Raw genomic sequence first — 206,033 nt, 5'->3', positions numbered from 1 at the left:
GCTCAGACCCCGGGCTCTAACTCCCCTGCGGGCACCAGGGGCCCTTCACTTTCTGCCCCAACACCCCAACCTGCTGCTATTTCTGTGTCCAACTGAGGGACACTCATCTTTTGTCCTGCTCGTTGTCCTCCCACCCCCAGTCCGTTGAGAGTCCTTGGCCCACCTTGCTCAGGCTCTGTGCAGGGCCTGGCGGCACCTGGCGCCTAACAGGGCCTCGGGTGGTGTCTGAGGACTGGCCGAGTGCCTGAGTGCTGACACTGTCCACCCGCCCGGAAACCCTGGTCCATATTGGTGCTTCCTTCTCCCTCACACCCTGTGCTCAGGCCCAGAGCCCTGGCATCACACTTCCTGCATATTTCTGCCCTTGGTCCTCTCCTCCTCAGCCGGGTTTGCAGCGTCCAGGCTTAGCAGCGGGCTGGTGTTAGCAGCGTCCCGGGTTAGCAGCGGGCTGGTGCAACCGCCTCCTGCATGCCACTTTCCACTCAGCCTCCCACGGCCCCTGGGGCACCGTCACTTGTCAGTGCTGCCCAGGCCTTTGGTTTTCAGATTACTCTGTCTTTGGGGCCCTCAAGCAGGTCTGTGCCCACCTCTCCAGTTTCCACTCCTGGCTTCGCCTTTGTGGCTTCAGCGACAGAGAACTGTGGTCCTGAAGTGGCTCACTTCCCTGCCTTTGTCCTCACTGTCCCTTCTGCCTGGAAGGCTGCACTCACTCTGCCTCTCCTGTCACCTCACTAGGCTGTCCCCCTCCTAGGACCTGCAAGGCTTCTCCAGGCTGGTTCAGCTCCCTCCACTAGGGTTCCCAGAATCCCTTGTGCCTTATCAGAGCATCTACCTGGCCCGGTATGGACCCTGTTCACCTGGCTGTGTGCTCCACAAGCTGGTAAAGACGGCCTGGCCCTTCCTATGAGTGCCAGGAAAGCTTGGTGAACAACCATCTGGAAGCAGCAGACCCGGGTTTAAATCCTGCTCTGTTATTTTTTTGTTTGTTCTAACTGTGTGACCTTGGGCAAGTTGTTTAACCTCTGTAAACTTCAGTTTCCTCAACTACATGATATAAATAATAATCCCCACATCACAGAATTATTGGGAAAATTAAAGGCAGTGCCTGTACAGCCCCAAGGGGCATGCCGGGCTTATGGGGAAGGCTCTGTGGATGTTAGCAGCTAATGCAACTAAGAAAAATATTTCTAAGACTGCTGGGGACAAAAGGTCTCCAAAAATCTGTTCTGAGATTTAAGGAATCTTTTCGAAAATAATAAAAATTATTTTTAACATTTATTTATTTATTTTTGAGAGAGAGAGAGAGAGAGAGAGAGAGAGCATGAGCAGGGGAGGGGCAGAGAGAGAAAGGTGGGGGGCAAAGGATCCGAAGCAGGCTCTGCACTGACAACAGTGAAGCAGATGCAGGGCTCGAACCCACTAACCGTGAGATCATGACCTGAGCAAAAGTTGGACACTTAACCAACTGAGCCACCCAGGCGCCCCCACAACAAATAGTTTTTAATGTTCCTTCAGGAAAGTGGGGGGAGACAGGTTGAAACTCCAGGCATCCTGCGTATACTGTGATTGAGATTTTGAAGAGAAAATCGAGAAGTTTAAAGAACATGGCTCTCCTTTGGGTGCAGATGAGGTTGAGAGACTGGAGGGATAGCGGTGTGGCGCCCGGTGGCAGCAGCGCCGGGTGGTTAGAGCCACGGGTGGACGAGCGCCTGTGCAACAGATACCATCCCTCCCGGGCGGTCAGGTGTTCCCGGACTTGTCCAGGCGGCTCTAGGAATTCTAGTCCTCACGAGAGTCTGGAACAACTGCTCCGGGGAAACCTGGGCCCCGGGTAGAAGGCGGCAAGTAGTCATTTTCAGACGTCCTCCTGTGTGCGCAACCGGCAGCGGCTGCCCGGGGAGGTTGCTAGAGGGTTGAAACGATTCTCCAAGAACCGGGGGGGGGGGGGGGGGAGGGGACAGGCGCGGGGACACGGCTCGGGTGTCCCCACCCCCATGCGCCGGTCTCCCCTCGAGGAAGCCGAGGCTTTAGCGCGCCGGCCCCGCGGTTAAGAGCGAGGCGCTCTAGGCACGCCTCTGCCTCCGGGCTTCGACCTCGGTCTCCTCCTCCGGGCAGTGGGTTTGCAGCCCCGCGGTTGGAAGAACAGCTCTCGTAGGCCCGCCCCAGCCCGCCCCTCGGGCTCGCCAGAACCTCTCCCAGGGTTTGGGCACAGCCGAGTCTTGCGCCCTGCCGCCGCCCCCGGGTCCCGGACGAGAAGGAACTGCCGGGCGGCCGCGGGCGGGGAGCAGGGCCCGGGGCGCGCACGGACCTGGGCGCTGCGGGGCCTCGGCGGCGGAGTTCCCCCGCGGGGGCGGCGCGACGGGCGGGGACGGGGTCCGAGCGCCAGGAGGTCCGGCGGCGAGCGTGACCTCACGGGGAGGGGCCAGCGCGGCGGCCCGGGCACGGAGCCGAGCGCCGACAGCGCAGCGCCGGAGCCCAGCGGCCGGGAGCGCACGCCGGGGCCCCGATGGAGCGGTACAAAGGTGAGGGCGCGGGTCCCGGCGCGGCGCGCACGCACTCCACTGTCGCGCCGCGAGGAGGGCTGGGGGGGGGGGGGCGGTGGGGGGGGGCTGCGCCGCTGGCGCCTCGCTTCCCGCCGGGACTCAGGTGGGCAGAGCCGGCTGCGCCCGTCCAGCCCGAACCTGGGCCGGAGACCCGGGCGACGGCGGCGCCGCGGGCCCCGAGAGGGCTCTCGGACCCTCCCCGGCGCGGAGGGCGGGGTCGGCGTGGCGAGGCCTTTCACCTGTTGGAGGAGCGAGGGTGCGCTTGGCGACCCACCTCTCAAGTCCCGGCCGCCCGGGAAAGATGCCGGGGCCAAGGAGGCCCCGAGTGAATTGGCAACGGCGCCGCGCGGCTTGGGGGCAGAGGAGCAAGTCGTTGGGTCGTCTCGCCCGGGCGCCTGTCGGAGTGGAGGGCTGCCCGCGGACCCCAGCGAGGAGCCTGAGCGGGGATGCGCTTGGGCGGTGGGGTGGGCTCGCAGCTCCACTCCCTCCCCGTCCTTCGGCCGCCCAGGTAACCGTCTGTCTCCGAGCGGTTTCCATCCCCAGCCAGGGGTCGGGGGAAGTGCGGGGCTGGGGGTGGGGGGCGCACGGGATGCCCGGCAGGTGGAGCGCGCGGAGGCGTCCGGGCCTGAGAGGGTTTAGCCCAGCGCGCAGCTGGGCATGTTTTGGGTTTGGCCGAGGGCGGGGATCTTGGCCAAACCCTGATGGGCGGGACGGCCCGGGTCGTGCCCGCAGCTCGGCTCGCACCAGTGCTCGGAGCCCCGAGGCTGGAGTCTAGAAGCCAAGGATTAAAGAGCTTTTCTTAAAGAGTTACCCCTTAAGCGGGACGCCGCGGACGCCCCTTACACCCCCCGCCTTTCATTTCAGCCTCTTGCACCTCCCAGCCCTGGACTCGTCCCTGCCAAACCTGCGAGAGGAAATACTGTTTCTATATTTATTTCCCCCTGGGAAAGGGTAATAAAGGAAAATGCTCAGATTCCCAAGGAATCTCATTCCCAGTGGTTTCTCATTTCTGACATGACATAAAGGAACCTTCTGGGACCGGCTTTAGTTCCCTCAGCTAGTCGTGCGTAGCTTTTGATTTTTCCCACTGCTTTTTTCTCAATCTGGGTCACCTGGTTACAGGTGGGGGTAAAAGATTTAAATTCTAGGCTGCACCTCACGCAGAAAGAAAGGGTCTTTGCCAAGGCCATGGGAAGCCGGCTGGGGGGGGGGGGGGACAGGGTTAAATTAATGGGCAACCTTTGGTTTCTGTCTGTGAACCCTCCCTGGAGCCTCTATCACATTTCTAACGGACTGGTGGGGTTTTTTGGTTTTTTGGGTTTTTTTTTTTTTCCTCCCAAATTCTGCTGAGATCACGTCAGTTTTATGCCGAGATGACTGAATGCATCCTTATGCACTCTCAGAACACTTGAAGCCACGGCCCCTCTCTTTGTAAAATGGAAGTTTGCTACTCCCTCTCCCACTCTGCCTCCCCCCTCCCCTCGGCCCTTTGGGAGGGACCCTCACAGAGAATTCAGGGCTTGAGTTGGAAGTGTCGGGCCTCTGAGGTCCCTCTTACTTCAGCACGTGCCGTATCTGAATTGTGAAATGAAGGGTTGCCAGCTGCAGGATGAAGGTCCCTGGAGAAAGCTGCTTCCTCAAATTACCATAGTAACCTAAGTTAGGGCATATTATAACATTTGGGGTCTTCTTTCTAAATGCCCCATTATTATCAGAAGCTTTTTGCCTTAATAGCTTTTGACTTGGCCCTTGACCTAAGAAAGTCTTCTTAGTTACTTCTTTCTCTTGGGAGCTTAAAATCCTGGAGCTCCCACCCTGGAGTATCAGGGGTTTTTGCCAACTGAAGGACACTTAGTTTCCAGTTCAGAGTGTTTATGTTTTTGGTAACACATGTGTCTGCCTTATTTTGCAGTAACTCAGAGAGTGATAAGTGGATGGAAACATTTGAGAATTATCTGGATTGCATAGGCTAATCCAACTCATCTTTTAGTGTTCCACTCTGGAGAAAGTCTTCAGGCCTCACCAGTGAATGCGGATATGTTTACTAACTACACGTTTCAGCTGCAGAATTTAGGGATCCCCCCCCCCAGGGATGTAGAAATCCCCGTTCTTTTAACCTGTGCTTTGAACTCTTATTGAAAAATAACGTGTGTGGGCCAAATCTCAGATTAACCAGGGCAACTCTAAGGGGAATCCATAGTTGTCTCATGTTCATCAGACATTGAGGGCAGTTTTTGTCTTTAAGGTAAGATTGAATCATTGTGGGATGACTAGGTATCTTCTTAACAACAAAGTTAAATGGAAAAGCAAGATTTACGTGGGTTCTTGAAATATCTAAACATTATAAAGAAGAATTCTCGCGACACTTTCAAATTTTGTCACTGAAATGCCTCATTCTGTGTTTCTAACGTCCCAATTTTGAGCTCTCCCAAACAGGCAGAATGCCTCGTTGCTGTGGCCAGATTCTCAAAGTGTTTTCTTTCATTTGTTAAGTCTTACAAAGCAGTTGACTTGGGAGAAATTGTTCTCCACGTTCCCTAGCGTGTGTGTTACCTGTTGTACATCCTCCAACCCTAGCCTGTCATTTTTAGACTCGGGGCTGATTTTCCATTGTTTTGTAGGATGTAAAGGGAGGTCTGGAGCTGAAGAGTCGTTGGAATGTCAGCCTCTCTTACAGAAACATTTCCAAACTTTTCCCCCATCCCATCTGAGCCATTTTGTTTAGATAGCCATGGCTCTCTCCAGCAAAAGCAAAGGGCAGGGATTGTGAGAAGACTCTGCAGGGGTGTCTCCCAGAGATGGAGCTTTTATAAGAGTTCTCATAAAAAATGTTGGTAGAGTTGCTGTTTCTTGTATATGAATCTCTTTGGTGTTGTGTAAGCAGTGCCAGCATCCACAGGGTCCCTTGAAAAGGCTCCCATCCTTGGCTATTTCCATATTTATGACTCTCATAAGGACACCCTTGGATCACTGTGCTGGGGGGGGGGGGGGAGGGCATTGGCTGAACTCACAGCATGTGGTCAAGAATTCTGGTTTCTACTGCTCTTCCAGCTGGTGAGCGTGTCCAGGGCCAAATGTGACTGACCTACTATCTGTGGATTGCACTTGGAACCGTCCCGAGGAAGCTTCCTGAATTTGCATCATACTTGGATCCAAGCTGTCACGCTTGAGCTATTCACTTTAATTTGGATCACAGTCATTGGTTGAAGGTGTAATCGCTCTTTTTCTGTTTTTGTTTGTTTGCTTCTGAGTCAGATCACCTGATTCCCAGGAGAGGGCATGTGGGTTTCCTAAGGTACCGCAAGGTAGAGATGAGCAGCGAGGAGTCAAGCCAGTAAAACCACACAAAAGCTTGGGGCGCCTGGGTGGCTCAGTCGGTTAAGCGTCTGACTTCAGCTCAGGTCATGATCTCACACTCTGTGAGTTCGAGCCCCATGTCAGGCTCTGTGCTGACAGCTCAGCTCCTGGAGCCCGCTTCAGATTCTGTGTCTTCCCCCTCTCTCTGCCCCTCCCCTGCTCATGCTCTGTCTCTCTCTGTCTCAAAAATAAATAAAAACATTAAAGAAAAAATAAAAACACATGAAAGCTTAAACTGGGATCTGTGGTCAGGGAAGGTCTGAGAAAGAAAAATCAGTTAAGAGAGATGGACGGATTGATAATATTCATGTCACTTTCAAAGGAATCATCTGGATGTCTTTTTTTTTCTTTTTTCTTTTCTTTTTTTTTTTTTTTTATGCCTAGGAACTCAGGTTTTTCCCTATTGAAGCTTTGCATAAAGCAGTGGTTCTTAACCTTAGGAACAATCAGGGGACCTTAAAAAAAAAAAAGGGATATGTAGGCCCCACTCAAGATATTCTGATTCAGTTGATCTAGGCGTGCAGCTCAGGTCGTCAGGGGATTCTGACGTGCAGCCAAAATTGAGAATCACTGAAAAAAGATAAGTAGTTATACGTACATTGTATACGTAGCCCTTCTTCACCTGGAAAATTAAAAGCACGTAGGGAATAAGACTGATACACCCTCCATACTCATGTGATGTGCTTTCGCCAAATCTGTGATGCCTCCAGAAATCTAACGTAATTCACCTTAAGCTATTATAGGCTCGAAAGGCGGTGGGAACCCTGCTTCAAAACAGTCTCACAAGTGATACCGCACAGTCCTAAGCTTGGGGTTTGCTCGTGGTTGCACTTGACCCTGAGCCCTTGTGACTTTGAAGCTCTTTGTGCGGGAGCCCTTGATGCTTTGGCAATGAAATGGTCTGAAACAGAAATACTGAGGGGTCACCTGTGGTGCTGACGGGCCAGGCTGGGTGGCGGGAATTCTGCTGTGGGCCCTTCCCCTCTTCTGAAGGGGTGGGAGCTCTGGGAACTGGGCTGGATCCAAGCACAATTAAAGGGCCAGGAGGGGCCAAGAAGCTTCAAAGCTAAGGAAGCTGTGCCAGTTTTCTTGCAAATCCCTTTAATGACGGGAAATGTTTCTCTAAAGGCTTCTGCCATTCAGAGAAGGGAGACTTCCCCCCCCCCACCCCCACCCCTCGAGCTGAGGCAGGGTGGCGTGTCTGCCCAGGCAGAGGCAGGAAGTGGTCATGGTGCCATGTAGAAAGCAGTGGCTTGGGAATGGGGAGACCCATGCATTCTGGTTCCTTGGATGAGTCACTGAGCTCTCCAGGCCTCAGTTTCCCCATCTAGAAAATAGGGTCCAGTGTTTGTCCATCTGCCTTTCCGAGCGCTCTTCAGTCCTAGTTGCTCTGTGGTCACTGAGGAATCTTTGGAGGGAGGATGTGTCTTTAGGAGATGGAAATGAGGGAGGGACTGTGGGTAGCCCGACAAAGGTCAGCGTAGGGTTGTGATTCTTATAAATAAAATCAATTTCCTGGCAAGAGCCGAGAGCAGCAGACAGTGGGAAAGAGAATGCCATTGGCCACGTGAGGAATTTGTTTCTCAAGGACTTTTGTGCGAACGCTTCGCCAGAGATTGTTAGGGAAGGCCGGGGCCACCCTCTCAAACAGAGGATTCTTCACTCCCATTTGACAGAGAGGTCAACTGAGGTCTAAAGAGATTAAGCAACAATTCAAAGTCAAGCAGGATACAACATCCCTGGGAACGGAGTTTCGAAAGGGTGGAACTCCTGTTTTTCGAACAGCAAGAGTTTATCTAGAAGTACTCCGGAGGGGAGACGGGTGGGGGGATGGGCTAAGTGGGTGGTGGGCATGAAGGAGGGCACTTGTTGGGATGAGCACTGGGTGTTATGTGTAAGTGATGAATCACTAAATTCTCCTCCCGAGACCAAGACTACACTATATGTTAACTAACTTAAGTTTAAATAAAGTCTTGGCAGAAAACAAAAAGAAAGAAGTACTCAAAGCCATTTCAGACCCCTTCCTTATCTGTGTCCCTTTAGCCCGGAAGGGACGAGTTGCTCAGTGAAACTCTCCTCAGTCTTCGGGACCTCATCCACATGCCTCCTCTTCCCGGAAGCCTCCCTTGATTCCCTCTGTGTTCCTGAATGACTTGAGGGATAGCCGTATTAGCACCTGGTACATCATAGGCACCCAGCAAATATTTGATGAATTAATGTCATGTTGTCTTATATGCCTGTTTCGTCTATTAGACTGAACACCTTCAAGACAGGGATCTTATCTTTCCCCTCCCAGCGTCCCTCCCCCCAGCCCCTGGTGCACAGCTAGCGCACAGGTGCCTGGGGCATAACTGGGGAGTGGGTGAATGAATGAATTCCAGGCAACAGGAACACGCATTCTTCCATGTTACGAAGCAAGATCTCAAAGCCGCATTCCAGCAGCGGAGACATAAGCCCACCCTGGTGGCCCTTGGCTTTCCCGACTTGAGCCTTATTTCTGTCTGTTCCAGCACAGGGGTGTTGCTGTCTGGTGGTACAGAGAAGGATCCTGCAGGTTTCTGCTTGTGAGTATGAGTCTGCCTGTGCCCGCTGCAGCCGCTCACCTGGCCTCCAGGGCTCCCGAGGGCACAGACCTAGCTTTGCCCATGCTCTGGACCGATGGCCGAGGGGTCTTGTGGAGCTGAGCTCTGGCCTGGGCGCTCTGGGGCTCGGGATTCTAACCCGACCTTTGCCACTAACTCGCTGCGTGACCTTGGGCAAGTCACTTAATCCCTCTCTCTGGGCCTTGTTCCCTCATCTGTACGAGTGAGGATAATGATCACTAACCTGCCTCACAGGCTGCTTGGTGGGATGAATTGTAAGAGCTGCTGGGAAGCGTTTTGAGAAGAGGCAACGTTAAATAAGTCTGGGGGAGCAGCCACCCGAAGACCTCTGTGGCGTGGTTGTGACCCCACCGATTCCTGCCTTCTTGTGCATGTGTTGGGCGTTCCTCACAGCCAGCTCTGCCCGAGCTACTGGGAGCTCTGAGTTGGGGATGCTCAACCGGTGCCCAGGGAGCCTAGCTGCTTCGAGAGGACCATCTGTGTATTTCTCTCGAACCGGCTGGAAAGGCGGTGGGCACGGAATCGCGCCTCCTTAAGCTTCGTGCGTGGAGCCACATCGAGGCTGTGCCTGACTTTCCTCTGATGTCTCAGTTTACGTAGAAGAAACCTTTAGATACTTCAAGCTTTTTATACTAGTTTTCTATGCCGTGGCTCTCTCACCTCCTCCCTGGTTAGTCTCACAACGAACAAAAAAACCCCGCTGCGAGGGAGGAGCAGGGAGAATGTGTAGAAAAGGTAGGAGCCAGCATTACCCTGGGCGCATTGCACTGGCCCGGAGCAGAAGGAGAACGAGCCCAGAGCACCTTCACGTCCCATCTCTCTGTGAGCGTCACACATTCCGGGGAGGCGTGGGGAGGGTGCAGCACTAACAGCCACGAGGCTCTGCTGTCTTCTGAACAGACCCCTGAGTTCTCTTCCCACTTCCTTGAGCCCTCGCGGAGACTTCAAAGACAGCTGCAGGCCTGTGGGAGCAGGAGCCCTGTGCAGGGGCTCAGCCCAGCAGATTGCAAATTGGCCTTCTGCTTGCAATTAAACCCAAGAAGGACAGTCGGTCAGCTGTCACGTCAGAGAGACCAACCTGCTGGCCGAGGCCTCTGAGCGGGGCGTGTGTGCGGCCCTGCCTTCGGCGGTGGCTGTCCCAAGGAGAGGGACCAACTCTCCTGGTTCGCGTGGGACTTGCCTGGTTTTGCCGCTGAAAGCCCCAAGTCCCAGGAAACCCCTCCGTTCTGGGTGGATGGAGCTGGGAGGTCACCCTGTTCCCAGGCCTCTGCTTTATTAAAAGGCCCTGAATCCAGAATTTGGTTCCTCCCTGGCAAAGATAAGCTGCAGCCAATCATTCCATGTCTTTGGCAAGAAAGCGAAAGTCCAAAGCTTAAAAACCCAGCAGTTCGTACCTAAGGTACATACCCGTGTGCTAAGTGAAAGAAGCCAGGCTCAAAAGTCTTGCGCGCTGTATGATCCCATGTACGTGACTTTCTGGAAAAGGCAAAATTGCCGGGAAAGAAAACCCGTCCGTCGTGGCCGCGGGAGGGGGGAGGGGTTGACCGCAAAGGGGTATGTGGGAAATTTTTGGAATGGTAGAGATCTTTACGTTTCAAATCTTTACGGTGGTAGAGAGCCCACAGCTCCAGGCATTTGTGAAAACTCAGACCTGTGCAGTTAGTGGGACAATTTTTTTTTTTTCCCCCGTGTGTAAATGACACCTTCAGGAAGCCGACTTTAAAACAAACCCTAGTGCTTCACGATGCTGTGGTACGAGACAGAGGCTCTGTTGAGTGCCCCCTGGGCCATCACGGGTGGTAAACAGAATCCGAGGTAAGGATGGACTGCTTGACAGCATCCTAAATGCACGAGACTTTTCCATCAGGCGCAGACGGCGCGAGGGTGGGGGATCTCCCTCTGGTTAGCGAAGAGGAAAAGCAGTTTTCCTAAAACCCAGGCAGCAGACGAGCCCAAGAGGGTCATGGAATAGTGAAGCATTAGCTCCAGGCTTCCACCCTGGGAACTCTGTTGCTACACACACATGGATCTAATGTATTGAATTGGGCACCCTTTCTGAAAGTCTTTTTTTTTTTTTTTTCCTTCCCGTCCCTCACCAATAAAGTTATTGAATTGGAATTGGAGTACCCAAGTCTGCACCATAATTACTTCCTGGCTGACTTTTTGATTTTGGAAGTCCTGCTTACCCGTGCTAGCGAGGGATGATTTTGAGGCAGGGAGAACCCACGATTTAGCAAAATAAGGCACCTAGTCCCAGATGATTCCAGACGGGGGAAAGCCTCCTGTAGGAAGAGCAGGTGTCACCAGCCCTTCCTGCCCCAGTCCACGAGATGGGGTGTGGAATACCACAACAATGGAAGACTATTACTCTGGGGGTCCTAATGGAATCTGAAGATTGTGGTGGTTGCCTTTTTTTTTTTTTTAATCAAAAATGTGAATTGGCTTGTTCTTCAGGTGAACTGTGTCTGGATCTAGGACTTGGGTAACTGAACCCGTGTCTTCTCATCTTTCTTAAGTGCAGTGTGTTGAAAGGCTGTAGAACTTCCATCCGCAAGGACCATATGGGCGTAGATCACTTTCAACCATGAATTACACAGGAGAACTTCACACATGCAACTCTTTCTCACAAGTCTATCCAAGCCACTCGGCCTGTGCAAAGGGAGTTCTGTTCCACCTGTTCTTGGGGTATTCAGGAAGATTTTGGGGGGCAGTCCTTAGTTCTAATTGTCTTGACTTTGTTGGGGGACACTGGAGGGGGAGGGGAAGAGGCAGGAAATAAGTTTTGTACATATTTGAAGTGAAACATCCCTGATACAGGGTCAGGCCTGGCTTATGGCCGGTCCGTCTAGGAAGGGGCTAGATTTGGGGCAGCCGAAGGGCTCACTTCTAGTTTGAGTACACGAATGGGAAGGCTGCAGAGGAGAACCTGGGAATGCATGGGTGGGGAAATCCCAGATAACTTCCTTACCTGGACTGCAGACTGTTAACTGCCATCTCCCCAGGGCTCCCCCGGCACGCTAGCATCCTTTTGGGTTGTGGGGACTCTCTTAGCCTCCCTGTTAGACCAGCAAGTGGGAATCCTGCCATTTCCTTCCATCCTCCACCCTCGTTGTTGTTTTTTTTTTTCTCCCCCAGTTTTTACACAACAGGATTTATTCATGTTGACTATATTCAAGTCCCCAGATGGGGGGAGAAAAAGAGATTGTGTTGAATGAGCTTATTGTTTGGAGATTTCACTGACTTATTTAATACCCACAGTCCTGGAACATACTGAGCTGATTTACGAAAATTCAAATATGGTCCTTTTGGAAGGAACTCTGCTGGGGTGCTTGGGATCCTTGATATCGGGGTTGGGACCTATTGGGTGGTAAGTTAGACCTATTGGGTGGTAGTTAGTAAGGGACAACTCTTCATCTCTATGGTGTTGGGTCCACAAGGGGTGAATGTTCTCAGTTACAATCCCAGCCTCCTTATGAGCTTGAGATGGTCACCACCCTACTGCCCTTTGTATTGTCCGGCCTTTTATGGCATCCTCTCTAGTACAAGTAGGAGGGACTAAAGGGTGTTGACGTGCCAGATCTTGGGTTGAAATGGCAAGCACCCGACAACCTCACCCCTGCTGCTCGGATGCCTAATGCGGTGCGGCTGGTCCATGATAGTCATGGTAGGGTGGGATTGTGCGTCTTCTAGCGGGTTTTAGAGGTGGGGTCCCTGTAGTCGGTACCTCTGGGATTGCGGCTGAGGATCATGGCGTATGCGAGGGTCGAGTACAGTTGTCTGCAGTATAGCTGGACTGTGACATCTCCTGGTGTCTGGAGCTCTCGAGGATCTCCCGAGAGAGCCACTGCAGGCCCTTGAGCTAGGTGAGGCGCGTGTGCCACTGGCGACCATGGAAGCCCGTTGAAGTTCAGGTCCGTGTATCCCAGATGCCCTGGAAGTCAGCCTGTGACAGAGTGGGTCGGGTTAATGACAGAACCATCAAGGGCAAGTGTGAGTGTTTGGTGCTCCGAGACCCCTCTTGGGTGCTGCACTCAGGCTTGCTCCTGCACCTGGACATGCAGCCTTCTCTCTCTCTCTCTCTCTCTCTCTTTTCGCCTCCCCCCCCCCCCCCCCGCCCCGCCATCTTCTTTCATACCCGCATTCTCTCCTCTTGACTTTCTGCCACTTTCTTTCTTTTTTTCCTGACGATTCCATTCAGGTCTCCTGAGTCTTGAGTTTAGAAAAGGGATTCCCCCTGAGAACCTGAGGCCAGAAAGACCCAGAACGAACGAGCCTCCCCTTGACCCCAGGTCTCTAGTAGTGTCGGGCTTTCATTTCAAGTAGCCGTGGCTAGAATCCTGGGCTTCCCCAGGGGGAGCTGATGACCTCAGAGTCAGGGTAGGGAAAGTGGGGCTTGCTCTCTGCCAAAGAGCATCTCATTCCTTCCTGGACGAGGAAGCCAAAGTGAAAATCTGTTCAGCATAGCCCCTGGTGTTTCATCAGGCCCTAGGAAGTGTCATTCCATATGGCCTAATGCAAAGAAGGCCACCTTCTCCAAGCCATTTGCTAACCCTGGGATCTTGCCAGCCATCCCACCTGGCCGAGTGCACGTTAGCGTCATGGTGACTAGGATTCCCGGGAAAGAACATTCTTATCCTCCCTCTGTGGGTCCTTAAATAGCCCTGTGTTCGGCTAACCTCCAAGGGGTGGGGGCTCCTCCCACTGCCACTCCAAGCTCCCTGGAAATGAGGATCAGAGGAGGCCCTGGTGTCTGCACAGGGCGGGGGCATGAGAACATCGCGGCAGTTTGGATAAAGGGTCCAAACATGAAGGCTCAGCATTGACTACAATCATTTTTTCCCATTGACCTCCTGGCTTCTCCATGGGCAGGCGTCCATTCCCCGCCCAGCTGATGTTGGTTTGGTGTGTGTAATTGTAAACAGTTCAGGCTGGGAGCACATCCCCAAGGGTTATGGGATCCAGGTGTCGCTCCCGGCTGGCCACACACTGGTTCCCTTGAGAGTGGGGAAAGGCCGTCTTGTTCTCAGAGAATTTAATCTACGGTGGTTGAGATCAGATACCTCTGAAGCACAACTCCCTCCCGTGCCCTCACCCTCCACGTCTCCACTCGGGCTGAAAGAGTCTTTGGGACTCTGGTTGATTGGTGGATCTCTTGGTGTGCAGGTTTTTTTCTCCTCTGACCCCAATGTAAGGGCCCCGGTGCATTCAAGTTTGCAGAGAGGTACCCAGATGTTGACTGTGACAGCACCCCAGCAGCCCACGCTCTGTGGGGATCAGGCGCGAGTCTGTGCACAGGTCACTCTCTGCCTCAGTTCTCCAGTGTGGCTGGACTCCTGACACGGGCATAGCAGCTGGCAGGCAGGGGCCTCTTGTCCTAAGCAGCGGACCTCTAGAGTGTGTAGATGCCTTTAGGCACTTGATTATCTTTCCGTAACAACAGGGTTGGGAGTTGTCTCAGAGCAAAAGTGGTCTCACGGGTGGTGTTGGAGGACCCCTTTGGTGGGTTGGAGGAAGACAGGAGACCCTGATCTTGGGGTCTGGCTTCCTCCGCCCCTTACATCCTTATGGCCCGAGATATATGTAGCTGGTAGGGCCATGGTGAAGGGGGAGGAAGCTAATAAGTGCCTTCCCTTCACACACACCAGACGTGAGAGGGACGTGCGTGTGTGTATCAGCAGAGAGGGGATGTCAAGTGACAGTCAGCCCCATTTTCTTGTCATTTCCTAAAGCTATTAAAGCCCTCCAAGGGTAAGATTGCTGGTTTCCAATAGGATGTATTTTTCTGCCCTGGGGAGGCTGAGGCAGCCAGGAGAGAGAAAGCAAGAGTGCCAAGAGACTGTTAGGGTGGAGTGATTTCTAGACTCCAAGCTTATCTGTCAAGGCTCATTCAGCCCTGACACCTTGACCTTGCTCCCCCCCGCCCCCATGCCTTTAACCCCTTCCCTCACTGTACCTCACACAGCAACCCTTCTCTGCCTTCGTACTCGGCTGCCATGTGTCTGTGCGTATCGATTTCTCCCCCGGCTGGAAAAAATAAGGGCAGTTACATAGCTTGGAACAAAATATTCCCCACAAATGGCTTTTTTTTCCCCCTTAAAAAATTTACCATCACTGAGTGTGAAAATGGTTTAGATTCAAGAGGAAACAGCTGGCTGGCAGAGGTCCTGGCGGGGTCTTGGGTAAGATTCCGCTGTGTCACTAATGACTTTACGCGGTACATTTCCGGCACAAGGACACTTGGCAGTTGGGGAATCTCGTGGCTGAGAACTTTCGTCAAGGCAAGAACAGCAGCGGGAACAGCTTCCAACTGAGGCCAGGGAGGGAAGGCCTCAGTCCATCCGGGACGGTCCGGACCTGTCCTGTGGATGTCTCTTGTCCGCCTTGGTAGTTTAACTTGGGTGCTCACGAACCCTTTTCTTTCTAGAATATTCCGCCTTTCAGTTTCTCTGAGATTTCAGTACATTGCTGCTGTAGCGAAGGTGGACCCAGATTTCTTAAGGCCCCTGAACTCTGCTCTTTTGAGTGCAGATGGTGTCTAAGGCACTCTATCACCGGCTGCGGGGAGAGAGAGAGGTGCTGTCCCCTGTACTGCCCTGGAGAGAATCCGAGCTCCTTCTTTTCATGGCTCTTCCTGTTTGTCTAGCCTCTGTGGCCATTCTCACTTTGTCGTGTGCCCCCCCCCCCCGCCACCCCTCACCCCTTCCTGAATGCCTTGTGGTTTTCCAAATTGGACTCGTGCTTTTGCTGTTCTGTTGGCCTGGATGTCCTCCCCTCAGCGCTGCCTGCCAAGCTTATCTGTCAAGGCTCGCTCAGCCTTTACCCCCTGAAGACTTTAACTGCTCACTGTACCTGTACCCCTGCCATCGTCCTTGTGTCCATGCTATAGTTGACGGGAAGTCTATATTCCCAGGAGGCTGTACACTCTATAAGGGTCAAAGCCATTGTTCCTCTTTGTGTCCACAGCACCTCACCCCATGGGTGGTATATATACTGTGAGTGTTCAAGAAACTGGAATTGTGCAATTGAGAAATGGCTGCTGTCCTCAAGTTTTTGGAGAGTTTTTTTCCCCCCTCTTTTTTTTTTTTTTTGTTTTAAGATTTTTGTTTGATGTTTATTCTTGAAGGAGAGAGGGGGGGCGGGCGGAGAGAGAGAGGGAGACACAGAATCCGAAGCAGGATCCAGGCTCCGAGCTGTCAGCACAGAGCCCGATGCGGGGCTCGAACTCACAAACTGTGAGATCATGACCTGAGCTGAAGTCGGATGCTTAACCAGCTGAGCCCCCCCGGGCGCCCCTGTGAGAGTTTTGATTACATCGAGGTTAAGGGCTTCTGTTCCTTAGTGGACATCCTGGACAAAGTTAATGCAGCTGGCAAAGAGGAGAGAGAGACGGACAGTGTCTAAAACCTGCCAGGGGCTGACATTTAGAACATACAACGAACTCCTGCAGGTCAACCGGAAAAAGGCAGACACTGCAATGGAAATAAAGACAAGTAAAGGCTACGAATGGCAGGTTGCGGGTGAAGGAGCCTCCACAAAGCAAACGCGCATCTGAAGGAGTGCTTGGGCTCCTTTAGTCGTCAGGGACAATTCGCATGACCACCCGGGAAACTGGCAGGAGTGTGAGGCTGCAGGCTACCTAGGGTTCTCAGAACACGCAGGAATTTCCGAGCGGGTCCACACAGGGAGGGTCTGAAGGTGATCTTTGCAGCCTTATTTGTGCCGGTGGAGAATGGGAAGCAGTCTCAGTGTCTCTGGGGAGAATGAACAGGAGAATGATGAGGGCAGGAACCCTAGAGAAATTACCCAGCGGTAGAAGCAGTGGATTAGATGTCGATCCGGCACCGTAGATGTATCTTTAAGACCTAGCGCTAAGTGAAAGGTAAGAAGCAGAATAGGTCATCTGACAGTCGCATTGACAGCCAGTAAACATTCGCACAGCCGTACGCATTAAGCAGGAACACATACAAGCAGAAAGATACATACGAGAAAGTTCATCTTGGGGAGTGAAGAATGGGATATCGGCATGAAAGGGAATTTGTAACAGTTTGCTTCTTGCATGTTATTGATACCAGAAGCCTACAAATCTGAGTTGGAGCAGAACGTGGCATTGCCAGGGCAACACCGGAATGTCAGTCGGTGTCCTCTGGAAAGAGGGGACAGGAACTTCTCTCCGCCATACCCACCCCATGTGGAGGAGTCAATGGGGAAGTCATTTTCCTTATTGATTGTTGGGTTGTTCAAGATCCTTTGCCCCCGAGGTTGTTATAACAGCCACCCTTACGTTTGACTCCAAAGCTTACCTTTGATCAGAACTGTCGTGGTAATTAGCAACTTGCCATTGTCATGAGGGGCGGGGATGCTTGTAACCCACCCCCACGTAAGCGTGGGGCAGTAGAGCTGGTTTCTGATAGTTGAGTAGTAGAGCTTCTGGCCAGAGGTTTATCAGATTGAGTAGAATGCTTTGGAATTGGGTTTTTCCATCTAGGACCTGATTGGTTGGAAATGAAGTTACTAGATCTGTGCAGCAGTTCAGTTTTGCTCCTCTCCACCCAGGAGATGGGAATATTCACTCCAAATAGGTGCATCCGAAGACGATAAAGTGCCTGTCCCACCCTGGGTCCGTTTGATCTGGGTAGAGTTGGCCTCTAACATTGTTTGTTCCATCTCTATTTCTGCTTGAAATAATGGTTGTGGTTGTTGTTTGTTTGTTTGTCTTTTTGAGATTCAAGGGTTTATGCGGTAAAGAGCCGTTTGGACCAGGAATAGCACACCACCTGTTTTCGCTTTGCCCAGTGGTATGTTCTGTGAAGCTGCTGGGCCACGAGGCAGGACCCAGAGCTGCCCGGGGTCTTGTCAGCGTGGGCAGAAGGGCGACCTCTTTCCCTCGTGGCTCAGCGGGTGGGCAGCAAATCCGACTGTGTGTAAAGCCAAGAACTAAAGGTTTTCAGAAAATGGAAAAAACCCTGAGGTTGGCTCAGCTGGTCTTGACTATTTTCTCACTGTTGTTTCTCATGCTTAGACTCAGTTACTGACCTCTCTTTCTTTATCCCACCTGTCCGTGTACTGACTGGTCAGTTTCTGCCCCACATCTCCAGACCTGCCTTCTCAATTCCTGGGTCCACTGGAATGTTGACGCCTGGGTGATGGAACAATAAAGATCTTCATTTCTGTGAAGTTCAAGCGTCACCCCCAGGGTCCTTTCCAGTTCAAAGGATTTGTGATTTTGCAGTGAACTTGCTCACATCCTTCAATAGCCCCTCAGCATGGGAGAATTTCCAAATACTCACACAATAAGCCCTTTCTTCAGCTTCGCTATGTGTTAGGTATTGCCTAGGTGTTGAGATCAAGCTGGGTGCACTATTCCTGCGACTGCTGTCCTAATGGATCTCCCATTCCAGAGGAGGGAAGCAGACCACAAGTAAGCAATGATAGTTCTAAAAAAAAAAAAAAAAAAAAAAAAGGATAATTTCAGGTAGTTGTAAGTAACATGAAAAACACACACAGGATGTTGTGAGAGTAATTCAGAGGTGGGTGTGGTCCCCGTATTAGCCAGGTGCTCATGAAGAGTCTGAGGAGATGATATTGGAGTTGAGACCCTAATGAAGAGAAGGAGCCTGTTGGGTGGAGAACCGGGGTTGGGAGCTCCAGGCCAAGGCACCAGCAAGTGCAAAGGTGAAGCCAGAGATGGGAGGGGTGGGGAGAGATGGGGTGGGAGACCTGGGTTGTGCCTGGGAGTTTGGGTCTCATTCCCTGAGCACTTCACATGCAGGGACATCTTGCTTCCCAGGGACCCAGCCAAGTGACCACAGCCTCTTCCAGATGAATGGTTTACCACCACGTGGACTACTTTGGGTTCCAGTCTCTTGTCCATAGGAAAAAACCAAACACATCCTAAAAGAATATTCTCCCTTGCACTTCTCTGAAGAGGTTGAAGGTACAGGCCTACTGGAGTTTTCCACACTTTACAGGGTTCTGAGGGTGGGATTGGGCATGGGGCAAGCCCGCAGACCCATAGCTCATGGAGGGGAAGGGGTAGGATAATAGCCTGAGGATCCCAAATGATGGTCCCACCTCTTTCCCACCGGGCAAAGGCAGGGAAGGACTTTTGAACCACCCGGTGTCTCTGAATTGCTTCTTCCTTCAAGAGGGACTGAGTATTTTGCTCCCGCACTGTTCGGGCTATAAGGAATATAATGGTGAAAGTTGTAGGGTTTACGAAGAACCGGTTCATATCAGGCTTGGATACCTGTGACCTTGGGCAATCGCTGCTTCCGGGTATCTGTTTCTTCATCTGAAAGGGGCTCATTACCCTCTTCCTGGGAGGTTGGTAAGGGTCGAGGGAAATCTCGTTTCTCAGTAGCAGCACACACAGCCTCAGGGCTAGTGATTGGTGGTAGGTAGTCGTGAGACAAGACATTGAGTTTGCCCGCGGTCTGCCATGTTGATTTCTGAGGCCTTAAACCTTCACTTTCGTTCATACCGCCACGAAGGCTGTGTGGGGAGGGGAAGCCAATTCGTGAAGGGCTGTTTCCTGTTTCCGAACCCGTTAGTGTGAGAACACCGTGCCTCATGAGTCCTCGGTCACCTCAGCCGTCCGCATCTAGAATAGTCCCTGCTCTACGCACGTCCCCCGCTTGTTGGGAGAATCAGTGAAAAGCTAGGCAAACAAGTGGACATGGGTAAAAGGTGATTGTTTCCGTGTTGGGTTGGGAATCGCATCGCAGATGAAGGGAAGGCCACAGTGCTCCCCTCGTCGTTGCTGTTCTTAATTTTCAATGCAGAGGTACTCATGGCCGGAAGGCAGGCTCTGTCGGCCATGGGAGCCCAGAGTTGGGTGGAATCGTGTCTGAACGTAGCTGATGAGGTGAGCAATTAGATGCAGGGTCGCAGTCAACTGAAGTCCCAGGAAGAGATTCGGTCGGGCTGGTGAAGTTCATTTCACCCCTGCCGGCGGTGGACCCTTCCCCTCCAGAGTGCCACCCCAACATGCAGAGGATGGTGAGCCCTCTGTGTCCCAGGACTAGTGCCTACATGGCCTGTAGAACATCTATTCAGAGACACTCGCTGCTAGGTGTATTTAGCTGAATCATCCCAGGCTGCTACGCCCCAATACAGTGGGGTCCCCGTGGGCCCAAGGAAGTCCTGGCCTCTGGGCAGCTGCTGCCTGGCAAGGGCTGGGCTGCTTGGGCCATACTTGTCTTCCCTCTCCTGGCTTCCTGCACTACCTCTGTTTGGGGAAGAGACCCACCCCCCGCCTCGCCCCCCACAACTCACATACCCTGACTCTCTTCATCTTCCCTGCCCTGAGCTGCTGTCTGCCTGATATTACGTGCATCATCATGAATCAAGAGTGATTATTAACAACAGTAATGCTGCTACCTTTTACTTTTTATTTCATCATATGTGCCATTCTTTTACCTTTGCAAATATCCCGGAGAGTTGTGTTTCCAGAAGCGTTGTGACAGCCCTTCTCCTCCTGGGGTGACTGAGGGCCTGAGCCTATGAATGTAACTGTCACACAGCCACCGAGTAGGAAGTTGTTTCTCCCAGAAGGTGGGCTTTCAGACTCTGAGCCAAGGGTAAGCTTTGCTGCCCGTGTTTAATAGTGACTGTGTTCTGGGCCCAGCTGCAGCATCCCTCCCTGGGCATTTTATTCTCACCATCCGACTCAATCCCTAGAGACTCCGGGGTCCCTGAAGACTTCTTAATCCCTAAAGAACTTGTGGGTACCAGCTCTCACCCTCCACCAGGCACCTGTAGCCTCCCTGGGGTGGCTGAATACCTGGAGGGGTTCTGACTGGAAAACCCTCTTAGAATCTTGCAGTGACATTCTTGGCATTGCTTCCCCGGGGGAGAAGTCCCCTGGAATGCAGGGACTCGTTCCCCTGAGCTAGGCTGAGCTAAGAATGTTAATAAAAGGCTTCCCGGAGCTTTTCCATCAGACACTTTCATCTTATTCCAGGCCTGCAGAACCAGCACTGGGTGTGGGGGCGGGGAGGCAGGAATCCAGCAGTAAATATTATTCTCCTCATTCTGTGGATGGAGGAAATGGAAGCCAGACTTCGAGGCCAGAGGCAGCCCAAGCACAAGTTCACCGCCAATGCGGTGGGATGCAAACCCAGCTCCGCCGGACTCTAGAGCCCATTCTGCTGCCCGGTCTAGCCCGATGGCAGTAGCCATGATCGCCATCCTCAGATGGCTTCAGATCGGACCCACAGCCATGCCTAATCTAATGTTAAGTGCAGTGTGAGTCTGCGGGCTGCAGTCCGGCTGTCTTGGCGTACCCCTTTGGAACGGCGAGGAAGGTTCCCCGGCCTTGCTCACGGCTGATGCTCGGCTGTCTCGGAGCCCCAGCCTGATGAAACAGACTTCCCTGAAAGGGAGCTTTTCTGGGTGCCTGGGCTGCAGGTGTTCTGCCTCCCTAGCGTGTTCCCTGCTGGGCCGGCCAGGCCTTTGCTCACGCTGTTCCTTATGACGGGGAACGGGCGCTCTTTCCCTCTGCCCTTCCGGTCACAGCCACCTCATCCCGGAAGCCCGCGTTCGTTGATCACATCTGGCCCCAGCCGTTCGTCCTCCATGCGGGACGCAAGGGTCTCTGTTTCCCCTATTTCTGTCTCGTCCCCACGGCTGGTTTCACAGCTCCCAAAGTGCACGGCGGGGTGGCGTCTGCCACGCGGGTGGCCCTTCACTTCGTTCCTGGCGATCCCCAGGAGTTTCTGCCCGGTTTCGCAGCTGCCTCCTTTCCACCGAGCCTTGAGCGTCCAGAAGTCTCCGCGGGGAGTGTGGACCCAGGGCTGCTGGGGGGCACGTGGAGGCTCGAGAGAGGCGAGGCCCAGTCCCCAGCCACACGGGCGTGGCTTGCATGACCAGCGCTCCTCTCCGCGGGCCCGGAGACCGGCGCTTCCCCAGCAAACGGGGGGCCTTGTTTGCCGTGTGCCCCCCGTGCCACCGTGCGCGCCGCACCGCGCGAGCAGTGGCACGAGTGTGGGCTCTCGGGTGGGAGGGGGAAGGTGAGCGTCTTCCCCATTTCTCACAGCCTGGAAGAAAAGATAAGTGACGGGGTCCTCCCTTGGGAAATACATCTCACCGCGGGCAACATTCGGCCACACGCCGTTCGTGCCCGACAGCTGTCTCTCATTTGCTGGCAAATGTTCCCAGTGATGAATGTCCTCCGTCCACAGTCACGGCCGTCCCTAAATGGAGGCTTTGGACAAGTGCAAAGGGAACAATGGCCCTTCTCAGAGAGCTCTCAGCAGACGCTCCCAGTGAAGTTGGTTCATCACTTGGAGCTGAGTCAAGATCATAGACAAGATGTCATTGATTCAGCAAGGAAGGCCCTAAATGGCCGTGGAGTTAGAGAGGCTGAAGGCAGCAAGAAGCAGCGGTAAGGATGGGATTCACGGCTGCCCGGACAGGCCTTGAGTAAGCAGAGTGAATGAGTCCACCTTTCAGATACCATCTTCTAGAAGTTGACTTACGGCATGACGGCCCTTCTTCTTGATACATTTGCAAAACCCTCTGCCGTCATTATAGGAGCACGGTTGCCACACCTGTGTTGTTGAATGGCTCAGGGAGATGAGGGACCGATGGAGAAAAAGAGAAGGTGAGCGGGGGTGGTCGGGAGAGCCGGTGAGGACTTCTGGCCCCAGGGCTAGGCTACAACTGGGAGAGGTGTCTCTGTGCCGTTGGCCTCAGGCTGAGCAGCCGCAAGCCCCTCTTTCCACCAAGTCCCGCGCGCGTCCGTTCTCCCTCTCTGTGTCCCTGCTGACTTTCTAAGGACAAAGATAAAAGGTCAACATTCCAAGCTGGCCTGGGTCAACTGGGCAAAGTGTTTTTCTCTCTCCTTTTGGCTATTTTTGGTTTCTCCCAGGGGAGTTCCTTTAAATCCTTTAAAATAGCGTAAACAACAGCTACGCGTTGCGATTTCACCCTGTAAGGAGTTCAATGTAGTAATTTTATATGTATTTTTTATGGCAAAAGCCATACATGCTTATTATAAAATACGCATCTGTGGCAGAAATTTATAACCTGGAATGTGAAAATCCCTAGCATTCCATCTTTGGTGATAATATCTGTCAAAGATCTATTCATCCAAATATTTTTCTTCCTCTGCAGTGATTCTGCCCTTTTCCTCCCTCTCTCCTGTCCTTCCCTCCCTTCCTTCCATTCCTTCCGTTCCTTCTTCCTCTCCCCTCCCCTCCCCTCCTGTTCCTTTCCCTCTCCTCCTTTCCAGCCCCAATGGCATCAAGTTTTAGGGGGACGAAAAGCCCCAGTTGATCAAGTAGCCTTCAGAAAGAGCCCATTTGCAAGCCGCCGTGTGTGTCTGCCATTCCCCCCCCTTTCCCCAGACGCAATACAGTCACTGATAACCTTCTTATTTAAGCTCAGGATGTTTCTTGGAGCTCATTCCTGATAGACCTGCTGCCTTCTCCATGATGCTGCTTAGCATTTCCTGTGTGTGGAGCTGGCGCGACTTGGATAATCGCCGAACATTCCGTTTTTCCCAGGCCTTTGCTGTAACAGACCATGCCACCACGAATTTCCTTACACGGAGCTCATTTCAGACACACGAAGGAGGTCTGCGGCATAAAATCTCTGCACGTAGAATCTCTGGGTTGAAGGGGCACGTGCATTTACAGTCTGATTAGATAGTGCCAAAATGTCCCCCCAAAAGTTGTGTTCTTTTTACCCTTATTAACAGAGTTTCAGGGTGTCTGTTTCCCTCCCCCCTCATCAATATAATGTGATTATACCTTGTCATCTTTGCCCATCAGAATGGGCGAAGGTATCTTTGCAAAGTTTCTCTCTCTCTCTCTCTGTCGCTCGGACTATAAATGAAGTTGGACATCCTTTCGTATGTTTAAAAGCCATCTGTGTTCATACGATAATGCATTTTTTTTTCTGTTGGGTTGTTGGTCTTTTTCTGTGTTAAGGAAATTAACCCTTTGGATATGAGTTGCAAATGCCACCCCACCCCCTCCGGCTTCTTGTCTTTTGAATTGCTTTTATGTTTACTTTTCCAAAGTAGAATTTTTGTACGTGTGTGGTCAAATTTATCTCCTTTTATGGCCCTAAATTTTGCTTATACTTAGAAAGCCTCTCTCTAAAATTATACTTTAAAAATCTTTTTCCTTTTTCTGAAAAAAAAACAGCTTTGCTGAGATCTCATTCACATACCATACAGGTCACCATTTAAAGTGGGCAATTCATTGGTTTCTAGTGTATTCACAGATATGTGCAACTGTCACCACAGTTAATTTTAGAGCTCCCCTCCCCTCAACCCTGAGCAAACACTAAACGAATCTACTTTCTGTTTCTGTAGATTTCTCTCTTCTGGACTTTCCTGTGGTGGAATCCCATAATATGCAGACTCTTGTGATTGGCTTCTTTAACTTGACATAATATGTTCAAGGTTCTAAGTTGGCCAAATAATATCTGATTGTATGTATAGGTATAGCTATAACATATCTTGTTTATCCATTTTTTAAAATTTTTATTTTTTATTTTTAAAAATTTACATCCAAATTAGTTAGCATATCGTGCAACAATGTTCTCAGGAGTAGATTCCTTAGTGCCCCTTCCCCATTTAGCCCATCCCCCCTCCCACACCCCCTCCAGTAACCCTCAGTTTGTTCTCCATATTTATGAGTCTCTTCTGTCTTGTCTCCCTCCCTGTTTTTATATTCTTTTTGTTTCCCTTCCCTTATGTTCATCTGTTTTGTCCCTTAAAGTCCTCATATGAGTGAAGTCATATGATTTTTGTCTTTCTCTGACTAATTTCACTTAGCATAATACCCTCCAGTTCCATCCACATAGTTGCAAATGGCAAGATTTCATTCTTTTTGATTGCCGAGTAATACTCCATTGCATATATATACCACATCTTTATCCATTCATCCATCGAGAGACCTTTGGGCTCTTTCCATACTTTGGCTATTGTCGATAGTGTTGCTATAAACATGGGGGTGCATGTGTCCCTTCGAAACGGCACACCTGTATCCCGTGGATAAATGCCTAGTAGTGCAATTGCTGGGTCTTAGGGTAGTTCCATTTTTAGTTTTTTGAGGAACCTCCATACTGTTTTCCAGAGTGGCTGCACCAGCTTGCATTCCCAACTTGTTTATCCATTTATCTGTGGATGGACATTTGTGTTGTTTTACTTTTTGGCTGTTACAAATAATGCTACCATAAACATTTGTATACAAATTTTTGTGTGGACGTGTTTTTGTTTCTCTTGGGTATATACTTAGGTGTAGAATTTCTGCGTCACGTGGTAACTTGATATTTAATGATTTGAAGTCCTGCCAGACTGTTTTCCAAAGCAACTGCATCCTGTTACATTCCCATCAGCTGTATTTTCATCTAGTGCTTTTGTGATCGTGTTTTTCATGTTTTCAGTTTTTGAACAATCTGTAATTCTTCATAAGGTATGACATTGGGATTAAATGTGTATTTCTCCAGATGGCTATACCATTATAACAACAGTGTTTTTCAATCTTTTCTTCTCGATGTCTTTATCATAATCATTGTATATGCTAGGTCCTATTCTATATAGTCTTTTCTGTTGATCTATTTGCCCACTCACATGACATTGCCACCCTGCTTTAATGTTTGTAGTTTTGTGACATGTTACCTCATTCTTAATTCTGTGAGGGTAAATGGAGTATTTCATCCCCATTGTAGACACGAGGAAACCAAGTCTCTGAGATGGACAACCCTGAGACAGAAAGAAGACAGACAAGCTTGTCTTTCAGAAAGTTCTGGGTCGGGTGCTTTTGGGCATCTGTCAGTGGACAGAGTGTCCAAGGCAGTGTGGTGGGAAAGTCCGCCTAGGGTCTCCCCTACAGCCGGTGTCTGCTCCCTCACAGTAGAATGACCATGATCAGTGAGCCCTCTGAGGAGAGCCCCACACTTGGGAATGGAAGCCTCTTGCACATAAATGTGGTCATCCCCCAGCATTAACTTGCCATTGAGAATCCAGACAGTGGGGAAATGGAGTTGGACTTTGGCTGTGTTCTCTTCCCAGATTGTGTGACTCAAGAGCCCTGCCAGGGATGGAGTTTTGTTTTGCTTTGTTTTCCCCCCGTTGCAAAAGGATAGCAAAAGTTTTTGCCACATAAAACATGCAAAGCCTCATAAAGTCTCAACCAATGAAATCATCATCTTTTCTCAGGCAGACTCACTCTCCTGACCTTGGCTGATTGCCACCCTCCAGGGAGTTGTAAGGCTCCAAGGGAACTGATTTACTCAAGGAAGAGACCTCCTTAACTTTCACTTTGTCAGATTTCATCAAACACTTGGGGTTTGGGGGTTATGGGATTAAGAGAGCATGATGCGATACCCTGGAAGTGTTGGCTTGTAGGAATGTGGAGTAAACCCCTGAGGAACAAGAAATCTCAAAAGGATTTTGCCTGGAAATGGCAATCAAAATGCAAAGTTGCCTCAATATCTCAAAACTTCCACCAGAGGAGAAAATGTCTGTCTGTCTCTTCTTCCTTCTGTCATCTCCCAAAGACATTCGTTTTATGGGAATCCCTTTGTAAAATTGTAACTATTTCCAGTGGGTAGGTGGGTGGTTGTTCTTCACTTTTTAATGGGGGAAAATAGGATGTTTAGACTGGGTCAGTATGACCTGTTTTTGGAGATTCTGGTTTTGCGGGTATTGTTTCAGGCATCACCGTTGCAGAGGCGCTGGGGTAGTCCTTCTTCATCTGGTGCGTATCTTGGCCCAGGACACGCCAGGGTCAGGTGCATCTTCATGGTCGCTGTGTCTGGGGCTCTTTGGTCCAGACACCCTCAATGTTTCAGGCAAGGCCTGGAGACCAAACTTTTTACTCCATCGGTCCTTTTAGGGACTTCTTGAGTGGTAGGGTCTAGGGAAGCTAGGAAATGGATGGAGCCATGACTTCTCCTTCTCCCACAGGCCCTGAGCTTTGGTCTTTGGGGGCTAATTTAATTTCAGGCATCATCTTAGAAGCAGAGGTCTCTGACAGTCCGGAAGATGGTACATTTTCAGGAAAAGCAAGACAACACTGCTTTGTGAGAGAGACTGTTTCTCGTGTAGAAATTATAGTCTATTGTATCAGAAGGCATTCATTTACATCCTAAATCCCCTGAGCTCTAGGGATACAGTGAAGACAGTGACAACACTTCTAATATTTATTCATAGAAGCCTTCTCAGCTTCCCCTGGAAAGGGCTCTGATTTTCGTAGGTGTTCCGGTCTTTTCCGGTATTCCGTCCAGCTGTGCCTTTAAGCCTCTTCGGCTGAGAGGTGCACCTTTCTCTGTGCTCTTCCAGCCCTTGGTTCATCGCTGTCTCACAGAATTGAAATTAAGGCATTTGAGGGGAGAAATGCACATTATTCGCTTTTGTATCAGAGGACTATGGGAGCTCACTGATTACTGAATAATCCCACCATCACATGGGGGAGAACCAGTCACCATTCTATCCATTAACTGTTATTTTGCCAACACGATGGTTCTGTAGACCGCATGGGTCACTGATGTAGAAGTTGTATTCTCTTGATTAACTACCTGTAGTGTATGTTACAGTGTCTGATACAGCAACCAGTAGATGTTTGTGTCTTTCCCATCTGCCACACCTTGATAGACATAGTGATGGCTTCTTTCTGAAAAGCATGTCATTGTCCTTGGTTGGACTTCACCCAGGGTAATCTAGTTTACAAATTGTGCTTTGTGGCGTGCCTGGGTGGCTCCATTGGTTAAGCGCCCAATTCTTGATTTCGGCTCAGGTCATGATCTCACAAACCGTGAGGCTCTGCGCTGACAGTGCGGAGCCTGCTTGGGATTCTCTCTCTCCCTCTCTCTCTCCCCCTCCCCTGCTCGCTCACACACACACACACACACACACACACACTCTCTCTCTCTCTCTCTCTCTCTCTCTCTCTCTCACTCACTCTCAAATAAAAAAATAAACTTTAAACATCGATAACAACGAAGGCAACAAATTGTGTATTGTGCCCCATTTGATCTTTGCCTTGATGCTGGTCGCTTTGAAGAGTCTTAGAAAAGGGAGTGTCTCTGCTAGGTTTTTCATAACCTGGTAAAGTATTCTATCTGCTAAACTGGTGTGATAGTTCTTTATGTACTAGTTAAGATGGAGTTCCCAACATTTCACATTTGGTTGTTTGGAGATGTTTTTTGATTTGGAAAGTCTGAGGGTAGGATGGAGGGAGGTAAGTGTGAATTAGTAAACTGCAGGCCAAAGGACATGTTTTATACGTGTTTTATGACCTTGACTTGTAGAATGCCCCCTAGTGATATTTGAAAACACCAAGTTTTCAGCTGGATTTGAGACAACAAAGTACTACACGGCCCTCTGCCTTCCCTGCATTGGGAAAGCAGGTGAAGGATGTGCCAAGCCCAGTCCCCTGGGGACTCCCCACCATCTCCTTCCCACTGCTCCTGGCTGTGTGGGTGGTGACTTCTGGGGAGGCCTGAAAGCTCCACTGGTTTCTCAGTCCCTGGCTAATTCTCTCTGGGTGGTCTTTTATTCTTCCCATGCTTCTCTGTTCTTAAGTCCTCAGTATTTCTACCCCCTTGGATAGTGTTGAAGTTGTTGTGTGTGTTTTTAATTGAGTGTCGACAGTTCTGGGTATAACAAGGCCGGCAACCGCCTTATCGGTCTGAATGTGCGGTGTTGTTTTAGCCTGTGTGGTTGTTTCAAAATGTTCGTCCTTGCGGTTTTTGGGTTAGGTAATTGTTGTAATCCTCTTCCAAGAGGAGCAATGATCATAGAGGTTCTTCGGTTCTGAGTAAGAGAAACTGAACCGTCTCTACCCTACATTGAAAGAAATTTGCATCTGTGGGATCCAGTGAAGATCGTTGAGATGCTTGTCAGACGCTCTAAGCTGAAAGTCCGTAAGCGTAGACGAGCTTTCACATGTCTTTGTATGGCACTCGCCACCCTTACCCCACTTCACCAGATCTGAGTGCAGGCCTGGTTCGCGGTTGATGCTCTCTGTGAGTTGGTTGCTTTCACAAGTCAGAGGGTGCTTGTGATGCAGTGAACACACGAGCCTTCCTCTAGACAATCTCACAGCCTTTCAGAGGGTTTCGTGTGGGGGCCTCCTTTAAGAGGGGGACTTTCGTAGGGGTGTGGGGAGGAGCCATACGTTTGGCCATGTGACATTTCGTGCTCCCAAACCCAACTTAAGCATTTTCTATTTGTCCCCAGTTAAACTCTTATGGGACTGAAATATGACATCAGAAAGTTGAAGTCCCCTCCCTTTTTGTACAGGCCAGTGACCTTCAAGCTAAGAATGGTTTTTAATAGATGGACATTTGCAAGTGATTGGATGACAGGGAACACTCACTTTGAACCCCGGTGAAGCAAAAATGTTATTCGCCTCTAAAACTTTCCAGCTTATTCTTAATCCTATTGAATTTTGTCAAAAGAAAATTTGTGGACGTGTGTGTTTTCTCTTGTTACCGTAGTACCCTCGGTACATTATACCCTCACGTTTGCCTATTGGTCTGCTCTAGCATGAGGGCCAGAAAACTTGTCAGGAGCAAATAGTAAATATTTTAGGGTTTGTGGCCATATGGTCTGTGTGGCAGTGACTCACCTTTGCTACTGTAGCGTGTAAGCAGCCATAGACGGTATGTAAACAAACGGGCCTGGCTGTGTTCCAGTAAAACTTTATTTATGGACACTGAAATTTGAATCCCATAGAATGTTCACGTGTCGTGAAATGTTATTCTCTGGCTTTTCTTTCGGCCACTTAAAAACGTAAACGCCATTCTTAGCTCGAGAACCGTCTACGAACAGGTGGTGGGTTCAGTCTGGCCAGTGGTTCACTTTGCTGACTCCTGTCCTAGAGGATGAGACAGCAGCCTCCAGTAATGCCTGGAGTGACTAGGTTAACTCAGAGACTCTAGTGAACCTGAAATACCACCAGACAAAGTAATGCCTGGTCTCGTGACAGACTCCCGTGTAACCACAGCACGAGGCATGCTCCTGTTCCCCACGTGCCACACCTTGGGTCTGAGGGATTTAAACCCACCCACCTCCCCTCAACCCTGCCTCCACCCACCCTACACCCCTGCTCAAACCCCCTTCCACCCCCCCACCCTCCATCCCACAGACCTAGTTCTTTAAAATCTGTCTAGGAAAGAGTTCCTTCAGGATGCAATGTCAGCCCTGGGCCCCTTCCAGCTCCTATTTGGAAGGTCTTTCCGAGGATAGAGAAGCTGAAACAGCTGCAGGATTTTTTTTTTCTTCTAGAATCATCCAGTGAGGGGGTGAGTTCAGGACTCTGGCAGCTCCCGTGTAAATGCTGAGCAGTTGAAGACAAATCTGGGAACAAATCTGGAGCAAATCCTGCTGCTCCTAAAACAGGGAGAGCGGCCTCACCAAAGCCAAGGCTTGCAGCATCCGCCTTTATTTCGAGGCCAGGGCTGGGGAAAGGGAGCCTCACACAGGGTCTCGTGAGACCCACTAGGACTCTCCCTCGCTCAGCTGGGTGTCTGTGGAGACCCCCTGGGGAAGCAAGCACATCTGCAGCTCCCCGAACGAGACCACTGTCCCGACTGTCAGTCCTGTTTGCCAGCGGCATCATGGCTCGTGCTAGAGGGTCAGCCAGCTGTGCTGTTGTCTCATGGAGAAAGTTTCCAGAAACACTTTTTCCCTTTCTGCTCGAATGACCAAGTTTCAGAAAAATCCAATGATAATGTGCAGCCGTTTCAAATCTGTAACGTTAGCTGGGATGTTTAGGGTCATGTTGCCTGGGAGATTTAGGGGAGGGCATGTTAAGGTCTGTGAAATAGCCAACAAAATGTCCTCTGGAGCCCGGAATGCTGAGGCAACAGAGAGGCCGGCGAGAGGGGATTGCGGATGCGGCGTTTGTGCGACCTGGTCCTCATCGATGGGACTGTGTTGGGTTACTCTTGGACACGATAGGTGATCGCCATGAGGGCAGGGGCTCCTGCCTTTTGAATCTTCTACAACACTAAGCAGGTGTGGTCTTGGGTCCCAGTCAGCATCTCTGCCTATTGTGGACCCAAGTCTTGCGTGATCAGCAGAGAAGGGGCCAGATCATCTCGCCTCTTGGCCACGGGGGTGGGGGGGGCATGTTGTCGGCAGGTAACCATGGTAACAAAGGCCTGGAGCCTTCTTTTTTTTTTTTTTAATGTTTATTTATTTTTGACAGAGAGAGTCAGAGCATGAGCAGGGGAGGGGCAGAGAGAGAGGGAGACACAGAATCCGAAGCAGGATTCAGGCTCTGAGCTGTCAGCACAGAGCCCGACATGGGGCTTGAACTCACAGACCGCGAGATCATGACCTGAGCCGAAGTCAGATGCTCAACCGACTGAGCCACCCAGGCGCCCCTAAGGCCTGGAGCCTTCTAAGAGGGAGACTGGGGAGTGGAGGCAGAGCTCTGCGAGCCTGGCCTTTACCTTTCCAGTCTCTGATGTCTCCGCCAGAGTGAATGTCCCAGCGTTGTCCTTTCGGGCAGCCTGTGGGGCAGGGAGACTTCGAAGTATGCTAGGATTGAAAGTTTAAGAGGGAGGGTGGGGAGGGAGAGTTAATGAGGCTTTCCTCATTACTATGCCTTTCCTGTAATGTAGTTTTGCAAAATAAGGACTATGTCACATCTTATAAACAAGATATCTTTTTAAAGGTCTATTGCGTCCATTCAGTGGAACACTAGGTAGCTGGCAAAAAGAATGTGGCACATCCATATGGTGCTCAAAGTGTATCTCCAAGGGACAAGTGAAAGGTTCAGAAGGCTATATGGCACATGAGCTTACTTGTGTAAGATTTAATCTGTGTTTTTCTCTCTCTATTTTTATATAGAATATTATGCATAGGAAATTCCTGGAAGGCTACACAATCCATTGACAGTAGGAGGAAGGGGCTGATGCAGGGGTTTCTGAGATGAGAGGGAAACTTGTTTTTATATTTTTAATGCTTGTTTATTTATTTTGAGAGAGAGTGAGCACATGCGTGTACAAGCAAGAGAGGGGCAGAAAGAGAGCGAAAGAGAGAATCCCAAGCAGGCTCCACGCCGTCAGCCCAGAGCCTTACCCAGGGCCCATTCTCACGAATGGTGAGATCATGACCTGAGTGGAGATCAAGAGTTGGACGCTTACCGACTGAGCTACCCAGGCGTCCCAGGAGGGAAATTTTTCGTTGCCTGCTTGTACTGCTGTTTGATTGATTGATACATATACCCGCATATAGGTATATTTTTACCATGTGCACGCATGCTATTTTCCCAGTAAAAGTTTAAGTTAATAAAAATAGAAGGAAATGCACAAAAGAAGTCATTGAGAAGGTATTTGGCATCGTGAAAGCTTCCGGAGCTGGTCACCCTCGGCCTGTTCTGGACGTGGAGATATGGAGAGTAAAGCAAAAGAAAATACTGGGGTATTTCACTTATGGCAACCCCTGCCCCTCCCACCCCACCCAGCCCTGTGCGGCTTCCCTTATCTGAGCCATAAATTCTGGGGCAAACAATGGCAAGTCAGCCCGGGGCTGGGCTTGGTGTTTACAGAGGGAAAATCTGGGAACCCACTGGAATGAAAAATGGCGCCCGAGGCTTCTGGGCTGGGAGGGAGGGTCACAGGAGGCGCTGGGGCCTGCCCATGTGACTGTCCAGCCTCGTAAGGAGAAGCCCAGTGGTCATTCTGAGAGTTTAACTCTCCAGCTGTCCTGAGGTTCTCCACAGAACGGCTTTTATACACTCTTAAAACATCATTCCTTGAGCCCAAGGAGAAACTTCAATTTGGAACAAATTAGTCAAGAATTTTGTTGTTTCATCCTAATTAAAGGCAAGAAATCTTTGCTGTAACTTTCTCTACAGGATGTGACTTGCTGGGGAGAAGTTAATGTAGTGGTTCTCATGGGGAGAGGCATTCCATCTTATCTTTCTCCCCGCCCCCCCCCCCCGATTAAATATAGTAGAACTCACCAATATTACTCTCATGCTGGCATTCTGTTTAATTCACTAGGTTTATGAGCTATAATAGGGCCTCCCCCCACCCCCCAAAAACCATCTTCCCTCTGTTCTTGTGCTGTTAAAAAAAAAAATGAAGTAAACACAAGAGAATTTTCCGTGGCCCAAATTCTGACCTTGGTAAATCGTATTTTTTTGTTTGTTTTCCCCTGATTGATGAAGGGTCTTGTCCTGCCGGTCTGCTTTCTCCAGAATCAGCATTTACAACTACCCACACCAGAAGCCCTTTTATCCTGCCATCTGCTTATTCCCCACGGAGCTGAATTGCTTCTTTCCAAGATGGTGGCCAAATCCTTGCCCTTTTTCTTCCCTTTTCTTCCTCAGCACAAACCCACCTGGCTTTCTTCTTTGAGAACTGAGTGTGTTGACAGCCAGACTGAGAAAAGTTTTTAGCATTATTCTGGCTACTCTGCCCAGTAGCAAATGGGGAAAGATGAGGGAGAACCAGCCAATGGCTAGTGGCCATGTACTTAGAGTATCCTCTCCCTGGAGGAGACACCAGCCCACCACAGGAATACTCCCAGTATTCCTGAATATTCCAAATATATTCCAAAATATATTTCATGGTCCTGGGAAATGTGAAGACTAGTTCAATATCACCCACTGCCACCTAAGTCTCCGTGGCTAGAGGAGGCTCTTTGGAGGAGGCTCTTTGAAGGAAGCAGGACTTGAACCTGGCTTTCAGAGATGGAAAGGATTTACAGTGAAGGGGGAGGGGGGGGGGACAAAAAGGGAGTTCTAGATGGAGGGAAATAGTGCAGGTAAAAGTTTTGCAGTGGGAAGATACCCACCCCAAGGGTGCTTTTGCAAACTTGGAGGCTTCCAATGATAAGATACAGAAGTGGCCACAGGCCTCTTCCCCGCAGTTTCCTCCCCATTTTCATGTTAAAGTGAAAGCAAGTCTCTGACTGAATTCAGCGGCACCCCAGACATCTGTGAGCAAGCAGACACAAGGACAATCTTACCGTCTGTTTCCTGGGCCTGATGATGCCGCAGCTCTCTGGCGTTCAGGTGTCCTGCCCCAGCGGGCACCTGACTGAAGGCAGGCACAAGAGAATACCAGTGGCAGTGTTTAGCTACCATAGTGGGTCAGGCCACAGAATTTTCCAGTAACGTGTGTGAGCACTATGCTGCATTTCCAGGCTCGGGGTATGACTCTCGATGGTAATAGAGGCTTCTGGGTTTACCTAGATTCTCACATCCCCATGCCAGGGTACAGGTGCTGGAAGAAGATTTCCAGCCACTCCATTTGTCCTTAACACCACTGATTTCAGCAGTGAAATTGTTTTAGCATCCAAAAACGTATCCGAAGCCTGGCAGTCGCTGCCTCTGGGGTGTGGACTTCTGATTGGAGTCTTTCAACTAACCAGCAGCCTGTGGTGTATAGAATCTGATTACTTTAAATTTTTTTTCTGAACGCTTATTTATTTTTGAGACAGAGAGAGACAGAGCATGAACGGGGGAGGCTCATAGAGAGAGGGAGACACAGAATCCGAAACAGGCTCCAGGCTCCGAGGTGTCAGCACAGAGCCCGACACGGGGCTCGAACTCACGGACCGCGAGATCGTGACCTGAGCTGAAGTTGGACGCTTAACCGACCGAGCCACCCAGGCGCCCCAGAATCTGATTACTTTAAACATTAGCTCCCACCCTGGAGTGTGGATTTAAATTAACCTACGTGCACATATCTCTTAACACTATTCAAAGAAGAGCACTAAAGTGACTTATAGGCAATATTATAGCTAGCCTGCATAGACTCTCGGAGACCTGAGAATAGAAGTGTTTGGAGTTTAGATAAAACTTGAGAAACTGACATCTCTGATTTTCTATTAGTAGTGAGAAGGCTAAGGGTCAGGGAGGTTGATCAGCTTGCCCGGGGTCACCCTGCTTGGTGGCAGCAAAAGAAGACAGTATTTCCTCTTCCTCTTACCACCCCCTCTTACTACAACTAGGCAGGAGGCTCCCCCAAATAAGCGGACAGTGTGGTTTGGGGTGTTAATTCTGTTGGGTATGATCATCGGTTTTGCATTAGTGTGAAAAGGTTTTATCAGAGACACTTTGAGGCATTTATGAATATTGCAGTATATAAACTTAGTGTATTTCCAATGGATTTGTTTTTAGTACTTCAGAAGGGGGGGGTGCAGAGATGAAAGAGAATGGCAGGCCATCTCATAACCAATGGTGTTCTGCAATAGGTTCATGGGGGGGGGATTTCTTTTTACTCTTCTCTACTTTTTATGTTTGCAATTTTCCATTTAAAGTTTTTCACAAGAAGTTTTTAAAAAAATCAGAGTGATTTTTCACACCCAGCCAAGAAATGCCTTTAGTTGCCCGCCTACAGTTGCCAGCCGCCGTAATCAGTTTCATGAAAGATAGGATTTTGTCCCTGTTCCGTCGGGGCTGGTCAGGAAATCTTGGTATCAGTGACCCAGCAGTGGACCCCTCGGGGCAGGTGAAGCCTCCCGGTCCTCTTATCAGCGATCCCACCTCTCAGCAGCCATTCGCAGAATCTCCTCCTGGTGACTCACTTCTTATCATCCCTGCTCCACGTCTGCACGCGGGAGTACATTTACGTGGCCCTGTAGTTGATTATCCCACGCGGGAGTACATTTACGTGGCCCTGTAGTTGATTATCCCACACGCCGTGCTTGGGCCTGGCCTGCAAGGGAGGGAAGATGGAGTTAACTTACTGTTTGCATTAAGCGTGTGTGCATTCCCATAGCCGTCCGCTGCTGTCTTGGATGTTGCAAAACATTATCCCACAGTTAGACAAGGGTGGAGAGCAGTCTTTCTTCCACCCCCTCTGCCTGTCTCCGCCTCCTTGCCAAGGAGCCGGGAAGGCTTTGGAATAACCTGAAATAAACTTGCAAGTTCAAGCAGAGCCTTCATTCCGCTCTCCCTGGCAATTAACAGTGATTTACTGGAGGTTACATTCTAGCGTGGCCTCTGCCCTTCTGTTATCAGCTGCTTCAGGGACTGGCCTCTTTATTGGTCGGTTCCTGGCTGTCCTGCAAACAACCCCTTTCACATTTAGCTCCTGCCCACAGCCACATCCTGTCCCTTTAGTACTGTATGGGCGGCCCATACTCAAGTCGGGGAGGGCTGTGCCGTGTAGACAGCCGCCATAGACAGATGGATCGAATCACGGGGTAATTTTTCTCCTGGCGTTTTGGAGACGGAACGGACTCCGAAATTTGCTCTCTGTAACATGTTCCCAGAGAACACGAGGTTGGCGCGAGACGAGTCTAAATCCCCAAGTGTCTGTCTGCAAACAGCTGACGGTGTCCTACCCTGGCACAGACCGGGCGTCCTGCCTTCTTGCCTTTTGTCAAGAGGACTCCTGTTACAGATGGGAAGTCACCCAAAGCTCTGTTTCCCTTTTGGCTCAGCCAGAAAGTGATGTGTGGGCCGTCACCTCACACACCGTGTTCACGGGTGTTCACGGGCACGGTGTGGCCTGACCATCTAAGCTGGCCTACGTAGCCGCGCTGATAAACGTTCGTGTGAAAGAACGCCGAAGCAGCCTTGATCTGTCACATGTGAGGGATTCCTCTTACAGGTTAATATCTGGAAAGGGCTTGTCCCTCCTGAAGAACTGATATCTTCCCTTTGATCAGATAAGAAGAAGTGCCTCTCCCCTCCCCCACCCGCTCCCTTCACTTTTTTGGACTCCCTTGAAAGGCAGAGCTCATATTTCACATCCTTTACAATGTTAGCCTGGATCGGGGGGGGGGGGGGGGGGTGTATTTTCTTTCCCCTTCTCTCCGCTTGGGTTTTGGTTTTCTGTGAACATTTTCAGAAATCCTGTAGGTGATATACAGGGCACCAAGAAGTGACCTGTTCAAAGGCTGCACTGCCTTTCCACTGCTGGTCACTCTGTCCTTGGGAGTTGAGGACCCCGTACAGTCCTCCCCACTCGAGGACTGTGCGCTTCCTCTCGACAGAATCCTCACCCAGACGTCTCCGTTTGTGTTTTTCACGGGCATCTGAGTACCTTCCCTTTTTGCTAACAGATTGTGTCTTCTTACTGGGAATTGAGACCCTCTGCTCTTCATGGTAATTCACGAATCTGCTCACTTAACATTCCTGCCGGGAACCCGCTCACCTGTCCCATCAGTTTCAGCCCCAAAGATAGAGGTCAGCATCCAGAAAACTGAGGATGCTCAAGGACACGTTTCCCCTTACGCTGATCATGGTAGCTGGGTTTGGACGGACCTGGTTGGAAAGCATTTGTGAGGGTCCTAAGCTCTGCGGGGAGCGTGGCAGGCAATGGAGACCATTTCCTTGGAAGCCTATTGTAGAGGCTTTTCTAAATCACACGTGAGGGTTATGTTCCGCAGACTGGGCCCTAGATATCATTTGTTTCCCGATGAGGATTTTACATTTTATATTTTCATTTTAGTATTAGTTTTTAAAACTATTTTGAGCCTATCCTGAATCGTCTAGATGGCTACCTTATGACTCTGCGTTTGTTGCCTCATTTATATTCGCTATTAGATTGGTGCCCAGGGATAACGAAAATACCAATGCCAGCTACACTCCTTGGCAGTTCTACATGGCTATGCTGGTGGCCGGGGGGTGGGGTGGGGGGGAGGTTCCTGGATTATATGTTAGCTTGGGAATGGAAGAGAACAATATATATGCCTAGATACTTCTGTACTTGTATTTTACTTGTATGACATTGCCTTGTTAGGTTACTGAGAGTCAAGCAGGGCTCGAAGTCAGTAGCTTTCTTGGCCAAAATGGTCAGTGATTTAATAGGTATCTGTACCGAAAAAGGGAGGAGGGAATTCCTTCCTGTTGAGAGCCCACAGTGTTGAAGTCATGATTTGAGGCCATTAGCCTTGTAAAATGCGTTGTTAGGAGTTTCTGGATAGTACTCAGGGCTCACCAGACGATCCCCAATGCCCAGCCTCTGTGTCAGAGCTGTGAACTTGAATGTGTGTCTGGGCTGGAACCGTTGGGCTCACATGGCTGGTCTCCCTCCTTCTGGGTCATCACACATACCCCAGGCAGCTAACTTTTCTGTAATTCTGTTTTTGTCATCACTCCTGCTCTAAGCCGTCCATGACTCCCTAGTGCCAACTGGATGACTTCACCTGCGGATTCTTCCCCTGGTTGGCAGGGCTCTCTCAGGCCTGCCCAGCTCACCCTGGAGGAGTCACATCCTGGGTGTTTGCTGCTGCAGCTTGTGCCCTAGCCCCCCCTCCCTCTTGGCGGCCTCCCGGCTCTCACATCCCCCTGGGACACTGTCTTTGTCCCATCTCCTTGTTTCCAGACCCTCCGAAGTCCAGTCCAGATACCATCTTGCCTTCTCTAATTACCCCGGTCACTTGTCACTCCCCTTTCTGCCCCCAAACAATGGCATCATGTAGACTTAATGTGCTGTCACTTGAGTTGTGGGGTGGTGAGTTGGAGGAGCCTGTCCCACCTTCTGGACTATGAACTCATGGGTAGATGGCAGGATTCAACTTACCCTCAACTTACCCTCCTGATGTTGTCTCCTTCCAAAATGTACTTCTCGGTGCCTACGTCCGTTCATTCACTCGCTCCTCCATTTAACAAACCCGTGTTGAGCACCTGTTGTGTGCTGGCAGGACTCAGCACGTTGAGGAAATGGTGATCAAGACAGACACAAAGGAATATTCCTCATGAACCTTCCGGACTGGGGAGATAGGGAGAAGTTGGGGGGAAGGAGAGGAAGGTCTCAAACAAGTCTTGATGGCTCAGGACTGCCAGGAGAAGAGTCAGGGAACCTTAGGACACACACTGCAGAGAAGTGTCAGCCATTGGTTATATGGGACTCATCACCTCTCTTGCACCAATGACTCGATTAGTTTGCACTCCAAGACTCCAGCTCTTAATCCTGCCTGCTCATTTGAATCAGCTGCAGAACCTCCATGAATTTGGACCCCCTGCCTCACCCAAGAGACGGTCTGATTTATTTGGTCTGGGGAATAGATAACAAAACTCACGACCCACGCGCGAGCCGGGGGACCCAGAGGGACACCCCCCACCCCGCCGCTCTGTAGGCGGCCTGGTAGGTCAGCTCAACCCCTTGCACTGGCGGAGCGAGGGTCTTGTTCAGTGCTGGGGCCACAGGTGTGAGGGCTCAGAGAAGAGGATTTATTTGTGTGGCCTGCCATGTGCCCTCTTTGGGGTTGAACTGTGGCCCCTAAAAAGATACGGTCAAGTCCTAATCCCCCGACTGCGACTTTATTTGGAAATCGGGTCTTTGCGGATCGTCATCTGGTTAAGATGAGGTCCTACTGGATTAAGGTGGGCTATCAGCCAGTAAAGGTAGGGGGTCCTCATCAGAAGAGGGCAGTTTGAATACGGAGACACACAGGGATGATGCCTGTGACGACAGAGGCAGAGACCGAAGTGATGTAGCTGCAAACCAGGAAGGCCAGGGATTACAGGTGGCCACTGAAACCAGGAAGAGGCCAGGAAGCATGGCCCCGTTGACACCTGATTTCAGCCTTCTAGCCTCCAGGACTGGAAGAGAGACTCCATTCCTGTTGATTTAAGCCCCTCAGTCCATGGTGTTTTGTTATGGCCTCTCTAGGACACTAATACAGGCCCCAAGGGCCACATGAACGGTGATGCCAGGATCTCCCCCAGGCCCTGACTTGGGCACCAGCAGGAGCCCCGAGGCAAACCCTCAGCAGCTGTCACAGCTGTGACCTGACTGAGCGTTTCACAAAGCAGCAGCCTGCACGGGAGATGTCAGCGAGGGGAGAGGGTCTCAAAGAACAGAATGGAAGTTGACAGCTTGGTTCTCACTCCCTAAGCTTTAATTAGGCCCACAGCTACAGCTGCTGCTCAGAAAGGGCTTTATTATCAAGTCAGTGGCATGGCCTGGGTTCTGCTTGGGGAAAGGGCATGGGTAGAATGCCTTGAGTAGCAGGCCAGCACGGGACAGCCCTGTCAGTTCAGCGTGTGAGCGGCACCGGCTGAGCCCCGGAGGCCTAGACCCCGCTCTGGACGAAGCACGGAAGGCCTCCCTGCTGTGGGGAGGAAAGCACTGGACGCCAGGCCCAAGCGCTGGGCTTTGGTTTCATGCTGCTTCTGGTTCTTTCTGTAAGCTTCGTAAAGTGACTTCACTTCACATATTGGTTAATGACATCTCTTTTGGTAAGATGGTGGAGGCTTCAGTGAAACGCAGCGAAGTTCGGCAAGGGCCCCACTCGTGCCTTGCGCTTAGTGGTGCTGGTCGGAGGCTCATGTGGCGAGTACGGGTCCGGAAGGGCCAGGACTCAGAACGAACAGGAAGTCAGCCTCGTGTGTGTGGCGTGGGGCCGCTGGTGGCCGGGGCGCTGCCTCCCATAAAGTGGCGCAGTAGACAGCAGGCCTGACTGGCCTCTGGGACGTGTGTGGTGTATCTGCAGCAGGCTGTACGCGGGGTGGAAGCTGGTGGGCCCAAGGGACCTTCCAAGAGAGGCAACTTGGAATTTTCTGTGTCTGGTGTGTGTTCCCAGGTTTGCCTCGCCCTGACTCCCAGAAACCCGTTTTCCCAATTTGCTGCTCCTGTGTCTAGAACCTACTCCCGCAAGACAGCTCCCAGTGTGTGAGAGGCTCAGGTGCCACTGTCACCAGGTGAGGGGGGCGGAGCCTGGCAGAGGGCAGCCTGGGCATGTTCCCCTCCCATGGGCTCTGTGCAGCTGTCCTCGCTGCACCTGTCTGGTCCCCGCCTAGAAGCCCTGGGCCCTGGGCCCACAATCTGCTCAGCTTTTTGTGAAAGTTGTTCATAATTATTTATGGCAAAAAGGAAGGCTCTCTTTTGCCAGAATGAATGTTCTTAAATGAAGAAGTTTTTATCCTGACTGATTTTAAATCTAATCAGATTCTTGCAGTCCGGTGGAAAAATCAAACTTTTTCCAACCAGGTTAATCTTTTAGAAGTCTGTTCCTTCCTGGCTCTTTGGTTTTTTTTCCTAAAGCCGTGTACAAATATTCTCTCGATCCGTGAGTTTTGGGGGGCTGTCTTAGCTTCCTAGGGTTGCCGTAACAAATTACTACCAGCTAGATGGTTTAAGACAACAGAGGGGCGCCTGGGTGGCGCAGTCGGTTAAGCGTCCGACTTCAGCCAGGTCACGATCTCGCGGTCCGTGAGTTCGAGTCCCGCGTCGGGCTCTGTGCTGACAGCTCAGAGCCTGGAGCCTGTTTCAGATTCTGTGTCTCCCTCTCTCTGACCCTCCCCCGTTCATCTCTGTCTCTCTCTGTCTCAAAAATAAATAAACGTTAAAAAAAAAATAAAAAAAAAAAAGACAACAGAAACTTATTCCCTCACTGTTCTGGAGGTCAGAAGTTCCAAAATCAAGGTGTCGGCAAGGCGGGCACTCCCTCTAATGACTCTAGGGGAGAAGCGTCCTCGCCTCTTCCAGCTCCTGGTAGCGCTTGGCTTTCCCTGGCTGTGACAGCATGAACTGCAGCCTCTGTCTGTCCCCACACGACCCTTTCCCCTGTGTTTCTGTATCTCACAGCTCCCCCTCCTTTCTCCTAGAAGGATACCAATCATTGCATTTACCGCCCACCCTACATCCAGTATAATTTCATCTCAAGGTCTTTAATTGCATCTTCAGAGATCCAGTTCCAAAGAAGGTCAATTCACAGAAACCAGGGGTTAGGACAAACAAACCTAATGTCATATGAACAGGAGCCTATAGAAATATGAGGCTCAAAGAAGTGAGCAGGCAGCTCTCCTGCCTTGTAGACAAAGAAGCGGTTACTTGTGAGCCTGTGACAAGACAAAGGGGCTGGGCTTGGGGCAGCAAATTAATGAAGAAGTAACAAAGTTTGTTTATGCAGCCTTCTCGGCCTTGAATTCCCCTATCTTTTTCGATAAGGATGCTTTATACCCTCATGGCAGAGGGAAGGTGCCTTCACACAGGAGATTTATTTCCTGTTTGGGGGGAGGCGGGGGACAAAGGAGGTCAGAGTGTCCTTCTTGCACCTGCCATTTTCTTAAGTAACTTTAACTGAAAATCATCCATATGCCAAAGTGGCTTGTTTTGAGGTAGCCTAGTCTGCTCCCCTTCCCGCCATCATAAGGGGAAGAAAAATGTTATAAGAAAACAGCTGTAGAAAAGCATATAGGGTTATTTTTGTTTTCCCATCCATTCATACGTGGAGAACCACAGTATACTAGAACATTAAGAATACCAGGAATTTGGTATTCACCTGGGTCACTGGGTGACCCAGTCAGTTAAGTTGATTTCAGCTGTTGATTTCAGCTGTTGATTTCAGCTCAGGTCATGATCTAAGGGTTTGTGGGTTCCAGCCCCATGTCAGGCTCTGTGCTGACAGTGTGGAGCCCTGCTTGGGATTCTCCCTCTCCCTCTGTCTCTGCCCTTCCCCTGCTCATGCTCTCTCATTCTCTCTTTCTCTCTCTCTATCAAAATAAATAAGTAAACATGAAAAAAAAAAAAAGAATACCAAGAATTTTGTTTTGCTTCATCTAAAAGGTACAGAAAAACTAACATCACTATAAACTTACAGTGAAGCGTGTTGATCTGTATTCTAAGAGGGCCATTTTATTTAGTGGTACCCATTTTTCCCATTTTATTTAGTGGTCAGGTCTAAGGGTCTAAGGTAAAGAAGGTGCTCCGTAAATATTTGGTAAAGAAAGGCAGATGGGAGGCACGGTGCCAGGGTCGGCTTGAGGCAACACCCCACCCTAGGATGTGACCTCTTAGGAGCCGGAGGGAGGTCAAGGTGGCCCCATTAGTCTGCAGACTCTGCACCAGAGCTGTCCTAGTCTCTGTGTTCAGATATCATGTGTCAGAGGGGAGTGCTTTTCTCGGGTGGCTGCTGTCCGTGGGCCTTCAGCTGAATGTTTGGCAGAATTCCTTGCGGGTAGGCATCTGTATTAAACGTCAGGTATCAGGAGCTTGGGAATAATCTCAATTGTCTCACTGATCTTTCTGGACTGGGATCAGTACCATTTTCTGTCTGGGTTCATTTCCTGACACTTAGTCCTGTGATTTTACAGGAATAGAAATATGTGTAAATGGAAGAAATGTTTACTGTTGGAGAAATTTTGCTTGGAAAAGAAAATGCACGTACAAAGTTCTGAGGAGTTTTGAGCCTCAACACCGATGAGACTGTCCAGATCTGTGGGGTTTTGAACTCTGTTTGTTGGAATAAGTTTGGGTTAGGAAAGTACCTAGGAGGTTTTAGGTTTCAGGACAGCAGTGTTAAATGTTTTAATTCCCAAACACATAACATTTTTCTTGCCCTTTTCTAAATGTCTTTCAAATGGAGCAGGATATCTCCCTGGTTTTGCAAAAGCTCTGTGTCCTCGTCTGCATTCTCCCAAGAAACAAAACGAATAGGATATGTGTCTGTCTGTCTGTCCATATCCATAGGAAGAGATTTATTAGAAAGGATCATCTGATGTGCCCATCAGGTTGACATCTAAAACTAACCATTGTATAATCTCTTTGGCATTTGCTCATTCCTAGCTCAGTAAGGTAGCAGGTGTCACATATATGATCCTTTTTGGTATCCTTGGCAAAGGCATTCTCAGTGGAAACGGAGTGAAAAGTCCAAGGATGAAAACCAGAAAGAGACGGGTGAGACGGTTGTTTTCTGTTTCTGAATTTCAGTTGACTACCTTTGCCTCTTGTCCTGAGCATGCCAGTACCTTTTTTTAAAAAATGAACGAAAGAAAGGATGGGGAAAGTACTTCATTACAGTGCAGGGAGAGCTGTTTGGGTTTCTTTGACCAAGTCCACACTCAGCCAACGGATTACTTGTTTGAAACTTACTTCGGATAGCCAGAGGAAGGCTTTGATTAAAACATCATTTGCCAGCCAAACCCCTTCCTTGACCCTTCCATTAACAGGTGTAACTCTCCCCATGAACCCTGAGTTCCCCTGCTGTGCAGGGGACCAGGAAAGTGGATTCATTTCTAGAGGACTTGTGACCACCCTCCGAGGTGCTGACCCACGGATGTCCATTTGGTCCCTTTTCTGCCACCGTTCATTTCCCGGCTGTTGTGATGAGCTATGTGCGGCATGTTTATACACAGGATTCATAAAATACATTCGAGCGGCAGATGATTTTCTATCGCCTAACTTTATTCCAAAGCATTTAGTCTTTGTAAAACCAAAAGTCACGGGAGACCCAGTAATAAAGCTGGTGCATTTTGCAATTTGGCCACCCATGCCTGATTGCAATAGCAAAATAATTACTTGTGCAGGATTTACTGGTGAACTTGTCAAGCGTCGAACAACTAAGTGTCACACACCAGAGACTTTAACATAGTGCTCTCCGTACCTGCTGTAAGTTAAATGTATTTCCTGCGTCTCTTACTGTTCTCTTTTACTGTGTTACTGTTCTCCTAGGATATGATTTGGTCACTGGCAACTTGTATTGATAACAATCAGGGTGGAAATGGGCTCGCAGAGTTTTCCGTATTCATATATAAAACTAGGCAAATAGTACTGTTTTGGATAAGTCTTCTCTCTGCTAGGCTCTGTTGCCAAATGACTGGATTTTTCCTTTTTTTTAAAGTTTGACTTAAAAACTCTTTAAACTACTTAAGTTTTTACTTAAAAACTTTCAGACGTGAAAGAAGAAATTGTAAGAGAGGCCAAGCAAGGTATTCGGGGGGAGGGTCAGAGTGATTTGAATTCAGATTTGAATTTACTAGCTGTGTGACTTTGGCCAAGTTATTTAACTTCCCTGGGTCTGTTTCTTCATCTAAGAGATGATTGTATCTACCCTATAGGCTTGTTATAAGAGCTCACCACGATAAACTTTGTCAGTCATCTGGCTGACTTTATTCGTAATAAAAGCAGTTTCCCTCTTTTGGTGTGTATTCTTTCTCTTTTACTGGTTTATTATTAATAGCCTTTTGTGTTCTTTATTGAACTGTAATTCTATCTTCATAGTTTTAAGTTTCAGTAGAAAATGACCCATCCTAATATTTATTAATCCTTGTTGCTGAATTTAGAGTTCATTGTACTTTTGCTTTACTTTATGCCAAATGGCATTCAGAACAATGGGAAGGCAAAACTCCTTTATTTCCAGCTTTTTCTAATTAAGCCTCACTTCTAGGTGAGCAACTCCTGAACCAAGTTTGGGATTCAGAGCTGGGATTGTTCTGGAGATTCCAAATGGGATCCCAACAACCAATTCTGAATGGAAAGGGCAGAGATTTTCAGAACCGTGGGCTGGAAGAGGGGAGTTCTTTACCCGTCCCCCCGCACCCCAACCCCGTGTGCATTGGTCAAATCTGTGAGCCCCTGCGCCAGGCTGGGTGCCTTACCAGGTACAGGAGGGGGTGCCCAGAGTGAACTCCAAGATGCAATGCTTGTGCTCTTAGAAATCTGGTATGAGGTTTGAACAGCTGGAATTTTAGCATGCAAGGGACTTGAAAAATGAGTAATCCGTCGTCCAAAGAAACATAACGTGGTGCAAACAGCCCCCTCCCTATGAGGAGATGTAAACATCACCATGATTGGAAGGAGGTTGATTCTGAGATGCCGTGGGTTATAAGAAGCATCCTCAATTAGGAACACCATAGCTGAGGGGAAAAAAAAGAAATGCTTCCGCATTAACTTGCAAACAGTTGCAACATGCATTCTTATTTTATGAGTTCGGGGGATACAGTCAAATTGGAAATAGGGATCTAGCTGCTTGTCTTCCGCACTGCATTGCCTAGCATGACCCTAGCAGAGTCGGTGCTCAGTACATCTTTAAAAAGAGGATAGATGTCTAGCTAGCACCGGGAAAATACTTTTGAACAGTTGTTATGGGTAGACAGAGCCAGGGTCGTGGTGGGATGAGGCAGGGCGCATTGATGGGCTGAAATAGTGACCATGACTGGGGTGTCCTGAAAGCCTGGTGTGAGGGTCAAGGGGATACTAGTTCAGGGAGAGAGAGTGGTGTGCATGGTTCTTGCATTAGAGAACTTGGTCATGCCAGAGAAAAAGTGGCTGAAGATAGTTTCCGGAGTGTTCAGGACGGGGGCCACAATGTTGGAGAAGTTGGTGTAGGGAGAGGAGGTGGGGCGGGGAGGAGAGGAGCTGAGGGAGTCCCTTTGAGATCAGCTTCGGGGGGGGGGGGGGCGGGGAGGGAGATTGGAGTAAGGAGCCAAATGCAAACTTACAATGTTCTCAAAAACTGAAATGCCCTGGAAGGGTCGGAAATCATACATCAGCAGTTTCTTTTGACAAATGTTGGCTGAAATATTACGTGAGAAGAGTGATCCACCTCAACACTCGGTGATGCCTTTACGTTGTTTGTGGAACAGAGCTTCAGGGGTTCCGTTTAGAACATTTGTGTGATGAATAACTGGCCCTTGTTCGGGTAAACACAGGACAGCCTGCACCGAGTATCCCAATCTGTTTCGTCCAGGTCATGACTGTTTTCCTGAGAGAGGACTTCTCTCTCGCTGCCCCTCTCACCTTAATCAGTCACAACCAGCACACGGAGAAGGGCTCCACCTTTTCCAAGCCCTTTGCCACGGCTCCCTGGAACTCTCATTAAAGAGTGACCTGTATTCCTTCCTGTGTTCTTCAGGACACAAAACCGCTTCAATTTAGGTTTCAGAAAGCCTTGGGCAGACACAGGAAATCGAGCCTTCCACAAACTCACTGTGTGACTTGGGCGAATTTTGTGTCCATCCAGAGGACGAGTTGTTTCATGAGTTTATAAGCTCTGAGTCTGTGATAGATGGGTCAGACCAGTGCTGTCCAACAGAAATAGAAAGCAAGGGGCACCTGGGTGGCTTAGTCAGTTAAGTGTCTGATTCTTGATTTCAGCTCAGGTCTGGTCTCACAGTTCATGGGTTCGAGCTCCGCGTTGGGCTCTGTGCTGACGGCGTAGAGCCTGCTTGGGATTCACGCTCGCTCTCTCTCTGTCTCTCCCTCCTTCCCTCCCTCCCTTCTCTCTACCCTTCCCCTGCTCATGCTCCCTCTCTCTCTCAAAAGTAAATGATAAATAAACATTTAAAAAAACTTATTAAAAAAAGAAGGAAATAGAAAGCAAGGTGCATACATAATTTTAAACTACATTTTTAAAGTTTTTAACAAAAAAACAGGTGAAGTTAATTTCCAGAGTATTTTTTAACCCAGTACATCCAAAATACCATCATTTCAACATGCAATCAATATTTAAAGAAGAAACGCTCTTGAGATATTTTACATTCTTTTTGGTGGGTGGGGGGAAGTAACACTCGGTCACTTAGAGCACATCTCAGTTCAGACTAACCACATCTCACATGCTCTGTAGCCACATATGGCTTGTAGCAAAGAATGAGCAGTACCATTTTAGACCAAAAGTCAGTGAGTTCTATGTAGAAGCACAGTTAATTTGGTTAAAAGACCTACCTGCCCACAGCCCTGTGGTTTCTTAGACCCTGCAGCTTTGCATTAATTCATTAAACGGCTAGTGTGGGTTTGCCACCGTCCGTGAGGTCTTTTTAAACACACACACACACACACACACACACACACACACACACACAAAACCCCAGACAATTAAAAGCCAGTTTTGAGGCCACAGAAGGAAAAAGATCCTAGGAATCCCAAGAAAGTTCCACCGTTTCTCCTCAATTCCCAAATCCCCAAACTTGGAAAGGCAGAAATTTTTTTGTGTGTGAGGTTGACACAAACTAATTTGGAGGGATCCAAAATGATGTGAGACGATTTATAATCTATCAAGCCCACTTAGCATGAGTATTTGTGCATTTTGCCGTAGAAATATCAATGTGTTTTATTCCTGAGTGTTTGTCTGGACCCTGCTGGGGCATATGTGGCATGTTCCTTTTCTAGAGTCTGAAATACACTGAATTAATTTCTTTCTTTCTTTCTTTCTTTCTTACTTTCTTTCTTTCTTCCTTTCTTTCTTTCTTTTTCTTTTTTAATGTTTTATTCCCTTTTAAGAGACAGAGACAGAGCATGAGCCAGGGAGGGGCAGAGAGAAGGAGATAGAATCCACAGCAGGCTCCAGGCTCTGAGCTATCAGCACAGAGCCCCATGCGGGGCTCAAACCTACAAACCATGAGATCATGACCTGAGCCTAAGTTGGCTGCTTAACCGACTGAGCCACCCACGTGCCCCTGAAATACACCGAATTTCAAAACACCTCTAGCTTTGCAGGTTTCAGGTAAGAGATCGTGGGTCTGTAGTCGTGTTTTTCAAACCTTTTTATTGTGACCATGGTAAGAAATGTGTATCCCGGAATACACACACACACACACACACACACACACACACACCCCTAAATCAAAGGTTTTATGAAAGATTTCACTCCTTGATGCAATGCATTTTGATATTTTATACTACTTTTTTTTTTTAAGCTATATGTCCTAAATCACTGAGTTGACAGCAAAGTCCGCTGAAGTGTCATGCCTACAGTTTGAAAAGCACCACTGTGGGCCCCGTACCGGGGACCGTGGAGACCAGCACAAGGACATAAGTGCCAGTCAGAAAAGAGAGGGGAGATGGGCTCCTGGCGGGGAGGCAGCACCCCCGTCCCACCCTCTATCCTCACTGTTGGCTGTTCTCCTCTGTGGTTTTACCAGGACCGTCACAGCCATGCCCTCAGTGTCTGTTGGTCATTGTCAGCAGTTTTTCTGGTGGTTTGGGCACCATGTGGGTCATGCAAGAAAATTACCTGGCCCAGTAGGCTTTGTGCTTGGATCTTTCAAAGGGAGCCATACAATTACGGCTTTGGGGAATTGAGGTGTGCCTTATAAAAGGGGTGGTTTACGTGGAGCCACCATTTGTTCAAACTTCACTTCCATATAAATGAGGACCTTTTGGTCAGCAATGACTAAACACCAGCCTAGGTGGAAAAGGGAATTTATTGGTTCATGTAGTTGTAGTCGGCAGGTGCAAAGTTAGCTTCGGGCACGGCTGGACCTAGGGACTCTAGCAAAGTGGGTAGGGCCCTGTATCTTTCTCTGGTGATCGGCTTTGTTCCCTTCTGGACACTGGCTTTATCCTCAGACTGGAAAGGGGAGTGGTCTCCTACAGCTCCCAGTATATATCCTCATGGCTTGTAATCCAAAGAAAAGAAAGGCCTCCTGCTCTCAAAGCCCGTAGAGCAAATCCTGAGGATAATTCTGGCCTTGCTTGAATCCATCACAGTGGCCCGAAGGATGGCCAGTCCTCAGGCACATGCCTACCCCCTGTGGCTAAGGTGGGGTCAGCCAAATCTGAACCATATGGAATAGGTCCTCCCATTACCAAAAGAAGGGAGGAAGAATATTAAGTGGGCCAAAAGAATTAGTTTTCCTTCCTTATTGATTCCTAACCCCTGCAAGGGACTGATTCCGAGTCGACGGGGTTCACGTATTACGTACAGCTCTCTGTATGATTATCAGTTCTTGTCCATTGGAGATGTTAGCCTAGCTAGACAGCCATTCAGATCTGCTGGCTTTGTGAAAGTTGCTCCTTTGTGTGGAACTTTTGCTTTTCCATTCTTCCTAATATTAAGGACCATTTGGGGCAGACTCTTTTTTCCTGGCTCTCTCATAACTTAATCGCACCACACCCATTTCATCAGCTGTTTGATCCTCTGGGTCTGGCCCCTGGCACTGGGGAGTGAGGCGTGGAGGTTTCCACTCCAGCTTGTTCCTAAGGCCATCAGAAGCTGTATTCACTGCCCTCTGCCCTCCCCCTAGGCCTTGGTGACACTTTATCTCAGGTTTCTCCAGGTGTTTGGTTTTTTTGTTTTTCCTGGGTCTTTCTCCATGCTTTGCTTTCATTAGAATGTTTTTGAATTTCACTTTCTGGACAGTCTGCTTTAATAAGCAAATCTTTACCAATGCGAAGTAGATTCAGATGACTCCGGATAAACTCCAGGCTTGGGGCCAGAAGGACCTGTTGATTCTGAGCTCTGGTATTTACTGTGTGACCCTGCTTTGGCCTGAGATCTCCCCTGCCTGGCCCAGGTTCCAGCATCCAGACTCTCCATTTGCCAGCAAAGGAGACCACCCCGCCCCCCCCCCCTCACCCCCGCTTGATCTGGCTTAATGAAGAAATGGGATGTCCTTGCCACACATAACCGAGTGTTATAAGGGGAAGGTTAGTTTGAGTCTTCCCTGTTTTCCTTCTCAGGTAGCTTGTTCCCAGAGGTGGCCACTGCGGCCTGGGGTTGACATTCTAGCAGATCAGGGAGCCTGAGGAGGGAGATGGGCACTGCCTAGGGAGAGCCCCAAGGCTGATGCCCATTGGCTTGTCTCTGGTCATGAGGCCATCCTGAAGTCAGTCACTGGCTGGGGGCAGGAAGAGCTTTGATTGGCTGGGTCCAGGGTCATATGGCTACCCATGCAGTAGAGGTGGGGGTTCTGGTCTTACCCAAGCCACAAATACAGTTGGGTGAGGGGGTTCCCGAAAGGAGAACTGGGTACAAATAAGAAGGGCAGGTGGATGCTAGGGAAGGGGGGAATGCAATAGATACGCACCTCACAGGCTCACGGTTTATCCCTCCCCAGGCAGTGTTTTTGTTTTCCTTTGCCCAAAGGAAACTGGGTTGGCTGTCCAGGCACGCAGATGGCAGCCTGTGGGGGGGGGTGGGGGAGGGGTTAGAAAACAGACCGAGAGTGGAAGGAAGGACCTGACAGCTACCTCTCAAATCACAGCCTGGCACTGACTCTCCTCCCTGTATGCTACTGGGATCAATTTGAACTTGTTGAGACCTGGGCTGGGCAGCCGTAGGAGCTTTGAAAACATTCACTTGTTTATTTTCAGCAGTGTGTGTTTTGAGGGAGGTCATTCTCCAGAGGGGCTTAACCCAAATTCCACCTTCTGGAAGCCCCTGCTGACCTTCCGTGAGGACATGGCTTAGTAGTCCTGCAAAATCAGGGACATTTCCAATCACCTTTTTGAAGCTGCCCTACTAAAATTATAACATGTGTGTATGTCCGTGTAGGGGGTTTGGGGGGATATGTTTATGGAGGCTTTCTGTATCCATCTTATTGGCGGAATTTAGATTTTATTTAGCAGCTGACGTTGAACTTAGTATACACACTTGATGGGATTACTTGTGATCTTTACACAAATCCTGTTAAAGCAGGTACTATTATTAACCCCACTTTATAAATGAGGAAACTGAGGCCCAAAGAAGTTAATTAAGCCCCCCAAGGCCACATAGCCAGTGTATAGTGAAGCCAGGAATGAACCCAGATTTGGAACTAAGACTTGGGCAGTTTGAATCTGGAACATGGTTTGGGTGGGAAGGGCCAGAAGGACTTGCTTGCCTCTGGACCAGGAAGGAGCCCAGAGAACCCACAGGAGCATGAGGCCAGGGGTGAGACACTCCAGATTCTGGGAGCCACCAGACAAAGAAGCTTGAGGGGCTAGGAGGCCTTTGTTCCCCAGCCCAGCTGCCTGGAGCTCGAGGCAGGGCTCATGTCTGTGTGGGCCGATGGGCCTGAATCGGCTCAGGGGGTGGGGGGGTGGGGGGGGTGGGGAGCAGCCTCCTGCCAAGTCCAAGGCCGGGATGGTGGTGGTTTTGGGTTGCTGGGGCTGATTTTGACCTCCTTGGAGGCAGAGGCCTGAACAGGATACAGCTTCTTCTCAACACATCAGTCCAATGGTGTTTGATTGCTTCTGCCAAATGCTGGAAAGAAACAGGAAATCGGGATGGAGGATAATCTTTTTTTTCTCTCTCTACGTGTTTAGTTTGTGTCCTTTTTCTCTAATACAAATAGCAAGTGAACCAAAAGCACGGCAGCTGCCGTAGCCGTGACTTCTCTCCGGGCGACAACTCCCTCTTCGGCTTTGCCGAACAGGGGGATGGAAAGGAAGAACGCAAACCTTCCCATAACCCCTCCACTGACAGATAACCACTGTTCCTTTCCAGCCTTCTTCTTTTTCTGTCAGACAGTACTTCCCAAACTTCCAGTGTGACCTTGGGTGACCCCTGACAGCCTCTTGTTCAGAGACTGGAGTGGTTTGTACCAGCTGTGGGACCTGCCACGCAGAGAGCCACCCCCCCTGAACCTTTGCGCCCCACCCACACAACGGGCCTCCGCCAAGTCTGAATGAAGCCACTCTTCTGGCAGATTGCATTTAAGGAATGTCCTGACCGGGTTGGGGAACAAAGGCCTCCCCAGGCCCCAAAGCCTCTTTGTCTGGCCCGGACCCTGGTGGCTGCTAGAACCTGGCGAGTCTCACCCCTGCCCTCGTGTGCCCCTTGAGCTGCTGCAGTGCCCCGGGGACCCAGCTCGGGCTCCGGGTTCCTGGTCCCCGGGGGCGCCCGGATGCCTCCATGTCCTTCCTACCCGCACCCTTGAGGAAGTGTTCCCACCATGGCGCCATCTGGGACTGAGACACCTTATATGCTCCCAACCCTTTCACCTGCCAGGGGCCACCTCTGGGTGGTCATTCCAGAGATGTTATGTGACCCAGGGCAGGGACTGCAATTACGGCCAGGGATCGGAGAGCCCCCTGCCCTGGCCTCCTGGACAGACCAGCCCAGACCCTTTTGCAGGAGGCAACTTAGGAGTTTTCATTAGCTTGCGTGTCCGCGCGTGTGTACGTCTGTCTGTGTCTGTCTTTCCTTGTGCTCAGCTGATGTTTCCCAAGCACTGACTTTGAGTAAAGCATTACCAAGCCCGGTAGCTGCTACTACAGAGGGCTTTCATTTTCACTGGAGACAGAGGACTTGCCTTCATGGGACAAACAGAAAAATAAGAAAGGACAATGGCCAACCGGCCATGTGCTGCCGGGCTCACGGGACAGGTGGTGCTTGGGGTAGGCTGAGGCAGAGCTGGGGGTGGGGGGTGGCCCTCAGCAGGCCCCGGGCCTCTCTGCTTCGCTCTGCCCTGTTTGATGTCTTCGGCTGTTACTGTGTGCATTTCTGAAGGGCCCTAACTAAGCAGCTCCGGTTCCAGCTGGCTCCAGGGCTGGGGCTGGAATCCTGCTCTTGGGGAGGCTCGTTCCATTTGAGAGGTCACCGGTGAGCAAGCAACTCGCGTTGTTTTTCCAGTAACGCAAGCTGCAGCAGACCATGTGTCCCGTGTCTCCAGCCCGCCCAACTAACCCGGGAACGCAGAGGGCGGCCTCTTCTCGGGGAAAGTGTTCTAAGTGATGAGACTCCAAGATAGGCGAGAAAAAGCAGATCGTACAAAAATGGTGACAAGCTGACCTGGAACGTCAGGCCCAGCAAGGGGCAGCTCTTGCACACTGCTAGTAAACGAAGCAAAATTCTCTCCTCCTTGCCGTTTCTTTAAAAAAAAAATTTTTTTTAATGTTTATTTTTGAGAGAGAGAGAGAGACAGAGTGTGAGCGGGGGAGGGGCAGAGAGGGAGGAGACACAGAATCCGAAGCAGGCTCCAGGCTCCGAGCCGTCAGCACAGAGCCCGACGTGGGGCCCAAACCCATGAACTGCAAGATCGTGACCCAAGCCGGAGTTGGTGCTTAACTGACTGAGTCACCCAGGTGCCTGCCGCTCCCCACCGTTTCTTAAAGATGGAGATAAGAACTCCTGGAGTATTTCTTACTCTGGAGAAACTGTGGTCCATGACGCTGGTCCATGACAGGGGTGGCCTGTGAATCTTTTGGGTGCTGGTCCTCAGTGATAAACAACTGAGTTCAACAATGGGTAAACACATAGACATGGTGGTCCTTGCCTTCCACATCCTTACTGTCCAGGAGGGAAAAGACTTTTGGTGGGGGGAAGGTACTTTCAAACATCTCTGACTATATACCAGGAATCAACCTAGAAAGTTCTGCAAAGTTCTACAAGTAAAATCAGAATCGAGTCCTATAGAAACACTATTGAAGTGTGTTTTTATCCAAACATATAAAGTAAAAAGACTTTTCATGAAGCATTAATCACATTTTTTTTTTTCATCTCAGTGGTTTATCACCTTAGCTGCACATTAGAATCTCCTGGGAAGCTTTAAAAACTCCTGGGGCCCAGAGTACCCTTTCAAGCCAGCAGGAAGGTGCTTTCAAGAGCACACATTGGTGTCAGGAGACAGGAACTTGCCGTGTCTGTGCAGAAGCACGCAGCAGAGGAAACCTATGGACACATGGAGGGAGATATTCGGGCTTCCGACATCTATAAAGTGGAATATCACACGGCAATCAAAAGGGGCAAGCTTCTCACACATGCAACAACATAGACAAATCTCAAATGCCTTCCGTTAAGGAAAAGGACTCAGACCTCAAAGGCTACGCAGGTTTCCGGGGATAAGAAGGAATGAAATACTGACAGAGGCTACGACATGGATGAACCTTGAAATTGTTCGTGCACAGTGAAAGAAGCCATTCAACAAAAGGCCACATGTTCCTTGACTCCGTGTATATTTGAAATGTCTAGAATCGGCAAATCCATAGGGATAGCATTGTCAATGTACCTAATGCCACTAATTTGTACACTTCAGAGTGATTAAAATGGTCAATTTTATGTCATGGGTCTCTTGCCACCATAAAAAAGAAAAACGCAGCAGGTACTTGGCAAAGGCTGGCTTGGCATTTGGCTCTTCTGAAGACAGGAGACGTTGGCCTGATGTGTCCCTTCTTAGGTGGGACGAAAGGGAACATTTTCCAAAACCTCCTTCTTGAGAACTTGAGGATTCTCTGTGATCAGGAGGAACCGACCTGCCATTGTCTGCCCTCTGCTGCAATGACACGGTGTTCTCTCTCATCACAGAAACGTCTTCCACGTTCTTAGCAGTTGAGTTCATGCAGATAATATGCCCAGTGGCTTCATCTTGGGAACTGTTCGGGGTAGAGAGTGGGATGCATGTCTTTTTACTTAAAGAATAGGTTTGTTTCGTTTCATGTTTGGAAGGAAAATCGTGCTCAATCATGGGTCTTCAGCAAATGCAGCTGAATAAATAAAAATGTGTGCATGAAACAGCAGGGGAACCATGAGGAACAGCTCTTTCGGCATGTTGGGAAGATATTTATGGTTGGGAACCTAGTGACCAAAAGGCAAGACTGCCTCAAGATGAGAAAAACTGGGGGAGGAGGTCATCTGGAGGCAGAGCTTGGCCATGGCCGAGGACAATGAATCGAGCAGTTGAACCTCCCAGCTCTGCGTGGGCCTTCGAAGCCCTGAACAAGAATCTTATTGATGATTTGTCAGACCCTGAGCAGACAACTCTGAACTTTAACAGAGCCAGGATGGAAAGCCTGCACAAGGGCCTACAGTTTCCAGAATGAACAACACACTTATTTTTTCCCCTCCCTCTGCTGGAGGACGAGAGAGACCAAAGTGAGAAGTGTTGAGGAGTTGGGGGGGGGGGCGGGGGGACGGAGAGGGAAATGGGATGGGTGCCTTCCAGAGCCTCAATGAAATGGCCACATTCCTCCCAGCTCCGAGGGCTGAAAAATGTCAGCAGGGTTGGCACAAATTAGGGCCCTGCTTTTGTTGATTGTTATTTCTAAGAGCCAGGAGCTGGGCCTGAAAGGGTATGATCACAGGAGAATCCCTGGCCTCTGCTGTGCTTAGCACCTCTTCAGAGCCCTGAACCTGCAAAGGCTGACCCTCAACCAGGAAGAGCTCGTGCGTCGCCTGGGATACTGACTGGGCATACAAGGAGACGACCATGAACAACTGGCTTTGATGGTGAGGAGTCCAAGGAGGCAGAAGCTGATTGCTCTTGGTCACGGGCTGCTGTGTAGAGAAGGGACCCGGATGGACCTTGAAGGCTGATGCAGAGAGAGAGACAGAAGTGACATCCCGGGCTTTGTGTCTCGGGTTCCTGGTCCTGCGTTTCTTCCACCCTGGTGCTTGCCCTTCACCTAGCATAGCCATTTTCGAGGAGAATGCTTTCTTGGTGCCCCACCACCCACCAGCCGTGCCTGTGTGTTCTCCTGTGGCAGAGACCACACGGCGTGTCTCACTACAGTGTCCCCAAGTCTGCGTGTCTGATGGCATTCTGTGTGTCTGACTCTCAGTCACTCAGGGCCTCTTAATTCCCTCACCTAATGGAATTATCACCAAGTCCCATTGCCTCCACATACTATCTAGAGTCTCCTGCCCCCCTCCCCCCGTCCCCTTTGCCCACTACGATGGAACAGGATGCAGAGGTCATGACCTAGATAAACCTCCCTGACTTAGGAATGGCTACAGCCAAGGGACGACAGACAGCATGCGCTTTGGGCTTAAGACGTACTTGAATTTGAGCCCCCGTGCCACCTCTAACTATAGATACGGGCCTCAGGAGCCCATGCTGTGCACTCGTGGGGTAGCTGGGAGAATTGGAGGTGGCGGGGTGCGGCGTCCTGCATGGCCCCTGGATGCTGTCATTCGGTCACACCCTTGTCGTTCTCATCTGTGCTAATGTGCTGCCCACGGTGCCTCCCCCCGCGGTCCCCCTGTCCTCCCCGCTGTCTGCGGGGTTATTCTGTCTCTGGCCTGTTGGAAGAACAATGTGCATGGCCTTCCCGCTGCATTTTCCAGAGGCCCTGCGGGGTAAGGCACTGACTCCTTAGGGAAGCAGATCAAGCCTTTATGGTGTGCATGCATGATCGAACTCGGCAGTTCTGGCCTCGGAGCCCGCCATCGCCCCCTGCTCCCGTGCTCCGTGTGCCCTGGTGTACAGACAGACTTGTGCTTTCTCAACTACTCCATGTGCTTTCAGCGCTTGGGTCTTCTTCTTTTTTAATCTTTATTTTTGAGAGAGAGAGAGAGAGAGAGAAAGAGCATGAGTGAGGGAGGGACAGAGAGAGAGGGAGACACAGAATCCAAAGCAGGCTCCAGGCTCTGAGATGTCAGCAGCACAGAGCCCATCCCGGGGCTCGACCTCACGAACTGGGAGATCATGACCTGAGCTGAAGTCAGACACTTAAACAACTGAGCCACCCAGGCGCCCGCAGCACTTGGGTCTTCTGAGCAGTTCTTTCCCTTTTCCTAAAATGCCTCTGCCTCTTCCCCGTGAACTCCTATGCATCCTCAGTGACCCGCTTCTATATTCTTCCTGCAGATAACCCTAGAGTCTGTGTCTTGATCCTCGGGGACTCTCCCGAGTCTCTTCTCTTCTCCCCCGGTATACTCCCCCGGTATACTCCCCCAGTATACTCTTCTCCCCCGGTATACCCCCTGGGCACCCCCTCTCCAGACATGGAGCTCCTGGAAAGGCTGGGACCCCTTTCAAGTCAACTCTGTCTCCTCAGAAGCAGGCACGACCTTCTTACCCTTTGGCCCCGTACATGTTTGCTTGCTTGGAAACAAACTGAAGCTGTTTTCCAGGAATCGGGCAGCTTTGGGGAATAGCTGAGGATGTGAAACCAAAGACATGCTTGAGTTTTAGTGCCTTTTTCTTTTCTGTAGCGGAAGCAGTGGCAGGCACAGCCTGGAAGGGTTCAGAAGGTCAGGAAAAGCACAACTCGAGATGCTGACTGCCTTGCATGGCCCCTTGGCTTTTCCACAGCCACTGTAGCTGAGTTCAAGGCTCGGTGTCATTTCCTCAGATTTGCCCTTTGTTCTCTCGGTCTGGACTTCTTCAAATTCACTGCTTTTTGGCCTGTTGAGTTCCTGCAGCCAACAGGAAAGTCATGAATAGCTGTTCAGAAAACACTCAAAACCAAACAAAAAACAACCTAAGGCCTTACCCTACTGTACATCTTCCCAGAAGCCTTCCAGGCCTAGGACTCTTGTCTGACCTGCTCTCGCACTTTTTGGCGAGGAATTTTGGTGGTGTCCCTTGGTCTGGAAATCTTGGGGCTGGCCTTGTTCTGCCTGTGAGCTTGCAGAAGGCAAGAACCACACTGTCCTGGCCTCCATCTTAATTTCCTGGGTAGTTCAGGCCAAGGGCCCAGCTCAGTGCTGGGCTCACCCTGGGGTCTCACCTGATCCTTACTGATTGGTGGACTCTGGGGGCTCTTGCTGCTGCCCTTTCGAATTCTGCTCCGCTGAGAGTCTAATCGGTTTTAAGTGACCCGGGCAAAAGCCACTGGCCTCTTGGAGACCCTCTGTGGTGGTCTTCCCAATACCCAGGAATGGGGCAAGAGATTCTGCTGTTGGCCGAGGGCTCCTTCCCAGACAGGACCACCCAAACATGGCTTCCCTCTTGCCTCATCTTGGTGCTCACCAGGTACCCACGTCGCCACTGGCAGAGATGAGGGCCACCTTCCAGCTCGCCTCTAAGCATATGAGCTGAGCCATCATTGACTGCATGCGGCATCGGGGCTGCTGGCTGTGTTTTACCTTCACTCGGCTCTTGACAAGCCAGAGGGGAGTGGACACGGGGACCTCTGTGGCGCTTGCTCGGTTCTTCATCCTTTACCAGGACCCTGAGAGGGAGAGTGAAGGTTTCTCTGCTTCTTCTCCTCCGGCTTTGGCAAAGTGGAGTTTCCTTTGTGAGTACCCCGCCAGGAAAAGAGGGCTCTGATTTTGCCAGGCAGTGCACACCGTGTGGGCGAGCTGGCTGACCCCCGTGTTTGATGTGACAGTCACACACGCCGGCACTGCTGTCACTGCCGTTCCCTGAAACAAGCAAATCCTCACCCCCCTTCCCTTCCTCCGGCTCTCCCACGAGCAATAGCAACATTCATTCCAGGGAATTTGGTTTTGCAGGGATGGGTTTCAGAGGCTACTACCCCACTGAGATCCGTGGGGGTGTCGGACCAGAAAGAGACTGCGTGTCTCTCCCTTAGAACCGGGAGAGCACGACGGCTTCTTTTTCTAATGAAAGGGGTGAGGGGATAATCTTTGGCTCTTGTTCAGTTCTGGGGAGCTAGGCCTTTGGGGGATGCTGGAAGAACGCACTACATGGATAGAAACATCCAGTGGAGTGTTGCCAATAGCTCAGTCTTAAGAGTCAGACAGCAAACGAGCTCTCTGCCGTGGGCCATGTGGGACCTTATGGGCCTTCTCTGGGCCCTCGGGCCCACCTGTACAACATGGGCATAATGATGCTTATCTCTTCGACTTGTTGTGAACTAGTAGGTGCCTAGTGAACTCATTCATTCATTCATTCATTCATTCATTCATTCATTCCATAAACATTCAACAGTTACAACAGTGCTAGGTGCCAAAGACGTAAGACAGATGTAGTCCTCTCATTGAGCTCACAGGTTTTGTCACTTCCAACAACTCTGTGAAATGGATAGGGCCTGTGTGGTCTTCTCCACTTTCCAGATGAGGACAGGAGCTGGGAGAGATTGTGTGACTGCTCGGAGTTCCCACAGCAGGTGACAAAAGACAAGTTGGGCTTCTTGGCTTCTGTGTTTGGGAGCAGGGCCCTCAGGTGGAGCCCCTGTCACTGCCAGTAGACCCGTGGTTCTCCACATCGGCTGCACATTGGGATCACCTTAGCAAGTTTTAGAACTGCTGACCCCTGGGTGCTACTCCCAGAGATTCTGATATCATCAATCTGAGGTGTGCCTTAAGTATCAGGATTTTTTAAAACTTTTTAAAAATGTTTATTTATTTTGGAGAGAGAGAAAGAGAAAGCAGGGGAGGGGTGAATCCCAAGCAGGCTCCACGCTGTCCACACAGAGCCATCTTGGGTCTTGAACTCACGAACTGTGAGATCCATGACCTGGGCCAAAATCAAGAGTCAGACGCTCAACCGACTGAGCCACCCAGCTACCCCAGGTATCAGGACTGTTTAAAGCCCTCCAGGGGACCCAATGCAGCCAGGTTTGGAAAGCAGAGAGTAGAGCCTTAAGGAGCTGGCTGTCGGGGCGCCTGGGCGGCTCAGTCGGTTGAGCGTCTGACTTCGGCTCAGGTCATGATCTCACAGTTTGTGAGTTCGAGCCCCACGTCAGGCTCTGTGCTGACAGCTCGGAGCCTGGAGCCTGCTTCAGATTCTGTCTCCCCCTCTCTCTCTGCTCTTCCCCTGCTCACATGCTGTCTCTCTCTCAAAAATAAATAAAGATTAAAAAAAAAAGAAAGGAGCTGGCTGTCATTCCTGAGCATGTTCTGGAGAGCCAGCCAGGCAGGAGAGCCAAGGTGACGACCCCATCAGCAAATGCAGCATCCTATTCTTAATGGAAATTAGATCACAAATAGTAATAATAGCAACAACGGCGAATGCCCTGTTCCTACACTGTTGTCCTCTGCACTGTCATGTCTGCAAGGTGGTTCCAGCTAGAAATGACAAGTGTCTCTACCCTGGTGGTCCTTGTGGGAGCCTATTTGATACCTTGATCTGTGGGACCAGAGCCCTCAGCCAGCTTGGGAGTGATGCTGGACTCCATTTCAGGCTGAGGTGGCTTAGTTACTGAAGAAACTCAGGAAGGTTTTGTTTTTCTGTTTGGCCAACAACCGTGGCTTTTGAGGGATCATCCATAATTCTGTGGGGACAGCGTACTCACGGTTTCATCTCCTCGGAATGACTCTGCTTCCCTGTCCTTGGGGAAGGGATCAACAACTGGGCCAACCACAGCATTTCTTTTGATGGTTATGGCTTTGACCTGCATTCAAGTTCCTCAGGCCCTGAACCGTCCTGATTGAACTTTTCTCAAGGAAGCAAATCCTGTTTCCAGACTCACATGGCCCGATGGGCTTGTCTGGGCCGTCTTGGCCGCTGTCAATCCAGCAAACGGTAGACCTGCAGCTTCAGCCAAGGTTATCCATCTCAAAGCCAAGGGCCTGTTTTCCTCTCCCCAGGACCACCTTTTGGCTGCCACCCCCCGCCCCCCCACGCCAGGTGCTTCCAGGCCTTACCCCAAGCCCCTCCCCCTCAGGACCACAGGGCGCATGTTGAGGTGATGCAGGATCAGGAGGTGCCCCTCTGAGCGGGGCCTTTGGAGAGAAGCCAACTGCTGTAACGGATTCTTCTCTTTCCTGTCTCTAGCCCTGGAGCAGTTGTTGACAGAGCTGGATGACTTCCTCAAGATTCTCGACCAAGAGAACCTGAGCAGCACCGCTGTGGTCAAGAAGAGTGGCCTGGCTGAGCTTCTCCGGCTTTACAACAAAAGCAGCAGTAAGTGTGGCCCGGGGGCCTTGGAGTTGGGCCTAAGCCACCAACTGTGTGGCTTAAGCAACAGAAATATTTTCTCAGAGTTCGGGAGGCCAGGAATCTGAGCTCAAGGTGTCGGGACGGGTCGGTTCCTTCCGAGGCCTCCCTCTCTTCCTTGCAGACGGCCGTCTTCTCTCTGGGCCGTCACACCATCTTCCCTCTGTGTGCATGGCCGTGTCCAAATTTCTTCGTACAAGAAAGAATACCAGTTATATTGGTTTCGGGCCCGTCCTAGTGACCTCATTTAATGTTAATTACCTCTTTTTTTTTTATATTTATTTATTTTTGAGAGAGGGGGTGGGAGGGGGAGAGAGAGAGGGAAACAGAGGATCTGAAGCAGGCACCGAGCTGACAGCAGAGAGCCTGACGCGGGGCCCGAACTCACAAGCTGCGAGATCATGACCCGAGCTGAAGTCAGACACTTAACCTACTGAGCCATCCGGGCACCCCTAATGTTAGTTACCTCTTTGACGACACTTTCTCCTCCTACATTCTGAGGTATTGGGGCCTAGGACTTAATATATGAAGGGGGGGGGGGTGCGTAATTCAGCCCATTAGCAATAGCATAGGAGTGATGTGACGTGAACGAGAGCCCAGAAATCTCCGGACACCCAGCACAGCGGCCCTGCGTGAGGTTTTAAACAAAGTGTTTTCAAAGCACTTTTCCTTACTCATTCAAAGTAGAGAAGGGATAATAAACTGTGATAATAATAGCCAGCGCTTCGTTGAACATTACCCACCTGCACACACATCAACTTGTTTCATCTTTAAGACACTCCTCTGAGGTGGGTGCTGTTATTACAGGTGAGGAAACTGAGGCTTAGAGAGGTTAAATCCCTTCCCTGCATCATATGGCCCAGAGGAAAATATAGTTTTAAGGCTATAGATCACAGAACCTTGACCTTGAGTACATAGTTGGTTTTTTTTTCTTTTTTACTGAGGTACATTTTATACATAATCAAATACATAGATCTCAGTTAAGCCTTCAATTCAGTGAATTTTGGCACTCGTATACACCTGTGTACCTGCCACCCACAGTAAGTCATCGGACATTTCTATCATTCCAGAAAGTTCTTTCTTGCCCCCTTTCGGTGAATTCCTGAACCCCCACCCCAAGGCAACCATTGTTCTGATTTCTCCCACCACAGATTCGCATTGCCCATCCTAGAGCTTCATATAAATGGAATCGTAGGGTGTGTACTCTGTTTGGCCTCTTGCGCTCAGGGGATTCGTCCGTGCTATGAGCTGCGTCCATAGTTTGTTGCTTCCATTACTCAGTAGTGCTCCAGTCTGTGAATGTACCACGATCTTCTTGCCCATTCACTTGTTGCTGGACTTTTGTGTTGTTGGTCCTGGGCTATTGCAAATAGTAAGGCTGCTCTAACATTCTTGCACAAGAATGGTCATGGTGGTTTCATTTCTAGTACATTCAGATTTTCTTTTTTAACAGGAAACGCCTTCTTGTGAAGTCCTAACAGCTTAGTTGAGTCTATTTCTATATCGGATGTTTGAGAATTGGGAGTGATATTTTGGGACAGTAAGGGACCATCTGCCTCGGGGCAGGAAGCAGCCCAAATCCACACCCCACCCCCCCGAGAAGGGAAGTGCACCCTCTACAGCCATCACCGTCAGGAAGTTCTCCCATATGTCCAACCTGGATCCGCCAGGTTACGTTTCAGGGTCGCTTTTCCTTTTCTTTGTTCCCTGTGGAAACTGGCTTTTATGCTCTGAATGGGAGAGAAGTCATAAAACTGAGGCATGTGGCCGTAGGCCCAGCAGCCTTCTCTTTTGCCGGCATGCCCCAGCTCTCTTAGCCTTCCAGGAGAGGTGTTTTCCCGGAGCCCCATGTGTGGCCTTTGCCACTCTCCAGGCCACCCTTGGTCCCCAGGCTCCTCCTGGCTCCCTAGTGTCGGCTGGCCTGCGTGAGTGCTGGCGAGCGGCACATCAAAGGTGGTAGGTGGGAAATCCACATTACAAAGCCGGCGAGTTAGAGATGAGTCACCCCACGGCAGGAGCCGTCGGTGCAAACCTTGAAGAAGCACACTGCCCAGACTGTCGAGATGTGCTCTGACCTGAGCGTGTCTAATGATAGACGATACCTCCGTTGGGAATGGGAAGACGCCTCTGTGACGGGCTCTCACCATCATCCTGGTCCTCTTCTTGGTCCCAAGAACCAAGTGGTTCTTGGTTCTCATCGCTCTGTCAGGGCCCCCTGGGTGGGGTCCCTTTGTGGCTTAATGTGCTGTGTAGCTTCCTCTAGGTTGACCTTTGTTTCACCCCAGGTGTTTGTGTGCTCTGCTCTGATAGAGTCAGACCTTCCCCCTACCCTTGGTCTCTGCAGCTCGCAGGGCCGCCGGGGCTGCTGAGACCGGTCAGGAGGCGCCCAGTGTGAATTGCCCACAGAGCACCGCTCAGACCACCGGAAGCGTGCGCACGGCCTTACCGAGACCTGTGGCCGCCACTCCCCACTCCTGCTCTCGAGGCTGAGATCCATTCTGGTCGTCTGTGCGCTCTCTCGGCTAGCAGAGTGATTATAACAGCCGCTGACGTCTGCCGTGCACGTACTCTGCCCCACCACGGTGCTTAATGTATGAAATGACACGGATTGTGCCACCCAGTCCCCATCCCGGGTCAGGGAGAGAGTTGTTGTCCTCATCTTCTCAACAAGGGAACCGAGGCTCGGAGAGTCACTTCTTCAAGGCACATGGCTGTGAGTGGCCGAGCCAGGGCTTGGGACCGGGCAGAGGGACCAAACCGCTCTACTCCCGTCCTTGTCCCACGTTCCAGATTCATCTGCACCACAGTAATTGTGCTACGCAGGACAGAATCCAAAGCCCCCCTGAAATCGAAGCATTTGTCTCCCTTCTCAGCCTCCCGGGCATGTCTTGCTGTGTATGTTCCAGAAAATGAGCTCAGCTTGATGAGACTTGTAGGTGGAGGCAGGCTGATCATTTTGAGATAGTCTGTGGTCTACACTGGCTGAGCTGTTGTTTACTCCCACACATTTTGGACGGAGTGTGAGAGAGAGAGAGAGAGTGTTTACGCTTTTCAAGTTGTCTATTTGGGTTTTCTGATCTTTTACTGTATGACTGTAACAACAATTTTCTACTCTCTTTGCCTTTTATCTGGATGGTGAGGTCACGGCCGGGAATGAAGTTTGTTTATCAGGAGCCTGCTGTTCATTCCTGCCTTCACCTGAGAGTGTCATGGGTCCCTCAGTGCCCTCCTCGGAGACTCTGGGAGAGTTCTGGGGCTGCTCCTCTGATAGGAAGAGCTGCCAATGTTCTGTCTGTCCAACGGTAGCAAAGAGGGTCCGTGTGCCTCCCCTCTACCCCCACCCAGTTCTCTGGGAGAGACTACCCCCTGCCACAGGGGTCATTTCCCACAAGTTACACACTTCCTCAGAGCACGGTCAGCTGTCCTTTCCAGCCCTACCTATGCTGATGTCATTTTCCACATGCTTGTGTTGACTATCCCATTAGGATCTATTCCCTTCTCCATTGTTGGGCTCATAAAGAGACAGTGTCTTCTATTTCATTCTGTGCTGTGTCCCCAGCACTTAGCACGGTGCGGGTGCTCAGCGCACTTCTGCAAATGAATGAGGGAATGATAGGCTCCAACCCAAGGCTACTGCCTCCCAGACATGGGACAGCTCAGCAGTCTCCCGTTCCAGGGCCAAGTTCACTGGGCGTTTCCTAGGATTGCAGACAGTCCTGGGAGCCTTTTACTTACCCACCTGGATGGTCCTGGATTGGCAACCCTGGAACATCAAACCATAGCCAACCATGGCTCGCAGCAGAGTGCCCAGGGGAGGAGACGCGGCCTCAGGAAGAGGCCAGTGCGAGTTTTCTCTGCAGTGCACAAGTCACGATCTTGCGGAGAAAGCACCTGCCCAGAATCTAACAGTTAAAACAATGACAGCAATATCTTGCCTTTTTTTTTTTTTTTACAGGAGTGTGGGCTTAGTCAACAGTAAGAAAAAAGGAATGAACATAAAATGAGCATTAAGCTATTTACATTCTTTCGATTCCTATTTTGATCGTTATCAGCGTCATCTGAATATTTTTATGTAGTTGTGGTTTGCCTCTGTATTCTGCTTTACGTTATTTTTATACTTAGAATCGTTGCCTGTGCACACTTCCATGTGCTGACAGTTCACATACTTTTTTTCTTTTTGCTATTCTGAAACATGATCCTTTAACTGTAAGTCTTGGATATCTTTGTAAACAGCAGACATAGAGCTGCTTTGTCATTTTTCACAGTTGGGTAGGTGTCCACTGATAGATGAACAGTGATGTTCAACCAGCCTCCCATTAGTGACATTTAAGTTTCGTAATTAAAAAAAAAACAAAAAACAAACACTTCTACAATATTGCAGTGAACACTATTTTTTTTAAGTTTATTTATTTTGAGAGAGAGAGAGAGAGAGGAGAGAAAGAGAGAATCCCAAGCAAGCTCTGCACTGTTCAGTACAGAGCCCAACTCAGGGCTCAAACTTATGAACTGTGAGATCACGACCTGAGCTGAAACCAAGAGTTGGATGCTGAACCGACAGAGCCACCCAAGTGCCCCAAGAATACAAACACTTTAAATTATCCTCTAAAATCGCTTCCAAAACGGCTGTGCCAATTTACACACTCTCTAGTAATTCATTTATTTTGATTTTTTTTTAAGTTTATTGATCCATTTTGAGAGAGAGAGAGTGGATAAATCCATGTGAGTGGGAGAGGGGCAGAGAGAGAATTCCAAGCAGGCTCTATGCTGTCAGCGCTGAGCCCGACACGGGGCTCGAACTCACAAACTGCGAGATCATGACCTGAGCCGAAGCCGGATTCGTAACCAACCAAGCCACCCGGGTGCCCCTAGGCTTGTCATGTGTAATCTTTGTTAGTTATAGGGCTCACTTTTTCAAGTTCCCTAATATTAGAGTTTTGTACTCTTGGAAGCGTTCAGAATTAGGTAAAAACAAGTGATATTTATCACAGTCGTTTTCCATAGTATCCCAAGCAGACAAGAAAACCAAGGCACACGCGTTAGCTGCGTTGCTCAGAATGACACCATTCATGGCAGAGCGTTGCCGCCTGCCCCTGCAGAACACTCTTCTTGGGTGCTTTTCTCTGGAAAAGGTCCTGACCCGGCCCCTCTGGGTCGCAGTCAGTGGAAGTATACTGGTTGTGGCTGACTACTTTTAGATCTCATAGTGCCCTCCCATAACCTGCCGCGGTGGGGGGTGATGTTGCTGACGGGTCCTGGCAGGGCTGGGCACCAGGATGGCAACCCGGCAGGTTGATGGCAAAAGACCCCGCTGGCTGTATCCTCCCCACGTTCCTCTGGGTTTTCACAGGCCTCTTGGCTGGAGGCTGGGCGGATCTGACACGGAACTGCCTCCTTCGCCAGGGGTTTGAATTGGGTCCCTTGGCTGGGTAACGCCGTCTTCAACTACCGGAGCCACGGGTTTCTAGGAAATGCAAATTAAGGGGCAAAAGAGAAATGCAGGTGGAATTCTAAGAGGAGAAGCACTAGAATGAGCTTCCTGTGCAGTCTTCTGAAGAAAGGGTCTTCGGGGCACAAGAAACTAAGCAGGTGTCAGGAGACCGACATTTCTCTGTCCAGACAGGCACTGGGAAGGTCGCCTACACAGAAGTGATTTTAAAAGAGGGAAGGGCCGAGCTGTTGCAGGGTACAATCTACAGGGTAGGGCAGGTGCCTGGCAGGGCTCCACTTTCAATTCCCAGCACACCCACCCCTCCAAACCCAGAGCTCGCGATTTGGGGGTCTCAGGGCCCCACATTGGCACCCCACCTAGAGGCCTGCGAGCTAAATGTTCAGATCCTCAATGTGCCCTGTCTTACAAAGACATCACTCTGATGAGCCCATACGAGTTACCCAGACTAGAGTGAGAATGATGGATATGAAGTATTTTTTAGTTTAAATGAAATGCTAGGAAACCCAGAGAAATCTGCTTGGTGAAATACGGGGCAGATCTTTGCACTTCAGACTTTTATTCCTGAAGCTATCTTTCTGGACCCATCTTTTCCCTCCCCCACCCCCACCACCCCACCCCCGGGCTGAAAACCTAACAGTCAGCAACTTGGCCTTTCTGTTTTTGGAAACCTGTCAACTCTATAATGGACTCTTTCAATCAACTCGGAATGTTGTATGCTTTTCCTGGAACCCAGGCTAATGACAGTGTCTCTCGGGGGACGCTCTTTCTCTCCAGAAGCCATTTCCCATCGTGGAATCACATGAAACCTTTGTCTTCTACCCTCCTGCTGCAGGTTCCGATGAGGAGTACATTTATATGAACAAAGTGACCGTCAACAGGCCACAGAATGCGGAGTCCCAAGACAAAGGTACAGGCTAAGCCCACTGGTGGTGCGGCCAGCTTCCGGGAGGGGGGCGCACAAGCTGTGGTCCCGCCCCACCCCTCCTTCCTCCCAGCCAGCACCAGACAGCCCAGTGGAGTTATTTCTGGCAGTCACATTTTAGTTGATGGTATTTTGGGTTGATGGTATTTTGGGATATTTCATCAGGCCACCTCCTTGAATCTTAAAGGTCCCATGTCCCATTCGTGGACAAGGAATCTGGCCCCTGAAGTCTCTCAGCTTTTCCCCAACAGCATCCCAAGAAACAGGAAGTCACAGTCCGATGCTCTAGGAAAGCAGCCTTGGTGCTGATTCCACACCCCAGCTTTATATCTTTGATAGAAGTCCGGATTGGTTTTAATGTTTGTTTATTCCTTTTTGAGAGAGACAGAGAGAGTGAGTGGGGGGAGGGGCAGAGAGAGAGGGAGACAGAGAATCCCAGGCAGGCGCTGTCAGCATGGAGCCCGATGCGGGGCTCGAACTCATGAGTCGTGAGATCATGACTTGAGCCGAAACCAAGACTTGGTCGCTTAATCGACTCAACCACCCAGGTGCCCCGCAGTCTGGACTTGATGGGGGGGGGGGGATGGTAGAGGATGGAAATGCTGATGTCTGCAGCTGCCTTAATATTCAAAAGTTTTGCTCAAAGGTGCTCTCTTGGCAGAACTTTATATCTTATGTTGGAAGGCCATAGTAGGTCTTCCATGGTATCTTACTCTTCTGCTCTCTCCTTTGCTCTGAAAACCTTGAGGAGTGGGTCTGGCAGGACCCTAGGGAGGTCCAGAGGTTTGTAGAGCTGCCTCGTTGCAAAGGAGAGGAGATTAAAAGCCCCATCCCCCAACTCCCAAGCCTGTGACTGAAATGCAGAGGCTTAGCAAGAGGTCGGACGCAGTGCTCCAAAGCATTCAGTCCGGTTAAAGATTTGGCTTCAAGGTGCCAGCCACCAAAGCCCCGAGGTCAGATCTGCCTGAGCCTGCCTGTCCTGGACTTGGCTGGGCCCCTGGCTGAAATGGCCAGGCTCAGAAGGGCCCTTGGATCCTTATCCTTAAAAGCACACACAGTTGGTGGCCAAGTTCTCCACTGTGGCTTTTCCGCCTCATGTTTTCACCGCCAAGCCTGGGGCTCAGCAGAAATTATCCACACGCAGGCTGCCACAGTGCCCAGGGTCATTTGCCTTCTGGGGAAACTGGGGTGGAAAGAGCCATAATCACAGGGTTGGTGCTGAGAGCTGCTCCGTATAATGACCACAGGGCAGCTTCTCGACTCGCTAAATCTCTGTGGCTAGGCCATTTTTGGCACAGGGCAGGTAGTAGAGAGGGTGTGGAGGCTTCCAGGAGCCCCAAACCAGTTCCTTCTGAGGAATCTGCCCATGGCTGGGACACCACTGCACCCTATTCTTGAAGGAAAACAACAACATTGGCTGCTGGGACCTCCTCGTGGGTAATTAGCACCTGCTCAAATAGATCTCATGGCACATGTGACCAGACATTCCCGGATAACGCACCTGCTATGACACTGGGCACCCCTCACTGAAGCCTCCCCCTGCTTGCCGCCCACAGCACCTGAGGAGCAGAACCCACTGCCCAACGGGGAGCCTGGCCAGCACTCCCTGGCCCCTCAGAAGAGCCTTCCAGACCTCCCGCCACCCAAGATCGTAAGTGTTTGTCCAACACCCCTGATTTCCTGACTGGGGCCCCATGAACTTCCACTTGCTCTCACAGGGGTCAGTTCACCAAACATCTGGTGTTTTCTGAGCGCCTACTGTGTGCAGGACATGGGGCGAGGCACTGGGAGAGAGGGACAGAACAAAAGCACGCTTGCCTGTGGGTGGCATCATTTGCCCAGGGCCACGGTACTCAGGACGCTAAGGGTAATGGGAGTGGGAGATGCAGGGGGTTGCCTTTATTGGATGCCACCAAGTGTTTGAGGCTCCACCGGGCTCTGCCCAGCACCGTGTGAGTGGGGCTCTGTAGAGCTGTGGTCACCGGCTCAGGCCACAGCGAACTTTTGGAAATGTAAATCATATCGCCTTGCACTTCCTGCCTCAGACCGGCCAAACGCTCTCATTGAGCTTAGGCAAAAAACATCCGTGTTCCTTAGCCCGGCCCCATGGCCTACACGGTCTACACAGCCTGGCCCAGCTGCATCTCCAGCCCCGTTGCACCTGCTGTTCACTGGCCTCCCTTCTGCCGTTGGATTATACCACAGGCTCAGTGCTGCCTCAGGGACTTTGTACTGTCTGGATCCTGGCTGTCCAGTGGCTGCTTTCTCATCTCCCAGACATTCACAGACAGACTTGCCCCGACCTGCTGCATGAGGCACCCCAACTCTGTCCCCACCCCAGTCACCGTCTACCCCAGGGCCAATTACCCCTCCGTGGCCCTTGCCACCACTGAAGTGATCTTTGTACTATTTGCCTCCCCGACCAGACGTAAGCTTCGTAGGACAGGGACAGTGTCTCTCATTTATTGCTTCCTGCCCGGCATATGCACACAGTAGGCCACGTGAATGAGTGGAATGAATCATGGAATCCTACAGACCTGGGTTCAGATCCCAGCTGTACCAGGTACTGGCTCTTTGGTCTTGAGCAAGTTGTTTAAGGTCTCTGGCCCTCTGTTTCCCGGTGTTTAAAAGGATGTGAATCTCTGTCTCCTGAGATTGTCTTATTTGATGGGTTAAGGCTATGCGTGGCACACTGAGTTGGTATTCAGGGAGGTAAGTAGCGGTGTTCATATCGTATGGGTGAGGAAACCAAGAATTTGCAGGTTAATAGCGTCTGAACATCCCACACACAGAAATGGTGGAGCCAGAATTTGAACCCAAGTTCTTCCCTGTCTAGGGCCTGGTCAGGGAGGCTTTCTAGAGAGGTGTGAGGTGAGAAACGGGAAGGATTTCTATGCATAGCAGTGTCCTGGGGTCAAGAAGTGGGAAGGGTTTGGGGGACAGTGGGGTCCTGGGTTCAGTGCCAGCAGGAAGCTGTGTGACTCCCATGGTCACTGAGCTCCCAGGGTGCTATCCGGGGACAGATCTGTGGGCCCAGGTCACTGCTAAGGGTGTCCGGACCCCAGCCTGGCCCTCTCCATTCGTGCCTTCCTGAGGATGTCTGGAATACCTGGGTCAGTCTCCCTGTACATGAAGCACCCCCCCTGCCCTCGCCCCCCCATCACCAACTGGCGGGGACTCTTCATCTCAGGCTGAGTGAGACTTGATGGCCTGAGCCTGAGTCCCTGCTGTCCCCACTATGCTGCGAAGCGGGTGACTGCCACACCTGGGCCGTTGGCGCCCTGATGGACACAAACTGGGGCCTCCCCGCCATCCATCTACAGATGCGTATTTTTGGTCACTGTTTTCCTATGAAGAAACAGAGGCTCAGTTAAAGTAATCGGCCAAGGGCCCACCTCTGGGAGGTAGCGGGGCCAAGACCTGAATGCGGGTTCTTGGTTTCCAGGCCACTCTGCAGGCCCGCCTGACTTAAGCTCGTCTTTCCAGCAGAGTGAGGCTGTAGTCTCTGGTCCTTCCAGCTGGGGGCTCTCCTCACTTTCCGCCACAGTGCTCGGGAGAAGGGGGGCCTCTGCTCCTGACCGGCTGTCGCCAGTCTAACCAGTGGGAGATGCGGTGGTTTTCTGGGGTGCTCCAGGCACTGCTCGCCGGGTGGGGGGAGGGGAGGTGGCTGCTTGGCGCTGGAACTTTCCTCTCCAGAATTCAGCGCCCGACCCTGGCCAGGGCCTTGGGCTCTGCCATTCTTGGGGCAGCAGTTTGTGGCCCAGCACCGGGTGGGAGAGGCTGTCAGCAGTCAGAGCCTCTCAGGCAAGTACTGGGTGGTGCTGCCTTGTTCTGGAAATCTGTGCCTTGCAGACACGCGGTGGGCCAGGAGACGCAGGGTCTGGGACCAGGTTGTTGGGAGAAACTAGTCAGGCCGCACTCGTCCCAACAGCTGCGGCGAGTCCCGCAGGCTTGCCGATGGCCGAGACAGAGGCGGGATGTCTGCCTGTGGTCCTCAGTGCCTGTGGCTGGGCCGGGAGCGTGGCCTCTGTCGCAGGCTCAGGACGCCCTGATTCCCTCTCTGGTGGCCTGGGTCCCCCCTCCACCCCCGCAGAGTCCGTGGATAGCAAGGGAAAAGGCAGCCAGGGGTCCGGGGCCACCTCGTGGGTGCGACCAGTGACTCAGGCAGCCGTGGCACTTCCCGCTGCTGTGCGCCCAGCCAGGTGCTGCGGTCACTGTAGGAGAAACGTGTGCTGGCCTCGTTGATGCTCCCGGCCAGCACAGCCATCCCTGCCCCAGCCACCCTTTGAGGCCTGAGCATGCATTGGCGCTGGTCTTAAGTGGGTTTCCCTACGGGGGAAGCAGCTTACTCCACACAAGTACGTTGCCACAGTCGGTCTGGGGAGCCGGGGCTGGCCGGATCTGCTAGTCCTGTCCCGGGAATGTTCCACAGTGCCCGCTGGGGCAGGTTGCTCATCAGCACAGAGACCGACGCCTCAGCTCATCCAGGCCACTGCCCATGTTCAGCTCTCATGGAGGACTGGCAGACCCTAGCCCCCAGGCCAAATCCACAGGCACCTGCTACCGTAAATAAAGTTTTATTGGAACATAGCCACGCTTCTCAGTTACGTATTATCTATGGATGCTTTCGCTCTGCGACGGCAGAGTTGAACAGCTGAGATCAGCGACCCTCAAATGACCTGCCGATCCGTTAGGAATGTATTATTGGCCTTTTACAGAGAAGTTTGTAGACCTCTGGCAAATCCGGCTGAGCCACGTGGCTTTCTTTCCTGTCCCTTCCTGTGAATTCTCAGAGCCTTCTGAAGGTTGTGAAGTCATCTCTCTTCTGCACCTGCGTTTAGTGTCTAAAACCTGCACCATCACAATGATGATGATGATGAACTTGAACGGTCCCTTATCTTTATCCCTTTATTCTCATTCTCTATTCTTTCCCTGAGAAATCAGCCTCCCTTGCTCCTCTGACTTCAGAAAACGGGTCATTATACTTGTGTCATTATGTGACTCTCTTCTGCATTTTTGTGCAAATCATTTTAACCTGTAACTTGACTCAAGGGCTTATGTTTTGCCCCAGCAGCCTTGAGGGCAGGGACCATCTTCTTTAATGAGGGCTGAGCTTGGGCATAAGCCTGGGCAACCCCAGACATCTCCTCTGTCTCCTTAGGATACGGCCGTTCTTCCTCTGTCGAACGTGTATGCTGACAACTTTTCTCTCCTCACTGATACGTTTGTATTTTTTAGGTTGGTAAAAATGCATATGTATTGGATAATAGTGCTGGGCACAGTTTAATCCTTACAGTGGCCCCATGTGACAGGTACTTCTGCTCTCCCCATTTTGCAGTGGAGGAACTGAGGCACAGAGAGGTCAAGTAAGTTGCCCAGGGACACACAGCTGGGGTGCGCCATGTCAGGTTTCAAACCCTAGCCCTGGAGGTTGAATTTCTACCACCTCCCTCTCCTGCCTCTCCCCATAGATCCATTTACAGGGGATTTTACAGGGAGAGGCTTGGGAGACTCTCAGAAGACACTCCCTAGTACTCCGCCCCCAGATAGGACAGTAGGACCCACGTGGTGAGAATGACCCCTGAGGGGCTTCTGAAGAAAGGTTCGTTTCCCCCCCCCCCCCATTGTCCTGTTCTGATTGCAGGAGTCTGGGCTGCAGCTGGATCTTGGATGCTTGGAGCTCCTCTCTAAATGGGACCCATCCCCTCCCTGAGCGAAGGGTCCCAGCACCACCTGATGGGGATGGGGCTTCTTGGAGGCTGGAGCCGGGGGCCAGGCCAGCTTAGGAAACATGAGCTCCAGGACCCATCTGCAGGGACCTTGCTGCTTCTCAGGGGAGGCGATGCTCTCCCCTCGGACCCCAGGAAGCTGGCTCTCGAGGACCACGGCTGGGTCTCGGGCAGCCCTTTCTCAAACTGACCAAGGGGCCGGGAATGGCCGAGACGAGCAGAGACAACTCACCAGGCTGTGGCAGCAGACACGAAAGGTCATCCGCTGGCAGCTACCGTGTGTAGCGTGCCTGGCCTGCCCTCGGGAAGGAGCCTGACCCGGTGCCACTCACAGCCGCATCTGCGGGCCCAGGGCAGCAGCCGATCTGCTTCGGAAAAGAGCACGTTCTGTTCTTTTCATGCTCTGTACCTTTCTGCCTCTTGCACCTGTGCGGGTGCTGGAAGCTGCTCGAGGCCTACCTCTGGATCTTGTATCTGCTGGATCTTGATGTGAGGCCAGGTGAATTTAGACCTCTGGATCTTGATGTGAGGCCAGGTGAATTTAGAAGGATTCAGAGTTGGACCCACACTCTGGCCTGGCCTCGCCCACCCTCTGCGTGTAGACCTGCCTCAGCTTGTCGGACGGTGGTTCGGTGACCCGGCTTCCTGCAGCCCCCCCCCCCCCCCCCAGGGCGTGGATGGCCCCGAGACAATGATGGTGACAGCCTCCTCATGTTTGATACGGGCCAGGCATTGTGGAAACACCGTCACGTTTCGTCTCAAGACAACCCTGGGTTTATTCTCGTTTATCGGGAGGGAAGGTGAGGGAGAGGCCGTCACATCCCGTCAGTTGAATCTACAGAGTCCTAAAGCCCTGACTGCAACCAAGTTACATTCACTCCAGAGTCCATATGAGGTGCCAGGCCACACCGGACCTGGCTCTGGAATGCTGCTTTTGGTGAAGCAGCCGCAGGATCATTGCTCTGCCCTGGAGGAGGCGGGGGGCGGACGCTCTCGCAGCCCATGCCGAGTCCCGTACCGTGGGGACCCCGGCCCAGGCTGACCGCTCTCCCACCATCTCCTGGGCCAAGACTTGGGGAGCCATCTCTGTGATAAGTCCCTCGTTTTCATGAGCTCGTTTCAGAGGCAGGGGTTTCTAGATCTCCCCCTTCTCCTGCCGGCAGGACAGGGAGTCCCTCCGAGGTCCAGAGGCCCATCTCCCAGGGCCGTGTGGGGTCTTTCCGTTGGCCGCCCTCCTTCCGTCTCCCCCCACCCCTTTCTACTGCTTTCATTCGAAGTTCCCCAAATGCCCAGCACAAGGGCTTTCCCCAACCATTTACAGTACAGAATAGTGGAGGAGTACAGAGTTGCACGCTCCACGTTTCTGCACGTTTGGGTATATTCTTTATTCCTCTCCAGTTGTCCTCATGCCATGTAAGAAGCTCAGGGTCATCTTTGAGACTCCACTCAAAGCTCGTGTCCTCCCGGTGGTGGTAAACGCTCCTCACGCCCTCCGGGTCCCCACAGAACTTTGACCTCGTCTAAGAGGACATGACTCACCGTACACGTGAGCGGGAGCCCTGAGCATCCACCACCTGGTGAAGTCTTTGTCAGGACTGACTCTGGGACATCCGGACGCCTCCCTTGCAGCTTGGACACAGGAGCCACCCCGTATCCATCCGAGTGGTCGGACTTATTATGGTGAAAGTTCAGGATTTAGAACCCGGGTCACCTTCCTCCGTGTGTACTTGATCAGCCCTTGTCGTTTTCGAAAGTAGATGCTATTTAGAAGCCACAGCGGCCTGACACGATCTGGATGTCTGTATGCATTCCATGTCACGTACACAAGGCCGTTTTGTGTGTGTGTTGGGGCCGGGGCGGATTTGAGCCTCATTTTGCAGAGGAGAAAGCTGAGGCTCCGCGGGGTTCAGCAACGCGCCCACAGCCCTTCTCTGGGAGCAGACCAGCGGACGTGGTGGCTGTCGGGAGCCACGGCATTGCACGTTCTCCCTCCCAGCCGACTTGAAGTCCAACCAGATGGTTTTCTTCTTCTTCTGGAATCCCCTCCTTCCACCCAGAGGGTTAATTCCAAGTTGTTCTCAGTGTATCATATCTGAGTATGTTTATTTTGTTTGTTCATACCACAGATTCCAGAGCGGAAGCAACTCTCCGTCCCCAAGATTGAGTCTCCAGAGGGTTACTATGAAGAGGCTGAGCCATACGACACATCACTCAACGGTACACCCCGGGGCCAGGGCTGGGACTCGGAGGGGGTCCAGTCACTTCCTGCACAGATGCCAGTGCTGGAAGCCGCGGGCAGCCTGGGCTGCTGTTCCCAGAGAGCGTGGCCCGAATTGAGAACTGGCCACAGAGCATTGGGCCTCTGCTCTGGTGGGGAGCTGAGAGCTCCCAGCAGACCCAGGCCGCCTGCGAGGAGGCGTGGGATGATCCACGGTGAGCTGGTTTCCTGTGTCTGATGCCGTTCCCATCTGGACGGTGCTGGCTTTGGCACAGAAATGTGATGGAGGAGAGGTGGGTCGGTCCAGGGACACGTGTAAGCAACGGGGATGTGGTCCGGCCGAGCCAGAGCTGTTTCTGGGGCTCTCCGTTGGCCTGATAGTTAGCTGTGCTCACTCTGTGTGCCAAGCATGCTTTTGGGAGTCAGGAGCTCAGCAGAGCTCAGGACAGTCCAGAGTCACAGCCCTTAGATTCTGTGAGGGAAGGCAGACAACAAATAAACATGGGACATGTCAGGTGACAATACAGTGTTAGGATGGAAAGCATAGGGGCTGGGTTGGGGCAGGAGAAGGTGTTATTTTAAACAGGGAAGGCCTCTCTGACAGCATGACCTGGAGCTGATTCCTGAATGAAATGAAATGTGGGGAAGGCAGAGACCTCCAGGAAGAACTTTCCAGACCATGTAGCATATGCAAAGGCCCTGAGATGGGGGGGGGGGGGGGGCTCTCAGCATGTTTAAGGAATAGCAAGGAGGCCTGTGTGGCTGGAGCAAGGGTAAAGAAGTCAGCCAGTCATGGTGAGGACTTTGGCTTCTCTCTGATGAGACTGTAAGCCTTTGGAGGGTTACTTAGTGTCTGACCTAACTTAGGAGTTAAGGTGACCTGTGCCATAGGGGCAGGACTCACACTGGAGCCCTCTGGCCTTGGCCAGTGGTTCTCAGCCTGGGAGATTCAGATCAGAAGTGCTCTGGAGGGGGTAGGCGCCCGGGTGGCTCAGTTGGTTAAGTGTCCAACTCTTGGTTTTGGCTCGGGTCTGATCTCATAGTTTTGTGAGTTCAGGCCCCACGTAGGGCTGCACGCTGACAGTGCAGAGCCTGTTTGGGATTCTCTGTCCCCCCCCCCTCTCTCTCTCTGCCTCTCCCCTGCTTATGCTCTCTTTCACTCTCTCAAAATAAATAAAAAAAGTGCTTTGGCGTAGGGATTCGCTAGCACAGAAAGGTCCCAAAAGTTCCAGAAGGAAGAGTATCACGGGCCTACTCACTTGAGCAGCTGGACTCTGGCCCTCTCGCTCCCCCCTCTTACTTCAATCTGCTCCTTTCCTTGATAAGTGAAAGGTCTTTGAGAGCACAAAGCAGTTTGCAGATGCAAGAGGCAAGGGTCCCTGGTGGTGGGAATGAACTTGGCTGGAGAGGGGTGTTGTCGGCTCCGTAAGGAACAGGACCAGAGATCACATGGGACGGGTCCCTTGGAGCCGCGTCGGATCCTTCTCCACACTTTACCTACTGCCTCCGGTCCCAGGAACTGTGTGGGAGGTGAGGGCCTGTTTGGATGGAGGTTATTTTATTCTCCTGGTTTGTGGGCGGGCATCACTTAGCTTGAACCCGCTGAGCGTGTGGGGTGTTGCCACGTCTCCGGCGGGGCTGTGATTCCAGAGGAAAGCCGACGGTGCGGCGTGGCCATCCTCATGCGTGTGGAAGGAGGAAGCTGTGACTCACCGTGACGAGCACCTCTGAGCCTCGCAAGCCTGGCTCTCCGGGGTGTGGCCCGTGCCAGCCGGGGCCTGCCTCCCAGACGCTCCCGCGGGCCTGTCTGTGGGGCAGACACACACCTCGTCATCAACAAGTGGGCTCAAGCTTGTCGGGGTTTGTCTCTTGACTGTGAATTCAGGTTGGTCTTAGCTGGGACCGGGGCGTCCCTGTGGGGACGGCGTGAACACAGCAAGGTGCGCAGGAAGAATGCCGACGGCCTGTCCTCTCGTGCCGGGACAAGGACCGGGGATGACCTGGGGAGAACTGGTCACACGGGCCGCGAAGGGAGGGCATCACCGGCATATGAAAGCCGGCCTGCCCTCACTTCCTGCTTGTTTTCCCCTGCACCTGTTTGAGCGGTGACACGTGCTGGTCACACCGGGAGGAGTGACTTCTGGCCCCCTGCCCCCTGCCCCCTGCCCTGGTTCATTGGCCACCAGCCATTTTGCGGACTTCCTTCGAGAGAGCGGTTGCTTGGGCTCTTGTCCTGCTTCATCAGCACTGTCCCCACCCGGCTCTGATGGGGCAGGTCCCTCTCTCCGAGTAACAGCTTAGTAAGCGCCCTGATGGCCTGTGCAGGAGATACGAGGGTCAGGCCTCCTTGCCCGAGACATCAGCTACTTGGCCTGTAATGTCTCGTGTGGGGGACCTGGCAGCTGCTGGAGCAGATAACCTCCCTTCCAGGTTATGGTGACACAGTACACGTCTGTTTCTCGTGAACCGTCCTATGTGGGGATCACTGCTCACCAGGTAGTTTAGCCGCCTTCCAGTGTGGGCTGAGCCACCCTCTAAGGCCACAGAATCCTCTGCAAAGAGACAGCAGAGGATTCCTACGTGCTTCTTAAAAGTACCAGCCAGAGGGGCCTTCTATGCACCTCCCACTGGTGACGAGTACTTACGTGGTCATCTCTGGATGAGAAGGTGCTGAGGAAAGATGTCCTGGGTCGGGCTAGGGCCTCTCCTGAGAACCCACCCCTCCAGTGGGGAAGTACTGGCTTGTGGTGGACAACTGGGTCTCTCTGTGTCACCCTCCGCGCTTGGGTCTGTCCCTCTCTTCAGCTTGTGTCTCTCCACCTTGCCTTTCTCTGTGCTTCTGGATCTCATACAGGTCACTGTGGTGGATTCTCGCCCACTGGAATCCCCAGATGGGTCCAGGTGCCCGACGGAGTCATTTACGCCACGATCACCTTGGGTACTGCCTGTCCCCAGAGCTGAATGCCAGTGATTTGGTGCCTGCTGCCTGGCTCTCAGGGAATAGGATGCATGCCCCGAGGGTGGCCCTGCGCATGGGCCTTGTGCATGGGTCCTGCATGTGCACGGCATGTGTCGTCCTTCCGGAAGGAGAGACTTACTCGGCCTTCCACAGCTGGCATCCGCATGCGTGGGCGAAGGACCAGAACGCCGCGTGGTGGTTCTGCCCTCCGTTCCCCAAAACCTCCAGCAGCACATGCTGGGGTGCAGTCCACCCAGGGGTGCAGAAATGGGATGGAATCGTCTGAGCATCCTGCCTGTCACTCCTGTTCGTCCCGTGACCCCTGGAAGCCAAGTACCTGCTTTAAGACTGCCCCACGTTCACGGCCGTGTTATGATCGCTCTTAGAGATAAATGAAGTTACAGTGCATTTGCCCCAAGCTCCCCCGGTGCGGCTGCAGGTAGTTTGAGCTACTGCGATTTGCTGTTTGTTCTCAGCTTCCGCAGACCGCCCCGGAGTGGATGGACAGGTGTTAGAATTTTCCACGGAACATCTGGGGGACCCCAGAAGCACAACCAGTGAGGGGGTTCGGCCCACTTCTTCGTGCTAAACTCGGTGGCCTCCCTCTATTAAGTTTTGCTACTGAAAGAGGCATCCCAGTGACATCGTATCGTTCTTACTTCACTTATTGTACAGATAATACCGCAGTGACCATGAGGACATTTTTTTTTTCAAGTAAAATCACCCTGCTCCTCCCACCTGGTGAAATCAGCTATCTTGAGTTCTCCCTGTTGCCTTTCAGTACCGAGCTGTGGGTATAAAAGCTCGGACATATCAGTTTAATTGGGCCTTCTTACTTAGATCCTATTTACTGGGCTAGGGACTGCCTTCAGAGTTCTCCTTGATGATTGTCACAGAGCATGCTCCAGAGTGGATGCAGTCATGCTTCCCCACCTCCCTGCTCTCCTTCTGCTGACTGTAAATGGTCCTGGATTTAATATCTGATGCATGTAACCTCCCCTACCCTCCGCTTCTTTATTTAAAAAAAAAAAAAAAAAAAAAAAAAAAAAACTAGTTTCCTAGGATCAACTCCCAGGACTGGGATTGTGGGGGTCAAAGGGCACGGGTGTTTTTACGGCTCTCGAAACAAAACAACAAGCTGCCGGGTAGTCTTCGGAGAGGCCCGCGTTCCTGTATGTTCCTACCGGCAGTGGGAGAGTTCGGCTCTCCCATTGGCTGCGCCACGGCTTTCAATCTTTGCTTCTTTAATAGGTGTGAAATTATGAACTGTGCCACGTTTTTATGACGATGTGAAAGGGAGTAGTACCACACTGCTTTTAAAGAAAGCTGGTGTTAAAATACCGACGGTGTTGTTTTTAGGAATAGTAAAGCACATTTTCATTGGCATTGGAGCTGGAATAACTGTGGCCGTGGCCTCATTCCGTTTTTCTATGATTTAATTCAGAGGTGGTGCTGTTTTCCTAGTACGTAGGACCCCGGCTATGCAGATGGTAGAAGGGGCTTCTGCAGAAGGGAAGGCTATGGGCCCACAGGCTGACTTTTTTCCAAAGGGGATCAGGGGGAGGGTAGAGGAGGTGTATTCACTGCGACTCAAAGGGCCAGAGCATGTCTGGAGAAGTCCCGGGGGAGTAGATAGCGGCCTGACTTTCTGTTATCGCTACCCAGTAATAGAACGAGGTATCCAGTGCTCATAAGATAGTGAGCTCCCCATCCAGGGGGGAAATCAAGCAGAGGCCAGCGCAGCACCGAGATTCCAACAGACAGGATTTGCGTGCCGAGGCAGGGATTGCACCAGAGATCCTGAGATTCTCTTTCCTCCGTGTCCTGCTTTTTGGGGTTTTACTGACTTTGTCCTTCACCTAGTGTTTGTTGATCTTGAATAGCGCAGCGAGGCCTAGAGAACAGAGCAACTCTCGCAGGGTCCGGGGGGAGGACAGAAACTGAGGCACGTGGAGCGTGTACAGAATCGAACAGTTTGTGCTTGGTGAGCTTGGGGATTCTCTTGAACGGAACACACGCGTGAGGTGGGCTGGTCGCCAGAGGCGGAGGAAGGGTAGGAATGGAAGCCAGCAGAAGGGGCCGTCTGTGCAGGGAGGTGTGCAGTGGGCGGGGGAGAGCGAGCAGAGTCTGGGGAGGCTGGAAGTGGGTTTGGGAAAGGGCTGCGACTGAGGGGGCCGGCCGGCCTTCCCCACAGAGCCATTTCCGACTGCGGTTTCTTTCACCCTAACAAGCTATAGCCCACCTCCCCCACCCCCCCACTCCCAGGACAAGACCAGGGACAGAGCAGGCCCTGCTGGGCAGGCGGCTGTGGGAGGCTCAGCATGTGTCCAGCCTGGGCTCAGATGGTGAGCCCTTCCTGCGGCCCATAGAATGCCTGTTGCTAGACTCACCCCCTGCTTCTTCCTTTAGGTGAAGAAACAGGCCCCGGGGGGCGGGGGGGGGGGCACTGGCCTTGTGAAGCATGAACAGTCGCCTGTGGGCAGTGTCTTGTCGGAGGTTTCTGCGGAGTCTGGGGTGACAGATTTGAGGAGGAAAAGGGAGAGACTCCTGGTTTTAGTTACGTGTCTGTGGCCAGAAGCAGCATCCAGGAAGCTTCACTGAGGACATCTGGGGCCAGGCCTGCCCAGGTCTGTGGTTGGTGGCTGTCAGGCTGGTTCAAGGGCACAGAGAGGCAGGTGCATTGCGGCCTGGAGGCTGCTGGCCGCCCCTGCCTGCTGCCCTCCCTCCTGGACGGAGCACGTTTGGAATGGCCCCTGCCCGATGGGTCCGTGACCCCGTGGCTCTTCCTTGCAGAGGACGGAGAGGCAGTGAGCAGCTCCTACGAGTCCTACGACGAAGAGGAAAACAGCAAGGGCAAGTCGGCCCCCTATCAGTGGCCGTCGCCTGAGGCCGGCATCGAGCTGATGCGCGACGCCCGCATCTGTGCCTTCCTGTGGCGCAAGAAGTGGCTGGGACAGTGGGCCAAGCAGCTATGCGTCGTCAAGGACACCAGGCTCCTGGTCAGTGGGTCTCTCATTGTGTTCCGGTCTTTTCTCTTTGGGGGAGTTGGGGAGATGGACCCCGGTACTAGGCGGTCAGAGCCTTTTATGTCTGGAGGCTTTCTCCGCTTCCTAACCCAAAATCGTGTGCAGAACTTTGCGTGAACGCAAGTGCCTTATCTCAACTAAAAGGGTCTAGTAGCCTTCATCTGTCATTCAGAGGGGGCTGGGGTTACCACTCCCTGCCCCCAATCCCATCCCGTAGACGGTTTCCAGGAATCTTGTCCCCTCGGCCTGAGGGCTCCTTCCTCACATCCTGACCCCACCCTGCTGCACGGTCAGGACTGACCAGTTCTGGCTACTGCACTCGCCTGTGCAGCACTAGGATGAGAGGCATCGTCTCAGAAGTCACAGTATTTTGAAGTACTGATTATAAGACAAAACCCCTAAAGAAATCAGAAGCTGTTACTCTGACCACAGCCCTGTTTCCTGTGATTCCAAATTAAAATTCACAGTTTTATGTCCTAATTGGCAGTTCCTTGGAATCATTATAAGTGCCCTTAATTCACCACTCACAACATGCCCGATTCTGTGCAGATGTTCTTTCTGGTAAGCCTGTTCAGCAGCCCCGTGAGGACTCCCTTTACACCTGTGACAAATTGAGGGGCCAAGTATTTTGGGAGGGGAAGCAAGTCCCCGTGTTTTTTCACTAACACACCATTTTCTGAACTAAGCAGATACGAAGCTTAGTCCCGGTTCCCTACGGCCCCCTTCCTGAGGGCGCTAAGCAAGAAATGTAGACAGGCGGGGAAGTGAGTGAGTCCAGCCAGAAGTCTGAGAGTTGGCTACAGAGGATGTTTTTAGGAGCAACCTGAGGCCTACAGGGACCTTCGAGCAGCATGGATAAGCGGGGTCTGGGGCATCCCTGGGCGAGACTGGCAAGGAGGAGGGGGCAGGAGGGGAGACAATCAGCCTGGTCGCTCTGGTGCCGAGAACAAGAGCTGCTGACATTCGAGGCCACGGGTCTGCACCTTTGGTTTTGCTGGAAGCGCCCAGGTCCCGGGGGTCCTGCTGTGCCCGCGGCCCCTCCACTGTGGAACCCCACCAGGCCTGGCAAAGCCTCCGAGCGTCTCTCTTCCCTTCTAGTGCTACAAATCCTCCAAGGACCACAGCCCGCAGCTGGATGTGAACTTGGTGGGCAGCAGCGTCATCCACAAGGAGAAGCAAGTGCGGAAGAAGGAGCACAAGCTAAAGATCACGCCCATGAACGCCGACGTGATCGTGCTCGGCCTGCAGAGCAGGGACCAAGCAGAGCAGTGGCTCAGGGTGAGGGTGGCACTGGGCTGGGGGGGACACGGGCCTGCTCCCCTGCGGGCTCCCCAGGGGCTCCTCAGTTCTGCCTCCCTGACTTTTTCTACAAGGGATGGCCATTGTCAAGGGTAAAGGATCTACAGTCCTTCAAACTCCCAGGGCTTCCGTGTTCCAGGTGGTAGCCATCATTCGGAATGAAGGGATCACGGCACCCTGCTGCCGGGCCTGGAGCTGGGCCCCTGGGGACACTCGTTTGCCTTTTGGCCTGTAGAGAGGCACCACGAGCCTCCTTATTAAGGAAGAATCGACAGCACAACCACGTGTAAAGCACTTACCATGGGCCATGTGCTCTTGGCAAACTTAACCCACCTAACCACACTGGGGGTGGGGGGCGGGGGGCGCTGGGCGATGTTAATACTGCCATTTTGCAGGGGTGGTGATTAAGGCTCAGAGGGAGGAGATGACCAGTCGAGGTCACCTGGCCAGTGAGTGGCAGGATTTGGTCTCAAACCTGGTGCTGTGTGACCGCAGCCCTGTATTCTACCATCACAAATGGCCTTGGTCAGTTCTGCCTACAGATACACGGTACATATGACAAATAAGCATGACAATTCCAGAAGGTATGAGGTTTGCACCAAGAAGGGGCCCACAGCTGCAGAGGGATCTCCAGACCCAGCAGGACCCCTGGTGAGACCAGAGCCAGAGAGGTCTGTCCCTCCCTCCCTCCCTCCCTTCCCTCCTTCCTTCCTCCCTTCCCTTCCCTTCCCTTCCCTTCCCTTCCCTTCCCTTCCTTCCCCCTTCCCTTCCTCCTTCCTTCCTTCCTTCCTTCCTTCCTTCCTTCCTTCCTCCTTCCTTCCCTCCTTCCCCCTTCCCTCCTTCTTTCCTTCCCTCCTTCCCCCTTCCCTTCCCTTCTTCCCCCCTCCTTCCAAACTTCCTTCCTCCCTCCCTTCCTTCCCCCTTCCTTCACCACTTCCTTCCCTCCTTCCCCCTCCTTTCCCCCTTCCTTCCTTCCCCTCTTCCCCCTACCTCCCTCCTTACCCTTTCCCTCTCCTTCCTTCCCTCCCTCTTTCCCTCCTTCCCCCCTTACTCACCCCTTCCTCCCCCTTCCTTTCCCTTCTTCTCCCCTTCCTTCCTTTCTTCCTTTCTTCCTTCCATCTTTCCCTCCTTCCCCCCTTCTCCCCTTCCTCCCTCCCTCCCTCCCTTCCTCTTTCCTTCCCTCCCCACCTCCTCTATCACGGCCACACTGATGCATGTCCAGTGTAGGCGCACTCACCATAGCTGCCCTTTACCCCATCCACACATGTACATACAAATACTTACATGCACACACACTTGCAGATACACACACACACACACTTGCATGCATATACACACACGCGCACGTGCATGCACACACACACACACACACGCTACTCCTGCTCCCAGTGCTATTCCTCTGACTGCTCACACTCACCTGCTCTTCCTCTGACCCCAGCCTCCCTTCCCAACTCTCATGCCCTCATCTTGAGACCCCTGCCGGTGGTTTCAAAGACAAGAATACTTTCAGAAGGCACAGCCTCTCTGTGGGCCTTCACAGAGGCCCTTCTCCTCCCTGGTCAGGTGAGCACAGAGATGGGCCTGGCTGTAGGGACAGTAGGTGGCGGTGAACGGGAAATGCGGATATGGGATGAGAACCCCAGAAAAGGAAAGCACAAGGCAGGGCTCCCCCAGAGAAGCCCTCGAGCCTGGACTCCAGGCTTAGCGTGCTTCCCCTGCGAAGGGGTCCGCATATCCAGCCCCCAGCTAATGAGGATGGTAATGAACGTGCCTGGCCTGTGCCGAGTCCTTTACCGAGTCCTCACAGCCGCCCGGTGGTGTCGGTGTCGTCCTATCCCACAGACGTGGTGACTGAAGCTTCGGCCCGTGATCACGCAGCTGGCGGGCCGATTCCGGTGCTGCCCTCTTCCCACGACACCACGTTGCACGTTTGGTCCGCCGTGTGGACCAGCGTCCCGAACTGGCGTCCATGGGAGAGGCGAGAAGTGCTGTGTATTCCCCCGTCCCCACCGCCCTTCTTCCTTTTGTTCTTCGGCTTTTCGCATTTTGAACTTGTCTCTATAAACTGCTCTAAGCGGCCACCGAAAAGGGAGGGTCTCTGAACGTACTCTTGCTGAGCCCAGAGGGCTGTTGGTGGCTGCCCGGGGCTCTGACCCTCTGGAAACCCCCCAGGTGGCTCCGGGCTCAGAACAGCGGTTCTGAGAGTGGCCAGAGCCGCCTCTGACCCTGGTGCCCCCAGCCCAGCACCCCCCCTCGCCCCCAGTTAAAAGGCTCCTTCCGGGGGGGTGGACTGTGACAGGTGAGTCTCGATGGACAGCCAGTGCCGGACCAAGGCCGTTGGCAGGCCTGCTTCCTGAGCAGCGTGGAGGCTCTCCGCAGCAAGCTCCATGGCTCCCGAAAAGCCGGGGGTGGGGGGCAGCTGACAAGTGCACTTCTTCATCAGACCCGCGGCCGAACGGCCCATCCTGCCCAGGATGAGGGCAGGGAGGGGGCTGGCAGAGCTGAGGGCTGGTGGCTTGGGCCATCTTTAGGCTTTGCGGTAAAGCGGCCACCAGCGGAACATGGGTGGGGGGGTGTCTGCAGGGGAGCGGGCCCATGGAACGGGCCGCCCCCACCGCAGGCTGCCCGGTCACGGGCCAGGTGCCAGGGGTGAGAGGCAGGGTCTCCGTCCCTTGGAAATTGTGCGTCGCCTGTCGCCTCCAGCCGCTCCCCCTCCAGGGGCTCCAGCTGCCGTCTGGCTGTGAGTACCGGCCAGCGGGCGACTCCGCTGACGGCTTTCTCTTCCTTCAGGTCATCCAGGAGGTGAGTGGCCTGCCTGCAGAAGGAGCGCCCGAGGGAAATCAGTACACCCCAGACGCCCAGCGCCTGAGCGGCCCGAAAGTAAGCCTCTGTCCTGCCTGGAGGAGAGTGCCGTCCTGTTTCTCCTCCGCGAACGTTACAAGCATGAAACAGACCTTTGCTTTCGCACCTCAGCCCCATGAGTGGGAAACGTACGATGCTGGGATAAGGGCAGTGGTTCCCAGGTTGGCAGGAAAACTAAGGAAGTTGATACAAACCCGAAATGTTTTCTTGCTTGGGCGCAGGAAGCCGATTGGAACAAAGGTCAGCGTGCCCTCCATTCTTAATCAGGGAAATTCGTGGTATGAGGCCCTTGTTTTGCACTTACTTTCAGCAGAGCTTCCGGGCTGGGAGAACCGTCCTGGGTTGATTCCAGCCAGAGGGGCTCTGTTGCTCATTCGCATGGAGCAGTGGGGCCCCAGTTTAAAGGCCAAGTGCTGGCCGAGGGGAGGGCCGTCGCCTGAGGCTTCCCATTACATGTCCCTAAGAATCTGCAGGTAGGTGCCCCGGAGCCCGGGTGTGCACAGAGCGGCGTCATTGGGTCTCACCCTGGGCGGCCCTGCCCCGGCAGGGGAGAGGGCAGAGGGTATGCAGATGGCTCGAGTAGGGAGGAGGCGCTCCGTTCATCGGGAAGGCACCGGCCATTCCTCATGGAGTAACCCGGTCACGCATGTCAGTCCTCGAGCCACCGCCTGAGGCCAGTCCCCTTGGTTGGGAGACCCTCAGCTTGTTACCCAGGGGTCTGGAGGAAGTGGTTCTCTGGGAGAAGCTTGGTTGGAATATTCTGAGTGCTTCACATTCTAACAGCAGCGGCGGCCAGCACACCCTTCTGGAAAGTCTCTAGTCCCCTAGCAGCCCCAGGGCTATAGAGGGGGATGTTATCCCTCTTGAAACACATGCACCGCAGGGCCCAGAGAGGCTTGTAAGTCAAGCACCAGGCCTGGATGGAGAGCGTTCCAGCCAGGGTTCAAATCGTGGTCTGAACTTGTGCAGGCAAGCTGGCCCTTCCCTGAAGCCTGATGTGTTAGTGATGTGTTAGTGGCACAGTCCCTTCTTTTCTTTTTTTTTTTTTTTTAGTTTTTTTGAGAGTGAGAGAGTAGGGGAAGAGCAGGGAGGGAGGGAGGGAGAGAGAGAGAGAGAGAGAGAGAGAGAGAGAATCCCAAGCAGGCTCCACACTGTCAGCACAGGGCCCGATGTGGGGCTTGAACTCACGAACCACGAGATCATGACCTGAGCCGAAGTCGGACGCTCAACGGACTGAGGCACCCGGACGCCCCTGCACAGTCAGTTCTTAAAAGCCTTGCTCACGCTCCTGTCTGGATAGTTCCCAGCCTGACAGCAGGCTTCGGCTGGGACGTCAACTCTGATGCCCCAGAGCTGGCCACCTGCCCTTCACGCTGGCTACGGGGCCGCTGTTGCATCAGGTCGAATAGCATTTTGAGAACTTGTAAACTTGAATGTGTGGTGGCCTTGAAGTAGAGGAGGGTCTCTGGGATGGGGCAGCGAAAGGGAAGGTGAAGGCATGTCCCCCAGAAGGCCCAAGGGAAGTGTGGCCAGTGTCCCATCGGTGACCCAGACTCCACAGGAACCTCTAGGCGACACCCAAAAGCTATCTATTAGTTTCCCTTAAACCGTGATCCCTGAGGTAACCGTTCCCAGACAAGATGGCTCACCTGTCTCGCTCTTTTCCACAGCCAGATGTAACGGAGAAGTACGGGTCGGCCCCGGAATATGGGAGCTCCGTAGATGGCCACCCTGAGGTCCCAGAGGCCAAAGATGGTACCAATGCTTGTGGCCCTCAGCCGAGGCCTGGGAGGGGGGATGGGACCCCACGCCGTGAGACGTGGCTGTGTGGCTCAACCCTAACGGGTTTGGACAGCTGCTGCCAACGTGCCTCCAACTTATACACTGCCTGGAAATAACACAGCTGACAAATCCGGGAAAAAGAGAGAGATGACCTCGTTGAGGTCACGTTTTATGAATTTGCTGGGGTTAGAATATTCTTGTATCTCTTCTCGTTTGCTAACCCCGGACCCAATCTCTCTGAGCCAAGAGTCCGCGGAGATTCTCGAGGGCTGACACGTTCTGTGAGAGGAGCTGGGGGGGGACCCTCGTGAATGTGCAATTCTAGGGGCACCTGACTTTGGGCCGTGCATCCTGGTTTGGGGGGCAGGCGCGCGTGTGCATGCAAACACGTGTGTGCCCGAGCGCAGGGAGGGGCAGAGGGAGTGGGAACGGGTCTGGTCTTCTTTCTGTCTTTCATCGGGACGCCTCGGTGGGCTGTGTGCCGTGCTGATGGGTTTCTCTCTCATCTTGACAGTCAAGAAGAAATGTTCTACTGGCCTCAAACTGAGCAACCTAATGAATCTGGGCCGGAAGAAGTCTACCTCGCTGGAGCCTCCGGACAGGTCCCTCGAGACATCCAGTAAGAACCGTAGCCGAAGACCACTGTCACAGCACAGGCAGAGATTTTCGGTCTTGCTTTAAACGTTTCTGGGCGATGGCGAACCTGTCGCTCCTGGCTTCTGTTTACCTTTGCTGCAGGCCGTTCCTTATGCCTGACCAGACTCTGTGTTTGCTGCAGTGCTGGGTCCTTTGCAGAAGTGCTGGTAATTGATTGCTGTCTCCCCAGTGCTCTTTTTATTTGATCAGTATTGAAGGAGCGTGCCAAGCAGGGCTAGGGGAAGGGGACCGGGCAGGGGGAGGACACAGCCCTGACGACTCACGGCGCAGGAGTGATGGTGGCTTCGTACCCCTAAACCACACGCTGTGTCCTTGTCATAGCTGTAAGGACTCAGGGAAAGAACCTCTCCCACTCCAAGATCAGGCCCGAGCCCTGAAGGTCGGGCAGGAGCTAAACAGGGTGAGGTGGCATCCTTGGGCACGAGCAAGGATTCTGAGATGGGGACAGTGAGACCCATTAAGGGAGAGACAGAAAGGTACAGAGGATGTTATGGGTGCTGCTAGGCTCATAGACGTCATCTCTCCTCCCCTCTCAGCCTTGAGGAAACTGAGGCCTGTCCCAGAAAACATCCTGGGTGAGCCTCTGTCCTGGCTCCCAACCTGGGACTCCTTGCGATCACTCCGGAGCCTGAAGGCCATTATGATCCGCCTTTAGGCCTTTTCTTCTTCCTCCTGGAACCCATGTCCCAGCCCTGGGCTCCTTTCCTGAGTCCCAGTTGAGTTGTGGTTTTTGAGGCTGGCGGAGTAGATGGGTGGGGCAGGAAATCAGCAGAGGGGCCCTCACCTTTGGAGCCTCTTGTTTCTCTGGCCAGGGCACCGGGTAGTGGCCCAGCTCTGCCAGCCCCTGCAGCCTCAGGGGGCACAGTGTTTGGCACAAAAGCCTGGTGTCACTGAGCCACTGGGAGATGTGACTGGATTATTGCTGGAAGTCCCTTCAGCAGGGAAGCATGCCCCTGTCCCCTGTGGCTAGGGAAGGGTGCCAGAGCACATAGCTGTTCTCTTCCTCAAGATGTGGCATCTGGGCTCCCTGCTCTCTTGACCCAGAGTTCTCTGTGGTCCAGAGAACTGTGATAAACAAGTGGGGGCACCGCCTGGATGAGCCAGAATTCCTAGGGCTTGGCCTTGGATTCCTCTACTTTGCAGGTGTCCTTGTGGCTATGTCCGCGTGGCCTTGAGGGACTCATGATCCCCACTGTATGCCCCGCACTGGGTGGGCCGGAAGGTGGCCAGGCTCCGTGACCTGCTGCGTGGCTTAGTTCAGCCCAGTTAGGGCTCAGAACAGCTTCCAATCCTCTAGAATGGAGGAGGCATCCGCTTTGTAAGCCGGTCCCTCTGGGAAGGTGAGCAGCCCAGAGAGAGGTCCACGGGCTGTGCAGGGGGTCCTGAGGACTGGATTTTACTCATCTCTGTAGCCCCGGGGACAAGGCCGTGCTTGGCCCATGGTGTCAGCTCCGTATATGTCCAAGTGGAAGGCAGGGGGAAGGCGTGTCCTCGGGAAGCGGAACCCAATACTTGCAACCATTTGAGAATAATAAAGGATTGCATGACCGATGCACCCCAGCGCTGGCCACCTCTGCTGGCCCACGGAGAGAGGGGCTCCCTGGTGGGGAGGCCACAGGGCACGCGCCCTGGGCGCTGGAGGTGAAGGTGGCAGAGTTCGTGCCCTTGAGAAGCCCAGGGTCCGCTTGGGGAGGCTGACGCGGAAACAGGTTTCACTGCTCTGGGATCCAGGGGTTCTGAAGGAAGGCCTCGCAGGGAGTGCAGGACCGGGGCAGGGCCCAGCAAGGCCAGCCGCACTGGGGAGGATGAGAGGGCGCCGGCAGAAGGGAGGAGGACTTGGCAGCCGAGGCCCAGTGATGGAAAGGTTGTCCGTCGGGGATGGTGACGGAACCAGGGCTGTGGAGGTCAGCGCGTGACAGCACCTGCAGCGAGGCGGCCCTGGCCGGGGACCTTCCTGCACATGGCCTAAGTGACCAGAGGCGGTGAAGAAGGCGGCTGCCAGTGGGGGTAGGAGGGTGAGGGGGCCTCGTCCTGTACACCCGCACCGCCCGCCTGCTCTAGTCAACGACACAGCTCACTGCCCTCGGGACAGACCTATTGCGAAGCGCGACAGGTCTTGGAACTGAGATTCTGGGGGAGCTTCTAGGAGGCCCAGAGGTGGTGGCAGCTACGGACACCCTTGTCCCCTCCGGCAGGCTACCTGAACGTGCTGGTCAACAGCCAGTGGAAGTCCCGCTGGTGCTCCGTCAGGGACAGTCACCTGCACTTCTACCTGGACCGGAACCGGAGCAAGGTGGCCCAGCAGCCCGTCAGCCTGCTGGGCTGTGAGGTGGTCCCAGACCCGAGCCCCGACCACCTCTACTGCTTCCGCATCCTGCACCACGGCGAGGAGCTGGCCAAGCTCGAGGTACCACTGGCCTGCGGGGGGCGGGCGACGGGGCGCGGGGCTCCGGGCTGTTTGCTGCGCTCTGCGGACCGTCATCCTGTTCGGAGATGCAGCCTAGCCCTGCGTTATTTTTACTCCCTTGCATTTTACTTCTTTGCGCTTAAAAAAAAAAAAAAAAAAAATTGTCTACTCCCTTTCTGACCTCAGAGTGGTTGTGTTATAGGAAAGGGACAATGAGTTACTTCCTGCCCTGAGGGCAGGAGGAGTATTTATAACTCCCTGAGCTGCTTGAAAAACCTTCTGGGGATTCGCAGTGGGTTTGGTTTGTGTATCACCAGATGGGGCCCCGTGCATAGAGGGGACGATTGTTAGGGCTTATCTGGGGCGAGAACGAGGTTTGTGATACCTTTTCTTCCACTCCCCACCCTCTGTGTGATGTGCTGTACATTTACAAAAATAAGAGGTGACCTCATGCCTTGCACTGAGCAGGGGCAGGTCCGAGCCAGACTTCTTAACACGCAAAGAAACATCCCGTGGTTCACCCCTGGTCACCTAGTCCTTTACGCCGGGGTCTTCATCCCGATTGTGCTCCAATACTGCCCTCTGGTGGCTAAAAGCTCCGCAGGTTGTTTCCCAGGGACAAGCGTGTCTGTATCCACCCGTCTGTCCTGTTGACGGGTATCTACTCAGTACAGTTATATCGTGAACAAGACAGGCTGTCACAGAACTTGGATTCTAGCGTGAGACTGGGGTGTTATTCAACGAATTACCCAGTGGATTACTTACAGTTGCTGGAAAGCCGCGGTGGGGGGGGTACTGTGATGTGTGCAGAAGCCTGCATGTGGGGGGGAGGCCGGGGTTGGGAGGGAGGGAGGGTTGACCCTCAGAGGTACAACCACTGGCATACAAAGGGAGGCCCTGAACAAAAGGGTTCAGGGGAGGGTGGCGGGCTCAGATTCGGATTTCAAGATGCCCCCTCCAGCTTCTGGGTCGGGGAAGGACGGAAGGGGAAGGCAAGAAGCAATGTTGGCATTTTAAAAGATACCCTCGGGGCGCCTGGGTGGCGCAGTCGGTTAAGCGTCCGACTTCAGCCAGGTCACGATCTCGCGGTCCGTGAGTTCGAGCCCCATGTCGGGCTCTGGGCTGATGGCTCAGAGCCTGGAGCCTGTTTCCCATTCTGTGTCTCCCTCTCTCTCTGCCCCTCCCCCGTTCATGCTCTGTCTCTCTCTGTCCCAAAAATAAATAAACATTGAAAAAAAAATTAAAAAAAAAAAAAAGATACCCAGTGTACATATTTGATTAGAATGCATTGTCCCCTGGGGGGGGAAAAAAAAAAAACAGGCTCCAACTTCACCGGGATTTATTTAGTTATTTATTAGAGCCAGCTGACCTGGTATAAAGAAAGGTATTTATGAGAACCTTTCTTGGAAGACTGTAGTAAAACTGGAAATGAAATTCGAATTTTGTTATGTCTTAGGGATTCAGTCTTGTATGTGTGGATTAGGTTGACAAACTGCCCTGTGATTGTTGATAAAATAGAGGTGTCGACCTTAAATGCATATGGTGTTAATCGTCCTCTCCGGGCTCCTTGGCCTTCTAGAAATACACGTGTGTGAATCACATCTGATACTCGGGACAAATGTCCACGGCGTCACTGAGGTGGCATTATCCCCAGTGGCAGGAAATGTTATTTGGACTCACCGGGATGAGAAAAGCTAGTGGCAGTGAGGGAGCATGGCCCCAGGCTCTCTCCGGGGCCCTGCCCGGCCGGGCATCGGGGCCGGGAGGGCTGGGCACCGGACGACACACTCCAGCGCTGCTCACGTGCCTCTCGGCCTCCCCCCAGGCCAAGTCTTCCGAGGAAATGGGCCACTGGCTAGGCCTCCTGCTCTCTGAGTCAGGCTCCAAGACAGACCCGGAGGAATTCACCTACGACTACGTGGATGCCGACAGGGTGTCCTGTATCGTGAGTGCGGCCAAAACCTCTCTGCTGTGAGTATTAAGGGGCCTTCTGCTTCACGCTCTCCCATTCCCAGCCACGCTTCAAGACTGGGGCCCAGACTGGCCTCCGGTGGCCCGTTCCGCCGCGCAGGGCGGCAGCTGAGGACTCAGGGTCAGCCCCGTTCTGTCCAGTAGCAGGAAGCCCCGGGCCCCGGGAGCAGCTGAGAGCTAGGAGCTGAGCCAGGCCTTGGGCCGGGGGCAGCCACGTGCCCTCGGCCTGGATGGACGCTCTCCAGCTCCTCGGGGCAGAGTCGGAGCCTCTCCTGACCGTCCCCTTTCCTTGTTGTGGATTCAGCACTTCGTCCTGGCTCCCCTGCTGGGATAGGCTCGCTCCGCAATAAGCAGGGTTCGTTCTTCTGCTTTCCAGACAAGCAGACTGGGCTCAGGGAGAAGCGGTCCCGGGTCAGGATGCCGAGGTGGCTCTGGCGGGAGCCGGCCCAGCCGCTGCAACGGGATCCATTTTCCTGGGTACCGAGAGGGGGACGTAGCTGGCCTGGGCTGCTGTCGTAGGACCTTTGAGACGGGTGGCTTTGGGCCACCCTGCCCTGATCTTCCCCTTGCTGTATCTTGCCGGCTCTTCCAGACTGATGCAGAGGAAGTTCTCAGAGCCAAACACTTACATCGATGGCCTGCCCAGCCAGGACCGCCAGGAGATGCTGTATGACGACGTGGAAGTGTCGGAGCTGACGGCCATGGTAAGGACAGAGGCTGGGCTCTCCCCTCCTCCTCCCACCAAACCTCAGTGCCAGAGATCGGCAGGTTGTCCCTAAGACTGGCAGGTTCCCAGTCACCTGCAGTGTGCAGGAACCTAGTGCAATAAGGCCATCTTTTGTGCAGCGTACCTGGCTTGGGGACTGGTCCAGCGAACATAGCTGGTCAACCACGCCGGTCAGTATGAGGGGTGGGAGGTGTGGCGTCGGGATCAGGAGCAGCGACACCATTAACCACCGAGGCCCACACTGATGGTGAATAGTCATAGTGACAGCAGGTTCCAGTTCCTGGGCATTGAACTCTGTGCTGTGCTAAGGGCTTCTGCGGATTCTCTCACTGAATCCTAACCGCCTGGTCAGAGGCACCGCTAGTCCCTTTCTCTACAGAAAGGAGATTCAGGAGCAGTAAGTACTATGTCCTGGGTCTCCCACCTCCTGAACAGCAAATCCAGGGCTCAAACCCTGGCCTTATAAGTCCAGCTCAGTGGAAACTTCCCCAGGAGGCTGGTCTCTGTGAACTCAGCGCGGGGCAGGGACAGGAGGCGGGTCCGGTGCCCCCTCCGCAGCCCGGGGAGCAGAGGCCGTGGTGAAAGCCACCTGTCTCTCCTCTGCAGGTGGAAACACTCGAAGCCGCCCCTGTGACAGACGCTCTGAGCGAGCCCCCGCCGGACCGAGTATACCTGGACCTCACGCCTGTCAAGTCCTTTCTGCACAGCCCCAGCAGTGCACAGACCCGGGCCCACTCCCCAGTGCCATCCCACCTGGACCCCCCAGCCGAGGCTCTCCCTGCAGACCCGGGCCCTGCCCCAGATGAGCCCCTCGTAGAGCCCCCAGAGAACCCCAAGTTGCAGGTAAGGCTGTCCTCTAGCAGGTGGGCCGGCCTCGCCTTCGCGGCCCCTGGGCCGGCTGAGCCGTGTTCGCCTTCTCCCAAAGCAGACGCGGCAGGACAGTCCGGAGTCTGAAGAGCCTTCCGGGAGACTCACGACAGTCAAAATCCAGACCGAACAGCAGAAGATCTCCTTCCCATCGAGCTGCCCCGACACTACAGCCGTCCCCCCGGCGGGGGCCAGCCCGCCTGTGAAGGACAAGCTGAGGGTGACCACTGCAGGTGCCTGTGCTAGATTAGCGTGGAATGTTCTGGAAGTGGCTTGCAGAAGTTAGTCCAGTTCCTTCCCTTTCAGACGAGGAAGCAGAGGTTCAGAGAGGTGAAGGGACTTGCCCAAAGTCACACAGCAAAGAAAGCGTGGGCCCAATTTTCTTGTCTGTCCCTGCCAGGCCGGGTTGTGTCTGAGCCTGCACAGTGGGTTGGGCTGGCCCTTGTGTCCCAGCCTGGCTGACCTGGGGGTTCTCCTCTGTGGGTCTGTAGAGATCAAACTGGGCAAGAATAGGACAGAAGCCGAGGTGAAGCGGTACACAGAGGAGAAGGAGAGGCTCGAGAAGAAGAAGGAAGAAATCCGGGGGCACCTGGCTCAGCTCCGGAAAGAGAAACGGGAGCTGAGAGAGACCCTGTTAAAATGCACAGGTAAGGGGCCTCCCAGGTGGAGGGGTGTGGGCTTCCCGGGGGAAGAATCTGGATCTGTGCACCGGGCCTGCGGGCCCGTGAGCCTTCACCGCATCGGTGTTTGGTGCAGGTGGGTGCTCCCCTGCCAGGTCCTTCCCCCATCCTGTCTGAAATGTTGCTATGCTGTACAGAGACCCTCTGATCTGCCGTCAACAGGACCAGGAGGTAGTGGAAAAAAACCGGTGGGAGGAGGAAATCTCTAAAAACTACATATTTAGGCCGCCATGTTTTATTTTCACTGAAAGCACATTCTGTCTTGGGGTGCCCAGGTGGATCAGTCAGTTAAGTGACCGGCTCTATGTCATGATCTCACAGTTTTTGAGTTCGAGCCCCGCGTCGGGCTCTGTGCTGACAGCTCAGAACCTGGAGCCTGTTTCAGATTCTGTGTCTCCCTCTCTCTCTGCCCCTCCCCGCTTGTGCTCCGTCTCGCTCTCAGGAATAGCCTTTTAAAAAAAGTTCCCTCTTGTAATGGAGTGCCAAAGCCTCTGGCTGAGGTGTAGGCCAGCCAACGGGAGTCCCGGGTCACCTTTCCTGTGTTAACCACAGCTGCACCACGGCATCCATCATGTCCAGGCTTGATCTCTTTAGTTCTTTATTCCATTTTTTGAGAGAAAGAGCCGGCGAGCAGGGGAGGGAGACAGAGGATTGGGAAGCAGGCGCTGGGCTGAGCGGGCGGAACCCGACGTGGGGCGTGAACTCAGAAACCGTGAGATCGTTACCTGAGCCGGAGTCAGACGCTTAGCCACCCAGGCGCCCCAGACTTCGTTTCCTTACAGTGAACACACACTTAAGACACTTGCCAGGAAATCTCCTTGTAGATGATTTTCTAGATCCTCCTCCCACCAGTCAGCAGTCATTTCCTAGAAACTTGCCTTTTATAGGACCTTTCCGAAGCACTTACGTCATTTTCATAGAGTCTATCTTTGTGCTTATCTGCTATTTAAATTGCAGACTTGCACCAACCAACACAACTGGCCTGAGCAGGTCTGGGGACAAACCCAGAGACTCCCGGGGAAGCTTAGCATGTGATTGTGCCCCCATGACCCTCCTCCACCAAAGTCATCCACTGTCTTTGTTCTAGAATAGCGTTACTGAGCTACAATTCGCAGATCGTACAGTGGACCCATTTACAGTGTACAAGTCAGTGATTTTTAGTATCTGTACAGATCTGTACATTTTTACCACCCACACCCATTAGCAGTCACTCCCTATCTCCCCCCAACCCTCCCATCCCTAGGCAGCCCCTAATCTATCAATTTGCACTACTGGTTTCAAAGGTCCAGTGGTCTTGGCTGCCAGCGCACAGGGGTAAGGAGACAGCTGGCTTTCCTACGGAGCTGGGACGTGCGCTAACAAGCGTGACCAGAGGCACACCGGCCACAGTCCCTGTAAACCTGGAGAGCAAGCCGGGCTGGGGGTGCAGAACCGGGGATCCCCCACCCTTTCTCTTCTAGGGGGATTTTCTGGGTGGGAGAAAACTTTTACTGTATTCTCCTGGCAAGTAAGCCCTGAAGATCTTAGGCTAGTAAGTCACAGACCTGAAGAAAGTAATTCTCAAAGTAGCGATACTGACTGCTAACAAGGACTCCGGTTCCAAAAACATCTTTAACATTTTGTCAGCTTTTTCCCCGTGAATTTTTCCTTAAACAGTGGGCCCTGTGACTGCTTGTCCTCTGACAAGGGCTGACAGGTGGCCGCTTACCCTAGACTTGGAAACAGGGCCAAGTTATTCCAGTGGCTGCTGGCTCAGGACTCTCTATTGAACACACATGGCACCGTTGTTCCCCCTGGCGGTGAGCTCCTAGGCCAGCATTTCTTGGTGCTACCGCACCAATCTGAGAACTCTAGGGTGACAATAAAACAGGATTGAGAAAGTAGCAGGGCTGAGGACCACCACTCCGTTCGGCTTAGAGAAGCCCTGAGTGCCAGCAGGATTGAGGGGACTGCGTGCGGCAGGTGGGAACAGCACAGGCATCCTCCAAGAGTCAGTAATAAAGCTGCTCTCTCCCTCCCTGGGCAGTTGCTATAACAATAGGGGCCCTCAGTTTTGATACCTGCTAAGAACCTACCAGAAGGGACCTTGGCCTCTGACTTATGCCCTGTTATGAAGGCAGAGCTCTCTGCCCCCCAGAGCTTTCCCCAGCCTCTGCGGAATGCTCACGCAGGCCCCGACCCTGAGCGGTGGAGCCAGAACTGTGGGCCACATCCACCGGGGTTCTGTCCCCTGAAGCCGGATAAATTCTCTGCAGACAAGGGAGTCCTGGCCAGCCTGGAGCAGAAGCTGAAGGAAATCGACGAGGAGTGCAGGGTCGAGGAGAGCAGGCGTGTGGACCTCGAGCTCAACATCGTGGAGGTGAAGGACAACCTGAAGAAGGCAGAGGCCGGGCCCGTGACGCTGGGCACCACTGTGGACACCACCCACCTGGAGAACGTGAGCCCCCGGGTGAGCGGCAGGGTTCCTCTTGGCCGCCTGCACGACCTCCGGGGCCGGGGCTGGGGGAGGCGGGTCACGTGCCCCGCCCTTGGCTCAGGCCTCGCTCTCCTCTCGCCACCACAGCCCAAGGCTGCCACCCCCACCCCTGCCCCAGACTGCACCCCGGTCAACTCTGCCACCGCGCTCAAGAACAGGCCTCTTTCGGTCATGGTCACGGGCAAAGGCACCGTCCTCCAGAAAGCGAAGGTAAGCGGCGGTCACACCCAGCCTCCTGCGGGGCCACCGTGGACGGCAGAACTGTCACTAAGGCGGGGTCCCTCGTCTGCCTAGGGTAGCACGTCCCCGCTTTGGGCGCCAGCTCTGAGCCCTCGGCTCTCACGCAGGGGCTGAGGCTTCCTTGTGCCTTTGGCTCCGTCTTCGGCCCTGAGCAACCAGAAAGGCGTGGGCACTTGGTCCAAACGCTCTTACCGGTCACAGCCTGAGGACCCTTGATCCTGCAACTGTCCACCCGTTGGTTACCCAGTAGATTCCAGGGTGATAGCCTGAGTTCAGAGACAAGCTGTGACGGGCGAGTTTCCAAGTCAGAAAGTCAGTGATTCTTAAAGGCCTTCTGCCACTAAAACTGAAGGGACAGGTGGTAGGATTTGCCTAAAGCCCCCCAGCCAGCTGGTGGCCAAGGGCTTGGTAAGGTATAAGCAAGGACAGAGTGCCCTTGCTGGGTTTCTCCCTGAGGGCTAAAGTGTTAGCAGTCTCTTCCGCCTACCAAAGACCATGCCCCGAGCTGCCTTTGTTGGTGGCAAACTCAGTTCCTTATTTCTGTCCTGATTACCTACCAGAGAGATTCGGGGGCACATGCACCGATGACTAACTCCTAAATCCACATGAGCATGTGAGGCTCTGCTCCCTCACTCCCAGCATGCTCCGCTGTGCCACAGTCTCTGAATCTCTTAACGTGTGCCCCAAACTGTGAACAGACAATTACCGTCTCCAATGCCTCTAAGCTTCAAAAAAAATACTTCTTACCCTCCGTAGCAACCTCCATATACACAGAACAATGTTAGCTAACTCTCTTCTTTGGCGGGGGGGGCGGGTGGTGGTGCTGGTATTTGCCACCCTAGGAATGGGAGAAGAAAGGAACAAGTTAGGAAACAAGTTTCATCTAAAGACTTTTCCTGCCATCGTGGACCTTGGTGACAATCCTGCTTCATTAAAGTCTTTGTTCAGAAGAAAAAAGGACTATGGTACTACAGGTGGAGAGCACTGGCTAAGAGGAGGCTCTGTCCGTCTTCAGAGCCAAAGGAAATAATATATAACAACAAAAAGAGAGCTTCTCTGGAGACCTAAGTCTACTGGGTGGAAACAATCCATTGTTGTATTCAGGTGTATTCTGTGTCTCTTCTTTGAAGTTTTCATCAACTGCTGTATCAAGCTTTGTAAGTAGCGAAAAGCTTCTGATGGTGAGACTTTGGTGGGAAAGAAATCAAGGTAGCAGGACCCTGACCCACTGGTCGTGTGGCTTTGGTGACCGAGAAGACCTGCACTCTGGACTGTCACCTCCAAGGCTCTTCAACATTAGCAAGTCCTACTCAGTCTTCCATGGTTTTAAAACAGCCTCGATATCACCTGTGTAAAGCCATCCATGACATGCTTTTTGAAAAGACAGGAACAGGGGAGAATACTTGGGACCAAGCGGAGGTGAGGTCCCCACTAAGTTCAGGACTTTTTTTTTTTTCCAGCCTCAAGCAGGCCTGAATCAATTGCTTTTAAATAAAATTTTAAGTGATGCTGTATTATATAGGGGGAAAAATGTTTAAAATCCTGTAATTTAGAACAGCGAAAAGTGTCTTTTTGAGATTTGAAAGTATCTTTTTGAGATCGGACTTTTTACATTACCATAGGAGAAAAGATGACCCAGCGTTTACAGATTCCGTCCTGTGGCCAGGCCATTTTTAAGGGAAAAGTTATTTAAGTTCTGCGTAATGTCCAGGCCCCTTCCGTGAAGAAGGTGGCGAATTTTGTTTCGGGGTGATTCTCTCTCCTCTTAAAATTGGCAGTGCTGTTCTTCTGTGTCTTCTCTTCTGATGTGTCTGTTGTTAACACCGATTGAAACATTTCATCTGTCGTTTCTGCCTCGTTTTGGGGGCGGGGTGGGGGGCGGTTATCAATCAGAGTTCTCTAACACTGGTTCCTGAGAACTAAAATTCTTTTGATTTCTACGGTCTTTCTAATCCCAGGGCATTTATTTTCTTTGTGCTATATACGCTTGGTGCCCTTTACCAAGTGATGAGTTCGATTTTTTTTTTTTTAATAAAATGTTAATTGTATTTTGGGTTTTTCCTTGTTATTTCACGGAATTATTTGGGGCAGTGCCTGGTGACTTCTGCCTCAAGGGGGCAACGTCTTGGTTATTTACCTACTAGACTTGAAAATACGTCCAGTAAAAACTGGTGGCAGTGTGATCCCAGCGTCAGTAAGGCTGAAAAGGATTTTCACAGTGTAACTGTACAGAACGCAAAGGAAACCTGTGTGATCGGTTTCTGCAGATACGTGACTGAAAATCAATACCGGAAGTTAAACACACTCCTAAATCATTCTTGGGGCAAAGAAACGGGCCGATACTTGGAAGGTTGCCTAAGGAGCGAAAAGTTCCATGCGTGAATGCGCTTATTTCAAAAAGGACAAAATCTGGCTCGTTGAAATCACTAATAAAAAGACAACGTAAAAGGCCCTTAAGTTTCAGGAGTATGTCTTTTCCGTTTTATAAAGTTTTAGCGTAGTTCTGATACCAAAAATCCAACACAAATCACCAAAGAAAAACCAAATCTCATTTTTGGGGACAAAAATGAAAAAAACCCCGAATATTGGCAAGTGAAATTCAACAGTGTTTAAAGAATCATGCAGCGTGACCTGGTCATGTTTATCCACGGAAGCAACAGTGATTCAACGATTAAAACTATACTAATGGGCCATTTATGATATGAACAGATTAAATGTGAAAAAGAACATCATCTCAAAGGAAACAGAAGAGTATACCACAAATCTCAATACTCCTAATAAACACTCTTCGTAATCCAGGAATAGAAAGAAGTATTCCTAACCTGATAAAGTAATCCACAAAAATAACATATCATGATGGGAGATCGCTTCGGGTCCAGAAACAGATACCACTACTTTTTAAAACATTATTCTGGAGGTCCCTAGACAATGCAAAATGACATGAGAAAGTACTAGCACAAATATCAAAAGGAAGAAATAAGACTGATTATTTACAAATACCTTTCTAGAAAAGCAAATTAACAACAGGGGTAGAGCATCTAGCAAGGTGGCTGCAATCAGGATCATTCAGAAAATAAAATTTATGACCTATTTGCACTGTCTTAATTTTTCCAAGGAGAAGATTTTTCTTTTTTAATATTCTATTTTTAAGAGACAGAGGGTGAGCAGGGGGAGGGGCAGAGAGAGAGGGAGACACAGAATCTGAGGCAGTGAGCCAGGCTCTGAGCTGTCAGCACAGAGCCCAATGCAGGGTTCGAACCCAGGAACTGCAAGGTCATGACCTGAGCTAAAGTCGGACATTTAACCAACTGAGCCACTAGTTTCAAGTTTTTATTTAAATTCTAGTTAGTTAGGGATGCCTGAGTGGCTCAGGAGGTTAAGTGTCTGACTTCAGCTCACATCATGATCTCACAGCTTGTGAGTTCAAGCCCCACGTCGGGCTCTGTGCTGACAGCTCAGAGCCTGGAGCCTGCTTCAGATTCTGTGTCTCCCTCTCTTCCCCTCCCCTGCTCACTGTGTGTGTGTGTGTGTGTGTGTGTGTGTGTGTCTGTCTCTCAAAATGAATAAACATTAAATTAAAAAAAAATCTAGTTAAAAAAGGCCAGTTTCTTTTAAAAGAAAGAAAAAGTCTTGGCTGGTTAGGCAATAAGATAGGAATTCTCTCTGCCACTATTGGGATGCTGAGAGGGTTGAACTATTCAGTGGTACCTTCCCTAGAAAAGGAAAAAAAAAAAAGGCTCAAGGTCTGGGATCTAAAAATAGCAGTGTTTTAATGTGTAAGTCTGTGGGTTTTTTTTTTTTAAGTCAAAGCAATTCAAATGGGATGCCCAAATATCAGCCCTGACCCAAAGAACCTACACTGTAAAATGATTAAACTTGCTGTTAAAGACTGTGGGTTCATGTAAGTTCTCAGACATCACCCATCAGCACCTGCTAGGTGGACATCCCTGCTCTGATGTCACCTGCCCAGGCTAAAGTAGTAACAGGAGTGAAAATATCCTTGAACACAATGACTGTCATGAAGGTGCTTGGTACGCTGGACCTTTCATTTGAAATGTCTAAGGATACCCTCAGGTGGCCTCTTCAAGTACTTTAGGTCAAAGCAGCCTTGAATATTTGCATGTAAAACATTTACATTATTTACATTAAAAAGAAAAGACGAAGTATCTGGATATCTGGATGTAGGTCACAGCTCCACAAAGGTTTCTACTGAAAACCCAAAGCGAAAGGACCACAACCAAGGGGAAGGACTGATTCCTAAACACTGCAGGGGTAAGTACCTGGTTTGCCAGAAAACACTCCAACTAAAAAGCCTTTTTGCCACACGGGTCCTGTTAAGTAACCAACATCATATCTTGAGACATTCCTTTAGCGAGAAGCAAAGCCACTTAGATAACATAAGATCGATGCTTAAAAAACGCCAACACCCTCTAGGTTTCTTTATGCTGTATTTGTTTAAGAATTCCAATCCTCTTTGTCCTAAGGAAAAAAAAGCAAGCAATAAACACCCCCCAAGTAGCCCCCCTACGTAATCTCTCGAGGAAGCCCCCCCAAAGGGAATGTAGCCCAGGACCTGGGACATCTTCACCTGGCCCCTCCCCCATAGTCAAACAAGTTGGTTAGTGGTCACATTCCAGTCCCGAGCCTTTTTTAGGTCTTTGCCACGCACAGATCCAGAAACCAGAAGTCACAAATGCCACACAAGCCCCTTGTCGAACCGAAAGCAAACGCACTAGGAAATCTTTGGGAAAAGAGGTGTGAAAAGGTCCACACTTTTTCCATCTCGAAATGCCGTGGCTTCAGTGGTCCAAACACCACTCTAGTCCGCGCCTCCTATTACTGTTCCCAATGACATCCTATTTAGCATCTGGTGAGGGCCAACGTGAGGGCCAAGGTTGCTTCAAACAGGCCATCAGGAGTCTCCACGCTCCTTTGTTTCTCCTCAGGGGAAAGGCGGCCGACGACACGAGCTCACCGGGGCACAGCCAGGCACAGCAAGCAAATACTTACATGTGAAGACTTTTCAACATCAGCATTAGTGGTGGAGTCAGGTGTCGCTGTGTCCCCAAGCAGCACGGTCTGCAGCCGGGACAGCTCTTTGTGGCGGAGGCACGTGGGCGGGAGGGTTCTGCGCGGAGCCGGAGGCAGGATGCTCCACGGATGCCACGGCAGTTTCAGCGCCCAGGGTGCTCAGACCTGGGCAGTTGCTGGGAGGGGTCTCGGCGGGAGCCACGGGCCTTGGGGGCATCTCCTCTCAAGGACCCTGGGAGAGAAATGAACCTTGAGAACAGGAGGAGTGTCTGAGTCATCTTTTCAGCCAAATGGCAGCCTGTGGGGCCCTGCGAGGCTCTCCCTTCCTCCAGAGCCCGAGCCCGAGCCCAAGCCCATGTGCCAGATCAGAGGCCCTGTCGGCGCCCTTCAGGTCCACTCCCCGGCCTCAGACAGCCTTGCTCGGCCGGTGGCCGAAAACCCAAAGCTCCCAGGGGCATCTTCTGGTCGCTATCTCCCCTAACTTGAAATTCAAGAGCAGGAGCCACAGTGGGCCTGTAAGGCTGCCCAACATTACTCTCCGTCTGGTTGAGGCCCCTTCTCTCCTGGACAGTTACCGAGCTCTCCTCAAACCGCCAGTGCCCCCTCCTGTCCTCACTCTCTGCTGACGGCTGTTCCTCCCATTTCGCTGAGAATGGGAGCCTCCACCCCCCACCCTGTCCCCACCAACCCGCATCTGTGCCTGCGTCCTCTGTCTCCCAGACACCCCGCCTCCACTGCGCTCCTGGCCCAGGCCCCTCTGGGAGACCTCCCTCCCAGGATATGCTCAGCACCCACACGCTGCATGTTGCACCTGCTCCCTGTCCGTCTCCCCCGCTGGCATGGGCGCTCCGGCAGGACAGGACTGCTTGTTTATTGCCATATTCCCCGCACCTAGAACCGCGCCCAGGGTGCAGGCGGCCCCGCTCAATGTCTCGCGCGGGAACGACAAACGACTGCAGGAGTCCTTCTGTTGAGCGAACACCCTAGAACCTGCCTTCGGCAGAGTCCCTGGGGCTCAGCAGGTCTGAGGGCCACCCCCAGCTCCCACGTGCAGAGCGAGAGCCCCACTTACGTTTCCCACAGTGGGGGCCCTGCCAGCCGTCCTGGCACTCGCAGCGGTAGCTCCCGTTCTGCAGGATGCAGGTGCCCTCGTGCATGCACGGGCTGGGTTTGCAGAGGTTGACGGGCCGCTTGGCTTCTAGAAGGGAGAACGTGCCCAGCAGGCCCAGCCCAGGTCAGCCCCAAGGCCCTCGACTCCAAGGAAGCCCAGAACAGAGATGAGGCCTCTGCTGGAGTAGAGCAGCAGCTTGGAGGTTGGCACGTGGTTGGTGCCCCACACTGCTTGGCTAGGTCACAGACCCGGCATCAACACAGCCTTCCTTCCCTGCTGCATATGGAGACTGACACTCTCTCTCTCTCTCTCTCTCTCTTTCAAACATGCTGTGCACATAGCAGTGTTTATCATTATTATCACGGACACACTTTTAAAACAGCAGGAAGGAGGTCACTGGCAAAAGGAGGCCCTGGGGTCAGGCTGGCCTGGCCGTGTTTGTTCCCAGCTCTGTCATTCACTACCTAGGTCGGTGTCAACTCGGGCCCTCAGATTCCTGGGGGCGTCTGCGGGTATCCTAGGGATGCCTTCTGTTCAAACGAGGTACAAAACCTCTCAAGTCGGGAGAGAGGGATTTTTTTTTTGTTACTCAAATTCTCTGCACCTTAAATGTCAGATTGGGTCAGCTGTGCCTGGGGCAGGGTTTCACGCGAGCGGGGATTTAGCAGAGAAGCCAGTGCACGGAACGCGCAGGGGCAGCTGGGGGGTGCTGCCATCCTGGCTATGACGCGCCCAAGGGTGCAGGCTGAGTGCCCCCAGCCCCACCCCGGAAGCAACAATGAAGGGTGTGGACTCCCCCGCTCACCTCCACATATCCACTGGATGAGCGCGTCCTGGTGGTGCCTCAGGTCTGCGTAGGTTGCCACGTGGAGCAGGGAGTCCCGGGGACCCGCGAGCCTCCGCAGCGCCTCCCTCAGCACGGGCCCCACGCCCACCACCAGGACAGAGACGCCATTGTTCCTCAGCTTCCGGACGGGGACAGCAGCGTCCTCCGCCCCCAGCCCGCCTGTGAGCACCACCACAGCCTTAGGGACACCAGGCCGGGCGCCCCTCTGGACCGTCATCACCCTGTCATGGATGTGCAGCAAGGCTGTGCCCGCCGAGCCCACCCCGCCCAGGTAGGGGGCCTGGCTCACGGCCCGCAGCACCGCGGCGCGGGTGGCGTGGGTGTCCAGCCCGAAGGCCACGCGGACCTGGCCGCCGTAAACCACCAGGCCGACCTGCGTCACGTCGGGGTTCACGTCAAACCGGAGCGCGCAACTCCTCACGAAACTCTGCATCCGGGCGAAGTTCTCGGGCCCCACGGAGGCCGAGGCATCCAACGCGAAGACCAGGTCCAGGGACCGTGCCTGGCAGCCTGCGGGGACAAGCAGAGTGAGCCCCCGGCCAGACCCTGCCCAGCGGAGCCCCCTCCTCGGCACCAGGCCAGAAAGGGGGGCCGCCCTGGGTTGGGCCAGCCAGTCGGCCCGCTGCAGCCGCCACCCTCCGCTCACTCCTCGAACGTGAGGACACACGAATGCCAGGCTAGACCGCATTCCCAGACTCCCCGGCAGAGAGAGCTGAGGCAGATGGCCACACCTCTCTCACGGGATGTGGTCGGAAACGACCGTGCGGTCTCCAAACCCTGTCCTCGAGAGGAAGCTGCTTCCCTCCTACTTCCCTTCTCCCCACCTCCTGCTGGCTGAGACACAAGGACCTCAGGCCCAGAGGTGGCACAAGAGAGCCAAGCCACCCTGCTGGCTGAGGCCACACTCACCTCCTAACTGTGAGAGGAAGAAATGTCTAAATCGGCTGTAAGCCACTGGGCTCCGGGGACCCTCTGGGACAGCAACTCGCCCGCACCCTCATCCATTCCCTTCCTGGGCACCCTCCGTGTGCCATGAACTGGACTCGAGGCGCTGACTGTACCAAGTGGACAAGATGGGCCCACGCCCCACCTCAAGGGGCTGTCTGTGGGGTGACAGACAGGAGACCCACACAGAATTACAAATTACGTGAGCAGGCTTGGGGGCCCAAGCCAGGGTACTGTGAGAGGGACCAGCAGGAGCACAAAAGCAGATCGGGAGACGTCAGGGCCTCTCTGTGAGGAGTAAGTGTGAGCTGAGGGGTGGGTGGGGTCCTGAGGCAGGGGGAGGCCCCGAGTGCCTGGACCCCCCCACCCCCACCCCACACCGTGCTGGGGCTGCAGACAGATCTCAGGAACCAGCCACAGGGAGCTCTCAGAAGCCAGCGGAAGGAGTCTGGGTTTTCTGCCAAGTGCAGAGGGGAGCCAGTGGATCGAATTTATCGGTTTTTAAACACCACACCAGCACAAGGAATATCTGAGAAACTGGCGGCCCGGGGAAGCCTAGGAAGGCATGATGGGCAACTATAACGCAGGGTCCTGGACAGAATCCTTGGAACAAAAAAAGGCCACTAGGTAGAGACTAAGATCTGAACAAAGTATAGACCTTAGTAAATAATAATATATTTGTGGATTCATTAACTATGACAAATGCACCCTGTTTTAACGCCTCGTAAGAGGAAGCACCGTGGAGTCCTGGGACCTCACCTGGCGGCGGCCGGCTGCACAGCTTCCCCTGCAGCTCACGGGTTTGGCGGAACAGGTCATGTGGGCCGGCGTAGACCAGGACGCGCTCTGGGCTGCCTGTGATCTCCTCCAGCTCTGCCCGCACAGCCTCGGTGCCCACTCCCAGCAGGAGCAGCTCTCGGGCCCTCGCACGACGCGCCGGGCCGGCCACGTCATCCTGGGAGGGTGACTCGGTGAGCAGGACCACCACTCTGCGGGGACGGTCCTGGCCCGTCCTGGCGGCGCTCCCGAAGCCGCGCTCAGCCGCCTGCCGCAAGGCGCCGCCCGTTAGGGTGGCGCCCCCGCCGAAGGGGATGCCATCCAGGCTCCTGAGCAGGTCCGGCACGTCCTGGTACTCGCCCACGGGCACGGCCACCATCAGCTCCCCGCTGTAGCGGGCCACACCCACGCGGGCCCGGGAGTCCTCGCCCAGTGAGTCCTGCACAAACCGCTTCACGAAGGCCTTGGCCCGCAGGAAGCCCTCCAGGGTGGTGCCCGCTGAGCTGGCCAGCAGGAAGAGGACGTCGATTCTGCATTCCGGGCTCAGCTTCGGGGCTGCCGGGATCACAGCAGCCGTCAGTCACGCTATGGCCACCTGGAGCATGGAGGTCGCTGTCCCACCCGAGATGCCCAGCCACTACACCAGGCAGGAGACACCTCCCTCCCAGGAGGGAGACGGAGCAGAGAAGCAGGCGACAGGGGCTGGGGTGCATGGCACAGAGTTACACCGGCCCGGACACGGCTCTCCCTCCTGGCTCTCACTACGGGTCTCTGTCTGGCCACTTTTTAAAACTTAAACTGTAACTTAGAACTTTCTTCCATTATGGTTAGTGCTTCTTGTGTCCCTGTGAGAAATCTTTGTCTACCTCAAATCAGGAAGATATGCCACGTTTTCTTCCAGAAACTTCACTGCTTTGTCTTTTACATTTAGATCTACGATCCATCCGGAACTGATTTCTGTGTCTCTTAGAAGGTAGGGGTCAAGATTGTGTTCTTCCATAGAGATCTCCAGTTGACCCAACACTACGTTTTTTAAGTTATTATTTTTTACAATAAATAAAAATATATATATAATACATATATTATATAACATTATATAATATATATAATAACATATAATATATATCATATAACATTCTATAATATATATTATATAACATTCTATAATGTATAATATATATTATATAACATATAATATATAACGTTACATAATATATAATTATATATATTTATATAATATATAATTAACAATTAATATTTTAATAATAAATTATATATAATAAATATATATTATCAATAATTATAATATATAATATATAATATATACATATTTTTATATATAATAAATATATTTTTTTTATATATAAATATATATATATTTTTAAAGTTTTTGTTTAATAAGCTCCTACTGTGTGTCAAGCCTTGTTACAAGGCACTTTCCATCTACCTCATTTAAAATGCCCAGCAACCCTGCAGGGTAAAGCCTACTATAATTTTCATCTCATACCAGGGGTTAGGCCCTTTGCTCCTGTTCCTATGAGAAGGGAGAAGAGACTGCCCACAACCAGGACTGAGAGTCGGACTGGCGTCAGCCTGCACCTGAACTCAGCAATGCTCAAAGAGCAAGCAGTGGCCATTCTAAAGATAATACGCCAGGGGCCGCTGTCCTACCCAGGGTATCACCACCTGAGTTATTTATTCGTGGAGCACTCAGAGGCTGTATCACACGAAACAACAGATCGGCGGTGTGCCTGCAAAGTAGGTGGCTCTAAAACTCAAGGGCCAGTTTCTACCTAGTAGCTAGCGGGGTGGGAGGTTGGTAGGGGGAGCCCAGGTTCCACGGCTCCCCAACGGTCAGTCTCAGAAGTCCCGTGCATACGTACCGCAGTTAGCCTCCCCTCCGAAGGCTGGTGGGCAGAGGCAGTGGTACCTGTCCAGTCCTTCTGGAACACAAGTGCCTCCATTCTGGCAGGGCTGCGAGTCACAGGCGCCTATCGGAGAGAGGCCCATTAAGAGCCTAGCACGTCAGCTCAGAGGCTTGAAGGGGTTTGGCCAGAGGTGTGAATCTGGCAGACCACCCTGCACCCCACCAGGGCCCAGCTCCCTTCTTCCCTTGGGACCACTAGGAAACTAGCCACGAAGTCTGTGGCAAAGAGGGGACAGAAAGCGAGTGAGGCACGTAAAGCAGGGGCCGGGTGGCCGATGTCAAGGGCACTCAGTGATGGGCTCCCTGAGGCCCTGTGTGAATTACAGGCTCAACAGACCCTGGACTGTTAGGGACTGAATTGTCTTCCTCCAAATTCATATGCGCAAGTCCCAGCCCTCAGGTCCTTAGGATGTGACTGTATTTGGAAAGGGCCTTTAAAGAGGAAATTAAGGCCAAATGAGGTCATAGGGTGGGCCCTAATCCAGTCTGGCGCATACGAGGAGGAAGAGACACCAGCCTCGCGCAGAGGGAGGCCACGTGAGGACAATGAGGAGACAGCCATCTGCAAACGGAGCAGAGAGACCCCAGAAGAAACAGAACCTGCCGCCCCCTTCATCTTGGACTCCCAGTCTCCAGAACCACGAGCAAGTGCATTTCTGTTGCTTCAGGCATCCGGTCTGTGATATTTGTTCATGGCAGCCTTAGCCGACTGCACAACATGGCTTCACAGCCCCCGCCTGCCGAGGAGACCTGGAGGAGCTCCCGGGGGCTGCAGTGATTAACTGGTGTTGGATCGGAGCTCGGCGAGGATGGAAATCTCAGTAGCATCGTGGCAGCCACGCGGGTGTCCGTAAGACGCAGGCGGCACCGTGGCATGCCATTTCCTGAAGTTCTATGGGGCTGTTCTTAACGGCCTCTCCGGGCTGCCACTGCAAGATGGTGAGCCTTTGGTGCCTGGGGCCCATGAATGTGGCCTCCTCCACCTGCATGGGCACCTTAATTAGCCCCTCCACAGAGTTATTGTGACGATCACACAAACTAATCCACGCAAAGTCTTGGCACAAAGCCTGGCGTGAAGCCAACGCTCCATAACATGTTAACACAGCATTGGCTTTGGGAGGTCAGGTCCAAATTAGGGGCAGTGTCTCCTCCAAAGGGGCTACTTTATACAGGAAACCACAGCCCGTGACAGAATGGGGCCCGCTCTGAAGTGTCCTACCTATGATACCCTATGGTCAATATCTGAGCTCCTTTCAATTCCCTTATCAATTACTGTAAAATGCAGATGATACCACACGACCTCCCTCCCAGAGTTAGAACAGACAAGATCTTTATGAATTCACGTATCATGATATGCAAAGGACTTACTAAGCAGCTGAGTGTGGTTACCACGGGAATTGGTGATTTCTGTCCTTTCTACATAAAAATGTAGGAAATGTGGTGGTCACATCACTATAATTAAAGCGTATGCTTATTGGAGGTAGAATTTTTGAGGCCAACTCCGGGCACCCAGGCCTGCTATTCTGTCAGCCTGTGTATCATGGGAACAACTGGGGGCGCATGAACATGGGGCCTTTAATGGAGCAGCTGCTATGTGCCAGGTACTGTGTTAAGCACCACACGTGCATGATCTCGCTTCACGGACACTGCCCGATGAGGTAGGTTTTGTCAAGGTCCCCTCATTTCAGATGGGGAAACTGAAGTTCAATGACTAGAGGTCACGTGCAGTTCAGATAGCTGGAAAGGGGTAGAGCTGGGACTCAAACCCGGGTCACTCTCTTTCCAAAGCTTTAGGCTCAAACTTCAATTTCCTTTTTTGTTTTTGGAGGGGGGTGCAGAAAGACAGCGAGCACGTGCGTGTGCGCGAGCACGCGTGAGCGGGGGACAGGCAAAGAGAGAGGGGGACAGAGAATCCCAAGCAGGACTCGACGCGAGACTTGATCTCAAGAACCGTGAGATCATGACCTGAGCCGAAATCAAGACTGAGCTTAACCGACTGAGCCACCCAGGCACCCCTCAAACCTTAATGTCTGAGGAAGAAACCACCCTACTTTCAGCCTCTTCTGTGTTTCACAAGTATGCAACTTGGGAACTTTAAAACAGGATGTCAAGGGGATCGCCAAACTCAGGGCAGAAAGTGCAGCTGGCTCTGCCTCCAGGAGACGGGCTCCTTGCCTCAGTCGGGAGTAGCAAACCCATAAATGACTGCTGCCAACACATGAGTGCAATTTCTATGCTCCCGGGTCAGTGGGGTGCGCTAGACCCCCGGGGAAGGAGCAGGAAGGCCCACTGGGGAGCCAGGCTGAACAATGCCTAATGGTATTAGTGAGTCCGCCTGTTTGCTTTGGGGCCTTGTGGCTGACGAAGCACTTCCGTGGGCATTTATCTACCGAATCTTCACTAGAAACCCGTTTATGATACCCCCTATCATACAGAGCAGGGAGACGGGGATTCCAGACGTGGGACAATCTGTTTTGTAGAGGAGGAAACTGAGGCTTAAGTGTCCGGCCTGGAGTTTGGTGCTGGACGTGAGCTTCCCTCTCTGCAAAGCCGGTGCTCAAGGCACGCCCTTCTCTGCCTCTTGTCCTGCAAGGGGCACGGGTTAAGGAAGGTAACTCCAAAGTCTTCATTCTTAGTGAAAAAACGCCACTGAGCAAAGGAGGAATGAGTCCAGCATGAGCATCCGCCTCCACCTCTGAAATGCCGGTCGCCCTGCCTGGGAGCTGGTTCCAACCCCACCCTCTGCCCCAGGCGTGCAAACACATCTTTAGATGCCAGCCTAGTCCCAGGGCCCAGAAAGAGCTAGAAAATCCAAGACGCAGACTGTACCTGGGCAGGTTGTCCTGTAGCAGGTGGCAGGGTGGGTTAGGACCACTCTCTTCCAGCTGTCACCCAAGGGAACAAATGGCAGAGAGCAAAAGTTTAACACGAAAGCAGAAACCTGGAAGGTAATTTGAACCGCTAAAAGCCGGTATGAGATTCCAATGCAGATACGGTCAAGAAAGACGTCTTTCTGTCTTGATTCTACCCCAACTTTTATCTGCATATGGATAGGATAGGGAAAGTTCCAAGCTACCCGGAAACAGTTTTTAAAAAATGTAAGTTGGCGATCATGTCAGAATTTGGAAATATCTGTGCTCAGAACTCTGAACTATCGGCAGAGCTTTCTATTACGGGTTACTTTCTGGGGCCGGCACAATGCAGCGCTGGAGGGGAGCGCGGGGAAACAGCGGGAATTGGGCAACTGGATTCTGGCTGTGTGATTCCCCCAGGCCTCCCACCACAGGGGCAGGCTAATTGGGCTCACCTCTAGGGCACAGCCTTCCCTGGAGCAAAACACAAGGAGTTGCTGAAATCAAAAGTTCGCCAAGCCGCCAGCTCATTAAAGAGAAATCTCCTCCCTGTCCACATGTACTCCTAGTGACTTCCTAAGACCACAAATCCTAGCCCAGAAAGTTCTGTGGACTCCTCCCAGCCTGAGCTGGGAATCCCGTGTCGTTGGAGCAGAGACTGGCCACAGGGCTTTGCCTGGATCTGCACATCGCTCACGGCTCCTTCCTGAGCTCCCTCGGGCCTGGACTCTATGCAAGGCCCTTCCTGCCCACTCTGCCAACGCTGCCCCAACCACCACCTCCCCACACCCACCCGTCCTTTCGTTCCTTTTCTCTGTAGTACTAATCGCTACCTATCAGTTTATTCTATGCATTCGTTTTATTTACTATTGCCTCCTGCCACTGGAGTATCAGCTCATGAGGGCAGACTGGTTTCTGAGACACTCACGCTGATTGCCCAGGACCTGGGACAGTGCTAGGCACAGAGGAGGCCCTCCGGGTTTCTTGAATCGGGGAATTGGCGAAGAGCTTACTACACGCGCAGACAATTCTAAAAGCCTCCAGGATTAGTGCACTCCACATATCAACTCATTGCCGACTCTCCACAGCCCTATGGGGTGGGTATTATTATCCTCCCCCTTTCACATGTAGGAAAAGGGAGGGGGAGGTTCCGAGCTCACCAGTGGTCACTTGGGAATTAACAGCCCAGCAGCCTGACTCCAGGATCTGAGCACAAAGCCACGGGGTGTCCTCTACCCACCAGCTTCTCCTGGGGCTCCCAGCTCTGAATGCCTCTGTGTGGCATCACTGGGTTCCCGTTTCTTTCAAGACTGGTCCAGCAGCCCCTTCTCCATGACATCCCAGGGAGGACAGGCCCCGTCCTGGCACCTGAGACACCTGCCGGTGGTCACTGTCCAATGCCTCCTCTGGACCACGAGCTTCCTGGAGGTGGCGGCCATGCCTCTCTCCGCACTGCACCCCGCTCGGTTCAGAGTGAGCTTTTAGAACGAGTCCAGTGGGGAAACAAAGAACTGCCTTCTTTCACTCGAAAGCTCGGGTTCTGAAGAGGGCCTCTAGTGGCCTCTGCCAAGGCATGAGGCCCTCTTTTCTCTGACCCACGTGCAGGCCACAGCCCTTCCCTGCCTACACGGTCTTTGGACTCGCCCCCAGCCCAGCGTGATGGCTCATGGCTTCGCAGCCGGTCCATTTCACTGCTGGGTGTCTTCTGAGCTCATCACTGAGGGGCAGGCCAAGGCCAAAGACACAGCTGGTTCAAATATGACCCCTGGCTTTCCAGAGAAGGCAAGAGGACGGGATCACCAGCTGCCGACCAGATGCTGTACCGCAGGTAGCCTAGCCTAGGAATCTTCGAAAGAATGGTTGACCTCCAGGCAGCAGGTATTCTAGAACACCTGAGCTCCAGTTCTGACGAACACTGCATCATCCCCCACGGCCTCCACAACTGGAATTTATCTAAGACCTTAAGCCTCCCGCCCCACTCGGCCCCGTAAGGACAGAGACTGGTATTCAGAGGAATCAAATTACCAGACCGCCACCCCAAGTCCAGACCACTGCCCTACAGGACTGGCTTTGGCTCCCTTATTAGCCTTCCAGAATGGCTGTGGCCCTGTCACCCTCACTCACCACGCGCGACTGGGCCGTGGGTCTACAAGATTCTGACGCTGTGTAGCTGTGACCTTTCCTGTGACCCCACAGCTCTGTCCCTGTCTCCCTCCCAGGTCTCCTCTGATCCTGTCATGCTCCGTGGCCAAGGCCCTTCCAAACAGCTGTTCTCCCTGGAGCACGTGCGCACCCAGCTGTGGGGGTCTCCGTCTCTACCCAGGCAGGCCCTCGGGCACTGACCCCAGACCACGTGGACAAACCTGGAGAAGGGACAGAGTGCCACCAGCACGGCATCGGTCCCCCGCGATCCTCTCCAGCACAGGGCACTGCCCATAAGCTCCCTGACCGTCTCCAGCGTCTTGCGCTCACAGGGATGAGGCTGGACCTGGCAGTCTGTGTCCACAGGGCACAGTGACGGAGAAGACAGGGTTATCTCCCTCCCCCACCTGCGGTCCCACCACCCTCAGCCCTGCTACTTCTGCCTCTTACCCAGCCGAGCACGTCAGGGGAGGGGCCCTGCTCTACCTGCTGGCCGGGCAGCCAGTCTCTGAGCATCCCCCCTGCCCACAGCTCTCGCATCTTGTGCACATGTGCGCCTTTTATTCTGGCTCCCGGGTGGAGCCTGATGATGACAACTAGCAATGCAGAGACCTCACCCCAGCTGAAGTGGCCCGGTGCTGACCGTGCCTGGGGAGCTCACTTGGCTCTTCCTCCTGAGGAGGGGACAGGCACAGGGGGCCCCACCAGGTCTGGGGCCCATACCTGGGGCCCCTCTACCCCTCAGCGACAAGCTCGGGGTTCCGAGCTGAGAAACCACAGGGCTCGACGCAGGGAGGTAGCCCGAGCAGAGCACCCCAGAGCTGAAGCTGCGAGACCCCGCTCCTCTTGCCCTCCCCTCTCCCTGGGGAGCCTCCTGACCTCTTGCCTCGGGGAACCGTCCCCACCCTGCTTCTACCTGGGCGGGGCCACACCTTCTCAGCCTGGAAGGCCTTACCTGGAGAGACGACGGTGCAGATGTCAGACTTGCTGAGGGTGCTTAAAAGGCCATTGGTGGCATCCTCCACCTGCTCAGCCATCAGCACGTGCTGCTCCCTCGGCTCGCTGGCCAGTGCGTGCAGCTCCTCCCACCTGTCCCCCGTCCCCAGCCCCCAGCAGAGAAGTTACAAGCAGCTGACTGCCCCACCCCCCTCCACCTTCCTGTCCACCCATCTCCTATACCAGGGGCTCCCTGTGGACAGCAGTACGACCGCACTGCTCCAAAGGCCACCTAGCTGCAACCTCACCCACCGGGGATGCAGGTTCTTTCTGTGGTTCACTTCTGGACCTTACCTGCATCCCCGGTGGGTGAGGTAAGGTCCAGAAGTGAACCGCAGAAAGGCCCCAAGGGCGTTCGAGCACGCGTGCCAGGATTCACAAACTTCTCCAAGGCAAGCCAAACCCACAGAACCATCGGCTCTCATTTGAGACATGGTCTTAACAGACTTGGTTGTCTGGTGTTATCCCCCACAGCTAATGAGAAACATTTAACCAGAAAGGAAATGAGGGAAAGTGATTCTGGGTGATGGCAAGAGAAGAACGAGCAAGGGAAGCTAGCGGTAGAAAGAAAACACTGAAGAATGATAAACAGTGGACATAAGAACTCAAGGGTCAGCAACGTGAGGTTATGCAGAGGAAGGGGCCAGCACACGTCAGCAGCCAGGGGGCACTGCGGTTAGGGCCCAGCCCCAAAATGATATGTGGGATGAAGAAAGCATTAAACGATGTTGAGAAGCCTTTTTTTTTTTTTTTTTTTTTTACTTTTTTATTTTTTGAGACAGAGAGAGAGAGACAGAGTGCGAGCAGGGGAAGGGCAGAGACAGAGAGGGAGAAACAGAATCTGAAGCAGGCTCCAGGCTCTGAGCCGTCAGCACCGAATCCAATGCCGGGCTCGAACCCAGGAACCGTGAGACCGTGACCTGAGCCGAAGTCGGACGCTTAACTGACTGAGCCGCCCGGGTGCCCAGAGAAACCTTTTTAAGAAGACCGGGTAGTCAGGAATGTATTTAGAATCTTGCCCATCAAGAAAGTCATCAAGACAGACCAAGGTCTGGCAGTATGGCAACAACTTCATTTATCTCCCAAGTTCACGGGTATAAAACTCTCCATTCTCCTCTGGAACCGTGTAAACTAGACATTCCGCCCAGTACCTCGGACAGCACCTGACACACACAAGGGGGCTTCCGAGTTGGGGCCTCAACAGTAGCATTCAGAGGGCAGCGAGGCCGGGCCCCTCCCTCCGCTCTCCCAGCCCAGCAGCAGATTTTCACAAAAGCCAGGGCCGAGAACCAGCAGAGAAGGGGCCCAGTGAATACTAAGAAGAGGAAGGAGTCGGAACCGGCATCAGCTTTTTCATCGCACTCAGAGCCTCACACTGCCCACGGTGGCGGTTCTCCAACGTCAGTAGACATCAGAATCACCGGGGGCCACGGAAAACCACCGGCCAAGGTGCCTCACCCCAGAGTTCTGGGTTCATCGGGGTGGGCCCGAATGTGTGCATTCCTCACAAGCTCTCACGTGATGCTGATACCGCTGGTCCAGGGAGCACACTTTGAGAACCACCGGTCAGTAGTGACCTGGCCTTTTACCAGCAGCGAGAGGAGGGGTCAGAAGGGCCTGGGAACCCACGGGCGTCCTCAGAGGGTTCCTGTGGCTGCAGCCCAGGACATGCGGGGCGGAGCAATGTCTCCTCTCCTGACCAATGACCTCTTGATCCCTCTAAGTGAGGGGTGCTCAAAGTGCAGGGGCTGGTGTAGGCCCCCAAACCGTTCCACCCTCATCCAGAACCAGACGAGCATAGACACTGACAATAAACACCTAGAAGCTATTATACAGGAACCTGACAGTGTCATTTATGCCTGCTGGATCAAGTAATAAACTTTTGGGCTTCTATTCTGTCTTTGCTTTTTATTTCACTTTGCAAGTAATTCTTTTCTTTCTTTTTTTTTTTTTTTTTTGTCTTCCTCTGAAGTATCCGTCCATGATGGATTCAAAGCAAAACAAAACAGACTGGACCCCCACCACGGACAGTCTGAGAAGCACTGCTCCAGCTGGCAGCTGGAGAAAAAAGTCCCGGAACGGGCCATGTATTGCCACCACCTGGTAGGCAGCATCCTCACTGGCAAACCTTTGGGCAAGTGCGACATGCAAGGTACTGGATTCGGCACCGTGCGGGAGGAGGGCGGGCAGCGGGCCAGGAAGCAACACCCTTGTCTCCTCTCTCATGCGTGAGGACACAAAAAGAGCCCCCGGTGAGGCGGTGTGTGTTAAATACTCACTCACTGGCAATGACAACCACAACGGGATGCTGCTGGTGGCAGCCCGGCCCGGGATAGCACCCCCCCCCCCCCCCCCCCCCCGGTACTGCGCACGCTGGTCCTCGGTGCTCTTCCCTCGCCGCGCCCACTCGCTAGGTGATCTTCAGGCTATAAATGCCACCCTGGAGTTCAATCTCTGTCCGTCCTCTCTCCTGTGGCCCAGACTCCTACGTCCCGCCGCTGACTCAGCTTCTCTGCTCAGAGGTCCAATATGCGCCCCAAACTTGATCTGAAAGAGGACTCCGCTCCCCTTGCTCCTCCCCAGCCTTCCCCACCTCGGTAAGTAGCCCCGCCTTTCGCTCTGGGGCTCAGGCCAAAATCCTGGGTTGTTCCCATGCGCAGCTCACCAGCCACTCCACTGCCCTGCCTTCAGAACTACCCGAGTCCAACCATCCCTTAGCGAGGTCCCAGCACTTACCCGCTATAAGCCACCACGCTCTCTCTCTCTCCCTCCCTCTCTCTTGTGAGCGCTCCAAAGGTCGCCTAACTAGATTCCCTGCCCTGCCCTACCCCTTCTCCTTGCACCTCAACCCCCCAGTCTCTTCTCTACCTGGCAGCCAGTGTGGTCTTCTAAAACAGCTAGTCAACACGTGGCATTTCCCGGCTCAAAGCCACCGAACCTTCCCAAGCTACTCACAAAACGCTCTGAAGGCTTCACTGTGACCCGCAGGTCTAGAGACCTGACTCCTACCTGCCTCTTCTACCCCATTTCTTGTAATTCACCCCTTGTTTGCTGGGTTCCACACACACCGCCAGGCTGTCTTTCCGTTCTATAGCACACTAAGCTGGCTCAGGCCCTCTGTGCTCGGCATCTGTCTTGCCTACTCTTTTCCCCGCTATTTGGAAGGCTTACTTGCTTCCCTCAAGTTTCTGCTCAAAAATCAACTCCCAACAGACCCCCCTGATCTAAAACAGCTGGGTCCCCTGCGCCTCATCACTCTTGTTCACCTCCTACCACCTTCCTTTTCCTTCTCTGCGTTTTATTTCCACCCGAAACAGCATTACTTATTCATTCACTCACTTGTTTATTGCCTAGTGCCTCTCCTAGAACGGAAGCTCCGTGAAGGCAGGCGCTTTGTACCGTCTCTCTATTCGGAGAACTTAGAATAACACCTGTACTAAAACTTAATAGAGGGGCTCCTGGGTGGCTCAGTCGGCTGAGTGTCCAACTCTTGATTTTGGCCCAAGTCACGGTCTCATAGTTCATGGGACTGAGCCCTGAGTCGGGCTCTGTGCTCTCGGTGTGAAGCCTGCTTGCGAGTCCCTTGCTCCCTCTGCCCCTCCCCCACTGACGTGTGCGTGCCTCTCTCGCGCTCTCTCAAAATGTGAATACATATACTTAAAAAATAATAGAAAATGGGATTTCTGTGTACAGGCATGGTACCCAGAGAGTCCTTTCACTTACTACCCACAATAACGAGGGGCCCACAAGGGCACCCCCAATTTTAGGGTTGAGCAGGGAAGACCTGTGCTCCTCTCTTTTCCAGGAAAGCACATTCCAGTGTCTGAGGAGGGAGCGGCCCCTCAGAGACCCCCACTCTCCTGGCCTCAGGAGTGGGTCTGTGACTCAGGCTAAGGAGAACCCTTTCTTGGATTATTCCACTTGAAACCGGGAACATGAGTCTTCTCTCCCCAGGGTGGAGCTGGGCGCCACCTGCAGCCACAGTCCCGGGTTCCTTTGAGGACCAGGCTCAGAGAAGAGCAGAGGCGAGAGGAAAGAAAGAATCTTCATGGCGTTCAAGTGCCTGGCTCCTGCTCACCCCAAGGGACCCCTGACCCACCCAGTACAATCAGATGAGTCTGTGAATTTCCATTTCTGCCCAAGTCAACTGGGGTCAAGTTTCTGGCGCTTACAACCAAGGACTCAGACTCAGCTAAAGACAACGCACGCTCCCAGACTTGGAGCTCTGCACATTCTGGCACCACATACAAAGCAAGGAGGATGAGCGAGCCTGGAAGGACCAGAGTGGTTTGGCCAAATCCCCTCTCTTACTGTGTCTCCACAGTCTCCAGGGTGACCCAGAGCGACCGAGGCTCTTACCTGGGAAACCGGACCCCGACGGCAAATACGGTGACACCTCTTTCCTTGAGCTGCTTGGCTGGCGGCACCACGTGCCCTTGGGACCTCCCGTCAGTGACAACGATGAGGATCTGGGGCACAGAGGCATTTCTGCCCCCAGGGAACCCTTTGCGCAGAAGGTATTTCAGAGCGAGGCCTGTCTCTGTGCGTCCTCCTCTGGGTGCACACAGGAGGAGGAGACAAAGACGACAGTCAGTCATCTGCCTGCATGAATTGGGAATGACGACCTGAAACAACGGGCTCCTCCGTGCTTAGTGACAGCCACTTTCTCCCAGCAGTAGCTCAGAGTGACAAGTCCAGCATGGGACATGCACCTTCTCACCATCCGAACCACAACAAAGAGTAGTAATTAACTCTTCCTGCAGACGGAAGTTTCACCCTGGACGTCTCTGCCGTATTATGCAATAATGTCATTCTTTGTGTAGGTTTCTGGACTCTCTTCCCGTACCCCTCTGCCTCCAGTGACAGCTCAGGGGCCGATGACCTTCACTTTCTGTGTGTCTAACACCCACCTCCCACCTCTCCCCATCTGTATCATTCTCTTCTTGTTATGGCTCAGCATCCCGTAGGGGTGGGCAAGCAGATAACTGAGCTTCGGAAAATCGTGTGACTCTCTAACTGTGAAGGACAGGTCTTTGGTCCAAGGGTCTAATGATGGTCGGGTCTGTGATCAGGCCTTCCTGGCTCACTTCCAGTCCAGGGTTAGGTGCCGGAAGGCTGAACTGTGGGACTGCTTCCAGATCGGGGGACGTTGCGGTGGTCCCATCTCGTCACAGCCTAGTTACAGAGACTGTCTGCTGCGCTTGGAATCCCAGCACAGAATCTCTATTAAATCCTACAATAGGAGGCTCATGCAAGCGTCCTCAGAGGGAGGGCTGTCAGCCTTCAGAGTCAAACAGGCAGACAACGATTCCCTGTAATGGGTCTTAGGCCAAACCTTTCAGTGGGTGGCAACACATCGGACATGAGCCACAATGTCGAGCCTGATGGAATCACCACGGTTATTAACCGCACACACAGAGAAAGCCCTGTAGATTGGGGGGGGGGGGCACATTTATTCTTACGTTACAGTGTCAATTAAGGCAACCATACCTGTCTCTCAGAGGGCCCTACAGTGACTCTCCTAAGGTGCAAACACCCAACTGGCAAGAGGCTCGGGCACTCTGTGTGTGTGTGCCCACGTATCTGCGTGGGTGAATGCGTACACACTTCTTTAACTCGCCACTCAAAACGCTCACTTCTCATGCAAGCCTGACATGGCCCTCCTGCCCAAGCATCTCTCCTGGTTTGCTCTCCTCCAAGCAGCTACTCAGAGATCCGGGCTCCTTTCCTTTTGTGCTCCCCTTCCTCTCTGTCCTCAAGGACCTCTCCACTCAGCAGAGAGGTGAGGGAAGAGCAAGGAGGAGTGTGCTTGGAAGGATTTATGGACCAGGCCCAGAATATTCTTCACTTTTACTGCTTTCTGTCCTAAGAGAGCTCTTGAAGGGCAATTCTATGAGGCTCCATTAAGTTAACGAATGTCAACAAGAGTGCATAACTCCTAGAATTAAGACTCCTAGAATTAAGACTCCTGGTCTTCCATAATCAGCATCTGCATCAATTAAAAAGCTACTGTTTTCAGCCCACTGGTGTTTCTTATGGGCACTCTAAGTGGAAGAAAATGAGAGTGAGACCAGGAAGCATAACATGATCCCGTCCCCCAAGAACTGTCAGTCTAGCTGAAGAAACAGGACCTATAAGCAATAACAATTGCCAACGAAAGGATGACAAAAGCAAGAGTTCTGAGGAGGGGTTCATTGTGGGGAGGAGCCGTCAGGGACAGGCTTCAGCATGGCAAGCATCTGATGGGGTCTTAGTGAGTCAGTGGATTAGGAAAAGAAGAGACCACTCCAATCAGGGGAAGAAGTGTAAGCAAAGGCACTGGGGAACACCACCAGCCACGTCCTGGGCTGGCGAGCAGAGCCTGGCTTGGGCAAGGGGCTTATCCAAAGGGAGCAGAACATCAATGAACACCGAGTGCCCCCCACTCTTCTCACACTGTGCTGGGTCACATTATCAGATACTGAAGATACCCAAGAGGATTTTGATTTCTGAGAAGACTCCTACCTTTGCCAAAGCTCTTCCGTCTACAAAGAGCCATCCTCTAAGGCTCCTAGAAGGGCAAATGACTTCCCATTCCTAAAGGATGATATTAGTACAGAGTTTTCACTTCATGCCAATACTTCCCCTAACCGTTACTAAATATAATCCCTACAACTATGATAAAAGGTGCTAATATTATCCTCATTTATTAGATGGGGAAACTCCAGCCCAGAGAATAGTAATACTAACTGCTAAGATTTCCAGAGCACCTATCTGCCAAGCACCACTGTGCTGTGTGTGTGTGTGTGTGTGTGTGTGTGTGTGTGTGTGTAAAGGTACTAAGCTCAAATAATTCTCACCACAGCTGAGATAGGGGAGTTCAGGGAAAGGCCCTATCTAAGGTCACACAGCTCAGGAGTAGTGGAGGCAGGACCTGAACCCTGGACCCTCCACTTCCAGAGGCCAAGTTCTTAGCCAAAATGTTATACAGCCATCCAAGTCACCTGCCTCTCAACCAGCTAGTGGGGGGTCAGAACTGGAGTTTAAACCCAGTCGGGCTGATTCCAAAGCCAATGGTCTTCCTTCTCCAGGGGTTGGCAAATTACAGCCTGTAATTTTTTGTAGATAAAGTTATAGTGGGAAACAGCCATGCCCATTCGTTTATGTACTATCTATGCAAAGACCCTATGGCCAGCAAAGCCTGGCCTCTATAGATCTTCACTGAAAAAGTCTGCTGATCCCTGCAGTACACCGTTCTACCTAAATGGTCACAATACCCTTCTGCTCACCAAAAGCCAAGGTGCCCCACTGACCATGAAACTCCCTGGGCTTTCATGCCCCTGGCAGTATGCCCATGGCTGTGGTTAGAGATAAATCAAATGTCCAAGACGTGGGAGTCTGGGCTCCCAACTCCCCTGGCCTGTGGGGTGTCTGTCCTTCCTGTCCCTCAACACACAAATGCCTGTGCTGTCTGTCCTCTCCACTTTTGCTCCCTAACCCACTTTTCCCACTGGAATACTCTACCAGTCAGGTGAGATTCCCAAAGACTTCTGGACTCCGGGAAATGAGGAAAAACCCCACCACCTCCATGTTCCTCACTCTGTGGAGCATTTCTATCTGAGAGTCTGTCCTGAGCTCAGGGTCTGGCTCTAGACAAGGGAGGTCGGAGGCCAGAGTCTCACCAAGATTCTTCTAATTTCTCTCAAACAGGACTAACCCAGGTTGCAAGTGAAGGTTCGCAGACTGACTACGGTCTTAGGGGGGCTGTGACTGCAATGCTTGGACTTTATTTGGTGGGGGGCGGGTCTGGAATCTAAACATTTGGCCATTGGAATACTCAAGTGGATAAGGAACGTGGGCTCCAGAGTCGGTGGGGCTCAAATATTAGTCCTGAAATTTATTAGCCAAGTAAACTGGAAAAGGTAATGAGACTCACTTTCCTTCCTTGTTAAAGTAGGGGAAGTAACAGTATTAGTAAATGCTACACCCAGTGCCTCCTAGGAGCCAGTGAGCACCCCATCAGTGGTAGTTACCATGATTAACTAGCAGTCTGTTCCAAGAGGTTTTTCTTTTGAGTTAGTCTCAAATTCCAATGAGCATAAAAATCCCTTGGGAGGTGGGAAAATGGAGATTCTCAGATCCCATCATCCAGAGACTCCAAACTGGTGGGTGTGCGATCAGGCCGAGAATCTGCATTTTAAGCCAGCCTCCCCTGCCCCAGTGATTCTGAAGCAGGTGGCCCACGAAACAGATTCTGAAAAGTAATTTATCAGAAAACTCACTGTAGGGGCACCTGGGGGGCTCAGTAGGTTAAGCGCCCAACTCTTGATTTTTGGCTCAGGTCACGGTCCCACGGTTCGAGGGATCAAGCCCCACGCCGGGCTCTGAGCTGACAGCATGGAGCCTGCTTGGGATTCTCTCTCCCTCTCTCTGCCCCTCCTCCTCTTGCACGCACACACGCTCTTGCTCAAAATAAATAAACATGAAGAAAAGAAAACTCACTGTAGGTAGAGGGATGTTGATTAGAGGTTTCTTTCTTTTTTTTAAACCAATAGACAAAAACCTTGGAATCAATGTAAATGTGTCCCTTTAAAGGAGTGATTTAATATACTATAATAGTTCGATTCATTGAGTTATCATAGAGCCATTAGAAAGGATCCGCATGAAAAATAATGCAGCTTTATGCAAAAATGCTCACCAAGTTAAGTTAAAAAAGAGCAAAATGCTTCGTAATTACAACTATTCTAAAAGCGATGTTGAAATGTTAATGTGGTTTGAAAGATGCCACAGCTAGCATTGTGCTAAGGTACAGTGAGCGGTGAGTGCTATTTCTGGAGAGCGATCTAAATACAGTAAAACTCTGATAAAGCTACAGATGGGGTCCAAAGCAATCAGAAAACTCAAGAGTCGCGTGACCGTGAGATTAATGAAATGACCGCGGGAGCCTGCACAGCCAGCTGGCCAGGAGCTCTGCGCATTTGGAACAGATTTTGCTGGCCATGCTTCATCTGATTTTATGTTATCATGGGGTGCAAAACTGGAAGGTTCTTAACTGTATCGGTTTTTTTTAACTTCTTAATGCAAAGTGGCAGCAAGGGCAGTTCCCTGGCCACCTCAAAACACACTTTCAGGGGATCGATCGCCTTGGTCTGAAAAGGCAAGCATTTGGAGTTCTGGGTAGAGCTGTCCCAATCAGCCCAGCACTTAAAATTTCACTGCAGAAAAAGGGTAGAGAGCCCTCGGGAGGTTATCACTCCCACTCGGGCCAACATTCCTCCGTACTGATTAATAATAACGTCTTAATGTTTAGCGTCCTCAGTGACCCTGCAACTGCGGCCAAAAAATTACTTAGTGCCTCCTTGCCTTGTTTGCCGCCTCTTGTAGTCATCCTAGGACACACGATGCTAACCATACACGGCTAAGAAGATCAGACACATAAAGAGGCTTCTTTCTCCACCGGCAGTGTCCTCATCTGGCATATCCTTACGGAGTCTCTGGACTTCCTACGTTGTGACTAATACTCCCAAGCCCTTAGTCATGACTTCCAACACAGCTGAGGAGAGGCTCAACAAACACTTTGGGGGGTGGGGAGGGGAGGGTGGAAAGAGGTGCAGAAGGACAGCTGGGCGGTGGCGGGGGTTGCCTACTGGACAAGTAGCAGGACTCTGCGGTCCTGGCCAAGTCCCCTGCTCCTTCTCAGCCTCAGTGGTCTCCTCCGTAAAGTGAGGGGTTGAAATAGATACTAGATGATCCCCAGAGTGCCTTTTTGAGCCAGTCTGCTGCAATTTGCTCAGTGTTTTCAGAACAGAGCGGGACCAAATCGTCAAGGCAGAGTTACCCAAACAATTGCTGACATTCAGTCCTGAACTGAAACCAAGAGGCCAGTTTTTCTTCTGCAAACGTTAGCATGCATCTAATGGGTACAAAGATGTTTTGGGAATAAAATGTTTTATCAATAATGATATGGTAATTTTATGGTATATGAATTCTTATACCATATAATTCTCCCTTTTCAAATATTTTTTAGGGGCGCCTGGGTGGCGCAATCGGTTAAGCATCCGACTTCAGCTCAGGTCATGATCTCGCGGTCCGTGAGCTCGAGCCCCGCATCGGGCTCTGGGCTGATGGCTCGAAGCCCGGAGCCTGTTTCCGATTCTGTGTCTCCCTCTCTCTGCCCCTCCCCCGTTCATGCTCTGTCTCTCTCTGTCCCAAAAATAAATAAAAAACGTTGAAAAAAAATTTTTAATATTTTTTAAGTTTATCTATTTGAGAGAGAAAGAGCAGAGGTGAGTTGGTGGGGGGTTGGCGCAGAGAGGGAGGGAGGGAGAGAGAATCCCAAGCAGGTTCTGTACTGTCAGTGTGGAGCCCAATGTAGGGCTCAAACTCACTAAACTGCAAGATCATTCCTGAGCTGAAATCGAGAGTCAGATGCGTAAGAGTCAGTCAACTGAGCCATCCACCCAGGCTCCCCCAAAATCACCCTTTTATTTATTTTGTTTAACTTAAGAAAAAAGTGTTTAACGTTTATTTTTGAGAGAGAGAGAGAGAGAGAGAAAGGGACAAACAGAGCATGAGTGAGGGAAGGGCAGAAAGAAAGGGAAACATAGAATCCGAAGCAGGCTCCAGGCTCTGAGCTGTCAGCACAGAGCTGGATGCGGGGCTTGAACCCGTGACCCATGGGATCATGACCTGAGCTGAAGTTGGATGCTTAACTGAGCCAATAAGGCGCCCCCAAAATCACCCTCTTAAAGTAAAATCACCCTGGTGTTCAGGATATTCACAGAATTGTGCAACCATCCCCACTAAGCTCAAAACATTTCATCGCCCCCAAAAGAAGCCCTACACCCATTAGGAGTCCCTCCCTATTCCCTCTGCCCACAGCCCCCGGCAGGGACTGATCTGCTTTTTGTCTCCACAGATTTGCCTATTCCAGACAGTTCACATAAATGGAGGAATCCTACAACATGTGGCCTTCTGTGTCTGGCTTATCACGTTTTCAAGGTTCATCCATGTTGTAGCATGAATCACATCATCCTTCCTTTTCCTGACTGAAAAGGAATAATCTTCCATGGTTCGGATATACCGCCTTTGGTTCAGCTATTCATTCACTGGGCTTTTGTGTTGGTTCCATTTCGGGGCTGCTACAAATAATGCCGCCATGAACATTAATGTCCACGTGTTTCTGGAGGCATACATTTTCAATTCTGTCCGAGTCACCGGGTCACGTGGTAAACCCGTGTTTAGCTGCCAGATTGTTCCCAAAGGCGCTGCACCATTTCACAATCCTACCAGCAGCGCACGAGGGGTCCAATTTCTTCGTGCCCCTGCCGACACTTGCTACTGGGTGTCGTCTATTTTAGCCTTCCTGGGGAATGTAAAGTGGCAGCTCATTACGGTTCTGATTTGCATTTCCTTAGTGACTAATGACACTGAGCATCTTTCCAAGTGTTTGAGGGCCATTTATACCTCTTCTCTGGAGAGATGTCTATTTACAAGGTTTCTTGCTGGGGTGACAAAAACGTTCTAAAATTATAGTAATAGTGGCCTAACTCTGGAAAATACACTCGAAGTCACTGAATTGCACACGCTGAATGTGTGAACTTCATGGCATTTAAATTACATGTCAATAGGGGCGCCTGGGTGGCTCAGTCGGTTAAGCATCTGACTCTTGATTTCAGCTCAGGTCATGATCTCACAGTCATGAGACAGAGCCCTGCATCAGTCTCCCAGCTGGGCATGGAGCCTGCTTAAGCTTCTCTCTCCCTCTCTCTCTGCCCCTCCCCTGCTTGCACACTTGTTCTCTCAAAAAGAGAGGGGGGGGCACCTGAGTGGCTCAGTCAGTTAAGCGTCAGACTCTTGATTTCAGATCGGATCATGATCTCACAGTTTGTGAGTTCAAACCCCTCACTGGGCTCTGTGCTGACAGTGTGGAGCCTGCTTAGAATATTCTCTCTCTCTCTCTCTCTCTCTCTCTATATATATATATATATACACACACACATATATATATACATACACATGTATACATATATAGATGTGTATATATATGTGTATGTATATGTATGTATATACATATATATAACACACATATATATACATATATATGACACGTGTGTATATATATATACACATATATATATAACACGTATATATATATACACACATACATATAACACGTATATATATATATTCCTCCCCTGCTCGTGCTCACTCTCTCTCAAAATAAATTTTAAAAATATGAAATAAAAAAAGCAATCATCATCATCCCAGGGCAGTGGGAGAGACCTTTCAAAAGTGCAAATCCTTAGTATCTAGTATCTACGTGCCCTAAGCCCACAGAGGGATTCAGCAGGTCTGGGAGGGAACTGAGGCACCAGCATTGACGACACACTCCTTACAGGCAACTCCGACCCAGGCCTTCTGACCAAAGAGCTCACTTTGACAAGTGCTGCTCTGGGCGTCTGGGCCGCAGACACGGGAGTGAGAGGCTGCGACTGTCCTCTCTAGGAAACCATTCTCGGAGGCCTCAAGGGTGGACGGTCCGAGGGAACGAGGCAAGGCCAGCGCACACTACTGTCGTGTTTAACAAACACTTCAAGGTGCTCGGCTTCCCTCTGTGCCTTCTTGTATCTGACTTGCCTCTCACTCTGGTCGGGGTATCCCTGGACCGGGACAAACAGCCTGAGAAGAAGTCACTGGGGGTGCTTGGGGGCCGTAGGGCCCCCAGAGGTCCTGCTGTGCCCAGTGCGCGGGACACGGGCTTCTGGAGGGCACCGGAGGCACGGAGGCCTGTGACTGGGAAAGACTGCAGAGTCCGGGGCCCTCCCTGGCAACCGGAGTTGGTGGCTGTCAGCGGCTGGGACCAAGGACCCCGGCAGGACTTCAGTGGACACCTGCTCAAGGGGCGGCAGACAACAGACAGCAGAGTGGCAAGCGGCAAGTAAAGGTGCTCTTCTGTGAGTGTTTGTAAACGTGTGGGTGCGTGCACTTGCACGTGTATATAACACACGGACGTTTAAAATACTGATACACAGTATACGTGTGTATTTACATATACCTATATGCGTATACACACACGTCAGCTGACTCGTAATGTGAGTAAAGATGTGACCCTACCATATACATTTATAGGGTGTATATGAGCACACAAACAGCTATTTGTCCTTTCTAAAGCATTCTTAGTAACAGGGGGACACTTTCTAGGAGACACAAACGAGGCTCCAAGACGTGTGGGGAGCCATCCCGGCTGCAGGGACAGAACTGGGAGAAAGACCCAGTGTTCTTCCCCCACCCCCACCCCCACCCCTCACGCTCCTGACCCACCTCAACCGTCACTAGCCCTCTCTGTCCCAGGTAACGGACAACTCCACGCTACGGCGGCAAAGATACCGTAAGTCGGCGTGAGCTCCCACTGGAGACACGGTTACGTAATAAGAGGAGCGGTCTTGAGAAGGGAATTCTCACTACCCACCGGATGCAGCTGGGGGTCCGGAAGCCGGACCGCAGCCCTCTCTCGGGCCAATCACGCCCTTCAAGGGAGCGATCTTGAGAGCAGCTGGCTCCATCCGAAGCACGGCGGTAATTGGATCATACGTACTTGAAAACCATGCTCTTCATGTTTGCCTTCACTTCCCGTGGGGACGAAAACGAATCCAAGGGGAATTCCAGACGAGGGACGGAACCGAACTGCAGTGCTCCCACTCTGACCTGCAGTAGGAGACAGAGGGCCCGGGGGGAGGGTGCTGAGAGCGAGGTCAAGTCACAAACATTCCTAAGGGAAACGAAGGGACGAGAAAGGTTAATGACCCTGCCTCCTGCCCACGCAACAAATACCAGAGCCGGGGCTCCCTCCAGTGTCCCTCAGAGAAAGGCCCAAAGACCAGGAGGAGGGCCTGGAGAAAACCAAGTGCCTATGCGCGGCACTGACAACCACCAACGGCACCTTCTCGCCCCACATTCTGGCCAGCCCTCCCGGCTGGGCTGCGAGCACCTTGAGGGTAGGGTCTCTGGTCACACTTCCAACAGCCTCCCAGGTACCGTTTAAAACGTAGAGAGACACAGATCCGGCCCGGGGCTAGTGAAAAAGAGAGCGGGGCCACTGCACTTCGTGCCTACGACCCTCACTAAGCCTCAGCGGCACTGCCGGCCTTCTCAGCAGCCAGCACGGACCTTGAGCAGAATGCTGCCGGTGAGAGCAGGGGAGCCGCGGAAGGCAAGCAAGGCCGCCTGCACGGGCGGCTCACCCCCAACCACAGCCACCACCCGCGCATCCTTGGTTGGCGCGGGTCAGTCCTTCCGGGCCTGCTCTTGCCAAGCGCGGGGAAGGCCGGCTCTCCACACCAGGGTCACGCTGGGGGGACAATCAGCATCTTAACCTGAGATGACGTTCCCCCACGGCGGAAGGGGTCGGGGCCGCGGGTGATTCCAAACAGACGCTGCATCATCCGAATTCAGAGGCCACATGAGAAGACCCAACGCCTTGCAAAACTGGAGAAGGGAAACTGAATCAAGTCACTTTCCAGGCCCTTTGGACCCTAGCTTGTCTCGAGCAGAAAAGGCTATAATCATTTGGGTTTCCTCCTGAAAGCCCAAGCCCCGTACATAATCACTGGCTCTCCAAACCTGCATTCCCAGTCACTATCAACCAACCCCAATTCCGGCCAAGATTGCAAATAGGCCATGTGATTCATATTGACGCGATGAGACCGCTCTTTTACTCACTACTTGAATTCCTGCACCGCTGATCCCTTAACAGGCTCAGTGCTTTGGAGACCATCAAAGGGCTCGGCCCCACCAGCCCAGTGGCACCTGCTCCCGATGACCAGAGCCCAATGGACTTTCCCTCAACAGGAGGTTCTGAGGATGAGCATCTTCAGTAGGAAGAGATTTAGGTCTTGGGTGAGCATGTGTGGGAGAGGGACCCTGGAAAATGGGGCAGAAGAGAAGCTTGAGATTCTGAGGAACAACCCTTTCGAAATCTCCCTTGAGGTCAGCGTGTGATCAAGGTGGCACCTCCAGCTAGTGGGGAAAAGCTGGTCTAGTAAGTGACATTGAGACCACTGAACAGCCACCTACAAATGAGAAAAGGATCGATCACAAATGGATTCAAGATTTACACGTGAAAAAATGTAACCGTGGAAGTTCTAGAAGAAACCTGGAAAGAATTTCTTCATAACTTCCAAGTGGAAAACGACCTTACTTTGCCTTGAAACCCAGAAACCATAAAGGGAAAGGGTGATAAATCTGGCCACATAAAGAAAACTTCTACAGGGCAAAACATACCACAACGCAATAAAAAAATGCAGACAAACGGAAAAGTTGTTTGCAACTCAAGTCAGAGGCACGAGGTCAGTTTTCCCAATATGTAGGGAACTGACCTAGGAACTGATGCATAAAAGACCAACAATACAATAGAAAAACTGGCAAAGGGTATGAACAGATATCACACAGGAAACACAAAGGGCTCTTTAATATGAGAAAAGATGCTTCACTGTACCACACTGAAATGTAGCAGAAATCTAAATGCAATGTTTGCAAGGGAAACTACCAAGTTCTCAAACACCGCTGGTAAGAATGTAGGTGCTACAGCACCTATGGAGACCAATTTCTCAATATTTAGTGAAAATACGGTTGCATAGGGCTCCTGGGAATATATCCTACAGACATACTTCCATATGTGTGAAATGATGTATTTACAAGCTCACAGTATACATACATATATAACAGTATACGTATATGTATATAACAGTATATATATATATATTTAACAGTATACATATATATGTATTTTTTTAACATTTATTTTTTTTTGAAAGACAGACAGCACGAGCAGGGGAGGAGCAGACAGAGAGGGAGACATAGAATCCACAGCAGGCTCCAGGCTCTGAGGTGTCAGCACAGACGCAGGGCTCGAACCCACGAACCATGAAATAAATCATGACCCGAGCCGAAGTCGGACGCTCCACCGACTGAGCCACCCAGGTGGCCCGGTATGTTTGTAATATCAAATGTCCATCAATAGGGGATTGGTTAATTAAACCTCAGTATATCCTCACAATGGAACATTAATAAGCCATAAAATGTAATATATACCTGTATTAACGCCTATGTTACCTATCTACCTAGATACAAAAAGACTTCCAAGACAATATGAAGAAAAAAGGCAAGGGATAGAACAGCGTATACCACATGCATGGTAGGCTTCATACCGCTTGTGTTTGCGTGAGGGGATTCTGGAAGGATGCTTGAGAAAACAGGTAGGGAAACCGGGCAGATGGAAAACATGTGAGCAGGAGGGACACTAGGCATTGAATGTGTTCTCCTTGAACGCTGCGAAAGGGTTACTTAAAAAACAACAATTCCCTTGAGACCAACAGCTGAGCGTATTTGCTTGAATTAAACAGGAAGGACATAACTTCAAAACAAAATAGGATGGAAACAGCTTGAGTCAGTGGTTAAGGCATTTAATTTAATTGGCGGTTTGGGAGCAAAGGAGTTGCCTTTTATCTTCGGTTTACTGTGTGCTCCGAAGCGAGCCTGCCCACATTTCTCACCGCACCGTAATCACCCTGCTGCAATCATTGTATCAGAGCCAGGAAGTGAACTTCTCAGCTTCTAATTGTCGGGAGAAAGACTTCAGACACTTTCAATCCACCTCACCCCACAGAGCGCGCACAGAAAGCAACTTAATTTATAGCAACTTGAAAACTTAAGTTGCAGGGGCGCCTGGGTGGCTCAGTCGGTTAAGCGTCCCACTTCGCCTCAGGTCACGATCTCATGGTCCGTGAGTTCGAGCCCCGCATCGGGCTCTGTGCTGACAGCTCAGAGCCTGGGGCCTGTTTCAGACTCTGTGTCTCCCTCTCTCTCTGACCCTCCCCTGCTCATGCTCTGTCTCTGTCTCAAAAATAAACAAACATTAAAAAAAAAAAAAAGAAAGAAAGAAAACTTAAGTTGCAGAAAAGTAGAATATGGTGCCAATCAAATCCCCCGAGCGCAGAGATACAAGGAGTCACAGAAATGCAGCAGCCAAAGCACAAAACCTGAAGCACAAACCAGACGGAGACGGAGCCACCTGAAATGGCCCTTCATGCCAATCCCCGGTGGCACCATTCCAACAAGTCTGAGCGGCTTGAGGTCCTGATGCCCCCTTGCTCGCTGAAACAGACCGCCCCCCCCCCCCAACCCCTTAGCTCAGCGAGTCTTGCTATGAGAAAGTTTGGACACTCTACATCAGTGCCAACATCAACAAGGGTTCGCTGTTGACGGTTCTCTCTCCACGAATAACTAATGAAACTTCATGGGGAATCCCTTCCTTTGAAAAGCAGGGCCCTGTGTGGAGGAGAGCGGAGACTCAGCAGCCCGTGGTCCTGGCCCTCGGAGGACCCGCGATGGGTTGACCCAGTGGTTGCAACTTCTGGACTGCTCGTGCCCGGATGGAATGGTGTCTGTCACGGTGTCTCCAGACCGCCCTGCAAGGCTGCCTGTGGTCCAGGACAATGTGCGCCCCCTCTCAAAAGTACCTGCCATTCTGGAGAAAATCTGGCTTTCATTAAAAGCCACTTTTGCTCTTAAATCCCAGAGGTTTTTCTAGGATTAACCCAGGAATGTCATCTTGGAAAACCACTTCCTTCTGTAACCTGTTTGTAAGTAGTCTCTAGTTCAAGTTAAGTATCGCTTTTCAGACCAAAATGCCCTTGTTAAATTTTGATTTTTGAGTAGGTTCCCATGGTTCAAAATCCATCATGCATAAAAAAAAAAAAAAAATCTGTATCGATGAGTCTCCCCGTGGAGGCACCCCATCGGTTCAGTTCCCACCCTCCCCCTCAACGGCACACCACTGCCCTCAGCCTCTTTACAAATCTCTCCAAGTACAAACCTACTCTATTTACCTCCCTTTATTTTTCATAAAAAGTAACACACTATACATACCATTCGCACCTTACTTTTTACTCGCGTCTGTTTTGGTGCCCTTCCGTCTAAGAGACCTTCCCCATTCACTTTCTGCAGCTGCCCAGTGTGTCCTTTAGGAATGCGCCATATTGGATTTACCCGTCCCCTGTGAATGGGTATGTGGATTACCTGAAATCTTTCACGAACGTAAACAACACTGCAGGGAATCACTGTGTGTGTGCATTACTTTGCATTTGTGGGAGTATCTGTGGAATAAATCTCATTGAGTAGAATTCCTGGGTCAAAGGGTCCAGGTCCTGTCATTCCGACAGATGCTGTCAGATGCCCTTCCGAGAGGCTGCGCCGGGTTACGCTCCCACCATCAGTGCGCGCACCCGTTTCTACGGATCTGCCAATGGGGCATGTCACCGAACCGCATTTTTGCTAAGCCAGTAAGTGAAAATGGTATTTCAGCGGGACATTTGCTGTTACCGTGAGTGAGGCGGGGCGCCTTTTCCTATGCCTAAGGGCTGTCTGTGTTCGTTGCCCATTTCTCCGTCGGGTTGTCCCAAGATGCCCCTTTTAGCAGCAAGAGCCGTGGCCAGTGCACCCTGCTGCTATTTCAGAGCTGCTCTCCGGAGCCAGGGAGGACCAGGAATGAAGAAACTGGCTGGATTCACTCAGGCAGGAGCAGTTCCTCGCAAGTGAACAGAGAGGGTACTGCACTTCCTATTGAGACGCTCGTCTTCTGAGGCATAGCTTTTGTCTGCCAGCACGCTGTCCCTTTCCCACTGTTCTACAGACACCTCTCTCGCGAGTGGGAAGCCAACAAGGCGAATCGGCACGTGACTCACAGGGGGCCAGAGAATCTCTCCCCTCTGCCTACTGGGATCGGTAAAGGGATTGTTACGTGATCCACGCCTGCCCGATGGGAGCCATCCCGCCAGGTGTCCAGGCAAAGAAAACCACCTTCTTTTTACTGGGTTCCCTATCTTGAAGGACAAGGTAGGGCGAGTCCGCCACATAAGGAAAGCTTGCTTGGGAAGGAAGCCAACCAAGGAACACAAAATTCTACCATGCCTAGAACGAGGAGCCACCCCCCTCCCCTTGGTCTTCCTGTTCCACTAGCAGGTACATGTGCCCTTCTGCTTAGAACTGGAACTCGGTCACTTGCCACCAAAGATGTCGAAATACAGAGATGACGAGACCTGCACTCACCCTCTCGGGACCGATGTCCAGAGCGTCGCAGACCGTGACGGCAAAGTGTTTGGACCTTTCAAAGCTCCCCTTCCCGACACTGTAGGAGCCATCTATCAGAAATAGGACGTCCACAGCAGCTGAGCACCGTATCACTGGGGGGGAGAGCAGGACATGATGTGTGACAACTGGCTTCCCCGCCATCTGGTCCCAAGAGGGTCTCCCTCCTGAACCAGAGCAGAGGCAGAAACAACCTTGGGGTGGATCGGGCTGCTCCTCTCAGCACCTGGGCAGAGACGACACAGGAGAAGGTCCCGGCCAGAGGCAGCCCTCCTCTGGAGCAGGAAGTCTGCTCCCCCACCCAGGCCTCACCCACCAGCACGAAGCCCACAGTCTTCGTAATAACTGGAAATGTCTAATTCAACAACACTAACTGAGCCATAGGAGGGGAGGGCCCGCCGGGCCAGCGAGGGATACTGAAGAGCCTCGGCCCCGGCCCTTGGGGGCCACAACCTAGTTCAGACCCTGGCACATGAGGTCACATTACCCCAGAGTTCAAGTGAGAACAGCACTGACAGTGTCTTTCCTGTACACCACCCATCCACTGCCTCCAACGCTTCACATGTGCTAACTTATTTAATTCTTATAACCACCCTAAGATAGATTGCTATTTTTTTTACTTAACAGTTTAACTGAGGCACTATTCACAAACCATTCAATTCACCCGCTGAAAGTTTATAATCCAGTGGCTTTTAGTATATTCACAGATACGTCCCATCGTTGCCACAGTCGAATTTAGCACCTTTTCCATCACCTCAAAAAAGAAACCCCGTGGCCTCTAGCTCTCAGCTCCCTAGCTCCACACCCCACCCCTAAACAGATGCGCGGTTTTTCCTCCCAGTGGAGAGATGAGGAGAGAAAGGCACAGGACGATTCAGTAACTTCCCGAAGGCCAAAGTGCCAGCAAGTGAGGGGGCTGGGAAGCAAACGCAGGCTGTCTAGCTTGCAGAGGCCGCATCCCTCCACCTCAGCTCGAGGATGCAGGACAGTGGCGGTCAGAGAAGCACCGGCGAGAAGGCGCCACCCAGAAGGTGGCGACTGCGGGGGACTTCACCAGAGAGGGAGGGAAGGGGCATTCGGGGCCTCTGGGAGTGGGCTGGTGGGGCGTGAGCACGTGGAGCGAATGCTGGAAAGGGTGGAAGAGGAAGGAACATGGCGGGAGGTGAGGTTGCTGGGGGGATGGTGGTCACGTGGGACTTCCAGGCAAGACCAAGGAATTCAGCCACAAGGATTAACCAAGGGTGTTCACCCCCGTGGGAGACCTGCTCAGGCCTGTTTGGGGAAAATGGCCCTGGCTACAGCGAGAAAGGAAGATGGGAATGGGACAGGAGCGTCCTAGAATAACATAGTTTCCCTTGGGTCCCATCACGCAGAGGATGAAATGGGGGGCCTGGAGGGTTGAATGACACAAAGGCTTACTTTTGCTGGCGGCTGAAATCTTCCCAATGGTCTCCCTGCTTACGTGGACTTCCTGAAGAGGATGAGATGGGCGTACTAGGAAAGAAGACACCAGAAAGAGCCATTACGGGGAGGAGTCTTAGAGTCCACATATGTGACCAGAAATGAGAGGTAATAAGAGAGAAAACTGGAATGTGGAGGAAATCAATGATGTTGTATCTCAAAAAATTACCAGAGGGACAACATAAAGAAACCCCTCCAAATACTCCAATCAGGAACCTTTGTATTTAAATTTGGGTATCCCGAAGACAAAAATTAAAAATGTACATAGAGGGGGATACAGAGAGCCTGTGAATCTGATGAGTTTTGCCCCTTAGTTAGGTATAATAACTGGGTGCCCCTCTGGGGCACAACGCCTTGCCATAAAAATTAACCCTGGATATAAACACACAATTCACAGAAGAAATACAATTCGATTCGTGGACAAGCACAAGGGAAAATGTTTAAACAGGTGACGAAATGTTTTAACCCAAATAATGAGATACCCGTTCAACGGTGCAATTTAAATGATCAGCCTCTAAATTTAAATGTAACTGGGGAAAGACCCAATCAGGAAACACTCTTCCAGGGGTGGCCCTGGAAACTGGTCCAACCCTTTTAGAAAACAACTTGGCCAAATGAATGAAGAGTCGTCAACCTGCTTACAGCCTTTGCCCCTATGGTATTGCACCTGGGAAGGGATCCAAAGGAAAACCACTTTTAGACAAGGGAAAAGGTACATCAAGGCTCTCCTTTCACGGTTGTGATGGAGAGGAAGGCTGGAGAGAACAGATATCCATAGGGACAGGGCTGGGAGTAAACTGATAAATTTGTTCAATGCAATTCACATGAAAAAGAGCCAAGAAGTTTTGGGGTAGGAAGTTCATGAATACATCTTTCGTTCTTTTGTACGATATCTAGTAAAATTGGAATGATGGTATATAAGCAATCAATAGCTATTTAAAACAAACTTTGGGGCGCCTGGGTGGCTCAGTCGGTTAAACTCTTCCAACTCTTGATTTCAGCTCAGGTCATGACCTCACGGTATGGGAGTTCAAGCCCCATGTTGGGCTCTGCGCTGACAGCAAGGAGCCTGCTTGGGATTTTCTCTCTCTCTAACGTAGTTCCTAGCTCTCCCCACCTAACCTTCCAGCAGAGGGTCTCTGCTCACCTGACACGCCCGTCCTTCAATCTCTACTCACAAGGAGGCTGGTTCTGGGCCAGAATGCTGGACCAGCAGTTCCTCCGTAGTCAAGAGCCGTCACGCAAGTACCTCTGATGAGGTCTAGGACAGTTTTGCCACCAGGAGCGGAAACAAGACAAACTACAAAGACAGTCTTGTTGACAGAGCTCTCACCAAAATCTTGCCAACTCACTGCCCCCTTCCCCATAACGCAGTGTTGCTCCCATCGGCCCAGCTCCCCTGGAAGCCCCCCCCCCCCCGAGGGCGGGAACTTTCCCATCCATCCTCCACAAAGCCTAGCCCGGCTCTCTGCACACAGTGGGTTCGCACTAAGGTTTCCCGAGTAAGTCTATGAATTACTGCCAAGGGCCCGGGAGCCAAGGAACCTCCAAGGCCCTACAAAGAACCGAAAAATACTGTTCCTTTGTAAAAGTCTCACCAGCAAATTCTCCAGCTGGAGACAGGCCAGCAGCCTCCCCCTGAGGGGAAGGAGGAAGAGCTCCACGACCAGAGACTAGTCACTACAGATGTCACTCAGCCGATGTGTCTTTCTGTACCGTGTGCTCAGCTGTCACGGCAGGTGCCAGGCATCAAGTGAGCCCTCCTCGTGCCTCGGGTGACCTCCCCATTGCTCCCCGGGGAAGTCACCTCGGGACTCCGTGCAGGTCTCCCCCTGGAACAGGGAGCCAATGAATGTGTGACTGTGGCTTCCCGTTTGGACCAAAGCGGCCCGGCCTCTGCCAGCCACCCGCCCGGGCTCCAGAACTTTAATCTCCAGCCAAGGAGTGGGCAGGATTGAGAATCACTGGTCCCGTCAAACCCCTTCACCTTTCAAATAAGACAGCCGAGGCTTACAGAGATGATTCCTGTGCGTTCCGCTCCCCCAGAGGAGCCCAGAGCGGTGTGGCCGGCCCAGGAGTCAAGACACGGGCGTTTGTCCCTGGGCAACGGCTGTGTGACCCCGGGCAAGTCACGAGGATCATGGGGCCTCCCCCACCTCGTCTGTACAACCCTGGGAAGGTCAGATCAAGTTCTCTGTCAACTGGACAGGGCCACAGGAAGTGCAGCTCTGCAATGAGCTAGAGCCGAACCTGGACCCTGAGCCTCCATGGACCTTATTCCCAACCTGAACCCAAACGCATCTCATTGCTGCCCAGTCCCTCGACCTTGAAGCCACTAGTTACACCGAAAACCCACGTGGCTTGGAGAAGGGGGGCTGGGGGAGCTGAGCAACCACCCGCCTTCTTCCAGCCTCTCTTACCTCCCCAGACTCCGGGCCAACAGGTGGCTCGTGCCAGCAATCAACACACACCCCAAAACACAGGCATGGGGGGGACTGCCAGACAGAATCTCAGAGGCCACGAGGGGATCCCGAGCTAGACTCGGATGGCTGGACACCCTGCCCATTTGTCCTTACTTGAAGGACAAGTAAGACGTTCTGACACCTTTCTACCATCTCTTAGTAATGAGGCTAGAACTTGGAGGGACAAAGTGGGAAGTAAAAATAAAGTTGATTTGCTCCATTATTCACTCCTGAATCCACTTCTGGGGCACCTGTATGTGCCAAGCCCGGTGCTGGGCATCCAGATGACACAGTGGTAAATAAACAACACGCAGAACCTCTCTCTGATGGAGCAGATCTCTGGTACAGAAGGTGGGCTCTAAGGTTTTAAAAATTCACCCGGAAGTAAACTCATCTCGGTGTTCCGTGCTACAGAGCAGACGTACCCACGGCTACAGGTTTTCCAGGGGGAATAGACCTGATCTGGGGGCCCCGGAGGAATTGTGCCGGGTGCTGAAAGATGAGTAGGAGTTTGCCAGGGTGGCAGTGCTCGGTGAGGGGGTGATCTAGCCAGAGGGGCCACTATCACTGAGCGCGCGTAGGCAGGGAGGGAGCAAGGGTGCTGGGCAGGATTGGAAGGGCTGTGGCAAGGAGGGAGAAGGTACAAGAGGGGACTGGAAGTGGCATGCGGTCAGATCAAGCAGGGTCTCTGAAGAGCAACGGGGTATCATTGAGAAATTTTAGGCAGACTGGGGCACCTGGGTGGCTCAGTCGCTTGAGCATCCGACTTTGATCTCGCGGTTCATGAGTTCAAGCCCCACGTCAGGCTCTGTGCTGGCAGCTCAGAGCCTGGAGCCTGCTTCAGATTCTGTGTCTCCCTCTCTCTCTCTCTGCCCCTCCCCTGCTCATGCTCTGTCTCTCACTCAAAAATAAATAAATCTTTAAAAAGTTGTTTGTTTGTTTAATTTTAGGCAGAGAGAAGGTGGGGAGGAGTGGAGAGGGGTCCAGGCAGTCAGATTTGCATCGGCTGGAGCAGAACCAGGTGGACCCAGGGTGACCGCACACAGGCTGGGCTGCTTTGGTTAGAACAGTGGTCCAAGCACAAGATGATAGGGCTCATGCTAGGCAGGTGGCCGTGGAGTGGACAGACTCCGTTGCCTTCGAGAGACCTCCCGAAGTTAAAATTGACAGGATATGAGGCAAATCAAACCCCTCCACACCTCACCCCTGACCAAAAAGCTTACCTCCAGAAAGCAGGAAAATGAAGATGGCCTCCAGCAACGGGAAGGAAGGCATGTTGATGTAACTATGGGGCAGGGTAAGAAAAAGGTATCAGCAGTTAGCTCTGTGCACCCCCCAAGTCATCCTGAAACAAGACGACAGCTGCTCAGCCTTTTCCAGGTACAACTATGACCTTGAGGCTCTTCCTCGCCACGATGACTGTATTAGTCAAAAAAAAGACCCAAATTTCCTCAAAAGTCACGCGAGACTACTCCAATGACTTTGCTTTCAAAGGACAGGCTAGCATCTTCCCCAGACGCCTGCCCCCAACCCCCCCCTCGCCCCCCCGCTCCTTCACAGACTCCAGGAAGGCATGCTCTGTCCACAAATAAGAGTCCCGGGTCCCAGCTTGGCCTGGCCCCTGTCCCGCCACGTGACCTTGAGTAAAGTCCCCTCCATCTCATTGCCCCCATTTCTCATGACGAGTTAGACTCAGAGACTCAAGATAGGATTTCCAACGTCCTAATGTCCTGAAGCTTTCTAGCAAGATCACAACATCTGCACTTCCTACTCCATAAAAAGTAACATGGCTGAAGAAGTCACAAAAGGGTTTTTCAAAAAATGCCTAGTAATGCTTAGAGTACAGGTAACATTCGGTTCCATGGGGCTTGACAACGATCTTTAAGGGAGGAAAGGGTGGGAAGTGAGAGCTTTTAATAAGAACGATAGACTATAACTCTGCTGCTATAAAAGCACATACATGAGGTAGACTTCTGATTTTAGCTGTGGGGCCCAAGAAATGGATCCTTATCCTTTTTAACCACAAAGATACGATGTAAAATCTACAGAGTCTTACATTTTAGCCACTGTACTGAAAGGGATCATACAGATTGAAATTTAGACTCCCCTCCACCCCTAGTATAATTTAGCGGGCAAAAATCTAAGAATATCTGAACAATAAGCTCCAGAAATTCTGTTTTCTTGCCTTTTGGGATCCAATACAACCAAGGTCTCACCCTACGGTTTCTCAGCCTCAAACCTGCCTATTTAAAAAGAAGACATGAGGGGCGCCTAGGTGGCTCAGTCAGTTGAGCGTCCGACTTCGGCTCAGGTCACGATCTCGTGGTATGTGAGTTCGAGCCCTGCGTCGGGCTCTGTGCTGACTGCTCAGAGCCTGGAGCCTGTTTCAGATTCTGTGTCTCCCTCTCTCTCTGACCCTCACCCGTTCATGCTCTGTCTCTCTCTGTCTCAAAAAATAAATAAACGTTAAAAAAAATTATTAAAAAAATAAAAATAAAAATAAAATAAATAAAATAAAAAGAAGACATGAAAGAGTGGGACCACATGTAGGCCTTCCCGAAGTTTCCTCCTGTTAAACAAACAATCCTGGACTCTCACTCAGGAGACCATTCCAAAGAGAAAATCCCAGGCAGAGATACAGGAAGGGAAGCACGGCAGGGTCCCCCCGGGTTCTAGAGAAGAGAGCGGAGGGAGAGGTGGCCGGTCACCGTGTGCGGTACGCAGGGGTGCAGCCGAGGGTGGAGAAACTCATTTCCACCTGGTGCACCCAACTCAGAACGTCCCTGTGACCTCTTGGGCAAACACCGCTCTCCCGCGTCTAAGAACGTGGAGAACAAGGCAGGAGCACCAAGTTTTCGTGTATGTATCTTGGGTCCTCGGACATCCACATCTCCACTGGCAGATGTCAGTTCTCCAAAACGCATGGCGGAAGCTTCCCGGTTATGTTTAGCTGCTCACCAAAATGCCCGTAACTTAACGCACACGACAATGAATTCTCCTGTCAGAGGCACTCCACTGTCTCTACTGGGGCATTACAAACACATCCCCTTGGGACGCTTGGTCAGTTAAGCATCTGACTCTTGGTTTTGGCTCAGGTGACGATCTCGTGGCTCGTGAGTTCGAGCCCCGCGCTGGGCTCTGTGCTGACAGCTCAGGGCCTGGAGCCTGCTTCGGATTCTGTGTCTCCCTCACTCTCTGCCCCTCCCCTGCCCACAGTCTCTCCAAAATAAACATTAAAAAAAAAGAAAAAGACACATCTCCCAGCTGCGGCAACAAAACGACTTGACTTGACTTGACTGTCAGAGGAGTTTGAGGGGGCCGAGAGCAAGGGCTGCCTTGAAAACTGAAGTTTTCAAGCTCCCCAAGAAAGATAATTTTTCATATTTAAGTTTAAATGTAACCCAACTCATGTTCCTATAGGTGCTACTGCCGGACCTTACTTGGAACTGTAGGGAATTTGAACAAACAGCGGGGACTGCTTTAGGGGACAGCACCTATGGCTCAGGTCTGCGTTCCTACTCTTGGAGAGCAGACTCCAGCGAACAAGAGGGACACAACTTGTGAAAGGGGAAACACAGTGAACGAGCCGGACACACCTGAGAGATGAAGGAAGGGGTCACAGAAGCTCAGAAGCGGGGAGGGGGCCGTCCCAGACAGTCGCACAGTTCAGGTCTCTGGCCCCTAATCCAGTTAGATGCTTGCATCTAACCAGGCTGCTTCTGGAGCGGAGGTGAGTCAGGGCCCTCGAGCCACCGCACAAGCTAAGATGGCATAGAGGCGGGTGACTAGGGCAGGTAGGGGCTACACCTGCCCCCTGGTGGCACACAGCCCGCACCGTGAGTCCAGGAGCCCCACTTCTCATCCGATGCCATGGTCCCTCGTCTACAAAACAAGGAGGCTGGACCAGATGCTGCTAAGGTGTCTTTTGGTTTTAAATCTCTCTGTCACGGACCCGTGATGGTCAGACCTTACTCTACTGAATATTCAGCTCCTCGGATTTCAAACACGTCTGAAACAAAGGGGATCAAGTGTCCCAACCAGCTGAGAGTCTTTGTGCCTCAGATGACCGTGAGGCTCACGTCTGCACCTAATCCAAGTGGCCAGCGGAGAGCGAATCTTACAAGAGTGAGAGGGTCAGGACCTTCCTGGACACACAGAGGAGGGAGAGACGGACAGAGAGGGTGCAGGCCAGCGCGGCCAAGGCCATCCCCACTGGCTTCCAGCCTGGCACCTGCCAACAAGACAGGCCTTCCTTTCCTCTCACTCCCGACGACAGACGAAGGGCAAGTTCTCGCCTGCCGCCTGGGAGCCAGGCCGGGCCAAGTGGACCAGGGCCAGGGCAGAGCTGCCCCTGGGATGCAAACCAGTCAGGCTCAGGCTGATTTTCCGGGGTCACGGCTTCCGACCCTGGGCACGTGCAGGACTCTGAGGCTCGGGCCTGTTGATGTCTTTCCCAAACCAGGATTCCAGCGGCCTCCCCAGGCTGCCGCGAGGACCTGGGGGAAGGAAGTACATACAGAAGGTTCCCGCGCGCACAGAAAGGCACTCAGGAAACGCGGGGCCCCTCCTGCTGCCAGGAGACAGACCCAAGCAACCTCCTCCCGCTCTCTTCCTTCTGTGCCTCTACATGCCCCGGTGAATGCTTTTCAGAGTCTCCCAAGCTTCTGCTCATTTGGGCAAAATTTACGTTGGCGATCTGCAAATCAAGGCAAGAAGTCAAATGCCTCCTGAGAGGCGTCTGGACCAGAAGGTGCTGGCTCTGGGACCCCAGCGGCACCTCCCTCCCCTGCGCCCGCGGCACAGCCCGCACTCAAACTGCCCGCTGGTGTGATCGACTCACCTGCCCGGTGGCAAAGGCCGCAGGGGCTCCGGCAGAGAGCCGGAGCCCCAGCCGCCTGCACTTGTCTGGCACACAGTAGGCGAGATGCGTGCCTGCCGGGTCAGTAAGCACCGCTACGCCTACTTCTGGAAGGATCTTTGCGCTCACTACACTCGCTGCATTCCTTCTTATGCCAAGATAAACGAAATAAACGCTGCTTGGGTGTGGGTGCGGTTATTAACAGCACCCTGCTGTCTCCCACCCGTCATCTCAAACGTTCAGTTTCCCGCCCCCCTGCCCCCATCACAACTGCTTGCAGTACTAATTCGAATTCTAAGTACAGCCCAACACCTAAAATCTTTTTAAGAAAGGATGAATTGCATAGTAAAAACCCAGCAGCTGCTACCATCCAGTGAGCATTTGCTGGGTGCCTGGCACCGGGGGCCATCCTTCTGTATCTTCTCTCCCCCTAAGCCTTGCAGCCAGTCACCGAGAGCATTGTCCCCATTTGACAGATGAGAAAACTGAGGCACAGAGAAGTTGTTTTTGCCGCAGGTTACACAGCTAATAAGGGGATCAGACTCCCTTCTGGCCTCCCAGCGATCTGCTCAACCCATCCCCTTCCTGATCCTGGGGGAGTAAGGTAGGGGAAGAGAGGCATAATTAAAAATCTGCCAGCTGAATCCTGCCCTTTGGCAGTTTTCCACAAGCTACCACCTGCCAGCAGCTCCCACCTTCGGCACACGTGAGAAGATTTCCAGAACTCTCTGCATTCTTGTGCAAAGCAGTCAGGAGTGGTTTGCGTCCCAGGGGCAGAAACAGATCATCACGTGCAGGTACCCAGGTATGCCTCGTCAAGCCCTTTCCGTTGCAAAACGCCCCACTCGTCATTTGTTCTTTTTCTGTTCCATTACCCACGCTAATCCCACGTCATTCCTGGCTCCTGGGGCTCTCACACATCCACTCTTCACCACCACCACCTCCCCCCGCCCCCATCTTCCCATCTGACTGCTGTGTCCAAATCCTGGTTCCACGCAGCACTGGCACCGCTAAAAGGACAGTGGGTAAGTGCAGTTTGTCGCAGGGCTCCGCAAAACTCAGCACAAACCAGGGATTACACTTTCCATGCCGCAGGAAGAAACGAAGGCCAAAACAAGGCTACTTTGGGAAAAGAAGGACCAGGCTGGCGATGGCTGAGGGCAGTTTTGCAGGACAATGCTCTGCCTTCTCCTCTAGGATGGGAAATGGAATGAGTTCGGGGTGAAAAAGGAAACCACTTCTGCCTCCTCACAAAACGCACTTCCCACCCCAAATATTAGGTTAGCCCTTGGCAGCCTCCTCTCCATCAGTGGGATGGAAATCTGAGCCCTTTACAAGAACGGGCAGCACCTGAACAGGAAGACTTTAAAACCGGAGGTAAAAGTGTCGAGCCAGAAAGCCCTCGCTGTCTTCCACCGTAGCAGTCGCCTTCCTTGTCCTTTTGATACAACATTTTGTCAGGCTCAGGGGGTCCAGAGAAGTGGGCCACATGCTTCTAGTTTGACACAGCAGAGAGACCATTTTAAACGCTGCTGGGGGAAAGTCACGCTCCCTCTCAAAGAATCGCAGATCGTTAGAACCCGAAGGTCTGAGGGGCGCCTGGGTGGCGCAGTCGGTTAAGCGCCCGACTTCAGCCAGGTCATGATCTCGCGGTCCGTAAGTTCGAGCCCCGCATCGGGCTCTGGGCTGATGGCTCAGAGCCTGGAGCCTGTTTCCGATTCTGTGTCTCCCTCTCTCTCTGCCCCTCCCCCGTTCATGCTCTGTCTCTCTCTGTCCCAAAAATAAATAAACGTTGAAAAAAAAAAAATTAAAAAAAAAAAAAAAAAAAAAAAGAACCCGAAGGTCTGAGAAGCTGAAGTCAGCACCAAGGGATGAACAATGTGCTGTACAGATTCCCTGATCAGATGGGCATGGATCTCAAGGCTTCCCACTCTCGTCGCACCTGCGAAGAGACACTTACAGCCAAGAGAGATGTTTGTTTTGATGGTTATTTGAAAATCCTTCATTTAATCTGTACAGGACCCAAGTTCATTGGACTCTGGGAAGCAGAGGCATAAGAGAATGCACATAGGACCAGAAGTCCAGAGACAGAATTCCATGCTAGTTCTGCTTCTAACCACCTGGGTGACGTTCCCTGTCTCAGGGTCATTCATTCGTCCAATTGGGGTGAATCTTAGTTTCACGAACTCAGGCCAGCGTTGTAAAGATCCAGGGGAATCGTGTGTGATCGTCCCTAAATGTACAACGTTAAAGGTTGTCATTACATTTCATAGGTTAATTTCATATAACACCCATAATGCCGTAGGGTAGACATGATCATTTCCATTTTTCTACATGAGAAAGTGGTCTTGTAGAAGCTGGGACCCAAAGTCAAAGAGCTCCAACAAGAGTGGAGTCAAGCCCAGGTCTTCTGATGAGGACAGCTGGGCCGTGACAAGAAGAGTGAAGTAATACAGAACGAGCACAGTCAGACGCCGGGAAGCCTGAGCCTTGAGCCTTTCAGTAACTTCCTTCAGTTCAGTCTTTCAATTTCCTTCCCTCAAAAATGGGGGTGGCATCACCCAGCCTATTTACCTAAAAAGGTAGATGCCGGGATCACATGGGATCACAATGCAAAAGTGCCCTGGGTGAAGGCAACGTCTCTTTTTTTTTTTTTAATTTTTTTTTCAACGTTTATTTATTTTTGGGACAGAGAGAGACAGAGCATGAACGGGGGAGGGGCAGAGAGAGAGGGAGACACAGAATCGGAAACAGGCTCCAGGCTCTGAGCTGTCAGCCCAGAGCCCGACGCGGGGCTCGAACTCCCGGACCGCGAGATCGTGACCTGGCTGAAGTCGGGCGCTTAACCGACTGCGCCACCCAGGCGCCCCAAGACAATGTCTCTTAAATGGAGAGCAGGGAGACCCGGTTGAAGAGAAGGGACTCAGGACCAGGAAAGGAAATGAGGGATCCAGGACAGGAATCATATTGAGGGCAGGCCAGCAGGCAATTCTGTGGGTGGGAGAGGAAGCGGTCTGGAGCTGTTTACATGATGAAAGGGTAAACTTAAGGAAGGGACTCCAAGCGCATTCCACTGGCCCAGGGAGCTGGCCTGGGGTGATGCTGATACCATTAGCCTTGTGGATAATGGCAGGGTTTTGTGTTATTTGCAAACAAACAAACAAACAAAACAACAAAAAAACCCTTGTGGGATGAGATTAAAAGTTGATAACTTTGCTGCATTGCTCCTGATGAAAACTAAAAAAAACTGATCTGTGAAGGGAAAAGTACAAAATCTACGGACCACTGTTCTAAAACACCTCACAATGATGCTGACCCCTCCAATGTTATAATTACACGCATTTCATTTATTCAAGCATCTGCCCTGTGTCCAGCACCCTGTCAGGTGTTGGGGATACAATGAAAAGACTCTGTAAGGTACACACAAGATGGGACAAAAGGCTTTGTAATCTCACCAGTTTATCCCTGATGTCAGCACTTGCCAATTAATGACTGGCCCATTTATGCAGCTCATCAAAAGCCTAGCAGTCTGGGTTCCTGGGGGGCTCTCCCATTCGCTCTCGGGTCGTCTTTCACCTCTCTAGGTCTCGGTTTCCTTATCTGTAAGAACCTGGACATCTGAGCAAACTGAGGGGAAGGAAACAGCTATTGCAAGCTCTGGAGGGTAAACCAAAAACTAAATGTAAGGGGAAATATGTCACTGATGGTTTTCAGTCAATCAGACAGATGTGATAAAGGAAAGGAGCCCCCCTCTCTTCCCCAGGATTTGTCGGGGGACCTAGTCTGGAAAATTCTTACACCATCAAGAGACAGTTTGCGGTCGAATTTCTACAAACAGCAAGGGCTGCACCCTCGGTGAAGAGCAGCCCGCAGACCCTTGCACCCCCATCAGCAGCAAGAAGGGAATGGCTGCAGGTTGCTGAAAGCCAGCAGCATTTACAAATTAACTCCCCAGGCCTTTGCCAATTGCAGTGGTACCTCTAGGACGGAGGGACAGACGGACGGAGGAAAGAAAGAAAGGAAGGAAGGAAGGAAGGAAGGAAGGAAGGAAGGAAGGAAGGATCTTTTCTCTTCTCAACAAATGCACATTTCTTAATATAATGTCACAATGGAAGCCAAACAGACATTGAATTTTTACACCTGAAATTATAAAACATTGAAAGGTTCTGGGGTTTTTGTGTGTTAAAGAACCTCATAATTTGCCAATTGTACAGGTTCTGATTATTCAGTTCCAAGACACCAGACACACAGCAGGTGCTCCCACCCAACGGCCGCTCTTGGCTGGAGAGCCATAGATTCCACGGGGGGGCCAGGTGCCCTCCTCCCTTCTTCTCTGCCAGGGTGCCCACCCTGCTCCTAAACCGACGCCACCTGGCAAGTTTCAAAGGTGCAGTTCCGAGACCCTCCATTTACTCTCCCAGCAGGTGGCCAAGGGCGCAGCCCCAGGAAGGAGAAATGCAGGAAAGGGGGGCGGAGGGGGGGGGCGGCCGGGGAGAAATCCCAGTATGAGAAGTCACAAGGACAAATCCCCTAGCCTTCCCATCGCCCAGGGGCCAGTCTCTGGGCCAAGGGCCCTGCTAGGGCTCTGCCTGCAGAGGCTTCGCCGTGGCACTCTCGCTGCTGGGAAAACTGCACAGGAGTCACCTTAACACCGCGTAGGCCCTGAAAAAGAGGGGCGCGGGAAGGGGGGCTTGGGCACATCCCCCAAACGTTTACTCAAAAGGCAAGTCCCCTTCCGCAGTCTCCAGATTAACAGACTGTGCCTGTGCCAACCAACAGGTCGAGTTTAATACACGGTTCCCTTCTCCACCCACTGCCACCTAGCCCCTGTCCCCTTACCTGTGCTCCGCGCCCCCTTGGCTCTGCGACCCCGTGCCGGAGTCCCAAAAGAGAGGCCCCTCCCGGGCCCGCCACGCTCCCCGTCCCGATGCGCTGGCTGGGTCTCCCCGGGCCGGGCCGTCTGCAGGGAGCCCGGGGGAAGCGTGCGCCAGGTGCGCTCGTCCAGGTGCGCCAGGTGACTCCGGCTTCCCCGAGAAGCGCGCGGGCCTCGCGGCCGAGTTCAGGTGCGGCTCAGACAAAGCCGAACAAAGCCCGCAACGCCGCTCGGCCGCCGCGTCCACGCGGGACCGCACGGGATCCGTGCCGCTGGGAGGGACGGCTGGGGGCCGAGCGTCCCCACCCCCGGAGCGCGGACAAGTAACCGGCTCCCCTCCCGAGGCCGCTGGCGGGGGCCCGGGGCGCGGAGACAGCTCCGGCTCTGACTCACCGGGACGAGGGCGGCGGGAGCGCACGGCGGGACGCGCGCGCCGAGGCTGCCGAGAGGGCCCGCGGGCTCGGCTCGGGCCAGGGGGCGCTGCAGGCCCGCGGGAGGGCGCCCTGGGTGGGAGCCACGTGGGGCACCTGTAGTTCTCGCCGACGGGAGGCGGCGAGAGCGGCGCGGGCCCAGGGAGGTGCATCGGACGCTTCTGGGACCTGGGCCCGCATCGCTTCTCGCGTTTTTTAACACGGCGTCGGCCAAGAGCGGCAAGTCAACAGAAGTACTTACTTCTGCGCGGGTCTCCCAGCCTCTGATCGGTGTAGCAGGGCTGTGCCATCCGCTGCCGACTCCGCAGGGTTTAGTGCTCAGACCCGCGCGAAAATGTTGACTTTGGCATCGCTTCTATTTGGCATGGCAGTTGCCATTTACCTGTCTGCAGTTACTGCGGCTGGGAGGTAATAAGCGGGCCTTTTTGGCCAGCGTCCTCGATTAAGTCTAGAAGGTGCCTGATTTTTAAAACTCGGATGCCAGAAAGCAAAATGGCATAATGCCTACACATAGTAACACTCAATAGATGTTGACTATTACTGTATCATCTATAGTTTTCATAAGGCATCAATAAAGTGTCATTGCCCAACGTGTGCTCATTGCAAAATAAGAAAATGCCAGTAAGGACCTTGCAGAAAAACACCTGTCCCACCATCCAGAGATAATCACTGTTAACGTTATGGTGTTACGTTCTTTCAACATCCTTCCACTTACATAAAAATTTACATTCTTTTTAGTTCGGTCCCTACATACTGTGACATACCCAGCTTTTCTATTTCTCTTCTTGAACATGTTTTTAGCCACTACTTAATATTCCAATGTAGTTAACCTGCTGTTGTAAACATTAACTGTTAATCATGAAATTAGGTATTTGTGCTTTGGCCCAATCACTTCCTTGGAGTAAACTGCAAGAAGGCAAATTTCTAGACTCTTGGGTATAGGCAGGTTAAGGCTTTTGATGTGTATTGTCAAACTGACCTCCAGGAAGATCAACCTGTTTCCTCTTTTCCATGCCCCTCTTCCCATTATTCTTGTAAATGTCAGTCTGATAGACTAATAACTTTTTTTTTAACGCTTTTCCTTTCTAACAAATTTTTTAAAGCATTGCCCTTTGGTTCTCAGTTGGTTTCCAACCCTCTCAAAATCTGTAGCTTCTAGTGAAAGGGACCCATGGTCAGTAAATGTTGCAAACTTCACAGAAGTGGGGAAAAGAAGGACCCGTTTCTCACTTAACTCCTTCCAATAACATTTATTGAGCACCTTTTTTTGGTTGCCTGTTTTACATTAAAACGGAGCCACACCAGAGCAGGATAAGCCATGCAGGAGCACCCATGCAGGGGAAACTGGCCACAGGTCTAAATGCTTGGCGGAAGGAGGGGTGGGGAGGGGAATTGTCTCAAAAACATGTAATGCAAGCCAAATAGGTCATTTTAAACGTTCCAGTTACCACATTTAAAAAGTGGAAAGAAACAGGTGAGCTTAGTATTAGCCCAGTAGATCCCAAATATCTTGTGTAATCAATGTAAAATAGAGATATTTTATGCTGTCTTCAAAATTGTGTATTATACATTTATGGCACATCTCAATTTGGTCTGGCCACATTTTAAGTGTCCAGTAGCCACCTGTGGTGAGTGGCCTGTGTCTCTCCAGACAGAACAGAGGTTTGAGAAGGGCAGACCATGTCCTGGCAAAAGTGGAAATTTAACAGCTGACGGCCCTTTCCCCGACTTGTGATTCGTTGCTAAGCTGGCATCTACCAGCACACCTTTGGCTAATCAGTTTACCTGTGAGAAGTCAAATTTCAATTCTGGATGTTCCTGACAATTTGGCGGCTTTAACTGGGGGGTCGGGGGAGGGGGGGAGTTCACATGTTCATTCCACGATCAAGAAGTAAAAGGCTACAACTATAAATACTGGTGGAGATACAAGTTCTTTCAAACTCCTTCACATCAAAGTATAAGTCAGTCTGTCCCAGATGCCTATCAGATCTATCAGATGTGCATGGCGGCCGGGGGGAGGGAGGCAAATGCAAGTGGCCCAGGCTACGGAGAGTGGTGAGTGGGAGACTAGCAGGGCTGGAGGTTTTTTTACACAAAAAGCTGGGCAACTCCTCCTTTATGAAGATCTGTGGAAAATTTCAAGTCACTTTGAAGGACCATCATCCCAAAGACTCTGTGAGCCCCTTGCTTCCAAGGACTTGCCTTGCTCATCGTTGCAGCCCCAATGCTTGCTAACTCTACACAGTAAGTGCCCCTTGAAAATGTGAATTGCCCCGTACAGCAGGTCTCGGTGGTGAACACACAAGGCATGGAGGCGACTGTGCATTTCACGCAGAGACAACAGGGGACCTGAGCACTCAGTGATACAGAGTGGGAGACACCCAGTGTGGAATGACCACTGCTTTGGAAATGAGGGAAATCTGGGATTCCCCATTCAGCTCCCCTACCTACTGGACTTGTGACAGAGAAAAAGATGCTTAATTTTTGACTGCTCAGTCTTCTGGCCTATGAAATGAAAGGCTCAGGAGTACAACCGTTCTCAGATCTGGGGAAGCCCCCAGTTTTTTGCACCCACTCCCATTATTTGGACCCCCAAATGATGAAAGCAAGGTGAAACACGCATGAAAAGCCCCAAAGGAAAATAGGTTACAGAGCTGCCAACATGGACTTCCCAAAACTCTCTCGAGAAGTGAAAGATCAGGAAACAGTGCGTATTCAATGGCCAAGAAATCATCCTAGAAGAAATTAAGGGCCTGATTCTGCAGGGCTCCACAGGCAGCAAAACCATGGCGCAGAGGGCAAGAAGAGAGAACAAAGTAGTGGTGGCAGGACATGAGGAACAGAAATACTGCATCTCAAAGCTAGAGACCCTTGGGCTTGGGGTAGACACCAATGGCTCTAAGGTTTAAAAACATACAACCCAACTCCATTAAGACAGTGAGAATTACACACAAGGTTACTGGATTTGTTTCTGGGAAATGTGATGCTTTCTGGCTCAATCAAGGAAACACATTATGTCTCCAAAGGCAAGGGCCTGGGTAACGTCAGTCATGCGACCCACACCCAAGACTGCGTAAGCACTCTCCTCCTTCAAACTGCCAGGACTTCCAAATTTTGTATCTCCCGTTTCACACACGAATGCCTTATGTGTTCACTGAATGCATTTCGAGAGGAATCTGGGCACACCCTTGGGGATGGGCTTCTTAGAATTAGCCCCACGGTCTGTCTCACTTCCTGGAAGGCTTCCTATCACTACTAGGTTTTAAAAATGGCATCACCTCAGAGTCTCAAGGTTTTCCCTTTTTAGGGAAGCACAGGAAAATGGCCAAGGCTGGGCAGCTAAAGCCTTCAATGAAACCAATTCTGGGTTATCTGAAAGCTACTGCCAAGGTTAGAGAAGCTTCCCAGGGAAGATGGACTGCAGTGTCTAAACAGGAACTTGACCAACAAACGTTCAGGGCTGCAGAAAAACGTGTCCGTTCTCTGGGTGAGCCTCTACCGCTCCCAGCCTGTGCAGGTGGGCAGTAGTCTTACTTGTAACTGAACTTCACTTTAATCCAGCAAGCAAAATCAACCTACAACTCTTAACTGTCTGTGTGGAACCACAGGCTGCCCTCCAATTCCTTTTATCTGGAAAAACAAAGCAAAAACCATCCTTGAGAATCCTGTGTGCTTAATGAGTACACGCTGCTTGGGCGCATGGCCAGCTACAGGTCCACCGGCAGCTGGTGAATAGCCCAGGCGTTCCTCTCTGGCCACCCCCAAAGGGCTCAATTTACCAAGACCGGGTGGGAGTTGTGTCAGTGGTGAGCCCACCGGTTACACTAAGGGTCTACTGCTCCGGGCTAGCAGCCTCCCAGCACTAAGCCTCACATTTACTTAATTCCTCTCCTGGAATCTGGCTATTTAGGGCCCTACAGATAAGGATCCTCGCCTATTGGTTTTCTGGAGCATTTATTATCTAGTAAGAGAGCTCAAGTTCAGAAAAGTAATCACCTTCACTCAGTTTTGAGACTTTTACATTTCTAGTTGCCCCAACAAAAGAATTCTACCAAAAGAAAAGGTGTATCGAATGTACCTCCACAGACACACTTTCATCACAATATTTACACGTCCTCTGCCAAGGAATAATTTGTTTGGTTACATGGTTTCAGCAATGTTGTGCTTATCTAACTGAAGTACATATTTTGAGGGAAACTGAACACCAAATGTGATAGATTGCACATGGTGCTGATGAATAATAAACACAGCATTTATTTCAATCTCAGGAATGTAAATGGAGGTCAGTATATACTTGAATGTGAATTAATAATGTTAAAGTAGGTCCATTAAAGATAGAGCTATTGCTATTGCTAGCTATTGCTAGACCCAGCAATTGCACTAGGAATTTATCCAAAGGATACACGAATGCTGATTCAAAGGGGCAAATTCACTCCAATGTTTACACAGCACTATCAGCGATAGCCAAATTATGGCAAGAGCCCAAATGTCCATAGACTGATGAATGGATAAAGAAGATGTGGTATATAGATTACACACACACACACACACACACACACACACACACACACAGGAATATTACTCGCTGATCAAAAAGAATGCAATCCTGCCATTTGCAACAACGTGGATGGAACTAGAGTGTATAATGCTAAGCAAAATAAGTCAGAGAAAGATAAATATCTGATTTCACTCATGTGGAATTTAAGAAACAGATGACACAGGGAAAGGGAAGGAAAAATAAGAAAAACAAAGGGAGGCAAGGCATAAGAGACTCAAGTACAGAGAACTGAGGGGTGCTGGAGGGGTTCTGGGTGGGGGGGATGGGCATGAAGGAGGGCACTTGTTGGGATGTGCACTGGGTGTTATATGTAAATGATGAACCACTAAATTCTCCTGAAACCATTATTATGCTACATGTTAACTAGCTTGGATATAAATAAAATTAAAAAAAAAATAAAGTAGGTCCAGTATAGTATCATGTAAAATGAATCCAGATCTCCAATTGTGAAACTACTTCCATAGACTGTCTTGTTCCCCAAAAGAGACTAATAGCTGAATCCTCATATTAAACTCCATTTACTCTTTGTATTCAAATTTCCAGCACCATGTAAAACCACACAATCTGAAACTTTCAGACTTTTTTAATATTCTGACTTGCTTCTCTACTTTTCCACAATGAAAAGGTCAACTTTGTGATTCCATAATTTCTATGTGTATTCTCACTGTGGCTAGAATTGACTGAGAAGGAACTAAGCATCCAAGGCTCCAAACATGTACAAATCAGAAAAAGAACTTAGCAAAATAGTGACCATAAGAACACAAGGCTGAAAAGTGAAAGGATTTTGAGCAAAGCAGCATATATTTTTATCTAATAAAAGCACAAGGGCTCAGTTGTTTAAGTATCTGACTTCAGCCCAGGTCATGATCTTGTCGTTTGTGAGTTCGAGCCCCACACTGGGCTCTGCACTCACAAAGCAGAGCCTGCTTGGGGTTCTCTCTCCCCCTCTCCCTCTCAGAATAAACTTTAAAAAAAAAAGGCACATCAATATTTGAACTTGTTACATGAAGAAAAATTCCATTTAATCTGGCTGACATACATTACCAGTAAAAGCAAAAAAAAAACAAAAACAACAACAACAACAAAAAAAAACCCAAAGACCAAAAAACAAAAACCCAAAAAACCCAAAAAACATTCTTTGAGTTGGTAACCTCTTCTTGGTTAGGAGTCTGATACTAAATTACTAAATCATGGAAAATTTCCCAACAGAAACTTACAGGCTGGCAGGAAAGTCAGCTGGCCCATAATTCTGCACATGTTTTAGGAGCAACTAAGATTCCTTTATGTGCTTCAAGAAAAATGCATACTCTAATTTTTAACTGCATTTGTATTTCAGAAAATGTAAATTCTATCTACAACGAAGTCTAGATGGCTGCAGATTTGGAAGGGTATGGATGTTCTGTAGAAGCAGAAAGAGAAAGTCCCTTCCGCAGCTGAGGAGCGGTTGGGAGCCTGAGGATAGACTCTGAGCCCAAAAGGCCACAGGAAAAGAGATCCGAGTTGGGATGGAGACAGCAGCTCACGATCTCAAGAGTGGACAGGAAAAGAAGAGACAGAACCGAAGCAACAACAAGCCAAGGAACATTTATTAAGTGGAAGAGGCAGATGACGACAGAGCAAGGCATGTTTTATTACCAAGTATTTCAAACATACAGAAAAATCCAAAGAAACTCATGCATCTATCAACTAGATTCATCTGCTAGTAATATGAAGCCATATTTTCTTCAGTGTTACCTTTAAGTCCTAAAAATTTATATTCACAGTAGAAAATCCCTATGTATCTCTTCCCGATATCCCCATGAATGTGGTATGAAACTTCCACGCCAGACTTATTTAGTTGGGAGGAAGAACTTAGAGGGAAAAAACAAAACTCCCCAACCCAACAGAAGAGTGGCAAAGCAAACAGAAACAGAGACACAGAAGACAACATTCGCGATGAACACGCGGGGTGCCGTGCTGCCTCTAAGTCTAGCCTTCGTTGTTTCCTTTCTGCTAAGCGTGTATCCGGGACAGACTGCTTCTGAAAGAGAAAAATCAACTCTCAATATGCCTTATTAGAGACTCAATCACTCTGCTTAATTTCTAAAGTGCAAGCAAACCAAAGTGTACATTCAAGTCGGATCTGTTGCAGAAATGCACCGCCACAGCACTGTGCACGAGCTGCCGTGGTTTGGACCGCCCTGGACCAAAGCGAAACACAGCTGTGTGCACTCCCCTTCCGATACAGAATGTTACAGTGACTTGTGTGCTGAAGCACTTATTTATCACGTCTGAGCCACAGAGGACAGTCTTCGGTTCCTATCGCCACAGCATTCCTAGTTGGGCGATTTTACAGTTATTTAAAAATTTCTCCAATAAAGACTAAACACTTCAATTTTAAACACATTTTCTCTGTATCTAGGAAAAACATTTTAAAAGAGTGAATATTCGGGGCGCCTGGGTGGCTCAGTCGGTTGAGCGGCCGGCTTCGGCTCAGGTCATGATCTCACAGTCCATGAGTTTGAGCCCCGCGTCGGGCTCTGTGCTGACAGCTCGGAGCCTGGAGCCTGTTTCAGATTCTGTGTCTCCCTCTCTCTGACCCTCCCCCGTTCATGCTCTCTCTCTGTCTCAAAAATAAATAAACGTTAAAAAAAATTTTTTTTTAAAAAGTGAATATTCAACTATACTTCCACCACAATGAAGTATGCTTAAGCAATCATGTATGTAATTTTTTCTTTTTTTGTTTCGGTTTATCCATTCATTTTGAGAGACAGAACATGTGCATGGGAGGGACAGAGAGAGACAGAGAGAGAGAGAGAGAGGGAGGGAGGGAGGGAGGGAGGGAGGGAGGGAAGGAGAGGGAGAGAGAATCACAAGCAGGCTCCGTGCTGTCAGCACAGAGCCCGACACAGGGCTTGAACTCACGAACCGGGAAATCATGACCTGAGCCGAAACCTATAATCAGACACTTAATCAACTGAGCCACCCAGGGTATCCTGTAATTTCTTCTGATATAACTCCTCAGTCTCATGTCCTTCAAAACTGACTGAATCTAAGGACACTGCAGCACAGCAGACAGTAAGCAGCAAGGAGCAGCAGAGAGGGTTCAGCTTTGAGCCTAAGGCCTGGTTTTGTGTGTATCCAGTGCAGCCATTTAACCTCTTTGAGCCTTGGCCTCATCTATAAAGTGGGGTCTTACTCTCTTTCCAGGACTACTGTAACGATTACGTATGCGACTAGATGTTCAAGTGCTTTTTAAATAATACATAAGGCATTATACTATATTCAAAATGTAGATAAAAATACATATTTATTCCACAGTAAAGGAAAAGCTAGTTCAACTACTAGTCTTTAAATCACATCTTGTTTTTTGGTTTTTTTTAAACAATGTCTTCAATCTATGTAGAAACAAGAGAAAATAGAACTTTCATCTCGTGCGAGTTAGCACTCTCAATATCCTTACAAAAAAAGCCTATTACACAGGTAAAAATGAGATGATTTGGTGCTAGGACTGAATTCCAGAAGTCCATGTCACTGCATGTCCGTTACCCTACAAAATTATCAGGAAATTTAAGATTTGACTTTACATTTTTTTTTAACTTAAGATCTTAGACTCAAGCACACACGACAGTAGTCAATACTGAAAGCGAGGGCATCAGAAAGGACTGAAGGCTGTAACTGCAATGGCAGATGAGCATTTATTAGAAATAACTCACAACTGATTAGAAAATCAACCAGGAGACAAAACTATTGCTCTAGCAGCGATGACACTCCACTCAGAATTCAGCTGTACTTTCTTAGGAGCAGAAACAAAATAACTGTACCTTCCCACACGGAGAAGGAGAGAGCACGTGAACTCACGGACAATCACCAGGCGCTCAGAGGTACCATCCCGTGAGCTACTTGCAAAAAGGTCTGACCCAGGCTGTGCTGTAGCCGACAAGAGTGCACGGAGTCAGAGACCCTTTGCTTTTGGCTGGAATTAGTAGGAAAGACAATTTCATTTTAATCAGAAATTCTAACTGACCTCTGATCACAAGGTACTTCTGAGGGCTACCTTCGAACAAAGCATCCCAGACCAAAAAAAAATAATAATAATAATAAAAATCAATCAATCAATCAATCAATGTGGGGAAACTGTTGTTCCAAACTCACCAATTATCATTGTTACACACTAGAATCACCACCAAGGAGTAGGCTTTGTTTTGAAATGAAATACACTATCAGTGAAGCCCATTTTCCATTCTTGGCCCTTTAAAACCTCTTCACAAAAAATGCTGAACATTTTTACCGCAACATGCCCAAGTGAGAGTTAATTTCACCCCTAAGACACAAAGAATCTGAGGTAAAGCTTTACCTCACAACAATTTTTACAAGTCCCTCCCCGCCATCAATAATGTAAGCATTCGGAACTGAACAACAGTGAGTGGTTACAACGTGAACACCCCTGGACTCAGTCCCATTAACGGCCAACTTCAGATCAGCAAATAAAACTTGGCAAGGCAACAAACACATTACAACCAGACCTCAAATCATTAGGTCACAAAATGAAGAATAGCCTCATGACGTGGTTCATGCCATGAGTTCTACCCTGACATGCCTTGAGATGTCCCGTTGGTGGTGACGGAAGTGGTGAAAACATCAAATTTAACTTACTTAACTTCTCAACAATTTTTTCATTTCAATAAATTTATTTTGATTGGTTGGATTGTTTAAGAGGAAGAGAAGAATCTGTTCATGTTTTTCAACCTACGGGTGATAAAGAAATAGTATTACTTCATTTCTAAAAATGTAAGAAGTATAATTTCACTTCAAATAAACTCTACCCACCTGTTTCCGTAACTCTGTGCAACAGCAATTCATCCTACATGTCTTTTCTAGAAGCAAATACAAAAAGCCATCAGATCACACACACCACATGTAACAAAAACACTGACGAAACACTGAAAAACACTGAATTTACACAGCTCTGCCCCTTAGGCATGGGTTGTCACTATCAAGGACCTAATCAATTACTTCTCATTTGGGCTTTAATATTTTCTACTACTGTGTCCTAGTTTTCACCAAATTAATGCCCTCACCTCTAGGATTTTAGGTCTTTTGCCTATCATATATGGGATAGCTCTTCAGCCGAGGGCAGGCCTATCAAGTAATCCTCTTGTGAGATATCCAGAAGATCCAATCTCAAAAGTGCAAACTCTTCTCACTTTGGTCAGGGTCGAAAGTAAGTTGGAAGTAATTCTGAATGCCAGACATTTCTAAAGCTCTCAGCATCAATGTATCAGCAATGCTGCTGAGCCTAAGCTAAGGAAAATCTGGACCGGGAGGCCTGCTTCCACCCAGTAGGTCCCCGTGCCACTGGATTGACAAAGGACAGGGAGGAGGAAGGGAATGTGACCACGCAGAGTAAGGAAAGACCAGGTCACCTACACTGATTACATTGCTTCTTAATTACACTTACATCTGTCATTAATTAAACTTGAAAACAGATACCTGTATTTAAAGCACTTTGCTTTTTAGGTGTGATGTTTTTTGCCAGGCCGTAAGTCACCAGCTTATCAGCTATACTGACAGTACCATTTTCACAGCATTTCTCAACTGACACCATATGGACATTGTTGGTAATTCCTTTTACGGAAAGCATTACACTCTGATTCAGCATGAAATTTTTTAGTAGTTCTATCACTAACTGCGAGCAGTTTCCATTCAATTCTATTAGTCCTGGGGAAAAAACTGAATATTAATCAAGTGCCTTAAAAAAAAAAAATTTACATACATCTAAAGATAATAAGCAAAGGGATGTCTGAGTGGCTCAACTGGTCAAGTGTCCAACTCTTCGTATCAGCTCAGGTCATGATCTTGCAGTTCATGAGTTCAAGACCCGCCTTGGGATCCATGCTGGCCAGGTGGAGCCTTCTTGGGATTCTCTCTGTCTCTCCCTCTCTGTCCCTCCCCCACTTGTGCTGTCTCTCTCTCTCTCTCAAGGTAAATAAATAAAAAGTAATAATAAAGAAAATAAGCAAAAGCCTCACTCCAGCTGAGTTTAGGTATGCTTTGATGTACTATTGCTGTTGCATTAAAAAAAAAAATCACTCAATAAATATTCATTGATCCCTATTGTTTATCGAGCACTAATCTGAGTCTGGAGGGCACAAAACAGAAAACAGTTGCTGCCAGGGACTTATGTCCTAATGGGAAAGGCAAACAATAATAAAGGTAATTTTCCAACTCTCTCCCTGAGTCAAAACCAAAGCAGACTAGGAGCCAATGAGTGAGCTACTATCTGCTGGGACCGCTGGGTAACAAAATGAGGAGTGAAAGTAAAAAGCTACGTTAGCATTTTTGTTCGCTTTACTCAAACACCAAAGGAAGGAACTGAATATCAATGCAGATACAGTGCACAGTGAATTAGCCCGAATGGTGTCATCTGAATGTCTCTTGTCTCCAAGAGCCATGACAGAGCAGAGAGGCCCTCAGATAAGGGTCAGAAGGCCCAGTTCTCCCAGGCACTGCCACTTCTAGCTGTGCAACCCGGGGCCAAACACAATAACTGAACAACAATGGGCTAGCAATGTAATTTTTGTGAGAATGAAATAAAGAATAGAAGATACGAAACTTTTTTGGTAAACTCTGCTTGATGTTTAGAAATCTGGGCAGTTATTGAAATGCCCATTTGACTCAGACATAGGGCTATAAAACAAAGGGAAAACCACACAGACATCTCAACCGGAAAGTGACTTAACTGCCTACCTTCAAGTGAACATTTAATAATTTGGAAAGGAAGCTCCAGGTGGCTGGTGGAAATTGGCTGCACTCTGGAAAAAGGCAGAGTTTCAATGTTTCCATAGTCTACATAGAGCACTTTCACATAAGCATCTGATGTCCCCAGAACAATGGCACGGTACCAGAAGTCATCATCTGAAAATATAATGCAATCTTAGGTAAGAAGGTACATTCAATGACTCCCTCCCTCCCTCCAGATGGTTATTCAGTTACATTTACATCACTGAAAATTTTTGATTACAGTCCAGATGAAACACAAGCATCACCTCCACTCCTTCCAGAGTCTACTAAAAAGACAACTGCATGATTAAAACGGAAAAAGCACAAAACCACAAGGATAGAGAACAAGACAGAACACAACACCGGAAGCTGGAAAGCAGATGCCTGAATGGAAATGAGGTAGCAGTGCTCAAGCAAAGCTGGCCTGGCCTCAGGGAAGCAAAGAAGCATCTTCATTTGCATCTCAAACCCCCAAGCCTGGACAATCAACCCATTCAAAGGCAGTAGTAAGGATGAAGCTGAACATCAGGCCTGGGGAAAGGAAGTGGACCTCCTTCCCAAGACATCAGAACAGACTTTAGTTTATAAATACATTTACAAAGAACACTTATTTCTTAAGTTGCTAAAGAGAACGATCTCTTTTATGTTCATGGGTTTTAATAAAGCTTCGAATGCCCTCTTCATTTCCAGCCAACTGCTCCTACTCAAGGGCAGAAGACTAGAGGTTTCTTCTCCTGAGAGGATGAACCAGACTCCTGGACTCGGAAGCATGAGGCGGCGCAGAGAAGGAAGTTTGCCAAGAACAATGTCAGGAGAGCTACCCACTCCAAGCAGGAGACACCAGTCCCAAGTGAATGCACTTCAAGATTCTCAACAGCAGGAGTCCTGGTGAAATGGACGGGCCCCATCACCCTACAGTGAAGGCCACCAGAAGCTTCCAATCAGATGCCCCATTGTAAGTGAACAGCAAAGGATCACCAGACATTTGAAGTAAGCCTCCGACACGATGGAGATCAGAACAAACAGGAACTCTAGGAATTGGGAGAAGACTGAAAATTACAATGATGTTAACATTCCCAGAGAAAACACCTTCCACCCTTGGAATACCAAGACATTATTAAAAACACACACTTGAGAAGACAGACAACAAAGCTACTGAAACTAGAGATGTGGTACCAGAAGTTAAAAACTCAGTAAGCTGGGAAATAAAATTGAGGAACTCTCTTGAAAACAATGAAAAAAAGTGAAAGAGAAAACAGGAAACTTAGCAGAAGAGTTTCAAGTCCAACATTAGAATATTTGGAATTCTTAAGAGAACAGAAAATCAAAGAAGGGAATAAAAAATTTTCAGAAAAATTTCTCAGAACTGAAGCTCACAACTTTCTAGCCTTAAGGGCCCAGCCACTTACGAGCGCCCAGCACGACAGTGAAAGCCAATACTAAGTCACATCATGAATTTCAGAACAGGATGAAGACATTCCTACAAGCTCCAGGATAAAAAAACATACAGTTTGGAGAATCTAAATGATCCTTCTCTCTTGACCAGCAATAGCTACAGCTAAAAAACAGTAAAAGCGGACTGGCCTGTCTGGCTTGGTCAGTAGAACGTGCAATTCTCGGGGCGCCTGGGTGGCTCAGTGAGTTAAGCGTCCGACTTGGGCTCAGGTCATGATCTCTCGGTCCGTGAGTTCGAGCCCTGCGTCGGGCTCTGTGCTGACAGCTCAGAGCCTGGAGCCTGCTTCAGATTCTGTGTCTCCCTCTCTCTCTGACCCTCCCCCATTCATGCTCTGTCTCTGTCTCAAAAATAAATAAACATAAAAAAAAATTAAAAAAAAAAAAAAAAGAACGTGCAACTCTCGATCTTGGGGTTGTAAGTTTGAACCCCATGTTGGGTGTAGAGATTACTAAAAAATAAAAAATAAAAAAAACTCTTAAAAAAAAGAAAAAAAGCAATGCCTTCAAAAATTTAAGGGAAAGATTATTTCCAATCTAGAGTTTTAGATCTAGGCAAGCTATCAATTACTTGTTAGGGTAAAGCCTTTTTCAAACATGGGAGAACATGGGGAGATAAGAGAAAATTCATCTTACGTGTATCTTTTCTCAGTTTCTGAAGGATGGGATATATACCCAAATATTAGGGTAAACCAAACGTAAGGAATTCAGAAAACAAGGTGAGATGAGGGAGGGACAAATTTGGCCAACAAGGTCAGGTAAGAGACAAATCCATGAAACAAAAGGGAATCCATCACCAGCATGATGATGAAGGAAAAATTCCAGGGTGATTGCTCAGCCGTGAAGGACAAGCAGTCTAGATAGGAGGCGCAAAGGCCACAAGAACTGACAATATGATAAAAGCTGATAAAGTACACAAATGTTCACTAAGAGAATTTATACCAATGCAGAGAACTGGAGATAATCAGCGAAAGGATACAGACCACTGGTAACAACAACAACAAAGACTGCAAAAGAGATATGTAACCATGTATCTCATTACATCATGGTTTACTACACAGCTGTGAACAGTGTTTATGTAAAGTTCTAATAAAGTAATAAAGAATACTTATCTAACCAAAAATTACGATAGATTTCTATCAGAAAAAAAGGAAGGAGAATGTAGATCCAGTTGTCATACAAAAGGAAACAAAACTAAATGTAATATGGTTAACTGTAAATTTAAATTTAAAAATGAACACTATGCAGGCAATAGAGCAAAAACACTTTAAATTCATTGCTGACAAGGAGATGATGAATTGGCACTCACAAACTTTTGGCACATATGGACATTTCTTTAAGATACCCAGAGAGCAATATGCTTCTGGGACGTACAAAACAATTGACATCTTTTGACTCAGGAATTCCCAAAATTTCTGCTCAAGAATATTCACTCCAAGTGTTATTTTTATTCCTAAAAGAAATCTGTTAACATGAAATATTAAAACAATAGGACAATGGTTAAAGTGTCCCTGATTCAACAAGTCGACTTTTCAATGCAGTTATTTATTTTTTTTAGCACATTCAGAAAGTTCTATAAACTTGCAACTCCTCCACATATAAATATGATATTATTATGTAAAACTGATTATCTGTAAGTACTGGTAGATACCTACCTATATCCTTACCTAAACATAATTCATGGTTATGGAACAGAACATATGAATTAACAAACAGCCCTGCCTTTCTTAATTTCTCTAACAAAATGAAATGTGCACTTCAATAACAAAACACACAAAATTTCACGTAAAAGAGAACAAAATATTTCCCTTTAATATTTTACCTCAAAGACCCTTACTTGTGTATCTGGCACAGCACACATCTCCAATTTTCGGTCGGTAAGACAATCGACTATTCTGAGCACTGCAATATTCTCCCAATTCAGCTGTCAACACACACAGTCTTTCCTGATTTTCTGAAACACAAAAAAGCAATTTCCTGTGAGGAAATTTTCGGTGCTGTTTAGACAGTATACAAAAAGAATGTTAAATCGAATCACTTTAAAGACCCTGTTTACATTTACATGTGAAGAATCCACGAAACCACTAGTGGCCCCGGGTACAGGTGGGCTGCAGTGCCGGGCGGGAGGACGAGGGAAGCCTCCAGAGCGCTCAGTTCCACACCAGCATGGCCATACTCTACAGAAACTCATTGAGTCCCACTTTCACAATTTTCCCATGTAATTTTCAGTTAAGTGTGTTCTAGTTAATAAAACACAGTTCTTCCAATTCATCAGGATTCAATAACCCTACTTTCCACCTACACAGATTAAAGATGATTATTTGTAATGCTGGACATAGATTTAAAAGCCCTTGTTGGTATCACCACAATTTGTCGTCTGACAATTTGGACCTTGAGAGCTTGTTTGGAAGTTCTAGCAGGGGAGCACAGCTACTCGTATACCCTTGACCCAAGAACGGTCCTCCTCTATCAGGGAAGGTCGTCCTCTTTGACCAAGCGTGCAGCTTCGGGAGGGACGCACATGGAGCAGTGAGGGAGGAAGGGGACCCCTGCCTAGCCAGCCAGATCAGCCGAATCAACCCTGGTGATCAATGGGGTGACAGATGTCGAGCCAGATCGCCCTCACATCCTCGTTTGACAATTTGAAACAAAGATTCACTTTTCCAGCCTTCAAGTACCTGCAAATTGTTTTAAATTTGCACTAACTTGCACTAACTCTCTCTCTGACACTACAAGGATAAACTCAAATATGTTGAAAGAGATTCCTTAATATACACTTCCATGAAACAAAGAAGAAAACATTTATACATTACTTTTTTTCAGGATTAGGACCAGTGTAAAACATTTTTCTAAGTCTCTAAACTGTAGTAACACGGATTACAAAGTACACTTTCAACATATCAAATTTTCTTAACATGTTAGCTTTGTAAATACAATTCAAATTAGATAGTATTTTTTTTTTTTTGAGAGAGAGAGAAAGACAGAGTACGAGGGGGGAAGGGCAGAGACAGAGTGAGACACAGAATCTGAAGCAGGCTCCAGGCTCTGACTGTCAACACAGAGCCCAACGCAGGGCTCGAACTCACAAACCGTGAGATTATGACCTGAGCCAAACCCAAGAGTCAAATGCTTAACCGACTGAGCCACCCAGGCCCCCCATGTTTTTGAATGTTTGTTTATTTTTGAGAGAGAGAGAGAGAGAGGGAGGGAGAGACAGAATGTCAGTGGGGGAGGGGCAGAGAGAGACAGAGAGAAAGAGAGAGAGAGAGAGAGAGAGAGAGAGAGAGAGAGAGAGAGAGAGAATGAATCTGAAGCAGGCTCCAGGCTCTGTCAGCACAGAGCCCGACACGGGGCTCGAACTCACGAACCATGAGATCAGGACCTGAACTGAAGTCAGATGCTTAACCAAGTGAGCCACCCAGCCGCCCCTAGATATCTGTTTTTAAGCAAAAAATTATATAGCAATTAAGGACACGATTTTTTAATATGAAATTTGTTATCAAATTGGTTTCCATACAACACCCAGTGCTCATCCCAACAGGTGGCCTCCTCAATACCCATCACCTACCCTCCCCTCCCTCCCACCCCCCATCAACCCTCAGTTTGTTCTCAGTTTTTAAGAGTCTCATGTTTTGGCTCCCTCGCTCTCTAAACCTTTTTTTTTTTCCCTTCCCTTCCCCCTTGGTCTTCTGTTAAGTTTCTCAGGATCCACATAAGAGTGAAAACATACGGTATCTGTCTTTCTATGACTTATTTCACTTAGTATAACACTCTCCAGTTCCATCCACATTGCTAACAAAAGGCCATATTTCATTCTTTCTCATTGCCACGTAGTATTCCATTGTGTATATAAACCACAATTTAAGAGACACGATCTCCTTATAAAAACCTGAAGGTTGGGCAGGTGCTAAATGCAGGGCATTCCCTTCATGTTCACATTTGTGTTTGAGTAACTAAATGTGCCTTAAGTGTTATGACGGTCAATTCTTCCTTAAAACATTGAATAAGACAAAAATCACCAGCCTCCCCTCTCCCTCTTTCTTCTTAAGGAATTCTCCAGAGAAGTGTTTTCATTATACAGTTAAAAAGATGCGCATCAATAGGTCTCAAAATTTGGTTTCTTACCTGGCATCTCATTTGGTAGAGCATAAAACAAGTATGGGTTTATGATTTCTAATACAGTTGCTTGCACAGTTTTATTAACTGGCAATTCTATTGTCCTCCACTGCTCAGCTGAAGACATGGCTGAAAACACAGAAAACAGATCTTGCATAAAATAGACTAAACTTGGTATTCTCTCCCAGTTATATACTCAATTTATTCATCAACTGCTGATTATCAACATTCACAAATTCCTAACGTGAAAATCTGTATTTTCACAAAACAATCTATTCAATTTGAGGGATTTTGTATTACAAAAGAGTCCAATCTACTGACCTACTGCACTCCAGTGTTACTTCTGTAGTACATATAATGTAATTATTTTTTTCGTATTTATTTTTGAGAAAGAAAGAGAGTGTGTGTGGCTGGGGGGGTGGGGGGTGCAGAGAGAGGAGGAGACAGAATCTGAAGTAGGCTCCAGGCTCTGAGCTCTCAGCAGAGAGCCCGACACGGGGCCCGAACTTGTGAACCATGCTATCGTGACCTGAGTTCAAGTCAGATGCTTAAACAACTGAGCCACCCAGACACCCCTATAATGTAATTCTTAAAACTGGTTGAAACTTTAGGGGACACATAATTATATGGTGCAAGATTACCTGATAAGTGACTACACTAAAAATGAGTATGGTGTTACATAAAACCATGTTTCAATAAATATTTTCATAACCTATTATTAACCTATTTCCACAAAGCATGTATTTCTACAGAAAAACTGCATCATTTGGATAGAAAAACTTTCATAACCTGTAAGAGCAAAGGATACATTAAATAACAAATCAAAGGTTTAAAAATGTTACCTTGAAGCCCCAGGGCATCAATTTGAAGATCATGTTTATTAACAGGCCTATTACTTCTCAAGCCTTTACATGGCGGACTAGTTTTTAAGACTAGATGTTCTTCAATCAGAACATCACTGATTATTCTGGGGTAAGAAGTGGAGACATCGGTGAGCTCAATTCCCACTCCCTGTCCAGTGATTTCAACCACTCGGGCTTGGAGTTTTATCCCTGCAACACACATCTGAAATCTTGTGATGGCTTCTTTAGTCCAGTGTCTGTTTTTCGGCTCTATATCTGGCAAAGAAGAACGGCATTAAATAGGATTCCATGCCCAAGCTGCATTTTCGCTTCAACGGTGTCTGGGACTGGGTCCTTGTTAAGTACTCCATTCGGGTCAGCCATTTTGGTATCTTTTTTCAACGTTCAATTACATCTCTACATCCCCCATGCCCGAGTTACAGACACTGGCAGGTGTAAACATACCGCTAGAGTTTTGGGTCACTCAGAAACTTTCTTAACTTTCCCCACTAAAGTATCTTTACCTGGCATTTTTCCAACAGGCAAAAATGGGATTATTCTAGAAGCCACCATCGTGTTCTGTTACATACACAATGATGAGTTACACCAATTCTGCTGGTGGGAGATGTCAACTACACACCTTCACTTCTGCGGGCAGTGTTCTAGTAGTTAATTTCAAAATGTTATTTTAAAGTACTTAACCAAAAATTATTTTTCTGATAATTGTGGTTTATACCCTTATTTTTACAATGGTGATCCTCAAACTTGAGTGTGCATCTCAACTCTCTAGAGGGCTCGTTAAAACAGATTTCAGGGGCCCATCCTAGATTTTCCAATTTAGCAGCAGGTCTTGGTTGGGGACAGAGAATCTGTAATTTGAGTAAGTTCTCAAGTTGATGCTGCTGGTCTAGGGGCCACACTTGAAGAAGCATGGACATGAAACATGGTATTAAGAATAATCTGAAACATAGTATGCAGTAAGCAGAAAGAAAACACGCAAAAGGAAAAATAAAAAGCATCTGTGCTTCTAGACATGAGCACTATTAACATTTTGGTATCCAACCTTCCATAATTTTCATGTGTGTATGGAATGACCCACATACACATAATACCGATTTATTTTATAAAGAAACCTTTGCAATAATAGTAGCTACTGTGGATATGATGCCAGGTAGTGTTTAGTGCTTTATATTTTTTATGTCTTTTATTCTTTTTTTTATGTTTATTTTTGAGAGACAGTGTGGGTACCAGCATGAGCAGGGGAGGAGCAGAGATGGGGAGAGAGAGAGAATCCCAAGCAGGCTTTGCACTGTCAGCACAGAGCCTGACACGTGGCTCAAGCACATGAACTGTGAGATCATGACCTGAGTTGAAATCAAGAGTCAGATGCTTAACTGACTGAGCCACCCAGGTGCCCCTATGTCTTTTATTCTTAATGACTCCTTGAGGAAGGTACTATTATTTTCCAAGTGAGGAAACAGAAGCACCAGAGAGTTTAATTAATTTGCTTAAATTCTCGCACAGCTAGTAGGGAGCAGAGTTGGTTCCGGAGCCTGTCCTCTTAACCACAATACTATCCTGCATCTCTTATAACTTGTACTCTTCGTATCTGCTACACGTTAATGCCCGGGCAGCAAGGGCAAACACTTAAATCCGCCTGTGCAGGCCGGGGAGCCTTTGTCCTCAGCACCCACTGGCCCCTCACAGCACCATCTGAAGCAGGTGCTGAGGTTTTCAACCCTACAGGTCATCACTGAACCCATCCCCTGCCTAGCTGCCTGCGTTGTTTTGCTGCTATTAACAGCAGTATAAGGAACGTCCTTGTAGGTGAACTTTGTGAGACTCCAAGATCATTTCTTTGGGATAAATTATTACAAGTAAAAATGCTCAGACAAAAGGCAGGACTATTTGAAACTCCTAAGAAATCCTGCAAAATGTCTTCAAGAGGACATATCAGTTTTCATTCCCATCTCGAGCCCAGAAAAGCAGCTGTTTCCCTCCTTTTAGCATCTACACTCAACACTCTGGCCAGCATCTTCAAAAGTACGTTTCTAAATTTTATAATATGAAGCAAGATCTTCTGGCTCACATGTTAAAATTACAGATGTTAATACTTAAAAGTACATCTACCCTAAGTATTAGAAGACAGTTTTGAAAGCTTATTCTGCACCATACCTGCTAACCAGCACCGTATCCCTTGACACGGAAGTTCTAAAAATTTTGATGGGATCATTTGGAGTTCATCTGCAGTAACTTCTTCCATGTTCCCATAATCCACAAAATGGACTTTAACATTTCCAGCTGGCAAGATTTCCTTGACTAATGCACGATACCAATTACCATCACCTACATTTAACACAAAGTTTGTAACACAGAACATTATTTCCTTTCTATTAACATTTGAAATTTTTATCTCCAAAGAAAAATCCTCTGCGTAAAGTAGCTAATAAATCTGCTCTCCTTCTCCAGATGATGCCTCTAGTTTTCATTCAGAAATCCCCAGGAGAGTTATCAAAATTTGTTTTTAGAACACATCCAAATTTTTATAGCACACTTTAACATTAATCTAATATAAATTTAAGATTTCACTCATCACCTATCCAATAAACAGAGCGTGAAAGTGAAGGTAAGACTTAATAACCTTAAATGTTATCTGTCAATCTGGAAGTTTTATAATACTCTCATAACTAATGACAAACTGTTTTACTTGTTATTAGTAAAATCATATAAAAATAGTAGAAAAACTCATACGATGAAATTAAGGGGTGGGGCACCTGGGTGGCTCAGTCGGTTAAGCGTCCAACTTCTGCTGAGGTCATGATCTCACGGTTCATGAGTTTGAGCCCCACATTGGGCTCTGTGCTGACGGCTCAGAGCCTGGAACCTGCTTCAGATTCTGTGTCCCCCTCTCTCTCCGCCCCACCCCTGCTTGTGCTCTCTGTTGTTCAGAAATGAATAAACATTAAAAAAAATTTAAGAAATTAAGGAGTCTCATAAAATATACTTCCAAACTAAGTATATACACAGGTGACCAGAAGAAACAATGAACCTGCAGTGAACCATTATCTAACTTACTTTAATATCAGAGATTGTGGAAAGAAAAGCATTTAATGAAATTTAACAAATGGAGGTAAGGAAGTTCCATTTGGAGGTTCCTTGTTACAAACAGAGTATTAGACATGACACTTTCTGCATTCATTTAGTCTTGTGAGAAATACTTGCTTAAACACGGGGAAGAAAATACACATCAAAATATGGGCTCAACATCAGGAAACAAAACTTTCTATCAAAGTCAAGACTGTACCAACTGTAACTTACCTGCAAAAGGAGCACAACACAGTTGCCCTATTTCTGCTTTAAAATCATTGGGCACCTTCTGCTGGCAATATTCTGCTAACGACTTATTCAAATCATTGAGTTTCTTTAAAGCTGAAAATGCAATACACATACAGCATTTAATATTTAAAAAAGCATGCAGAACACAGATTTTTCCTTTTAAGTTGGAAACGTTTTGATCATAAAACCTCAGGTACATTCCCAAACAACTATTAAGTATACCAGATGCTTTTCTCTTTTTCTCATTAAAAAAATTAACTGGGAAAGTAAGTCGTAATTAGTTAAAGCTCTTGGTAATCCCCAACTATGGCATGGTTACCAGCACACCAGAGCATGAACTTGTGCACAGGGCTAAGGACAGAGCATACAAGCCTGTACACAAAGTGACACACAAGCTTATATGTCCTGGAGGAGAACATATAATGAATGACTGAGTGGATGGCACAGACATCTGCTAGGGAAACGCAGAGAGGTGAGCTCTGTGTGCTGCTTTTATAAAGAAATAGGACAGAGAAGGAGAGGGTATTCCCGAAGAACCAGAAATGGCCCTGAGGCAAAGTACAAAATTAAGCAACCAAAATTCACCTGGTGGGAGCAATTTGGCGAAGCAGGGAAGTGGAACGTGAACCATGAAGAACATACCAGCACTGTGCTGGGAAAGTACACACCATGGAGAGCTTTAAATGCTGAGTCAAGGGGTCCCGACACTACACAACAACTTAAGGGAAAGCAGCTGCCTTTTACGCATGTGGCAAAGGCCCCTTCACAGATACGGAAAGTAAACTATAACAAGTCAGAGCTGTCACCTTTCAGTTTAAGAAACACTACTGAAAATGGTGTGGGAAAGGCGTGTGTACGTGTCTGTGGGAATTAGCTTGGCCGGTCCCCTTGGGCGTACTCCAAAGCACGAGCACATGCATCCTTTGACTTAATAATTACACGGGAATTTGCCCGGACAACACACTCACAGAATAAAGCCAGAGAACACAAGGAATGTTTCAATAATAAGAGGTCGGATAAACCCACATAGTGAAACACCACATAACCATGAAAAGGGAAACAAAACAGCAATGCGGCATCCTGGACTAGACCCTGGAATAGAAAAAGGCCATTAGTGGCAGTAGAAAGAAAAAGGACATGTCCCCATCTCAGTTCATGACTAGGTGCCCATGTTGTTCTCTCAGTTGTAACAAACGTACCACAATTCTGTGAGACGTTAACTATGGAGGAAGCTAGCTGAGAGGCGTACGGGAACTCTGCACCATCTCTGCCACTTTTCTGTAAATCTAAAATTATTCCACTATTAGAAGTTTAATTTAAAAGACAAAAAGAGGGGCGCCTGGGTGGCGCAGTCGGTTGAGCGTCCGACTTCAGCCAGGTCACGATCTCGCGGTCCGTGAGTTCGAGCCCCGCGTCGGGCTCTGGGCTGATGGCTCAGAGCCCGGAGCCTGTTTCCGATTCTGTGTCTCCCTCTCTCTCTGCCCCTCCCCCGTTCATGCTCTGTCTCTCTCTGTCCCAAAAAAAATAAATAAACGTTGAAAAAAAAATAAAATAAAAGACAAAAAGAATGAAGAAAGGACCATGTGGGGACAAAAGCAAAGTGCAAACATCACAGCATTTACCGTGTATGCCTACACAAACAGAGACATATACATTCACACAAGCATATGCATAGACTACTTCTGAAAAGATATTCAGAAAACTCAGAGGGGACTGGGAAACTTCCCACTCTACACTCTTTTTGTAACTTTTGAATTTTGTACCATAGGCTTGTATAATCACCTATAAAAAGTAACTTTAAAATGTTCACGTCTTATGCTATACGAAATAGTGATCTACCTACCAGATAATTCTGAAGGGAAGGATAACAGATCTCACAAATTGGGAGCCAGACGAGCTTAGGCACCTAGTGTCATGTCCTCATTTGGTAGAGAGGAAAACCAAGATTTAGAAAAGCTAAAATTAACAATGCTTACCAGAATAGCTCAAAAGAAAAAGAAGGGAAATACAAGTGTAAGGATGTGGAGCAACTAAAACTCTCAAACTAACAAGCGTCATAATCATCACTTTGCAAACTTTCTGGCCTTCATTGATCAAAGCTGAAAATATACATACCCGTTAGGATAAGGCCACTGATTTCACTCCTGGGAGTATATTAAAAAGAAACGCATACACACGTGCACTAAATTTGGACGGAAATGTTCACACCAGTATCGTTAAACAGATCAGAAGTAGAAACAACCCCCTAAACCTTAAAAAGAACCTTAAAAAGAACCTTAAAAAGAAATAAATCCACAGTACATTCACATGGTGGAACACACCGGGGTAACAAGACACAAGCTACTGCCACACATGGAAATGAAGAACTGATCTCACAAACAATGTGGAAAAAAAAAAAGCAAGGAATACAAGAGCACACATTGTAGGATTCCTTATATAAAGTTCAAAACCAGGAAAAACTAATCTATGCTATTAGAAGGCAGGACAGTATTTACTTTGTTCATTCATTTTTGAAAGAGAGAGAGAGAGAGACAGAGCACAGCAGGGGTGGGGCAGAGAGAGAGGGGGACACAGAATCTGAAGCAGGCTCCAGGCTCTGAGCTGTCAGCACAGAGCCTGATGCGAGGCTTGAACCCACAAACTGTGAGATCATGACCTGAACCAAGTCGGATGCTCAACCGACTGAGCCACCCAGGTGCCCCAGTATTTACCTTTTAAAGAGAGAAAAGGGTAGTAATCAGAGGAGAAATGAAGGAAACTTCTGGATTCTGGTAATGCTTTATTTCCTGACCTAAATGTTGATTATTCAGGGTTTTGACTTTCTGACAATGTGTCATGCAGTACTATTTATGCACTTGTATATTTTTTTTTTAATTTTTTTTTTTTTCAACGTTTATTTATTTTTGGGACAGAGAGAGACAGAGCATGAACGGGGGAGGGGCAGAGAGAGAGGGAGACACAGAATCGGAAACAGGCTCCAGGCTCTGAGCCATCAGCCCAGAGCCTGACGCGGGGCTCGAACTCCCAGACCGTGAGATCGTGACCTGGCTGAAGTCGGACGCTTAACCGACTGCGCCACCCAGGCGCCCCTGCACTTGTATATTAAAGCATAGCACGTATATATAATCAACCGTTAAATTTAATTTTCAAAAACAAATTTAGAAGACATTCTTTGAAATATAACCTGGTTTAAATATAAAGAGAGCTTTCGAAAATAGAAATAATAGCTTAAAATGGAATAAAAGGCAACTATAACCAAATCTTTCTTGGAAGCAGAAATACCTACCCACTTGGCCCTTCTTGTAAAGACAGTAATTTTATTATTCATTAAACTCATCTCCAGTTATTATCTACATCAACGTATTTGTACAAAGAAATCAATGAGAAGAGTCAACTTACCATCCTCTTTAAGCACATGGCAATAAAATTCTCCAGGACTATATATCATGCAGACCACAACATCTACTGTTTGGTCAACAGTAAGTTCAACCCATGTCCACTCCAGTGGATTTAGTTTTGCTTCTACACCTAAGGGAACTGTGAAAATAAATGAACATTTTGCAAAACAAATGGTCAAAGTGGGGATGGGAGGTGGGGCCAGTGAGGTATCTGCATTTGAAGAAGAACTGAATTTCCAGTGACTTTCTTAGTGACTTTAAAGGAAACAATCAGTATTACAACTAGCCATAACTACCTCACTGAATTTTAAATTCATATGTCTAGTGACCCATAAATTTTTTTTTCAGCTCTCAAACACACTCGTATATATATAAATGAATGCCTGGATCAAAAAGACAAAGGGCACTTGGGTGGCTCAGTTGGTTAAGCGTCCAACTTCAGCTTAGGTCATGATCTCAGGGTTCATGAGTTCGAGCCCCGCGTCAGGCGTTGTGCTGACAGCTCAGAGCCTGGAGCCTGCTTCAGATTCTGTGTCTCCCTCTCTCTCTACCCCTCCCCTGCTTGTACTCTGTCTTGTTTCTCTCCCTCTCAAAACTAAACAAACATTAGTAATAATAATAATAAAGACAAAAAGACACTTAACGTCAACTTTTTTTTTAATTTTTTTTTTTAACGTTTATTTATTTTTGAGACAGAGAGAGACAGAGCATGAACGGCGGAGGGGCAGAGAGAGAGGGAGACACAGAATCAGAAGCAGGCTCCAGGCTCTGAGCCATCAGCCCAGAGCCCGACACGGGGCTCAAACTCACGGACCGCGAGATCGTGACCCGAGCTGAAGTCGGACGCTCAACCAACTGAGCCACCCAGGCGCCCCAACATCAACTCTTTTTGAAAGTATGAGAAGCCACATATACACACAACTGTCTGAACTCCAGCATGGGCATTATGAAGGAGACATTTTACTTACCACTGGCTTCTTTCACGATGCTGGGTTTATCCGTCAGCACCCCTGTCTCCCCCACAGCAAAGCCGGCATCTATGAGAACTTGGGTAACACTGATGTGAGGTGTCACAGATTTATCTAGAAGCTCCACCAGGGAACTATTTTCCAACTTGTCTGCCACTTTCACCGTGATCATTTTGTTCTGTACAATTTTTTTCATCAGACTAATAGCTTCTGGAGTCCAAATTCCTAATGATGGCTTTACTCCTAACAAATAATTTTTAAAGGAATGTTAAAATATTTCTTATAACAGGCACTTAGAAATTTAGCTCCCAATTTCCATAAAGTTAAACTTAAGGAATCTGACAAACACCAGACCCAGAAAGTCCCACCTGAGCAAAAGGATTTTCTAACCATGAAAATGAAGGCAAAATTACAAAGAGAAAATGGCTATACTTCTATGTAAACAAAACATAGTTCCACTGATATGAAATGTCCAGAAAAGCAAATCCCTAAGACAGAAATTAGACTAGTGGTCACCTGGGGAGGAAGGATTAACTATCAATGGGCACAAGAAACCTCATCAGGGTGATGGAAATTTCTACGAGTGGATTATGGTGATGGCTACACAACTCGGTAAATTTACTAAAAAATCACTGAATTGTGTACCTAAGACCAAGAATTTTATGGTATGTAAATTATATCTCAATAAGTTAAGAAAGTCATAAACAAAAGTATAAAACAATGCAGGAAGAAATACGGTCCCTTAGAACGACACAAAAACATCTGTATCACTCACTCCAAAGGCACTTACAAATTAACCCAGAGTTACACCCAGTCTTTTCATAAAATAAGAGCAAGTAACTGAAGAAAAAATGTTCAGCCTCACTGGTAATAAAGTAATTGAAATGATTTCATTTTAACTTATCAGCATGAAATACAGAAGTGTCTACTTGGTGTACCAATTTGTGAAGTAATGGGCTCCCCGCTAAATTTCTGGTAGGTGTGTAAATTATTTCTACCCTTTCTAGAAAACAATCGTAATATATATCATACAAAAAGAAACATACCTCCAACACCTCTATTTCACCTACGGAGGTGTCTTGTAACATAACTACATTTGCAACCTATGCCAAGGAAATGCTCTTGGATAGGTTGCAAGATGCAGTTAAAAGAACACTGCTCGTAGCATGAACTTGGAAATATCCTTCTGATAATCGTATACTAGTTCAATTACAGTACATTTGAATAAAGAAGCCAATTTATTAACATGGAAAGCAGCCCCGGCTCTTGATGGGATAAATTATATTTACAGTCAAATTTTTCTTAACGTTTATTTATTTTGAGAGAGGGCGAGCAGCCACATGACCACAGGAGGGGCAGAGGGAGAGGGAAAGAGAATCTTAAGCAGGCTCTAGGCTCAGCACGGAGCCCAACACAGGGCTCAATCTCAGGACTGTGAGATCATGACCCAGGCTGAACTCAAGAGTCAGACACTTAAAATGACTGAGCCACCCAGGCGCCTCTACATACAGTAATTTCTAAGCACAATGTTCTTACTGTTTCTATAAGCAGGTTTTGCCCTACTTTATGTCATGAATCCACTTCTATGATATCAATAATGCACTCTATAAATACCAAAAATACTCAATATTATGATACATTAAATTTTATTTTATTAGAGATAGCAAAGTAGTCCTGTGTATTTCCTAAATGTTCTATTAAGGATTATTTTTTCATTAAGAGAAGTTATATTTTAACACATTCTTTTATCTTCTCATTGGTTTAACTTCATTTCTAATGCTCTTAGGGGTTTTGCTATTTTAAGAATATGGGGACCATAAAAATTTCATACCTGCCAGCACACACTTTATAGCTTGCATTGGCAATTCCAACAACTTTGGAGTTATGGGACAAAGTCTCGTCAAACTAAGGATTTCAAAGTTTCCATAATCTACATATCCGACCAGTACAGACTGCTCAGAAGCATAAGCTAAAACGGAGGCCCGGTACCACTGATCATCCTCTGAAAAAAGGAGAGACTCAGTCTCAAATCATTTTCCAGTACAGATATAAATACAAACTTTCCCTCCCAAATCCGGAGATGGCCATCTGTAGGCTTTAATACAGTATCAAGCTTTACGGAACAACGTATGTTGAGTCAACAATGCTACTTCTGCCTACTGGAAGCCTTAAACCCCTAAAATCTCATCTTTCTGCAGGCCTTAGACCCCTCACTCACTCCATGGGCTGCCACCACTTACAACCACTTCATCTGCCCCATAGACAGTTAACTCGCAGGACAGAGTCTTGTGTGTGAAATCACAACAATGCCTTGATCAATGCAGGAACAATTTGCTAAGCATCAAGCGGGGCTAACGTTACAACACCTGGCAGTAGGAGTCAACCAGACTCCACCAACCAAGCAACCAGTTTACGGGAAGGCTGCTAGGCTCTCCCCTCCGGCAGAGACGAACCGAACCCACTTAATACAGCTGTGCCGTGACAGCTCCATGCTTCTAGGCCTCCTGCTACTCCCACTAAAACCGGTAAAGACGTGATCCCGGGAGATTGCACATTCATGTACGGATGTAAATATAATTATCTGCACCAGTCCCCAAAACTAAAGGACTGATAAAACAATAAAAACTTTCTTTACCAACCACCCTCCCCCCCCCCCCCCCCCCCCCACTGCAACAGGCCTTCCTCCCTTATGTCACACACTTTGAGTCCATTTAACTGGATGTATTTAAAACTGACTGGTGCACTTTAATACTCAAACTTTGAATGCAGCCAAACAGTGCAAAATGAAGATTGTTTGGGGTTTTTGGGTTTTTTTACTTCATTGTAAGTAAAAAAAAATTCAGGAATACTCTTTCCTCACCTGAGAACTGTGCACAACAGATATCACCAATGGTTGGATAAAAATCTGAGCGTGGAGGCACTTGACCACAGTACTCACTAAGGGACGCCTGAAGTTCAGCAAGCTTATCTGTAGATATAGATCACATCTTAAACAAAAGAAATACAAACCTACACATTATCTTCATTTTCGCATGCTGAGTCTCTTGAAGTGGGTTATACTGATAGGACAATCAAGAAAATTTGCTTACGTCCACTTTGTAGCTGTTGACAAAAGAAGTCTTCTGGGGTCTGAATGTGAGCAACCACACCACAGAACTCATCGCCTACATTCACAGTTAACACTTTGGGGATCAGATCACTTCTGTCTACAACAACTTTGTTTTCAGCTGTCATTTTTCCAACATCTTCAACATCACCTTAACAGAAAACAGAAAAACAAGGCATTTTGGTTTCATTAATCTAATTTTTGCAGTTTTTCAGGCCCAATCAGGCTCCTTCCAACACCTCCAGGCCTTAACACATGCCACTCTTCTTTCCCAGGACACACTCCCAATCCCCCAGCAACCTGATTATTTCCTGCTCAGTGTGCTGTCACGTTGAAAAGGCTTCCCTCCGAATCTGGGTTAGGTGTCCTTCCTAGGTGCTCCCACGGCATTTGCGTGCATATCCTCTATCACACCATTTTATAATCTCTTCTCTAGGTGTCTGTACTAATCACAGAACACCCTCCATGATGGTACCTCCAGTTCCTCAGTGAAGCAAATACTGCCCAGAAGATGTTTGTTCCTTCCCCTGGATACCCGTGCAACACTTGCCGTTATTACTGATGACTCCTTCCTAGAAGCCTTCACCCTCCTATTGCTCTGGCAATTTCTTCCCCATCCTCTATCCACCCATCCCATTGTGGTTTCTCACTTGATGTTGCAGGCCCCAGATCAATCTCCCTATTTTTTCCTCACTCTATACTCCCCCTAAACTACCACCAACACTTATGGTTTCAATCATTAGACCAATAAGTGTTTGGTTTTCTCCTCCAGATGGCAAAGAATTACTGAAAACTTTTCAGCGAGCTGGCACACCAACACTTGTGTTTTGGGGATATCATATGGGCAATACTGTAAGAATACAGGCAGGAGACAAAAGATAAAGTCACAAGGTTGTTGCAACTATCCACAAATAATAAGGATTCCTGAGCTAGAAAAAAAGAAAAAAAGATTTAAAAAAAAGTCACATACAAACAATATTTAGAAAGAACCATCAATAAAGACTTGGCAAAGGACAGGAGGCAGGGATAAGGTAGATTTAAAGATAAGTCGATTTGTGTATATGAAAGGATGCATCCAATCACAGCACCATTAACTGGCAATCACCTCTGGGTGAATGAGCAAGAGACAATGAAGTATGTCCACATCCAAAGTAATTTGTAAAGGAACAAAGTGAAGGCGAAAACATTGCAATAAACAATACATAAAACTAAACAATGAGAAAATAAAATGCTGATAGCAAATCTTCTTGGTTCTCTTGTTATACTAAATGAAAAGCCACACACATAATTAAACAAGTAGTAAAAACTTAAGAAACAACATCTTACCAGAACAGAATGTTATATCCCTATTTATTATTTCTAGAATAACCAAATAAGGAGGAAAAATTAAACTAAGGAAATTTTAGCTAAAACCCTTCAACTCAAAGTGTCATATTTAGTACTTCAAAATTTCTAGAATTGTTTTAATGTTTATTTTTGAGACAGAGTGAGGGGGGGAGGGAGAGAGGGGGAGGGAGGGGGAGGGAGGGGGAGAGAGGGGGAGGGAGGGGGAGGGAGGGGGAGGGAGGGGGAGGGGGGGAGAGGGGGAGAGGGGGAGAGGGGGAGAGGGGGAGAGGGGGAGAGGGGGAGAGGGGGAGAGAGAGAGAGAGAGAGAGAGAGAGAGAGAGAGAGAGAGAGAGAACGCACGCGAGCGTGCAGGGAAGGGGCAGAGAGAGACAGACAGACAGACACAGAATATGAAGCATGCTCCAGGCTCCTGGCTGACAGCACAGAGTCTGACGTGGGGCTCAAACCCACGAACTGTGAGATCATAACCTGAGCCGAAGTTGGACACTTAACCGACTGAGCCACCCAAGTGCCCCTAGTACTTTAAAAATTTCTGATATCCATCATGTCAAAGATTGATCTGGAAGACAGGGAAGGAAAACAGGCAGGGTAAACTAAAATTAGACAGGATGTACCACTGAATGAAAAAGCATCACCTTTTTTATATAAAGTTCAAAGAATGGTTATCACTTCCATTAAATCTGACATTGCAACAGCTCTGCCCTTTTTTGTTCAGTAGAGAAGACACTTTTCAGTACCTAGAGTCACTATACTGTTCAATATTAATCTGTATACTCACCTGGATCTGCACTCTGTTTCTTAGAATTTTGTCCTTCGGGTTTCAAGCCATATCCCATTTCTATGAGCACATCGTCTAAGAGTTTTCCTAAAAATGTTTAAGAAAATGTACCTCCATTGAGATATTACAGCAAGTATTAGAATAAAGGCATAAATACACGAGTCACAATCATCTAGAGATGATCTAATGATCTAGAGATTATGGCTATTAATACACTGGTATATTCCTTACCAGCTCAATTTCTAAGTGCAAAATACAGTTTCCAATGCTCAGCCTTAAAAATTGAGACAAAATCCTCATCATCACTTGGCAGAAAATCTAATGAAAGTATTTCACTTCAAAATTCTGGATAACATGAAAGGTTTAGTTACCACCTCGCTGGTATGCTTAGTATGGCCACCATTTAGGACAAAAAATTAATTTAGTGTTAAAATAGGACTACTTTTTCTCAGACATAAAGTATAGCCAAAACAAGGGTAGCCAGTGTGATATGAACTTCAAGTTCCATAAAATAACATCCAGAAGCCCAAGCTGTTAACATACACAGCAAAGAAAGAAAATAGATTTTATACTTAATTTCACAACAGGATTAAGTCAATTTTCTACCAAGTCACCAAGTGACGCTGGATCTCTAAAAGTAGAAGAGTAATAACTTGAGAAGTCACTTTTCAAACACACAGAAAGCCAGCACAGAAGGACAGGATTCCAAGGTGTTTCCATTTAGTATTCCACTTAAACACTAGGCATTCAAAGTCTCGATACTAAACCAATGCAGTTCTGCGAAGGTTGTTCAAGGAAAAAGCACTCCTGACACAAGCATGGACAAATTCATAAAGAAATTCTTGACTTTTTCCCAATAAATGAGTAGAAATCATGAATAGAGATCATAATGGCTATATCAAAAGGGTAACAGAGTTATCCCCAAACTAAGTATAGATGTAGCTTTTTGGCCCACCCATTTCTAGGAATGTGCGCCAGGTCTTTGACAAACTGCCAACCCCAAGCGCAGGGCCAAAGCCATCTTTTTATCACAACCCGAATGACTTCCGAGTGGAGCTTACTACTTGGCCTCACTTCGTGTTTTTATTTCTTCTCTGTGCAACAAGTAAAGACTAAATAACATATTAAGTGCTCCATCTAAAAAAGAAGACTTAGATCTTACCTGAACTTGGCAGCATAACATCCACAGCAAAGGTAACTACCTCTTCTTTTAAGATGTCGACAATCTTTATAGAGCAGTACTGCTCCATTAACAGTGATTTAATAGTTTTGATACATTCATTGCTCCAATTCCCCTCTGCTGGGGTAACACTGGCCACAAAGCACTTTATGGCCTGAAAGATTTTATGTAAGTTACTAAAAAAAAAAAAGTTACTATTTGAAAACGACTTTTTCTAATTAATAATGTGAATATAATTCATGCTGAAAATATACTGGAAATCTTCAAAAACTAACCAAATAAACAACTTTATAATTATTTGTCTCTTGTGGTACTCTAACCCACAGTGCTTTTCCTTTTGGGACTTCTTGAAGCTCAAAAATTCATGAAAGGATAATAATTATCCCTCACATACATATAAATTCAGGCTGCTTCCACACAATGTAATAAATACAGAAATGATCATTTTAGGGGCCCCTGGAGTGGCTCAGCTGGTTAAGTGTCCAACTCTTGATTTTGGCTCAGGTCATGATCTCAGTGATGAGATCGAGCCCCCACGATGGGGCTGTGTTGGGCGTGAAGCCTGCTAAAGATTCTCTCTCTCCCTGCCCTCTGCCCCTCCTCTGCTTGTGCTCTCTCTCAAAAAAAAAAAAAAAGATCATTTTAAAAGAACTGATGGATAAGATAGATGTCCCTAAAAATGCGAAGTTTCTCATCTAAGTACTTAAGTAAATAAGGCCTATTAAATGGAGCCAAGAAAGCCAATGATTGTTTATCTACTTGGTAAAAGATGAAAAATATACCAGAATGTGTTTTTTCCTAGTAACAATCATAGTATAGAACAAGCAAATACAGTGCCCATCAAAATATTAAAAAGAGCTCCTTTGAGACACTTAGGAGTTTAGAAAGTGAAAAAGACTCACACATGGAGGAAATAAGTCGATGTTTCTATTGAGTTGGTGAATTCTGTTTACTGGAATTATTTCTTCATTTCCATAATCAATATATAAGACTTGTGCCTTCTTCTGCAGCATATCAACATCTCGTATTATTACTCTGTTCCAGGTCTGAAAGTGTAATAGAATGGCGCCCTGCTTCAGAACAGCGTTTCATAACCTTACGCCTGAAAACCCTCAGCCAATCTACAGAACACACAAAGGAAAGGCTACTGGTCTGCTGAGGCACTTGGTAGGTTAATTTTCTAGGAATCTGGCTAAGAAACCCCTAAATTTGTCTTTTTAGGAGACTTTAATAGGCACAACTCTTCCCGGGTTCTTCTAGCCCACGAGACACTAAGACACACTAATGCCTCCGCCGCAGAAATAAACACCATCCAGGACTCACAGTCTGCCAGTCTGTAACTGGCGACTGAGGAGCCTGTAAACAGAGCTGGAGGGGGCAAGGGCAGGAAGGAGGTCACCCGACACACCTGCAATACTGACCGAGGAAGAGAAAGAGGAGTGTGACCAGAGCCTCTTGTCAAGCCATCAAATGCATTATTAAAAGCTCTGGTGTCGAGTTTGTATGAGCAAAGTAAATTAAAACATCATCTTAAATCATTCATTTCGTCACGGGTTACCTGGTCAACAGTGTACTTGGCAACACAAACTTCCCCCTTAACAGGAATATAATCCTCTTCATGCACCGCATTTGCATAGGTTTCCTTTAAGCACGTGGAAAGTTGGTTCATGTATTCCAAAACTTCTGAAGAATATAACTGCACATAAAAGTCACTCGGGTGCTTGAATTCAGTAACTGTACCCTTTCAAAGACAGAAAAGGTGCAGTAGCTCACTGAGAACACAAGCAAATATGAATTTCTTAAAGTTTTATAATAAGTTTTTAAAAAGGTTATTACAGTTTTTGCAATCCTTACCAATTTCATCGGTTATATTTTGTAGCTATCTTATAAACTCAAACTGAAAATAGGAAACAAGGAACAAAAAGCTACAGTTCTTTGGATGTCTGTCTATATAAATTAAACAAATACCTTTATCTCCATGGTTTTCCTGAGTTGTAGACTTCTCAAATCAGAAAACATTATTTTATCAGCACAAGTGGCTATTTCTTTAGTAAGTCCAAGAGGGTAGTGACCCTGGGTTAAAAAAACAAACAAAAAAAAAAAAACCAAGAAAAAAAAAGTGAGTTATTTACATAAACACATGTTTCAGTGATACCGTGACCACTACTTGCTGGAATTGAGGCAAAAATAGCCTCTTAGGCTTCAACAAGAAAGTAGAGAAATAGCGTGTACTTTCAAGAGCCAATAAAACCCACTGTCTACAGGCAGTGTACAAAGCACTGGGATCACCTAAGAATCAGGCCATAATGGTGATGATAATGTTGTGTTTATGAAATAAAAAGAGGGGCTTAGCGTTTTAAGTTTGTACTTGCTAACATTTTATAGCAATGATTATTTGAGGAAGTCAGATTTTTTTTTTTTTTTAAAGTAGAAGCTAGGACCAGCTAGAGAAGGCTAAAAATTATCTGTTGACATGAGCTGGACACTGTTAGTATTTTTCAGATTATGAATGATTTAGCCCATAGAGTTATCTAAATGGAAGAGTAGTATTACAGAAAAAATGCTCCTTTGGTCACAGAGCCCTGTATTAGGATGCTGTTACACAAAGCCAGAGAACATGTGCCTGCAGGGACTACAGGAGAAGGGGCTCTCTCAAGAGTTCAATGAAGTTACACTGAGACACAGCATTTCTCAAGTCCTTTGGGGAAAAGAGCCAGGCACACACAATGCTCAAAGACCCCCAACAGTCACCCAATTGATCGTTAAGATGTACAGATTTATTCAACAAGAAATTGTTTTTAAATAAACACTAGTGCAGGGCACCTGGCAAGCTCAGCCAATAGAACACATGACTCTTGATCTCAGGGTCATGGGTTCAAGCCCCTTGGTGCCTCACTGTGAGTGGAGATCACTTAGAAATAAACACTGGTGAAATGTAGAAATAAGGGGTAAATATTTTATTTAGCTTAAGTCCTCTTAATTCAATAAAAGTCATTCAAAGTTTACTCTAAAGGCAAAAGGTTTATCATACCTCATTTTTCACTTCCATGTTCTTAGTTTCAAAAGGTGATTTACTATCTTCACGTTTGTAGAAACTGAAATAAAGCAGCTGATAATAATACTTCTAGTACAGAGCCAATTAAGAGTAGGGGCCACAATGATGTTAAATGCTCAATCAACAGAATCCAGAAAGGGAAAAACAGCTTCTTCCAGAGAGAATCACAGTAGTAACAAAGCAAAACAGTCCAAGGCTGGCTATGAAATGGTTTACCCTGTACGTGGGCTTGCCGCCTCTTTCAAAGCCACCTAATTAAAAGGGATATATACAGCCACGATCTCCCAAGTCCCAGCTTCCCTATCTGCAAAATGGAGATAATCCTCACACGAGACCTCAACAGTTTCGAGGACCAAATGAGGTCATAGATGGAAACTGCTTTGCAAACTGGTAAATACCATGCCAGTAGGATTTTTGTATTTTAAAATCACAATTCGAGAGACATTGTGAGAGCTCTACCTCATCAAAATTCAGGAAAGAATACATGATTACATAAAAGTAAGGCATTCTAAAGCTTTCATCATTACAAACACAAACTCACTTTAAGTTCTAACTGAATATGTACCATCTAATAAAATTATATTCATGAAAACTCAGTCCTAAGTCTGTAGAGCTGTTCATTTCAGATTTGCTTTTATGTTTATGTTATACTTCAATAAAAAGTAACTTCTACCTAGTTGTTGCCTGCTTACCTCATTTGATCGTTACACTATCAAAACAAAAAAACCACCTTAGTTTTAATGAATAAGAAAATCGCGCTTACTTGTACTGAACGGGTTTGCACACGATGCTGTGTGCTGACCAGTCCCTTCTCTGGCATGCTGTGGAGCAGTAGTACGTCTGCTTACACTGTGAGCACCTCAGCGACCCTACAGAACACACCCCACAACCACATCGCCAGTGTTTATTCCAAGTATTTGTTGCTGGGAACAAGACATTTTCAAAGACCAGACATATCAAACACATTATTCTATTAATCACATCAAGATCACCTGAGGGGCACCCGGGTGGCTCAGCCGGTTAGGTGTCTGACCTCGGCTCAGGTCATGATCTCCCAGTTCGTGAATTTGAGCCCTGTGTCGGGCTCTGTGCTGACAGCTCGGAGCCTGGAGCCTGCTTCTGACTCCTTCTCTTTGCCCGTCCCCCACTCGCACTCTATCTCTCTTTTTTTTTAATTCTTTTAAAGATTACTTGAAAAGGATTATGCTGTTTATGATTAGGTGTTAAGATTAAACTTTCAAATCCCTCTCAAATTGCAAATAGGAATGCAAAGATGAATATCAGAGGCAGATAACCTTCCTAAAGTAGAGCCCAGAATACATGTTTTTTTTGTTTTTGTTTTTTTTAATTTTTTTTAATGTTTATTTATTTTTGAGAGAGAGAGAGAGACAGAGCATGAACGGGGGAGGGTCAGAGAGAGGGAGACACAGAATCCGAAACAGGCTCCAGGCTCCGAGCTGTCAGCACAGAGCCCGACGCGGGGCTCGAACTCACGGACGGCAAGATCATGACCCGAGCCGAAATTGGCCGCCCAACCGACTGAGCCACCCAGGCGCCCCTAGAATACATGTTGTTAAAAAAGCAATCAAAGGAAACAGAAAATGTGTGGCCATAAGAACATACTTGTGCAAACAGACTGATGTGGCTTATTATCTTGTGCCATTAAAAAAGTACAAAACAGGGGCGCCTGGGTGGCGCAGTCGGTTAAGCGTCCGACTTCAGCCAGGTCACGATCTCGCGGTCCGTGAGTTCGAGCCCCGCGTCGGGCTCTGGGCTGATGGCTCAGAGCCTGGAGCCTGCTTCCGATTCTGTGTCTCCCTCTCTCTCTGCCCCTCCCCCATTCATGCTCTGTCTCTCTCTGTCTCAAAAATAAATAAAACGTTAAAAAAAAAAAAAAAAGTACAAAACAAAAACTAATCAAGAGAATCACACCCAGAAAAACCCAGGAAGTTTTTTAGATAAAGTATTAAAAAATCCTATTAGTGGGGCACCTGGATGGTGCAGGCGGTTAAGCATCTGACTCTTGATTTTGGCTCGGGTCATCATCTCACAGTTCATGAGTTCAAGCCTCACATCAGGCTCTGTGCTGACGGCATTGGCATTCTCTCTTCCTCTCTCTTCCCCTCCCCCATTCATGCTCATTCTCTCAAATAAACTTTTAAAAAATTTTTTAAATCCTATTAGTATACAGGCAGAAAAAAAATATGTCATCTAAAAAACCAAGACAAAGCACATTACGAAACAACAATAAAACCTGGCTGACTTCGAATGCCTCTTCTCTAAAAGAGATAGAAAAAAACACAAAGGAGCTAACTATGCAAATAGCCAGTAAGCACATGAAATACTGCTCACTGATCATGGGGGAAATGCAAGGTAAAACCACAATGAGATACCTCTATATACCCAGGAAAAGGGCCAATATTGAAAAGACTGACAACACCAAATAACAAAGATGTGGAGCAACCAGAATTCAGTACCACTAGGAACATAAAATGAAACACCTACTTTGGAAAATGGTTTGGCTGTTTCCTCTAAAGTTCAACATATACCTACCCTTTGACTTAGCAGTTGTACTCCTAGGTATGTACCCAAGAGAGATGAAAACCTATGCTTACACAAGGACTTGTGCAAAAATATGTAGACCGTTCTATTCATAACAGCCAAAGCTAAACACAAGCAATCCAGTGATATAATCATACAAATACTACTTAACAAAAATTACAAAGAACATAGATTAATCTGAAAAATATTATTCTAAATGAAAAAAAAAGCTTTACACAGAGGAGTCAATACTGTAAGATTCCATTTATACGAAATTCACAAGCTGGAAAACTACTTTATGGTGCAAGAACAACTGTGGTTGCCTCTAGCAGTACAGAGATTGGAAGGGATGATGAGGGAATGTTCTAAGAAGACAGAAATATTCTGTATCTTGATAGGGTCTGAGTCTGTGCATGTCAATATTATCACAAACAAAACTATAGAAAATAACAGGTGAAGAAGCATCAAGAGTGCAAAGGTACGGACAAACAAGAACTTTAAGATGTTGGTAGCTGCCGAAGGTGAGATGTGTATATGGTACACACACACACACACACACACACACACACACACACTACTGTTTACATTTAATAAATTTTAAACTTTCCATAATAAAAATATTTTTCAGGGGCACCTAGGTGGCTCAGTCAGTTGAGCGTCCAACTCTTGATTTCGGCCCAGGTCATGAAGTGATCAGTTTAGATCTAGAGCACATGAGATTGAGCCCCACACCAGGCAATGTGCTTAGCTTGGAGCCTGCTTAAGATTCATTCATCCTCTTTCTGTCTCTCTCTCTCCCACTCCCCACCCCTCTCCCTTGCTCCTGCTCTCTCTCTAAAATAATATATATTGTTTTCAAATGTGTGAAAAAATAATCCAGACACCAGAGGGAAATATGCTTACCAAACAGGCCACATCGATGGCAAGTTGTTGATCGAAAAGGAGGTCCTAAGGATCTGAAGAGTGCTGAATTATTTATGGACAAGGAATTCCCAACCAACTTGTGCATTTTTTTTGACTTTGCAGGAGGCACATTATTGCTAGGCTTCTATTAAGAGAAGAGAATAGCAATATTAAAACTTGGTAGTACTTTTTTTTTTTTAAATACTGTATTTGGGATTTCCTCTTCTGAGAAAGTAAGGTAGATGTACTTTTCCCTATTCCTCCCATTAAGTCCAACTAAAAAACCCTGGACGTTTATGCAAATAAACATAAGCTGACTTTGACAGAAAGCAGCAGACAGGCTAGGAAACTTGGGACCCAGAGAACAAGGCAACGAGTTTCTTGAGTTTTCCTTTTCTCTCATACACCCCAGACAGGGTGCTGGAGAAGCCAGCAACCCAGAAACGCCAAATGATACAAACAATAAAAGCCCCAACAAAAAGTCTGCTCTCTTTAACCAAATGACCAGGAAACAGGCAGCACAGCAATACAGAAAACGTTCATCAATAACTGCTCTACCCTAAACAAACACCACGGAAAAAAGCTGTGGCCCTGTTCTAGGGTAGGGAGCTGGCACTTCATCCCTGGGGTCTCCCCATGAAGACCATATGGGGAACCTGGACTTCCACCCGGCAGGTACGAGTTCTCCCCCTCACCACCATTATTGGGGAAGTGGAAGAGAAGGCCTTGTGGACAATGAGGACTTCTCACCACCACTCAAGAGTGACGAGGGTCTCCAAACTCTCCCACCGCCTCCAACTCCCCACCCTGGCCCGCTTACTCTCTCCCCACTCTACCTGACTTCCACGTCAGTCCAGAGGCACTCATCACTCCCAGCCATGGAGGAGGTATCCCATGAGGCCCACGAGGAGTCAGGAACTCCCACCCTCACCCAGAAGTAAGGAAGAGCATCCCCTTGAGTGTCAGAGGTTGAGTAGGGAACCTGGACATCTACTCTCACCTGGCAGCACCCACCTTCCTCTGTGTCAGAGGAAGCCAGCTAAAACAAAGTTTAAATAAGATACGGCATTTCATTAACATAACGCCCCAATGTGCCAGGTTCAATAGAAAATACCTTGCCATACTAAAAAACAGGAAAATCACAACTGAATGGGGAAAAAAAAAAGATGTCAACATCAAGATGACAGAGACATCTATTTGACAAAGATTTTTTTATTTTTATTTTTATTTATTTATTTATTTATTTTAATTTTTTTTTCAACGTTTATTTATTTTGGGGACAGAGAGAGACAGAGCATGAATGGGGGAGGGGCAGAGAGAGAGGGAGACACAGAATCGGAAACAGGCTCCAGGCTCTGAGCCATCAGCCCAGAGCCTGACGCGAGATCGTGACCTGGCTGAAGTCGGACGCTTAACCGACTGCGCCACCCAGGCGCCCCCTTTTTTATTTTTTTTTAACGTTTAGTTATTATTGAGAGATAGAGAGAGACAGACTGTCAGCAGGCGAGGGGCAGAGAGAGAGGGAGACACAGAATCCCAAGCAGGCTCCAGACTCCGAGCTGTCAGCACACAGCCCGATGCTGGGCTCAAACTCACAAACTACGAGATCATGACCTGAGCCGAAGTCAGATGCTTAACCAACTGAACCACCCAGGCACCCCTATTTGACAAAGATTTTATAGCAGTCATAAGTAATAAGCAATTATGAGCACACCTGAAACAAATGAAAAGAGTCTCAGCAAAAAAATGGAAAATATAAAGAGGAAGTTCTACAACTGAAGAGTAAAAGAAATATTTTAAATGCAATTAGCAGAATGGAGGGGACAGAGGAAAGAATCCGTAAACTTGAAGACTGAACAATAGAAAATGCCTAATCTGAACATCAGAGAAAAAACCTAGTGGAGGAAAAAAAAACTAAATTAACAGTCTCAAAGACCTATGGAACTATGACAAAATATTTAATATTCATGTCTTCAGAGTCACAGAAGGAGAAAGAAGGCAGAACTGAAGAAGTCCTGGGATGCCTGGGTGGCTCAGTCAGTTAAGCATCTGACTTCAGCTCAGGTCATGATCACAGTTTGTGGGTTTGAGCCCCAGGTCTGGCTCTGTGCTGACAGCTCAGAGCCTGGAACCTGCTTCAGATTCTGTCTCCCTCTCTCTCTGCCTGCCCCCCCAACTCTCTCTCAAAAATAAACAATTAGAACTGAAGAAGTTCTCAAATAAAAAAAATAGGGGCGCCTGGGTGGCGCAGTCGGTTAAGCATCCGACTTCAGCCAGGTCATGATCTCACGGCCCGGGGGGTTCGAGCCCCGCGTCAGGCTCTGGGCTGATGGCTCAGAGCCTGGAGCCTGTTTCCGATTCTGTGTCTCCCTCTCTCTCTGCCCCTCCCCCGTTCATGCTCTGTCTCTCTCTGTCCCAAATATAAATAAACGTTGAAAAAAATAAAAGGTCCCAAAGTCACATAATTTGGCAAAAGATAAAAATCAACAAAATCAAGAAGGTGAGCAAATTCCAAGCCAAATCAAAAAATCCACACAAAGACACATCTTAGTCAAATTCTTCAACCTAAAGACAAAAAAGCTTAGCAGAGAGAGGGAAAGCACATCTTACCTATGGGGAAAAAATAATTCAGATGAGAATAGATTTCTCATCAGATACCTGGAGAACAGAAGGAAATAGCACAACATTTCTCAAGTGCTGAAAGAAAAGAACCATTAGCTGAGAAACTTATCTAGGAAAAATATCCTGCAGAAAAGAAGAAATCAAGACATTCTTGAGTGAAAGAGAACTAAGAATTTGTCACCAGCAGACCTATCCTATAAGAACGGCTGGCTAAAGGAAGTTCTCTAAACATAAAGGAAATGATAAAGGAAAGAATGCTGGAACAAAAGAGGAGGAAGAACATATTAAACAAAAATACAGTAAGTACAACAGACTTCTAGAATAGAAGCATTTGTGAAGCAAAACTAAACTGAAAACAGATCATCAGAACTTTAACATCCCTCCCTCAACAAGGAATAGAACTAGACAGAAGATCAGTAAGAAACAGAAGAACTCAAGATCACCAACAACCAACAGATTCTGTTAGACATTTATAGATCATTCTGCCCAACCACAGCAGAATGGACATTGTTTTCAAATGCTAACAGAACGTATACTAAGACCATATACTGGGCCATAAAACAAACTTAAAAGATTTTAAGACATACAGAGGATGGTTTTCAACCAAAGTGGGCTCAAATTTGAAGTAGCAGTAACAAATAATCTGCCAATATTTGAAAATTAAACAATACACTTCTAAAGAACTCATTAGTCAAAGAGGAAGTCTCAAAGGAAATAAAAAATGCTGAAAAAAAAGAAAATATGACAAATCAAAATTTGTAGGACACAGTTAAAGCGTTGCCAAGAGGGAAATTTATAGCACTAAGTTCATATGTTAGAAAAGAGGAAAAGTCTTAAATCAATAATCTAAATTCCCATCTTAAGAACCTAAAAACTAAGAAAAATAATGCTCAAAGCAAACAGAAGGAAACAATACAGACAAAAACCAATGAAATTAAAAATAAAAACTTGGGAGAAAAATCAATGAAACTAAACCTGGTTCTTTGAAAAGATCAATAAAATTGATCTCACAAGACTGTTCGAAAACTAAAGACAGAAATGATCAGTATCAGGAATGAAACAATGTGTATCTTACTATAGACCATGAAGACAAATATGATAGTGAAATACTTTGAACTCTACACATGTATATCTCATGATGTAGACAAAATGGACCAATTCCTCGCAAATCACAAATCACCACAATAGAACATAATTTGAATAGTCTTATAAATATTAAATAAATTGAAATAATTTTAAAACTCCTAAAAAATAAATCTTCATACTTATCTGGTTTTCACTGGCAAATACTACCAAATGTTTAAAAAATTAACACCCGTCCTATACAACCTCTTTTTCAGAAAGTTAATATTCCCTTTGCTCCCCAACCATACAAAGACAGTAAAAAACAGAAAATTACAAACATTGCTCATAAAAACAGATGTAAAAATCCTTCTCAAAATGATACCAGATGTAATTCAGCAATATATAAAAATAATTATACACCATGACAAAGTGGAGTTCATTCCAGAGATGTAAGGCTGGTTACGTTTATTTCTTTTTTTGAGAGGAAGACAGACAGCACGCAAGCGCGCGCACACACACACACACACACACACACACACACACACGCAGAGGAGTGGCAGAGGGGGAGAGACACAGTCTTAAGCAGGATCCATGCCCAGTGCCCAGCCCAACGCGGGGCTCAGTCTCATGACCCACATCATGACCCATCATGAGATTGTGACCTGAGCCAAAATCAAGAGCCAGATGTTTAACTGAGTCACCCAGGTGCCCCAAAGAATATTTTAAAACATCAACGAAATCCACCAAATTAACAGTCTGAAGGATCAATTATCAATGAATGAAGAAAAAGCATTTAGAAAAACTCCACACCAGGGCACCTGGGTGGCTCAGTCAGTTAAGTGTCCAACTTCGGCTCAGGTCATGATCTCCTGGCTCCTGAGTTCGGGCCTACATAAGATCCTCTGTCTCCCTCCGAAGCCCTGCTTTGGATCCTCTATGTCTGTCTGTCTGTCTCACAAATAAACATTAAAAAAAAATAAAAACTCAACACTGATTCACAATAAAAACCATCAAAAAAGTAGAAATAGAAAATTTCATCAATTTGATAAGGCTCATCTACAAAAAGCCTTCAGCTAACATTACACTTAATAGTAAAAGACTCAATGCTTTCCCACTGAGTTTGGAAATAAAGCAAGATATCCATTGTCTCCACTCTTATTCAACACAGGGTTAGAAGTTCCAGCCAGTGCAATAAAGCAAAAAAAAAAAAAAAAAAAAAAAAAAAAAGGAAATATAAAGCACATATATTGAAAAGAAATAAAATTGTTCCTCTTTGCAGAAGATAAAATTGCCTGTATAGAAAATACCAAGGTATGTCTAAAAAAAAAAAAAAAATCCCTAAAGTGACTTCAGCAAAGTCACAGGATACAAGAGAAACATGCAAAACCATATTTATATATATTAGCCATGAACATGACAACATATGGAAATAAAAAATAGCATTTACAATCACTAAAAAAAAAACACCTAGGTGTAAATATAATAACATGTGCACAGAACTTATAAGCTGAAAACTATGAAATGAAAGAAATCAAAGATCTAAGTAAAAATGAAGAGAGAGATTATATTCATGGACTGGAAGATTCAACACAACAAAGATACCCATAATCCTTAAGTTGATATACAGGTTTAATACAATTCCTATCAAAATCTCAGCAAGACTTTTTGCAGATATGGACAAGATTATCCTAGAATGTATATTGGAAGGCACATGAGCTACATACAAGCTAAAACAATCATGAAAAAAAAAAAAAAAAGCGTGGGGCAGGGGGACGCCTGAGTGGCTCAGTCGGTTAAGTGTCTGTGCAGACAGCTCAGAGCCAGGAGCCTGTTTCAGATTCTGTTTCCTCCTCTCTCTGCACCTCCCCTGCTCGTGCTCTGTCGATCTCTCTCAAAATAAATAAACATTAAAAAAAAAAAAAAAGTGGGAGGAATCACAGTACCCAACTTCAAGACTTACTACATAGCTCCAGTACTGTATGGTATTGTGGGAGGAATATGTAGATAGGTCAATGGAAAACAAGAGAAAATCCAGAATAGACCCACACAAATATGCCCAATTAACTTTTGATAAAAGTACAAAAGCAATTCAGTGGAGGAAATACATCATTTTTTAACAAATAGGGCTAGAGAAATTAGACATTAAAAAAAAAAAAAATCAACCTTGACCTAAGTCTCACAACTTAAACTCAAAATGGACCACAAATCTAAATGTAAAACTATAAAACTTTTTGGGAAAAAAAATTTTTTTTTTTTTCCTGAAGCCCAAGTAGCAAGAGTTTCTAGACTGGACACCAAAAGCATAATCCATAAAAGGAAAAATAGATCAGGACATCATTAAAATTAAAAGCTTTATGGGGCGCCTGGGTGGCGCAGTCGGTTAAGCGTCCGACTTCAGCCAGGTCACGATCTCGCGGTCCGTGAGTTCGAGCCCCGCGTCAGGCTCTGGGCTGATGGCTCAGAGCCTGGAGCCTGCTTCCGATTCTGTGTCTCCCTCTCTCTCTGCCCCTCCCCCATTCATGCTCTGTCTCTCTCTGTCCCAAATATAAATAAACGTTGAAAAAAAAATTTTTTTTTAAAAACTTTTGCTCTGCTAAACACCCTAGTAAGAGAATGAAAAGACAAGCTACAGACTGGGAGAGAACATGTGTGAATCACAAGTTTGACAAAAGACTAGAATCTGGGATATATAAAGAGCTTTCAAAACTCAGCAGTTAAAAAAATAAACAATCCATATTAGAAAATGAACAAAAGGTATGAATAAATATTTCACCAAAAAGGATATACACATGGCAAATACCTACGTGAAAAGGTGTTTATCATTAGCCATTAGGGGGAGCACAAAATCACGATGAAATATCACCACATACCTACAAGAATGGGGGCGGTAAAAATACAACCACCACCAAATTCTGGTGGTGATGCTGGATGCAGATTTTCTCAGTGCAAACATACAATGGTATAGCTATGCTAGAAAACACTTTAGTAGTTTCTTAAATATGTGATACTGTATGATCCAGAAATTATACTCCTGGGCCTTTGTCCCAGAGCAAAAATAAACAAAAACAAAAAGCTTATGTTCACATAAACCTTGCATGTGAATATTTAGAACAGTTTTCGCTGGAAGAGTCAAAAACTGTAAACAATACAGATGTACTTCAACATGTGAATGTTAAACCATGGACTACTACTCAGCAATAAAAACAGAATTATGGATACAACAGCTTAGATGAATCTCCAGAAAATTATGCTGAGTGAAAATACCCAATCCCAAGAGGTTACATACTGTAGGACTCCATTTATACAACATCCTTGAAATGACAAAACTGTGGATGTGGATTAGATTTAGTGGTTTCCGTGGATTAAGGAAGTGGTAAGGGCAAGAGCGAAATGGATAGGACCATAAAAAAAGCATGCAAGGGAATGATGGAAATGTTCTGTATCCTGACTCTATCACTGTCAATCTCCTGGTTGTCCTATTATACAAAGTTCTGCAGCAAGTTAGCAAGTTACCACAGGGAAAAACGGGGAAACAGCTACACAGGATCTGTATTATTTCTGCATGTCAACTGCGGAGTTGCATTTACAATTGCATGGTAATCTACAATTACCTAAAAAGAAAGAATTGCTTTTAAAAGGTACTAGGTTAGGGGCGCCTGGGTGGCTCACTCGGTTGAGCGTCCGACTTTGGCTTGGGTGATGATCTCACTGTTTGTTGAGTTAGAGCTCCGCGTCGGGCTCTGTGCTGACAGCTCAGAGCCTGGAGCCTGCTTTGGATTCTGTGTCTCCCTTTCTCTCCGCTCCTCCCCTGCTTGTACCCTGTCTCTCTCTCTCTCTCAAAAATAAATAAACATTAAAAAAATTATAATTAAAAAAAAACAGGTACTAGGTTAAAGAAATGGAAGCTCGACCTTGACTAATACCTGAAAATTAAATAATTCTTCATTAACACAATACAAAGTATGTTTAGAATCTTTTACCCAAACAAAAACACAAAACAGAAAAAAAAAAAAAGTCCTGACACATCACACTACTACTTACTTCTTTGGGTGGTGAATTGTTTGCAACATTTAATGGTGACACTGAGTTTCCTAGAGAGGGAAAACATAAAAGCCAAATATTACTTTGTTCCTAGAAATGTACAATACCATAATTAGATATTCAAATAATAAAATTATACCATAATAGCCTTAAAGGTACACTAAACAATCCTACTTTTTCCTAATGATAAAGGATTTGCCTGAAACTTCCTTAAATACCAATCTTCTTACTGTGAACTTTTCTCAATTCACTAAGGCAGCAGTTCTCAGACATTTTTGAACACCAGCCTCATTTACACACTTAGAAATTACTGAGAACCTCAAAGAGATTTTGTTTATATGGCTCATGTCTGTCAATATTTACTAATACTAGAAATTAAGGGGCACCTGGCTGGTTCAATCAATAAAGCATGTGACTCTTGATCTCAGGGTTGTGAGCTGAAGCCCCACACTGGGGCTTACTTAATTTAAAATTAAAGCTAACTTAATTTAAAAAAATGTAAAAAAAAAAAAAATTATAATTAGAAATTTTAAACTTTTAAAATTAAAAACATTTAAACATAAATTATTACATGTAGACATGATTGTTTTTATTTTTAAAGCAAATACATTTTCTAAAGCAAAAAAAAAATTATGGGTAGCACTATTTTACATTTTTGCACCCATCTTTAATGTTTGGCTTAATGATAGACTCACATCTGCTTTTGCATTCAATCCACTGTGATATGTTGCTTTGATTGAAGCATATAAAGAAAACCTGGCCTCTCACAGACACATGGTTACAAAAAGAAGTATTTAACGGCCTTCTCAGATAATTATGGATATTTTCCTTTAATATCATGCCAAAACTCAAGGGGTAGGTATTTTAAGGAGTAGCTGCAAGGTGGAATCTAAAACTTTTTCATAACGTGACACCGAAATCCACTGATTCATCTTGCACCTTGAGCGGATTTATACGTTTGCACTTTGATTCATGAATGCACATTCATTCATACATGTTTAACCTATACGTGACTTCGCAACATCACACACTGGTCATTTGGAAAAGACTGAGAAACTCTGAGTTACGCAGATCTTCCAAATGTGGACGATTTCATTTTAAAATAGTGAAAACTTCACGTGTGTTAGTTAACATCCCTCTGCATCTCACGAGGACAGTCTTTATTTTTAAGTATTGAGAAGTTGTCACACAGAGTGGCAGATACAAGCTTCCTGAAATTCTCATTTTTGCTTAAAAGCTCGAATTTTATCATTAGCAACAAAATACTGTCAGGTGTATTCCTTGAGGAGACAGGCTCACTTTGTTTATTTTTGAGACTGCCACATCTCTAGATCTGAATAACCAGAGTTTGTCATTCTTTTCCAGTAGAAATGATGTTCAAAGAAAAAAGTTTCCATACAGCTCAGAACTCAATCACACACACGCTCTTCATACTTCGTTATGAAGCAGAAGCTGGGGATAATTCCCATTTTGTTACTACAAATACCTGTACGCAAGGTTCAAGATTTCGTAATAACTCTTACTGCTTTGTCAAGGACGTACTTTAGTAAAACTGGCATTTCCACCTTTGTCTGTCTTAACTACAAGTGCATAGCGATGAAAAACTCAGTGAGCACTAACCCAGGCTGGTGTCCCTACGTGGAGCTAACGAGCACCACTGGTTTACTCATCTTTGCTTTTGCACCAGCGTAAAGTCAGCACAACAAAGGCAGCAAATGATTTTTGAGATTCAGAAAATAGTTTCGACCTCTTGGGAAACCCCGTGCCAGAACTACATCACCATAACATTAAAAGATCGTATCTGAGGGGCGCCTGGGTGGCTCAGTCGGTTAAGCGTCCGACTTCGGCTCAGGTCAAGATCTCACAGTCTGTGGGTTCGAGCCCCGCATCGGGCTCTGTGCTGACAGCTCAGAGCCTGGAGCCTGCTTCCGATTCTGTGTCTCCCTCTCTCTCTGTCCCTCCCCTGCTCATGCTCTGTCTCTCTCTGTCTCTCAAAAATAAATAAAAAAAAAAAAAAACATTAAAAAAAAAAAAAAGATCGTATCTGATACACATTCATCCAGGGCCCAGCCTCCTTAAAAACCAGGTTTTTAGGACTGAGGACTAAAGGGGAAAAAAAAAACCAAAAAAAAACCACACCACCTCATGAAACAATTTAATGTATTAGCTACATTTTTGTGAGCTTTTGTATGCATACAATTTGCATAGTATTTTTAAAATATGGTCAATCTGTAGAGTTCCCATAAAAAGCCAGAGTACAGTATTTCCTTTCTATACTCCTAGTCCTTCAATTGTGGGGGTGGGAGGGGCTCCTCTGGAGATAGACATTCTCTCCTCAGGAATCCTTTTTGTGATGAATCTAGTCAAAGGCAGCTACTTGGCACCTGGTTTTTCCTTCTAGATTAATATTTAAATGCAAATACTACAAGGTGGCCATTTCGTTATTCTGTTAATAGCCCATGGGTGTGTAATTACATACTTGTGATAAGCCAAAGAAACCACCAGAATCAAGAAGTATTAAACCTGTAGTTTCCACTTACCTGTTGGCAACGTTTTCCTGTCTCCTTTGGATCCAGTCACCTCTCTGCTGAGGCTATTAGAGTTTGAAGACACTGAATTGTCTTCCTGACTAGCCAAATACTGTTTGGTTTGCTCACTAAGCAAAAAATTGTTCTTTTTATTTCCATTCTCTGGACTTTTCAACCGGAAGTTAGGGTGGTTAGCATGTCCTCCAGGACTTCTTAAAGAATCACATGGTGGAAGCTTGTTTTCATTTTTCTCAAAATTAAATGGCTCTGTCATTTTATAAGTAGATGCCTCCAAATGATTTCTTGACATCATACTACGCGGCAATGTGACATTCACAGAAGTCTACGGGAAGAAGCATATTTACAAGGCAATTTTTAATTACAAAAGTAGAAGCATTGTAGGCCCAGGTGATTTCTTTTTATGTAACAGGTAATGCTCCTGAATGATTCCAAAGCAGAGGTAACTGTGATATCACAGCCTGGCCTAAAGGCAAAAGAAAAAAAACAATTCGATTCTCTATCGATAAGCACAAACTCCCAAGTTTCACACAATTCAACCACAGACAAAAAACTAACAACTCAAGAGACATCAAGAATAATCTCAGAGTTCGACACCATTCCTTACTTTAAAAAGCTTTTGAAACGATAGAACTTTCACATTTTAAAAGAAATATTTCCAACTCAGTGCATGCAACTTAAAGGTGAAATACAATGAAGGGCATTGTTTTCATCGGGTCATTGCCTACCTTTCTAGAATCCCTCTACTGGCTCCTATTTAGATGGTATGACCTTGTATCTGCTGAGCCCAGCTCCCCAATGGCCACACCCCTCCGTCCCCGCCTCTCTCATCCCCCAGGTTAGCTCCTTCCTTCCCAGCCATCCTTCAGTTTGCTTCAGCTGACCTCCATGCGATCTGTTTTTCTTCCCAAGGCCTCTGCTTTGATCATCTCCAGCTGTGCTTCCATAAACTGTAACTTGTATCTACTGTTTTTCAGGATTATCTGCGTGCATCCTTCTCTAAAAAGAAGGTAGCATATTGTTGCAACGTGCCTCTGAAAAACCTCCATCCAGACCTTATGCTGGCTTGTTGTTTTTCTCTTACTCTTAAAGAATACTAAGTGTCCTCCCCAAGGGAAGTAATAAAAGTGGACAAACAACTTTTCTTTGTGTAGTGAGTTACCACCGCTTGTCTATTGACTGCAGGCAAAACTGCCTATCATCCCAAAACTGCTCAAAAAAAAAAAAAAAGCCACAAAAAATTAAACTGATATGAGTATCATCTAAATGTTGCTTAACATTGTTTTAAATAGAAGATAAAGAAATAGCAGAAAAGTCCTCCTCTTGGTGTCCTAAAATGCCTATTTCATTTCCTGCTTTAAATTAGGCCTAGCCTAATCCATGACGATAGAGAAAAAATAATGAAATAAAAAGAAACACACAGGCACACTCAAAGGTGGGGAACTCTCTGAGGACCAGATCCTGGAAAGATCCCTAACACAAGGCCTGCAGATAGGCAGTCACAGAGAGAGATCCTGTAGCTGCCAGGGAAAGCACACCTACACCGAAGAAAGTTGGACGCGGTAAGAAATACCGTGGACACTGAGTTACAAAAGAGAAGTAACTGCCAGGGGAAACTGGGTGAGGGTAGGAATACGAAGTAATGCCACACACACTGTACAAGAAATTTAAAGAATGTGCATTTCCCAGGGTGTGTGGGTGGCGTAGTCAGGTAAGTGTCCAACTGCTAGTTTCGGCTCAGGTCATAATCTCACGGTTCCTGAGTTCGATCCCCATATCGGGTTCCATGCTGACAGTGCAAAGCCTGCTTGGGATTCTCTTTCTCTGCCCTTCCCACATGTGCTCTCTTAAAAAAACGGATAAACTTATAAAAAAATGCATTAACACATTAGGGTAACTACTAGAAGAACAAAAACAATACATGAATTTAAAATTACTGAAGAAAAAAATAAAATTACTGAAGAAAAAAAATCTCAGTCTAACAGAAAAAAAAAATTCAAGCATGGTCAGTAGAAAACATCAAATGTGACAGAACCAAATCCAAGTATCAGTGATTGAGTCTCAATTAAAAGAGAAAAAGACTTAGGGAGAAAAAGATCCAGCTAAATGTTATGCATAAGCAGCAGAGATAAAAAACGAAATTATATAGCAATGCTGTAAATAACAGAACTAAAACACATGTTATGCAAACAACCAAAAAAAAAAAAGGTGGAATACTAATATTAATAGCCGATAAAAATAGAACTCAACTTCAAAAATATCGGGAGTGCTGGGGTGCCTGGGTGGCTCAGTCGGTTGAGCAACTGACTTCGGCTCAGGTCATGATCTCACGGTTTGTGAGTTCAAGCCCCACGCTAGGCTCTGTGCTAACAGCTCAGAGCCTGGAGCCTGCTTCAGATTCTGTGTCTCCCTCTCTCTCTGGCCCTCCTCTACTCATGCTCTGTCTCAGAAAAAAATAAACATTAAAAAAATTTTTTTTAAATGTCACGAGTGCCTTAGACAGTTGTCAAGATACAGAAAGCAAGTGGTGATATTTTAAATACCATGATGAATACAACCAAAAGCATTCATTTTTCCAATACTGGGCATATACTGGACTAGAAAGGCCACCCCAACGAACTCCAGAAACACTAATGCCATGTTCACTCATCACAGTACACAAACCTCCATCTCAGGTTTTATTTCCCAGGGAATCAGCCTACAACAACTACATTAGAAGATGAAGGGTTCTGGGGCTTTTTGTTTAAAAGTGGTAAAATATCACGAAGAAACTGATAGCAAACATGACTCTCTAAAACAAAAACTTATAAGAAATAGCAAAGAGGCCAGGAAATAAAGATTAACACATAGGTGAAAAATTCAACACCAAAATTTTTAAAAATGTGATAAATAGTAAAAACATTCGGATACTGTAGCAGACACTGTGATTGACCCAGAAAGGCCATCTTCTACCTCCGATTTGTCAGCTGGCACTAGAGACAACACTGGCCATAATCAATCCTCCTGAGGAGAACTTCCCAGAAAGCTCTGTCCTTTCTTGATGAACATGGACAGGTTTGGATAGCAGGAACCTTCACCCCTTTCTTCCTATAACACAATCAGGAAGCTTAAATAAGCAAAAGGAAGAACACACACTCTAAGGTTCGTAGAGCTGGAAAGGCAGAGCACCTGGGGTCTCTGGCGGTAACCTGGAGTCAGTATGTCAGCTCTGATCTATGCATAGACTTGCTATGGCATCAAATAAACCCATGAGTTTTCTGTTATTTGCAGCACAATTGATAGATACCAATAAAACATGTGAGCAAAAGTCATGAACAGAATGCATAAAAGATGAAGACTGGTTGATAAACATAGGGGTAAAAACATTCAACCTCATTTGTAATAAAAAACAAAAATTGAAATTAAGTAACTTATTTTCTACCCAGCATGAGCGTGATTAAAAAGGACACTCATTACTGCAGGGAATATAAAGTAATATGTTCTTACTGGGAGACAATTTGAATATACATACATACATACACATATGTACATGTATGTATGTCTCTATACATTCTTAAGATATCAATGTATTCTTAAAATTTTTTAATGTTTATTTTTGAGAGAGACAAAACATGGCGGGGGTGGGGGCAGAGAGAGAGGGAGACACAGAATCCAAAGCAGGCTCCAGGCTCTGAGCTATCAGTACAGAGCCTGATGTGGGGTTCGAACTCCTGAACCGTGAGATCATGACCTGAGCCGAAGTCGGACACTCGAGCTACCCAGGCACCCTGAGATATAGATGTTTTCTTAAAAACATTCCTAGTCACTCATCTGGCAACTTTACTTCTAGAAATCATCCCACTAAAATAATCCTAAATAACAAAAATCCTATTTAAAATGATGAAAAATACTGGAGAAAAAAGTTAACTGTGATGCCATTACTAAATAGAATATTAACGTTGCCATTTAGGGTCCTAGTTTTAAAAATATTGTGAAATGTGTTAAAACAGCAAATGAAAAATCAGAAACACTGTATATCCAATATAATGACTGGGAAAAAAAACAACCCCTGCATGTAAGCATGATCAATGAAATACATTAAATTTTAAAACAATGAGTGTTGTGTAAAGTAGGTTGACAAAGGAATCTTTTTCACTATATATAATTTTCCGAATTATAAGAATTACTTTTATAGAAAAAAGCATTTTAAAGATTAAAACATCTCTGGGGCATCTCAGAGGCTCGGTTGATTAACCGTCCAACTTCAGCTCAGGTCATGATCTCATGGCTCGGCTGGTGAGTTATACAGCTCAAGCCCTGTATCAGGCTCTGTGCTGATAGCTCAGAGCCTGAAGCCTGCTTCAGACTCTGTCTCCCTCTTTCTCTGCCCTTCCCCCACTCATGCTCTCTCTCAAAAATAAACATCAAAAAAAATGTAAATATTAAAATATCCTTAAAAATTAAAATATTACTATTATATTTTAATTGAGCCTATTTTTCCTAAAGTGTAGTTAATTCTAAACCAAGTAAAGGATCAAGTAATATTTAAACCACAAAAGTAGGGTATAGTCCTCTTCTCAAGACACCAGTGGGACCCTCAATACACAACATGTAACTCCCAAAATAGCCTTTCCTAACTTTGTCATTTAGTAAGGCTGACAGTCAATCCACAGTCAGTTACTTTCCACCCTGTATTACAGTTAGCTATAGACAATTATGTCCGTCTTCTAGGTTATTTTAAGTAGCTTGAGTGCAGGAACCATGTCTTCTTAAAACCATTAACAAAAACCCCCTGATTTCCCATAGCACCTACCATGGTGTTTTTGTACAATGAAGTATTCAAAAGATATTTGAATCTTTTGATACAAAACTACTTAAAAGACACTGCTGCACTATTTTCATGACAATCTCGACAGGAAAAATGAAATTCATTATCTGAAATTACATTTGGCAGTCTTAAACAGAGAATTACATCATGTTATGAGGTTTTCTGAAATTTAATAGCAAAACCTCAAGTCTTACATCCACTCTTACAAACTCTAAAAATTAGCCAACAAATTTGACTTCAGGAACAACAGAATCAGTCTTAGACCCAATGTACAAGTGTAAGCAGCAAATAAAAAGGCGAAATATGTAGGTTAGAAAGACACCTCACTTGCCTCACCCTATTCAGGAATTTTCATTCCAACGCCCAGAGCAAATAGTGGTGAAGACCTGTTCTATAACTAGAGGCTTTTAACTTCCTTTAATTTTGGACAGCCAATTGTACTGCATTCTTTTTTATAAAATAATTCACCCCCCCCCCCCAATTCTGTTGCTGCCCTGTAATCACTACCTTTCAAATATCTGAGATGTCCCACCAGGTCAACTTTCCTCCAGGTCCTTCACCAGCTGATGTAGCACCTTCCGGAGTCCTCACAAGTCTGGACTTTCTCTAGTTCATCAGAAACCTTCATATAGACATGCTTCTTCTAACAGAGCACAGGACTGCAGATGTGAGCCAACAGCAGGGCGGCAGAATCATACTCCGCCTTACTTTGAACACTAACCACTTCCACTCATGCTCTAGCTTTTAGAGCGGTAGCCTGGAATTCTGTGAGTACATGTAAAACCTGCAGTTACCTAAAATCTTGTAGAATTTTTTAAAAAAGTGTTTATTATCGTATTAAAAATGCCTTTTTTGATTTACAATCCTATCGATTCTTCTTTTTTAATTTGAGAGAGAAAGAAAGTGCATGTGTGCACGCAAGTGGGGTAGGTGCAGAGAGAGAGGGAGAAACCGAATCCCAAGCAGGCTCTGTGCTCGATCCCACGAACTGTGAGATCATGACCTGCGCTGAAATCAAGAGCCAGACGCCTAACCAAGAGACACCCAGGTGCCCCTACAGTTCTATCAATTCTAACACATGTATTTCGACATTAAAAAACACTTGTAAAAAACCTGCAATTATCCCTACTTGGCTTCATGCTGTGTCAATCACTGGGCATGCTCGAATCTGGAGTGGGCAGACACTATTCCATAATGCCATGCTTCCCAACCTCGGGCTACTGACTTCCGGTATACAGGTACAGAGAGGTATCAGACACTGTTGCAAGGGTCATGAGACCTCATAGGCTAATCTTACCCAGCTGTAAAACAAGCAGTTTCCCCTATATACAATGTACTATTTTTTACATGCTACTGGTGGCAAGAATTTATAACCATTCCCAAATCCATAGTAATTAGTTATGTATTTCCTTAACCTAACACAAGAGGTTAATTAGGAGGGTCCCCAAATTTATGTTAAAGGAATCACTTATGTAATAAAAGAGCAATGGAATGGAAGTGACTACTGAGAGTTCTACAGGCAAAAATAAGGCCTTTAGCTTTGTATTGTAAATTGTGTTCTGGGCTTCATGATTTGACATCAATAAAACATGAAGCTCCCTGAGGGGCAAGCCTTTTCTTTTACTCCCTTGGGATCCCGCTCCCCCCTCTTCCATGTGGCCAGGAGCATCCCAGCATACATCTGCAACCAGTGACAGTAAGCCTTCTCCTTCCTTCCCAGAACACTACAGCCTAGAGGCTAAAGTGAATTTTTACCACCGTGCATTGTCCTTTAATACCAAAAGTACTTGCAACAGATACTGAGCTGTGATTTTCTTTTTCTTCTCTGATGTTTGCTTTTGTTTTCCCCACGCGTTCAGAGAGAATGGCTACTCAAAGGAAACGCTCGGTTTTAAAGCTGTGAAACCCAATGGTTCAGCAGAACACAAGTTTTAAATGTAAGCAGGTCAGACCCAAATCTGAGCAAAGGCTCATCTTCCTCTTTCAGCTATGCTATGTCAACCCCAATCACTTCATCTTCTTAGGATTCAGTTTCTGCAAAACGCGTCCAACCTTACTCACTTCCTCATAACACTTACCCATGAGGATTAAGTTTGAGAATGTGTGTTAAGACTTAGCACCGTGGCCGGTGCTCACAAAGTGCGTAAAAGGCAGCTATGATCTCGACTTTACTTTTATACCACTCCCACCAAGAACTTTTTCTACTCATGAGTAACTACTTTGTCCACTGAAGTAATCTGAGGTTTAAAGTATTCCTATGTCCTTATTCCTCCAGCTGAGTGAGGGGGACCTGGGCAGGTGAACTAACTTGCCAACCATCCCCTCCCCACACCCCCGCGCGCCAGGGCGAGCACCCTTGCACAGCGGAGATGAAAAATCCAGGTCTGATTCCTAGACCGTGCCGCTTCGCATTCAATACCCTTAGACCTCAATAAGGAAACTAGAAGCACCTTCTCACACTCCAGAGGCCAACCAAGCCAGTGTATTCATAGCAAGGACTCAAGTGCTAACTGTGATTGGCGCCCAGCAGACACGCTACAAACCCTCGCCAAAGGAACCAGGGCTGGCTCGCCCGTATCCTGCTAAAGCCATGGCTCATCTACGTTCCCTACAGAAGGCAGGAAGTAGGGGGGAAAGTCTAGGCAGCGTTAAATGTCGTTTGCACAGGCAGCTTCGAGCTAAACGAAAGCAGTGACTGAATCCACAAACTAGTTTCTTTTGGCGACCAGAGAAAACAGCTCCTCGAATGGGATCCCAGGGGACGTTCACATTTTGGAGGCTCACGCCCGGAAGTACTATTTTCTAAACGTACGGCAGAGCCCCCCCCCTCCCCCCCACTTTGCCCGGGGGCTCAAGTCTCACGTCTCTCGCCCCTCCCCCACCACAACCTCCAACCCTAAACCTGCCCTTCCCAGCCAAGGCTCCGAGGGCCCCAACACCCTTCCATCCTCTCTCCACTTCCAGGCCCCTGGTGCCCGCTCAACGCCCGACCTCAACGCCCGACCCTAACGTCCAGCGCCCAACGTCCGGTCCCCAACAACTGAAGCCCCGAAGACCTCACGCACTCCCTTTTCGCTCCGCCACGCGCCTGGGAACCCTGACCTGGTAGGAGGCAAAAGGGCCGCCGACCCCGACCCGTCTCTGAAGCCCGGCCGTGGTGGCGGCCGCCGGTGCCCGGGAACCCCGCCGCCCAGGTGCGCTTCCGGCATTCACCTCATCTCCGAAGTCCGGCTCGGCGCCAGAGCGGCGCCTGCGCAGTCCCCGCGCACGTGCGCCCCGCGACGCCCCCGCGCGTCCTCCGTGCGCTGGGGAAGCAGAGCTCTGGTCTCCCGGGCACGTCATTGTGCTTCGGTGCCGCGTGCTCACGAAGTTCTTCTGCGAAGACGCCGTAGCTATTGCAGCTGCTTCTAGAAATGTGGCCCTGCGAACGCGGACGGCGAATTTTGAGCGCAAAGACGCAAACCGACTCCCTAAAGGTCCCTTGGGTCGCACTAACCACTTAAAGTCTTGCAAGGTTTTTCAAATTAATCCGCTACCTCTGCCTGGTCTTGGAAACTAAACACAGGTGGTCACTTTTTTCTTCCCCCCCCCAAGTGCACCTGGTTATGTGTTGGTGCTACTTAAATACTTAGAAAACTTTGGTGGGGGGGCGGACTAGGGGCCCTTCAAAAAAATTAAGAAACCTGGTACCCGCCTGTAGTGATCACCAAGTTTGAACATTGCCAATTCACGGTGGATCTTGTCTGCATCTGTACCCCTCACACACTCCTGTTGTTCGGAAGCAAATCCTGACTTGTATCTTTTTTTCCTTTGTAATGGATTTTTTTTTAATTTGTTATTTTTGAGAGACAGCGCGCTAATGGGGGAGGAGCAGAGAGACAATGTTGGAACTCAGGAACAATGAGATCATGACCTGTGCCGAAGTTGGTCCCTTAACCGACTGAGCCACCCAGGTGCCCCATAATGGATTTTTTTTTTTAGAACAGTTTTAGATTTACAGAATAAGTTGAGAAGCTAGTAGTTTCTCACATTAACCACACCCGGTTTCCCCTTAGTAGGACACATTAGCTACAATTAAGGAACAAACATTGATACATTGTTACTAACGTCCAGGGTTTCTTTAGATTTCCTCAGTTTTTACCTACTGTCCTTTTTCTGAGCCAGAATTCCATTCAGGATACCACATTTTTACATTTCGTTGTCATATCACCTTAGGCTCTTCTTGGTTATGGCAGTTTTTCCGACTTTCCCTGTTTTGATGACCTTGATAGTTTCCAGGAGTGAGTACTTGTTAGGCATCTTGTAAGATTCCCCCACTGTCAGTTTCATGTTTCTCTCATGATAAGACTGGAGTTAATAGGTTTTTGGAAAGAAGGCTACAGAGGGAAAGTGCCATTCATATTGCATCATACCAAGTGTACATCCTTGGATGTGATTCATGACAGTTGATGCTTTCCACCTGTAGAGTGCAAGATCGCGTTCCTCAGGTCAAATCGTGATGTAATCAGGAAAGCAGCCAAGGGTATTGCAGCTAACGCCAGGTATCACCGAAACCAATATAGACTGGAAGTACCGAGGGGTAATAATCTGTAAGGCCTGGAAGAATCAGGAGCTGATAATCACTAGCACTAAAAGAAACCTGCAAAGGACCAAGATTGATTAAACTTCTCTTAAAAGGGAGGATTTCTGCAGCAAACCGCCAGACTCTCTGGGTGTTGACCTTTCCTCATCTGACCGCCTGCTGCCCAAGGCTCTGCCTGAGTGATCTCTAAACATAATAGAGACCCTCAACTTTTTGAACATATTAAGCAGTAGGTGCCTAGAGCTGGCCCAGAACCTACCAAGTCTTCATCTTAACTGTGTGCTCACACACTGACTTTGTTTTGTTCATTAACTTCTTATCCTTATCGTATCTCGTTTGTTGCATGACTTTATATCATACATGGTGTGATGTGGAAGCCAAATTAAACGCATAGAGATCTCATTGAGTTTAGAATCCTGAATCTCCTTTACGGTTACATTAATCTTGCTTTATGATGGAATAAAACTGACATTGTAGAAAGACACAATTCATACATACCTTTATAACATGCTTGCGACCCCCCCCCCCCCCGACTGGTGGTGTTCCTCAGGTTTCTGTACTCTAAAGTTACTTTTGTTTTCCCTCTCTTTGCATATTGTACACTTTGGAAGGAAGTCATTATACACCACCTACACCTAAGAAAGAGGAGTTATGCTTCCCCTCTTTAAGGACTCTCAGCACAGAGACCAATGTGGGACTCAATCCCACATATTGAGGGATCATGACTCAAGCTGAAAGCGAGAATCAGACGCTTAATCTGAGCCACCCAGGTGGCCCACTAATAATTTCTTAATATCATAAAATTTGTACTTAAAATTTCCAGCATCTCACATGATTTTTAATAATTATGTTCAAATCAGGTTCCAAACAAGATCCTCTATTTGTATTCAGTACTATACTTTAAAAAGAGATTTCCTTTTTTTTTTAATTTAGTTTATTTTTTCTAACTTGTTTTGAGAGAGAAATAGCAAATGAGGGAAGGGCAGAGAGAGGGAGATAGACTCCTAAGCAGGTTCCATGCTATCAACGCAGAGCCCGACACAGGGCTGGAACTCATGAACCATGAGACCATGCATGAACAGAGCCGAAGAGTTGGACGCCTAACCAACTGAGCCACCAAGGCACCCCAAAAGAGATTTCCTTTTAATGATTTTCTTGCAATTTATATATTGAAGTTATGGCGGGGTCACCTGGGTGGCTCCATCAGTTGAGCGTCTGACTTCAGCTCAAATCATGATCTCACAGTTTGTGGATTCAAGCCCTGTGTCTGGCTCTGTGCTAAACACTTGCTCAGAGCCTGGGGCCTGCTTCGGATTCTGTGTCTCCTTCTCTCTCTGCCCCTCCCCAGCTCACACTCTGTCTCACTCTGTCTCTCAAAAATAAATAAATGTAAAAACAAACAAACAAAAAATGAAGTAATGGCAGTTTTTCTTAGATTCAATTTTGAGCACATCTCCTCTGGTAAGCATACTTCACAGGTGGTATTGTGTTCCTCTATTGCATCACATCAGAAGACACTTATTATCTAGTTGTGTCTCTTTGAGAAATAC

The 206,033-nt window shown here is 48.8% G+C and overlaps 4 protein-coding genes across 20 annotated transcripts; 1 reads left to right on the top strand and 3 right to left on the bottom strand.

The window, feature by feature from the left end:
• The first annotated feature begins 2,119 nt into the window (after positions 1-2,119).
• On the top strand, positions 2,120-101,700 carry AFAP1L2 (actin filament associated protein 1 like 2). Of its 12 annotated transcripts, none has more exons than XM_047824805.1 (20): positions 2,120-2,522; positions 8,416-8,464; positions 60,208-60,336; positions 66,651-66,725; positions 68,297-68,391; positions 74,596-74,686; positions 80,440-80,645; positions 81,771-81,950; positions 84,762-84,851; positions 86,504-86,588; positions 87,130-87,234; positions 89,468-89,679; positions 91,505-91,650; positions 92,243-92,354; positions 92,984-93,220; positions 93,303-93,477; positions 93,736-93,891; positions 96,180-96,373; positions 96,488-96,610; positions 101,587-101,700. In XM_047824805.1, exons 4-20 carry the CDS (start codon positions 66,674-66,676, stop codon positions 101,677-101,679), a joined length of 2,352 nt encoding a protein of 783 aa, XP_047680761.1. In that variant the 5' UTR covers positions 2,120-2,522; positions 8,416-8,464; positions 60,208-60,336; positions 66,651-66,673; the 3' UTR covers positions 101,680-101,700. The 12 variants fall into 12 exon arrangements, 11 of the variants coding, with proteins under 11 accessions (XP_047680761.1, XP_047680753.1, XP_047680755.1 ...); XR_007145267.1 differs by having other exon boundaries at positions 2,373-2,522; positions 8,411-8,464; positions 96,488-98,447; positions 101,594-101,605; XM_047824797.1 differs by having other exon boundaries at positions 2,373-2,522; positions 8,411-8,464; positions 93,306-93,477.
• Positions 100,162-146,449, bottom strand: VWA2 (von Willebrand factor A domain containing 2). 2 transcript variants are annotated; one of them, XM_047824807.1, is made up of 14 exons: positions 146,014-146,449; positions 137,540-137,601; positions 133,813-133,887; positions 132,355-132,488; positions 126,845-126,954; positions 117,628-117,822; positions 113,228-113,361; positions 112,494-112,626; positions 110,108-110,163; positions 107,235-107,342; positions 105,334-105,906; positions 103,588-104,139; positions 102,744-102,869; positions 100,162-101,903 (listed from the first exon to the last, which is right to left on the bottom strand). In XM_047824807.1, the coding sequence occupies exons 2-14, from the start codon at positions 137,589-137,591 to the stop codon at positions 101,815-101,817; spliced, it is 2,337 nt and encodes a 778-aa protein (XP_047680763.1). In that variant the 5' UTR covers positions 137,592-137,601; positions 146,014-146,449; the 3' UTR covers positions 100,162-101,814. The 2 variants fall into 2 exon arrangements, with proteins under 2 accessions (XP_047680763.1, XP_047680764.1); XM_047824808.1 differs by lacking the exon at positions 117,628-117,822.
• LOC125147626 (translation initiation factor IF-2-like) lies at positions 140,577-146,630 on the bottom strand. Its single transcript, XM_047824685.1, has 3 exons — positions 146,014-146,630; positions 145,819-145,836; positions 140,577-140,667 (listed from the first exon to the last, which is right to left on the bottom strand). Exons 1-3 carry the CDS (start codon positions 146,628-146,630, stop codon positions 140,577-140,579), a joined length of 726 nt encoding a protein of 241 aa, XP_047680641.1.
• Positions 146,631-152,646: 6,016 nt separating this feature from the next.
• TDRD1 (tudor domain containing 1) lies at positions 152,647-200,508 on the bottom strand. 5 transcript variants are annotated; one of them, XR_007145509.1, is made up of 26 exons: positions 195,979-196,143; positions 195,089-195,419; positions 192,549-192,598; positions 184,821-184,965; positions 182,140-182,245; positions 181,353-181,416; positions 180,290-180,394; positions 179,880-180,062; positions 179,224-179,367; positions 178,304-178,475; positions 177,142-177,228; positions 175,000-175,167; positions 174,771-174,878; positions 173,742-173,912; positions 171,911-172,153; positions 170,944-171,081; positions 167,527-167,637; positions 166,384-166,554; positions 164,209-164,484; positions 163,376-163,495; positions 161,088-161,204; positions 157,766-157,933; positions 156,509-156,736; positions 155,846-155,892; positions 154,840-155,764; positions 152,647-153,056 (listed from the first exon to the last, which is right to left on the bottom strand). XR_007145509.1 is itself a non-coding variant. In XM_047826373.1 (26 exons), the coding sequence occupies exons 1-25, from the start codon at positions 196,141-196,143 to the stop codon at positions 155,672-155,674; spliced, it is 3,711 nt and encodes a 1,236-aa protein (XP_047682329.1). In that variant the 3' UTR covers positions 152,647-153,056. The 5 variants fall into 5 exon arrangements, 4 of the variants coding, with proteins under 4 accessions (XP_047682329.1, XP_047682330.1, XP_047682331.1 ...); XM_047826373.1 differs by having other exon boundaries at positions 155,672-155,764; XM_047826374.1 differs by lacking the exons at positions 152,647-153,056; positions 195,979-196,143 and adding an exon at positions 200,409-200,508 and having other exon boundaries at positions 154,003-155,764.
• Positions 200,509-206,033: the final 5,525 nt, after the last annotated feature.

The sequence above is a fragment of the Prionailurus viverrinus genome, chromosome D2 (assembly GCF_022837055.1).
Source record: "Prionailurus viverrinus isolate Anna chromosome D2, UM_Priviv_1.0, whole genome shotgun sequence".
NCBI classification, from domain to species: domain Eukaryota; kingdom Metazoa; phylum Chordata; class Mammalia; order Carnivora; family Felidae; genus Prionailurus; species Prionailurus viverrinus.
The sequence above is the reverse complement of the archived record's forward strand: the minus strand, read 5'-3'. Positions and strand labels throughout refer to the sequence as shown.

Bases quoted from the DNA above. Each gene is read 5' to 3' on its own strand.
- TDRD1 (XM_047826373.1), bottom strand. From the start codon at position 196,143: ATGGAGGTTTTTCAGAGGCACGTTGCAACAATATGCTACCTTCTTTTT. The intron at 181,417-182,139 runs GTAAGCGCGATT...GCTTTATTTCAG, and splicing joins TGCAAACCCGTTCAGTACAA to TTTCTACAAACGTGAAGATA. The intron at 172,154-173,741 runs GTATGAAATTTT...ATTATTTGTTAG, and splicing joins TATAAAGTGTGTGCTGGCAG to GAGTAAAGCCATCATTAGGA.
- LOC125147626 (XM_047824685.1), bottom strand. From the start codon at position 146,630: ATGCACCTCCCTGGGCCCGCGCCGCTCTCGCCGCCTCCCGTCGGCGAG.
- AFAP1L2 (XM_047824796.1), top strand. The intron at 86,589-87,129 runs GTACCAATGCTT...TCATCTTGACAG, and splicing joins GGTCCCAGAGGCCAAAGATG to TCAAGAAGAAATGTTCTACT. The intron at 93,221-93,302 runs GTAAGGCTGTCC...CTTCTCCCAAAG, and splicing joins CAGAGAACCCCAAGTTGCAG to CAGACGCGGCAGGACAGTCC.
- VWA2 (XM_047824807.1), bottom strand. From the start codon at position 137,591: ATGCCTTCCTTCCCGTTGCTGGAGGCCATCTTCATTTTCCTGCTTTCT. The intron at 107,343-110,107 runs GTACAGTCTGCG...TCTCTCCGATAG, and splicing joins CTACAGGACAACCTGCCCAG to GCGCCTGTGACTCGCAGCCC. The intron at 102,870-103,587 runs GTGAGCGGGGGA...TCTCCCTTCTAG, and splicing joins CATCCAGTGGATATGTGGAG to AAGCCAAGCGGCCCGTCAAC.